The following is a 282,940-nucleotide window of genomic DNA, read 5'->3' as shown; positions in this document are numbered from 1 at the left end:
GGAATTTAAATGACTTGTCTAAGGTCATGAAGTAAAAAAGTGGGGGAGATGGGACCCCAGACTCCAGTATATATGGGGCTTCACCACTGTGCTTTGCTAGCTGGGGGCAGAACACTTACTTTGCTGTAAAAACTCCCATTTTGCAGATGTGAAAACTGAGAACTGGTCAGGTGAAAGGACCGGCTCAAGGAGGACAGATTACTTGAGGAAATCAGGGCTCCTGATCCCAGCCAAGGCTTCTGTCGTGGTCCCACTGCAAGCCCGAGTGGTAGCTGGAGAGAAGCTGAGAGCCTTTCCAGCTCCTGGCACCCACTGCCTCACTGGGGTCCCATGAGGGCCCAGTGGGGGAGAAAACAGTAAAATTACAATTCTGATGACATTTTCGTAAAGACAAAAGCCAGTTACTCCCATAGGGAGCTTCTCCCTTCCTTTTATGATTATTTTTTTTTCTGATTACTAAAGAACATATGATCATTGTAAAAAATTTTACAGCTAGATCAGAAAGGCAAACAAGAAAGAGAGAGAGAGAAGGAAAGAAAGAAAGAAAAGAAAGAAAGGAAGGAAGGAAGAAAAGAAAGGAAGAAAGAGAAAAAGAAAGAAAAGAAAAACCACATTAAAACTCCTTTGTACCGGTGTATTTTCAAGATTTCTTCGTTCCCTCTCGGTTTTCATAAGTATCCAAGCTAGGACTGGGCTTCTGGTCCTGGCTTGCTGTGTGACCTTGGGCAGGTCCCTGCCCTTTTCTGGTCCTCAGGCTTCTCTCCTGTGAAATGAGTGTTTGGATATGGTGACCTCAGAAGAGGCCCCTCGCAGCTCTGACCGTCTGTTTCTGCTTCTGTTTCTGTGACTGGCAGAAGGGGCACAAGCAGGCTGCCCCTCTACAGGGGATGCATGGCTGACAGCTCCCAGCAAGTAACCTCCGGGAGGACAGAATGGACCCAGTAAACAGCCCCAGTAAACAGCCTTCATCATGGCACAGCGTTCCCAGGCCTGCCTGCTTATCAGTCCCATATGGTGCCCCCTGCCAGCCGGACACCATCAGCTGCCCTTCACCAGCCAGCCCTGGGTGACTGCTTTTCCTTCAGTCTCCAGAATGCTCACTCTCTCTGCCCAGGACCTGGATGGCTAGGGATAAGGAAGCTGGGTGGCTCAGCCCTGTGGACCTACCTACCCATCACCGCAGCCCTTTTCAGAAGACAGCCTGCTGTGGTGAAAAACTGGAGAGAGGCAGGGAGGGAGGGGAAGGAAGCAGGGAGCAAAGAAAGGAACGCTGATTGTATTCCAACTCCATTTGGATCCCTTGCTAGGCATCTGGGATTCAGAAATGAATCAGAAAAACTTATTGCCCTTGAAAGACACAAAGTCCAGAGGAGGTGAGAAGAGTAGAAACTGGCAAGTACAATACTTGCAATACTGAAAGCTCAGGCCTGTGGCATCCCATGAGGAGAAGCCTAACTGATGGATGATAGTTCAGAAAGCTTCCTGGAGGGGGCAACTTCATAGGTGGGTTCTCAAGGACAGGACTCATGTTATTTATTCCTTACAGACAGCCCTGTGGAACACGTATTGTTGCTCCTTTTACAGATGAGGCTCAGAAAGGTGAGTTCACAACCACTCAAAGAAGGAAAGTTGAGTTCAGACCCCTGCATTCTACTCTGGCCTAAGGGACTAGGTTTGAGTTCAGTCCTGGCCTCTGACTTGTAGAGACCTGTACTGAGTACTTCTCTCCCGGTCCTTGCACTCTTATCTGTAAAGTGGGTCTGCCACGGGCTGTAGTGTCGTTGGAGCAAAGGACAGAATGGCCAAAAAACTACTTAATTTATAAAGTGAGAGAGGAATGTCAGGCTCCCTATTCTGCTGGGGACAGCACAGCCTCATCTTTCCCCCAACACAGGAACAGAACTCCTGCCTCTGAGCCAGAAGCAATTCCAGAGGTTGAAATTCACCTTGCTGAGGCGAAACCTCCCTCTACCCCCACTCTCAAGAAGAAGACCTAGATATAAGTACTTTCCTTCTGACTCCTTTGGTAAAGCCTGATGAAAAGGCACAGGATCCTAGAGAGAATTCTAAATATTGGACTTGGAACATCTGTGCTTGAGGAATTCTAGAATCCAGACTCCCTTCAAAGTGCCCCCTAGCAAACAGGGCAGGGTTTTGGGTCAAGGTCTTGAAGCACTTGGCCCTGGCAGGTTGGAGGGATCACTAAGGACAGGACATCATCTCATTTTACAGAACCAGAAAGGAGAAAGATTTGCCTGAAAGCACACAGCAAGTTAGTGTCAGAGCTAAGGCTTCTACCCCATACCTCAGAGCATAACACCTAGGCTATACCACCTCTGAGGCTACTTGGGGAGTAGGGTGGACAGGGGGCAGTCCAGTGTGCCCAGGTGGTGCTAAGGACGAGGCTGGGTCTGTTGGGTGAGTAAAGTGACCAGTGGGTCTTGCTAAGGCAAACTTTATACTCCTGCCCTATTCCCAGCAAAGTTCTACCACCACCATCTCTCCTTCCATGCCTTCCACTGCCGTGGGCACCACCCTCCTGTTGAACAAGCCCCTTATTTCCAGTCCTCAGTCTCCTCGTCTGTCAAATGGTCTCCAAGTAACTTTCAGGTGTCTAGAAATCCTAATCCCCTGCCTCAGGCGGCGGAGGCGGCGGCTCTCGGACCCTCAGGCTCCTACCTGGTGGAGAATAGGGGGATTAGGGAGAGGGAGGAAAAGAGGGGGCGCCTAGGGCTTTGGGCTTCCTGCCTTAAGGGCGCTCTTTTGTTTGGAGAGCCTTGAGGAGCTAAGGCAGAGTCCGAGTGGGGCGGGGCGGGGCAGGGCAGAGGGGGCGGGGACGGGGCGGGGCCTGTCCTGTCCTCGCCACGCCCCGTTGGACGTCGGCGTGGGGCTCGCGCGGGGAGGGGAGGAGCGCGGAGCCCGCGCGCCGCCTGGCCCCGGCGGAAAGTTTTCCCTGACGGAGTTTTGGCGGCGGCGGCGGCGGCGTCGGGCGGAGCGGCCATGGACGCGCTCAAGTCTGCTGGTCGGGCGCTGATCCGGAGCCCCAGCCTCGCCAAGCAGAGCTGGGGGGGCGGCGGCCGGCACCGGAGTGAGTGTGTGCGCGTCCGCCGGGCCGGGAGGGGGTCGGGGCGCGCGGACCGGCCTCCTGCGGGCTACGAGGGGAGAGATAGGGCCTGACCTGCGGCCCCGCGCGACCTGGCACGGCCTTGTGGGGTTGGGGGTGGCCCGAAGTCACGTTGTGCTCCCACTCCCGTCCCAGCGCTGTGCGGCTGGGGAGGAGGGGCAGAAGCTTGAGGAAGAGACTGGAGCTCAGGGTCCCCCAGGTGCGGGCTGCAGTCAGAGGGGATTGCAGGTCACAGGAAGAGACCTGCGTGACCCCAGCATCTCCCTGCTTTGGACAGCTAGGGGAAGCAGGAGCTCAGCGTCGGTACCTGGGGGAGGGGGAGTAGGGTAGGGGCTTGGGGAAATGCCCTTTTACGGAACCCCTGCACCCTAGCCCCAGGTCAGCGGCCAGCGGGACCCCACTTGTCCCCTTCCCCAGTCCAACCCACGAGGTCATCTTTTGACTCCCAGGCGCCCAGATACAGACTCAGGCTTGAGCCGGGATTCGCAGGTACCTCCTTGTAGTTGGGGGCGAGGCTCAGCCTGGAGTCTCAATAGGTACCACACACCAGGCCATCTAGACCCTGTTGTCCTCTCCTCTAGATAGGTCCAGGTGGTGAGGCTGGCATCCTGGCTATTTTTTAAACCTGTTTTTTCTCGCATCTTCCCCCTTGGGCTTCTGAAGTCCCTGGGTGCCCAGGCGAATGGCAGACTCTGTTGCCACCTCTCCCCGGGGTGGCTGGTAGCCTGGGAGGGGCCTCATCCGTCTCCCCTACCTCTCCCCGAGTCTCCAGTTACTCTCAGGGAGCTCTTGGCTGGCACCATCCCCTGAGGCCTGAAAAACCCAGCCCAAGTTCCTCCTTCTTCACAAGGAGAAACTGGAGTGGCTTACCTGGGGTCACACAAGCCTTCCTGATAGGTCGGGAACCAAAGCCAGGACTCTTGCACACTTCCACCCCACCCCTAACCAACTCCCTGGACCCTGGCTTCTCCCAGTACCAGGAAACCACTGTCAGTACAGTCACACACTTCCCTCTTTGCCTTCCAAGGCTCCGCCAGGGGAGCCCGAGTTCCTTAGGCCCAGGAGTGCCAGCGTGTCTGGGCCTAGGGAGCCGGCCCTGCCCCTCCTCTTGCCCCACTCTGCTGTTCCAGCTGTAGCTGCCTCCTAAACCAAGACAAGCCTGGCATTGGGAACCACAGCTGGTGCCTGCTGGTGGGGGTGGGGTCAGAGATCATTAGGGCTGGACCAGGCCAGGGATGCACCATCTCCCACACTTATTGACTCCCAGAATAACTCCTTGAAATATTTGTGGGATTTAACCAGGACTTCTGAGAATGATGGCCTGTTCCAGTGGGGAAACCCTACAGTTTTCTCCAGGGATAAAGGAGGGGGTGGGGCTCTGGGCAAGGGAAGGAAACTTAGAAGCCCCACTTAATATTGGGAAGGGGAAGAGGTAGCCACCTTGGGTGGCAGAAAAGAGTTCCTCGTGCCTGCTCTGGTCTTGGACAAGTCACTCTTCCTTTCTGATCCTCAGTTTCCTCATCAGCATAATTGGGATAAAAATTCTAGCCTGGCAGGGGTGTTGAGAAGATTATTGACAGTAATGTTTTCTTCTGGCGCCTAATTGGTGGTTTCCTTCTCCCCTGCTCCTCTCCCCTCAACTGTCATGTGAACCTTTGAGGAGACTCTTAATGTGGTGGGACAAGTTTTGGGGGCTCCGAACCTGTCTATATCTTCAGAGGAAAGGAGAGGAGAGCCCCCCTCCTCCTACACAGACCGCTAGTAAGCCCAGAGTGCCATCCTGGAGTCTTCTGCACCCAGGATGATCTGGGGGAATCACCACCTGTCCCTCATTATTAAGTCAATTTTCTCATCTGTAAATTGCCCATAGCTGTAATACCCACCTCATTTTTTTTGTGGCAGGGAGGTTAAATGAAATCATGTTTTGCTTGCCTGGCTTTGAGAAAGAGTTCAATAAATGGTAACTGCTGCTTTTGTCACTCTACCTTTTACAGTGTTTTTGCTTCCATTATCTCACTTGCTCCTGTGTGGTGACAGAGCAGGGATTCTTAGCAGACTCATTGTACAGATAAAGGAACCTGAGTCTCAGGGAAGTGGAGTCACTGGCCCCAACACAGAGCTTCCAAGAGCTCGCTCCAAATCCCTAGCCCAGGGGTCTAAAGTGTTGCCCCATGGACTCTGGCCTCAGAGTGACTAGGGCAGGGCTGGTAGCCAGTGAGGAAAGCGGTGGCCACAAGCAGAGAGAAGCTGTGGGTGTGTCTGGGGTGGGAGTGCTGCGGCAGCCTGGCCTGGGGTGGTATATCTCAGCCAGACCTTGGACCCGGCCCTCAAACTCTGAGCCCTGTGGTTGAGTTTGGGACCAAACTGAAGCCAGTGGAGTTAGGATTAGACTGGACACCTGCTATTGGCTGTGACTTGCTCCTCACCCTTCAGGGTCCTCAGCTGGGATTGGCATGATCATTGTTTTATTTGTGGGGAAACCGAAGCCCAGAGAAGGGAGGCAGCTTGCCTGAAGTCACAAGCAAAGCCAGCAGTAGACAGGCTTCTTTGCACTGAACCTTGTGGCACCCTGTCTCCCAGTTACTCCTGACTTCCAAGGAGGCCTCTCTTCCTCTTCCACACATGGCTTTCTCCCCATCTCTTCAGGAACCATAAATATTTTGTCTCAGTCCTTGGCCAGGGATTTTCCTTTCTTCCAGCTGCCTGGAAGGGTGGCTCCCCCTGGCCCCTCAGTACCCTTATTTCTAAGTGGAGTCCCTGTGACCCTCAGGCTCCTCAGTGGGTTGTCAGAGAACTCAGTGAGAACTGTTAAGGAAATCTGAGTTGCAGGTTTCAGTAAAACTAGTTCATGGTGGTAGGCAGGGGATGGAGGATCTACTCATACTTACTTAGAATGTTTCCAGTGAAAGATATAAATAAACTCCCAAGACACAGTATTTATTGAGCTCTCATAGAGGTGTTGGGGAGTCTGGTGAATGAGTATGTCTCTCTTCAGATAGCACTTACCATCTGGTGGAGGAGGTAGACAGAATGACCAGGGTGCAGATGAGTGGTGTGCGTGTGGGGTGTGGGTAGTGATGACACTAAGAAAAAAAGATAAAGCAATGAGTAAATAATGGGACGGCTTCCCTAGATAGGGTGGTGGCTTTGGGTTCTTCAAGAAGAAGATGCTGAGACAGGAATCTGAGTGCAAGTCATTTATTTGGGAAGAGGTCCTAGGAAATACCGTTAGGAGAAGTGAGAAGGAGTCTAAAGAGTGGACAAGATTGAAGCCAGTTTCCACTCGGTGACTGGAGCGCCACCCTGTGGGGTGCTCTGGAGGCAGTGTAGACTGTGCTCTTCAGTTACTCCGTTTGAGGGCCACTTCCTGTCGGTGGTGGGTGCAGGGCTGCCAGGAACAGGAGCTCTTACTGCCCTAGTCTGCATAGGCACTGGCTTCTCTGCAGCCTGAGTGTGGTGTGTTAGGTGGCACATGTGGAAATAGTACCCTCCAAGAAGATAAAGGTGGGGCACTGAGAGTGTCAGTGCAGGGACTCAGAGAAGGCCTCTCGGAGCAGGTGACAAGGAACACACATGTGAATTCAAAGAGGGAGGAATCTGGGAACAGCATTCCAGCCAGAGGGAACAGCAAGTGCAAGGGACATTTAACTGGAGGCTGGGACTCTGCTTCTCACAGGTCTGGCGGCTGCGGGAGGGGTATGTGGCTTGAAGAAGTCCAGTTATCCACTTACCAACGAAAGTGAGCCAGACGCTCCTTTCTGGCGGCCCTGCAGGGAAGGATGCCCACTCCTCCTGGGTGGTCCTGAGCCTGGCTCGCTTTGCATGGAAAGGGGCGTAGCGGGCTGCAAGAGGGTAATGAGCACAACTGTGGGATTCAAAGCCCAGCATTGTCAATTTTGAGCCAGGGCCAGACTCCTCTGAGCTTCTTCATCTGTGAAATGGGAATCTTAATATATCCTTGACTCTTCTCATAAAAGACTGCAAATGACTGTGTACACATTAAAGCTCTTTGCACTTGACCCTTTTAATGAGACTTCACTCATACTTGGTATCTACCAGGCACGGTTCTCATACTATTTCATGTATATTTATTTCTTCCTCACAACAGCCCCATGGGGTGGCTACTGTTACTGTCCCCATTTTCAAGTGAGGAAGCTGAGGACCAGGGAGGTAGATTGACTGTGAACCTCACAGCCCATCTCCTGACCTCATCATTTTGACCTTGACAGCATGTTTTTCTCTTACAGTGTAAGTAGGAACTTAGGAAATGGTAGCTGCTGCTGTTACCATTTTTTAATTATTTTCTTTTGATAATCTTACCTTCTGAAATTTGCCCAGCACTTTTCACATGGGGAACCTTTTTTCTGGTGACGATCCTGAGGGACTGAGCCCATCTGTTAGATAAGGAGACTGTGGCCTAGAGAAGCAGCTGCACTCTGGCAGAGCTTGAGTCCCCTTCTGAGATGTCACTCTGTGGCTTATGAGGTCATCTTTCACCCAGGAGGAGGCTGGAGGCCAGGGCACCGGTTGGAGGTTCCTCCCTGGCTCATGGGTTTGGCTACAGCTCTGATGTTCCAGACACCAGCCAGGCTGAGTCTCCCAGGGCAGCAGAAGGAGCATGAGGGCACCCTGCCCAGCTCTGACTCCTGGGCAGGGGGCCCCTAATGAGGAAAGAACTCATGTTTGCAGCCACGAGTTAGACTGGGCATATGGTCCATCCCTCCCTAGCTAACTGACAGCAGGTCATCTGTAAAATCACAAAGTTAAAATAGCATGGTCATTACCCACCACAAGGCCAAAAATAACCAGGACCGGAACAGGGCTGTGGACTTAGGCCTGTATTTGCCTCGGGCCTCTGGGAGCTCTTCCTGAAGCCCTGGGCTCCCCCTGGGAAGGAGCGTGTGGCTATCTGAGGCGGCTGTGTGGTGCACAGGGTGGGCGTGGTAGTGAACCTGATCGAGTGCTACTAGTTGCTGGTTTCTTCCGGGGAGAGCGTGGGGCATGCGAGACCTTACACCTCACTGAAGAGATGATTCATGTCCAGAAGTGCAGGAGCGGAAGCAGGGTTCCCTACAGGGGAAGGAGGATCTCGGAAACCTGGGCCTTGGAGGGCAGCGTGATGGGGGGCAAGGAGAAGTAGAATGAGGCAGAACAGCAACAGTGGGCAGGAGCACACCTTCTCCATACCAGCTCCTAGGGGAAACAGACAGGAACAGAAGTCCTTCAAGAGGAAAGCACACATCAGGCAGCTGCTTGGTAGTGGTAATGTGGCTACAGGAGGAAGAGAGGGAAATCCATGGTCAGGAGAGGCAAGGGAACCCCCTGGCAGGAGAGACCAGGCCCCAGGAGACATAACCATGAGCAGGGCCTGGTGTATTTTATTATCTCATTATCTTATTTTATTATCTCATCAAAGGATCAAAACAGCCCTGTGAGCCGGGGACTTTTGTTTCTCCCATTTTATAGAAGAGACAACTGAGGCTCAGGGAAAGTAATTATCTTGCTCAAGATCACTCAGTGTCAGAACTGGGATGCAAGGATTAAGGCCCTTGTTCTTGACCACTAGGCTCTACTGCCTCAAAGAAGGCTTCCTGGAAGAGGCTGGATGCGAGGTGTTTTGATCAAGCAACGGGAAGGGCATTTCTGGTAGAGGGAGCTACTTGAGCAAGGCGCAGAAGTGGGAAAGTAAATGTTACATCAAGGGAAGAAGCTCTGCGTGATTGGGACCTCTGTTGTGCATGTGGGCATGTGTGCTTGCAGAGATGTCGTGTGAGAGAGGACACTAGGGAACCTGTGACTCCCAACAGTCATTGTGGGAATTATCTGTAGTGGATTGAGAGCTGAGGTCCCTGTGACTTGCTGTGTGACCTTGTACAAGTTCCCTCCTTCAGGAAAGGGGTTTGGGCAGAGGGTCTCTGAGGCTAATGAGTGATAACCAGTCTACCGGGGCCTTCTTCCAGGAGGCCATAGGAGAGGAGAAGGGTCAGGCCAGGGAAGGAGGAGTGCAGAAAAATGCCAAGCATTTCAGAGGTCAAGGAGGACTGGGAAATGTTTTGACAGCAAAGAGGTCATCTGTGACCTTGGCAAGCTTTGGCCCTTTGGAATGGAGGGAGCGGAAGTGGCTTTGGAGAGGGGCCAGGAAAGGGCTGAGCTGGTGGAAATGAGAGAGAGGGGACATGAAATTGGGGGGAGGAAGGATGTTTGCCATGGGGCAGGGATGGATAATGAGATGAACAAGGCCACCTCTGATCGATTGGTATTGCTTGCCTGGAGCCTTGTGTTTAGAAACAGTTCAAAGCCTATAAATCAGACAGAATAGAGCTGGAATTGATTAGCAATGTCTGCCAAGGACACAGGTGACAGGCATGGCAGCATGTAGTTTGCCATGGTTGCTTAGATGGATCTCGAGGTGGTCTGGGCATCTACCTACAGAGGGGATGCCTCAGAAATTAGGACTTGGTGTTGAGGAGTGGGCAGAATACCTGGCTCTAGGAACTTCTCTCTGACCTTTTGCTGAAATGAGGGTAGTTTGCCTCCTGGGAAGACAGTCTTGCCTAATGGTTAGGAACTTGGGCTTTAGAGTCAAGTAGACAACTAACTTGACAAATTACTTGTCCTTTGAGCCTCAGTTTGCTCATCTGTGAAATGGGGAAGAATTCCAGCTTGCAAGGTAGCTGTGAGTGTTCAAGGTGATAGTAAGAGCTGCTGCTTTGTTGTCATTGTTGTATATGTTACTTGATAGCTCTGTTTTGGCCTGATGGTGGTGATAGTCTTGGTTCCTTTGAGAGCAAGGCCCATGTCTGAGTTGCTCTGGGGCTCCCATCACCAAATCCAGGACTGGGACACCTCGGGGACTTTCTGATTCTCTTTGGAGGATCAAATGAAATGGACTTTTGGGACAGTGGGCCAGGGGCCAGAACTGAGGATGGGGCTGGAAGTGTTGCAAGCCTGAAAGGAGCCTTGGGGTTGTCTGGGTCATTCCTTCACTCAGCACATATGGAGTGCCAGCCGTATGCCAGGCTCTGGATGACGGGTTAACAGGTTCCTGCTTACCTGAATCTCAATCTGGGGGGGTCTGGGTACATCTGTGAGTTCTTATGTGACCTCTTCTTCCCCCCACCCCCCTGCAAACAAACATGCATTCTTTTTCAGATGAAGAAACAGCCTCAGAGAGGGACAGTGGCTTGCTTAAGTCAAATGCAGAGAGATGTGGGTGTACAAGGGTCCTTTTGGCTGGTAGAGAAGGAAACAGAGCCACTGGGGCTCTCAGATAGTTGCTAGGAGGGGCAGCGCCAGCCCAGACAGGGCCACCTGGGCCCAGGTTTTCCCTCCCAACAGGTCAGGAACCCGGAACCAGGCTGCACCTTCTAGGAGGAGCCCACAGCCCTGCCAGGGCCTCAGTTGCCCTGGAACCACCAATCCCCAGTCCTAAACTTTCTTTCTATGGCTCTTCCATCAGAGCCGGGGGTGAGGGGCAGGAAGAGGCATGGAGGGACAGAGGGCACAGGATTTCTCCCAGCTCTCCTCCCAGGAAGTGGTCTGGGGAAGCTGGCTCTGGCCATCTCTGTGGTCCCTGGAAGCTGATTCCTGTCTGGATCCTGCTCTATCAAAATTGTGGATGAGGCTGAAGAGCATTTTCCTCATCTGCAAAATGGGTACATTCATAATTCCTCCTAGTGCAGCATCTGAGAGAGGATGACGAGGGACAGGCCAAGGGCCCTAACTGGCAGGGTGTGGGATGTTCATTTGTCCTCTGAGGGGGCTTGGAAGGATCCCTGGAGACCTGCCTTCCATTCTGCCTTCATTGTTTCCCAGCCTCTGAGGAGGAATCCTACGGGTGGTTAAAACCACTGAAGAAGACCACACTTCCCCTCCTGCCCCTCCGCCTGCTCAGGGCCCTCTCCCACATAGGTGGGGCAGCGGCCTCTTTCTGACTCTCCCTCCTGGTCTCTTTCCCACCCAGTAAGCCAGGCTTATCCCCTCATTTCCTATACTTCCTGATCTCAGTCACAGTCAGAGATTCCAGAGGATCCTTTCCTTGTGCCCTGCTGTGTGAGATTCGTGTCCAGAGCTGGGATTTGTGCAGGTCTGCCAGAATCAGGTGGCCTTCATATGATGTCATTTGAGCAATCACCTCCTCCTTTCCCCACTGAGCCTTACCCCACCCCCACTGTCCTTGGGCTGCTGTCTCGCTGCTGGTCCCCTCCTCCCTACCTCTTAGTCTCTGTGGATGTGCAAATGGAGGAAAGCAGAACAGGCTGGGGCCATGGGAGCCACCCCGTTTTGAATTCTGACTCCAGGCCTTTATTCATCATATGTGGCCTTTGCTAATGACTTCACCTTGCTGAGCCTCAGTTTCCTCATCTGGAAAGTGGGAGTAACACAAATGACACAGGATTGCATTGAATTTTCACTCAGAAAGTAGTGTGGTTTTCCCTCAGCAAGTGTTAGCACTGAAATTAAGAGTTTGGGCTTTGAACTTGAAAATATGGCTTCAAATCTTGGCTGTTGTACTTGCTGACTCTGTGGACTTGGTTATGTGATTTCCTTGAGCCTCAGTGTCGTTGTCTGTAAATGGATATGATAAAAGTGTTTACCTCATAGGTTGTCATGAGGATTGATGAGAATATTTTATGTAAAGCTTCTTACCGTGGTGCTGGTATGTACTGGAAAATGTTAGCCCTTTATTAAAAGATAAAAATAATAGAGGCGGGGAACCCTTGCTGGGTCTTCCTAGGGATTGGAGGCTGAGAGCTCTGGCTGTGGTTGGGTCCTGCCCAGCAGGGTCTGAGAGCCCATCCTCCTCTGCCCAGAGCTGCCTGAGAACTGGACAGACACCCGGGAGACGCTGCTCGAGGGCATGCTCTTCAGCCTCAAGTACCTGGGCATGACACTGGTGGAGCAGCCCAAGGGCGAGGAGCTGTCGGCCGCCGCAGTCAAGAGGATCGTGGCCACGGTGAGCCGGTCTGGGTGGGATCATGAGGCGAGAGCTAGCTTCTCCCTGGGGTGGCACCCATCCCCGCATGTTACCCTGACTGAATGTGTCGGAGCTCTCCCTGCCCATGCGTCCCTCTGCATTCAGCTTAGAGACTCTAGAGGGGAGCCATTGGGCTGGCAGGATCAGGGTTGTGTCCTCCTCTCCAGCTGTGGCCATGGCCTCTCCCAGCCTCCCCTCCCCCAGCTCAGGCTGCCTGCCTAGGGTTGGTAACTTAGTGCCAGGGACGGGTAGTGGGGAGACTGCTGTCACCCAATCTGTCACCTGTCCCTGTGGCCTGAGGGACAGATTAGCCCTCCAAGACTGGATTTGCTCCCCAGCACTGAATGAGCATAGGCCCTATGAGCCTTGGCCCCCTTAGGTCAGGCCCTGGCAGGTACAGTGGGTGGAGCGGAGAGTCCCTATCCTGCTGGGTTGTGATAGCACATTCAGCCCAAAGTGTGAGAGTCCCTCCTAGCTATGTGTCCTTGGGCAAGTCTCTTAACCTCCCTGAGTCCATTTCCTCCTGAGGCGAAGCCCTGCCTCCTGTGAGGTTGACTCAAGGTCCAGTGCTTGGCAGACAGAAGGTACTCAGTGAGCAGCACTTGTCCCTGGTTCTTACGGAAGAGGGTGTTGGCTGAATTGTCTTCCCCACCGTGTCTACCAGTCACCTCAGCTGAGGCCTCACGTGGGCCTGAGTCTGGGGCTTAGAGCAGCTAGGTGTAGCCCACGAGGGTGGGTCCCAAGTGAGGCAGGCAGGCTCCTCTGACCCGTGTCTGTCCCAAGGCCAAGGCCAGCGGGAAGAAACTACAGAAGGTGACTCTCAAGGTGTCACCACGGGGGATCATCCTGACTGACAACATCACCAAGCAGCTCATTGAGAACGTGTCCATTTACAGGTATGCTCAGCATTGCCCATACTCATTCTGCCACTCAGGGCAGTGGATGGAGTCCCTTTCTGAATCCAGGCTCTACCACTTCCTGTCTGGGTGACCTTGGGGCCTCAGTCCCCTCATCTGTACTTGTGGGTGGAAACAGATCCTGGCTCACAATGAGTGCTTGGCTAAATGGCAGCTGCTGCTGCCCTTATCACTAGTTGCAGCGGGTCTGGGAACCACCCCCACCCCGCCCCACCCCCACCCCCAATGCATGCTGCTGAGTCAGGCTTGAAGCAGAGAGTTGCACAGTCACTGCCTTTTTTGCTAGGAATGCAGCAGCTCAGCTCTGGACATCTGGCCAGGCGTCCGGGGAGGCCTCAGGCAGAGTCTGAGGCCAAGAGTGTAGATGATCTCTGTAAAGGGTGGGGGCTCTTTGCAGGGAGGCAGAGCCCAGCCCTTGGAGCCTCATGCTATACCCACCTCTCTCTTGGCTGGTCAGTTGTATGATTTCAGAGCTGGAAGAGACAGCGCAGGTCCGTCTTCCAGACAGGGAAGTTGAGGCCTAGAGAGGGAATTGCCCTAGGTCTCATGGTGAGGTTATGGCTGATCTGGGACCAGAATACCGAGGCCAGAGTTCTGTCCAGCAGGCCCCAATCTAGCAGGCATCCCTCCACCCTCTGGCTTTGTCTACAAGCAGAAAGCTAAGCAGGCTAGAGCACAAGACAGTACTAAGTTGGGGATGGGGGCATGATGTTAAGAGTTTCCAGATCTGGTGTCTTCCTCTTACCTTCCTGATTCTACCTGCCTCCTTTAACCAACACTTTGCAAACACCTGCTCTGCTGAGGTCTGGGCCAGGTAAGGAGTCAGATCCAGCCCCTGCCCTCAAGGAGCTTCCAGTCAAGGTGGAATGGAGAGGAGGAAATAGAAGGGAGTATAAGTGTTTCCCAGGAGGGCAGAGAAGGAGGGGCCTGCCTGGGGAAATCTGGGAAAGCCTCTCAGGGGAGGTGGCACCTTGCTGGGGCTTAAAGAAAGCAGGATCTAGCTGACTGATACCAAGAACCCAGGACATTTAGAACAGGAGGCTGGATCCCCTGGGATGGAGAAGAGGCAGGTGGGAACCTGGTGTCCCCTCCCTCTGCCCACATTGGGGTTTTACATGGTACTCATCCCTCTGTTGATGCCTGAGACTGAAGCTGGGGCCACATGAGGTGAGGGAGTCTGCTGAGCTCGGCCACTTCTTTCCTGATTGGGATTCCCAGGATGACTGGAGACAGCATGGAGGGATCAGACAAGGGGGACCAGGTGTTTCAAGAGAAGGGAGCTGCTGTGTCTCCCTCCCAGACCCCCGCCCTACTCTCAGCTCCTCTACCCCGGCCATAGCTCCAGGAGAACTTGTCAGCAGTCTCAGTCACCCTGGGAGAGATGGGCCTGGAACTCATCTGACCTCCGGGTAGGGGTGTGATCAGAGCAGGGACAGGTAGGGTAGGGGAAGAGGTGGTCAGGTGAAGGGCCTTGCAGGGCAGGGCAGGGCAGGGCAGTGTCCTGCTTCTCCTTCCAGCTGGTCAACCCAAACCCTCAAGAGGCAGCATAGTGTTTACAGCCTCTGGAATCTAGGTTGGTGGTCTGAGACAGCCTCAGTTTTCTCACCTGAGGAGTGAGGGGAGTAATAGAACCCATTTCAGAGGACAACTCTGAGAATTCAGTCAGGTGATATCTAGAATGTTGCCTGGTGTGCCTAAATGGCTACTGCTATTTTGAGATGTGGCTCAATAGAGGAGGGAAGTGCCCTTCCTCCATTCCTTGCCCCGACTCCTTCCTGCCTGGCCTGGTCCCCCCGCATAGATGGCCTGGATGCCAGGTCCAGAGTCCTGCCCTTGTGGAATGGGATGGCAGGCTCCCCGGAACTCAGGGGAGATGCTCTAAAGGGCATTTTGGATGTGGTCAGGCCTCTGTGACAGGGTCTGGTGACACTTCCCACTTGTCTTTCAGAATCTCCTACTGCACTGCAGACAAGATGCATGACAAAGTGTTTGCGTACATCGCGCAGAGCCAGCACAATGAGAATCTTGAATGCCATGCCTTCCTCTGCAGCAAGCGGAAGATGGTCAGTATGGAGGGGCTGCGGTTCGGGCAGGCTGTAGGCTCACCTTGGCAGCCCTTGGGGGCCCTGTCGGGGGAGAAGGGAGGCAAGCCCAAAGGTGACATCAATTAAAGAAAATCTGAAATCTCTGACCCCAAGTGGTGCTGAGGGCTGAGGGCACTGAGCAGGGCTGCAGTCAAGTGGGCAGCCTGTCAGGGTGAGCTGGCCAGCCTGGCCTGTGGGCAGTGACAAGCCCATGTTTTCTGTGAGTGAACATCCTGGGCCCCTTCCTCTCTATAATGTGATTTGATGGTGAAAGGCGAAGGCGAGAGCCTTCAGGGGACCTGGTTTGGCCAGAGCAGAGAGGGAAATGGCCATATTTGGTACCTACTCTTTGCCTGTTTCAGGGATCATCTTTAAGGTATCGTCTCACTTAGTCCTCAGAACAGCTCTGCGAGGTGGGAGCTGTTACTATCTTCATTATTTTTGTATTTTTAATGCAGAAACAGCCTCACAGAGGTCAGCTGTCTTGCTGAAGATGATGTAGCCAGTCAGGCAGAGTGAGGTTCTAAACCTATGTTTCTTCCTCTCCCTGCATGACTCGTGAGGAGCCAGGAGCCCCTTGCCCCATCCCCAAGCCACCCTGACCACATCTAGCTGGGATAAGTGGGACCTCGGTGGTCTCTGTGCCTTCTTGAACTTCATGGCAAGCAGCTGGAGTGAGTCAGACTTTGGCATTGAAGCTTTTCTTCCCGAAGTCTGAGCATCTTCCCCTGTGAGGAGATTCCTGACATTTATTGATTTAGAATTGGCCTCTGTTAACCTCTGTGTACACTCAGAGCCCCAGTCCCTGTGCCCTATGGTCCTTATAGCCAAGGAGACAAGACAAGATCCTTTCCCCACCACCCTGCCCTTCACGGATACATCCAGGACATCACAGTCTTCAAATGCCTTCCCGAGGCTTCCTGCTTCCTCTCAGAGCCCCCTTCTCCAACTTCAGAGCCAGAAGTGTAGTGTCTTCCCACCTCCCTTTCTGCTTCTGTCATCACATTGCTATTTCTGACTCACCCTCTTGCCTCCCTCTCATAAGGCCCCTTGTGATTGGGTCCTCTGGGTAATCCAGGATAATCCCCCATCTCAAAATCCTTAACTTAATCACATCTGCAGAGTCCCCCTTTGTCATGCAAGGTAACATTCACAGGTTCCAGGGATTAGAATGTGGATACCTTGGGGCAGGGGCATGATTCAGCCCACCATAGGTCTCTGGAAAGGACCACTATAGGAGACAAACCAGGGGCCTGAGCCTGTGTGACTGTGGATAAGATCCTGTCCTTTTCTGGGCTGCGTGCCCCTCAGCAAAATGAGGTCCCCTCAGTGACCTTCAGGATTGTTCTGAAAGGTTCCAGTTTCTTTTATGCACCTCGTTTCTTTCCTGCAGACTCAGTGTCACCAGACACTCACCCAGGGCCTCGTGATTCCCCAGGTTCCTTTGCTGCAGTGGCTTCTCCCATGACGGCCTTGTTCCCACAGAACAAGCTCATTGTGTCCCCATTGTTTGTCTCTTCCTCCCCACTGACCAGAGCAGGCACTGGGAAGGGGCCACTGGCCCATGGCCATTGCTGCAGAGTGAGGGCTCCTAAGATGCAGAGACTTCTTCTGGGATGGGGAGGTCGGGGGTAAAAGAAAGCAGATTCTGGCCCAGTGGCTAAGGGAGGCCTGGCCTCAGGTCAGAGGACCTCAGACAGGCTTGAACGAAACCAGCCTGCCCCAGATCAAGTGGTCAGATACTGAGGAAAACAGCCAGCCACTGCTTGATGCTGACAGCAGAGCCATCAGGCAGAGGGAAGGGCTTCTGCTGGACACTGAGGCCCAGACTCTTTGCTTTGCTTGGCCTGTTCTCATCTGTGTCAGGGCTGACTGCCTAGATCATGGCTTATCCTTCTCCAGCCTTTCCCCTTCAGGGAGCCCTGGGGAGGCCCCTCAGAGAGATCCCAGCCCAGGGTGGTGTAAATAGACCACCAAGCCAGAGGGTGTCCTTGTGGCTCCCAAGGCCTCAGCCAAGCCCAAGGTGCCAGTGTGTTCTGGTCTGGTCATGTTGGAGATCCCAAGATGTGTCTGAACAGGAGATGGAAGGTGAAGTGGGTGCCTCAGGTAATGTATCCCACTTGCTGGCAGACACCTCCACAGATGTTTGCTGCTGCCTGTCACAGGCTAAGCCCTGTGTCAGGCACTGGGGACTCAAGGGATTAGCCATGAAGATAGGAAGGAAGCAATGGGAGAAAAGAGCCCAGATTCAGTAACTGGAACACAGGGGCTTGTTCTAGGGTGGAGGCTGCTAAGTTGTGCTGGAGGTCAGGAAGGCTTAACAGAGAAGGTGACGTTTTGAACTGGGCTTTGAAGGATCAGTAATAAGTAGGAGTTTGCCAGACTGAGAAACGGGGGACAGAGTGGTGAGAGGGTGGGTGCCCTCGAGCACAGGAATCGGCTTGTGCAAAGACACAGAGGTGCAAAATTAAGTGGTTTGATGGGATTTGAGAATTCAGATGTCACTGGAGGCTGGGTGAGTAGCAAGGTAGAGTCAGCCTCAGGGGAGCCTTGAATTTGGATGTTGATGTCACCTTCCTTTTGGCCAGGGGCCCAGAGTCTCCACATCCCCACCCTTCCTCCATGGGCTGCCAGAATGAGCAAGAGGCCTATGACCCACCCAGGGTGGAGGGGAAAGGGGTCCTCTTCTGGGTTGGCCACCAGTTAAGCTCAACTCAGGCAGCACAACCAGCAGGCCTCCTTTCCCTGGTGGCTTCTTTTGAGCACGGCCAGAATAAGGTTCTCTACAACGAAACATTTCCATCTGCCCACCATGGAGACCTCAGCCAACACTTCAGCCTCTGGGCTCTGAAGTGAAGGTGCCATTGCAAGCATCGATGGGGAGCCCAGGGTTGCAGTGCAGGTGGGCCGATAATAAGCAAAGTGATACCTCCTAATTCTGCCTGGGGTAGGGTGGGGCAGAACTGTTCTCCTCACAGGGTCAGTGGCATTCCTCAGGTAATCCTTTTGTTCAAGGATATATGCTTCTGGACAGTAGGGCAGTGCAGGGCACCTGGCCTGACTTGGTTTGTGTACCTGGCTAGGATCCTGGATCCTGGGCTCCTAGCCCAGGTCTGCAGCCCTAAGGTTTATCTGGCCCCTGTGAGAAGCTAACAGCCTGGTTACCCAGAACAAGACAAGGACATCAAAAACTGGGCAAGGGTCAGATTAATAAGACAGACCCACAGGCCAGAGGCACTCAGAGGAGGGACAGGCACCTGGCCTGTGGAATCAGGGAAGGCTTTTCCAAGGACAGGCCTGAGCAGTCCTTTTGTCTAATGCTGGTGCCCAGATTCCTGCCGTCACCGGGAAGACAGGGCTCACCCTGCTCCCAGTGGCTGCCCGGCCTGGGCTTGCAGCCACTTGCATGTATCCGCATCTTGAGTTATATTTGGTTTAACTTGCAGCTCTGAACTTCAGGGTGAAAGGGCGGGGATGTATGCAAATGAATAAGCAGATTTATGCAAAAGCAGTATCAGGCTTGTGCCCCTAGATTTCCTGGAGGCACAAATAATGGTGTTCCCATCTCCCTGCCACATTGGGTGACCAACCCTTTCTTGGGTGTATAGTGATCTGACTCTGGCTGGTAATTAGCCCATATTTTTAGTTCATGGGCAATTCTCAATGGTAACTGGGTCTATTAAACTTGATTCAGACGTGACAGCTTAAATTGTAAACAGCTGTGAAGAGTTTCATACTTAATTACCATATTTAAGTTTTTCCATAAAGCGCCTGTACTTCCATGAAAAATGTAAATGACGGAGACGTTCAAATGAGATTTTATACATCGTGAAGTTTAATTGGCGTGGATCAGTAAGCTTGTTTAGGGGTTTTAAATTTAAAAAAAAAAGAGTTTTAAAGGTAGTAGCCACAGATTCATTTTTCAATTAAATTGAGTTGTCTGTTGGAGGGGAAGGGAGTGGGGCTGAGGCTGGTTAGGCCTGAACTTGTGCACTTGAAAGAGTCTGGTGCTTTCTTCTCCAGGACAGGCTTTTGGAAGGAAGCGACATGTCACTTCCAGCTACAGCTGCGAGCTCTGGGACTTCCACTCCCAGAAGCTGAGCTGATTAACCTTGAACTGGAATCAGAGAGGAAGGGGCTGAGATGAAGGTGGGCTAAGGGTAGATCCTGGCTGGAGTGTGAGGCCTCAGGAGACCCGCTCCCAGGCACATGCAGCTCATCCAGCGTTGCTGGTACCTCTGGAGGGCTTTGGCTGCTCTAAGAATCAGGAGTGTTCAGACCCACACTTGCCTTTAGGGAGCACCCCGGTCGGGTGACACAGGCTTGTGAGCTGGTAACACTTCCAGGTGCATGCTGCTGCAGAGAGGTTGGCAGCAGAAGAAGGGGTGGATGGGAGTCCCCCAGGAGTTAAGGGCCAAGGTGTGGCCCTTTTTTACAGGTGGGTTGTTGCACTGTATGGTTTTGGTTTTCTGCCCTGGACACTCATTGACATCTTGCTCCTTCCAGGAAATGTAGAAGCCTCTTTCTCTCTCTCTGGTATCCAGTTATAAGCCCTTCTGACCCAGCATAGTACTTACCAGCTTCTAACCTTTGTCCTTCATCTGTGGCTCATTCCAGCAGTGGCGGGGCCCTTTCTAACTCTGGCTTTTCTGTTCTCTAATTCTCAAGGCTGAGTTACTGTGTGAAGTTCTCAGGTAATTAGGGAGGCCTTCTCAAGGAGGTAAGCCTCACAGTTAATGGCATTTAGAGAAGCCCAAAGGGGAAGGGAAAAAGTGGGGGTGAACAGCCATTGCAAAGGTGGGGGTTAGAATACCCATGGGAACCTGGACTGGGCTGCAGGTGGTGAAGATGGGGCCCCAAGTGCCTGGGGAGGGTGTGGTCTCATTACATATGGGCTGCTTTGGTGACCTGGGAGGGGCCTCCTCTCATCAGGCATTCCGGAGCCTGGGATGGAGCCAAGGTGGGCCTAGCCTGGAGTCCTGGGGCCTCCAGTTGAGACTTGCTGTTACCTGCCTAACGCTATACCCCTCCTCCCAACCCCACTTCCTGTTTTTCAGGCCCAAGCTGTCACCCTCACAGTAGCCCAGGCCTTCAAAGTCGCCTTTGAGCTTTGGCAGGTATCCAAGGAAGGTGAGCCTGGTTTGTGGATGGGGTGGGTGGGTGGGTGGGGTATAGAGGGGGCATTGAAGGAGACTGGCAGAGCAGTGGGGGTGGGGAGGATGATAAGGGCCCTGGAGTCAGGGCTGGACTGTCAGCTTCATCACCTGCCTGCTTTATGGTTTTGAACAGGTCCATTCACTTCTAAGTCTCAGTTTTCCCATCTGAAGAAATGGGAACAGTTGTCTCCTTCTGTCAGGGTCCTTGTGAGGATTAAGTGAAATATGCAAAGATTTTTTTCCTCCCTTCTGGAGCCCTAACACTTGCCCCCTGAGATTGGCCACAGCCTACCCCCTGCCCAGTGATGGCTATGGATGGAGTGCTGAGGTCGAAAGCTCCAACACACTGTGCCTTGGTCCCACAGAGAAGGAGAAGAGGGAGAAAGCCAGCCAAGATGGAGGAGACGTCCTAGGTAGGGGCTGCCGAGACAGTGCCCCTTCACTGAAGAGCCGTGAGTCTTGGGTAGGGGGAGGGGCTGGATTCATCTGCATGGCAGGAGGCCTGCCTTTCACCCAGAGGGCCCCCTCCCTCCTGGGCTGGGGTAAACACCTGGTTTTTTATATTTGTTTTGTTGTTAAGTAAATAATACATGTTCATTGTAGACAAACTAGCAAATGTAGGTAAAGGGGAAAAATTACTCGTTTGGTGTGTGTTTTTCCAGATATGTCCCTATGACATATAAACCTGTGTGTACATCTCTTCGTATACACTTTACATCCTGTTGTGTGATCTCTTAGAACACTTAATACTTGTTGTGAATATGAATGCCAGCCTAAACCATGAGTGGGAGAGAGGTTCCCACCCTGTAGACAATTGTCCAGCTACTTTGGGAGGTACCAGGGTGGGGCTCTGGGTGGTCTGTGTGATAGGCCTACAAAGGCTATGCCCACAGAGGGAGTCAGGACCAGGGCAGCCCAGGAGGCTCCATGATGGGGCCAAGAGATGGGGCTGGACACAGGAACCTCCTCTCCCCCTGACATGCCTGACCCCTCATAGTGGTCGCCACTGGGAACCTGCTGGACTTGGAAGAGATGGCCAAGGCCCCACTGTCCACGGTCAGCGCTAACACCACTAACATGGACGAGGCACCGCGGCCTCAAGCCTTAAACAGCAGCAGCGTTGTCTGGGTGAGTGCTCGTGTGGCCTGGGGACCTTCCCAAGGATCCAGCGAGCCTTGGCCTGATCCCTGGATGAGACCTAAGGTGGCTCCAGGGTGCAGGCCCTGGCACCCATGACTTGCAGGCCTCTGGGAAGGCCAGGCCCAGCCCCCAGCTAACAGCAACCGGGCCCAGGGTAGGACATGAACAATGTCCCCTTTGAACCTAGGGCTGCATCCCCAACAGGCTTGGTTCCCAGCACAGCTGTCTCCTCACAATGCTCAGCCTCTTGGCCTGAGCATCCACAGCTCTGCCCACCACAGGACCAGCCAAAGGCCCTCTTGTTCCCGGTGCGGGCAGTTTGCTGCTGACGCCCCTCCCCCTCGGCCATGAATGAGGAGCCTGAGGCTTGGGCAGTCAGCCTGGCCCTTGACTCGCTCTGACTCCGGACAAGTGCCCTGACCTCTCTCTGCCTCAGCTTTTTCATTCTTTCAATGAGGATGATGACCTCTGCCTGCAGAATCTCCCAGAAGAACCTGATTTTTTATTATTAAAAAATTTTTCATTTAGAAATAATTTTAGACATACAAAAATTTTACAAAAACAATATGAAGAGCTACTGTTCCCTTACATTACAGATTCTCCAGTTGTTAACATCTTACATAACTATGTTACAAAGACCAAAATCATTAACATTGATACAATACACACTGTTATATAATCTATAGACCTTGATTCATATTTCTCAACTTGTCCCTCCAGTGTCCTTTTCGGGTCTAGGATCCATTGCAGAATGACATGTTACTTGTCATGTCTCTTTAATTTAAAAAAACCTGGAATGTTAAGGGGCTTGAAAAACTGTCAAATCCCACTGCCTACTGGGGGTCACCCAGTGTCCCCCAGGCGGGCATCGTGAGCCTGTTCTCTCTGGCTGGGAACCACCCTTGCTACCTGCCCGTCCTCTCAGGAGGCTGTGGAAGGAGCCTTGCCCATTGTTTTCCCATCTAGGCTGTGGGATTCCTGCCATCTCCTAGCCCTCATGAGCTTAGAATTTTGGCTTGGCTTTTGAAAGTGGGTGAAAGCGAGAAAACCTTCTCATCCTCTCCCTCTTGGAATTTGAAAGCCATAGAGATCATCTGGTACATGCCCCTCATTTTATGGAAGGAAAAGCTGAATCAAAGAGGAGCAGTGACTTGCCTAAGGTGTCGCTGAGTCATGGCAGAGAACCCCCAGTGTCTAGAAACCCAGGTGCCCTTTCTCCTGTCCCACATCCCAGGCTTGGGTCCCTGCGCTGAGATGCTGGTGGCAGTAGCCAGGCGGGAGGCCTGCCTATGCCTGTTCTCCAGGCGCCCACCAGACTCCGAAGCTTGTGTCCTGAGTCCCTGTAGCTTACTTACCTAGGCCTGGGACAGACCCCTGCTGTGAGCATGGGCTCCCCCACTGAGGGTTCATATCTCCTGCTTTCTTTTCCCCAAGGAGCTGGATGATGGCCTGGATGAAGCATTTTCAAGGTAAAATTAGCTGGGCTCCTTGTGCTGGGGAAGGAGGCTTGGCACTAGGGGGCTGGTCTCCAGGGCCCTTTGCCATGTCTGAGAACATGAACTAACCTTCTCCAGAGCAAAAATCTCAACTTGAATATTTCCAGGGGCGGGAGCTCCTGTCTGGCCAGGTCTGCTAGAAAGTTCTTGCTGTTGATCTATTTTTAGTGGCTGCTATACCACAGTTTGAGCCGAACTGAACACACTGCAGCTCAGGTTGCTTCCTCTTCCTACACCTGATGTCACCTTCAAAAATGGGCTTTTTTGGAGGCTTTGTTCCCTCCAGAGGTTTTGCGTTTATGGAAAGGGGCAGGGAGGAGACAGTGTTTAATTGAGCCCACGGGGCGTTACACAGAGGAGGGATGTGAGGCCCGTCGGGAGATACTTGGTCTAGCCTGAGGGTGGTGGCATTTCCCCATTTTCCCAGGGGGCCATCTCTGTCCGTGGCTACCTTCAGCTTGGGGACCCACCACTGAGAAGGCTATGGCTAAGGAGAGACTCGGGCAGCTCAGGCTTCCAAGCGCTGGGCCCTGATCAGTCAGGCCTCCCTTTCTTCCTTGGGACCCTCGGCCACCCACTACAGCCCTCTCCACCTCATCCTGCCAGAGCTGGTGGAAACCCTTCTGCCCAGCCCTGGGGAGCTGGGGGAGTGGCGTGTGTGGCCCTTCGTGATTCTTTTTACCATCTTTCCTGCTTCCCTGGCTGATTTCAACCCCCTTATTTGAAGGAAATCTTCCATTTGCTTTTTCCAGATTACTCAAGTATCACATGCCCTTAATTAACAACTCCGAAAGTCAGCATTAAAAGCATTAAACAGGAAATAACACCATTCCATAATCCCACAGCCCGGACTTTGGGGCTTAATTCATGCTAATTCTATACATAGACTTTTTTTGCATTGATCAGCTCCTCATATTTGTATTTGGGGATCCTGATTTTCATTAACACCAACATATCAGGAGCATTTCTCCAGGATGGTAGAAACTCTTTGTAAACACCTCATTCATTGACTGTCTTATGTTCTTTTAAGGACATAGGCCATAATTTACTTACCTCTCCCCTATTCTTTGGACATTTAGTTGTGCCTGTTTTTGAATTTACTTTTTGAAGAGCAGTATGTTGAGTGTACTTAAAGCCAGTAGTCTTCCACGGTTGTCCCAGACTTCCTCCCACGCATGCCTCTCGCTGTCCTTGCAGCACTGCTCTTTTTCTCCTCTTTCCTGGGCATTTCCTCATGGAGCCATGGATGGCGTGAATGCCACTACCTGCCCCACAGTTTTCTGAGCCTTTTCACCCTCGAGGCTTGGTTCTCTGGTTAGAGGCTCCACCTCTCCTGACATGTGGGACTTTCTTCTTTGGCCCTGTGTCCAGCTACTTTCCCACCCGTGCCCTCTCACTTCTGACCCTGGCACTGGCCATGCTGGACTGGCACCTCAGCCCCCGGCTCACACAGCTCTGCCTTCCAGGCTGGCCCAGTCTCGGACGAACCCTCAGGTCCTGGACACCGGACTGACACCACAGGACATTCATTACGCCCAGTGCCTCTCGCCTGTCGACTGGGACAAGCCTGATAGCAGTGGCACCGAGCCGGATGACCACTTCAACTTCTGAGGGCCTGGGGCTGGCAGGACACGTGACAGACCAAAGCCACCCACGTCGGGGGCAGGGGCCAGCTATAGGACCCCTAGCCACATTCTTCCATTCGACAGTGCTGTCAGCCTGCAGATCAAAGCGGCAGCCAGTCAAGCAGAAGAAAGGAGAGGTTTTTCTTTTTTTAACCCTGTTCTTTGAGAACTGAAAGATGCCTTGAATATTTATTCAGTGACTCCTGGTTCAGCTCCGAAGCTGGTTTTGCATCAGCACAAGCACAGTGTTATAGCCAGCTTTCTGCCCTCTCTTGAGCGAGCTCTGCTCTGCTGTGGGTGTTGGGATGGTAACCAAAGCATTTCTTGTCCCTTTTCTCTAAGGACCCAGGTTTCCCTGGAGGCGCCCCTGCTCCTTACTGAAAGTAGTGGGATCATTCATTTCTGTCATCTTCTGAACACAGGAGGGCACCGCAGCCTCGGGAGAGGACTGCATCCTCAAGCTTGCCTTCCGTGGGGGCCCCAGCGGGCCCAGGCTTGAGCCCCTGACCCCGGGGGCTCAGAGACGGAAGGGCAACCCCTGACCAAAGACAACACGTGGCTGGCACTTTAAAGCACACACAGCAGGTGTGGCCCCCGGGCTCCTCCATGGTGCTGCATTGCATAGAACTTTCTTTCTGCCCTTCTTCCACGAGAAGGGGCCCAAAGTCCCCCTGGCAAGTCCCCATCAGTGCTTGGAACCAGTGTAACTGGCTGCCCACAGACTCCCAGAGCCTGCCTGTGACAGTGGGGGTCATCTGTGTGACTGCTGTCTGGTAGAGCTCCTCCCTTCTCCTTCCATGCAGACGAGGTTTCCCCAAGTTTCTGTCCTGTCTGAGCCCCACCTCCCCATTATTCCCGAGATAATGCGTGAAACCTAACACCTGGATTTGTTTAAGAAGTTGTTATTGCCATTTTATAGATGAGGAAACTGAGACCACAAGTGTGGAAGGGGTAGAGTCAAGAGTAGAACCCAGATCTGATGCCAAAGCTGCCTTCTCACCCACACCTTTCACCACTCACACTTCCTTTTTTCCTAGCTTTGTTGTCCTCCCAAGAACCAAAAAGCCCCAGCTATTTTCTGACCAAAATGTGTTTCATAACAAACCATCTGGTGCCTTTACACACAGAACTGGCATGAGCCTGTATGCCCTGCTGTCTCGCTGTTGATTTCTGTGAAAATGGAAGTGTTTGAAGTCTGCTAATTCAGAGGGTGAAACAAAACCAAACTTCGTAAGCATCACACTGTTCCTTCCTGATGCTCAGACTCCGGGTCGGGGATGTACCAGCAGCAGCCTGTCTTCAGCGTCTCCTTCCTTCCTCCCCCTTCACTACCCCCAGGGCTCCCAACAAAGCCACCAGCACCTTCTCCATCTTCTGGTGCCTCCCAGGCCTGGCTTTACTGAGTTTATGTCCCTGATAGTGTTGGAGCAGGTCTCATCAGCCCAGGAAGCATACTGTTTCTTAGAATCTACTTATCTAAGCGTCTGAATCAGAACAGAGGCAGAGTGCCTGGGTGAGGGGTGGGGTGGGATTGTCTTTATCAGAATAGGGGAGTAGCTTCCTTTCCCTGGCCCAGCTCCTGCACCCCTGCTCCCGATGCCAGACCTCCTTGGTGTCAGCCCCTATATTTGTCACGAGGCAGCAAGGGTTGAACCTGAAACAGGCTGCCCTTGGCACGAGGGTCCAGGAGCCCTGAGAAAGGCCATGCTGTGTTTGTGTGAGTCACACTGTGGCCTTCATCTGGTCTGTGACTGATAACGGTCAGTGTGCTCCCAGTGCATCTGCTGATAAGTTTTGTTGTGCTTTACTTTGTGTTGTTATTAAGGAAGTTCTAATGAGGAAACAAATAAATAATAAATGTTCTCTTTTTGAAATACAAAGAGCACTTGGATGGAGCGGCCTGGTGGCCATGTAGGAGTGCAGCCTCGGGCAGTGCCTGCCCTGGGGTGGTTGGAGCAGCAGTGACCACAGGCCCGGATGTGAGCGATAGTGGTCTCTGGTCCCCTGGCTGAAGTCAGTGGGCTTCCTTCTTACTCAGCAGATGGAGTGTGTGATGAGGTCATCTCTGGGTAGCTCAGTGAGCTCAGCAATGAAGAGGTCTCTGAAAACTTAGGGCAGGGCCTTCTAACCAGGATCTGTGACCCTCTGAAATGTACTATATGTGTGTGGGCCACATGTACATTTTTCTTAGGGAGGGTGTCTATTGTTTCCATCACATTCTCAAGTGGGTCCATGAAATATTCATTTGATTGACTTCATGCCGAACCAAACCAGGCCTGGGGCTCAGTGCTGGGGACAGCAGTCCTGACACCCTGACCACTCAGGATGTGTGGCTTGGGTGTGGTTGGGGACTGGGTTGGGAGATGGTGGAAAGTACGTCCTAGTGACTTGACTCTGCCCCTTGGAGGCTATGACACTGGATCAGCCACTTCTCTTGAGCCTTAATTTGCTCATCTGGGAAAGGGGCACAACAGTCTCTACCCTTTCTGCCTTGTTGGGTTTTGTGAGACTCAGTGACAATTATATTGTTGGTGGATATGCTTAGATGGCTCAAGGGTAACCTCAGAGGAAAAGGCACTTTGGACCAAATACATTTAAGAAAGTCAAAATAAAATTGATAATAATGGTGGCTACTGTTAACTGAGCTCTTACTCTGTGCCAGGGCCTGTGCTGGGCTCTCAGCTTCATCTCATCACAGTGGGCCCATTGAGCCCAGTTGGTACGAGCTCTCTTTACTGCTATAGGCACCAAGGCTCCAGTCCGTGCTTCTAGTACTTGGCAGAGCCACAGCCCAGACCTAGATCTCTGTGACCCTCGACTCCGCCATGTCCTGGTCCCCCAGGAGCCACGTCTGGGGTTGTGCTGCCCATGGCCTCCTGTCAAGTTGCACAGAAAGGCCGCTCTCTTCAGGCTCCAGTGGGGGTCTCCTCAGACATTTATCTCTTTGTCCCTTTCAAACAGTGATAAAAGTATCCCGAACCAGGGCGGAGCCCTCTGATGTCAGCCGTCGGGCAGACTGGCTGTGAATTCCAAGCGGTTGGTAGATGACTAAGAAATTCTCTCCTTTCTTCTTCTCCCATAATCTGAAAAGACACCCAACAAGTTCATCTTTCGGTTTAAATTTGGCCAATGCCTTTAGTCTCCGGATGTCTCGAATTATGAATCTTGAGCATCCGCCATCTGCTCTTTTATGCATAACGGATGAAGCCGCAGAGAACAAAGTCGCCTTTCAGATTTGATGTGACCTTCAGCTTCCCTGGGTGGATGTTGGGGTCTTCTCTCCCAGGAGGAGAGACTGTCCCAATTAAATCTCTCCAAGCACTTGCTGACAAGCCTGGATAGGGCATCTGGGTGGATCCTGTGCCCTTGGTGCTGATGTAGGGTCTGGTCTTCACCCAGCCTTCCTCCCTCTACCCCTCCCTGTGCACAGATCACCGAGGTGGCCTCTGTTATCAGGGGTGAGCTTTTCTCCAGGGCTTACATGCCAGGCCCTGTTAGTCCTTTACACCTAACATCAGAGATGTTACTCCTAACAACTGTGCCAAGAGGTGGATGTTCCTAGTCCCATTTTCCAGATGGGACAATTGAGGGTCAGAGAGGATAAGTGAATTGACCAGAATCTCACAGCCAGTAAAGAGTGGACCTAGGATTTGAACCCCAGTCTGCCTGTTGGCAGAGCTTGTGTATTTCTACAGCACCATCCACTCTGGAGTGAAGGGCAGACCCAAGCCGCTGGCCATGCCCTGCTCTGGGGAGCCTTTGCTCGGCACAGATGGGAGCGGCAGAGCCTAGGCCAGGCTCGGTACCTAGCACAGGGGCCGTCTTCACAGACTGGTCCAAACAGATCCTTCCCATTTCTAGGTGGTGCATTGGGGCTGCTCCTCTGCACACGTCTAGGTTAGGACTTGGCAGGGCACATCTCATCACATTGGGGCTGTCTTGTCCGCCGCAGGCACTGCCAGGCTGTGGTGGGTAGGAGGCAGGGGTAAGGCCCAGAATGAGGTTTGGTGTCCCACAGAAGAGGAAGGCTTCCAATAGGAGCAGACTCGTGTTGTGATGGTGAATGCCAGCCTCAGAGGGGCCTGGAAGGAGGGGAGCATATCTCTGGGACACTAGCAGCATCTGAATCCATTAGCTAGTTTAAGCTGCTGCACAGTGACTATGCTAATAGACAGTATTAGCCTATTTTAGAGACAGTGACACTGAGGCCCACAGAGCTTATGTGACCTGCCAGCCTCCCACAGCTGGTAAGAGGCAGGCCTGGGATTCAGAGCCCATGTGTTCTCCACTGTCCTAAAGTGGCCCTGTCACTCTGCAGATCACTTGGAGCATTTGAACAACACAGTGTTCTTGCTTACTTAGGAGCTTCTGAGTCCAGCACAGGGTAACCTTAGCCAAGTGCCCAGCACCTGGATGCTGGCTGAGTCAGGCTGGTGGCTTTGCTTCCAGTCAGGACAGATGCAGGCTGGGTCACAAGTCCTTGTTGCCAGGCAACAGTTCTGACTGCACTTGCTGAGCCCCAGAGTGGGGTTGGGCTGCCAGGGCCTGTCTTGACATCTTCACAGTCCAGGGATTGTGGGTTATGGTGCCCTGGGAAGCTCCTGGGTGTGGGCTAGGTTTGTACCACACCAGGGGGACATTGGAAGTCAGCTGGAAGCCAGGGAGGGTTCCTAGAAGAGCGGAATGTTCAAGCTGGGCCTGGAGGAGGGTAGGAGGGTTGGAGACTGCCTTCACTAGTCTGGGAGCTCCGAGAGGTCGGGGCCTGGGTCTAAGTCACCTGTAGCTCCAGTGCTCAGCCTAGCACCTAGCCCAGAGTGGCCATCAGTGACTCAAGTCAGCTCATCAAAAGGGTGGCAACCAGCCTAGCTTCCTGTGAGAACCTTCTGAGCGCAGCGGCAGCCTCGGATCAGCGAGCAAGGCTGGAGCCCCTGCAGCCCAATGATCTGCTTTGCAGGTGATCTGTTCTGGAGGCCAAGCCACCTGGTGGCCGACTTCCCCATGTACACTGGACTTTGGCTCTCTGGGTCTCTATCACACAGTCAGCGGCCTCCCACACCAGCCCAGCCTGGTTTGGTAAAATATGTGTGGTCCACTCCTCTGCCCTGAACAAAGATCTTGATTTTCAATATGTCTTTAAAGTGGAATTCTAGAATGTCAGTGCTGGAAGAGCGCATAACTGTCCTCCATCCCACCCTCTTTGCTTACAATCAGGAACTGAAGCCCACACATGGGCAGGACCTCCCCAGGCCATGTGGGCAGTTGAGAAGCAGAGCTGAGATTGGAGCCTTATTCTTTTACAGGGACCCTATGCCCTGTGCTTCACCCACCCCATAAAGAGGAGAGAGAAGCCCCTTCCCCACGTGTTCTGGAAGAGGCCACATGCTTGAGGTCTGCAGGGCTTGTGGGAAAGTGGAAATGATGATGATAAGAAGAGGTGGGAGAGAGGGCCTTGGTGAATTCCCAAGCACGTGATGAGCATCAACTCATCGCTCGTCTCTTCATTCTTCCCCCTCCTCGAAGGCCCCAAGGTCTCATCTGCTGCTTGAGCTGCTGGCACAGATGCCTGGAAAAGAGAGCTGAGAGTTGTGCTTAAGAGCACGGCCCCTAGAGCCAGACTGGGGTTTGCATCTCAGATTTGCCACTTACTAGCCACGTAAATGACTGAAGAGCAAATGACTTGACAGCCTGGGTCTCAGTTTACTCGTGTATAAAATAGGATAACAGCTCTGTCCACATGGGGATGTTGTGAGGAGTAAATGAGTTAATGAAAGAGTCTGTGCTTGCAAGATGCTGAGAGCACCATCCACTGTGACTGTCACTTTGACTTGATCATTGCTGTGAGGGCTGCTTGGTGGGGGAGGAAGGGAGGACCAGTCTCACCGCGGGGCTGCGGCGCACCCAGGACGGTAAAGGGGGAGGAGACAAGTCATGTCCCACCAGTTTCCACCCTGATGCCACCCAGCTGCATGCTCTGGCCCCTTCCCACCATCAGAGTATGCCCCCAGGAGAAACTCTAGAAACTTCAAAGTCCAGTCGGAATTCAGGCAAGAAAACATTCCACTCTAGCTGCTTGAAGTAGGAAATAAGTCTCTTAATAGAGATTTGGCTTGCAAAGCCATGGGAAAGGCCAGAGGTATGACGAGGCCTCTGCAAGGGTTCAGGGAGTCAGAAAAGTCTGGAGTTGAGGAAGCTGCCACCATAGGCCAGGCAGCCCGCTGCTTCTCCGGTTCTGTGTGATCCAGTCTCACAGGCAGAAGCTGAAAGTGGTTCGCAAGTGTCCAGCCCCCCAGATACGGGAGGGCACATAGAAAGGAAGGGAATTGGTTCTGAGACCACCTGACACTCCTGGGGGAGGCGGGGGAGAGAAATTCGGTCGGTTGGACTGGAGAAAATTTCATTGCCACACAGCTCAGGTCAGGTGCTGTGCTGAGAACTGGCACATCACCTTCAGTCCCCACCACAGCTATGTGAGAGGCGAGACCGAGAGGTGAAGTGACAGAACCCACTGTCTGCATGTCACCTCGAGCCCTGCTCCTGGATGCTCCCGGAGTCATTCATTCAGCACCCACTGAGCACCCACTGTATGCCAGGCTGCGTTCTGGGTGCCTGGAACATGGCAGCAAACCAAATAACAAAGTTCCATCTCCATGGAGTGGCATTCCACTGGGAGAGGGGGATGCTGACCCTCCCCCTGCCCACATATATGGAAATACTCTATGTGGTGCTCAGTACTATGAAGAGAAGGGGATAGAGGGGGCAGTGGGGCAGTGCTGCTTTATACGGGGTTGGGGTCAGGGACGTTTCAGAGGGACCTAAAGGAAGTAGGGAGGCACACATGGCTCCTGTAGGAAAGAGCACTTGAGACAGAGGAGACAGCAAGTGCAACCCCTGGGGCAGGCAGCAGAGTGAATGGTGCAGAGAACAGAAGTGGTGAAGAGAACAATGTCGCTGGGAGATGAGGTCAGGGAGCAGGTCGGGCCGGGGGACCTCGGGCAGGGGCTTTAACTAGCTGAGTGAGATGTGCGTTGGAAGGTTCTGTGCAGAGAGAGACAAGATCACGGAGGCAGCAGACCTCGGGGGCTTTGGCAGTCATCCAGGGGCAGGCCCAAGAGAAAGTGGGCTCAGGGCTAGAACAGGGGTGGGTGGAAGCTTGACAAGGGGACTCATTTCGTCCCCCTCTGTTTTCCAGCGGCCCAGGCTTGTGGAATCTGTGGGTCTGGGTCCGGGGTTGTGCATCCTTGTATGGTGTGAATGGCTGGCATCTCAAAGTCCCTGCCAGTGTGAGGCTGTGGTGCGGCGGGTGTCCCTGGGCATGTGTGTCATTCCTGGGCATGCGGAGCCAGAGTGTGCAGCTCCGTGGTCTGTGCTGTGCCTGCCGCAGGCATGCATATCTGAACATGAGCGTGTGGATCTGGGGGGAGCAGTCATGTGTATTTCTTTGTGCCTGTGTGGGCGGGTATCTGCTTACCTATATCGGTGGCAGTGGGGAATGTCTTTGATTTTGGCCCCCTCGCTGTCTGAGTCCTCTGCTTGCTTGATGTTCTGCAAAGTTCAGCTCTAATTTTTACAGCGAGTCAGAACAGATGGCCCCTGGGGCTTAGTGGGGTTGACATGTCCACCCTGGGGACTTGGGTTGAGGGTCTGTGCCCTGGAGCCTCTGGCAGCTGAAGAAGGGAAGACACCCAGTCTCTGGTTCCCACGTTGCAGTGCCTTAAACTGAGAGACCCCTTCCTCCCCAGGGACCAAGTTGGACCATGGCTCTCACCACCCAGTTAGAAAGTTTGGGCCCTGCAGGCCCTAAGAGTCAGATTCCTAAACCTAGAGGCCTTCAGGAAAAGCCAGGACTTCAGCACTGTGGACAGAGCACAAAGTTAGGAGTCAGAGGGACCTGGATTCAAATTCCAAGGTAACAGGTCATTACCTTGGTCAAATGGTGGCTCAGTTTCCCCTCTGTAGGGTAGGGACCTACCTCATGGTGTCATTATGAATATTAAATGAGCACTTACTATGTGCCAGGCTTTGTGTGAATCACTTCATTAAATCCTCACAATAACCCTCTAAAGGGGATGCTGTCCCCATTTGATGAAAGAAACTGAGGCACAGAGAGGTGAAGTTATTGGTCCAGGGTCACTCAGCTGGGAATGGGAGAGCCTGGGTTTGAACCAAGCAGTCTGACCTCAAAGCAGCAGTGTGAAGCAGCAAATATAAAGCCTAGCTCCCGACTTCTAGTGGGTGTTCCATCAATGGTGGTTGTTACTGATGGTGCCAAATGCTAATCAGGATCAAACTCCTGGCCCCCAAGGATAGCTCTGGACTCTCTTCTCTCCTTTTACATTTAAAGAGGGTATATAGAAAAGCAGCAGATTTGGGAGACTGAAGTTCAGACCCTGGCTCTGCGATGCACTACGTGACCTTGTACTAGTCACTTCCCCTCCCTGAGCTTCCAGTTTTCCTCCTTTGTCCAACGAGGACACTCACTTCTGGCCTGCCTATGAGGATCAGATGGATGCGAAAGAGCTTACAGCCTGTCAAAAGTTGACTTATGTCTCCCCTAAAAGATATGTTAGAGTCATGACCCCTAGTACTTCAAAATGTGACCTTATTTGGAAACAGGGTCTTTACAGAGGTCATCAAGTTAAAACAAGATCATTAAGGTGGTGTCCTTATGAAAAGGGGAAATTCGGACACAGGGACAGACAGGCCCAGAGGGAAGACTGTGTGAAGAACACAGGGAGGAGGCCTTGTGGAGGCTGGAGTGATGCTCCCACAGCCAAGGAACATGCAGGGAATCAGAAGCTGGAAGAGACAAGGCAGAATCTTCCCCTACAGGTGGCAGAGGGAGCACGGTCCTGCTGAGACACTCTGATTTTGGTCTTCTTGCCCCCAGAACTGTGAGACAATAAATCTCTGTTATTCTAAGCCACCCACCTTGTGGTGTAGGTTTCCCCGTTATCCCAAAGTTCCTAGGAAACGTTTCGTAAGCTGAAATGGTGTAAAGCATCCCCAACCGTAGGACACCTCTTGCTAATGGATGCACAAAATAAATCAAGTTAAAGCACAGATGCTCACAGACACAACGCTAAGGCAGCTGGATGCTGAGATGCTGAGTGTCGTTTCCCGGGAAGGAGCTTGGCGGCGCCCCTCTCAGGGCTCGGGGTGCACGCTGCCTCTCTTGGCCCCACCAAAGCTGGCACCAAATTGTCAGGCTGATATGGTGTGTTGAGTGAGGCCTGGCCTCAAATCCTAGCCCTGCCCCTTTCTGGCTATGTAACCGGAGGCAAGTCATTTTATCTCTCTAAGCCTCAGTTTCCTCATCTATAAAACGGGACCACCACCACCTACTCTCCAGAGCTGTTGTGAAATTACATTAAAACAAAAATGAGGCACAGACTAAGTGCTTGAATTAGTCTATCCATCTCCTCTTCCCCATAGCAACCCCCGGGGGCTGAGAGAAGACCGAGGTTGGGGGAACTGAGGGGAGTTAAAGCTTTTAGAATCTTTCCAAAGAAGATTCCTGGCCCATCTTCCTTTCCACTATGGGTTAGACCAGACCCACCAGCCAGCACTGGGGACACAGTGCCCTGAGGACTTTATCTCCTCCACTCACAGGCCCTGCCCTGGCAGCAGCCTACAGTTACAGCAGCCTCTGAGCTTTTACCCATGCCTGACCTCGCTGGACCTTCACACCATCCTTCAGGAAAGGCAGATCTCGGTCCATGGCCCCATTTCACAGACAAAGAAACTGGGGCTCAGAGAAGGGGGTTGTCACACAACCAGCCAGCAGTGGAGTTAGGACTTGAACCTGGCCCTCTGGCTCTGAGACCAGCAAGCCACTATCTGTATCTACCCCTGCAAGTGCCATGTGGCCAGGGATATGATGTGAGCCCCAGTAGTCCTGGAGAAAGGCAGGGCAGGGCAACTGCCCCGGAGAACAGAGGAGGATGGGGAGAGGCCGCAGAGCATAGCTGAATAGCTGGGCCTTGGCTCCTGGCCTCCAGCCCTGCTTCTGGGCAGAGCAGCACTGACCTGGTCAGGAGGGTCCTGGTTTAAGTCCTGGCGCTGTGCTTACTTGCCGTGTGATGGGCTGATGACCACACCTCTCTGAGCCTCAGTCTCTTCAAAGAGTCAATGGGGTGGACCTTGACAAAGGCCACACATAACTGAAGGGCAGAGGCAGACGCCTATGTGGTTAGCAAACCCCAGTTTTAGGTCTGGCATCTTTGCCTGCCCCTCCCGGTGTGGGGGACACCATGTGGTGCCATCAGGTGGAGACTTTGGGGCTGGCCTGAGGCACAGGCTGGAAGAGGGCCAGACAGGGTGGCCCAGGCCAGCGCTTGGGCTCTAAGAACAGATCGACTTCTGTCTAAAGCATGGCTCCCGGGTGGCTCGGTCAGGGGAGGCCTCAGCTGAGCCATGGGTGCCTGGCCAGTAGCTCTGGCCCGTGGTGATGTCCTGTGAGCCTAGCGTCCAGTCCCAGCCCTGCTGAGTCACCCCCAGGCAGGAAAGACCCAATGCTATCTCAGTTCCTCTGCCTGGGGAAGATCAGGAGAGAATGTCTTGAATGCTGCTTTATCGCAGTAAGTTTGTCGATTCAGCTCATTACATTTAATTAGAATTATTTAATTAGAATCTTAATAAAAGAGTAAAGTAGGAAGGAGGCTGAGAAGCGGAGGCAAGGAAATCCGTGCTGAGCTTATGAAGTAGTCCCAGCTGGGCGGGGAGTGGAGCTAGAGGTCTGCACGGGCCAGCACCACTGGCCCAGGGATCTGGCAATGAGGAGAGGGGAGCATGCTGAGGGCCTGGGGCTGGGCTCTCACCCACCCACTCAGTCCACTAGCCCCATGTGCCAGGTCCTGGGCCAACACTGGGCCTGTGGAGATGCGTAGGACCCATTTCCTGCCCTCAAGGGAAACAGACAAAAAGCCAGACAGTTACACACTCAGTGCCCTGGGCTCTGATGGGGAGGCAGAGGTCACTGTGCCAGCCATAGATGGGGTGTCTAACCTGGGCTGGGGTTAGAATGCTTTCTAGAACAGGGATGCCTGCCTGTGGTGACATCTGAATGTTGAGTTGCAGTTAAAAAGAGGAAGGAAAGAGCTTCAAGCAGTTGTCCTGTTGCGGGGGACAGAGTGGAATCGAGGTTCAGACCTGAGGCCACGTGGCTGGTTCCCCATCCCAGCGCCATTACTGTGGGCTCTGGCAAGTTACACCATCCCCCCGAGCCTCGTTTTCCTCATCTGTGAGTTGGGACAACAACAGAAGCCACCTCCTAGGTCTCTTGAGTAGTTGGATGAGCTGATTCATGGACAGCGTTGGAACAGCAGCCGGTACATGGTCAATGTTACATGCATTAGCTCTTAGAATTCATCTTTTTCTTGTCCAAGGGGAGACGTCCAGGGGATGGTCAGTTACACAAGTCTGGGAGGGGTCCTAGCTGTAGTATTTGTTGGTGAAGCCATGGGTGTGGGTGGCCACCTCCATTTCCTCTTTCCTCATTCCCTGAAGGACACGTTTTGTTCTGAGCTCTGCCCTTAACAGAGCCCTTGCTCTTCAGGGCAGCTGACCCCACACCCCAGTTCCAGAGAGGGATCTGGTGAGACTCAGCCCAGTCTGGTCATGGCATTCCCCAGTGCTGGTTCTCAGTGAGGCTGGAGAGCTGGCCTGGTTCCCTCTCCCCACCTTCCCCTCCCACCTCCCCCTGCCCCTCTCCTTTCCCTCCCTGTCTCCTCCTACTCTCCCTCTTCCTGTCCCTCCTTGGCACAAACACACAAGGAAGCAGGTGGCTCCATTGCCACCCCTTGGGGAACCAGAGCTAGGATGAGGCCAGTGGTGTGCTGGTATACCACCTCTCCAATAAAAAAAAAAAAGCCCTGATTTGTAGCCCTTGCTGATTTCCATGTAAATACTTCCTCCATGTCCAATTTCAAACCGCCAACACGACGCCGCTAAACAGACTTAGGATGCACACAGTCACCTCTTGCATGAGCCAGCTCCAGCATACAGAGCTGAAAAAGAAATGCAGGGGCACCTCTGATGGCACTGGGAGTTGCTAGGAGCTGTGCCATGCCAGGAGTCGCCTTGCCTGGACCTCCACTATCATGGAGTTTTCTGTTCCCTGCAGCCAAATGCATCATGCATGCTGCAGGGATGCAGAGCAAAACGAAGACCCAGGACCAGCTTCGAGGAACTGCCAGCATGAATGTAGCGGGCAGAGGAAGAGGAGGCTGTGAACTCAGCTGCCATTGTAGCTTGGCAGAGCAAAGGATCACGCCTTGCTTTGTTTTTCCACAAACTTAATCCTGCTGCAGTAAAAGATAAGAGGATTTTTAGCCCAGTTATAGAAAGTTCCTAGGCTCCAGTTATGCCTTGAGCCAAGAATTTAGGGGTTGAAGCTTGTTACTCTTTTTCTTCTAATTGTCCAGGGTCCTAGAAGCAGCCACCCCCATCTTTGAAATCATGCCATTCACGTGTTCAACGGCAGTGGCGGCTCAGGCCCTCACTGCTTTGCCTTCAATGGCACCTTTTTCCAGATGGCTGCAGGCCATAATTTAATTAATTAATTAATTAATCTAATTAGCTGTTTCACCACTACATACCACAGGCTGCTGAATTCTCATCCCTGGATACTAACTGGATTTTCGCCACCTTCAGCCCCAACTAGAATAGATTACTTCCCCCACTTCCCTGAGTTCTGAAACTCACCCCCTCAGACCAATTTCCAAACCAGTCAAGTGTCTTGGTTGAAAACAATGGAAGTTGACACTCACTAATTTAAGCAGGACAGGAATGTATTGGAAGGACACCAAGGAGCTCACAGAATCGATTGCAGAATTAGGCTCAGGGAGAGGGCAGAGGTGAAGGAGGCTCCTCGGGACACTGGCAAGAGGCCCCTGCAGGAAATGTCTGGTTGTGAAAGTGCTGCCGGGACCGCCTTTGCTGGGCATCACAGCCTGAGCACAGCCTCTAGCCTGCAGGAATGATCCTGACTGTCCTCTGCAGCACCTTGGTGGTCCCTGAATTCAGGGTGGGGTCCTGATTGGAGTCAGGTCCCGTCCCTGCTCCTTCCATCCGGGGGAGTGTCAGTCTCTGCATTGGGAGGACAGAGTGCCTCTCTCTAAGGTCACCTCAGGGGGTAGCGCCCCCAAACAAGAAGGGGGCTTGACTGCTGAGCAGGAAAACAAACCAAAAGCATAAAACAGCCAATGTTCACCTTGGCTGGGCACCGTGCTAACACATTGTGCCCGCATTATCTCAATTTAATCTTCGCAATTCTTTTTTGAGAGGTGTTACTTCTATCAACCTCATGTTACAGCTGGGAAAGCAAGCTGTGGGTTTCCACACCACTCATAGCCCCAGACTTTGGGGGTGCTGTGAGGCTGGATGCCACAGACGCCGGATGGCTCAGAGCCAGGCTTCTCCAGAAGAATTTACCCAGCCTTGGCCTCTTGGCCTCACAGAGGCAGGAAGAGTCTCTCCAGTCTGACCACTTCCTAACTGTAGACACTACTGCTCTTGGCCTGCCTGAAACAGGTCCTGAACCAAGGCGGCACCATCCTGGGGACAGTGGCAGACTCAGCTGAGCCACCGGAAGTAAACAGCATGTCAGGAACATGTGTTTCTTGTCGGGCCTCAGCACACATCGGCAGCCTGTCGTGAACCTGGCTGCGGCCAAGGTGGTGCATGTTGCCACGAAACAGAGATGCTGGGTTCTGAGAACCAGAGAGGTGTGAGCACCCTTGCCCCACAACGGCAGAGAGGAGAGGGTGGGTATCTGAAAGAGAGAAGCCAGCCAAAGCCCAAGCAGTGACACAGCGCCTCTTGCTGGTGGCCCGGGTCCCCCTGCATCAGACTGACTAGGAGTTCCTGAACCTGAGGGAAGTCTCCCTCCTTCACTGAGCCTCCTACAAATGGAGTGATAGCTCTTCCAGAGTATCAGGAGTAGGATCCTGTGTGCAGGGCTGTGTCTCCCACTCGGACTGGGGCTTCTAAGGCTGGGGTGTCTCTTCCCACAGACTAGGGGCACCTGAAGGCAGGGCTGAGTGTTCTAAGAAGTCTGTGTCACCAGCACCATGCAGATTGGAGAAGTGGGACTAGGAGCTGGAGAGAATCTGGCCACACTGAAGGGGCAGTTGAGACCCAGAGAGGGGCAGGGGCCTGCAGAGTTCATCCCCCAGGGAGTAGCTGAACAAGACAGTATCCCAGGACTCTTGCCTCCCAGCCAGGAGGAACTGGGGTGACAGGGTGAGGTGTGGCCTTAGGAATGCAGCTCCCAGAGCCAGGCAAGAGGAGGCAGTCTGCGGGGACCCAGGCTTGGCCCTGGGCTGCCAACCCCGCCCCTTGGAAACGCCTCCTGTTGTTCTGTCTTGGATGTTTGAATCCTTGGGCAGGCTCCTTGGCCAGGCTCCTTGGCAACTCCCTCATCCCACGGAGGCTAACAGATGTGCACAGCTGGAGGAGAGGCTCTGGGTGGAATCCAGCCCTGCCCAGCACCAGGCTGGACCACAGGAGCTGGGAATCTGTGTTCCAGTCCCTGCCTCTACCTCTACCTGGCTATGTGGCCTTGGGTAGGGTCATGGCCTCTTGAGCCTCAGTTTCTTCTCTGTCTAATGGGGGAGGCTCTTCATTCTTTCCTCAGACGCTGACTGAGGACCCATGATGTGTCCAGCTCTGCTCAGCCGTGGGCATGAGCCAGACCCAGAGGTCCCTGCCCTCAAGTAATTTCTGCTTCTTGGGGAGCTGACATCGAGCATCTGTAGCAGTTGATGGAGCTCTCAGAGGACAGGGGTCTTCATAGGAAGCAGTTTCATTTTTCTCTAATCTCTGGCCCCAACTGTGTGATGGCAGATCCCAGGGTTCTGTGGTCACATTGTTATTACAAGACCATCTGTTTGAAATCCCAGTCCCAGAGGCAATTCAAAGCTTTCCCTTCCTTTGTCCCCAGCCACCAGGCTTGTGGGGCTTGGAGTGCAGTGTGAATGTGTGTATGCGTGTGTGTGTGTGTGTGAGAGAGAGAGAGAGAGAGAGACCCTGCATCAAGGGGAGGCTGGTTTTACCATGGTCTCCTGACTCCAGTATCTTGGAGTATTTGGGGGTCCATGATCTTGTTCTGGGATACTTTCCCCCTCCATCTTTTTCAAATTAAAGTTTTTATTTTTAAAAAAATGGTGGTAAAATATACACAACATATAATCTACCATTTTGCCCATGTTTAAGGGTATTGCTCAGTGGCATTAAGGTCATTCTCATTGTTCGCAGCCATTGCCACTCTCCATCTCCAGAACGTTTTTATCATCCCAAACTAAATCCCCTTCCAGTTTTAAATGACAGCTGCAGTGAGATATAATTCACACAGCATACAATTCACCCATTTAAAGTGTACATGTTAATGGTTTTTAGTATATTCACAGGGTTATGCAATCAGTACTACAATCAAATTGAAAACATTTCATTATCCCAAAAGGAAATTCCCTTCCATTAGATACTCCCTACCCCATCCTCCACCACCGGCACCCCCATCTTAGCCAACCACCAATTTGTGTTCTGTCTTTATGGATTTGCCTATTCTGAACATCCATATAAAGGGAATCACGCAATATGTGGCCTTCTGTGTCTGGTATTTGTCGCTTAGCATAGTGGTCTCAATGCCCATCCATGTTGGTGGTCTGTGTCGTCCAGCAGGGGTTGGTGCATCATTCTCTGTCTCCATTTTCAAGGTGTAGTCTCTCTGGTGTAGCAGCTGAGGGACTCGGAGCTCAGCAGGCAACATCCCTTTGTTATCCACCCGCAGCTGGGTTTCTCTCTGTGGATTGATCCTCCTGCCATCTGCCAGTACCCACAGCGTGGCAGGTGTCTGGTGCTGGCTCTCCACTGGGCACGTGTGTGTGCACTCTTTGTGGATCCTGGGGGAGCCCTGGCCTCCACAGTCCCCTGACGTGGGTATTAGGCTGCTCCGCAACCTCTTCCAACCACCCGCTCGCAGCTCCCACCTGCAGCAGTCTGCCCACTGTTCCCGTTGCAGGGCTCCTAATGTGGTGGGGTGCCTTCCTGGATGGGTACCAAAGATGGCTCAACTCGGCTCTTTTCTGTCATGTCTGCTGACTATCAGCCAACAGCTGGCGTGCAGGCTCCCCACAGCCAGTCCACGCCGCTTCTCTCTACTCCCCTGCCCCCCACCCCCGGCCCAGGTGGCTGGGGTGAAAACAAACGCGCTCCACCAGCACATGTTCCCCAGAGGGAGGCTCCAACCTCGCCTACTTCCATAGCAGGGACCTCCCTACTTCTGTAATAATACATGATTTTCTTGATGCCTCTCCCATGGGCCTGGTTGGGTGAGAAGGGAGAGCAAAATCCACAGTGTCCATATGAAACTGAGGCTTTGCTTTCCTGAGGAATGCCTCTCCCCCAGCCCAATGCCCTGGGAGCAGAGGGAGGCACTCGCAGTGGGAGGGCCCGTCCTGCCCCCTTGGCAAGCCCTAGAGGGGCCATATGGCCCCAGCTTGGAGACTTCTCTTCAGAATGTGGGGTGCTCTGTGAATTTTCACCCCAGCTCTGCACCCCAGCTGTCAATTCTGAGGCATATGGAGACATCCCTGTCAATAGCCTATCACACATAAACCCCACCCTCACATGACAGTCCTGACAAGCGCTACAAAGGAAGTGTGGAGAACGTTCTGGTCCCACCTGGGGTGCCCTGAGGAAGTGACTTTCACAAGGTAGGCGAGGCCAAGAGAATAGCCTGTGCCAAGGTCGTGAAGCAGGAGGTGGGGTGGCATGTTGGGGAGACAGAAAGGCAGGTGTACTTGTGGAAGTGAGGCTGAGAGGACGATGACAAGGGACGAGGCTGGGCTGGTGGCAGCAGTGGCGGCAGTGGCACCAGTATTTATAGTGCACTCACCCTTTACAGCACTTCTGCCTAATAACCACAATCAGATATGACTGTTGTCCTCTTTTATAGACGGAGGTTTGGATCTTGTGCAGAGAAGTGAGGTAACTTGTTAAAGATCATACAGTAGGTATGCAGGGAAGCTGGGATTTGAATCTGGGTCCAGAGCTGGACACACAGAACATAGGGCAGGCCTGGCCTCTGGGCCTGTTCGACTCTTCTGTGCTCCACGATCCCAATGGATCCAAGTGGAGTATCTGTCCTTCCCCCTACCCTCCCCTTCTCTTCTCTGGCCTTTCTCCGGGAGACTGCATGGGGTGGGATGTGTGCAGCATGTGGCCAGTCTCGGGGACAAAGGAGTCCAGACTGGCAAGAGAAGTATGGGCTTTGGTGCTAGCAGACCTGGGTTCTGGTCCCCACGATATTCCCCACTGAGCTGTGTGACCTGGGGTCAGTCCCTCCCCTCTCTGATTGTCAGTTTTCTCGTTTGTCAAATACTCACCCTTGTTAGTTTATTTTATTCCCATTTTACAAATGGCCCAGAGAGAGGACGCAAAGCAGTGGCTCCAGGCCCCCAACACCCAGCCCAGGGCTCTTTCCTCTACACTTGGCCATTGTCCTCTCAGGGGCCTGGGCAGGGCTGGTCCTGGGGGACTCACAGCAGTCGATGCAGAGGCACAGATTTCGGAAGACTAGTGACACTGGGGTTCTCATGATAGTCGGGCTGGGGTACTGCAGCCTGAGCCACCCCTGTCCCTACACCCATCTCTGGGCCTGCCTGGGAGCTGACTGCTTTCCCTGGGGCCCCATCCAATCTGTGCAGACTGTTGCCCGCAGACACCAGACTCCAGCAGTGCCACAGCCTTCCGAAGGGTCTCATACCCAGTTCCCTGCATCCCACACACTGTATGTGTGTGTGCATGCACGTGTGTGTGCACTGGGCCAGAGGAGGTGGAGGGAGGGGGTGTTAGGGGATCTGGAGCACAGCTCTGCAGCGGGAGTGGAGTCTGGGCTGTGTCTGTGCTCACTGGGTTGCTGCTTCCCCCTCCCACCGTGGGCACAGCTCAGACTCCAGGCCTGAGGGGCTGGGAAGCCAGAGCCTGGCAGTCCTCCATCCAGTTTCAGACACAGATTCACATCCCCAAGCCCCAGCCCAAGGCTTAACCTTGCCTCTGGTTCCAGGCTAACACCCTAACTTGCCCCCAGCTCCATTCCAAGCCCTGACCACAGTCCCAGACTGAGCCCTGCATCTGGTTCCAGGCTGAGCCCTTCCTATAGATTAAGCTTTAAACCTAGCCCCCCAACCAACTGGACACTGTTCAGAAAGCAGTCACAGTCCAGCTCTAATTTCAGTCCTGACCTCAGTCCTTGGCTGAACTGTGACGGTGGCCACAGGCTGACCTCTGATTTCCAAACAACACACCAACCCTTGACCTGAAACCTAATCCAAGCGGGAGCCCAGGAGCACTTCAAATGGCATAATTGGGGCTGGACATAGAAGGAATGTTAGTGCTTCACTGTGCGGAGCTGTGGGAACTGGGTGTACAGAGGTGTGGGGACGGAGGGGAGTGGAGAATGAAGTGGCATTTCAAAGAGGAGAAGGGCGTGACCAGGGACTGCTGTCCACGTGGGAAGGGGGGTGGAAGGACTCAGAATCCACAGCTGTGCTTCTAACTGAGGCTCCCTCATTCATTGTAACCTTATTTGGGAGGAGTCCGCTGGCCTCCCCGACATTGTTTCTTCATCTTAAAGTAGCTCCGCCTGCTTTCTGCTTGGGCTATGTGGCTCCCTGAGACTGCTGTTTCCAACTTGCCTTCTGGTCTTCTTACATACTGTCCCTTTGCCTGGACCACTGTTCTCTCTTTGCCCGCCTCTGCATCCCCAGAGACAAATGCCCCTTCCTCTAGGAGGTCTTTCTGAGGTGCTGGTGATGGACATAATGTACGTCACCCAGCTCGCCCTGCAGTAGACGACTTGGTGCCCTGGGTCTGGAGTGCTGTCTGCAGGCAGCCTTCCCCCTTCAGCCGTCACCCCCTTTAGGTCCGCCCACAGCCAGTGACTGATCGGTGACCGACGGCGGGGAGGAGAATCAAAGACCTCCTCTCAGCCATCTCCAGTCAACCCCATACAGCTCCCTTCCCGCCCTAATTCAACAGCTGTTGATCTCAGAACATCCCCCACCCCCTACCAATAAACACCTGCCTGCTGACCTTCACCTCAGATTCTGCCTCCAGAGAACCCAGCCTGGGACACCCCCAGGCCAAGACCTCAGTTACTCAAATTACTTCCATGGCACTTGGTCTCTCCTCTGTCCCACTCATGATGATATACGGTCCTTACTGGTTTCCTGTCTCCTTCCACTGGAATTGTCACGCAAGCGGGTCTGGACACAGAATGAGTACCACATGGTGCAGATGGAAATCACTGGGGGGAACTCAGAGGCAGAGAAGTAGTAGCGTGTCCACAGTCCCCCGAACTCTCTTTGTCCCCAGTGTGGGTTCTCAGCATGGCAGATGTATATTCCACATGGCCAGTGTTCTAGCAGAGGGGCCCGCCCCAGCCAGTCAGCTGGACATGCAACCATCACCAAGAGGAAGGATCTACTCCATCCTGTTGGCCAAAGAGGGAAACGGGAATATGTCATTTCTGTAAGTAACAAGAAAGATATCAGGAGATGTCTGAATGTGAATGACACTAGGAAGAAGCTTTGCCAATGCCCAGGGCTGCACCCCAAGGATGCTGAAGAACCTTGAAGAGCATCAGCACATGGAGACACTGATATCTACCAAAGCTGGTGTCAACTGTTCCCTGCACACTTGCCTGGTCCAGCCAGACCAGCTCTCTGCCAAGCTTCCAAAGGTGGAAAGAAAATGAGCCTCCAAGGCCCTCCAAACTGTCTCTCATCAAAAATATATGCTTCGTGAGGGTAGGAGCTAAGCCGGTTTCGTTCCCTGCTCGGTAAATTGGATGTGTGTTATGGATGAATAAATGAATAGATCAAGAGATAAGGGATGGAAAAGCAATTTACAGACCTGAAGCATTAGATGAGGCAGGGGATAACAGGGGAGAAATGCTTCTTCTAAAATTTATTCCTTAGGAAGGGGAAAAAAAGTCTATTAATAGACTCGATTAATAAGCATCAGCCCAGGTAAATGTTAACAGGAAGTATCTCTGCAAACATTGGCAGTCTCTCAGGCAGGGCTCAGGCCAGGCCGGCACGCAGGCCAAGAGGCATCCTTTCTCCTGTTTGCTCAAAGCACAGCCTCAGTCTGGGGGGAGCCTCCTCCCTGAATCCCAGAGTGGAGGCCACAGCCCAGGCCTGCTGCTTCCTGCAAGCTCATCCCACTCCAGCCCCACCCCTCCGCCCCTTATGTGTCCCTTAAACATGCTGAGCCTGTTGGTTTGTCCCTCGGGGTGCTCCTACTGCTCTTCCCCTCACTTCCCTCAGGTTTCTGTGCAGACGTCACCTCCTAAGAGGGGGTTCTCTGACCTCAATCTAAAACAGCAGCCCCTGTCCCCATCACTGCCCTTTTTAAGAATTTTTTTTCCTTTAAGTATGGTCAGTTTACAATGTTGTGTTAGTTTCTGGTGTACAGCATAGTGATTCAGTTATACAAACATACTTCTTTTCGTGTCCTTTTTCATTATAGGCTATTACAAGATATTGAATATCGTTCCCCATCCTTTTTTTTAAAATTCCCTAACTCTCTTTCAATTTATTGAAAGGACCTGTTTCAACTTGAAATTGTGTATAGAATATACCTGGTTTTAAAGACATTTTTATTTATTTGTTTTTGTCCAAATTCCCCCTCTAGAATGAAGACAGAGACTTTTTCTGTCCCGTTTACTGCTCCATCTCCTTGAACAGCGCCTGGCATGTTCGTGAGCACTCCGCCAGCGACTGAATGAATAGTGGAGGGTGAACTGGACAGAGTCCCTGTCCTCAAGTGGCTCCCCTTCTAGTAGGAAGTGCTGGAGGCTCACTGGGCAGTTTCTTTCCCGAGGGCTACGTGATGTGATGAAAGCTGGGGCAGCAAGTTAAGGCATGTAACCCTGCCAGGAGGGCGAGGGAATGCTTCTTGGATGAGGCAACATCTAAACCAAGACCCGAGAGCTGAGTAGGAGTTCTCCAACTGGAAGGGAGGAGGAGAAAGTTCCAGGCAGAGGGATGTAAATGTCCAAAGGCCTGAAGGCAAGAAGACAGCCCGAAAAGGTGATAGAGAGTAAAGAAGGTTTGTGTGTCTGGATCTGGAGCAGATGTTAAGCCAGGACGTGACATGACCAGATCATATTTCTACATACTGGTGTTTTCTAAACATTTACAATCTTCAGGAACTTTGCCATATCCGGCATCTCTTGTCCCAGTGATAAATATAATTCACTTAATATTTTACATGTGACTCACTCAATTTACTTAAATATGTTCATTTAAAAGGGAAACCCCTTGTAAACTATCCTAATTTGTGTCATATACACAAAGTAACAGTAAAACTAAACCTAATGAAAATGAAATAATATTATATTCCATCCCCTGCCTAAGGTTCTGATCCCAAAATCTACCTTCTCTTGTTAAAAATGGAAATCAACATGTCGGCAATGTGTTAAAGATGACATAGCACCAAATGGGACTTTCTCCTTGACTCAATCATCAGAAAGATTCAAAGAGGATTCAAAAGAAATATCTTTCTTACTATGTGATGCAGTGTTACTTCAAGCTGTATCTGGATTTCTTCTAAGATTATTTCATAACAACATAAAATAATCTTACACACAATAAAAACATGTTAAAAAAATAACAATCTTACACACATGACCAGAGGTACAATGTCTACAGAGATACACTGCAGACCTTTCAGATGTCTTTGACGAAACAGAGGTAGGGTGTGGAAGAAGAAATGGGGTAGATGGCCAAGAAAACCAAACAAGCCAGTCAATCAAATTTTATCCCCTCCCTCCCCTTACACTGTAAAACCTACCCACCCATCCAACCACCTGGGCATCCACCTGCCTGCCCTAGGCCTTTCTGCTTATCTTCTTGCCCACCACAAATCCACTTGCTTACCCACTTGCTCACCTGCCCGCTCATCTACCTGAATATCTTCTCACCTGCCAAAGGCATGCACCCAGTCCCTCCACACAACGGCTCTCCTAAACGTTCCCCATCCATTCCCCGGTCACCCTATCTACCTACTATCCATCCATCCATCTACCTACCCATCTATCCACACGTCCCATACAGTATATTCCACACTTAGTGTCTTAACCCCTAGTTCTCCTGTTCCTTCTGAAATAGAAACTGTGGCTATCATCTCTTTAGCTGAGTCCTGATTTGTGTGTTCATTGCCTCCCACAAGCTTCAGTCTTCCCTGAGCTTCTCCTTGGGGTTTCCCTGAACAGAATCTCTGAAAACCGCCTTATCTTTGCTATTTCTGACCTCTTCCCCTCACATGCTCTCCCCATCATGCCTCTTACTTTTCCATAAGCTTGCCAGGCAGAGCTCCAGACTGTCAAAGATGACAGGGACTGCAGAGATCACTGAACTCAAAGCTTTCGGTTTCTAGATAGGAAAGCAGAGTGGGTGAGGTCACAGGATAAGCCAGTCACTGTGTTAGGAGACTTCTTCTTTCCCAAGATAAATCCTCCAGTGCCCAGAGACGACTCATGGATTTCTAAAATGTTGGGGCTCCCTGGAGATCATCAGATTAAGTGAAGTAAGCCAGAAAGAAAAATACCATATGATATCACTTATATGTGGAATCTAAAAAAAAAAAAATGAGACAAATGAACTTACTTACAAAACAGAAACAGACTCACAGACATAGAAAACAAACTTATGGTTACCAGGGTGGGGAAAGGGGGTGAGAAGGGGTAAATTGGGAGTTCAGGATTTGCAGATACTTCTATATATAAAATAGATAAACAACCAGTTTCTACTGTATAGCAGAGGGAACTATATTCAATATCTTGTAGTAATCTGTAATAAAAAAGAGTATGAAAATAAATATATGTATGTACATGTGTGACTGAAATATTATGTTGTACACCAGAAATTGACACATTATAAACTGTTTATACTTCAATTAAAAAAAGATAAAATGTCAGGGCTTAGACATCACCTCCTTGAGTGTTTCTGGTGGGCTTCACAGGGTCAGGTTGTGAGTGGTCTCATCTCTGAGTCCTCATATCCCTATTCAACTAGAGGATGGGACGGTGTGGGATTTTTTTTTTTTTTGAACAAAGGGTTTTGTCACTAAGGGAAAAAAGTCTGAATCGTCTATTCTCATCCAGTGCCCTTATTTCACGGACAAGGAAGTAGGTTCGGAAAGGAGAAGGTTCCTGCCCAAGGTCACACAGCAGGTGAGGGGCAGAGCAATTTGCTAACCCCGGTTGCGGGGTCTTGTCTCTTTCCTTGGCTGAGCATTTGCTGGCTTTATGGTGGCCAGGGAGGAGGGAACGCTATTCTCCTATCCTGGGAATTCCCAGACCTAGCTTAGGGAGGGCAAATGATCTCAATTGCTGCTTTATGGACTCAGGATGTATTACATGGGGAAAAAAAATCAACTGTGGTCCTCTGGATTCCTTGGCTCCCTTCACAGGGACCTGGCTGCCAAGAGGAGGTGAGCAGGGGCCCCAATTATATCCCCAGCCTCTGATTTCTGATGGCCTCCTCTCCTTAGTAGCTGTCTCTTTATTCTGCAAAATTCTGCCTGTTAAAGCAATGGGAACTGAGCAAGCTTTGTCCACTGTGACTGTGGGCTTTGCCACTGAAATTGAAATCCCTCTTGGAAGAGACATGAGATGCTTTCCTCCTATGACACACAGGATGCGCTGCTCTCTGCTCCCTCGTGGAGGGTGGCCATGTCGGCACTCTGGACTCCTCTAGCTCGGCTGTATTTGAAATGCAGCTTATCAATGTTCTCCAGGAGCTGGGGCCAAAGTTCCACAGCACCGACCTTGTCCTGAGACCTTCCACCTGCACCTCCTGTCACTCTCGGTTTTCTGGGCTTGTCAATATTTGCTGAAGTGTCATCCTTGTTTACTTGTGGGGCAGCTGTTTTACCCTGCCCTTGGCCTTTTAACACAGGTGAACTCTTTTTGTGTAACATAGTCATCTGTTAAGAGCGGGCTTGAGTCAGGCTGCCCGAGTCCAAATTCCAGCTGCATTGTTTGGTCAATAGCTCTTGGTCAAATTGCCTCTCTGGGCCTCAGTTTACAGATGACTGTAAAATGGAGATATAAAATAATAGGAAGATCAGAGAAGATACTTGCACTGGTATCTGAAGGAAGAGGGGAAGAAGAGGAGGGGGAAGAGAATCATGGGCAGAAGAGAACAGCATGTACAATGGCCCTGTGGCAAGAGGAAGCAGAGCACCTATTAGGGGACTGAAAGAAGGCCCAGGACTGTGGAGACACCATAGCTTGGCTTGCTCAGAGTCTGTTGTCATATGTACTAGAGGGACTAAGGACTTCCAGTACTAGAAGGACTAAGAAGCTAGACTTCTGAAGTCAAGCACCCAGAGGTGGTTAGGTTCTGTCAATCTGATGTACCACGGACATTAACACTGGAAGGCCAGGGTCATGCTTCTCTGGCTTTCAAGCAAGCAGAGTTATGGGGTATTTTTTTTCTGCAGCTGCTGCTGCAGAGGGCTCAGTGTCTGGCCCCTTGTTGGTGACTGTAGGAGAAGAGCTTGGGACACCCCTTCTGGTGGCTGGGATCAGGACAGGGTATAGTTCCGGAGCCAGCGTTGGTGGTGGCAGCATCTGGGTTCCCGGCGTTTTGGTCATGGCAGAGGCTACAGCGTTACTCTGAGGATCATTCCTGGAAGCTCAGCCTAGAGCCAACCTCTCCTGCCCTCCCAACGGTGTTGTAAGCATCGCTTCCCTGTATTAAATTCCTTTCTGCTCAAATGAACTACAGTGTGTTCTGTGGTCTGCAGTGGAGACAAACCATGGTGGACAAAAGAGGGCCATGCATTCTTCCCATAGAGAAATGGAGCTTTTCCCCTCCCTTCAATCTGGGCTGGCCCTGTGACTTCTTAACCCAAAGAAAGTGGCGGAAGTGATAGTCTATCAATTCCATGCTAAGTCTTGAAGTTAAGAGCTACAAGTTTCTGCTTTTTTATCTTCTGGAACATTCACTCTTGAGACACTCTCTCCCAGAATCCAGCTGGCATGCAATGAGAATCTCAAGCCACATGGAGAGGCCCTATGTGGCCTCCAGTGGACAGCCCTAGTTGAACTCTCAGAGGACAGCCAGTATCGACCACCAGACATGTGAGTGAGCACCTCGGAGCCCCAGCCCAGTCACACCTCTAGATGGCTCCAGCCCCAGAAGAACCACAGAGCTGGCACGGAGCAGGCCTCCCATGGGCACACACAGCCTCTCTCTCACCCAACCTCAGGTCCTCAGATGCAGTAACTGGGTACAGAGCAAGGAAGAAAAGGGACCCACTGTGCTGTATTTGGCCTCTGTAGGTAATCACTCAGCCTTTTGGGGGTTCTGTAGTGTATGCTGAGTTACTTCCAGCTTTCTCCATTGGCAGTTTAGGGTTCAAGGTTTTTGGTTGGCCTAAGTTACAATGCATTGATCGGCTTTTTTGCCTTCCAAATTTTGCTAATGTCATCTCCTCTTCTGTTTTTCTCCTAATTATCCTTGTGGTTTTATGCCTTTTAATAAGGGCCTTTTGCCTTTGTGTTATTGGAGAGTCAGGAGCTGCCCAGTAGGCATTCAATAAATATAAGTTGAATGAATGAATTTAAAGGCTGGAATTGATGAGGTACAAGGAAGAAATGGCCTTATTTTTCTCCTCCTCCTGAAAACTTCTGTCAAGGGCAGTTTCCTTTGCTTAACTCCTGCTGATAATCAGGCAGATCCATGACTTTCTAGTCCCTTCTGGGCAAAATAACAGTTTCATTTTGGTACTTAAAACTCACTTCCGGTAACTAGAAAGTTCACTTTGACCCAGTAAAATGTAACATTTTGATTTCCCATCCAGTTCAAAGCTCAAACAAATCCCTCCAGTGAGTACCTACTATATGCCAAATGCTGTGCTGGGGGCAGGTAGAGCTGCCAGATAAAACACAGGAAACCCCATTAATTTGAATTCCAGATAAATTACCAACTAATCTGATATATGTATATGTAAGTCCCAAACATTGCATGGAGCGTATTTACAGTAAAAATTATTTGTTGCCTATCTGACATTCAAATGTAGCTGGACTTCCTGTGTTTTTATTTGCTAAATCATGGCACCTGAAATGCCTTTGTCCTTGTCCTGTGGGAGTATGAGCCGTCTCTGCCTCTGCCAAAGGCATCTGACTCTAGGTGAGCGGACGGGTCCAGGAATACCTTTTCCCACCTGTTTTCCTTTAGCACATTTGACGTTATCTGTTTCTGGGACAGGCTGACCATCCACCGGTGAGACTTGAGCAGTGCTCCTTTGCCTCTGGGAGGGTTAAAGCCACATCAGATAGCATGCTATTTGACATCTGACTGGGAATAGGACTTTCTGAGAAGGGGATTCAGTGGTTATTTCCTGGACGGGGCTGCAGTGCTGTCAGGAGGGAGGGAGTGGCCTGACAGGGGGTGGGGAGGACCCCAAACTGGGGATCATGGGCCCAGCTGCTGACTGAGCAGGACCTCCCTATACTTCTCTGAGCAAGGGCTGAAGAGGAAGCACCTGGAACAGGGCCTGGAGGAGGCCACTGTCCACCTGGATAGAGAAAGTGGAGGCACAGGGGGCAGGGGGTGGGAGGCGGTGAGCAGGGACAGGCTAACAACTATGGATTTGGAGCCAGGCCCTGTCCTTTTGGGCCTCATGGTTCCTATGTTAATGTGGGTGGTTGGAGCAAATGTTCTGCCCACCAGCCCACCCTGTCCCAGTGCCTCCTCATCACCTCCAACTCTCCAAGGCAGCCTGGCCTTTCTGCTGGAGTCTCCCTCCCAGGAGAGACTGCTTCTGCTGTGTTTCTGTGTCTGCCACCCTCCCCCACCTCAGAGAGGATGTCCACAGAACTAAGAAGGGGCGGGACCTGGTACCACCCACAGCCCTCTGTCTCCAGTGTTCTTCTCACCCTGCACAGCTCCCCTGGGGGTGCTCAGAGAAGCCTATGCCTTCCTCACCTCCACAGAAGTTGGCATCTTATGTGGTAAAACCCCAGTTTACCAGAAGGATGCTTTGGGGCGATCACACCTTCCTCCATCTGAATGTGTCCTCTGCCTGTGCCTTCTGTAGCAGCGGGGTATTGTAAGAGTGATAAATCATTGTCAAATACAATTGACAATTGGAATGACCTTAATGCCCCACAACAGCGGGTTGAGTAAATAAATTATGGTATATCCATTTTTTAAAAAATCCTATCTAGCTATCAGAATGATGATGTAGAATAGTTAATTTCATGGAAAATGCTTGTGATATATAGGGAAATTAAAGATGCACATTTTCTAAGCAGCAGGTGCAGTATAGCAACAATAACACATATATAATATCAAATTAATTTTTTAAAAAGGAATTCACATTTACCAGCAATCCTAGAGCATAGGTCCCAAGCCAACATCCAAAGTCAAAAGAGATCCTGCCCACCCCAAGGTATGAGATCAAGTTCTAACGCCTTAGTCTCACCCTCCTCCCACCTCCACCCCACATTCCTCATGATCTTGAGGCCTAAGGTTCATATTCTGCTGAGGCTGCTCCCCTACCCTCACGTCCACCTGGGGTTTAGTGAAGCTACACTTGGAATGCTGTAGGTACTGAGAACACTTTACATAATCATAGTTGTTGCTTTACTTTTAACCTGGGGCACCTGAAATCTTCCCCCCCACCTCAGGGGCTGGGGGTATAACTCAGTGCTTAGCAAGCAAGAGGTCCTATGTTCAATACTGAGTACCTCCATTAAAAAAAAATCATACTTTTCTCTTTACTTTTAACCTGAGCCATTTGAAGTCCTCCCCCCTGTTTTTCACCTTTGAGGAAGAGTCAAGATGAGTGAATTAGCTAAAGGGAGGGAAGTGGCAGCCCTTTGTAATCCTGGAAAGAAACACCCCCCACTGCAGACTAAATGACATAAAATGGATCTAAATTCTGGCCACAGGCTATTTTATGAGACACTGGATTTCCTTTTCTAAAGATCCTTTGGACTGGGATAAAAATGTATTTATTCAGGCATCTTAGAAGAGTGTGCTTCAAAATGAGGGTCATTACCCATTATAGCCATGCTGTCCAGTCCAGTAGCTGCTAGCCACATGGGGCTTACGGCGCACTGGAAATGTGGCTCGTCTGAATTGAGATGTACTATAAATGTTAGATATACTCTGGATCATGGAGACCTGGTATGTACAAAAGAATGTAGCCTATCTCATTACTGATTTTTAAAACAATAATTGAAATGATAATATTTTGAATCTATTAGATTAAATAAAAAGTATTATTAAAGTTAATTTAGCCTGAAACATTTTTAAAATTAAAACCTTTTTTTTTTAAAGCTCCGTGGTCTCACTGGCTTGACACAACACATATTAATTTCTCCTTTACGCTCCACACCAGTGTAGCCAAAGCAGATGTGCAGAAGGTTCCGCTCATCATAGTCACACGGGGACTCTGGCTGATGGAGCAGCTGCCATCTCGATCACTGTCAGTCACCTTGCTAGAGGGAAAGCCAGCGCTCTGGAGGATCCGGCACTTACAATTCAGTGTTCTGGCCTAGAAGTGACACCTGTAGTTTCAGCTCACAGCTCATTGGCCAGAACTAGTCACATGGCTGTAAATAACCATAAGGGGGCGTGGCGATCCTACCCAGTGCCCCTATGATGGAGATCCAGAAATACTTGGTGGACAGAGAAATGACTAGTTCGGTTTCTACCAGCTTTTAAAATTTCTTTAAAATATATAGAATAGAATAATAGAAAAAGTAGAATGGAGTGAAATAGGAAATATCAGAGGACATCACAAAATTTAAAAATTATGATTGAGGCTCAATAAATATTTGTGAGATGGTGAAAATTCTTTCTGAAAAGGGATCATAGCCACAACAAACATGTCTTTTTTGCTTTATCACTAGCAAAGTGCTTGCTCATTGGTAATCTCATGTGGGGTATTACAGGCCCCCTTTATGGATGAAGGCTGCCTCAGAGAGAGGAGTGATCTGCCCAGGTCATGCAATCAAATGGTGGAGCTGGGACTTGGGACAAGTGAGATTATTGATGGAACTCCCTCGTCAAACCCTAATCCTTCTTCTCTTTCATTTATCAACCCTGATAACTTGCTATTTTTTTTACTTCTTTTAATAACACTAACATTTAACGTATACTGAGTTTAATACTATTATCCTTGCTATTTTATAGCCAAGGAAACTGAGGCTTAAACAAATGAGATGACCACCTAAGGTTTCATAGCCCCTGATAACCTTAGCAGGACTTGGGTTCATGTGCAGGTCTATGAGATTCAAGGCTGTAACTGCAATGCTCTTTTGCCACTCTGGTTTTTTGATCTGGTTCTAGAAATCACTTGAATGGCATAATGGATAAGGTTTGAGGAACTTCTCATGATTGTTTGGTCCACATGGTCCCAATGGCTAATGCCTTGGGGCTCTTATATTCCTAACCCCAGAGGGGCAGATACTTTGAGACCCTGCATAGAATCTGGAGCCTCAACAACTTATGGACATTAGGAAACAGACACACATACATTAAACAAAAGATAAAGACTGCTTGATAGTAGTAAGTGGAACCAGATGACAAAATTATGCTGGGGGTACATCTTAAAGATCCTGTTTCATTTCTAGTTTTACAGGACTTGATGTAAGCTTTTGGAAATGTACTTCTGTGAAATTCAAAGATATTTATCTTACACGCCCTTTAAAAGTGCCAGCATCATAAATAATAATAACTAGTTCCTGCTATATGCCAGGCACTCTGCTAAGAGATTAACATGAATTATTTCATTTAACCCTCACAACATCAGTGAGGTGAATGTAACCCAGGACTGTGGGAGTGAGAAGAACCCAGTGGCCTCAGCTAGGATTCTCAAGCACTGATGAGATCCAGCCTCTGCTCTGCCTCTAACTGCAAATTACTTACATGCACTCTGTTCCTTAGATTTCACATCTACAACGTTGTACCTTTGAGCTGGATGATCTAGAAACTCCTGGAGAGGAGGGACTTACCTGAGCAGTGCTTAGCACAAGAGGACTGCATAAAGAGCACTATTATTATAATCCAGACAGAGACCATATTTTCTGAAATGAAAATCAGTCTGTACAGTCTGACAAATGAGAGTCCTCATAGGGACCATGGAGAGAGTATCTGAAATGGGAGTTTGCCTGGAAACTTTGATTTACAAAGTTTCAGTTTGGTTGCTAGCTTGTTTGCCTCTAAATATGAAGCAGCACTAATTTTTGTCTTTTATAATATTGGTTTGTTTGCATTTATCCAGGACTCATTACTTACCAGACTCTGTGTTAAGATATTTACAAGGATTAGCTCCTTTAGTCCTCAAAACCACCCAATGTGATCATCTCCATTTCATAGATGAGGAAACTCAGGCTTCAAGAGGTGAGCAGTTTTCCCAGGGTCTTGCTAATGGAGGAGATTTGAGTCCGTGCTCAAAACTGGTGCTCTGACTCCAGGGTCCTGGCTCTTACCACCCTGCTTTCCCTGCTCCAGCATACTGAGGATTTAGGATTGGGAGGTAGATCACGAACAAGTCCTGCCCAGCCCTGCTCACTTGGAAAATGGGTGTAACATTTGCTTCAGGCTCTTTATAGCCAGTTATCTCATTTAATCCTCACGTCATCTTTCTGAGGTGTGTATTACTATCGGCCCCATTTGACAGATGGAGAACTTGAGGCTCAGAGAGGTCAGACAAGTTGCCCAAGATCAACCAGCGAATGTGTGGCAAAGCCAGGATTCAAACCCAGGCCTCTCTGACTTCAAAGTTTTGGCTTTAAGTTAGGGTTTCTCATCCTTGGCTTTGCTGACATTAGGGGCTGGACAGTTCTTTGTTGTGGGGCAGGGGCTATCCTGTGCACTGGAAGATGTTTGATAGCATTCTTGACTTCTATCCACTAGATGCCGATAGCACTCCTCCCTCAATTGTGACAACCAGAATTATCTCCAGATATTGTCAAGTGTTCCGTGGGTGAAAAATTGCTCAATCAAGAACTCTTGCTTCTGGCTGGCTGACTGGGCCACTTCAGGACTGGGGACTGAGGTAAGAAGAGTTGAAGGGAAACTTTCATGATCTTCTTATAAGAATCTGAGGTCAGGTGTCCCAGCTCTGTGACTCTGAAATTGGCCACGCTCTGCACAGTAGGGTATAGAATGGACCCTGCAGCCTGCTGGAGAGAGCCCAGGACTGCTGCAGGAACTTTTATCTCTGGACTAACGTGGTGTGCTCTCACCTAGTAGGCCCCCAGTCATCAGTGTCTCTCTTGCCAAGGTAGAATTTGTCTGGAGGCCATTAAGGAAGCTGCCTGATGATTATCTCTTGGCTTAACTTGGTTTTATCTCTAGTCTTTGATTCTAAATCGGACTAATGACCATTCAGCTTCCAACTGCCCAGAATCTTCTGGATGACCAGCCAGGAAGCACCTTACAGCCCAATTCAATTCTCCCATCTCAACAAATGCCCCTGACCCCAGGCAAGTTAGAGACCTGGGAATCATTGCAGACAATTATCAATGTCCAATCTCAAGCCCTCACCAAGTCCTCTCAATTTTGGAGTCTAATTTTATGATTTGGATCTAGTGGTCCTGTCCATCTCCCACTTTCCCTAATCCAAACCACCAGAGACTACTGAGATAGCCTCTGAAAGGCACCCACTTCATTCCTGCCATTCTGTTTTCCACATTGTAGCTAGAGTAGCCTTTTTAAAATGTTAATCTGAATCCACCCACCCACCTACCCTTACACACACATTCCCACTCCTGCTCTAAATCATTCAGTGATGTTTCCTATATTTCCCCATCACTCTCTCTACTCCAGAAGCACCATCTTCCCTCCACCCCAGGGCTATTGCATATGCTGTCCCTTCAACCTGGATGTTCTCACTATCCCTCCCTCTTTGCTTAGGTAACTCCACTCATCTTTAGGGAAAGCCTTTCCTGGCCATTTCTCACTCAACCTGAGTCTGACCCACCATTACATGTTCTTAGGGCATGTTCTTATCTCTCCTTCCTTTTATCTCAGTTTTCAGGCTTATTTGGGGGTTGCAATATTTGTTTAAACTCCTCTTCCCCATAAGACTGTAAGCTCCACAATGGGAACAATGTGTCTATTTTTGTTCATCATTATATCGCTAAAGCCTAGTATATTGCCTGGGACATAACAGGTGCGCTATACATACTTATTGAAGGGCTGAATGAACTCATAGAATCCTCCCAACAAGCCTGTGAAAATTTCACCTGAGGCCAGTGCTCTTCCTTGTTCTGAGTTCCTACAGCACCTGCACTGCTGGCATTATCTGATGGGGAGCAATAGACTCTGAAAGACATAAAGGGCTCTGGAGCCTGACCAACTAGTTCAAATCCCCTCTCTGCCACTTCCCAGCTGTGTGACAGTGAGTAAGTTCCCTAATATCTCTGTGCTTTAGTTTCCTCTCCTGTGAAATGCCAGTAATAAGAGTACCTGTCTCATGCAATGGTTGTAAGGATCAAATTAAGTGAGCTTCTATAAAATACTACTATAAGGGCTTGCCCCATTAATCATAATCACTATTAATATTATTAACACAAAGAGCATAGATTCTGGGATTAGATGAGTCTGGTTTTCTTTCATATTTGCAAATTATTCCCTGTGTGACTTTGGACAAGTCATATCACATCCCTGAGCCTGTGTTTCCCCATCTGTTAAGTTGGTACGGCAAAGCCTGCTTCAGAGAGGGCCATTGTGAGGGTCAGATAGGGTGACAGCAAAGCACTCGTCACAGTGCCCAGTGTGTGGTGGTTTCCTTCATGATGTGCTGAATTGAAATGGTCCCTGCTGCCTCTTAGACAAGAAGCTCCCTTCACATCTGCCTTATTTAGGGCTATTATCCCAAGCTCCTCTGTACCTGGCACATAGTAGGTGTTCAATAAGTAGTTCTTTACTGAATGAATGAATCAGTCATGACAAGGACCATGTTTTGCTCATTCCTGTGTCCAACTCAAGACTAGTGTAATATCTAGCATCTAATTTCAGTGATCCCAGTCCCTGAACTAAGCTGAGAAAGTTCTGAATTAAGTGGAGAAAGATATTTGTTAACTTATCCTAAATCTCTCTAACCTTAGTATTCTTAACTGTAAAATGAGTCTATTAATAACACCTACCTTATCAGAGTGTTCTGAAAAGCAAATGAAGCAATATTTATTCAGCACAGAGAAAATGTTGGTTTATTATTATTCCCTTCCCTGAGCCTCAGTTTCCTCATCTGTGAAATGGGCATCTACACTCATTTATTCATTCATTACTCAAAAAACACAGCACCCATGTGCAAGCCATTGTAGTTAAGACCTAGGGCAGATAGAGAAGTGAACAAGCCATGGTCCCTGCTGTGAGGAACTAAGTCTGCTGTGGGACGGCATATGGATAGAAAAATCCAGTGAGAGAAGAGCCACAGTGTGTGTGAGGTCTATGGAGGGAAGGGGTGTTAGAGTAGGACCCTCCAGAGTTTCAGTGAGCTTGTTAGGGAGATTGTAAAAGGCTATGGTATCACCAATTTGGTTTAATCACCAACATGACATCAGTTTGAAATGCAGCTGTCCCTCTGGGCTCTGCTGTTCGTAGCCTGAGTCTGTGGAATCCTGCTGCAACCTCAATTTCTCCCCTGGCTCACCAGCATGCCAGAGACTGGTCTAGGTATGACTATCAGGATCCAGTTCAGACACATATAGCCTTCTGAGACTCAGCCTTGCCCTCCTCCCTTTCTGCTGAGTCCTACCTTCTCAGGGGATTTAACAGTGATTCCCCCACACTCTCAGTGTGGAACAATGTGGGGTGCCTCCTATGAATGCTAGGTTCCTGCCTGTTTCTCCAAATACAAGCCTACCCCTTCCCAAAGGGGGGACTGGTAGGAAGATGCTTGGGCCATGGAGATAGGAAGAGGCCAGGTCAGGTCTCTGGGTTCCTGCCTCCAAGTGGATCATGTGCTTGTCTCTGATGTTCGCAGCTGGTTCCAGGGAACTGACTCCTGCCAGTCAGACTCATGAGAGACAAACATCTCAATTAGAATTTTACATTTCAGCTGGGAGTATTTGTGGGGTTGGGAGGGACTGTTCATCTCTAGTGACCAAAAATATTTGCACAGAACAATATTTTATTTTCAACTGAAAGAAATTTACAGGCCAAGGGTATTTAAATATCAAGGTGGGGTCTACTGTCAGTGGCCTGGCCAGAGGTAGAAGAATATTTGAATCTCAGTGGCCCATCAGTAACAGACTTCAGGGAAGAAGCAAGATTTACGAGGTGAAAGCCAGCCTGGGCTGCTTCCTCTGTCGGAAAGGCCTCCCTGCAGTATTTTCTGTCTCATCAACACTGCATTTCATTTTAAATTGCAGCTGAAAGCAGATATTTTCCCTCTTGCCTATTACACCTCTTAATTTGTCTCTCCCTCTGCTGTTATTTGTCTCTATAAAGTGTTTTGCATGAAAGACCCACACAGCACAATGTTTCTTTGCCTTGGGTTAGGTTTAACAGGAGAAGACACAGAGAGACTTGAGTCCAAGGAGGAGGGTGTGAGGACCTTGGGGTGAAGACACACTTGTGTCTGGGACTACATGCCTGGCAGTGTGTACATGTGCATGTTTTGGGACTTATCTGTTGTGTGTCTGTGGGCATGTGTGTACATGTCAATATTTGTACTAATACATATATATATGTCTCCATAGATTTGATGTAATCACTTGGCGTCCATCCCTAAACTAAATGTATGCGTACAGGTACGTACCCACATTCAATCTCTGAGTACATCAGTATCTACTGCATAGGAGCACACGTGCACATAAACACATGCAGACATCTGGGTACGCATGTCACATGATGTGTGTGGTCTTCTATGCACATGATCAGGGTTCTTTCTCCTTCCTTGTCCTGGCACTGCTGCGGTTAGCATCTCTCCCTGCCCCATCCAGGGGCCCCGGCCTGTTTGGGGGTTGTGGGAAAAGGAAGGCAGAGCTGTGGTCTGCGGTGGAGGCGCGGGCGGTGTCCAGTGGAAACACTGCCTTAGCCTGGCCCAACCACGGCCACAGCTCCCTGGCTTGGCTCCAGCCAGCCCTTCCTCACAGACTGCCACAACAGCACTACCGCGGCCCCCGCGGAAGCTCTAGGGACAGCTGGGCAGGCCCCCAACTCCCTGCCAATCCTGGGCTGGCACTGAGTGGTGAATGAGGTTACCCAACGACCACCAAAGCCCTCCAGACTGGTTGGGTCTCCTGCGCCCTCCGGGGGACTAACAACCGGAGCCGCGAGGGAGAGGGCAAGAGGGAGTGTCTCGGTCGCTTCCAGTCGAGCGAATGCTGGGCACCAACCAATGGACGACTGCGGCCCAACGGGGATCCCTCCAAGGCAGCCAATGACCTGGCTCTGCTCTCCACCCCCGCCCTCGCCAACCCCGCGCAGCTGGACCATTGGTGCTGGTGGGATGGAGGGGAGTGTGCGCGGCGCTGGCCCTTTGGGGGAGGGGGCGTGGCTTGGAGTCCTGTCTCCTCACCCCACCCGCGCTTAGGCCCCGCGCTCTCTGCTCCAGTCGCGAGACCATTGGCCTGCTGAGGCGCCGCGGCGGAGGTGGACCGCGGGGCGCGCGCAGGGGGCGTGGCCCGAGGGCGGGGCCCGGCGGGAGGCGGGGCCGCGGGCGCTGTCTCAGTGAAAGCCCGAGCTGCGGCGGCGGCGGCGGCGACGGTGGGGGCGTCCGGCCGGTGTGCGCGCTTGTGGGGCGCAGGCTCGGCAACGGCGGCAACGTCTCAGCCTGCGGCGGCAGCGGCCCGTCTGGAGCGGCCGCTGCGAGGACGCCAGCTGCAGCGGGGGAGGCGCAGCAGGGACTGCGTGCTCTGCGAAGCCGGCGGGGACCGGGAACAGGTGATCCCAGCAGAAACCCGGAGCCCTGCTGAGTTGGCGGGGCGGGAGCCCGCACTCCCCGGCGCAGCTGCAGCCGCCCCACCGCGGCTGGTCGCGGACGGTGCCCGGCTCCGGACCGGGTCTCGGGCATCCCTCCTCTGCCAGGGGCCCGGGAAGCCCCCTACCCCCGCAGGTTGAGAAGTACCTGCCCCCGCTCCCCGACACCTGCTCCGTGGCTGAGCAAAGTTGTGGACGTGTGCCGATAGCCGAGCCCTGGCGCTGTCGCGACCTGGCCCGGCCGGCGCGCTCTCGGAGCGACGCTGACACGCCGGCCCTACCGCCGCCTTGCCCCCCGAGCCAGCCCTCTCTGGAAACTGCTTCTGAGGCTGAAACTTTGGGAAGAGGGGCTGAGGGCGGCTCCACGCGGGGACAAGGCCTGTGGGCGTCCCTCCGCGTTGACAGCCTGGGCGCCGCGGACGGCATGTGACGGCCTCGGCGGCGGCCGCAGCGCGGGAAGGCGCGGGCCCCGCGGGCTCCGGCCGCTGCGACGAGGGGCTGCGCGGCCGCCTCAGGGAAGGCTGCGGCGTGCGGCCGACCCTTGCGGGCCCGGGCCCAGAGCTGTGCCGCCTCGCTCGCCCGGGCCCCGCCGAGGCCGCTGCGACCCCGCGTCAGCGCGGGCGGACTCTCTCTAAACTCCCTGAACTTCAGGAGCGGTCCCCCAAGCGTGAAACTCTCAGGGACCCCGACCCTGGGCGGCACCCCTCAACGACCTCCCCTCGCAGAGGCCCCTGCTGACAAGTGCCTGGACTCCGAGGGCCTCAGGGGCCTGGCTGGAGCTGACTGTCCCGGCCCTGTCTTGCCCGGCCACGATGCTCATGAGGAAAGTGCCCGGCTTCGTTCCGGCCTCCCCGTGGGGGCTGCGGCTCCCGCACAAGTTTCTCTTCCTTCTCTTCCTCTCCGGCCTCGTCACCCTGTGCTTCGGGGCCCTGTTCCTGCTGCCCAACTCTTCTCGCCTGAAGCGCCTCTTCCTGGCCCCGCGGACCCAGCAGCCCGGCCTGGAGGTAGTGGCCCAAGTCGCCGGCCACCCGCTGACCCGCGAGCAGGAGTCGCCGCCCAACCCGGCCCCCGCGGCTCCAGCCCCGGGCGAGGACGACCCCAGCAGTCAAGCCAGTCCTCACCGCAGGAAAGGGTGGCCGCGGCGCACCCGCCCCACCGGGTCACGGGAGGAGGCCACGGTGGCCCGGGGCAGCGGCGTCGTGGCCCTCAGACCCCAGGAGGAGAGTATCCGATCTAGCTTTGACTTCAACGCGTTCCGGAGACGCCTTCGCCACCCGGTCCTGGGGACTAGGGGGGATGAGAGTATGGAGCCCCAGAGCCTAGTTCGGACCCAGCGGGAGAAAATCAAGGAGGTAAGGATCCTCCTCCCTCCCTCCAAAAAAAAAAAAAAAAAAAAGATTCTTTGGTGTTTCCATCCATTTACCGCGGTCCCAGTTACTCCAGGGCTCCATAATTGACTCTCTGCGCTGCCAGGCACACTCTCCTCTCTCCTCCCTCCTCCCAACTTCCCACCTTCACTCCTTCCTTCAGTTTTCCACTGCTGGGTTCAGTTTATCATCCACCCCTGATGGGTGGTAGCTGAATGGCTGGACTAACTTCACCCCATCCCAAGACTAGTCTTTCCGTTCAGCCACCAGCCCAGGTGGCCCCTGCTCCCTCCCTTTGTGGAGTAGCTAATAAGATTTTTGTGGAGTTGCTAGTAAGGTTCATTAATGGACATCTTTTCTGTTTGAAGAGACCAAGGGCCACATTCTTTCTCACTGTGTGTCCGAAACTCATGACTTCTCCCAAACCCCTGTAGGATCTGGTAACTGGAAATCCAGTATTTGGAGGGTATTTGGTGTCCTGAAAGTATTTTGTAATCTAGCCAGCAACCTACAAACCAGAGGATGTTGTGCATTCTTGCTAACTATTTCTATTGAGCTTTGGAACAATTGTACATAATTGCATGTGATGCAAGCAGCAGTGATCAATAAGGCAGTGGTAATGTTACAGAAGCTCTGAGGTTATTGGCTTAATGAAGCAGGTCTTGGACTTGTCCCCTGTAGGGGTTGTACCAGATGGGAGTTAGAAGGATCACTTGGAGTCTGAATCTTAGTCTTAGTTTAAGAAGTCAAAAGCAAATGCAGCCTCCCCATGGCTTGAAGACAGTTGCCAAGCCACCGCTTGATAACTAAATGTTCTGCTAGACTATTGTTGGAGCTGCCTGCGTGAGGTTTTTGCCCAGCATTGCAGAGGGGGCTGCAGTGACACCCTGGGCCACGAGGGGGCTGTGGGCAAGCAGTGGGCCAGGGTCTTCTCCTTAGAGATGAAAGGATGCTCCCCTGTCCTCGTGGATCCACAAGGAAAGGACTGCTTCTGTCTGGACTTCTTGGTTTGCTGCAGAGCAGACAGCAGGTCTGCCCTGATTTCCAGGGGGAGCAGACAGTAAGGGTCAGGACCTGCCCTGCCAGGACCTACTCAGAGCCAGTGGAGCTTAGCTGTCCCCCTCTTCTTGTCCAATCTGTCCCCGCTCAACTCCCACCTCTCCCTCACTTATGATTGCTGTTGTTGCTCAGTCTTCTATGCTAAGCCCTGTGGAGACTATCTTAACTAGTAATCACTGGACATTTGGTGATATCAAGATAGGAAATCACAAAGATCAGTCCTTGTTTCATGTGTGCATACTCTGTTTTCAAATTCTTGTTGAAATCCCAAAGGTTAATTGATGTCTGGAACTTGCAGCAGCTAAGGAAGGGGCATCATTTCTCACAGTTGGTTAAGGAGCTGTTGAATACTCACCTGAACCACCCCAGCCCCTTTCCCAAAGCTGCCTCTGAGCATGTTACCCTTTCAGACCTCCTTGGAGGGCAGTAACCTCTCAATGGAGTTACATATAAACTGCATGCATGTGGTTTTTCATGGAGTGTAGAGCTGCCATCAGATTTTCAAAAGGACCCCCCACAAAGGATTAATAATTAACTACGGTCCTTTTCAGAGGAAGTACTTTCTGCATTAGCATCTAGGTATGTGACCCATTTCTGACAGACAGTCTGTGGTTGGGAGCCATGGTAGGAAGGACAGGCAGGCTAGTGGGGAGCCTGGTTCTGCCCCTTTATACAAAGAGAAACTCCCTTGCTGGCAGAGGCTCTGGGCAGTGACTTGCTGCAGTGGCTGTGGGATGGTGGGAGGTGTGGAGACTCTGCTTTGCAGGTGGGGGTAAAATAACACAATGGGTGGAAGTCTGTATTGGTTGCCAGATGTCTGGATCTTTCTATCTGGCATCTTCGTACACCCCTGGTAGTAGCTGGAGGCCTGCTTGTCTACACCCACAGCTGGTGTTCAGCAAGCCTTCTCACTTTTTTAAAGACCTTAAGCTCTGGCAGAATGGAGGGGATTGGACTCTATACACTGTTATATTTTGTAGCCTATTGTCTCTTCAGGCTTCTTGAGTTTGGACCCCCCACCAGTCACCACCCCTGTCCCACATCTCCGCCTTCCAAACAACCTGAAAAAATGTGGGACTGAGTTCTGAGTTTTTGGTTTAGCTGTTAACATGGAGTTAACTTCCCTGGTGTCCCACCTGATGAGGAATGCGTATGACCATTTGTGGAGGATGTCTTGATTTCTTTCTCATTTAAATTTCTCTCTGTGCCATGCCCAGGGATAGACAATTTTAGAAAGGTGCCTGCTTTCATAAAAGAGACTGTTACTTTCCTCTCTGGCTTGTTTATTTCCAGACATGGATTGATTAGACCCCAGGAGCAGAGGGAGAGCTAGCATCAGATAAAAAGGGCTCTGTTCTTTTAAGATGAGTTTTTTAAAGTGAAAGTAAGCATCAAGAGAGATTCAGAGAGGGTGAAAATGAGCTCGAATGAAGACTGGACACTCAGGCTCTAGATCAATGAAGGTTATTTATGAACATTCTAGTTTGAGAGATAGACCTGGGCACAAGGTCTGTGCTGATAAGATGGATTGAAGCTGCATGTTCTGGATGTACATACATCAGGAAACAGTCTGTCACTAGAAGCAACAATTTCTCATCACTTTGCCATTTGGGAACCTTGGACAAGGCAATGTGGTGGGAAGGGGAGGCCCAGAGAACATGGGTTCGAGTCTCAGCTCAGTGATCAACTGTCTGACTTTGGATGAGCCACCTCCTCTCCTTCCTGGACCTTATTTTTCCTGCTGTAAAATGGAATGAGGAAGGGGAGAATGGGCTGGTCACACAAACTTGCTTCCAGACATGTCCCCTAAGTAGACTGCCAGTCTGGTCGAGGACTCTAGTAGCTGGGTTTTTCCCAGCTCTGTTTTCAGCATGTCTTAGTTCCATGAAGTCAGGGACAATGTCGTGTTGTAGTTGATGATGGTGATGGTGTTCAGGACTGCATCCCTAGCACCTACTCAGGAGTGGATGTTCATATAGGTGAATAAGTTAATTATTCCTGTCACCCATATTGAACTTTAGAGATGAGGTTGAACAGTGACACATCCTCATCTTGGGATCATGAAAAGTAAAGGGGTTGATGAGAATGTGAAACGGCTGGCTAGTTGCCTTCCCTCTCAGAGATGATAATATAGGAAATCATTGTTATAATTATTACAGGGAATCTTGGCCATAGATGGGTTTCTATTCAAGTTCAACAGACTTTTCTCACATGTGACAGGAGTTGGGAGTGACTAGCTTATCAGGTTTACATCCCAGTGAAAGATTTCAAACTATTTTGAGTCCTACTAATGATGATTGGTTGCTGATCTGGAGAACCTCAGATGTCCCTTCCATGAAGGGGGCTTTGATTAAAGGAATTAGGCAGTCTAGGGCAGCGAGAACATAACACTGGAGTGGGGCTGTCGCTGGCCCATATGAAGAATGTGGGTTGAATTTCACTCTCATCTCCATCCCCTCTGCCCAGTGCTCTTATGCACTGCTGTATATGACAGTTCCCTTGAGAGTCCAACCTGGGTTCAAGTCCTAGCCATGCCATCATCCCTGACCTCAAGGGACAATTCCTGTTTATCACTGGGCCTCAGTTTTCACTGTAAAATGAAGAGACTGGCATTTAGGAGACTCCTCTCTCCCTTGCTCCCAGCTGTTTACTCTTATGTTTATGGATCTGCCTGAGCACCTAGAATAGGGTCTGATACTTACTTGGAACTCAGCTACTTGAATGAGCAGCTACAGTAAAGATCTATAAGCTAACAGTTAAGGTTGCTGATGGCAGAGGCTGGATCTTCTTCCTGAGGGTACTGGAATTCTGAGTCACAGAGTAGGGGCCACAGCAAGGTTTGGGAGCTTAGCTTTATGACCCAAGAAGCCTTTTAGAAGTTGCAGTGATTTTCCAAGTGCAGGTCTAACTTGAAGGGGATGGGGAGGTGGCAGCCATGAGTAAAGTCTTTCATGCCTGGATAGCAGGCATCTGAAGGATGCCCGAGTCACCCTGGAGTCCTTAAGACTTGGCAGGGAGTGCCTCAGCTCTTGCCTTCCATGTCCGCTGTGTTAAGCCTACAGGATATTGCTGGTTATGATATGTGACCATGTCTGAATAAGTCATCTTAGCAAATGATCTTTGCTCCCCATTAATGGGCTGGTTCGTTTTATCTTATGTGGTTTCTCTGTATATCTGATTTATCACCACTAGTCCCAGGGACAGGTAGGAAAATTAAAAGGCTTTGTGTTCTTTGTAGCATGTGAATCTGAGCCGGTGAGATGCTCAGGATAATTAATATTAGGAACACTCAGATTTAAATAGCTTTCCTTCCAAGAGCTTTGTTTAGGTTTAAAATCCACTGAGGATTTTTTTCCCCCTTGTCCTTCAGTTTCTCTCTTGTCCTGCCCTATGATATATTTAATATAGACAGGAAGACTCTCCTATAATAACCAGACAGGTCCCTGGGGAGACACTTACATCATAAGCCCAGCCACACACCTTATCCTTTTTCCTTAGAACTGAGCACTTCAAGCAGAACAAAGCTTAGAACTTGTCCCCACCAGGTGTATGACTTAACACCCACAGGTTGGATGGATCTCTTCTTTGATTTTTGAGCAGCACCATTATTTTAGGGACTTGGTACAGGCATTCCAGGAGCAATTGCTCCTCAGGCCTCACATCCTTAACTCTGTCTTTTGTGCTAGGTTTAGAAACAAAGAGTACAATGATTTCTAAAAGTCACCTGCTTATTTCACACTGTAGTTAGCGGAAGGGTAAGAATATAGATTCTCCTGCAGTTTTCAGAGTGACTGATTTACATCCAAGCTCAAGAAATGCCTTTTCTCTAGCTTTCCCCAAAGACTGATCCATTACTCCACCAAAAATAAATATTGTGATATATATCAGACATACTTTGCTCAAAGGGACTTACATCTTTTTTCTTATTGAAAAAGATAAATCAGGCTTGCAGATTGGAAAGCCCCATGCAGGGAAGCTGTTTGGTAATCTAGGTGGGCACCCAGCCTGTGGGTACTGTCTCTGGCATGGGGAAGGTGCCTGCCTCTGCATCCTAATTTGAGTCTGCACTAAGGGAGGTGGTGGGAGCTTCAGGAAATTCTTTCCCTGCTTTGCTTTCATTCGCCAAGTCAAGAAAGTCTTCACAAGGGAATGATGAACAGGATTCAGGAGAGCAGTTACTGCAGGTGAATTCCCAGGCATTTATTACATTAACTTTCAAAGAGGGGCCATGCTTGAAGCAGAATTGAGTGTCATGAACCAAGGATTATTATTATTCCAGTTCTTGCAACTGCAGTCCCAAAAGACCAGGCTCATTCAAACACGTTCTGATTCTTAATTTCCCACAACTCCAGGGCCAAGGCCTTAGGCACAAGTGTTTGCATAATTTGGGGAAAACAACAGACTTTTTTAAGCTCTGTATTCTCATGACAGATGATGGTAAGAAACAACTGGAGATTCCTCAAGGATTTCTGAGGATTCAAGGACCTAGGTCCCCCTCCTCTTCCCTCCTTCATCCCCACTCGGCTATGTGTGCTAGTTAATAGCTGAGGCAGTATAACTTTGGTTCTCTTAAATGCTGGGTGTGGTGCAGCCGTGATGGCTGTGTATAAGTCAGACCTGCTTTTTGGTGTCTCCATTCCCAAAGAGAAAAGAAGCCACGGAGACCGCGGCTGCAGGCTGTGGCCTCAGTGTGGTGGCCCAGTTGTAGGTGTTTCTTCCCATGAGAAGGCAGTTTTCTAAGATTTGGGTTGAAAGCACCCCAAACTTGGCAGGCAGGTGGTCCGAACAGCTCTTACTCACAAGGGGGTCTGAGTATGTCTCTTAACTCTGAATTTTCATTAGTTAAATGCTAAGACCAGGGCAGTTGTCCATCTGTTTTGGTGTAGTACCATTAGTGGTAACTTTTACAGAAGAAACTTGCACATACAGATTACTGTCCTCCTTTATAGATAAGCAATAATTATGCTCTTATCTGGCATGCTGTGGGAGTCAGCTGCTGTGCGGGTGAACCTTCTAGGCAAATGGTTTTCACTTAACAGCAACCATTTTCAGTGGCTGAATAACTGGAGATTTTTTTCCCCTTCTCTACCTCTGCCACAACGTGGTGGTCACCATAAAATCCACTGTGCAATACAGCATGTCCCAGAGGGTCTGATGAGTCATCTAGGTAAGACTGCTGGCCTCTCAATGCCTGTCCATTGTGTTCTTATCTTGTTTTTTCACAGCAACCCTGTGATGCAGGTACTGCCTATTTAAGGATCATTTACATACAGAGAAATGCACAGATCTTAAATATAGAGTTTGCTGAATTTTAATCAAAAAAAAAAGACACATAAACTGTACCCCTATGGAGATATGGAACATTTCCATCACCTCAGAAAGTTCCCTCTGCTCCTTCTCAGTCAGTGCCCCATCATCCACCCCCAACCACTGTTTAGATTTGTCACCAGAGATTCGTCTTGCCTGTTCTAGAACTACAAATAAATGACGTAGTACAATATATGCCCTTCTGTAAGATCTCTTTCACTGAGGCTAATGTTTTTGAAATTCATCCATGTCATGTGTATCAGTACTTCCTTTTTATTGTTGAGATGTATTCTGTTATATGAATATCACACAATTTTTTTTATCCATTCACCTGTGGTTGTACTTTTTGGTTGTTTCTATTATGAATAAAGCTGCTATGAACATTTTATATACAAGTTTTTTGGGGGGCATGTTTTCATTTCTTTTGTGTCAGTATCTTGGGGTATAATTGCTGGTTCATAGCAGCAATTACAGAAGCTTGATCATTTTAGTTTTCAGCAATTTGACTGTGCCATGCCTAGATGTGAATATCATTGTTTACCTTGAGATTTGTTGAGCTGCTTTTGTTTGTGGGTTGATTTTTTTTTAATCAAGTTTGAAAAAACTTTGGGCCATATTTCTTCAATATTTTTTCTACCCCAATCCATCTTTTCTTTTAGAACTCTAGTTATATATAAGTTAAATTGCTTGATATTTTCCTAGAGGTCATTGAGTTTCTGTTCATTTTCAGTCTCTCTTTCTCTCTGTGCTTTGGTGTGGATAATTTATATTAACCTATCTTCAAGTTCACTGAACTTTTCTATAGTGCATAATTTGTTGTTGAGACCATCCAGTGAATTTTTTATTTTCAAGTATATTTTTTACTTCTAGAATTTCCATTTAGATCTTTTTCATTGTTTTTTGTTTCTCCAACATTTCCTATCTGTTCACTTACTGTTTTCATGTTTTCCTTGAATCCTATGGATACTTACAGCTTTGCAAAAAGTTTTGTTTGCTGTTTCCAACATCTTTATCATCATTGGCTCTGCCCTGTTGATTTTTATCTCCTGATTAGGGTCACATTTTCCTACATCTTTATGTATCTACTAGTTTTTTAAATTTTATGCCCAAAATTATGAATGCTACCTTTTTGAGATTCTAGATTCATCTGCTTTTAAGCAGTTTTTCTCCCTTCTTTCTGTTAGGCTGTCAGTTGTCACTTGTTTCAGCTGTCAAGATACCTGCCTCTGGCTGCTTTATTCTCTACTTTCGCTATTTTCTAACTTGCAGTTGGCTAGGGAACCATTCAGTCTAGCCTTGCTAGCATTATATGTAAAATACAAATAAGTAGACCTTGAGTAGATCTCTAAAGACTTCTGAATCAAATGTGCAAACATTAATGTACATATTTTAGTGTAGTTTAGATATTTAAAGATTCTTACTCATTTTTGGTAGTTGATATTGGATGCGTGATATATAATTTTGTTAGAAAACTATATCCTCAGTAGCGACAATAGTTCTCAAAGGGTTTCTAATTTCCGATTGAAGTCATCTTAAATTATTTGTACATTTTCTGCTCATCTGCTTTTAGGTGTTAGAGAAAATATTTGTTGGTATTTGTGATGTTCCAGCAGCCTCCATTAGTGTGACTTTCCTCTCAGGATTTTTGAACCTGTCATTTATTTTCTCTGGTCTCTCTACCTTAAGTCTAATGATGATTTTAAAAACTTTTTGTAAGTCCCTACATTAAAAAAAAAAAACAATATAGGCCAAATTGCTGATTACTGGTCAGAAGTAAGCTAAATATACATGGCTGAAGGATTTGCAAGGAATATTCTATGGGATCTAATCTTTTATCTCCCCTTATTCAGGGAAGTTCAATACGAAGTAAATGTATTATCTTATGGCAAAGACTACCTTTAATTTCATTTGTCTCATTTGGGGTGGTTGGGAGTGTTGAATAAAAGTTACAAGTCTCTTATTTAAGATCCTCTCCCCCATTTTCACTCCTAGAATGAGGTTTTCAGGGGTTAAACCTAAACTTTGCCAAGTAAATGCTGATCTCCTGGAAAGACATTTTGGCACCGTTTTTATTTTTCTGTACTTGTGTTCTTGACCTTAATCCTCCTCCTTTCCACCTCTCCTAGAGCCATTCTCCATGCCTGTCACATACCTTACAGCTCTGGAGTAGTCTTGGTTTTTAATTTTAAGAATCAGTGGGAAAAGAAGACTTGAGTTTCTTGCTTTCAAAATTGTACCTTTTAGAAAACAACTTATAAATATAATCAATTTTGCTACTTTAGAGTATAAGGAAACCCTTTATAGAGAAAGAGAAAGGTTCATGCTTCTACAGGAAAACAGCAACTCGGTCTAGAGATTTCTCTAGCAGTTTCAGATACAGGCCTTTTTGGGTCTACAATTATGAAAGGGCAGAGATGTCACGGTGCTGTAGTCTCAGAGGTGGTCTTGTGTAACAGCCTCCCTATAATCACAATAGGAGCTCTGTGTCTGATTATTGATCCTTGAGTAACTAAGAGTGGTACCCGAGTGGTGTCAATCCAGATGGAGCTGAGGGAGACAAACAACATTAGACATTTGCTGTGATTAGGCACCAGATTAGATTAAAGCACGCTAGGTCTCTGTGCTCTGAGTAAAGTGCTCTTAATCTTGGTGTCAGTGGGAGCAGAATTCTAGTTTGTTAGACCTGGAATTTGAAGTTTTCTTACAGGAGTTTCTGACTGTCTGGCCTCTCTACCATCCATTGTCTTTTAAATCTCTAGGGAGAATTTCCAGGGGGTTTGTTTTGGAGGGGAGTGGGAGCTGGCGGGGCTGATGCCCACCCCCTCGTGGACAGATCAGATCAAAGATTCTTTGTGTGTGTGGTATTTTTAATAGAGCCCTTGCATCCCATTAAGAGTTTAGCTGATCCCCACAGCAGCCTTGTGGCATACAGGGCATGAACAGTAATCCCATTTTATAGCTGAGAGAATGAACACCCTGCAAAAGCAGTGCCCAATTCTAGGCCCCACCAGTTTAAATTGTGATGCACTGACTCAGACCTCCTCTCCTGATTCTTTGGTTGAAATTCTTTCTGTTACATTATCTGAAAGCTCAAGGGTGATAATTTAGAGGAAGAGTTTTTGCTTTGGGATGAAATAAAGTAGAAATTGTCATGGTCTTGGTAGACATTCAAGAGAACTGGTCTCATGAATCTTTAAAACAGGGAATCTAACCTTGATTGCAGCCTGGAGTCTCCTGGGGGATTTTAGTAAATACTGATGCCCGAGTTCTTACCCCAGAGGTTCTGATTTAATTGGTCTGGAGTACAGCCTGAGCATTGGGATTTTTAAGCACTTCCCAGATGGTTCTAATGTGCAGCTATGCTTTAGAACTCACCTATGGTAGGTTTGTCTTCACCTAGGCTATATCTTCTTTCTGGCTATATTTCCCTTTTACCTTCTTATTTAAGAGGTGGGGAATTTTCTATATTTATTAAAACCAGGATCAGGTAAGGAAAAAAAAATGACATGGAAAAAAGACTCAATTAAAATGGAGTTTTTCAGTGTTAAGAACATATACTGTTAACATCAAGAGAAGCCATAAATTTATTAAAATTTTATTGGAAACACTGTCTGTTGAGCCTTAGTTATATGCTGAAGGCTATATGAGCTAAAGGTAAAGGTGAATCTCTGGCTTTAAGAAATTTTGCAGTGTAGTATTTTCATGTGTCTAAGTCACTTCCCACTACATATAGACACGTAGAGGGAGGGAAACATTGGTTAGCTGCATAAATATTTGCCTATCCCCACATAAATCTACTTTTGGGAAGCAGACAGAACATAAACATCTGGAATGAAAATATTTGCTTGTCCAGAAGTAAATTTCCCCAAAGGCCATCACCCTCTCTCCTATAGTTGCCTCTGCCCCTTTCCAGTTGGCAGAGCAGCCTTTCACATTGCTGCTTGGGCCTTAAAATCGAGTAACAAATGCTCAGGAAAAAAAATAGATATTGAAGAAAAGAAATTGCTGAACCCATCACAGGTGTTCAGACTCACGGCCGCAGTCTCTGCAATTTCATAGTATCACTGCCTTGCCAGGAGCTGCATGTGACTTAACCTGAGAATTGCTGTCCTGGGTTGATCAGATCAAATCTGTCCAGGCCACCTCTGCATGGAAACTGCAGGAGGTGAGAATATGCTACCGATGAGTGTGAGCATCCTTCCCACGGCTTAGTGACGGTCCCCTCGAGAGCTCTGTTTCCATGTAAGAAAAACCTTTGAATTCTCAACCTGTGCCAAGTTGCAGTCTTTCTTCAATCTGTCCCAACTATTTCTAGCAAATTCTTTGGCTGACGTGGCATATAGAACAAGTCCTATTAATGCCAAACTTATTTCATTCCAGCTTCAAGGGGTGGACATTTAGCGTAGGAGCATTAATGGAGAGCCAGACTTCAGAGAAGAAATTTCCTTCTGTTGTTAAATCTTCTATTAAACTGTGCTTACTCAGAGGCCTCTGGCTGCAGGAAGCAGTGACGAGGATGGAACTTGGCAGATGGCTGTAGCTGTGGCTTCCTGGAGGCCTGTACGGGGAGACGACTGTTTGTATATTGGTTTTCATTTATGTATTGGTCTTATTTTCATCTTCCCGAGGTGCCCAGATGCTATGGTGATAGATTGGTTGGAAACGACTCATTTGTCAGGGTTCCATGGGGGATGTAGGTTTCCTTCTCGTGTGCAGCGGAGCCTAAAATGTTTAATTAGATGCTGAGGCATTTCTGCATGGGTCCTTCTCTGCCGGTCCCCCCAGGTGGATACCATTCCTTAGTTTGGAGAGGGCCAGGTACTTTTCTGGATCCTCATTTTCTCTTGATGCAATCCTCAGTCCTTCCTCCTTTTCGCTGCGGTTTTTTCTCCCTATCATTTTTGTTCTAGAAACCGCCTTCGTGTGACTGCCGGAATCTGCAGAGCTGATTCATTTTGGAAATCTAGCTGTCAGACAGGTCCAAACCAGACTTTAAGAAATAATGTCATTGAACTGATACGCAGTGAGAGGAATATTAACTACCTGCTGCTTATCTGTTTTGTTCTAGTTTAACTTTTCTAGAGAACTTACCTTATTCTTACCACCTGTCAGGCAATGCCCTAGATGCTGAGGATGCAAAGGTGAGACTTCCGCCCGCGGGTACCACATCTAGGCAAGGCACGATAGACTTGTGTGTACACAACTGTAACACCATGGAGGTGCCCACATCAGAGGGTGAACAAGGGACCAGGAGTCCATCAGCTTGATTTGAGTTCAGGGGGTAGGTCGGTGTTTCAGGCAAATGTGGGGGATATCAGGCATAGTGGGCTTGTAGGATAGCAAGAGGCTCCATGTGCTGGAATTGGGCAGGTAATATAGGTATGGATGTGGGAGGTTTGGAATGACCAAGGTTTCTACCTGGGGTAGATGGGTACACCAGGAAGTGGGGACAGAGAGAAATCCTGAAAGGGGGAAATGAATTGAATTCTAGACATAATAAAAATTATATGCTTGTGAAATCTAGGTGGTTGGAACTATGGGTTTCAGGCTGATTTAGGTGATGGCACAGGAGATGTGGATTTAGAAGGATGGTGTGCCAGGGGTTGAAGACTTGAGCATACAACCATTCATGGAAAACCTGGGCTGAAAGGCACAGAGGTCACGGCCTTTAGGAGTATAAGTGTTTTAAAGAAGGAACAGAAATTTGAGGAGAAGGTAGATGCAGGTGGCTGAGGGGCCAAGAGAGCCATGTCCAGCCTCCTTTTTCCTTTTGCTGACTGGTCCTGCCAGATCTGGCTGCCCATTGAGCCCTGTGCACAGCTCTCCAGCTCACGAAGGCTTACAGCCCAGTGTCCTCTCCTGAGGGGCTGCCCTTAGTCCCTCTTTTCCTCAATCACCTCCCAACTTCAGATTACTATCTTCACCAGCCACAGACCCACTGACTTTCCTTAGACTCTGTTTTTCCCCTTGTTTTCTGATGGTATAGGAGGACCTCTGCTAAAAAGAGCCAAGTGCTCTGAGCTGTCTGCTTTTTGTTTTCCAAATGAGAGCCCAAGAGCCAACCTGAGGGCAGTGTGTCTCTTCTCCCAGCCAGATGCTGAGTGAGCTCAGCCTTTTAGCAGAACACAGGGAACGATTCCTCCACCTCCTTTCTGGAAATAGGATGTGTGCATCCTCTGGCCTGACCACTCACTAAAGATTCACAAGCCTGCTCCTTCCTCCGTGAAAGGGGAGGCCACGTGTCAGGGGAGGAGGCACAATTTAATCTTCGTTGCTGTTGTGGGGTGTTGAAGATGCACTTTGTCTTTTTCCTGTGACCGCAGGTGGTGGCCAGATAGATACCACCATGTTCTTCTCAGCTTGTGGCCAGCATCCTCTGCTTCAATGGGAGTGTTCTTTCAAAACCAAGCCTCTGACCACTGAAGGGAGGGTCATTTGGCAAAGTCCCTGCTGAAATTGCCATCTAAGGAATGTTTAAGTGACATGAGAGGTGCAGAAAGCTAACATGAGTTCCGGTTCCTTTGTCCATGCCTGTCCTCATAGGATTTATTTATGTTGGCAGAGGACCTCTTAGCAGCCCCACCAGCTAAGTTGAAGGTGTCCAATTTCCTGACTCTGTGCACATTTGCAGTACTACCCCTTGCTGGGCCTGGAGCTTCTGCCCCAAGCCAGCACCCCACCCACCTCCAGTCCTGGGGCTCCAAGACCCCCAAAGTCTCCCATTAGCTGCTGGGGGGCACCAAGGAACTGCACAGACCACTCTGGGAGGTGGTGACTTTTTTTTTATTGCTGATAAAATATACATTGGATGTATCATTTTAACCATTTTAAAGTGTACAATTAAAAGTGTGTGTGCACTAAGTACATGCACAACATTATGTGATCATCACCACTGTCTCATTCCAGAACTTTTTTGTCTCCCCAAACGGAAGCCACTCCCTACCCCACCTCTAATCTCAGCCCCTGGCAGTCACTGATCTGCTTTTTGTCTCTATGCGTTTTTTCCATTCTGGATATTTTACATAAATGGAATCATACAATATGTGGCCTTTATGATGTTGTAGCACGTGCCAGTTTCATTTCTTATGTCTGAATAATATTCCATTGTACAGATGTACCACATTTTGTTTATCCATTCACCTGTTGATGGACATTTGGAATATTTCTACTTTTTGGCTATTATAAATAAGCTGCTATGAACATTTGTGTACTCATTTTTGGGTGGACATATGTTTTCAGTTTTGGGGGGTACCTATTTAGGAGTGGAGTTGCTGGGTCATATGGTAATTCTATGTTTAACTTATTGAGGAATCACCAAATAGTTTTCCACGGCAGCTACACCATCTTATGTTTTCATCAGCAGTATGAAGGGAGATAGTGACTTTTGGAGCCAAGTATGCCAGCTCCTCTAGCATAAACCAAAGTAGTTATCTGGGGTGAGCCTCTGCAGGGTGGCTGGGACCAGTGGCATCCGGAGTAAGCAGGGAGAGGAGGATGCAGGGCCTGGGGAACTTGGATGGAGTTCACAAGTGCAGCTGGGCAGTACAGAGCCCATCCCTCGGGGTGGTTGAGCCTCTCCAGTTTGGTGGGCATGTGTGATGGGAAGTGTACAGGCCAGTGACTTGGGCATGGGAGAAGGCACACAGTGAGCTTGGGAGGGCTGATCCAGGTGGTGTCTGTGGTTGTGAATTGTTAGACCCTGAGCCTGGGATGGTGGCAGAGTATGGCCTCACCCCAGGGAAGACAAATCCAAGCCCAGCCCACAGATTAGGCTGATAAGGGGTGGGCAGGAGAGGAGTGTGGTGATGGGGGGTTGGGGGCATCTCACTGGGCTTTAGTGTGCAAGTGCCATCTCTTACCTGAAGCAATGCCCTCCTCCTGAGGCAGAGGCATCTGGGTTAAGTTCTGAATCAAGCACGTGGGGTGAATCACAGGTAGTCAAAACTGTTCTTGAAAACCTCTCACTGCCAGGACCCAGGCCCTTGGAAACTCAAAATCCAAAATTTATCTTCTTTTGTTTGCTTTCCCGTGGTGGCTTTTCTGTCCTTAAAGCAGTGGAGGCCAAGGTCTAGTTTGGGAAGGATTAATAGGGAGAATAAAGAGATTGGGGGAGGTGGTAGGTAGGTAGAATTGAATATGTGGGGCCTTCTGGCTGCCGTACCTACTGGCTTAGGACCTAGGGTAGATGTGGTGCCAGTGGGGACAAGAAAGGGAGACATCAGAGCCTCTGGGGCTGTCCAGGTGCTGCAGGGCTATACCCTCACCTATGCTGTACCAGCTCCTGTAGAAATGTGGAGTCAGGCCACCAGAGACCCACAGCAGCCCCAGTGTGCTCAGAGTTGGGGTGGCCCCTTTGCCATTCCCACGGTCTGGGAGCCCAGCTTGCATGTGGGCCAAGCTAGTGCCACCCTGTAAGCAGTGTCATAGTTCAGAAGCATTGCAATTTAATAGTGATGCTTCTACATTCTTGCCTCCTTGAAGCATCTGGTAATCAGGAAGCATATTCCCAGTTTACAGATTGAGGCTTAGAAAAAGAATGGCTTTCGAATTGCCATGATTAGGAAGAGACAGAACTAGGACACACACCTGGGACTTCTGGCTCCAGATTCAGCATTCTTTTTATTTTGTTCTACTTCTTGGGGTAGCTATCTGATATTGGTGCTAATCTTTTCCTACATTCTTCTTTGTTAGAACAGATGATGGTTTTGGGGTCACCAGGTGCTAAGGACCTGGGGAAGGCTCAGGTCATGTCTGATTCTTATGCAGGTGGCTTTCTCATTCCCCAGGCTCTGGTGGAATGTGAGATGGATCTGTTTTGCCTGGATGCCAAGGCCATCCTGGCCCCCAAATATGCCCCACTCTGTCTATACCCCTTTCTAGGCAGCAGCCTCCCAAAGAGACGCCCTTGTCAGAAGTCAGCTGAGATTTTTGGGTGAAGCTTCGATTCTGACGAGGCAGCGTTAGCATCTCCAGCTGCAGCCTCAGCTTTCAGCAAATGGTAAACTCTACTTGAGGGCAGCATTCAATTATGAAAATCTATTTCTCTCGCTACATTCAAAAAGTCTCCTAATGTGCCTTTGTGCACTCACAAATTTAGTGACACATCACTAAATGTGTATGTGGTTGCCATGGAAATGCCTCTCTTCTAACATGGCATTCCAAGAGCAAAGAGAAGGGAAGTTTTCTTTGTAAAGAGAAGCAGAGCAGAACTTGGCTAATTGTCATCACACAAATCCCCAAACTGTCATTCTTCCCTGACTACCTGTCTCCTACTTCCTGTCAACGACATAATGGTGGAAGCCAAATCAGCCTGCTGCATTTCCTTAGGAATTTCACAAGCATTGTTCTTAGCGTTTATGCCAAGCACGTACCAGGAAAGACCCCAAGACTCTTGCTTTGAGTTTTCACCTAGCTCAGAAAGGGTACCTTCCCGGACCATCTAACACTCGCTACTCGTAAGCACTTGAGTCTCAGAAGAACTCTTGGCACCAGTTTCTTTGCAGAACGTGCAGGCTGAGCAAGTCTTCTGAAGATGCTTTGTGTTTTCCACCAGAGACTCTGAGCTTCAGTTTTTGTCGTTGTGACAAAAGCACCATATGAAGACATAAAACGCACGCAAATACTAAGGCACCTTTTGAATGTCAGAAATCCCAAGTGTTTTCCTGGTAGTGGTGTGAATCCACAGAGTGTGGGGAGAGATGGAGAAGGACCTGAGACCGCAGTCTGGCTGATGCCTTCCTGTCTCTCTGGCTCATCCTGGTTCAGTTTTCACCTCTGTCCTTTTGACTTTCCTGACCAAGCCTCTCTATGGGCAAAGAAGTCCTTGTATTTCTGGACTTTACTGATGTCTGAGGGGATCCTTGATTCATACTGCCTTGACCCTTTGATTGCACCTGCTTTCCCAGTCTTGGGGCTGGATAGCTGTTCTTAATGGTTCTGAAGTTCAAACTGATGGATCTTTTTGATATTACACTTTACCAATGGTGAGCTCTGAGATGGGAACCTTAGCCTCTTGCCCTGAATACCTGCCTGAGAACCTGTCACTCCATTCTCAGGTGCTCTGCACTCCTCTATGGGCCTCTTTGCCCTTTGAGGCTCTGCTGTCATTTCACAGGTTAGAGGTGGTTTCGGGGCTTCAGAGGCCATCTGCCTGTACACGTGTTTCTGTTCCTGCTGGGATCCAGTACACATGTGGCTTCTGGGCTGGAGGGTCCCAGAATGCTGAACTCCCTGCCTCCAAGGTTCCTAGGGTTCTGAGAGCCTGCCTGCTGCTCTATTCCAGCTGTCCTGCCTCTGATGGAAGGATCTGGCTCCTGTCCACTGTCACAGGGTGAACCCAGAGATTGGGCATATTCTGGCCTCATTGCTTTTAATGTTGAAAACCCTAGGGTATTCCATCTCACCCATAGCTGTACTGACTCCCAAGAAGACCTTTAGCCACTGGCCATGCCGTTGCCAAAGTGGTGAGACTAAACCAGCTTTTGATTTAAAAAGCAGAGGGTATAAATGCTCTCAGCCCCCATGCACAACAATCTGCATCCCCAATGCAGTCGGGGTCCTGCAGGTCTCCACTTACCCTGGGCATGAGGCAGATCTTTTCTGCCACAAGATAGATTGTCCTTCTTGCTTTTATAAATCAGGTCCTCAGCATTGTTTCTTACCCAACATTTATTTCTCCTGCCCTCAAAGGATGGATAGAAAGGCATCTGGTTCATTGTTGGGCTGTGACCTTGATGAGCACATGTAATTTTGACCAAGAGCTAAAGGATCTAGTGAGAAACTCTGCAGGAGTTTGGAGCCTTTTGTTGCCAAATCAGTGTCCGATGCTTACGTCGCTGAGGTCTCTAAGAGACCCGTCCGACTCTGCAGCAAACCCTGCTCTAGGCTACTTCCATGTAGTTGCTTCTGTTTGGGGGCTGTGTTGAGAAGAGACCAGATCAGACATTGCACTTGACTCGGTGGCCTCTCTGTGGCCTAACCAAATCTCCCTTCTAGCAAGGAACAGGGGCTTCCAACAATAGAACACTCTCTTTGGGACAATATAGAACTTGTCTCTGATGTATCACGTCCTGAATTCTCTTCCTGCCATTTTAGACTCTGGTATCAATCTACCACACTTGGATGTATAAATGGCTGTTAGGAGAGCTGGTTACGCTTTTTTGCTCTTGACTTGTGTAAGTAAATATCAGTTTAGTCCTTATAGGAGAAAAATAAAGGAAGCTTGATTGTCTCCCTAATCCAGAAACCCTGTAATTCTCACCTGGAAAACCTGGCTCTCCTATTTCAAAGCAGTTTTATGGCAAAGGCTAAAAGAAGGCTTTATTGCTTTTAACTGAGCTTATTTTTAAACTTATTTTTTCACTTGTCCATTTAGTAAATAGGAACCCCTCAAAGGGGAGCTGGAGGGGGCTGACTTGGGAGAAAGGGAGTTAATAACCCAGAGAGAGTCGGGGAGGGAAGCTTGGTTCTGGAGAGATTCCCACCTGCTGGACACACAGAATGGGGTCCCCTGACTAATGAGCAAACATCCTAGAAATCAGCGGATGCCAAGAACCAGGGGCCAGCCACTGCTGAGTTCTAGAATGCCAGTTGGAAACCCTCTCCAGTTCTCTCTGCTGTCTCACCCTTGGAGGGGAGGTGCAGACCCACCCTTGCCGAGACTCTTGATGCAACTGGACCCAGCTGGCCAGAAAGACAAACTGCCCATCTTGAGAGGCGAGAGAGTTCTTAGTTTTTCTGGGCTTGGACCCTAAGCTTGCCTGGCTCTTCAGCTGTATGCTAAGCCTCATTCTGGGGCCAGGAGGGTTGCTCCTGACTGCTGGTTACCCTACAGGTAGTTTGGGTGGGACAGTTTCCTGTCCTCACTGCCCTTGTTGGTTGTGATGGGCTCTCTGCAGGTGGAAAGGACAGCCCACACCCAGCCCTGTGGCCAAGACTCCATTTCTTTGAGGAAGATGCTCTCTGCAGGGAGAGATGAACATGTGCGCCTCTGACTTTTCATCACTGAGCAGGTGGAACAGAATTCACATGCTTATCCTTTAACCACAGATGGATCCTTCTGGACTGTTAGAAGGCATTCTAATCCCCACCTTGGCTGGGGCCTGAGGTCAGCTGTCAGAAATAAGGATGGATATTCCCCATGGGGAAAATATGTGCTTTAGGGGGCTATAGGAGGCTTATCTCACGTGTCCTCCCACTCCTGGGTTGTGGGATTTAGAAAAGCGATTAAGTCCTGTTCCATCTGAGGCATCTTAGCAACAGGCCCCTATCAGGGCTATGGTGGGTACTGTAAGGGAGGGAGGCCCTGCTGCTTGCAGCAATTGCTGAGTGCTTTGGGGACCCAGAGGTCCTGTCTTGCTTCCCAGTAATGGCCACCCAAAGCCAAGTGCTTTATCTTCCCGATGTGCTCCTTCATAGCAGCTCCTGACTCCCAGTAGTTTGCCTGGCTGACCCCAAGGCCTCCAGCCACTTCCTGAGAACCCTGGTGGACACTCTACTCCTGGCTCCTCCTGTGTCAGGGCTGGGAGGCCGTGTGATCCCGGCAGAGGCCTCCCGAGCAGAGGTTCAGGCAGCTCCAGGGACTGCTGCCGCCTTCCAGGTGGCTGTTGGGAAACAAAGGGCTTCTCTGAGTGACGCTGGGACTCTTGCAAGTACTCCTTGCTGCCAAAGAAGTCTGCTCAGTGCGGCGGAATCGCGTTCTCCTAGGAAGTGAGACTCTGCTAATGTGTTCTCAAGTTCTGTTCCAGCTGGCATCAGCCGTTCCCTCTCTACAGGCTGGAAGGCCCCCAGCACCCGCTCAGGCACGGGGCTGAGCTGCTGGCAGCACTTGGCACGGGACTGTTTAACAGAGACCAAAGCCTGCTGCTGACCTCAAGTCAGGCCATCTTTTCCTTTGGCTCGATGGGTCTTGTGAGCTGGGACCAGAGCCTCTTAAGGCACTGTCCTGAGGTTGCATTGGCCTGAGCAGAGCTTGGGTGCCCTCCCATCAACTTGCAGGATGAATAGGGGGCCTCAAGCAAAGTACTTAACTGCTGCCTCAGTTTCCTTTTATGCACAGTGGGACCATCCTCAGGGTTGGAGTCTGCATCCAGTGCTTAGCAGAGTACCTGGCACATAGTAGATGTTTAATCAGTATTAGCTTCTATTGTCATGTCTCTGCTGGGACTCCTGAAAATGTCCCAGCACTGCTGGTCGTGGCCCAGCTCTCCAAGGGCTTCTAGGAAACCATCCTTCTGTGTTGTAATGTGACTGCTATGTGCCATTCATTCAGATGCCTTCTAATTAGATGTCCTGTCGCCCTGCCCTGGATGAGGTCCTGGGCCTTCTCAGGTGGGGAGCTCCACAGACACCCTGATTTTCCCGCACTCTCTTGGATCCAGCAGGTGCAATGTCCTGAGCTGAGAGACCTTGTCAGAGTGGGTATTGGTCTTAAGCTGCTTTCCCCAGAACTAGGCTGCTGTGGCTGGGCTCAGCTTCCCTCTAGTCTGGCTTCTGTGGGAAATTTGCTAAGTGGCCCAGCTCTTTTCTAGGGAATAGCAGTGAGGCATATTTGGGAGAACAGTATGGGGGACTGCTCTCTCTCTCTCTGAAACTTGCAATCCATCTATTCCACTGGTTCTCAACTTGGGTAATTTTTCCCCTCATTGCCTCTGAATGTTTGGCAATGTCGAGATATTTTGAGATGTCACAACTGAGGATGCTAGTGGGTAGAGGCCAGGGATGCTGCTAAACATTGACATTGTATAGGAAAGCTTCCCACAACAAAGAATTATCCTGCTCAAAATGTCAGTAGTACCAAGGTTGAGAAACCTTGATCTATTTCTAGCTGGACAGAGAGAAGTTTGGGGAACTCTAAGGATTGTGGAGCAGCGTTGTCCAGATAGATCAGCCCGAGTCCTTCATTCCTTCCCAGGAATTCCAGCCCAGGAACCTAGAAACACTTTTCTCTTACTGATGTGCTCTGCAGCTGTGGACAAATTAACCCCTCTGAGCCTTAGTTTTTTATTCCTGTCCACAGGGATGCTGGGGGTTGCCTTTCCAGATGAGAATCTGTCAAAATCTTCAAGTCTGATGTAGACATTATTGTCTTAGGGGACCCCAGGCTGCTATACTGATTCATGAAGCACCTGCTTCCTTCCAGAGGGCAAGGCTTTGTAAAAGGAAAGCAGTTCTCACTGTTATTTTGGGGGGACTGTTGAGCTGGATCCAGGCTCTGAGTTAAGTGCCATCCCATGGGGTGGGTTGGTGCTCACCCCTGAACCCTCCCAGGTGTCAGACTGTGCCATTGCCAAAGCAGATTTTCTCTCCTCCAGATAATTGTCCTTTCTTTATGCTTAGTGAGCTTCTGCCTTAATCTGTGTGTGGCCGCATTGGGAAGCCTGACTTCACCATGGATGCCGAACGTAATCTGCTCACGTTTAGGCTGTAAATTTTCCGTGGTTCCAAAGTGCTGTGTAGTTCACTGGAACACATGCTGTCCTCTGATAATCGAAATGGCTTAAAACAAAGCAAGGCCTTATTGGTTTGAAATAAACCATCTTGTGAGGTAGGCTATTTTAAAACGAAAGCAAAACTTGGGGCACATCTCTGGTTGAGGTCTGCAACCTATTTCATCCCCAAAGGTCATGGATTAAGGAATTAATTTACTACATGATCTTGGGCAAGTCTTTTAACTTCTCCAGGTCCAAGTTTCATATGTAAAATATGGGCCCAAACTAGATCTCCAAGTCCCCTTCCAACCACAGCTTCTTGCTCAGCTCCTAGATTTCATGGAACTTACGGAGGGAACGTGTGGTTGATGACCGCTCTTCCACGGCTAAAATCGCCCCTGCTGAAAGGTGAGGACCAGTTGAAGAAACGACCCTCTCTCCTCGCCTCGTAATTATGATTCTCAGATGCTCTCAAAATACCAGATGACTGGCTTAGTTACTTGGAACTGGCTGACACGCGTGGTTTAAATCTCTTTTCTTGGCTTCAAGAGAGTGAGCCAAGTTTGAAAAATACAAATGGAAAACTTCCCTGGCTCTTTCCCACTGCCCTTGGGGACAGAAGATGATCGATGTGTCGGGGAGCAGAGTGTAGATGGTTAGAAGGCAGCCTCTTCCTCCCACATCCCTCTTTAGTTCCTAGCTTCTCTCCTCGGCTCTATTGTCGGCATTGGATCGGGGCTACTGACTTCACCGTCTATTGCTTGAAATCTCTTCCTTTTTAAAACCCTCTGGAAAATGCCAATTTTCCCTAGGGGACCTGTGCCAGGGGTTAATAGGACAACATAAAGAACGTAAAGAAATTCACTCTTAACCTTGAAACCTTAATTCTCCTGTTGCAGCTTGACTTAAAAAATTCTTATCCTTGAGCCTGACAGTGTGAAATAGCTCCCCTGGGGGTAGAAGAGCAAGCCCAGGGCCTGGACCGGGGTTCCCCAGGAGGTGCTTCCTCATCTGGGGGCGGGAGGAGGTGTGTGTGTCTCCAATGGACTGTCTGTAAAGATGATGTGGTTGGGATTATCACGTCCTTTTAAAAGACATTATTTCACAATAAGCTACAGGCACATCTGACAGCTTCTCCAGGGCAAGCGATTTGTTGATTTTAGTAGTACTTTGCTGAAGTGTTGGCGGAAAGGTTCCTCAGTTTTATAGGGCCAGCTTCGTATTTGGAATAAGTAAGCCCGTGTGTTAAAATTCCTTCTGAGTCTCTACCTCGTGCAGGTATTTCCAGGTGGGTTTCTCTGCTGTATGTCAGGCGGTGCCTATGTTTGCTTCATTGTAGTGGTTCATTTGAAGGTGCTGTTAGAAGTAGACAATGGAAGAAGACACTCGTTTGGTCATGCCTGTGCTATTTAGGTTCATTGATCAGGGGTAGTCAGAGGAGAGAGAGAAGGATTGATAGACAGACCAGTGTGGATCATAACCAGGCAGAGGAAAGGCCTTGTGTGTGGGATCCAGTCAGAAAATGGATCCCAGGGCCTTCGACCTTCAAAACAAGTGCCTGCATGGCCACCATTGCCCCGTGGACAGTCCTGTGTCCTGACACCCTTTTGTCTAGGAGTGAAGGAACTTTCTGACAGAGAAAGCCGCCCTCAACATGTGCCTGTTTCCAGAGGATGGGGAGAAGGAGGGGCGAGGGTTATGAGGGCGGGGGCTGCTTCAAGTGTAAGAACAAGGCCACGAAGCAAGGCCCTGAGGCTTAAAATGGTGGTACCTTCCTTTTCCAGTCGGAGAGGCTCACCTTCTAGTGAATCATCCATGTACACAGCAATTTATGGTCTTCATTATTCTTTAGTAAGAAATTATTTCCTGCTCATCTGTCACTTGAAGACTAAGGGCCTTCTACTCCCTGTGCTGGGAATATAGTAGCTTGTTGTACATCCGTTCTATTTATGTCCCATGTGGGAGCTTTGGGGGCTGCCCTTTGACAAACACACACAAAAAAGATATTGATACAGGAAGAGCCATAGAAAAAGGAAAAGGCAGGACCGGGGAGCTCGGTGACCTCAGGTTAGACCCTGTTACCCACAGGGACTTGGCCTCAGTAAGTCATTAGTGGCTACCACTATCCTCCCTTCATGTCACCCTTACTAGAATAAAAACACCCATGTAGCATGCACAGTAAGTCACCCCCCCCCCAGGATGTGGTCAGTAGAAATGAACTCTAGGCTGTGGCCTGCCTCTGGATGAAAGGAAGGACATAGATGACCACACACAGAGCCTGGCCCACCACCCAGACACCTGCCCACTTGGAGGGCTCACCCACTTAAGGAGAACTTACAGCCAGGCCCCTGTTGTGTTCCTCACTGTTCTCCATCTCTCCTTCCCTTCCCCACCAGGCCTTGGACGGTCTAAACAAGACCACATCCCCTGCTCCCTAAGAACACCTGGTCTCACTCTGGGTGGCCTAGCAGATGTCAGTCATTCAAAGCCAAAACTCAATAACCACTACCAGGGAGTGGGCCTTTCCCATACATTATTAATCTTCACGATGGTTCTAGCCAACAGAGATGGCTCGCTTTGTGTTACAGTTGAGGAAGCTGAAGCTCAGAGATGTTAAGCAACGTGCCCAGAGTCACACAGCTAGAAGGTGGCAGAGCCAGAGTGGGAGCCTTGGTCATCCCATTCTGCCCTTGAGCACAAGATACACCAACTAGACTCTAAGAGCTGGCACAAGTAGGGCGGGGCTGGAGGCTTCCTGGGAACTAAGGGCAGTGATCCAGGGATTAGAATGTGTCTAGTAAGGAGACAGCCTACTGTTCCTCCAAACCTGCTTCCAGATATTCTTTCCCTTCTCTGAGATTTCTCCCATCTGCTTTGCCCATTATATAGCCTTTCTTCATTCTCTGTTTTGGTCTTTAAAATCGTCCTCACAAGTGGCCTTCTTTCCAGATGAGGAAACTGGGGCTCACGGAGAGGGTCTTGTCCAAGATGGTGTAGCAGACAGTAGAGTTAGCAGGACCTTTGGGTCCTGAGTCATGTTCTCTCCATTTTTTGTACCCCTACCCAACCCCTACCCCAGTCCCCCCAGCTCCACCCCTGCCATGCTGCTGTTTCCTGTATCTCCTAAATCTTACCTTGACTTTGTTTGGGAGGGACCCTGGGCTGGGTCCTGGAGTAACCAAGGCTCACTTCAGCCTATCTCTTGTTTCCACCCCCAGGCCCTCTGAGGCCCAGTCTCAGCCCCACTCGTTTCCCCAGGTCTCCTCAATCTATTGAACAGAATCTGCACACGCTGTGAAGGTGCTGAGAGAGGTGGTCCTCTTCCTGGTGTTACCTCCATTTTTCAGTCCTGGCCAGCAGCAGCATCCACAGTGCTGGCCCTACCTGCCTCTGCTCAGCCTGCCTACCTCATTCCTGAGGCCTTGGCTTGGGGAGAAGCATAGGAAAGATCGCAAGAGCCGTCACAGGCTGAGGGTATTCATTCTCAGCACCTGACTGAGGACCAAGCTGTGCAGTCCCCTGCTTGCCGGGATGTTGCAGGCATCACCACAGCTGCGCCCAGCTGGGACTCGCACATGATACAGGGAGCCTCACAATCTGCAGGGCTTGGGGGTTTGTCTTATTGCTGAGATGGCACCACGGGCAGCCTGCAAGGTCAGGGCCGTTTTGTTCTAGATCACTGTCTCCCGGGCTGTTTTCCCACTCCCTGTGCCCCATGGAGTCTGTACAGCTTACAGAGGCTCTATCTCTGGAGCTCCCCAGCTCTGTCCTCACACCCCCGCCTCCGACCTAGAATTACCTCTCACTTGGCTGATTCACGGAAGCTTCTGATTTGGCCCTCAGGCTATAATTTTCCACAATATGTGCATCATGACCTAAAAAGCACAGTGCTGGCTACGTCTTTCTCCAGCCCTCCCAGAGGCAGCACCAGCCCCTCTAGAGAACACCCTGGCATACCCTTCCTCCAGGGAACTGAGCAGGCCCAGGGTGGAGCTGGGGCATGACTTTTAAAAACCCTAAATCCCAAAATGTAATTCATAACAAATCCTTTTCTTTAATGACGAAAGTTATGTGTTGTACACACATTGATACAGCCGCTTTCTAGCTTTTCTGATTGCATGGTTCTGGGTGAGTCCATTGACCCTGCATCTCCTGTGATCCCAAAGCAGGGCTTGGTCTGCCTGTGGGATGTGCCGAGTGACGTACATGCTCGAGCTGGGTCGTGAGAGCTGTTGTTAAATTTTCAGAAATTTTGCGAGCTGCTTATTAAAACAGCTGTCATTTTTAAATCAATTATATAAATTTACAATTAAATAAGTCATACTAAAAGCAAAGGTAGCTGATACTCAAATCTCATTACTTCCTAATTCACTGACTACACTTTATTATTTATCTGTGCTCCTGAGGTTACATACATCTATTGTATCCATATGTAATCGTGTACTACTGTACATCTCTACCCAGCGAGGTACTGGTAGCTTGAAATAGACTGGTGGGAATATTTACACCACAGAAGTTGGCCAACACTATAAATCAGGATTTTATTTATTGTTTTGATGATTATCTGGACTTAGGAAAGTGGTGGAAAAAATGTTACTGGTGCAGAGTAAACTTAAAATGTTATCATTGCAAAAAGCACAAAAAAATGAAAATAAGGTTCTTCCAGTTTTCAAAAACTACCATCCAATTCAGCAAAGAATCCTCTCACATCATTGGCAAACAAATGAAATTCTCATGTGTTTTTGTTATGTCATCTATGTCTTCTTGAAGTAAATGAAAATATCGACCAGGGCTCATGTGGGAACCACACATCTGTCAGCACATTGGAGGGTACAGCTTTGGGCAGGTCCCATGTCGTCTACCAGCTCCATGACTTTGACTGGCATGCCCGAGTCCCCTTTCATTTACTGATTCATTTATTTAACAAATACATATTGAGTGTGTACTATGTGCCAGGCACCAGAGACACAGAAGTGAACAGAGACAATACACAGAATAAACATGTCAATTCCATTTTTAAAGCCTGCCTTCCTTCAAGGCACAAGTTCTCCCTGTGTGTCTTCATCTCCCCGACCGAGGGTGAGCTCTGCCTCCATCGTGATCTCATCTTTCAACTCTAACTCTGCGCCGATGAGGACACAAGCCTCAGTTCGAGGACAGAGTCTGAGCAGAGTCATGTGTGAATGGCTTGGAACCTGAGAGAAGGCCCGCGATGGAATATAGAAGCAGCTTTGTGGGACAAAGCCAGTAAGAGGAAAGCAAAATCAGTTTCTTCAGAGTTTGTGAAAATGGGATGCATCCTCCCAATCTAAAGAATTGTTAGCTGTTCTCTGTGCTGTGGGGCTGAAAGAGATCTAAAACGAGACCTCTGCACCTGAAAGGGCTTAAAAATATTTAATATAAGAAATATCACAGGATAGCCTGCTGATTCACTCATCTGTTTGTTCAGCAAATACAAGCGTCTACCCAGCCAGGTGCTTGCAAGCTCTGTGAACTGCCATGCCAGATGATCTGTGGTCTCTCCCGTTGAGGGATTTTCAGACTAGTAGGGCAGTTTATAATCCAGATTGCTGGTCAGTGAGGGCAGGGGGTCAGAATGCCCTGGAAGCCTTCCCCCTCTCTCTGGAATCAGGCCCCCTCGGGCAGCCGTTCTCCTCTTTCCCTATCCTCCCCCTACTTAGCATCGGTCTCAGTGTGTAGTAGTTGTACGTCTGAGTGTGTGTTTGATGGATGTCTGCCCGTCTTAGAAGAACGTCATCTCCAGGAGGGCAGACAGGGACCCATGTCTGTCTTGTTCACAGGGCCCAGCATCAGCAAGCAATCAGGAAAAACTTGCTGAATATGTGAATGAAGGATGAAAGAAGCTTGGAGGAGGGAGATTGATGTCGGTGGGAGGCCCAGAGGGCATCTGGAGGGAGCGGCTTGAGCCTGAAGAATGGAGCCTTCATTCTTTCACTTCTAGCAGGTGAAGCCAAACTCTAGCATTTGTCAAGGTCCCGTCCAAGCCTCACCTCCATTTCATAGCTTTTCTTAAACCTTCTCTCTGGAGAGAGATCTGTGACAGAACACAGCAATTTGCATTATAGCTCTTAGGCAATTCTTAACCTTTCTTAAGTCACAGACCTCTATGCTAATCTGATAAAAATTATAAACCTTCCTCCCCAGAATAATGCTCATGGTATGCATATGTGCACACACACAAACATGCAATTTTCTGTTCAGTTTCAAGGGTTTCACAGGCTTCCACTCCATCCATAAACCCCAAATCAAGAACCCTGCTTTAAAAAATGTGATTCCCCAAAATAGGCACAAACTGTACCTCTGTAGTCCCAATATCTAGCACGGTTCTCGGCATTATAGGCAGTACTTAATATGGAATATTGGGCGGATGAATAGAAGAATTGAATGGGTAGATGGGTACATTTAAAAGTGTCCTGATTTGCCATGACCTGTGGAGAGTTGAGCTCAAAATTCCACTGACGTCATCAGGGGAGAGGGTCAGCTTGAGTAGAGAATAGGAATGTGGTTCTGCCCACACCTGAGAGTCCCACCAACTACATAAGACCATTTTCCAAATAAAAACTTAGAACATAGTATCTAACACATTGCCTGATAATGCAGTGGAATATTTGAAATTGGACTTACCTCAGAAAATCAGGGATTGTGTGATTTTAAAGGAACATAACTTAGTCCTGAGGCTGATTGGGTTGTTCTGGAGTTTCTTTAAACTCGCAGAAGGGGATGATCAAGGTCTAGGCTCCCCACAGAGATTAGGTTAGTCTTCCAAGTTTGGGTAGAGGGGCCCAGCAGGGCAGCCCATCTGTCCTTCACATTCTTCTCCATGGTCACCTGTGTAGCTAATTCCTAGTGTGACACCACGAAATTCTGTCCATCATCTGCTCATTACCACCCCCACCACACCACCAAAAACAAGGGTGGTGTATGTGAATTCCTACCTTTTAAGATGTTCAACTCTGGAATCTTAAATTTTTTTTTTTTTGCTTCTATTTAAGTCCTTCTTTTTCACATTAGGGCATTTGACAATGTTGGTTTTTAGACACCAGAGTAGTTCAAAACCATGGGGGAAAAACCCTACAGTACTAGCTTTTGCTTGGAAAACAGTTGTCAAGGAAATAGATTTTGCAAACATTTCCTCCCAGGAGAGCTCTCCCTTTCCATGTATCCCCACACTGAACATTATTCTCCTGGGCAATGGCGGTAGGCAAAGGTACAACTGGCAGGTAATTTGTCTGGCCAACATCTAATAATGAATTAAAGCCCTTGCTGGCACGTTCTCAGGTCAGCAGTTGACAGTGGACGAAGTTCAAGTTCAGTTTATAGTGCATCTGAAATGTTCTTGGGCTTACAGGAATGACGGAAGATTTCTTGGCCCTGGCTATAGACCAGGGAATAGGATTCTGTAAATTCTATTAGCAGACAATGGAAGCTCCTGATAGATGGGGCTGAAATTGCAAAACGTTGTTCGATTAAAAGAAAAGGTGAAGGCTCATGGGGCAGAGGCTGTGACTCAAAGCACTCACACGAGGAGATACTTATCTCATGATGAGAGTGCTGGCAGCCCAGGCACCAGCCAGTGGTACTTGGAGAATCCATCACTGTTAGACATGCCAATGTATACATGAACTGCTCAGTTGTGAGCAGACCTCACAAGCGAGGCTGGTGGATTTAATTATCACTTGTGAGAACTTAGTCAAGAAAGTGCTGGCCCCATTAGAGTTATGGCCAGCAACCCTGGCAGGTGGTTAATTACAGACTTCTCCAGTCCGTGGACGTGCAGGTCTATGTGTAGACAGGAGTAAAGCTGCCGACAGAGGCAGAGAGATGATGTTTCCCCCTTATTCCCATTTGTGTTGGGATCTATTGTGCTTGCAGCAATCTTTAATCATAAAAGCTATTACTATGGGATGATTATCAATGTTATTCATTTTTGTCATGTTGCCTGGTAATGTCCCTTTGTGCCCAAGACATACATGTTTCTGTGGTTACAGGCTAAAGAAGTGAAACCTTCCTCACTCTTAGCCATTTTATCATCACAATAGTCTAAAAAGCTATTTTGAGAGATAGTCGAGTCCAGCCTGTGGGGTGAAAAATGGACCCAGTGTGACGAGAGCCTGAGTCTTTGAAAAGACTTCATTTTAACCAGAGTAGTTCACAATGCAACGTTATCCAGTAGCAAGACAGAAAAACGCTCCTAAATGGTTAACTGCATTCTCCTTTCCTCTTTTGGGTAACGTTCTGTCCCATTACAGACCAATCTCTACTGCAGGACCCACTTTGCACGTCCGTACAGACTGCACAAGAACCCAGAAGTGAATTTTTAGGTTTTTGATGATTTCCAACCTAAGAAGTGATCACTGATGGAGAAAATGGTGCATTAGATCATGCAGGTAGAGTCTGTTTGTACCTCTGTGAACTCAGGTTATCTCCATCACCCTGCTGGTTTTGAAAATGCCCCATTAGCGGGAGAAATAGTGGCAGAGTTATCACTTAAAGTACTCAAAATCATTCTCTTTAAAGGTCACACTGGCGGAATTTTCAGATAACACTTGGCATTGCAATTTTTTTTTTTCAAGTGGGAAAGCAGCTGCTCTGGGCATGGGGAGAGGTCATCTATTGGGTTTCAGATCTCTAGTTAAGGCTATAACCCCACCAAAGTGGTTATCGCTTAAAGATAATTACATTCCACATTGTTCGTGCTAAACTCTTGAGATGGACTGATTGACATATTTAAATCTCATCTGCCAGGCATTTGCTAATTATCATAGCCTAGTTGGAAAAAAAAAAACCTAATCAAATCGCTGTTTAGAGATGCTTTGCATTTTAAAATTGTGCTGGATTTATCCTAGGAAGAGAGGAAATGTACCTCTGATTTTCCACTAGTTTTTTCCCTGACCTCAAGAGGGTTTAAACTTTTAATGGTTTAAATACCCATAGCTAATCACTCAGGAAATTTGGTGCATTTGCAGTTTCTTTTTTGCATCCTTTCCATCCCTGACCCCCTTTTCATCACCCTCGAATGAAGCTTTCCCACTTAGTGACTTCACATCTATAAGGGGGGCCATTGAATTCCAGCTAATGAGGCTCATCCCTTTTATTCATTTTAGATCGTACCAGCCGGGCCTGGAGTCAGATCTGAGAGTGAATGGTTATCACATCTTTCTCCGGTCCATAAATGGAAAAAAGACAGAAAAATAAAGACAAAAAGAGCAGCTTCTTGGGTCAGCAGTTTGAATAGAAGCCATCCTCCTTAGGAAAGGCACCCAAGACTGGGTGTTATTTTAATAACAGCAGCTAGAGTAAACCCTCACCTTGGTCCCCCTGCCTGCCAGCTGAACTCAGATCTTTTTATGCAATGTTTTTTTAGCCACCATGCTCAAAATTGGGAAAACATGACGGTTTTCTCCTTTATTCAGAATATACGGCTGTTGGTGACAGAAATCTCACCAAGCCCTTTCTTTTGTAGGGAACGTCTGAAAGGGCTTGTCTTTGAGATTTATGAAAGAGCCCCCTGGGAGCCACCGTCACCCAGAGTTGTATCTCAAAAGCAAATACAGGGAAGAGGAATTTTATGAAGGTTTTATCGAATCACCCGTCACTGGCTGTCAGTCCATTTGTCTCGCTTCTGTGAAAGGGTCTGTTTTGCCAGCTCCGCAGGAGCTGCCACCTTCCTGCAGCAGGTTTACAGGCCCCAGCAGGAAGCCCAGATCTGTAGGCAGCCGAGAAAGAGAAAATACTGCTTTTATTAGAAGCCAGAGCAGCAGAGCTGGGGCAGGTGCCTCAGGTTACTTGGGAGTAGGGTGTGTGGATTTGAGGGAGGTGGGAGGAGAAGGCTCAAAGTCAAGCCAGCTGAAGGCCTGCATGAGCTTTGATTCTGATCATTCCAACAATTCAAAAACCTGTGAAACTTGAAGATCTGAGTTTTCTCTCTTTCCTAGTCTGTCCCATTAGTTCATCAAGATTAGAGACGGTTGGTTTTCATAGTTAATTATTCTTTGATATTCTGTTCCAGGGTTTTGAAATCAAATTTCTTGATGTTTTACTCTCTCCTGGGTGATCAGGTTATCTTTTATAGTCCTTTCAAGAACACAGCACTTGAGCTCAGCACTGTCAAGGAAGATGTCCTAAAGGTCCCATGAAATTTAGTCTTGTAGGAGTGAGAAAACACCACCCAACCCCTTATTATGAATCCAGAAGTGCCACCGCACATCAGCCATCATCGCAGACCTAGAAAAATGAAAAGAAATGAGCTGTCTGATTAATGCAAATCCAAGGAATGCTTATGGGGTGGCAGCTCCTTGGCTTTGTAGGATGAATGAGCTCCAGGACCTGAGTCATTTTATATGGTGTTTGTAAGGCTGAGCAGGTCTGTTTACTGCTTTGAAATTCTCTCTCCTGGTGTGAACGGGTAACCTTATCAGTAGGTTTTGCAAGCCTTTCTTGCCAAAAAAGAGAAAATATGTACTTTGGAACCTCAGCTGATGGGGGCCTAGGAGGAATAAAGAGAAAAGTCAAATGCATTTCTTGGGCTACACGTGGGAAACAGAAGGAGATTTTTTTTTTCTTCACATACTAATTAAGATCTCAGTTCAATTATCATCTTGGAGGCCTTCCTTGGCCACCTCTGCCCACTCAGCCATCCTCTTCCCCCTTACCTTCCTTGGTTTTTCTTCATAGTGCTTATCACTATTCAAAATTACCCTGCATATTTGTTTCCTTATCATCCATCTCCCCACACTAGGGTACAGGAGCAGTGAGGGCAGGAACCTTGCCTTCTTGTCTACTACTGCATGTACCAGGACACGGGGTACCTAGTAGATACTCAATTCATATTATTTAAATGGTTGTCAGGTGACAGGAGGTTGAGAAAAGAACAAAGAGAGGCAAAGGTTGGAATCAGACCTAGGTTTGAACCCAAACCCTCTACTTACTGGCTGTGTGTCCTTGGAATAATTACTGAACCTTTCTGAGCCTCAGTTTTCTCAGCTATAAAATGGGCGTAACACCTGCTTCCTGGAGCAGCAGTGGAGGATTAAATGAGGTAAAGTGTAAGATAACATCTGGCACAGAGGCTGGTACATGGAGGTGCTCAAGAAATACTGGCTCATTCTCTAAGCCTTGTGCCAAGAGCATAGACTGCCTGGGTTCAAATCCTGGCTCTGTCCCTTACCTGATGTGACACTTGGGCATGTGCCTCAGCTTCTTCATATGAGAATGAGAGTAGTGATACACTAATCTTATAAAATTATTGTGAAAATTAAAGAGTTAATATATATGTAAAGCACTGATGACCCATGGAAAACACTGGATAAGCATAATAAAACAGTATTGTTATTTTTAAACAAATTAGATAATCGAGGCACAGAAAGGTTAAGTATCTTGTCTAAGGACACACAACTGGGGAGAGCTGGGATCCAAAGCCAGGCTCTTAACTACTAAGCCTTACTTCCTCCTCGAGAGGGCTTCCCAGAGCTGAGGTGCATGCTATATGTTCTGTAAATGTATGCATTTTCCTGTAAAATGGGGGTGATGATGACACCCTGCCCCACTCACAGGTGACCACAGGCTCTAGTCAGGAAGGAAAAGCACTTTGAAAATGATAGAGCTACCTGCACATAGGTGGGTGGTTTTTACTCTAAATTCCTTCAAAATGGCCTTGTTGAACCATTTTCCCTTGAACTTTCACTCAGATGCACTGAGATCTTCCCTACTGTTATTCGTCTTTGTCCTCAACTCCCCGTCTCCCTGCCCCCACTCCGATGTCCTGTCTATGATAGAATAGACGAGTAGGGAAGACCCTTTACTTTGCAATCAGGGAACCAATCTCAGTGCAGTGCAGAGCTCAGATTTACTTGTGACCTACTCCATCAGCAGACTGCACCAAGATAAAAAAGGTGTCCAATGGAAAAGTATCTCACCCATTCTTGCTATCCTTTATGGCCTCATAGTTGGAGCTGTTCCCTTGTTGAGTCTTTGTATATCCTTGTTGAGGCAAAGTAACCAGGCAGTAGGTATTTCTGTCCCACACAGCCTCCTTTCCCATGGTCCTCACAACAGGAGCAGCCCAGGGGAGCCCCCGCTGTGTTGTCATCATCCTTAGATATTTATTCAGCATACATTTATGGAGAACCTCTATGTGCTGGGCTCTCTTCTAGGTGCTGGAGAGCACTAGTGAGCAAATGGAGCCTGCGTTCTGGTGGGCAGGGGAAAGAGATATTAATCAACCAATCACACAATGAATGTAAAGTTCTGATTTTAATAGTCTTCTATAATAGGAGGATTCAACATGATCCTGACCGGGTGGTCAGGCTTCACTGGGACATGGCAACTAAGCTGCGATCTGAAAGATGCATGGAGTTTATCAAGCTAAAAGTGGAGGGAGGAGTGACCCAAGGAGCGAGACTATCATGTGCAAAGGCCCTGTGGCAGGAGGAGGCACAGTTCTTTGAGGAACTGAGGAAGAAAGCTCATATGGCTGGGCAGAGACGGGTAGGATAATCTGAAGCTGGAGGCATAAGTATGTGGAACTCTACAGGGCTTGATGGGCCTTATTGAGTTTGATCTTTATACCTGATGGAAGTGTTTGTGTGTGTTGAGGGTAGGGCAGAGATATGAATAAATTTGCACTTTGGATAATCCCCCTGGCTACGTATGGAGAACAGTGTATGAGGCCAGAGAGGACTCCTCTAGGCCAGTCAGGAGGCTACTGCAAGAGTCCCATGGAGAGATGTGAGGGGTGTGGGTTAGAGTGGTGGTGCAGAGAGAAGTGGATGGAGAGATACTTAGTAGGTAAATTAACAGGGTAGCAATCATCCTGTGGCTGCTTTTTATTGGGCACACATTATGAACCAGCTGCTGTGCTAAGTACCCTACGTGTGTTATCTTACTCTCAGGGTTTTTATAAGGATTAAATACTCATATCCGTTTACAGATGAGGAAACTGAGAGTCAGAGAGGTTAAATCACTCACTCAAGGCCACACAGCCAGCAGGTGGCAGAGCCCTAGAGCAGCATCTCAAACTTAACTGTATATTTGGATTTTCTGGGGATTTTGTTAAAATACTGGCTACAATTTGGCAGGTCTGGGGTGGGGCCCAGGATGCTACATTCTTAACATGCTCCCTGCATGCATATGCCAATGGCTGGTCCCTGGACCACACTTTGAATAGCAAGGGTCTGTCTGCCTCCAGGACCCGCAGCTACAGTGCCTTAGAAGAGCTACAGATGGGGTGAGATTTCTGAGACTGCTCAAACCTGGGTCCCATGGGCAGGGTGTGGGATTGCTGTCTGGACCTCAGATAGGTAGGAAGTCATATCACATTTTCACTTCCTACATTTGCCCTTCAATAGCTCAAGCAAACTCAGAAGTGAGAGGGTTGGAGGCAGCATGTCTCCATCTACTCCCAACCCACCCCTCCAACCCCTCAACGCAACCAAACCCCATCCTGCATCCAGCTTTTGAACTATAGACCAGGGATTATATGTTCACAGATGTCTCATCAGCAATTGCCAATCAGATCATTTTGTGGGGCACCAAAAGATGGGGTGGATTGAGAAATCTAACATGGATGGTTTCTAGGTACTGAGCTGTCAGCTGTTTATCTGGGCTGTGCTGAACGTGAAGGGAAAAGAAATCAACCCAACGTTCTAATCTCTTAATCTGTGTGGTTATTAGATCCAGGTATCATTAGAGACCAAGCCCTTTCCCGTTTAGCCCCTGCAGATGGGACAGGTGTCGCCACTGGGAGATGCCAATAAGGCTGCAAGTCACAGTGTGAGCGCTTGTCTTTAATGACTGGGAAAATCCATTTCCCTTCTTGGCAGCTTTGAGATGTTGCAAATGTGGTTCTGGGTCATTGCCAGACCTGATCCTGTCTGTGTGCATATTTTATTTAAAAAGGCAGGGAGAATGTCTCCCTGTTTCAGTGATCGCTCCTTCCTCCCCAGTTGCCCAAGAACTTTCCAAGGCAAACTTTCTATTCAGTTTCCCACTCTTGAGACAGTCTGCTGGCATTCCCATTTCCTTCTCTCCCCAAATGTCTCCTTTCTCTCTTGGTTCCATCGCTCTGGGGCTCCTCAGCCTGGGGTGGGCATCTGTGCCTGGGTGATGCAGTGGATTTTAGTTGCTTTTCTGCAGGAGAGGATTCTAGCTCTAGGAGAGCTCTGAGACAGGTAGAAGGAACATCTTAAACAAAATAATAATGTCTGCCTCAAAGTGGTAAATATTTTTCATTTCAAGATTTCATGTCACTGTAATTTGTTCAGGTGGACAAGAACAGCTTTTGTTTGCGAAAGAACTGAAGAGGTGTCTTAGGATTTATCTCCAATTGCTCTGCCTGTCTCTCTATAACTGGAGCTTTGTTTCCTGCCTCTGCAGAACTCGGCAAAGGGAAGGCTTTGTGGTCTATTGTTAGGTGTTCTTTAAATCTATAAATCATAGACTGCTGGAAGGGAGGAGCTTCCAAAGATCATCTAGAACTCCTTCTGTCTCTAGCATGGACATGCATGCATACACATGCACACACACACACACACACAAACACATACAAATAATCATGGCTTGGTGTGTATTTCTAGAACCCAGTGAGGGCAGAGGTATAATTTCTTTGGGTGTTTATTTCTCATATCTCTTGATTCTTAACAGCCACATTCTTGAGTCTGTCCCAAATTTCTCTTGCCATATCTCAGGCTGCCCCTACCCCCATCTGCGGCTTCACTGTCCTGGCCCATGTTTTTGGAAGCACGACCATCCCTGTGCTAACTTTTGCATCCAGACGATGGCAAGTCATTTCCCCTGTCTGGTCTCACACAGTTCTTGTAAAAAGTGGCTTTGGAAATAGATAATGTCTCTGGTGCTAAATCGTGTTTGACTCTGGGATTCTGGCTCTCTGCTTCTATTTATGTTGTTTCTCTTGCTGGTTGGCCTCCTCTCTGACTCCCAGCTGTGAAGGCCTCCTCTATCAAAACCTGCTCCTTCCTTCCAACCCACGGCCAACCACCCACAAGCTCCCTTTTGACTTACGCGTAGCACCGTATCATTTGGTCCTTATGTTTTTCATTTTAACAATCTCCAATTTTCTCCTTACAAACTTTCTAGATATTCATTACAGAAAATCCAGAAAATATAGGTCAATAATAAGAAAAAAATAACCACTAAGCTTCTCACTATCCAACATAACCATTGTCAGCATTTTTGTGTTTTCCCTTCCAGTCTTTTTTTTCCTTTTAAAATACTCATACATAGTCCAATATTTTCATAGTATACAATTTGGTATCATGCTTTTCCAATTAATATTATATAATGAGCATTTTTGTATCTCATATAGTGATATTTAGTTTGTATTACTAAACATTTGGATACACAATTTTTAATATCTGTTTCGTACTTTACATCTCATACTTCAGCATGATTATTTCTAAAGGGGAACAACATCTATGAGAGAAAGTGTGCAAAGAGTTGTACAAATGTGAGCAGTGATCGTTCATGATGTTAGTTTTATCTTCTCAAGTGAACTACTTTATGTGTTGTCATAAATTGTTATATACTTTACTAGTCACCAAGTTTTGCACAGTGGTGGGCAAAACAAAGTGTCTGTGGGTTTGGACAGATGTACAATGACACGTATCCACCATCACAGCATCATACAGAGTAGTCTGTCTTAGTGATCCTAAAAATGCTCCTTGCTGAACCTCATTCATTGCTTCTTCCCCTCCAACCTCTGACAGCCAATGATCTTTTAGTCTCTGTGGTTTTGCCTTTCCCAGAACACCGTACACTTGGAATCAGACAGTTGCAGAACCTTCCCAGATTGGCTTCTTTCACTTCGTAACATGAATTCAATCTTTTAAAGGAAACATACCTATTAATAACATCTACTTTATTACTAGAAATTTCTTAGAGGCACTGGCCTCAGGAACTTACTTGAAATATAGAAAAAGAGTGTGCACAAAGATGTTCATTATGGCATTATTTACAGCAGCCCCCAAGTAGAAATCACTGACATGTTCAGTTATACGGGAGGCAGATTAAGTGAATGATGCTGAACCTACTTGCCAGGCTATGATATAGCTATCTAAAATGATGTTTACAAAGCCTTTGTAATAAAATGGAAAATGTTTATATCATCATCACTGGGAGAAGCAAAGATAAATGAAAAAAATGGAAAGAGAGACACCAAAGTGGGAATGGTGGTTATTATATATGAATGATGGGTGACTGTTTTCTTTCTCTCTGCTTTTCTGCAGTGAGATTCTATACCTTGGATACATTAAAAGAAAGAAAGAAAGATGGGTAAATCGATCCATCCATCCATCGATCGAACAACCTTACTTTTTAAAACTATTGGAAAGGATGTGGGCAGAAGAGGGAAGTAGGGGTACAGAACTGAGCTCAAGTGAAAGGAGTGACCCAGAGATGTGAGAAAAGGGCTTAGGCTGAAGTCTGGATTGAGCTGGGACTGCTGGAAAATGTTTAGAACCACAAAAGGTACCTTTTAGTTTATTTCTGGAGCAGGAAGAACAGAGTAAGGATGGGCACTTCATTTGAACATGGTAATATAAATATAAAAAGAGAAACCCAAATTGCTAGTTCCTCATTTGCTCCATCCTCTGACCAGAGTGGGTGGGACAGGCTTGGTGAGGGGATGAAAGCCCAGGAGGGCCTTTGAGGCACTGAGGGGTAAGAGGAGCCACACGGGGACTGGCAACAAGCACATTCTGTCTAATTTATAAAAGTGGAGGAAAGCAGAATTCTTTCATGTATAAATCTGGGTGAAAAGACATCAACCTCCAGCAAAGTTCCTTAAGACTTTTCTTTTCTAAAGAATTTCAGGCTTGTAGAGAAGTTGCAAAAAATACTACAAAGATTCGAATTTACTCTTCACCCAGATTCCTCAAATGTTAGCATTTTACCCTGTTTACTTTGTGCATTCTCTCTCTTTCTCTCTCTCTCCGCCCCCAACCCCACACATTGGTTTCTGAACCATTTGAGAGTAAAGTTGTAAGCATAATGCCCCTTACTCCTAAACATTTCATTGTGTATTTCCAAAAGGTTGGTTCTACTTTTCTGCATAACCACAGTAAAACCAGAAAATTAAGGTTGATACAGTACTATATGATCCCTATACCTTACTCACATCTTGTCAGTTATGTTGACAATTCTCTTTTATAGTAGTAGTAATAATAATGAGTAATTGTTGTTGTTATTTCTGCTCCAGGAGCACGTCCAGATCCTGTATTGCATTTAGTTCGTGTCTCTGTAGTCTCCTTCATTCTGTAACAGTTCCTCAGTCTTTCCTTTTCTTTCACGACCTTGATGTTTTTGAAGAGTAAAGTAGCTTGTTCTTCAATTTGGGTTTGTCTGATCTTTCCTCATGATTTGGTTCAGATTTGCATTTTTGGCAGGAATACTACTGAAATGATGGTGTGTCCTTCTCAGTGTGTTATTTCAAAAGGCATAGGGTATCCATTTGTCCCCATTAATAGTTTTAAAAAATATAAATTAATAATAGCTTCATTGAGTTATAATTCACATATGATAAAATTCACCTTTTTAAAGTAAAAAATCTAGTGGTCTTTTGTATAGTCCCAGAGTTGTACAGTTATCATCACAATCAATTTTAGAACATTTTCATCACCCTCAAAAGGCCCCATACCCATTAGCATTCTCCATGTCCTTTTCCCCAGCCCCTGGTGATCACTAATCTACTTTCTGCCAGCATGAATTTGCCTATTCTGGACATTTCATACAAATAGCATCACATGCTGTGTAGCCTCTTGTATCTGGCTTCTTTCCTAAGCACAGTGTTTTCAAAGTTCATCCAGGTTGTAGTGTGTATCAGCACTGCATTCTTTTTTATAGCTGAGTAATACTCCATTGTACATATTTACCGCTTTTTGTTGATTCCTTCATTAGTCAATGGACATTTGGGTTGTTTCCACCTTTTGGCTATTGCAAATAGTGCTGCTTTGCACATTCATGTACAACTTTTTGTGTAGACATATGTTTTTAACTTTCTTGGGTATGTGCTGGGGTCCCCAGTGCCACCACTAGGTTCAGTGATTCACCGGGAGGGCTCACAGGGCTCAGCACATAGTCCTGCTCCTAGCTGTGATTTACCACAGTGACAGGACACAAAATAAAATCACCAAAGGGGGAAAGTGCATACAGAGAAGCCCAGAGGAAACCAGGTGCAGCTTCTAAGAGTCCTCTCCCAGTGGAGTCACACAGGACACACTAAATTCCTCCAGCACTGAGTTGTGGTGACACATGTGAGACATTGTCCACCAGGGAAGCTCATCAGAGACTCAGTGCCCAAGGTTTTATTGGGGACTGGTCATGTGAGTACCCTCTGGTTAACATGAACCAAAATTCCAGACTGCCAGAAGGAAAGCAGGTGTTCAGCATATGCCACGTTGTTTGTACAGTCTCGGTACAGTTAACCACCCTTACCAACCAAAGAATGGTGAGAACACTCACTAAATCCAAGTTTCCAGATGCAAGCCAGGGGCCAAACTTGCAAGAAGAGCCCTTCTAAGCATAGAAGTCTTTCCTTCTATGTTAACTCTTTTCAGCACAGGTGTACACCTATGAGTGGAATTGCTGGGTCACATGGCAACTCCATATTTAACTTTTTATGCCAAACTGTTTTCCAAAGCAAATGCACCATCTTTATTTCCATCAGCAATTGATGACGCTTCCAATTTCTCCACATCTTGGCCAACACTTGTTATTGTCCATCTTTTTTATTACAGCCATCCTAGTGGGACTGGATGGTTTCTAAGTTAATAATTTGCAAGCATTTAGAACCAAAAATGATGATCCATAGGAGCCAAAATTGGTTCTCTAAGAACAAATCATGCCAGTCTAACCCCTGATTTTTCTTTAAAAAAGAAAAGAAAAGAAAAAAGAAAAAAGCAGTCTATTTCCTCTGTACTAGCTTTATTGGGGCAGAGTGTTCTTGTATTTCAATCCTATCCTTTACAATATCTTTATATTACAAAAATGGAGACTCGGGGCTTGGACTGATTGGCAGATTCCTCACTTGCTAACAGATGACACTCAGAGCAGTGCTGGATCCAGCAGAGGGGTTCCTGCTGCTATATCTCCAGCTCTGTTCCCAGCCCAGCTATTTAATGTTTCTGTCCAAAACTTGGGAGGGAGACACAGATGGTGGTCCCATCAAAGCAGGCAGAATACCCAAAACAGGCAGACACACACACATTGAATGATAAGATCTGGTTCCAGAAAGATCCTGACAGCATGAAATGGTATCCACGTCCAAGGAGAAGGAATTATTAGGGACAGATGGCAAGTCCACACCCACAGAATCTGGTTCAGATGTAACTGAACTGCTTTGGTTCCACTTTGCATTTTGGTTTCTTCTTGTTACCAAAAGTACAGCCAACCATAATAAATGGATGAAAACCATGATGATGTGCACCTGCAGTTTCGAGGGACTCAGAGCTCTGCCACTGGGGGAACATTGAAGGCTCTGGGCTGTTCAGCCAGTCAACAGGCAGCCGAAGGTGACTTGAGAGTGGGCTCCCCTGCGTGAAGATCTCTGGTGGAAGCACACGAGCTGTCTTCCCCACAGCCCATAGGGAAAAGCAGATTTGGGTTGAGTAAGGCAGAACTTTGTGGAACACCACAATTGAATGGGCTGTCATCACTGAGGGTATTCAAAGAGAGGTTACTTAGTCTTTTATTAAGGAAGTTGCGTGGGGCAGGAGGTGACCTGGGTGACCTCTGAGGTCTTAGAACTGCCTAAGCATGAAGCCAGGGACTCTGTGTCTCTAAAGCCAAATCCAGGGGTTGTCCAAGACACGTAGAGTGAGATTAGCCTTTCTGTTTGTCGGCCTCTTTTTGTGTCCCTCATAGTCCTACCTGTCCATCAGGACACTTGGTGCCCATGAAATTTCCCTTGAGACACTCGCTTACCTTTGTCTGAGCACCTATGTTGCTCAGAAGCCCCCCTCCCCCCACCCATTGCCTATTTTACCTGTGACATATGTGGCTCCCATGAGTCTCCCAGGGTTGTGCTAAGCTCCAGAGCCAATTTTCTTATTTGTTCTTACATTCATTCAGCAGATATTTAATGAGCACCTATTATTTGCCAGTCCGTGGATGAGTTGCAGGGCATGCAGCAGTGAATGGGGGTGGGGGCACTAACCACATAGATGCGTAATAAAAGCATAACTGCAGGCTGATGTGGGACTTGACATCAGGAATGCAAGATCGGAGTAGGGGCCTGACTTAGGCTTAGCTGGGGAGGAGGCCTCCCTGCAAAAATGCCTTTTCAGCTGGGATCTGAAGGCAGATAAGCAGTTGGCAGGGAAGTGGAGGGTGTGGGCCGAAGGAGCACTCCCACCATGGCTGTAGCCCAAACTGCGGCTGAGCACTGGACAGGACACCCAGTACATTAGGGTTAGGAAGAGAGGTAAGGACTGCCTGGCTGGGGCCTTTCCGCATCACCCCTGTTCATCCAGCACGTGGGCTTGTGACCAAGGTGGAGACATAAGAACTAGCATTTGAGGGCCTGTGTATCTTTGTGCTCGTGTGTGTGTGTTTTGAGAGTAGCTCTGGTTGCCTTCTGAATCCTTTCCCAAGTGACACAGGGATTATTTGTGCCTGCATTTCCCTCCATTGATGTGATGACGGTGAGAACGGGCTGTGTTCCAAATACCCCCACGCCCCTGCCGTGACAGTTCCTTTGAGAACATGTAGATACCTATGATTCTCTTAATTACTCCTGTACACCCACTTCTCTCCCTGTTCTGTCTCTCTCAAGCAGGAGGGACTAGAGGGTAGGGTGCAGTCCTCCCCCTCCAGACCTCTGCTTCTGCTTTCCTGCTGCCATTTGTGTTTTAACAGCCTCCTGCTGCTCTCCTTCCCAGCCACCTCCCTCACATTGACTTAATCAAGGGGGCCCCCAGATAAGAGAGACCCAGGGAAGAGGCCAGTCTCCCTTAAGTGCTCACACCCGGCAATTAGTTTCTGTTATTGCCAATTCAAGATAAGTAGAAAATAACAGAGGAGTGGAACCAGGACTCGAAGCCTGTGCCAAGTGCTTGGCATGCATTACCATGACATTGGCACGTGTGTCTCATGGGAAGCCACACATCAAGCCAAGCGTGGAGGAGGGGTCTGCTAGCCTGGGAGTTGAAAGGGCTGTATTCCATCCCTGCTGGCTGTGCCACTCTGACCACTGTCCATCTCTGAGCCTCAGTTTCATCATCTGTGAAATGGAGAGATGGTACTAGATTATTCTGCCATTTCATGGAAAGCCCAGGCCATAGACCTGTCAGGTCTGCCCTCCTGGTCTGTGCACTTGGGCTGCAGTGGTGAACATGGCAGTAGTTACTGTCCAGATGTGACTGGAAGAGACGGCTTCTCGGCCTTGGCACCAGGAGTGGCAGGGCATGGAGAACGCAGATGGCAGTGTCCAGAAAGATGGAGCTGAGGCAGGAAGGTGGGCTGGGAGATGGAAGGAGAAAAGCAAAGGGATTCCAGACAGTGTCTGGAAGTGAGATGACAGAAAGAAACACTTCTGATAGATGAGTGTTTCTCAGATGTGGCCCATGGACCACGTGGGAACCCGTTAGAAAGGCAAATTCTCAGGCCCCACCCCACACCTGCTGAATCAGAAACTCAAAGGGCCCAACGGTGTTTTAAAAAGCTCTCCAGATGATTCTGATGCGTGCCAAAGTCTGAGAACTAATAAGATGGATGAAAGGAGGAGTGAACAGATGAGGCTCAGAGAACTAGACTTTAAAGGCCGAGGAGGGAAGAAGACTAGCGTTTGTCAATCACTGCTGTGTCAGGTCGGAAACGGCATTTCCAGCTACTTTCTCTCAGTTAAACTTTTCAGGGCTGTGGCAAAGCAATCCTTGTTATTCCCATCTCAAAGAGGAAGCAGCTCATAGATATTTAGTCACTTGCTAAAGCCAAAGAGACAGTGGTGGAGATAGGATTAGAACCCAGGCCTCTCTGGCACCGAAGCCTGAGTTCTTTCCACTACCGCAGGCTGCCTCCCACTTCCCTGTCCCTCAGCTGAGCCTCCACTGCCTGGGCTGGCTCCTGCCTCTGCGCCAGGGTCACCCCACAGCCTTGCTCTGCTGTCCTCCTTTTGCACCCTGCCATCAAAGGCAAAAGAGAAACCCTGGCAGGGCGAGGAAACAGGACTAAGGACGGATTATTACCCGCATTCCTCCAGCCTTCAGTGCTCAGTGCAGCAGGGGACCAAGGTGCTTGCATGATGCTCCTAAGGGGCTGACATAGTTGCCTTAATGTAATAAGAACTCATGCATGCACTCATGACAGAGCCCCCAAATACTCTTTGCTAAGCCCTATGCTGGGAGCTTTGGGGAAACTGAGGCAAGGAAAGTGTAGTTTCTGGCTTCAAGGAGCTTATGGTCCAGAGCCAGGGTAACAAAAACTGACAGTGACCAGCTGGGGTGCTAGGAGGCCTGGGACAGCCAGGGTAGGTCAAGCCAAGTGTTGGAGGAGTTCACAGAGACTCATGCAGTGACTTTGTGGGACAGACCTAAGGCTTTGGAGCCAGAGGGCATGTGTTCAATTCCCAGCATTCTCACTGACTCACTGGGTAACCCTGAGCAAGTTACCTTATGTCTTGACTTGTCTCCTTATCTATAAAATTGAGTTAACAATCCCTAGCTCAGGGGGATTATTCTATCAGATTCTAACAGGCCTCACTCAGTGAAGTCCGTTTCCTTCCCTTCAGAGGGTCCCTGGAGGTCCAGTCACTGGAAGGCTTCCTGAAAGAGGTGGCTTTTCACTTTGGCACTGACGAGTGGCTGGAATATATTTAGTGCTTTTTGTGTCTTCTCTAAGGAATCTATGGGTAGGCACTGGATGTGTGGGCTTGTCTGAGGAGAATGGCCTTCCAGGCAGCTGTAATTATGAGTGAAATTATGGTGAGAGGAAGCCATCTTTCTTAATGTGGAAGATTGTTTTCTAAACGTGGTCTCAAGTCCTGTCGCAAAGAGCGTTGCTGGGAGTCACCGTGCTCAGGTTTGCTGTTTCCCATTCTCTCGCAGATGATGCAGTTTGCCTGGCAGAGCTACAAGCGTTACGCGATGGGGAAGAACGAGCTCCGGCCCCTCACAAAAGACGGCTACGAGGGCAGCATGTTCGGTGAGTGGATGTCGGGGAGACCCCTGCCCTGGGGGCCGAGCAGGGGATTTTAGTTTTGGCTTTTCACCTCCTGAGCTGTCTCCCTATTTCTCCAGACCTGGGGATCCCAAGCTTGAGTTCCTGTGGGGCTGTGTAGGCTTCTGAGCCTTCTAGATTTGGAGGGAACCCACACACTTCCCCCTTACTTTATACACTTGTCTGTATGCACCTTTTGTTCATTTTCAGAGCAAAAAATCTTGGAAATGTGAGGGGGGATGGTAAGTGATGGACACTCGTTTCCACAGAAGTTTACAGTTTTGAAGGACACAGAGGATTGGGCTTAAATCCGCTCTTCCAAGTGCCTGTAAAGTGATCTTAGCTGTTTCCCTAGAGAAACCAAATACATTTTTAACGAGGTGGGCACACACAGTGCATTTAGGGTCTTGGGAGGGTATCTCCCGCTGACTGGCTTGTGGACAGACATTCGCACATTAGGGAGCAACACGGTGCTGCTGCGTTTTGGCAGCTCAAGTTTTATCTGCAGCCTCGCTTGCTGACATCTCTGCCCTTTGCAGCTGTGAGATCCTCCTAAGTCAGAGCCTCCAAAGCCCCTCTCAGCTGGAGAGGCTGCAAAGTACCTTATAGTGGGCACAGCTTCAGATTTCAAATGTAACTCCTGAACAAATGGCTAGCTCCCCTCTCTGCAGGCCTTCCCTATGAAAAGATGCTGGAGGCACCTGGCTTCCTTCTTCTCTGAGAGGCAGGGGGTTCTGGAGATGGAAATACATCACCTATATTCCCCACCGCTTAGAGACACAGACTCCTGACAGTAAGAACCCAAGAACTAAGTCAGATGAAAATTCCTTGCAAAATTTCGAAAGCAGGTTTACAAGGGAAGGTCCCCTACACATATGGCCCTGTAAGAATATTTGTGTTATGGGAAAAGGGACACAGGACCTACCTTCCTCCCTCTAACCAGGCAGCATCATAACCTTTCTGGCTGTTCAGACAGTTCACTCTTCTTGAGTGGGGGGTTGTGATTTGAGGTAGCTGCTGCTGCTGCTTTTTCTTTTCCTGGCTATCATAGGCACGTAGAGGAAAAGAGAAAGTATCAAAAAGTGTAAAGCAGACAAAAAATAACTCGTTTCAGCACGTAGATGCAGCCTCTGTTGACATCTTGGCTCATTTCCTTTTAATCTTCTGTATGCTTTCCCCTCCCTCCTTTATATACAATATTATATTGTTTCTTTTTTAAATTAATTAATGTTATAAGTGTTTCCCTAACTCATGTAAATTTTTTCATGAAGAATATTTTTAATGGTTGCAATTATTGCATAGATATGTCATAATTCATTTAGCCATGCCACTAAAGTTGGACAATGGTCATTTGTAAATTTTTGCTATTAAAAATAATGCAGCAGTTATCATCTTTGTTCATAAAGTGTTGTCTTAGGATAGGTTCCGAGAGAGGGAACAGAAGGCAGGAAGATAGATATTCCTTTAGCTTCAAATATGAAATGGGTGGATGCCAATTTCGGAGGCTCGCTGCCTTACCTGCCTAGAACATAGACCTTCTCCAACACCCACATCAGCCCTGGGGAGAGATGGCTGGTGTGGCTCTCATCAGAGTTGTTGGAGCTTTGGCTACTAGTGTCAATGAGGGACATAATCAAGGAGGCTCCTCTCCTTCTCTCTATACAGTTTGCAAATATTCAGGGAATTGGTGGAGGTTGGGGGGAGGCTGTTGATTTCTGAAACTGCCCAGCATAGGCATAGCTGTTGCTTGGACCATCCGAGGGCCATTCATGGGGCGCACTAATGGGAGGAACTGGGCTGCACCAAGTCCCATTTTGTGAAATTCCTCAGGGGCTCTGATTTAAATCTCAACCTTTTGGCCTTATTCCCATCACTGAGCCTGACAGAGAGTGGGCAGCTTGGAATGATGGTAAGAAACCTGGACCTTGAGCCATAAGACCTGGGCCCGAGTCCTCATTCTGCCCTGAACTACATGTGTGGCCAAGTTCAAGTTGCTTGATCTCTCTGGGCCCCTGTTGCTTCTTTTTTCACACTCAGGCTGCTATGAGAGCATGCAGAACAAGTATATATGCATGATTTAGGATTTCCATTGTAATAAATGTGGTTGGCAGTTGCCCAGGTGAGCCCATGGAGGATTCTGAGGTGTCTTCGGTTGTCTGTCTCCCAAAAGCAGCCTTGGCAAGGCCCTGGATGCCTCATCACCCGTGCCTACAGCAGTCCTGGCAGTGAGGCCTTCCTTCTGCAGCCAGCAAATGAGCCACAGTGGGCGGCTGGCTCCTGGGAAAAGAGAGTGTGTAGGGACTCAGGCACTGGGCAGGGAAAAGCTGCTCTTGATTTTCTCACTCTTTCACTCAACGGATGCTTGTCTAGTGCGATGCTCAGTGCTGACTGCTGGGGATACAGGGATAAATGGCACAGCGAAACCACCAGCTCTACCGAAACATACACTGTCAACCCTTCCTCGGGGCCTCTCTGGGGTCTGTCTAGGTGCTGTCAGGGAGAGGGACAAGTGGAAGGGGTCATAATCAGTGATGTGAACAGTGCTTCACTAGCTTGTGGTTCTGGTCCCCTGGAGCCCAACAAGTTGAAATTCAGACTTCACTGCTTCCTGATTGAGTGACCTTGGGCAAGGCATTTCTCTCTGAGCCTGAGTTTTCTATAAAGTGGAACTAATGAAAACATCAGTCCCCCAGCCCAGGGCCTGTCGGACACACAGAACCTTCTCATAGATGGTGGCTATGCTTATTGTTGCCGCAAACGGGTCTGATGATACGGAGGCTTATGGGAACATCCCCAGAGGAGGGTTTAGGGACATTCTAGGAGACTGGAGGAGGTTCTAGTTTGGGGTGGAACCATGAGGGGCTTGGAATCCAGACTGTTCTTGAAGATAGGAGGTGAACTGGCCTGAATTGAGCTGCTTGTCACACCATCCTTTTGCTGCACTCACGTGGGCTGTTGGGCGGCATCACTCCTGGGCTCTGGCAACTGCTGTCATCAATGACCTCACTGTAAGCTGGGCCCTGCAGGGCATGGTCAGGTGGCAGCTGTCCCCACCCTGTCCCACATGGCTGAGTCAATGTACGAGGGACCCTGAGCTGCTTCCTGCATCCTGGTGCATATCAGTTTGACATGGGCTCTTGCAGCCTCCTCCCTGGGCCTGAGGGGCCAAGAGGGCTGTGTATGGGGAAGAGAAACGAGTTCATGCTGGTTCCGGGCTTTGCAGGATATACGGGAGCTGCAGCAAAGACGTTGGATGCAAAGCCTGGTCTCCCTGTTTAGCATTTCACCAAATTGAATTTCCCCTCCCAGCCACTTGTGTGCCCCTCCCTGAATCTGTCCTCACTTTGAAAGTAAGACCTCTAGGTGAGGCACCTCTCAAGCCAGTTTTGGTGTCCTGAGATATTTGGTGTTAAAGTGGCTTCCTGTTTACCACAGTCTGACTCAGCAGGTCCTGTCCAGAAATGCCCCCAAGACCCTAGCAGCTGTGAGCAGAGAGGACACAGCCTGTTCACTGGCACAAGGCTGGCCCTCAATGGCGATGCTCTTATCATATTCAGTCACAGAGGCAAGTCTGCCACTTGTAGAAGACATTTGAGGAGGGGAGGGCAGAGGAACCAGCCATAGAATGGCAGCCAGCAATACCGTAAAGCACAGTGGTTCAGTACACAGAGGCCCAGCTTCCTTCCCTGTACAAGGTGCTGCTGCTAGGACCTGGGAGATACTGAATAAGCCAGCTGAAGAGCATGGACTCTGAGGCCAGATGGCTTGGATTTGCATGCTCCTCTGCCACTTCCTAGCTGTGTGACCTTAGGCAAGTTTCTTACCCTTTCTGGGCCTCAGTTTCCCAGCTATGAAGTGGGGACAACCATGGTCCCTACTCACAGGACTGTTCTGAGAACAAAATGAGGTAATCCATGAGAAGTGCTTATATTCATGCCCAGCACACAGGAAGCATTCTTCAAGTTCAGCTGCTTTGAGGATGACGTCAGGCCCTTAGGACAGTGTGTGCTTCTCCCATTTTGACTGGGGTGTGACCAAGTCTCCTGGACCCAGGGACCCACATGAGGGCTCCAGGGTTCACTCAGCCCTGATCCCTCCTGCCCTGCTCTCCTCAGTCCTCAAGCACCTGTGGCAGACATCATGGGTGGGCAGCCCACTGCTAGGCAGTGTACCTCTCACCCTTTCATTTAAGCAGCTTACAATTCCATTGTAAGCAAGGAAGAGTCAGGGGAAGGTTAGGGTTCAAGACTGTGGAATAAATTGGCCCCCTGCCAGCAGGAGGGTTTCCAGGAGAGCAGTGAGACAGATCTCGCATTGAGTGCCAGCTGCTGGCCTTGAAGCACTTAATGAGCATTAATCCTTCCAAGAAGTCAGAGCAATGGTAAGAACTTCATTCTCCCTTGGCAGTGGGGGAGATCGGTAGGTAACGGGCACAAAGTCTTGGGAGAATGCCACCAGAGAGGCCCTTTGATGGCAAGTCTAACTCCCTCATCTTAGAGTTGGGGAAACCAAGATCAGAGAGGGGAAGGGACTCGCCCGAGGTGACACTCTTGTTAATTGTAGGTCTAGGACTTGAACTCTGATATCCTGAGTCCCAGCCCAGGGCTCTTTGCACCACCCACTCTGAGATTAGCCAAACTGTGCAAGGCCAGATTGTCAAAGCACAGGCCTACAGACAGATCACCACCAGGAACTAGACATTCTCAGAACTGTAGCAAGAGCGAATTGCCTTTCAGGAGGTGTATGCTTCGAGAGCCAAGAGCCCACCTGCTTCCTGTGCATGCATCCCACTGGGCACTGTTGCTGCCAGACACTGTAGCTACATTCTGTGTGTCCTCCTCACAGCCCAGTGAAGGTGTAAATTATCCACTTATCCCCATTTTGTGGGTAAGGAAACTGAGACTTTGAGTTCCAGGACTTGCTTAGTCACACAGTTATCAAGCAGAGACTTGATCGCAGGTCTGTTGGACTCTAAAACCCAATCTATAAACCAGCATGCTGCCCTGTGCCCCAGTGACCACACTGATGGCTGCAGAGAAGGGAATGGGGACAGAGGGACAGTCTCAGGGTTGGCGGTGTTGCATCTTCTATTCCACGGCCCTCAAAGCCTAGAAATACATGTACCACAGACCAGGGTCTACAGCCACCCATCGATAGGCAGAATTATTTATTAGACATCAGCTGAGTATTCAGGGCCTGATGAAAAGATTCAGATTTCCCACTTTTCTCCCACCATAAGAAGATATTTATCCCTGCCCCATAATCTGCAAATATTTAATTACAAAACATGCCATTGACTGTTAGCGTGACGAGCTGAGTGGAGCATGGATGTGAGAACCAAACCAGTCTGAGTTTGAATCCCAGCTCTGTCACTTACTAGTCATGTGAACTTGGGTGAGTTTCTTAACCTCTCTGTACCTCAGATTCTCCATCTGTACAATGACGATAATACCTACTTCACCCAACAGTTGTGAGGACTAGATAAAGCTGATGTGTGTAAAACACCCAGCAGAGTACCTGCCCATGTGCTTAAACATACTTGACCATATGCATTCATTAACTGTAAACTGCTGCCATTATTACTACATTGTTATAAAAATAGTTGTGAGAATAATTATATTCCAAGGGGAAAACCAGTGCCTGGCACATAGTAGGCTCTCAGTAAATATTGTTGAATGAATGAATTGCCCCCTGTGGTCTGCCTGCCCCCTCTTCCCTTACACCCTTTATCCTGGTCCTGCTCTGCTCAGTTCCTCTCATTCTCTGCAGTTGCCTTGATCTCCTCCGTCACAAAGTGCATTAGGAATCAACAAACTGACCCTGATAGAGCAGCAGTACAGCTTAGTCAGTGGATCTGATCTCGGGCATTTTCTTGGTGGAGGATGGAGGTGCTTGCATGGCCAGAAGCTGGCCCAGGGTGACCGTAAGAGCCCCAAGTTGGATTCTGCCTCTGCCTGGTGAATCCCTGATAGAACTGCCCAACCAGATCCCCATTTCAAGGGATTGATTTACGGCCTTGGGTGAGTTAAGAGGAAAAATGAACACAGCATGATTTTCAGATCACAGGCTGGGAAAGTTCGGCCTTGGCAGAGAGAAAAATCATCTTTGCCTTGTAAACAGGGCAAATATGATGTTGAAGAGGGAATAAATCTAGGCCCCAAGATGTCACTTTTACAATTTCGTTTTGGCGTGTGACTTAGCAGTGCCTTCCACAAAATGTTCAGAGTCTCCTACACACACCTCCTACACACACACACACACACACACACACACACACACACACACACACACGTCTTACATGAGAGCTACTCTGCAGTGTGGCTGCCTGGGGAAACCACCTGCTTCCCAGTTTTCCACGATCTCCACACTGTTTCCATGATCTCTGAATTTGTTTCTGGGTGGCAGCAGTTTTGACTTTGGAAATGTGCTCAGGTTCAAATCCCTGGCATTTACCATCTAAATTAAATTGGGCAAGTCACAGAGTTCTCTGAACCTTAGTTTACTCACATGAAAGCGGGGAGGGCAGGGTTAGGCAGCCCCAGTACAGTGCCTGGCACCTAGTAAGTTCTGGTAAGTTTTTTCTTCCCCGAGTGTAGATACACCCTTCCTAGTCCCTTTCCTGTCTCCTCTTTTATTGGATAACAGAGCACTTGGACTTACCTGGCTGAAAATACCATATCTGCTTTTATAGGTTTTGTTTTCTGGAGGTTTTTTTTTTTTTTTCCTGGAAAACAAAAACAAAAGCAAAACACCCAGTATCCATAGTTCTTGGGAAATCGATGTTAGGCTGTTTGCTCCCTGATTCTGGCAGGCCATGGTGCACATTCCAGGCTTTGAGTTTGTTTTGAGAAAGAGCTGTCATCAGCCTGAGAAGTGGTGATGTTGCAATTCCTTGAGCAGAATGGGTCAGGCTTAAGGGCAGCAAGCAAACCTTCCCGGCAGTCACATGTTTCGGGAGCCCGGGGTTGCTCCATCCGGAGGCCAGAGGCTGTCAAAGCACAGAGGAAATGGATTAGAAGCACCAGTCACTGGTGAATGGCCTTTAGCACAAGGAGGGAAATAGTATGAAAATATTAACGCCACATGTGTGAAGGACAGGCAGGACTGGCAGTTGCTGGTCAGATGCTGCAGCCCCGTGGTGACCTCCCCATGGCCTTGAGTGACACATCCACCATGATCCTTCTGACGACCAGTACGTCCCTCAGGTCACACTGGGTGATTATCACAGCAGAGCGCTCGCCTCTAAATGAGCCTGCTGGATTTTCACGCTCTCACGCTGCTGACCATTCAGGGCATGCTGCTCTGCACCCTCCTCCCACAAAGATTTTTTTTCCCAAGTAGTTCCTATTTAAGATGCATCTTGGCTGTTTTCTTTTTCTTTTTGTTTAAAAAGCTTCCCACCAACACAGAACATTATTTATTTCTCTAGAAAATAATAACAGCAGGTTGTTGTAAAAAGAAAACTCGAGGTTTGGAGCCTTGGGTCCCCATCCCAGCCCTGGCGCCAGAAGCCACGTGAGCCGGCCACCTCCTCTGGGCCTCTTCTGGGCTTCAGTACAAAGAGGTTTGCACCCTGGGCCCTCGCTGTCCTCTTTGTGATTCTTGGTTAGTTACTGGGCTGATTTCTTTTTTTCACCTCTGAGAGGCTATTGGACTATACCAGTTCTCTCAAAATCTGAAATTTTAGTAGCAAGTCTTGCTCCTGTTGGGGAAGAGTGATTCAGGATGTCTATTCCCAGAGCAAGTTGCTGGGGATGCATAGGATGATTCATATTGAAACTGACATTCCCTCCTGGGGGTGACGTGTTCCTACCCAGTTCCTAAAGGCCTTTCCTTCCTTGGAAACAAGGCAGAGCCCACAGCAGACATCCAGCCTTCTTTTCTTCATGCCACATTGATGGCAAGCACTTGCCAAATTTCCCAAAAAACTCAGTGACAAATAGGTATGTGAATTCGCAGAATCTGAGACTGTCCGTGCCAGCTGGGTTCTTTGATACCATCTGGTCCATTGTCTAAGGATGGGGAAAGAGGCACGAGAGGAACAGGGACTTGGGGAGGTCTGATAGCCAGGGCTTGAACCCTGCTCCTTTAACTTGAGCCTCTATCTTTTTTTCCTTTTTAATTTCTTTTTAAAAGTTAAGATGTAACTTATAACTTACATACAATACAATGCACAAATTTGAAGTGCCCAGTCCAGTGAATTTTACGTGTGGATACACCCCTGTAACCACACCACAGATCAAGATAGCATTTCTGTTATCCCCAGAGGTTCCCTCCGACCCTTCCTGGTCAGTAGTCCCTAAGGGCCACGACTATTCTGACTTCTGTCACCTCAGAGTCTCTTTGTCTGCTTTAAATTTTCATATCATACTGTATGTATTTTTAGGGTTTACTTTTTTCACTAATAATTATATCATGAAGGGTTCATTCTTTTTCAAGTTTACCCATTCTACTGTTGCTGGACGTTTTTGCTTCCCATATTTGGTAATTATGAGTAAATCTGCTACAAATGCTTTTTATTTGTTTAAAATTTAGTAACTTTGATTATATTTGCAATCATCACCACAATCAATTTTAAAACATTTTCATCATCCCCCAAAGAAACCCTATACTCATCAGCTGTCACTCCTCATTTCTCCCCAACGCTCCCTCCCCTACCAGCCCTAGGCCTCCACTGATCTACTTTGCATCCCTTTATAGATTTGTCTGTTCTGAACATTTCATATAAAAGGAATCATACAATACTGACCTTTTGTGACTGACTTCTTTCACTGAGCATAATGTTTCAAGGTTCATCCACAATGTAGCAGGTGTCAGTAATTCATTCCTTTGTATTGCCAAATAATATTCCATTGCAAGGGCATACCATATTTTATTTATCCATTCAACCATCGATGGACATTTGGATTGTGTCTTTTTTAGCTATTATGAATGATGCTGCTATGAACATTCATGTAGAAATTTTTGTGTGAATGTAGGTTTTCATTTCTCTTGGGGGTATGCCTAGGAGTGGAACTGCTGGATTGTATGGTAGCTCTATGTACAACCTTTTGAGGAACTACAAGACTGTTTTCCACAGTGGCTGCACCATTTACATTCCCATGAAGAGTGTTTGAGGTTAATGAACACCTTGGTACATGCTTTTGGTGGAAACAAGCAGTCATCTGTGTTGAGATCTACCCATGATTTGAATTGCTGGGTTCTTCTGTATGTTGAGCTTTAGTTAAATGCTACCAGTTTTCCAAAATGGATAAACCAGTAGTACCACCAGCTGTGTATGAGAGTTCTAGTTCCATTATCCTCATGAATGCTTACTGTTGCCAGCATGCTTAATATTAGCCTCCTGCTGAATGCTGCCTCCTTCCTAATCAAGCCCCCACCCTCACCCCCTGTTCAAAGCCTCAGCTTCCCGGGCCTGTGCTCCCAAAGGCAGAGCTGCCCTGCACTGCCTGCTCAGCCCTAGTCTGGAGAGTGTCCCTGCCTTAACTTATGGGTGAATCAGGGCTCTCAGGCCAGCTGTCTTGAGTGCTCCCTGGAGCAGAAGGAACAGTCAGCAGAGCCCCTCTTCACTACCCACTCCCCAGTGCCATGGGATGGGCTACTTCCCATGCCCACCTGGCTGTGATGCATGGACTGAGATGGCATGAACTAACGTTTCTGTATTTCAGTTACTGGGCCAGAAAAGGGAGAAAATAGAGAAAATGTTGATCTGGGAGTCAGAAGATGTGAGTTGTCCAAATCCTGGCTCCACCACTAACTCGCTGGGTAGGTGTTATGTTTCCTTTCTGAACCTCAGTTTTCCCTCCTGTGAAATGGGAATGATGACAACCTGCTCACAGATTGTCACTGGGATCACATGAGACCATTTCCTTATCTGCTACTGATTATTCATTGCCTATGGTGTGCCACTACACCCTGTTCAAGACATAGGGGAAGCAACAGGGAACAAGATGGACACCCACGAGGACCTCCCAGGCTAGTCGGGAGACAAATGCATGAACTTGTAGCTTCAGTTAAGGCAGTATGAGTGCCATGGGATACAAGCTCACACCAAGGGCTCTTTAACTCATCTTCAGAGGGATGGGCTTCAGAAAGATTTCCTGGGGAAGACAGTTGCTACCAAGTCCTGAAGCATGAATGAAGAAGCACAAGAGAGGGTTCAGGGGCACAGAAACACACTTGCAAAGGCCTACAGGGAGACTGAGCAAGACCATGGCCTCTTGGGGTCTAAAATGTGTTCAGTGTGGCTGAAGAGGGTGAAGGCATGATAAGAGACCATCTGTGACCAACTGGCCCTTTAATAGGGTCCCATAAATGCTCCCTAGTATTTTCTCCCCACCCCAAGCCCCAGGAGCATGGAAACCTGGCTTCTAATGGCTTCTCAGCCACCAGTCTGCTCTGTGACCCAAACAAGTCCTGTCCCCTCTCTGGGCTCATTTCTCCACTATACAGTGGGGGCGTCTGGCTTATGGTCTGTCATGTTACTTCTAGGCCCTAAAATAGTAGGTGATGGGGCCCCTTCTGGGTGTGTTTCACCCTGGCTGATGAAATCCTGGTGCAGCCCAGCAGGCAGCGGGCTCAGCGCCAGAAGCAGAGGTGCTGCACTGTCAGGGTGGCCACTTCTCTGGAAGGTAGAAGCCAGGACTTCACTTCCCCCACCAGGGCCTCCGAGGCCAGCAGATCAGTCCCCTGCTCCAGAGACGGCTGCTCTCCCGAGCATAAACAGTCGGCATGAGAACCATGCGGGGATCAATAGGAATTGTTGAAAAATTCTGAAGAGAGCCTGGAGGAAGACAAAGAGACCCGGAAATGTGTTGTCAGCACAATTTGGGGCTAATACTCAAGTTTGGTTTTCTTTTCATCAAGTCTGAAAGGCAGTTGGAAATCCACTGCTCTTGTTTTGTTTTCTTTTTTAATGACTGGATAAAGCACAATTGCATTTTCTCCCCCAATAACTTTGAATTCTGGGAATAAACCATGTGGCGATAATTGCTGTTGTCTAATCCCACCAATGGCCAAGCAAATGATTAGGACAGGGAGGAAGGGAGCCGCCGTGCCAGGGGCCTTCTGCCTGCTTCTTACTTCCAGCAGGCAGGGCTCGGCTCCCCAAATAACCCTGTTCCCAAAATAGCAGTCACCCAGAAATGCATCTGGATGTTGTTTTGCAATAAGTAACTGATAGCACGTGGGGACACGGAGAGTTTTCATTCAATTCTGCAACTTTGCGTTGAGTACCTACTATGTGCCAGGCTCTGAGCTGGGTATGAAGCAGGGAAGAGGGTGCCAAAAGATTAAGACATGATGAGCTCACTGGAGAGGAGACAAGTGACATCTGCCCGTGCGGCCAGACAGAACATGTGCCTAAGCAGCACAGCCACGAGAGAGAATGTCAGGATGTAGGGAGAGCAGTTGAGCACGTTCCTGAGATGGTTTTGAAAGTTTTCGTCAAGTTCCCCACATTTCATCCCCACATTCACAAGGATGGTGGCACTTGAGACGAGTCATATGGGAGGGGGCAGATCCTACCCCAGAGTTGCTTAACGGGTAGGTTTTGACAAACATCCATGAAGTCTCTGTTACAGGTGGGGGAACAGCACAGGCCAAGCTTAGGAGGTCCTGCTGGGAAGAATGTTGGTGCTCAGACAGATTGGGGTGGGTGGGTGGCGGGGAGGATGGGGCTGCAGATTTGAAGGGAAAAGAACTAGCCTGAGCACCCAGCACCAGCCAGGCATTCCCTGCACAGGCCTGACCTTCTCTGCTACACACAGTGCCTAGGGCTCACGAAAGTATTTTAATTTTAATTTCTTCTAAAATCAGGAAAAAAATATGAATATAACAAATTAAAATAATGAACCCAACTTCTTTATACCAATGCAGTTGTGAAAGATTGTTTTTAGCTGTTTTTATGGAGGTAGGGCCCTTGAAAGTCATCGTGCAGCCCTGTTCCTGCATCCTTGTCTTCCTCGCCTGCAACTGCTCAGACTTGATGGCAAGGATTCCCTTCCTTCTCACCTTTGTCATGAAAGCTGGCAGTAAACCTACTGACAACTCGAGGATTTTTGTCTCTGTTAGTGCTGGTAGGGCCTTGCTGCAGGTGCCCACCTGCCAGCACAGGCACCTTCTCGTGAGTTTTATTTCCTCCTTTCGGTGTCTCTTTGAGGTACCGTCTGGGTGACAGGGAAACTGAGACTGAGAGGAGTAAGGAGCCCACGCCTGCAAAGAGGCTGAGCAGCAATTCCAAACCAGGCTTGTCTGCCTCCAAAGCCCCAACATCCTGTTTCCTCTGTCTCAGGGACTGAGAAGCCCCCATAGGCCAGGACTCCTGTGTAACCTGCCTGGTGCTGTACCAGCATGGCATCAGGCCCAGACAGTGCTTTGGGATGTCCAGAGGTAACAGTGAATGGCAAAGAAGGGTCTGTGTGTGTTTACTGATTAAAAAGAGGTTGTGACATTCTCTTGACACGGCTCAGCCTTGGTCAGTTATGTCCCTCTTCCCTGTATTAGGCTATAGATGTGAAGCCAAAGTATTACTTATCTTCCCCAAACCAAGGAGGACAAAATCCCAAACAGCCCAGGCTATTGCATGACACTCACCGCCATCTGAGAGCATGTCACAGGGGCTGCCCTGGGGGAAGCCACCTTGCCCAAATCCAATAGTGGGGTCCTTCTTTCTACTGGGGATGTGGCTCAGGTTGGGAGCATAGGCTTTGGCACCAGGCTGCCTGGTCACCATTTTCACCATTTTCTGGCTATGTGACCTTGGGTGATTGAATTAACCTCTCTGTGCCATGGTTTTCTCATCTGGTACTCTGACCTGGCCCCTTACCCCTTCGACATAACTCCATTTCCTTCTCTGATCATAGGAACCAGACAGGAAAGGAGGAAACCTTGGCCCTTTTCTCTCTCCCAAGGCTGAGGGGCAAGATAGCCTCTCTCTCCATCCATCCCCTTCATCTTCCTTCCTGCCTCCAGTCCCCGATATTCCCTTTGTGAGGTAAATCGGACTTGTGTTTTTCTCTTTGAAGCATATACTCTACAAGATAACCTGCTTCCTGAGGGCTGGCACAGCTTCTGAATTATCCTGCCATCCAGTGCTGGCCCCGGCAGCAGTCCAGATCTGGAAATGGGCAGGTGAATTAACCAATTGCTTCTGTCCTGAGATCCAATCCCAGGGCAGGGGGGCTGTGCAGCACCCAGCGTGGGGAGCAGAGGCAAGCAGGCTGCTGGGACAAGCTTGTGAAAGAAGCTCAGTAGTTTTTACAAATTACCCATTTAACCACTTCAATTTGGCATATGACTTGAGGTGCTGGGTGAGCATCTTATCGACTGCAACACAGCTGACAAAGTTATGACATGAGAAATGTTTAGACTTTGCAGTTTCCCCCGACCTCCAGCTGATAATGTGAAAATGTCTCCTCCTTCCGGAGAGCTGATTTGTGCCCCACGTTTTCCCATCTCAGCAGGAAGGGTCTCTTTGCAAGCTAAAGTAGAAATTCGTTGTCATTCTGATACTCTGATTTCGTGTTCCCAACAAGGAAGGCACATTCGTGTCTGACTTGTTGCTGACTTTCAAGGTTGGTGTCCTGCGGGATGGAATGATAGAGAAGGATGTATAAAGGTGGCTGGAGATACTCTCATTTTTAAATTACTCTCCTCAGACACTAAACCTTGAAACGTGGGATTTTCTCTCTGAAGGCTGCCATTCTTCATGCCTCTTCTCAGTTGGGGAGTGATGAAGTTTGAACAAATCCCTTTATCTGTGTTGAAATTTTCTGAGTGTGAAAATCCTTTTCTACCCTTAAGACTACTCCACCTCTTTCTTCATTAAAAAAAAAAAAAATCAATGTAGTATATGCCCATTGTAGAGAAATTAGAAATTCCAAATAAGAACCAGAAAGAAAAGCTCCTAAACTCCCACCACCCAGAGGTGACCTGTGGTGTGTGTATCTCTCCAGGTATGTCCCCATGAAAATGAATAGATATAAATATGTATTTTTACATAAATGGAATCGTATCATAAATACTGTCTTATGATCAGCTCTTTCATTTAACAGAATTTTGTGATCAACTTTTCAAGCTGTTAAACACTAAACAACTGTATTGTCATATTTAATGGCTTCATGGTAGTCTGTTATATGAACAGATTATATGTGTGTATGTGTATACATGTATACACACACATATATAAAATGTGTATACTCACACAGATTATATGTATATGCAAATAACATTTTATATTTTATTCTTTCCTATTACTGGACATTTAGGTTATTTCTGATTTTTTGCCATTCTAAGATGAATTTTCTAATTCAATTCACTAATCTTTGCATACTTGTCTTAATGTTTTCTTAGGATAAGTTTTAGAATAGGGCTAGCTAACATGTTCAAGCATTTACCACATGCTGCTCTACTGAGTGCTTAAAATACATTATTTATTGAATCCTACAAATGATTCTATACAGAAATATCTGAATTTTACAGATGAAGACACTAAGACCCAGAGAGGTTATGTGCCTTGACCAGTGTTGCACAGCTGGCAAACTGCAGAGCCAGGATTAGAATTAAAGCTCTTTGACCCTAGAAACTTTGGTAGAAAAGGCTAAGTCTATAAAGCCTTCCACTGAGTGGCTTAAGGGTGCCTGTGCCCTACTTCGTCTCCTGCAGCTCTTTGCTCTGTGACTGCCCTGCCTGACGCCTGGCCTCTTGGAGTCCCATCACACCCACAACCGCATAACAAGAACAGGAAAGGAAGACTTGGTGGTGTTTGTGCTGTGCCACTATGACCTAGATGTGGTTCCCAGTCCCTTCTCAGGAACTAACCAGAGCGAGGAACATGGGGTGGCTGGAGACCCACTTTAGGGGAGCTGGGAGGTCTCTTCACAACTCAGCAGGGTCGGCTGGCCTCCAGGCCTGGGCTGAGGCACGGCTGGGCTGAGCGAGCGCTGTGCTCAGAGAATCTATGCTCTTCCTAGAGCAGGTTCCTTACAGGAACTGGGCTCTGGCTGGGAGAATCCTTGCTGGTTACTCAGAGAGTCAGGTGTGCACACTGGCTGTGGAGATTTGCTTGGTGAGAATGCTGCTGGACTGGGCAAATCCAAGGCTGGAGCCTAGAAAGTAAGGCATGTTTTGCAGGGACTCACCAGTGAGCACTAGGAGGACAGGCTTGTGGCCCTGGGGTGAGACCTGGGCTCTATTCTCATAACCACCACTGGGCCTGACTCACTGTCAGAGGCTCTGCCCTTTGGGAATAACCAGATGCCTCAGACCTTGAAGCACTGTTGTGGAGCTGAAGCTTGCAGTGGAGCTGGTCCTAGTACATAAACAGAATAAAGCAAAGCATCTCTAAGGAGCAGAGACTCAAGTATTCTTACCTTGGCCACCTTGCAGGGAACGTGTGTCTTAGGCGAGCAGAAGAGACTAATGGGGAGGGCTTGCCCTCTGCTTGGCCTAGTTGTCTCTTCCTGATTTATCCATAGATTGAGCTTGATGATCTGACTCATATTCATTCAACTAATCACGTGAGTTATTTCTGCAATTTAGGTCTTCGAATAAGTACATTTGGTTGCTGAATATGTGATCAGCCACAGATTCCTCATTCTTTAAAATCCAGAGAATGGAAGTGCCAACCTAGAAAGCCATCACATACAGCAGAGATTTCCAAAGCACTAAAATCAGGCTGTTCAAAAGCTCTGGCCTCTGGACCTCCCATCATGCGGCTACTTGGCCTATCAGTGCTCCATGCAGAGCCCAGGTAGGGGGTCTTTTTATCCATGAAACCTGGGAGGATGACAATCAATAGATAATCTGCTCACATCCTTTTTACTTAACCAGCGATTTGGTTTGCCTCTGCAGTAACTTGATCTGGGGGAGAAAATGCATTTGAGGGCTTCAAAAGGGTGTAGGCCAGCTGGGAAAAGCTACTGCAGGCTTTGAGGTTGGGAGGGTCGGTGTCTGTTATCCCTGCCAGAACTTTGCTATAACCTTGAATTACTTCACCACTTCATCCTTATCGTTGTCATCACAATCATCACCACCAGCCAGGCCCCTGGTACAAGGAAGCAGTCCCCAGACAAGACTTATCATTCATTCGCTCGTTTGTTTATCCAACAAACCATTGTTGAACTCCTACAGAGTTTCAAGTATTAGATTAGACACTGGAGATTTCAGAGAGAAACCAGCCCCAGGCCCTGGCCTGATATTGTGCATATCTCATTGGGGAGACAGCTGCAAATGGTTAAGATGCAGATGTCAGGAAACCAGTGCTGGGAGCAAAAAGGAAGAGGCCTCCAGCCCCTGCCTCGGTGCAAACGCCCAGCTTCCGCTTCCTAGCTGCGGGTGACTGGGATAGGCCACGTCAGAGGTCTCGAACTGACTATTGAGGAGAAGCTGTTTTTGTTCCTTTCTCTGTGAAGCATTCAGATGTTGCAGACTGGGGTGGGTCAGAGCTTGGTTGATGGAAAAAGTGTCCCAGGAGTTGGTGACAGCTATGCTGCAGGTCTCAGTTAGATTCTTCCTGTTTCCCAGGGCCAGTAACACTAATTTGCAGCCCCAGAGTACAGAGAAGGTGAAGGTCTCCAGCTGAAATAAATATTTTGAGGCAGAAACCAAAGAGCATGGCCTGAGATAACAAGACACACTGAAGCCATAATTCCAGAACAGACTTTCATCCTTCCAGACTGACAATCTCATTTTATTTGACCTCAAAACTTATGTTTTTCTGAAATAAACCTACTAGAATAGCATAAGTGACTCATTTCTTTCAAGGTGATTCCTTTCAAAGGCTGGCTCACATTCTCTGACACCGTCCAGCCTCAAGCAGCTCTAGCCTCCCACCTAAGAGCTGCTTTTAGGAGTCAGTGATGACACACAAAACACCTAACTTAGTGCCAGGAACGCTATAGTACTAACTCCTCTCTCCCCATCTCTCTGCTCCCCACCCCACCCTGTTTACAAGTTATACAGTAGAAAGAGCACTGGATTGAGTCAGACAGGAAGCCTGTGTGATCCTAGGCCAGAAATTCACCTCTCAGACCTCAGTTTCCTTATCTGTAAAATGCGGAGACCATTTCCTAACTCTGGCCAGCCTCAACCCAGGGTCAGGGTTAGAAGGATTAAACAAGAAAAATCACATGACAGTATTTTTTTTAATATTTTTTTTATTGGCGGGGAGGTCATTAGGTCTATTTATTTGTAATCAGTTTTTTTTTTTTTTTAATGAGGGACCAGGAATTGAACGCAGGACCTCGTGCTTGCTAAGCATGCACTCTACTATTTGAGCTATACCCTCCCCCCACATAACAGTGTTTTTTAAATATAAAATGTTGGACAACTACATATATGATCTTAGAACCTGAGGTGGTGGGGAGTAGTTCAATCCCCAGACAGTACCAGACAGCCACTGTCTTAGAAAGCATGTGAAAAATTCTCTTACTCATTCAGCATCACCTGGGCCTTGGGCACTGGCATTTTCTGAGCCCAGGAACATAGGAACCCACAGATCTGCCCAGATGAAACATTGCCAATGTTCACTGCCGTGCAGAAGTCCAGGACCTACTGGTCTGAGTAACCCCAGGGCACTAAGCAAGGGAGAACTGGTGGAGGAGGAAGATCATATTGCCCCACAAAATAGCACCTGTCTTGGTCAGCTGCAATAAAAATGTTCTTTAAGTGGATGGTTTAAAGAACAAACATTTATTTCTCACAGTTCTGGAGGCTGGAAAGTCCAAGATCAAGGTGGCAGCAGATTTTTTGTCTACTTGAGGGTTGGCTTCCTGGTTCATATATGACCATCTTCTCACTGTGTCTTCACATGGCAAAGGGGGCAAGAAAGCTCTCTGGGGTCCCTTTCACAAGGGTACCAATCCCATTCGTGATGGCTTCACCCTCATGACCTAATCACCTCCCAAAAGCATCACTCCTAATACCATCACATTGGGAGTTGGAATTACAACATACAAAATTTGGTGAGACACAAACATTCAGTCCATTGCAGCACCCTTGAACAGGAAAAATCCTTAGGCTTCCACATTCCAAGGAGGGTACAGATTGAGAAATGAAAGGTAGGTATGGATGGCAGTCCCTGCTGCTTTGGTTATTTCTAAGATGAGGAGGCTTGAATTGTAAGTGACATTTCCTGCTCTCAAAGAGAAAGGACACTCAGAGACCTGATGCAGCCTCGTAGAGGAGGTAACCAAAGACCAAGCAGGCTGGTTGAGTTTAGAAAAGTCCAATAGGACCACCTACTTATATTGCAGTTATAGCAGTAGCAGCTCCAGGGTCGCCATGTTGGCATATAGTAGGTGCTCGATGAAGTGTGTAGAAGCAACGAAGTGAGTCCTGTGGAAAGGAACAGCACTGGATCAAACTAGATAAGCTTTTCCTGGATTTGGGATAAATTGACTAGGTATCCGGTCAATATTGGTGCTGAGCTCAGCTCCAAATGGAGAGAACTAAAGGGCATGCTTTTATTCAGTCACTCACTCTGCATTTATTGAGCACCACTGTGTGCCAGATCCCGAGCTAATCCCAGAGGAGGTAGACTAGCCCCTGCTCTTAAGGCACCCTTAGTTCTTTAGGATAACAGACACATAAAGTATTATAATGCAGCACACAGGTGTTTTGGGGTCATGGAAAAGACACCCATGGGGCTTGTTTTAACACAGCACCAGAGACCTCCCTACAGTTTGGGCTTCATTCAGCCCAGTGCTAAGGCACATCCATGGGCCTCCTTTTAGACCACATATGGATCTGGAAGCCTTAGAGTCTGACAGTTCCATTTAAACTCCATGGCTCCAGAGTTAGACAGCCCCATCCAAACCCCTCTGGCACTGGGCAGCCGAGAAATGGAAAATAGAACAAGGTGTCCAGAACCAGCATGTGAATTTGATTAGTCTCCTCCTGTGCTGTAGGACTGTCTCTGTCAGCTATTTGCAGCCACAAACCAAAGCTATGGGTTATCCATGAACCTGCAAGCAACTGGGGTTTTGGAGGGAGTTATATAAACCTTCGCATTTCCTGCAGCCCCTCCTCAAATAGATACCCAGCTGGCATTTTTCCTTAAATATCACTCATTTTAAAAGGAGGGGAAATGTCGGTGGCACTGAAATAGATCACACTTTAAAATGCAGAATAGCAGAGAGACTACTCAAATTATTCTGTTAATAGAGTTCTTCAGAGTGAGGAAGTGACGAGGGAACATAATCGCTTCTTTTGTCATTTGAGCAAAATCTAAGGACTTCAGTCCATTTGTCTGCACATGTGTCTCTTCGGTACAAACTGCAGCAAGCAATCTATTCCCAGGGTAAGTGGTCTTTAATTAAAATCAGTCATGGTAGATGTGGGGAGGTGAAGGTTGTTTGAAGCCCAAACTAATATAAATTCTCCTCCCCTTCAAAAATTAAAAAAAGAATATATTTTTAAATTACATTTTTTTCCTTGATTTGATAATTAGGGGAAAGCTTTGTTTATAAGTGAGACTATTCTGGCTCTTATTCACAAATAAAAATTTTGGTAGTGAGGCCTCTGAAAAGTAATAGAAGAATTTCCATAGCAATCCCTGGTGAACACATCCTCAGGCATTGATTTTTGAAGCTGGAGTGCATTATGCGTCTTGCATAAGCTTTTGAAAGCTTAGATAAATGAGGTGGTTCAGAAAGCAGATAAAAAAATGGAAGGAAATTATACTGATCCAAAAGAAGATAAATGTCCACTAATTCCCAGATTAGCATTTTAGACTCCTGTGTTTTTCTAGGAGAATTTTTGCAGTACTGATAATGTGAGATTGGTTTACAATGTCTCATACCAGGTAGAATCAACAAGGCCTTGTTTGAGTTCTCAGAGGTAGCCTCACTTGAAAGGAAGTGAAGTTAATGGAACAACCTGGTAATGTCCTGGTCCCTGTATTAGATGGCAGCACTGCTCCCAAAATGACATATTTTAAGGGTGACATTGACCCTTAAGGTCCATTGTGTTAGTGTGCACTCTGTAGGTTGCACAAAGACCCATTTGGTTTAAGCCCCAAAGGAATTTACTAGATCACTTATTGAAATCACTAGGATTAGACTTCAGGCACAGCTGGATCCAGGCATCAAATGAAGTCACCAAGCTGAAGTGCATTATGTGTGAAGTGCATTCCTCCTTCTCCGTCTCTTTGCTCTACTTTCAGTTAACTTCATTCTCAGATTGGCTGTTCCTTGATTATAGCAATTTTGTTACAGCTACATTATCTTCCATCCACTCAATTTGTGTGTAGTATAAAAGAGCTAGTGCTACTTTCTTGATTATTCCGCTGAAGTCCTAAGATTAGCTCTGATAAGCTTTAATTGGGCCTGTGGTTCCGTCTGTCCCTAACATATCCTTATGTCCAGAGGGATGAAAGGTACGGATGGGCTTAGGTCTAGATCCCTCATTCCCATTGCTGAGGGTCTAGACAGTCCCACCCTAAGAAGGACATAGACTAGGAGTGAGGGAGGAGAGGAAGTACCCAGAAAGCAATTTGGGGACCTGTTAGCTGAAAGGATGGGCAGATGTGAAACCTCAGATCTCTGCTACATCAGCCTTTCATTCTTTCCTTCAGCAAATCCTCTGGAGCCTTCTGGAGTGAGGGATGAGGGTTACGGGGGTGAACAGGAGGGCTCAGGCCCTGCCCTCAGAGAACAAACACATAGTCTGCCTTGTGTGTGTTAGTCTTTGGAGGTGCCATAACAAAACACCATAGGCTGGGTGGCTTAAACAACAGGAATTTATTTTTCACAGTTCTGGAGGCTGGGAAGTCCTAGATCAAGGTGCTGGCAAGGTGGGTTTCATTCTGAGTCCTCTTCTCTTGGTTTGTAGACAGCTTCCATCTTGCCATATGCTCACATCTCATATTACTTCTTTGTGTATTTGTGGGGGCAGGGGGGCAGGCAGAGGAGGGGAGGAGAATACACAAGCTATCTTCTTACAAGGATACTAATCCCATCAGAGGCCCCACCCTCACAAACTCATCTATCCCTAATTACTTCCTAAAGGCCTCATCTCCAAATAACCATTACCCTAGGGGTTAGGTTTTTGACATATGAGTTTCGGGGACACACAAGCATTCAGTCCCTAACATCATGATGGGGCTTGAGCCATGCTGTGGTTTTCCAGCCAACTTGATGTTTTTCCTGAGCCCCTGCTGAATGCCAAGCCCTGGAAACAGAAAAATGAGGAACAGCTGGGCTCTGCCCTCAAGCAGTACAGTCAAACCATGATGGTGGTGTTCAGGAGTCTATGGCACTGGAGACATGTTCACTTCACCTCTCTTTGCCTTTCCTCATTTTATTCCTTGGGATTGGATTCTAATGGAACTAACAGAAAACTCAAAATAGCAGTAGCTTAAACAAAAGAGAAGTTTATTTGTCTGTCATTTACAAATCCAGGTGGTCAGTCTAGGAATATGATAACTCCACTTTTTTAGGGACTCAGACTCCACCATTCATCCTCAGTAGTGGCTTCTACCTTGTGGTCCAAGATGGCTGCTCTGGCTCCAGTCGTCATGTCCACATTTCAGCCAGCAGGAAGGAAAAAAAGGGGGAAGAGAAGGAACACCCCTTCCCTTTAAACATACTCTTTGGAAGATGCACACTCCACTTCTACTTACATCCCCTTGGCTGGAATTTGTGCACATGCCTACACCTAGTTGCAAGGGAGGCTGGGAGATGTAGTCTTTATTCTCATGGCCATGTGCTCGGATAAAATTGTAGCTTCTGTTTCTACAGACATCAAGGGAGAATGGATATTAGAGAGCAACTAGCAGTCTTGGTCATACTTACTTGACATACTGCTTGACAGGTCCCTGCCCTTTCTTGGATATGTCTCTCAAAGTCATTTTACAAACCAAGCTTACACACTGCCTCCTCCATGGAATCTACTTGGTTTTAACCCCAATTGAATCAATTGCTCTGTCTTCTATTTTTTTTCCACTTTCAAATCAACTATACTGATGTATAATTTCATACAATAAAATACACCCATTTTTAAGTATACAGTGCAATTCATTTTTGACAGATGCTTTTAACCACCACCAAAATCAACGTATAGAACATTTTTACCTCTGAAAGTTTCCTCATGCCCCTTTGCAGTTTGTCCTTTCTCAGCTTCTGGCCCAGGCAATCACTGATCTGCTTCCTGTCACCCTAGATTAGTTTGAACCTTCTAGAGTCTCTTATAAATAGAATCATACAGTATTTACTCTTGTGTCGGGTTCTTTCACTTAACATGATGTTTTTAAAGTTCATCCACATTGTTGTATGTATCAGTAGTTTGCTCCTTTTAATTCCATTGTATGACTATTCCACAGTTATTTGTTCCATTCACCAGCTGATGGATATTTGGGTTGTTTCCAGTTTGGAGCTGTTACAAATAATGTTGCTTTGCATATCATATACAAGTTTTTGTGTGGATGTATGTTTTCATCTCTCTTGTGTATATACCCAGGAGTGGCATTGTTAGGACACATGTGAAGTATATGGTTAAATATGTAAGAAACTGCCTTTGAACTGTCTTGTTCAAAGTGGATGGGCCATTTTCCATCCCCCCCCAGCTGTGTCTGAGAGTTCCAGTTGCTTCACATACTCACCAACACTTGGTATAATCCATCTTTTAAAAAAGAATGTTAGCTACTCTAGTGGATATGTATTGATATCTCATTGTAGCTTTACTGACACACACACACACACACACACACCTCTCTCTGGTTCTACTCTGGGAAGTTTCCTCCGGTTTATCATCCAACTCTTCTGTAGAATTTTTCATTTCTTCTGTCAGACTGTGTATTAATTTCCAAGAGTTCTGTTTCATTTTGTGAATCTTTCTTTTTGAGCATCCCATTCTTATCTCACGGATGCCACATTTTCTTTCATCTCTCTGAGAATATTATTCTTTTGTAACTCCTTCTTCCTCCAGAGCCTGTGTCCCCTAAATATACTTTTCCTGTTTGTGTGTATGTATGTCTATCTCACTTGTGAGTTTCCCCCCAAATGTTTGGGGATCCTTGGCTGTATGTTTGTTAAATGGCAGGGGGGCAAAGCAGAAAAGATGACTGTGGCTCTGGTGTGGTGAGTGGACTCTGTTAGCTGATGCCTCACTGTAGGGTGGTGCGACAGGGAACTCTCAATATAGGATTTTGCTTTCTAGGGCTGGTCAGATTCTGCACAGAAGATGTTTCCATTCTCCTATCTGAGAGTGGACTCCTGGCTTCCTCCTTGCTGAGAGCCAGGTGAGCAGAAGGGCAGGGGGCAAAGCAGGACAGTCTAAAAATGTCCCCATAATCCCCATGCTCTCTGGATGGTTCCCCGCCTCTGCTGGGTCTCCCATAGTCCAGAGGCCCTCTGTCTTAACCTCTCCCAAGATTCAACCCTAGTTTTCTGCTTGGATGACAGGGAGACATTTTCTTGGCTGGGTAGATATAGGAGATCTTGGGGGTCTTACTGCCTAAATTTAAGCTAACTTTCAATGAATCCTTCCAGAGATGCCTGGTGTTGCACCGGTTCCAGACCCTATGCGGTTCTCTGGTGTAGACCCAAATGCACGTGTTTTTAGCATCATGGCTTAAGATTCTGTTTTCCTGGCTTTGCTAAGTCAGTGCTACACGTCTCTCTTCTTAACAGAGGCCAAGACTTTGTTGCTGTTGCCTTCTCTGTTTGTTTTGTCCTTGTGAATTGATGCCTTTAAAAAAAAATCTCATACTGTTGTTTAGTGGAGTTTCTGGGAGGTTAGAAATAAAGGCTAATACATTCACCTAACACGCTGTCCTTAACCATAATCTCTTGCTCTTCCAATTGCTTGGTTCCCCAAGCCTTAACATTGTCATCTATAAAATAAGGCAAATTATCCCTGTTCTGACAACTGCTCAGGAGCCTTTTTGAGAATCAGATGAGTTTTTGTGTAAATGTTTACAGTTCAAATACCAGGGTTATGAGTGATACCTGATGGTAGAGGATACCTTCTAGAGGCCAGGACTGGAGAATAGGTCAACCCAGGCTGAGGGAAACCTTATTAGCTATCTATCACCGCAATGATGTTGCATAACACACATACAAACCTCACTGGCATGTAACACTTAAGTTTTTATTTAGCCTGGGAGTCTAGGGTTTAGCAGCTCCAGGCTGGGTCAGCTAAGTGACTCTGCTGATCTTGAATGGGGGATGCTGACTACGGGCTGACCTAGAAGACCCTTGCTGCGACAGCTGGTCAACTCGGCTCTGCTCCACATGTCTCTCACTGTTAGCAGTCTAGTCCCAGGATGTTCTCATGGTGATGGCAAAGGGGCAAGAAGGCAAGTGGAAACATGTGTTTCTTCAAGCCTCTGCTTAATTAGATTTGCTATCATAGCCTAAGTTAGCAACGTAGCTATGCCTAGAGTAAGAGGACAGGGCAGGAAACCCTCCTCAGTGGGGCAGAAGGCATGGACACAGGGAGGGGTGAGGAGCTAGGGCCGTCAATGCAACCTCAGTGCCATGCGTGTCCAGGTATGGCTCTGAAACAGAGCACCCCGCATTGAGCTTTCTTCTACTAAACCCAGAATACTTTGCCTAAACCAGAAAGCTAGGGTCCTGCCATCCTGATTTGTATTCAGTTGAAAGAGACATTTCTTCACTTACTACTTAGAAGAAATGCTCTCCACCTCTAAAACGATCAGAAATGATCTCTCTGATAGAGAAATGCACTCCCCAGGCTTGGGCTGTGCTGTAGATCACAGGCAACCGATTTAATCTGCTTAATTATATGATTCAATCAGAAGTTAGCTTAATTATTTTCTTGCTTCTCACCTCTTTTGAATCCATTCTGGAAACTGATTATGTCTTTAACACCAGCCCAGAGATAAGCATTTCAATTGGGAAATGTAATTAGCCAAGGAAAATGAATGTGGGCTCTGCCTTTTGTCAGAGCACCATTAAAACCCAACTCTGGTCAATACCAGTGTGCTGTGAAGACAAAGGGCACAATTTGCTTCTCTCGTGACTGGAGAGGAAGGCCCGGCAGGAAGTAAGGAATTTGGCATCTTGGGATCTTAGAGAAAGAGGCTCATTCATTCATTCATCCATGAGGCATTTCCAAGACAGTTCTAGGCTGATGCCAGAGATGCAAAGGTAAATTGGCCATGTCCCTTGACCCTGAAGAGTCCTCCTCCTAAAGGAAAAGACTCATGTGCGACTGTGAGACACAAAGTGCTGGAAATACAAAGGAATGAGCCGCAGACTCTGGACCTTCACAGAGCAGGTGACATCCAGCTGGGCCTTGAAGGATGAACCGGAGCTCCTTGGGCAGAGAAGAGCAGAATCACATTCTAGGTGGAGAGCACAGCACGTGCAAGAGTGTGGTGGTGTGAGAGCATCGGAGCCGTTGTAGAGGCAGGTTAGAGTGAGGCTGCCCAGGGCCTCCTAGGCCATCCTTCCGCCTCCCAGAGCACAGGTATGCAGTGTGTCCTTGGACCATCCCACCTTACCTTCCAGTACCCCTCTCTCCCTCCTGATCCTCCTTCTCCACCCCACTTTGCCTCTTAGAAAGAGTTCTAGGAGGATTCTCCTAAAGTGTTTAACAGAAGTTTAAGATCTATGACTTTTGAGGGAGACTGAACAACCTGAAAGCTGGAGGCTGGATTCATGGCCATTAGGAACAACAGACGTGTCCTCTGGAGCTGAAGAAGAGGTGGGTGGGGAAGGGAGGACATTCTGGGCAGAAGGTACAGCCTAGGCAAAGGTTTGGTGGGACAATGTGCTGAATTGAGTGTGGCTATAGCATGAAAGGAAGGGTGGCTAATGAGCTGCCCAGGTGGGCAGGGGCTACATCGCAAAGGGCCTTTTGAAGAGTAATTGGAGACCAGCTCCTAGGCCTTGGCGTCTATGATGGGGGGACTGCAGACATGGGGGCATCGCTACCACTGCTTGGGCTGTAGCTGCTGCTTCAGCCCCTCTCTCTCAAGCCTTCACTATTTCAAAAACTGTACATACTCAGAGCAGTGGTCACTGATTTGCTTGGATCTCTGCCTGAGACTGAAGGCTGTCTGGAATGCAGTGGGATCGAGTGGTTACCTGACCAGGTGGCTCCTGCACCTGGGAGAGGGAGAGAGGACCCCCTGCTGCCAGGGCCAAGGAAAGAGGAGCCACCACAGCTTTGCCCACCTGGCTCCTATTCACCTTAACCCTCAGCCATCCTTACAAAGAAGAATCCAGCTAAGTGAGACCATGAACTAACAGAAGTTGCAGGCCCCACCTCACTCTGATATCCACACCCAGCTGTCTACCAGGTCCCACCCCATCTGATCCATGCACACTCAAGTTTTTAATGAAGTGATGACCAAAATGTGTGCAATTTTATATGCTGCTCTTTTGCTTGATAGGATCTGGTAACCTCTTTCCCTGCTCAGGTGGCAACTTTCTTGCCAGTGAGGCAACTGGTGTAGGGAGAGCAATCACCAACACTGTAGACATTAAGGCTATGGTTATTGCTTACTTGCTGTGTGACCTTGGACAAGTTGCTTAACCTCTCTGAGCCTCCATTATGTTACCTGGAAATGTAGATAATATAGCCTCTGCTGAAGAGTTGACAAAATGCTTGGTTTAATGCTTGGTATGTAGGGCCTTCTAAACAATTATTATGGGATGTTTATAGGATGCAGCTCATATTACTGCCTAGTGCACTAGCTGAGTGACCTTGATAAACAATCATTTAATCTCCAGGAGCCTCAGTGGAATGAGTGTATTGGCACTCCTTGGGGTGAGGGTAAGGATCAAACAGGTTCATTACTGTGTGAAAAGACCATGGAAATCATTGCTTTTTCTCTTCCTTGTTGTTGTGTCTTCTCTCTCTCCACAGAGCCTTGTTCAGGGTGCTGATGGTTTTTATTCTGTCAGGTGATTTGAGAGCTCATTACACACCCCTAAAGCTGGCAAGTGGGCAGTGGGCAGCAGTGAGAGAGTGGGAAGTGGAGAAAGCCAGTGTCTACACCAGCCTGCCTGAGAACGAGGCTGCAGGGCCATGTGTACAGGATGAGGAGGCCCTGCTCCTGACTCCAGGCTCCAGAGGCAGGGGGCTGGGACATCCTCCATCCCTACTTCAAGCTATGGGAGAGGAAACCCCTCAGTGAAAGGGGTCCTCTTAAAGTTGTCATTGGCCAGATCCAGCTCAGGACATCACATACTGCTCAGGCCTTCCTCCTATCTTCCTTTAGGGTCTCAGCATCATTCCTGGGCTGGGAGTGCAGGATTGCTTAGGAGTTGGGTGCAGGGTGAGCCTTGGCCACCAGTGCGATTCCTCATCCTGAGTCACTGCTCCATGCTGACTGGCTGGCAGAACGCTCAACCGCACAAGGCTTTCAAATCTCCAAAAACAGCAAGTGTGTCTGAGCACAGAGCCTGGCTGGAGGCCCCCAGAGCAGGAGGGTGTGGGCTGTGCAGAGACATGACAAGTTTTTGATAACAGTGTCTACCTGAAATGTCTCAAAAACCAGACGTGCATCTTCCTGGCATGGCATGCAATTTCCTGTTAATGAATTGTGAGAGGTTGGAACAAGTTATCAGGGAGGCTGGGCCAACTCCTTCCCAGGAGGAGCCACCAGGAGACTGAAGCCAGGCCCCAGCCCCTACCCCTAGGGGCGTCAGCTGTGTGGGGAACATTTCTGCCAAAGGGAAGAACTAAAGCCTGGAGTGAGGGTCTCCATCCTGGGTCAGGATCTGCTGGTATATCTTGACCCCTTGCCTGGAGCTTCTCCAAGCCCTTGGCCGCACTCCCCCTGCCTCAGCAGGGACTTTACAAGGTCTTCTCTCCTTCAGGCTCTCGGAAAGGCTGAAGCCATAACGCCAGCAATGAATGGCATCTCTGTAGCACTTCCCTGCTTACAAAGCATCACTCATATTTGTCGTCTTACTAGCCCTTCACAACAATCTGCATTAGAGAAACTGAGACTCAGAAAGGCAAAATAACATGCCCAAGGTCATTCTGTGTAATGGGTGTATTTATTTAAGGCAATCCTAGCTGCTGTAACAGATAAACCCAGAGATCTCAGTGGATTGAGAATAGACATTTGTTTCTTGCTCACGTAAAGTCAAATTGATGGAAGTGGGAGGAAGCTCTGCTGGTCATGGTCACTCAGGGACCCAGGGTGATGGAGGCTCCATCCTCTTCAGATTGTGACTCCCAAGGTTGCCTCAGCCTTGGAGGATCCCATGGAGGGGTTTCATGAGCCAGGCCTCAATGTGGTGTACGTAACATGCCCACATTCCCCTGGCTAGAACTTGGTCAACAGGCCCCACCTAAATGCAAGGGGGTGAGAAATGCAGTTCCCACAACTGACTGGGCAGTAGTTTCCCCACAGTGGCTCTACCCTAAGAAAGGGGAGCATGACCTTTGCTGGGCATAGTAGAGAGTGTTTTCCTTAAACAAAGACTGGGGACCCTGGATCAGAGTTTGATGGGAGGTAGTCACTTAGGAGTCAAGTGGCCAACATGGACTGAGACCCAGAAGAAGACACAGGATGTTCCTGACCCTTTGAAGAGCCTGGATCACACAAACTGTCCTAGTCTTCTCCACCACCACTCCACTGCCCCTTAGTTAACTTCTAATCCACACAGATGCTCACAGGCCTGGCCCGGCTAACATACCTCCATGGCTCCCCATGGCCCTCTCAGTAAAGTCCAGGCTCCTCAGCCTGGCATTCACTGACCTTCACAGGAGAACCCCCAACTTAGCTTGCAGTGTGCCTCCTCTGTTCCCCTCCCCACATACCCTGTGCTCCTTCCTGACCAACCTCTCACCTCCAGGACTTTGCACGTGCCATATTCTGCCTGGAATGTCCTTCCTCCAACTCTCCACCCTGTAGACTCCTCCTTGTCCTTCCTGATCCAAATCAGAGGTCATCTGTGAGGCTTCCTTCAGCAGAGTTAGCTGCTTAGCAAGCATTGACTGAGAGCTCAGTGTATACCAGGCACTATGTGAAAGGCTTTAAGGAATGAACTCATTCATAACCTCCCAAGCCTATGAGCATCCCATTTTATAGATGAGGAACCCAAGTCTCTGAGAGATTCAGAAACTTGTGTGAGGTCACACAGTTAGTGGGGGGCAAAGACAAATTCCAAACCCAGGTCTGTATGCTCACAGCTGAGACTTAACCCCTGGGTAAACTTCACCTTTTATTAGCACCTGTCACATTTCATCATAATTATTCGCTTACTTAATAGTTTGCTCTGAATTTTCTGTCTTTCTGAAAAAGCCACTGCAGGCTCCCCGAGGGCAGAAGTCATGGCTGATCCATCCTGGAACTTCCCTCAACATTGTCCTCGCTGTGCCACCACTCCAAGGCCTGGGTGGTGACTTTCTCTCAAGTAAACCCCTTGCACCCTCCAAGAACCAGAACCAGAAATTCCTCAGATTATCATCTGTCATAATCCTCTCCCTGCTTGCCTGTCAGTTTTTGAAAGTTAACCTGAAACCATTTGAAAATGATCTGAGAGGCATAGCCCAGCCTTCTCCATGCATGATTAAGTACAATGGCTTTTTAATGATTTGAGCTGTGCCTTCCATGGATTGACAAAAATGGATTACCATATATTTCTGAAAACTGTGCCACTGAAATCAGATTTTTTTTTTTCATATTCTCCAGCATCCTTGCAAACCTTTGCTGAGAATGACAGATACTCGGCTTTAATTGTTTAGTGAGGGTGGCGCCTCCCGAGTTCCGAGAACTGCTCTCGCCGGGAAAGCCTTGAAAGGCTCCTGGGGTTCGATCTTTAGGAAATTGAACTGTGTGTTTTCTCTGAAGCAGAGAGAGCTGTCTTCTGGGCCGTGGCACGTTTGCTGCATTTGTGAATTGCTTTGGCCCTCAGATCTAAAACAGAGGCAGTTCTCACCCAGGAAGCATGCTCAGGGCTATCACGCCAAGGATGAGGAATGGGTGGACATGGGCAACTGGGGTGAGGGGCCTCTCCCTGTTCAACCCATGCGCAGAATCTTTCCCTCCTGATCCCTCTTTCTGCCAGACTCTGTGCCTCATCCAAGCTGCCTGCACCTTCAAAGGCGATGTTATTAGTCCCTTTTGACAGATGCAGACTCATGGCTCAGAGAGGTTAAGTAATTTGGTTGTAGCCACACAGCTAGCGTGCAGAGCCAAAGCTCAGACATGTTGGCTAGAAGCCTATGCTTTTTCCACTGTCATTGTTGCCTCTAAAAAAGAAAAAAAATCAAATGAAAAGCAACCCAGAGGCACTTCCTGCAGGCCATCTACATTTAAAGGGAAAAAAACCCTCCCTGTACACACTAGTGCAGTTTCTCTAGTGATGTGCATTGTCTGACACTATCCCCATTTCACAGATAAGGATGTTGAGGCTTACATGGTAACCAGAGGTAACCAAAGGTCACCCAGCTAGGAATAACAAGGTAGGATTTGATTCTACATCTATCTGACTTCAAAAATAAATTCCTCAGTCCATCCTTTGTAGGAAATAAAAATCTGCCCAGAGACCCTCCATCTCAGTTAGACGGTCAACACAGGTAGGTCTGCCAATGGGAATCCTGCATTATTTTCTGTGTAAAATGCATGCAAGTGTCCTTTCAGTTAAGGAGAGGGCTGTGGGGATGCTGGAAGGGGCCTTTGGATTAAAGAAAAGAAAGGTCCCTGGTCTATAGAGGAGAGTGAGCTGGCCCCCTCCTCTTCCCTGGATACTGAGAGTGAATCAGGTGGGGAGATAGGGAGAGGGCCAGCTGGTTTGGCCTCTCCTCATGCTTGCTCTGGCTCCTTCCTCCTTCTCGCAGCTCTGTCTCCAGGTTAATTCTGTATATATTTACTCAGACTTTACTCAGCAGCCAACATCATAGATGGTTCCAAGATGAATGTGGCAGAGTATCTGCCTTCCAGAGCTCCTGCCGTCAGAGAGACAGACCAACAGGGACCTCCTGTGAGTCATTCTGGCCAGGTGATCATCAGTGAGACCCAGAATGGTGCAGGGAGGAAGCATCACTCCCTCGAGGGGATCCAGGAAGGTTTCGTGGAGGCTGAGCATCATGGGCGGGGCTCCCGCAAGAAAAGGCACCAGCTCCTCTCACACTGGCAATACCTGCTACAGAGGGGCACTGCTCCAGCCCCCAGGTGGGAGGTGCTGCCAGGCCCTAAGGAAATGGCTGGGGGTCTTGTGGTTGTGGGCACCTCCCTGAAACCCTCTTGGATCCTTTGAACCTGGCCAAGTTCCCAGAAATTGCATAGGAACAAAATGGCACAGCAGTGAAATGCAGAGCCTCTGAAGAAGCCAACCTGAGTCGAATCCTGGTTCACCCATCCATCAACCTTGGGAGATTTATATTACCTCTCAGCCTTATTTTCCTCATCTGGAAAACAGCAACACAAGTTGCACCCTCTGCATAGGGCTGTTGGGAGGTTTTTTAAAGACATGCCTCCATCTGCCTCCGCACAGACTCAATTGAGACTGGCCGTGCAGCAGCTGCTGCGTCCACTGTGTGATCTCTAACCCTCAGGATGGTTCTGCAGGGCGGAGGCATGGCTGTCGGCATTGTACAGATGAGGAAACTGAGGCAGCTAGTGTGTGTGGCTCCAGGGCTCAGCCCTTTCTGCTGACCCATTCCCTGAAACTCAGCCATCCGTGAAGGAAGGACCCTCTGCTGGAGTGCAGCTCTGTACCAGGCTCTCCCAGCACTGTCTCTGCCATCTCTTTCTGTTTCTTGGGGTGAATAGGGCCTCTTTGATTTCTTTTCTTTTCCCCTTTCTAATAATCATCTTTCATCTTGTTACCAGAGCCACACATCTGCTCCTCTTGGCTCTGGTCCACAGGCTGTGTTTGCCATGATCAATGCATAGCTCTGTGTGGCCACCGTGCATGCCCAAGATGACATTGTGACCCTGCATCCATGGGCCTGGGCAGCCCTGGCGCCTGCAGAGAGCAGCTGGAGGCTCCTCCAACAGGGCTGAAGTGAGGAGACTGGCTGATATTGCCCTGTGCTCCAGGTTAATTCTTGCCCCTAGACTGGTAAACAGTTACCTCCCTGCAAGGTGAAGCGTCTCCAGCTGCCTTCAAAGGATCTTAAAGCTCAGGTCCAGGTGCTCCCTGCTTCCCTCCTACCCATCCTAAGTGACTAGTGGGCACTCACCAACCAGGATGGATAGCTCCCTGAGTTACTCTACATGGGGTGCCGACTAGGTCCGCCTCCAGACCACTCTTCACACAGCAGCTAGAGTATCACTTTATGTATTTTTTTATTTTATTTATTTTTTGTGGGGGGAGGTAATTAGGTCTATTTATGTGTTTATTTTTAGAGGAGGTACTGGGGATTGAACCCAGGACCTTGTGCATGCTAAGCATGTGCTCTAGTGCTTAAACTAACTCCTCACCCCACTAGAGTGTCACTTTAACACGCCAGGCAGATTGGGTCCCTAAGCCATTTACACGAGCCTCCCTGAGCCCCCAAGGCCCTATGTGATCTGGCCACCCACCTCACCACCCACTATGTTCCCTCCCTTTCTCACCACCCCACACTTCCCCTCTGCTCCACAAACATGCCTCAGCACAAATGCTGCCCCCTCCTGACCACGCTTCTGCTCTTGTTCCCTTTGTCACACACATTCCCTTGTAACTAGACATCATCTGTGCGATACCTGGTTGGTGTCTTTCTCTCCCACCAGATCTTCAGCTCATTGAGGATGGGGACCAGGACTGTCCGTTCCCCACTGTGCAGAACCAGGCACATCCTGAGCACTCAAAAAAATGTTTTTGGGTGAAGGAATAAATCTTGAGCAAGTAACTTAATGCCTTGAAGTTTCCATCTTCATCTGTAACGAGGGACGACGATAGAGTCGTCATGAGGTTCAAAAAAGATAAGTGTAAACATATAAGACAGCGCCCGGCACAAAGCAAGTGCTCAGTCAGCACTATCTACAATTGTTCTTGCTAACCTCTGTGGTTGGCATTTAGGAGAATTCCACGTTCCACCAGTGAACCTTGGTGGAGTATCTGCTCTGGGCCAGGATCTCAGACCATCATGCAGTTGGTCTTTGTACCCTCACTCCTCACACTGCATAGAAACAGCCTCTGGAGAGGGCTACTGGCTCTCAGGAGGCTTCCTCGTCTAGGTAGGAGGCAGTGGGTGGACAGCATCATTCAGTAGATCCTGACAGTGCCTTGATTCTGCAGGGACTAAGCCCACTTCAATTAACCAGGCTTAGATTCAGCCCTGAAGACACTTACTGCCTGGGAGGGGCTTGAGAAAAAGACACAGATGACACAGATTACTATAATGAAAGTTGAAAAACAATTCTTTTTTTTTTCTTTTAATTGAAGTATAGTCAATTTACAATGTGTTAATTTCTGGTCTACAGCATAGTAATTCATTTATATATGTATAAATATGAATATTAAATATAAAAATATATTTCTTTTCATATTCTTTTTTATTATAGACCAATACAAGGTATTGAATATAGTTCCCTGTGCTATACAGTTGGGCCTTGTTGTTTATCTATTTTATATATAGTAGTTAGTATCTACAAACCCCAAACTCCCAATTTATCCCTCCCCATCTCTCTTCTCCCCTGGTAACGATAAGTTTGTTTTCTGTATCTGTCTCTATTTTGTAAATAAGTTCATTTGTGTCTCTTTTTTCTTTTTTAGATTCCACATATAAGTGATAGCATATGCTATTTGTCTTTCTCTGTCTGACTTACTTGACTTAGAATGATGATCTCTATGTCTTCCCATGTTGCTGCAAATGGCATTATGTTATTCTTTTTTATAGCTAAGCAGTATTCCATTGTATGTATATATACCACAACTGGAAAAGCATTTCTTTTAATAAAAGTTCAGAGGAGGAAGACCTCAGGTCCAGGTGGGCAATCAGGGATGTCTTCATGGAGGAAGCAGCATTTTCTCCAGGACTTAAAGTAGACATTAAGTTTGGACATTTGTGAGATATTTTGGGTTAGAGCAGAGCCTTCTAAGTAGAGGGAACAGCTTAAGTAAAGGCCTGGAAGATAAGAAAAAATGGACCTCATAGACTCCATGGTCTAGCTAGAGAATGGAGACCATGATTAGACTATTAAGAAATAGCACTGGAAGGGCATTAATCAGTCAGCTATTTCCAAAACAATGCTATGTAACAAGTCACTCCACAGTGAGTGGCAGACAACAGTGAGCATTTATTTCTTGTTCATGTGGCTGCAGATAGGCTGGGATTTGGTTTATCTAGGCTGTGCCCAGCTGGTCCAGGTCTGCCCCACCGTCTCTCATCCTCCATGCACCACTGGCTGTATGAGATTTGTTCTTCTCATGGTGAAAGGTGGGCAAGCAGGAGGGAAAACCCAACCATGCAAGCTTATTTCAAACCTTTTTTCAAGTCACATCCACTAATCTCATTGGTCAGTGTTGTGGCCAAGCCTAAAGTTAGAGCCAAGTTTAATTCCCTACCCACCATGAGGCCAAAGCAAGTTACATAGACAGACCAAGGTTGATGGGAAAGGGATGTTTACCCCTCCCATGAAGGTGGAGGGACAGTGCTGAGCAATCCTCTAATTTGCAGGTAGAAGCCAGAGTATGGAGGGACTCTGGGTCCGCCCTCAGGAGCTGCCCAGAGCAGCAGTGGGGCTTAGTTCTCTTGAGGTGAGCAGCCAGGGCTCCAAATTTTACTCTTCTTCCTGTTGAGGCAAGAAGTGTGTTAAAAATGCCAGAGTGCCTGCCCAGCTCGGTCCTGCCTTCCTGAGAGCTTAACCTCCTGCCTGCCTGGCACAAAGGCCAGGCCGTGGAGATGCAAGGCATCCTAGTTTTGCCTTCCTTTGCTGGAATTGAGCCTTATGACAACAGCCCCGTGCATTGAGTACCTCCTGTGTGCTGGGTGTATCAAATTCTCTTGTACTGTGTGCCTGCTGAGTACCCTTTGTATACATTCATCTGAACTGGCCATACCCTTCTAAAAAGGAGACCCCATTGTCCCATTTTTCTGAGGCCCAGAGAGGTCAGTTCAGTTGCCCAAGATCACATAGCTGGGAAGGGACGAAGCTGAGATAAAACAAAGCCTATAAGGTCACATGGTCTGGAAGGTGGTGTCTGGTTACAGCTCTGCCCTGAGCCACTGAGCTACTGTGACTTTGGAGCATCCTGGGCTCAAATTTCTGCACCTGCCTTTTCTTCTCTCAGAGATGTTCTGAGATAAAAGCAGTTCAGAGCTCGCTCCATAGCACTGACAGAGGGAATTTTTTGAATACCAGTTTCCAGGTCAGACAACACCCCCAGCTCTTATTTAAAAACAAACAAACATTAACATTTTTAAGTGTACCTGTTTTCCAATGAGGAACGCTGTACAGTAGACTGCTTCAGTGAACTGCGTCTGGCTGTTCGTTGCAGTGAACCTCATCCAGCAGTCGGCCATGGCAAACACTCTCCAGCCAAGCATGGCATCTGGGAAGGGTGGAGGAAACTGTTAGTTCCACCAGGGCCCTGATGTCTACCACGGGCCATCATGCCCCTCTGACAGTGTTTTCCTTGGGTAGCTGGCTGCTGCTCTGAGTGGTGTGTTTTCTCCAAGGCCAAGAGGGCTTGTAAAATGTTTGGAGATTCCTCAGAAAGCACTGTGGGCATTTCCACCAGCTATTTATTCATTCAACAGCCATTTATTCTTGCCTTCTCAGTGCCTGGCCGAGAGATGGATGCTGGGGCTCCCGAGAAGAGTCAGGTCCAGCCGCTGCCCTCTGGGACTCACAGGCAAAGATATATGAGATAGTGTGAATAGCACTGTGATGGAGGCACCTGCAGCAGAGCAGAGCAGGCTTGCAAAGGAGGGAGTGGTCAGGGCTGCTTGATGGCTCTGAAATATCTTGAGAGAAGACACCATGCTCTTGTGTCAGCAGACACCCCAGGGTGTTTGGCAAGCTGATAATGACCTGCTCTGGGTAGAGCATCACAGGCAAAGAGAGCAGGAGAGAAGTGAGGCTGAAGAGGTTGCCCAGGCCTGGACCACAGGCATGCTGCATGCTGTGCCCAGGACTTGAACTTGAAGAACAGGGGACATTGAGAGCTTATTTAAAGGGCAGTGACATGGTCAGATCTGATCATCTTTTATTTATCAACCTCCAGTAAGAGCATTTTGTTCAGTTCCAGGAATAGTTCCTAAAAAATATTGTTAGTCCTTCAGAGGCTCCAAGAAACCTTTGTCTGGAAACAGCCTCTGAACACAACTTTATGTGACCCAGGAAATAACTATCATGGGAAGATTCAAGGAAAATATTCCTACTGGAGAAAACAAACAAACAAACAAACAAAACCCAGGCCTGATAGAAATGGAAAGGTCCTAATCCCTAAAAAGATTTCATGCAGCCAGAAGACCTCACCAGGCAAGATGATGTGGTTTTAAACAATGTACTTTGGAGTGGTGGGTGTATCACTTTAATTAATCTTCATAGAAATCGATGTGGCAGAACATCCCAGCTGCTAGTGCTGCATAACAAATTACTCCAAAACCGAATGGCTTAAAACAATTATTTTATTATGCTCACATATCCAGTGGGCTAGGAATTTAGAATGGGCACAGTGGGGACAGCCTATCTATCTCCTAGCACAGTGTATGGGCGCTCAGCTAAGAAGGCTGAAGACTAAGGGTGACTTAACAGCTGGACCCATCATTTACATGTCTGGAATTGATGCTGACTATTGGCTGGAACCTCAGATGGGCTGTCAGTCAGAAAACATATGTATGTATTCTCCATGTGTTCTCTCCATTACCTTGGGCTTCCCCACAGTATGGTAGCTGGCCCAAAGAGCCAGCATTCCAAGAGACAAGAAGTGAAAACAAAGGGTGAGGGCATAGCTCAAGTGGTAGAGTGCATACTTGGCATGCACAAGGTCCTGGGTTCAATCCCCAGCACCTCCTCTAAAAATAATAATTACCTCCCCCTTCCAAAAAAAAAAAAGTAGAAACTGACAGTTTCTTAAGTCTAGACTTGGAAACTAGCACATCATCCTTTCTGCTTTATTCTGTTGTTCCAGGTAGTCAGAAATTTTCACCCTGGTTCAATGAGAGGACCTGTGGAAAGAGGTCCTCTTGTGGGATGGGAAATCCTGTGGCACTCATCTTTGGGAACTGTAATTTGCCACACAGCCACATTGGTTCTTTGGGAACAGAGAAGACATTTGTGTTGTTTCTTAACAGATTAGAAAAAGTTTCTGTGGATTATATCATCAGATTAAATGCAACCATTAGTACATGGCTCTGAGGATACTGCAGTAATAGACCACACCTTGGGTGATTATTCTCCTCCTAAATATTCTTCCCGGAGTTGATGTTGCCCAGCCCGATCCATTTCTCTTTGCTAATATAATGTCATAGAAAAACCTCATCATCATTAATATGGCAGAGTCAGGAAAGGGAATACAAACCACAGTCCAGCAGGGCAGGGTGGTTCCTGGCCTGGCAGCCCCCAGGGGAAGTGGTTATGAGAGCCCGGGGTCTGTTCACCCTGTAGAGACCAACAGATAGCTCTGTGCAGGGCAGTGGTGTGGACACACTCAGCCTACCCTGGCCAGTCTGGCCACAGCCTGGTGAGAGGGTGTCTCTGTCTATTAGCACCATCCCCTGGAGCAGACAGTTAAGCTGCCTTGGACGTGGTCACTGCAGAGGCCTGTGTGGTAGATTTAGTCTGTTCAACTAAAACACTGACCTTTATTGCTTCTGGGTGCCAGACTGGAGCCAGGCCCTGAAAAATGTCAATGAGCCACAGCTCCCTCGAAGCCCTCTCCATCCAGGAAGATGGGGCCCTTTACTCCCAAATACTTATCAAGCACCTGTGATGGGCAGGAAGGTGTTCGAGGCAGTGGAGGATAGAGGATAGCGGTATACAGAACAGTGCTCACCCTCCAGGAGGTTATGCTCCATCAGGGGAGGACAATAAACAGAAGCAGATCCATGTGTGATGTTGTGAGGGATAAAGGTGCTGAGGAAATAAAGAGGGAAAGGGATGAGTGATGGGGTTGCTCTTACAGCAGAGCAAGCACAAGTGCCAAGGCCAAGGCTCTAAGGCTTGAAGGGCTCCAGGAGCATGGAGCAGCAGGAATGGAGGGAGAGCATCTGGGCAAGGGGAAAGGAAGCCAAGGCCAGATCACAGCCTCTGAGTAAGAGAGGAGCCCTGGAGGGTTTTGAGCAGAGGAGTGGCATGATATGACTTCCATTTCTGAAGGTGGTAACCTGGAGGAGGTGATGAGTGGGCGGAGGCTGGAACTGTTGTGCAGATAGAGCTAGCAGGATTTGCTTCGGGACCAGATGTGGGGGTGAGAGATGGCAGAGTCAAGGGCTTGGGGCCACAGCTCCTGGGAGGTGGAGGTTGGCATTAACCAAGGAGAGAAGACTGTGGGAGAACACGTTTGGAGGAAAGAACAGGATTTGCTTTCAGACATGTTAAAGGTGAGATGCCTGTGGACCTCCAAGTGGAAATATGAGTAGGGGGTTGTTGGATAATGAGTCTGGGCTTTGAGGTCAAGGTTCTGGCTGGAAATTTTAATCTGGGAATCGTTGGCATGTGGATGGTAGGTGCGCTGGGAGACCAGATTGAATCATGAAGGGAAGGAAGGAGGACAGAGAAGAGTAGAGGCACAAGGACAGAGTCTTCCAAGGCCTGGGGATGAGGAAACCAGTTAAGGAGACTTTGAAGAAACAACCACAGAGTGGGAAGGAGAAGCAAGAGCAAGAGTGACGTCCTAAAGGCCAAGACCCAGCACAGAGCAAGCGTGATGCCAGGGAGTCAGTGCAGGCTCCAGAGACGGGCCAGCCTGGTCTCCTGCCCTCCTGCCTGCCCACCCTCACTTGGCTGCTGTCTCTTGAGCATGGAGATGACTGTGCTGCAGACTGAGCCCCTGCTGTTACAGAGGGCAGGGACAGTAAATTGACAGCACTATTAAGATGAGGTGCACAGGGTAGAAGCACAGAGGGCAGGCCCTGAGGGGCTGGGGAAGATTTCTCAGGGGAGGGTGAGACTTCATGCAGACTGTGGGGTGAGGATCACAATGGCTTCCTGGGCAAGAAGACACTGGGGCGGGCTCTAGACCCCATAGGAGAAGAGATGGGGAAGGCGAATCCTAGCAGAGTTTGAAGAAGAATCACAGAAGTCAGGGCATATGCTGAGGCTGCAGGGAATGGTGAGTGGCCCATTGGGTTTGGGCGCTCTGGCCTTTGTGGCTGCCTAGAGACAAGGCAGGGAAGGGGTGTGAGAGAGGAGATGGGAACCTTGGATCTCAAGGAGCTCACAGTCTAGTTAGGGGGCAAAACAGCCCCCCAGTACAGGGCAGGAATGGAGGTCACCTAAGTGGAAAGCCCAAGAAAGTGCCCTGGGAGCTCTCTGAGCAGGAGGAGGTTGGCTGGGTGCAATTAGGGAAGGCTGCCAGTGGGAGGTGACCTTGAAGAAGTTGTAGGCTTTGTGTATGCCCACATGCACAGAGAAGCTTTCTTGGCCGAGGAAACCACATGTGCAAAGGTTGGGAAGCTGGAGTAGCAGCCCATGTCCAGGAAGCAGAGCTTGATGGGTGATGAGGTTAGCCAGATCCTTTGGAATCAGACCCAAAAGACTTTACTGCCCCCACTTATTGCATGAGTACTGCAAAACCACTGCAGATTCCTGAGCTGAGGAGGGACACAGTGGATCTGGTTTTAGGAAGACTGGTTAAGTGACAATGTACAGAGTGATTTGCAGGGAAAGGGAGGGGTCCTGGTAGTAGGTAGAACGTTATGGACACAAACACTCAGGTCAGGGGTGAGAAGGCCTCAGCAGCAGCAGACACAGGTGAGACCCATGTAACTCTTGTCCTTTAAGTTGGGCCAAGGTTTTTTGCAAGCTGTGTCTCGTGCCCACGCTGCCCTGCAGGGTGGTGAGAGGCCATTAATGCAGGAACATCACAAGGCCTCAGTGACCCCAGAAGACTTCGTAGAGGGGCTGCCCAGGGCCAGTCAGGGACAAGGAGGGCCACACTTCTGTTTACTGGGGAAGCTCACATATACCCAGCATCATACCAGCTCCTTTCCATCTGCTCCATGTAACCCTCCCAACAGCCTTATGAGGTAAGTCCTCCACATTTTGCAGATGAGAGAAATGAGGCTTAGGGAGGTACAGTGTCTGCCTTAGCACACAACTAGTACATAATGGAGCTAGGATTTGAACCTGCATCTCCCCGGCCAGGCCAGTGTTTCAAGGTGAGCTAAGGGCCCCAGAAATAAGAACAATAAACTGATTTGTCCAGCACTTACTCTGTGCCAGGCATGTACAGATATCTTTATCAGATATATTTAGACCGGGCATTATGATACCTTTATCCTAGCTCAAGAACCTTCAGTAGCTCCTCAGTACCCCATTTTACAGATGAGAACTTTGACACTTACAGCAGTTGTGTTGCTGGCCCAAGCTTGGATTTGAACCCAGAGCTGTGTTCTTTTAACACACCTCACTGCCTCCTGCCCTGGCAGGAAGGGGAACAGGGCAGGAGTCCTTTCTGAACAGCTAGGATTCAGAGCAAGATCTGGGAGAGTGGGCCACTGGGGAATCTGCCCCAGGTCCAGGTCCAGGGAAGCTTCCAAGCTGGTTGCCTGACTATTTGTGCCCCACCAGCTCTTTACATATAAATCATCGTGGGCCTGTTTACTGAATGGGCAGGTGTCTTGTCCCCTGGGGAGCCACCCAGGCCGGCTGCAGGTGCAGACAGAGCTGAATTTGGGATAGGGCCTTCTCTCCTGCCCGGCCTGGCCGCTGGGCAACCTCTGGCCTGAAATGAGAAGTGTTCCAATAAGTGCCTTGCTGGCCTGCAGCCCAGCTGTGCGGTAGGTGCAGGCGGGGGTGAGAGAGCAACAGAGAGGAGGACTCAGGAACCCGAGAGCAGGGGCAGAACCTTGCCAACAAATCTCTTAGTGAGCTGCCTTCTCAGCTGGCTGCCTCGGGAGTGTATGGGAAGGACAGCTGGTCACGAGAAGCCCTGGCTGCCCTCCAAGCAGCCCAGGCCCTGGGGCCTCTGGGCTCAGGGTCGGCCCAGGAGAAGGAGGGCCCATGGGGTGAAAACACCAGTCAGCCCAGGGCAGGATTCAGAAATCAGGTACTCTGGGCCATCTCTCCCTTGGCCTTGAAGGACACATAGTTGGGCTTCCCTTCTCTTCACTGGTCAGAGCGGTCTCCCGCCCCCGTCGGGGAGGGGGCTTAGCAGGCCGACTGGAAAATGTTTCACAGGGGACTGAGAGGCCCCTCTCCTTGTGGAAAACACATCACACCAGGCCCGGGCTGGGGCTCCACTCTTCCCTTGGTCTAATCTTGGGTAGGACCTCTCTGAGAGGGAAATCTCTCAAATTTAGGGGTGAGGCAGTGGGATCTCAAAAACCCCTCCAGGCCCTTAAGAAGTCAGGTTTGAGGCCCTGTGGTTAACAGGAAGGGGCCCAGTCTTCAGATCCAGGAGTGTGGACACTGGGCCAGCGCCTTTTGGCCTGGGCATGTCTCAATACCTCTCTCTCCATCTGTGGCCCATCAGTGTCCCTGGGCCTGAGCACCTCAGGAGGTTAAAGAGTTCCCAGGAGCCGTGTTCAGCCTTGGACACCTACAGGGGAAGCAGCCAGGATAAACCAGGAAAAGATCAACTTTGTTTGTCTTTGAGTGTATTTTCCTACCAATCCTTAAGTGTAGGAGGGGTTGACATTCTGGAAATTCACTTCAACCCAAATGTCCAAGCCATCTCGCGACATGTGACTCTAGATTGGGAAGCCAATGTCCCCTTGCCTTCCCCTCCTTCCACTCTTCCTTACAAACCCTCCCTTCTGGAAATGGTTCTTTAACCCTTTGTCAGACCTTGCTGAGCCTGGAGAAGTGGTTAAGTCTTTGAGTTTCACAAGGATTCTCTGCCTGCAAAGTCAACATAAGTGGGCAGTTAGAGAAGCACTTATTAAGGAGATTAGACGCTGGCTCTGAATGCAGGAGTGCCTGCAAAGCCGTGCTTCAGACTCAAGTGGGGCTCAGCATTTGTCAGCCAGCTCTAGCTTTCCACTAGGGGAGGGCAGAGCCTACAAGTTTCAATGCTTTGAGCCTCTGCAAGAAGCACACGAAGGAAGCGTTATTCCTCTTAAACTACCCTCTGACCCCTAAAGGAAATTGCTGCTGCCGGCAATGACTATAGTTGTAAGGAGTTATGAGAGACATTCATACCTCTTCCAGGAAGCCCTCCAGATAGCACGAGGCACATCTCTTTCTTCCCTCTTTCCTCCTTCACAGTCCTCTATATGCCAGGCTCTGGTTGTCCCATGTAGGCAGGTCTTCTTCGTTACTCGCCCATTCAGCTTGTGGTGTGAAAAACTGCACAATTTGCTCAGCCTTTATTCTCAAGACGAGAGTCTAAGGCCCAGTGGCAGGGGCCAGGCCTTGTTGCTTGTGCTTTTTGTGCTCGGTGGCTTAGAGCAAGAGTGACCACAGAATCTTTGGTATGTACATTTATTTGGTTTCTCTGCCCAAAATGTCTTTCCTTTTTTTTTTAAACAGAAATACATCTCTGGTTATAAAAATAATCCATGAGCGAAAGAAATCAAAGGATACCTATAATCCCAGCACTCAGAGATAACCACTGAATCATGCCTCGCCAGACCTAGTTCTGTTCAGGCTCATTCACAATGGTGTACAGGCGAGAAATTATGCTGTGGGGCTTTGGGTTTGTTTTTTTTTTTTTTCTTTGCAATCTACTTTTTTTTTTTTAAGCTTAACAGATCCCATGGATAACTCCCCAGTTAGCACAGATCTTCCTCACCCATGTGGATGTCTGCATAGTGCATAGTGTCCTATTTTATATTTGAGCCACAATTTGTGTAACTAATCCCCTATTGTTGGACTTGGAGGGTTTTTTCCCCAACTTCTACTCATTATATACAACACTGCAATAAATACCTTCCTGGAATAAATATTTATGACATCTTTTCTCCTCTCTTAGAATAAAATAAGGAATGGAATTGAAGAGTCAGAGGACTGGTACATTTGTTAAGATTTGTAGACCAAATGCCAGTTCACTCACCTGCCCCCCTCCCCAGCACCACAGAAAAGTGGTGAGTGCCTGGCTCGTACTGGTGGTTGACTTGTAGGTAGATATAAGAGCAGATCAAGATCTGGGAAGCAGCTCAGCCCTTGAACTTGGTCTCCCCAATCTGGCACCCATTCTTTGCTGCCCTGAGGAGGAAGCATCCCATGGCAGGATGCTGGGTCCTAGATGTGCCTTCAAAGGCTGGTAGACCTGGAGTCTCCATGGATCATGCCTGGGCCAACCTTAGCCTCAGAGCCTGCCCAGGCATCTAGAGAGGACCTGGGGAATGGTGGCTTGTATGGTTGGGGTGGAAAGGATAAGAATGACCCTGGGTCACACCTTCAATCCTCTGTGCCTGCAGGAGGTCTCAGCGGGGCAACCATCATCGACTCCCTCGACACCCTCCACCTCATGGAGCTGAAGGAGGAGTTCCAGGAGGCCAAGGCTTGGGTAGAAGAGAGCTTCCACCTGAACGTGGTGAGTCAGAAGCCCTGGGTATTAGGACCAGAAAGGGCCCAAGAGGTCATTGACCAACTCCTCCATTGTCTCTAAGACCCAGCTACACAGCAGAGCATTCTCGGAACCAGGGCTCCATGCACTCCATGCTGAGACCAGCTTTAAGGTGGGGGATGTCCCCCCTACCCTGGCCAGCCCATGAATATTTGCCAGCCTGATCTCCCTGGGATGAAAGACAGCCACAGGCGTTCCCTCCTTTCCTTGGGGTGCCAGGCACATTTTGCACACCCAGGAAGCTACTTCTGGGACTGAATCTGTCAGACAAAACAGCAGCATCAGAGAAAGTGATTCTGTGAAGGAGGAAGTGGTTATCTGCTTGGAGCTGCTCTAACCTGGACCTCCCGTTCACCACCATACTGCCATCATGAGATAGGTGAGAGGGGCCGGGGGCCCTCTGGTTTGTGGCCCATGGCCAGGTCTGGGACCCTCTTGGTTTCCAGGCTTGCAGGCATCCCTGATCAGGGACACTAATGTGTATGGATGGTACAAAAGCCTTAAATACCAGATGCCACTCCCACTGATTTCCCAGCCCAGGCTGAAGTAATAGACCCATCCTGGAGGTCTCAGCTAACCATGGAGAGAGGCTGTTTAGATGGTTTGGGGAAGCAAGACGTGGAGACAGATGGGAGCTGGGAGGGGTCACATTAAAATGCACTATAGGGCTCCACCAGTGACAGATCCTGCTGTGACCTGGGACAGCTCCTGCAGCTCATGGCAGAGTTGAGGCCTCTGCCCCTGGAGAGGCCCATGTCAGCACAGAGCAGGGCAGACAGAGAGAGTGGGGAAAGTCTGGAAGAGCAGTGCTCCAGGAGAGCCTCTGGGGAAGTCATTTCACCTTCCTGAACTTGAGTTTCTCCAACCAAAGCACGGAACAGTGGTAGTGCCTAATTCACAGGCTTGTGAGGCTTGACTACTACAGTGGGTTGTAAAAAGCATTTTATAACACAATAAAGTCCGATACAGATGTAAAGTGGTGCTATCATCATTGTGATGATTTTGAGGCTTGTTATGATTTCTGCTAGTCTGTACAGGGTGAGGAAGTTCAGAATCCTCCTGTTTCCTCCTGTATACAATGGGAGAAAGGCAGAGGCAGGAGAAAAAAGGAGTGTCTTCATAGCCCGCCTTGTCCCCTATACAGATGGTAGGTAGAGAGAGGGTCCTAGGCAACTGCCTGAAGGGCCAGGTGGTGGCAGGGCTGGAGAGCTTAGGGACGTTCAGGCCGGGGAGAGGGGGCAAATTAGGAAGAAAGCAAGATGGGGGGGTCTCCATCTCTCTGAGCCTTAACTTTCTCATCTGAAAAATGGGAGTGACGACTTCGCCAAGTACTGTGCAGCATAAGAGAGAATAGCTTTGCAAGTGCTCTGTTAATGGAAGATCTCTCTGAGATAAAAGGATGATCATTGTTGATATTAATAATAAAAGACCATGATGTGGGAAGTGTGCCAAGGGGAGCCCTCATGGGCAGAGGAGTAATAACAGGTACCTTTATGAAGCCATGCCCAGATGGGCAGGTCCTGGGCAGGCATCTCACCTGCCCAATCAGCATCTCATATCTACCCTGCTCCAGATGAAGAAATTCTGGCAGGGAAAAGCTAAATATCTTGCCCGAAGTCCAAAAACCAACTGAGTGGCTCAGGTGGGAAGTTTACCCAGATCTGGTCCTTGACATGATGCACTAATACCCCTGATTTGCAGTCCAGACTTCAGAAAGAAAACAATAATAATTAAGGCAAGTGTGACTGTATTCTACGGGCTACAGAGCTGAGGTTGAGAAACTGCTGGTTTCCTACCAGTAACTGCCTGGCACCCCTCCCTCCCAGCCTTGGCCCTGCCCTTTCTGCCTCAGAACCTCTTCTGAGAAGCTTCCACTTTCCTGTCACCCCAAAGAAAGGTGCCACCATCCTCTTACTAGGCCGAAGGGCTCCCTTGAGGAGGGGAGGTGACCAGACAGGAGGAGAATTTGCCTCTCCTCATGCTAAGCTTCAGCAAGCAGCTCCCCACATGAGTTCTTGAGCTCCTTGGAGAGCAGCCAGGCATAACTTTGCTCCGATGGCCTCTGGCAGGGGCTGGGGAAGAAAGCCAAACCCAGTGTTTATTTGGAACTCTGTAAATGTGCAGTAGCTGCCTGCCAGGCAGGTGCTGATCCCTCTCTCCTTTTGCTCTGAAAACTACTACCAAGGGTAGCCTGGCCCCACTGGGCAAGAGCTTGGAGCCTGGTCCAGGTGTGGCCAGGTCAGCGGGGCAGGGGCAGTGGCAGGTGTGACCTGTCTCAAGGGCCTGGATGCCTCAGGGAGCCCTATAGTCATCTCACCAATGTTCCCCCTGCCCTCCCTGTCTTTCTGCCCCACAGAGCGGAGAAGCATCCTTGTTCGAAGTGAACATCCGGTACATCGGAGGACTCCTCTCAGCCTTCTACCTGACGGGAGAGGAGGTGAGTTTGCCTTTTGAGGCCCCTGGAACATCCAGGCTGGAAAGGGCTTGGGAGAACATCCAACCCCACCCTTTCATTTTATCTATAAAGAAACAGGGATTCAAGAGGATTTGAATCCCACTGCCATGGTACCACCTGCAGATTCTTCCCCCTCTTGTGTCCGATATTTTAATTCTGCTGCCCAGGGGAGCCCACTTGGCTCCCACAGTTGGTAGTAATTCTCTAAGGTCTACCCACCATCTGCACAGCTTCCCATTCTGCACAGCACCCATGATACCTGGGCTCTGTCCCGGCTTGTGTTGCTGCTGGACTGGTTTTCAGAGATGTTGGTTCTCAGGACTGATAAAGCCATGACCGTTGTTTCACTATCTCCACCCCAGGGCCCCTTGGCCTTGGCCTGCTCCACAGCCATCCCATGCCCTCCACTCTGGGCCAGCCACCAGCAAACACCAGCGCCAGGTCTCAAGGGGGCGACAGGGGAGGTGGGCAGCCACTGCTGGCCACTCAGTCCAGGCGAGCCACGTTGGCTTCCAGAAGGAGGGCTGTGAAGTGTGGCAAGAAGGCAGAGCCCTGGACACCAAGTCAAAAAACCTGTGTCTTGTCCCCATACCGCACCTGCCTGTGGCCTTGAGCAGATCCCTTTGCCCACAGCTGGGCCTCAGGTCTCCCCCCAAGGGGTGGTCCTAATCCCCCCGGGGTAAAAGGGCTCTTGTGAAATGGAGCAGGAGGGAAAGGGTTTGGCCCCAGAGCTGGAGGGCTCCAAAGCCCATGTTTTCTGCACTGCAAGAGAATCTTGAGAACCACAGAAACAAGAGACTCTCCATCCCCTTGTGAGCACAGCCTGAGGGTCTGGGGGGAGTCTCCATTACCAGAGGGGCTGCACTGCTCAGCATGATGGCTGCTCTCTCCTCCCAGAGACAAATAGTTATCGTGCCCAGTGCTGATGAGGGAGCTGTGCAGGTGAGGCAAGCAAGTGTCAGAGAAGACCCTCTTCACCTCCCCCGGCCCCTTCTCAGGAGAGAGCCACTCTGCTTCCCTTCAACAGAAAGCAGCCCAGGCCGAAGCCAAGAGTATGGAGGCAACAGGCATGGACTTTATCTCCGGTGCACAGGGCCCGTCTCCATCTAGCCTACTCTCCTCAGCAGAGATTACTGCTTGTACCAATTTGTCCCTGAATAATTGTCATTGGGACCCTGTGAGCCACCCAAGGCGTGAATTTCATTTGAAAACCCCATCACAGGAAGATGACATGGAGCAAAAGAAGGCACTTGCCAGCCTCCTGTCCAGGTGATGGGACATGGGAGTGGAGGTGGGGCAGTGCAGCTCAGAGCTGGCAGGTGTGGGTGTGGGGGCCAGCAATCCTGGAAGAAGCTGGGGACTCCTCAGACCTGACACTTCCTGTCCCTTCCTGTCCCTTCCTCCCTCCTCTGAGGGTGCCTGTGATTCTGAGGACTTGTTTTAAGGCCTCAGCTCCCTAGAAGGGACCATCACCCTGGCTTCTCAGGTGGGGTGTGGTAGGAGCACCTTGTCCAGAGGGCCCAAGGGGAGGCTTACGTGGCTCAGAATCCCCAACCAGCCCTGTCCTCCAGTCACACCTCCCTGACCCCTCTGCCCCAGCACCACCACATGACTAGAGACCCCCGGCCACACCGACAACTGCAGAAACGAGACTTTGAAAAGTGACCAGTGAGGCTTACACAGTCTCTGAGGGCTGTGTTGGTCCACTCCTGATCCTGTGGCCTTTCCACTGTGAGCCTGGCTTCTCGCCCTTGTTCAGCCTGGCCCAGCGTCACTGCTTGTCACCAGGACTCAGCCACACCAGACAGAGGCCTCCTCCTCTCTGTCCTCCATCTCACACGTGGTGGGTGCCTGTGGAGTGGGTCTTTCCCACAAGTGTTTGTGGAATGGATGGTGAAGGAGAGCCTCCACCCCTTACTAGGCTGAGGCCTTTCTTTGCTTCAGAGGGAAACTGCAGGAGGTGAATCCCCTGCTGGCGAGGGCAGCCCTACAGAGACTCAGCTCCCATGAGAATAAGTACCACCACAGCCGCACTGGGTGGCATTTGCACATTTACAGTTACAGTTTACAAAGCACATTTATTTATGTACATCCTCTCATTTGATTTCTGGGAGGCCCCTTTGAAGCAGCCAAGGCACATGTCACTATTCCTTTGTGCAGATGAGGCTCAGAGACAACACATGGCTCACCCAAGTTTGCCCAGCGGCTAAGTGGGGAGATCTGAACCTGGGCTCTGACCCCTAGTCCAGTGCCCTCCCCGTGCCACAGAACGTAATGTTTGCTGTTGTCTCTTGCTGTTGTTTGTTGTCTCTCACCTCTGTTTTGGAACCACTAGGCCATTGCCTATTGTTTGCCATGGCTGTCTGAGGCTACATCTCTCTGTGTTGGTGAGGCTGCTTGGTGTCCTGGAAGAGGGCCACTTAATAGTTCCACGACCCTGGGCAAATTGCTTCTCTGAGATTCAGTTTTGTCTTCCTCCAGTAGGGTCAACACCTTCCCCACAAAGCTGCTGCAAGGATTGAAGGTCATGTGGATAAGACGCTGGGCACACATACCCACTTCCAAATGATGAGGAGGACAGGTGTGCCACTCCTGTCCACATACTCACTCAGCATCCTCCCTGGGATGGTTGAGACCCTGCCGTGCCAGCCAGCAGCAGGGCCTTCCAAAGGAGGAAACCTGGTTTGCTGACAGAGAGGAGCACTTCAGAAGGGTTAGCTTTGAGTCCTCGGGCAGAGGGCAGCCTGAAGCCCCAGACTTGGTTTCACGTTTCCATGGGTTCCTTTGCTCCTTTGCTCCTTTGCTCCTTTGTGCCTCTGTGCTCAGCCTGCCCGGGGGTCAAATAAAGATATAAGGAACCTCAAATGAGAGCCTCTTGTTGCTAAGCCAGCAGCTTCTGGGCTGATTCAAAGCTTTAGAATCTGAATTCTAGACAAACCCCACCAGGACTCTGCTGTGGCTGCCCCAGGCCCACTTCTGGGACCCACTGTCTAGCACTGGACATCATCCCAGGTGTGATTTCTCCCTTCCTTCTCCCTCCCTCCATCCTTCCTAAATAAGAATCACACCACCCCACAGAGGCCTCTAACCCACATCCCACATAGTGTCCACGAACTCATCCCCCACTGCAGTCCCTGACAGCTGCCTCCGTGTCTTTAAATTGCACATGTTGGAAGAGAGACCTCAGGGTGACTTTGTTTGCAACGACATGCAGGGAGTCAGCACACTCGGTCCCCCTTGAGCCCCAGAAGTGAAAGGAAACGCTTGTTGCCCCACCAGGAGTGGTTGCATGGGGACTTACATCTCATCTTTTGAAAAACAAATAGTTATTGTGGGTTTGTTTTATTATAAAAATAGCACAGAAAATAGAGATAAGCCAAAAGAAGAAAATCCTCCAAGAACCTAGTCCTCCAAGGAGACCATTTTAAATATTTCAGTGTATTCCCAGCTTTTTTTCACACATCCATGTGTATATAATTTTTGCGAAAGTAGAATTACACTATTTTGAAATATTTTCTCTTAATAGATTATAAACACTTTCTTTGATATGAAATCATCTTCTCCAACATCACTTCAGTGGCTGCATGGTATTCCATTACATAGATAAGCCGTAATTTCACCATTTCCCTGTTGCTTGATAATATAATCATATTTCCAGTTTTTCTACTATTCTAAACAATGCTAGAATAATTAGCCATAAAGTTAAGTCTTTACAACATCCTTGATGATTTATTTTCTTAGAATAAATTCCCAGTAGGGAACCCACTGAGACAGAAGGTCACAAGTGCTTTTGGATTAATCAGAAGAACAGTTTGAAGGGTCAGAGCCTCTGGCAAGGGCCCTGACTCCTGGTACCTCCTTGTGGTTCCCTGACCATCATATCAGCGGTTTAGCCATTCACCTTCACCACTCTTTCCCGTATTTGAAATAAGAACAGTGGGCAGAATCAGAATGTCAAAGGGGAAAGGCCCTTCCCCTGGGTTTACAAGTGGGGAAACAGGTTTGCTGAGTAGCACATGGAAGCCAAGTTGGGAAGCAAGGCCTGGAGCTCCCCGTCCAGTGCTCTTTATGCGTGTCCAAGGATCTTTCCCATGTGCTCAGCCTGGAGTGCAGGCAGGCACTGACTACAGGTGACCCACTGCCCTGACTGCTCCAGCTTCCCAGCGGTCACCCTGATCCCAGCATGATCTCTAAGCCTTCCTCATAGCCCTGACACTGTCCCAAGTACTTTACAACTGGTAACTAATTTTCATTCCTCCAACAACCCTCTGAGGGAGGCAATATTCTCCTTGATTTCTAAACAAGGGAGGAAACTGATCCAGGAATTCATGGAGTCAGGTTCACGTCCAGGCTTGTCTGACCCCAGAGCCTAATGCACCTCCCACTCTGGGCCCAGTAGCCTTGGCAGGTTTATCCATCAGGATTCACAATGCCTTTGACCCTTCCTTTACAGGTGTTCCGAATAAAGGCCATCCAGCTGGGGGAGAAACTCCTGCCAGCCTTCAACACCCCCACAGGGATCCCAAAAGGCGTGGTGAACTTCAAAAGGTAGGATGCCTTCTGATACCGCACTTGTGGCCTTGGCTGCATCTTGTGGAAACATGCACAGAGAGGGGACAATGCCACCGTGGTCATGGGAATCATGGGGAGTCAGTGGCACAGAGAAAACTGGCCTTAGCCAAGGACTCAACCTGAGCTGGTGTTTGTCACACAAGTGCCAGCTTCTTGGGTGTAGGTCGCACGAGGCCTGATCTTCCTGGCCTAGACAGGGGCCGCTGTGCCTCTGCGATCATACACTAACACTGCCCTGACTCACAGCCCTGCAGCTGTGCCCCTGCCACCCTCCCTCCCAGCTAGAGTCCCAGGCCAGTAGGCACACCACACTCTCCCACCATGAGCAGGAACCCAAAGCTGCCGGGAGTTCAGTGCCCTGGGCAGAGGGACCCCCTGGGTCCTGCACCCTCAGTCTCCGTCAGCGCTGGGTCTCAGGAGCCCAGTATCAGAACCCAGAGGGGCTTCTGGGAACATCAAGCCACAGGGGCTCAAACTCTGAGGAGGAAAGACCCTGGCCAAGGTCACATAAGTCAGTAATGAACTATCCAGGACATGAACCCAGTATTTCCAACTCCATTTTCAATAACATTTATTATAATTCCCCCATAATAATAATAAATTCTCACTGCAAAAAAAAAACATGGATTATACCAAAACTGTTGGATAAGACCAAAAAAAAAAATCACACGTGGTTCCACTAATCAAGAAACCACTGGTATATTTGTTTCCACTGGCTGTTTTAAAACATTGATCTTTATTGGTCACTTCCATTATTTACCCTCCTGAACGGTTGCTTAATTTGTTGTGTGAACTAGTGTCTTTCTGGGTGTGCACTAAGTCAAAGAGCTGGCTTAGAAGGTAGAAGGGACCCAGCTAGAGCAGGGTGGGCCAGGGCTGCAGCTCAGTCCAGCTCCAAAGCCTTCAGGGCACTTACCTGCCCCGGACTGCCCCTGTTGCTTACCTCTAGTGAGGGTGGGAGTGTATTTATATCCACTCATTTTCCAGATGTAGTGACTGAGACCCGGGGGGGTGAAGGGACAAGGCCAAAGTGAAGGAAACAGTGGTCAGCCAGCTTTAAGAGGCACTGAGGAGCATGACTCTTGCTCCTGGAGACCCCAGTGTGCCCCACTGTCTTGCTTGCCCTTGCTCTGTTTCTCCCTGGATTGCTGTCTCTCACAGTCCCCTAGGCCTTCCAAGCCCAGCCTCTCCATCAGCCAGAAGCGTCTTGGCCTCTCCTGGCCTCCAGGCACTTTATTTGCTTCCTGTGGCCCTTGTCACCCTCATCTTCACATTCCCCCACCGGCCAGGGAGCTTCCTGAGGGTAGGATCCATATCTAGTTCTTTGTTCATTCCTTCATCAAACATTCATGTGAGACACTGCATGCAGGAGGAAAGACTGATAGTGATGACAGCTGATCCTGCCATGTATCGAGCAGGGACTCAGTGCCTGGCATGATGCTCAGGGTTTCGCTGTCTGACTCACCAAAGTACTCCTCACAGCAGTGCTTTGAGGGTAGGTTTTTATATTATCCCCACTGCTCACTGTCTTCTATCTCACAGGCATTGGGGCCAAGTTTTAACCCATTTTGTTAAAGAATCAAAAGCTCTGCTCCTAATGCCGGCCGGGCCTCCCCTCAGACAGAAACCCTGCCACTCGTGATGCATGGAGCAGACCCAGGAAGTGAAGACACCCGGGGAGTTCTGGGGCCGTCCTTGAGGCCCTCCTACAACCTGGGCCTGGAGGAAGGCTGTAATATTTCCATCACACTGAACTCCCCTTCGGTCTCCTGAAGTGATTTCTTACCTCAGGGATCGAGGTCCGACAGTTACTTCCCCAGGGAAGGGAAGGAGGACCTGGAGGGGAGGTGGGGGCCCTGGGCTTTGGGTAGAGTTCCCGCAGGCCCCTGTCTGTCCTGGGGAGGGCCCCCCTCTAGGGCCTTGAGAAGAAAGGAGGACCCGGCCTGCTCAGCATCTTTACCTCCCACTTCTGTGGTCGGAAAGCGTTCCTGGGGTGTGACGTCACTTAAACCTCACAGTAGGCTAGGGAGGGGCCCTCAGGGCCCATCAAATCCCCAACTCAGTGCCAAAGTTGACTCTTCAGAGCTGGACACTTGGATCTCTGCTCAGATTGCTTTCCCACAAACATTGATCTTGGAGAAACACGGCCAGATGTCTTGAAGCCAAGACCCAAACACCTTGTCTTTATAGCTGTGCAGGGTCCAGCTTCTTGGGCCTCACCACCCCCCCCCACAGTGTCCGGGATAAGACCTTAGCTCAGACACACCTCACTGCTCCATGCATGGCACTCCCTGCCCCCAAGGAAGCCCCACAAACCACGACCCTGGCTGTCAGCTTTACCTGTGTCCCTCAGAGCCCAGACCTGATGCCACACAGATCCTGACATTTCTGATTAAGAAAGTACATTTATTTTTAGGCTGTTTGCATGCTGCCGGTGCTGTATACATATGTATGTATATGCTTATTTCCTGGCAACACCTCCCTCTCATTTTCTGGGTGAGAGTCTGTTGCTAAAAGTGCCTCCCTGTTCCACCAGGGAAAACGTCAGGGGTGTACACAGCCTGCATGGCGCTGAGAGTGCTCTTTGGAGAGGGCCTGCTGTGGGAGCTGAGCCCACACTGCTGCCTCTGCTCAGAGCAGGGCTGGCTGTGGGCAGCTCTGACCTGGCCCCAGCAGGAGGGGCAGTAACTAGGCCCCGTCCCCAGACTGCCAGGTGAGGAGGGCCCTGAGAGAAGGTGGTCCCCGGGTGAGTGTGACTGCTCCTGCTCCCTGGTGGCAGGCCTGGAGGCAGAGGCAGCCATGATCTGTGACCTACAGGGACCACTAGACTCTGGGAGAGGGGCAGTGGCCAGTCCAAGGGCCTCTGCGGCTGAATCAATCTAACTCATTCTCTGACACCCACAGCCTCACACACACGTAGACACTCTACTGCCACCCACCCAAATTGTAAAGGCTCAGAAACAGAGGGTTCCTTTGTCACACACACTCTCGCATCTCTATGGTTATGCACAGATTCACACACAAATATGCATGTACATGCACATGCTCCTGTCACACACAGACACACACATTGTAATAATTGCTTGCATTTATTGAATGTTTACTGTATCCCAGGCATGAAGACACAGATTCTCTTTTCACCTCACAACAACCACATGGGCCCCATTTTAACAGTGAAGAAACTGAGACTCAGAGAGATGAGGTAACTTACCCAAGGTCACATAGCAACAAAGCAGAGTTAGAATTAGAATCCAAATCTGTCTGGCTCCAGAGTTAATGATTACACCATACACGTGTGTGCATGCATACATAGGTGTGCACATACTCAGAAGCTTCCACCAGGCTGGGGAGGGGCACTGCGGAGCAGCCCCTCCCCCAGGGGAGAGAACACGGGCTGCAGGCCCACTTGCAGACTTCAAAGGCAGGTTGGGGAGCAGGGGGCAGAGCTTCCCATTGCTTCACAGGGCTGATCAGAAGACCTGGTCTCTGGATGCTGACTAGAACAGATACATTTGGGGCACAAGTACCTAGAATTTGTATTTGGATACAATTCTTCCAGCTCTATCACTTACTGTGTGACCTTGGAAAAGTGTCTTCCCCTCTCTGAGTCTGAGTATCCTAACCTATGGAATAAGAATCATGGTATCTACCTATGAAGTTGGATGTGAAGGTAAAAATAAGACACCACAGCTGTCTGGCACATACCAGGAACTTAACTCTAACAAACAATGTGTCATTAAGGTGTTCGTAATTACATAATGGTAACAATGACAGTAATTACACACATAATCTATACCTCAAATTGACTCTATGAGGGGTGTGTACTGTTATTTAACTAATGAGGTCTAGAGAAAGTCACCAACCTGCCTAAGTCCCCTAGCTGGGAACTGGAGGAGTCAGTGTTTGAAGCCCGGCAGGAGAGAAGGAAGGCGGCCGGCCCACTGTCCACCTCTGCCCAGGCAGCCCCACTACAGGAGGCCCACTTGGGAGGGTAAGCTTTGGGAGAGAGGAAAGAGGAAGGAGAGGCTCGTGAAGAGGGAAATGAGAACAAAAGATGGTTGGGTCGCTGGTGGCTTTTTTTAACTTTGAGTTCCTCTGTGAGGGCAGGAAGCATCAATTATTCAGGAAATCCTCTGTGGGTACCTGTGGCTCTCACAGAGATCACAAAATGGAGAAGAAGTCTCTTGGCCTGGGGGGAGGGGAAGAGGGACAGAGAGGGGTCAGCTCCCCCTTCATTATAGGGGGATATGGGGCTGTCTCAGGGAGACCCCTGAGGGAAGTGACCTCTGAGGCCGAGGCTGGCAGATCTCAGTTTGTATCCTGCCTCCACCACCTACCAGCTCTGACCTCTGCAACTCACTTCCCTCTCTGAGCCTCAGTTTCCTCAGGGATTAATGATGCTTTCCCTTGTGGGCTTTAAATGAAGTCGTGATGCAAACAGCTTGCCCCAGTGCCTGCATCTGGAAAGGCTCAATAAACAGAAGGTGTTTTATTTACTATACAAGAGTCAGGTTTCCCCTCTTTGTGTAACCTGTCCCTCCCCACCTGCCCCCAAGTCAGGAAAACACCTAAGGAAGTGGGTATGTTTATCCAAGTCACCTGCTCCAAAAGAGCCAAAAACTCGATTCTATTATTTCTGGAAGCTGGGAGACTGGTGAGTTTCCTGAGTTCCCTGGAAACCACGTCAGAGAGAAGGGCAGCCTCCTGGGAGCCCCAGCCCACCCCAGATAAAGCAGTGCCCCTCAGCTGGCACACTGTGACCTGCCAGACCCATGCCTGCCTTCCTCAGTCCTGTCCCTAAAAGACAGAGGGATGACATGGGCCAGAGCTTCCACAGCAAGGAAGCTGAGGGGCTTCCAGAGGCCCAGGCTGAGCCAGCCCCCAAGCCTGCCACACACTGGCTGCACCTTGGAGCCCCTACAGATAGGGGGCACTCACTCCACCCCACTGTGCCCTCACCCCCAGACCCCCACAACCCTGCAGAGGGAGGTTGACCCTCGTGTCCCCGATTATCCTAAACATCCCATAGGTAAGAGCATCATGATGCATGAGCAGAAGCTAAGGTCAGGGAGAGGAAGCAGCTTGTCCAAGGCCACTCCCCATCCGCACCTTCCTCTTCTCTTCCAATCCCCACAAAGTCCTAGGCACAGAGATGGAGATGAATTATCATACCCAGTTTGATGAATGCAGAAACTAAGGTACACAAGGAGGAAATGGTTTGACCAAGGCCTCACTGCTCACAATCTTAACTCTGCGCCTCCTGATTGCAGGTCTAAGGGAGAGTTTAAGTGACAGCTCCTAGAAAGGCAGCGTCCTTGCCTCTTATTGTATAATGAAAGAAGATGCCGCCGCATGGTGGTTGGGACAAGCTCCGGCATTAGACCAGCCTTGGGTCTGTTCCACCTACTGTGTGATCACCGTCCTGTGCCTTGGTTTCCTCATCTATGAGAGGGGCAGATGGGAGGACTACCCGAGGCCCTGCCTCTTCACTCTGCTGCCTTAAAAGCACTCAGTACCAGGAAGCGGTTAGTTGACAGGCTTCTCCAGCAAGGTCACAGGGTCATTTTGGCAACCATCTAAGGTGTTCATGAGACCTGTGTGGTTAGAGTGTGCAGAAATCTTTGCTCTGAGAGCCCCTGCTGCTTTCATTCGTAACCTCGGGCTCCCCCAGGGTCCAGCAACCCCAGTTGTGTGCTCTTAGCAGAACCACCCCCTCTTCAGGTGTGGGTTCCACGAAGTTCCAGGTGGGGGCCATTGTGTGTCCATAGGCAGCACTGACTGTAGGAGGAGGGAAAGGGCCAAGTGGGGTCCCTGCTCCTCATCTGCCCCCTTCAGACCCCAGACATGCACTGTTTACCCTCCACACACAGCAGCAATGATTGTGAGCCGTTGGGTTGCCTTCAGCCAGTAGACGGAAATGAAGTGTTCCTTGGGGTCTTTGTGGTCCCCAACGGCATTATCAATCTCAGCTGTAAATTTAGCATCACGTGTGTATCAGGTCTTGGCCACCAAGGCAGCTCTGCTAATGTCCCTCCGGAGCCCACATGTCTTACAGAAGCTGCTTGACAATAAAAGCACAGAATATTCCATGTCAGACTGGCCTGGGTTCAAATGACCTTCAGCAAGTTACATCCTCTCACCGACCTCAGTGTCCTCATCAGCTGAATGGGGGTATGAATAGTACTGACAGCCAGGGAGGATTAACTGGGATTGTATGGCAAAGCTCCTAGTCCAGTGCCTGGCACATAGTAGGTGCTCCTCCACGAAGCAGAGGCGCCAGTCCTGCCGGCAGAAGGGTGACCGTGGCTGCTTCTGTCTTTTCAGTGGCTCCAACAGGAGCTGGGGCTGGGCCATGGCAGGGAGCAGCAGCATCCTGGCAGAGTTTGGATCCCTGCACTTAGAGTTCTTACACCTCACCGAGCTCTCTGGCAACCAGGTCTTCGCAGAAAAGGCAAGTCTTCTTCCCTGCCCTCTCCCTTCCCCACAGAGAGCAGAGGGTGAGCCACCCAGCCTGTGGCAGGGAGATGGACTATGGGCCGGCTGGAGGGAGAGTGGGTGGGGAGCCCCCAGGCCTCTAGACGCCACCAGTGTAGCAAGTGATTGTTCCTGATGCCAGGCGGCAGGGATCGTGAGTGCAGGGAGTAACCAGGATTCCTCAAAGGGCAGGGAAGAGACAAAGCTGCCAGCAAGAAGGTTTTCCCTGGTATGTGTGAGCTCGGTGGCAGCCACACGTATGTGAAATCTGGAGAACGTGCAACAACTGAAAACTAGGCATCAGCTTGTGTTGGCAGGAATTGGCCACACAGCGCAGAAGTCCCCTTTCCAGAGACATTTAACTTTTTCGTGTGAGATCTGCCTGCTTTTTCCTCCCAGATGCCTGTCTAGCTCGTGCTGTCAGCAGGCTGGCAAAGCAATTTCACTCCACAGTAAAGGCACACGTCTGTTCCTTCTTATTGTTACTGGGCTGGCTATGGCCACAAGGGGTGCAGAGAGCTGGCATCCAGGCCTTCGTCCATCCTGACAGCTGGCCATTCCTGCCCGCCTGTGATACCCTCCAGGAGCAGCTCCTCAGTGTCACAGCCCTTGGCAGTCCCACTATCTGGAAGTGTCTCCATAGGTCTAACCCTAAACGCAAAAAAGGGAAATGTACACACACCACCCTCAGATACCACTTGTCCCTTCCTGAGTCCTGCCCTCCAAGAAGAAGGAGGCCCCCACTCCCCAGCCCTTCTCTTTCCCCCAAATGTTAGTCTCTTAGAATGCCAAGGGAGCTGGGAGATCAGAGTCACACCTCTGCCCAGTGGCTTCCAGTTTTGTGTCAGCCAACCAGCCTGAAAGCATCACCTAGCGCGCAGGTGAAGATTTCTGAATGTCGCCCAGGCCCAGGAATCTGCATTTTAAATAAGCATCCATGTGCTTTTTAGGACCACTGCTTATTCAGTGTGGGAATCCACCCAAATGTTCTTAAGGTCACTTCTCTGCGCTGGGGCTCACTACTACCCTTGAACAGCCCCTCATGTTGTCATACCTCCCTTCAGAAGCTTTTCCTTATATTGAGAGGACTCTGCCTCCCTGGGATGCCCCAGCTCAACAGCTCATGCAATAAATTCAATCCCACTTCTGATGGGTCTTATTTTCTGATCCTTTTTCCTGCCTCCAGGCCCTCCCTCCCCACAGCCTCCCTATTTCCACTGCTCTTGAGCCAGGCTCCTCTAGGAATGTCATGGCTGTGATGTTGGAGTGACACAAGGGCTCGGTCTAGTCCCTACTAGTCTGGAGATACCACTGCCTGGGCACCTACTATGTGTAGGGTACCAAATAGTAGCTCTCATTCTCCCATCAACCCTACGAGGTGTGTGTCTTCTGTTATCCCCATTTTACAGAAGAGGAAACTAAGACTCAGAGAGGTTCAATCACTTGTCCTGGGTCATCCAGCTGGTAAGTGATAAAGTAGAGACTGAAACCCAAGATTTTCCAGCTCTGAAGCCCACATACTTTCAAGACCAGATCAGTGTAACAGGCTTCAGGCTTTATCTCAAGAGTCCATCCACCTGTCTGTCTCTCTCTACATTTACATTCTCCAGCTACTTTCATCCCTCGTCATGCCTCCCACAGAGGCGATTATTGGCAGTCAACAAATTGGCCCAAATTCTAGAAGCGCTCGTACCCTCTGGGGGAGCTAATTTAGCCTGCTTCACTGCTCACCACCAGAACAGTTGAGAATAACTCAGGTACAAGCACACTCCTGTCCCTGATAATGGACTCCGTTAACATAAATGGATATGAGATCTGATGTGGCAAAGCAAAGTGCCGTCCCCTGGAAAGAAAGGTCTGACAGCTGAAAGCCTGCTTTCCCTGCTCCTCGCCTTGTAGGTAAATCTGCGAGCGTGATACAGTTCAGTCCCCGAGGGCCCTTCTGTCCTGCAGAGTCTGTACTGGGAGAATTCCGTGTACTGCCAGACAGCACACGCCGATGGATAATGCCTTCCTCCATCCCGCCTCTCTCCCTTCCTACCCCCAGAGGTTGCAAATCCAGCCTCTTGCTCCAGATGGGGTGACCTCTGCTACGCATTGCTGCATGGTCCCTGCCCTGATGCGTGTCAGACCTAGGGGCTGCTCTGAGTGATCAGATGCACCTGACTCAAGTCCTGGTTCTGCCACTTAAAACCTTGTGACCATGGGCAAGTGACTGAACCCCTCTGAGATTTGGTGTCTTGTCTGTTAAACTGAGATAATAGTACTGTATAGGTAGTTATGAGAGTTGGAGATCATATATGGCTCAGAGGAACTGAGACATGTTAACAGCTGTTGTTATTGTTATTAAAACCCTGAGATACCTGTTAGGGAAACAGGAATGTTGAGGAGCCCAGGCTTCTCTGGAAAGTTTCCTACGGTGTCAGATAAAATAACGTATTACCAGGCTGAACCATATGAAATTGCCAGAGTTTAACCATTTCTGACCTATTAAAAAGGCAGTTTTGTCTAGCACTTACAAATGAGTTACTATCACTTATACCAACCCAATTCTAAAAAGACTCGTCCTCAGAAGGGACACACAATGAGGAAGGGGTGAGGGGTGGGGACCGGCAGGGCCCCAGGCAGAGCAGTCAGTGCAGAGGTGGGGGTCATGCCCCACCTGGTACTTGAGCAACAGGGCAGGGCCAGCTCACACCTCCGGGTGGAACCAGCTGTTGGTTACTCCACTCTCCCTTCCTGCCTCTCTGGACCCAAACCAGCTGCCTCCATCCTCAGTGAGCTGGGAGTTGGCAGGCTTCCCAGGGAAAGTGAAGATGTGCCTGGTGTCCATCTCTCGGCAGGTCAGGAATATCCGAAAGGTCCTTAGGAAGATTGACAAGCCCTTCGGCCTCTACCCCAACTTCCTCAGCCCAGTGAGTGGGAACTGGATGCAACGTGAGTACCAGGCCGCTGCTGCCCCCTCCTTCAGCAGACTCCTGCCAAGCTTCCCAGCCCCACTGTGCGAGGCACCCTGGGCAGAGTGAGGAGCGATGCATTTATCAGAGCCACCTACCAGTGAGGCATTTGCTCGAGGCTCCTGGATACCACCTGCCTGCCAGACATCGGGGGGAGTATTCACTGCTCTCATTGCCCTTGTGACAGATATGATGGTTGCCATATAGGAAGGCCCTTCCCTGTGCATCCCCTGCATGCTGGCTGTCTCCAGCCTTCCATCAAGGCTACAGCCTTCCACTTCTTACCATGCCCACTGCAGCCTCCTTCATCATCCCCCAAACTTGCAGGAGTGTTCCAGATAGATGTTTACTACAAAAGGGGCTCCGAGAAAAGCCATGCATCTTCTCCCAGCCCCTTTGATCTGGTTCCCCACCTCCAACTTTAACTTTTTAAAAAATATTTAATCAGATCCTAACTATACAGCAATTATAAAAATCATGAACTCATCACTGGTATCTTCCACCTGTAAGAATCAATCCCAGGATTTCCTGCTGTTCTATGTTCAGAGGCTTTTTTTCAACCAGACAATTGTGGGTCACCTGTGGATTCTCATTCACAGCCCCCAGTTCCACCCACTGAAACAGAAAGGGGCTAGGGGCCCCCAGGATAGCACCCTTGATAAGAAGCAAATCTCTGCCTTGGCCTCCTGACCAAGGCCCTGGTCGTGTGGTCACAGCACAAATTGGTGGTGGCGGGTTCTAAGGGGCCTGCCTCTCGGAACTTCCCAACACTTGCACAGAGCCCCACCTCCACTGCCTCTACCCAAACAAGGGCCAGTCTCCCTTTCCCTGCCTCCAACCCCATTTATGGCATCAGCAAGGGCTCAGGAGAAAATAGACATTAGTCTAATCATTGCACAGCTGGGGGAATTCACTTTATCTCTTTGAGCCTTAGTTTCCTCTCCTGCAAAATGGGAGAAGAGCAGATTCTTAATGTTCTTAATGTACCTTAGAGAGATGTGGGAATGATGATCAGAAGCTTGCAGGAAGCAGATTTCACTTGTCTTCCAAAGATGACGTGGGGCTGTCCCAAAAGGTAATGAGCGCCCATCACTAAAAGTATGCCCATGGGGCCTGGAGGGCCAGCTGGCCAGCCTGCAAATATACTGTGAGGAAGCTACAGAGGCCCGTCCTTCTAACCCAGAGCTTCCATGATCCACAGGTCCAGGAAGCCCAGAAAATTAGACCCAGGAATTTTCCTTGGTAATGACCTCACTCTTAAGGAGCCTCCTGTAAAAACTGCTTATAGAAATGCAAAGTATTTTCAACCAAAACAGAGTGCCAAATTCCAAAGTGCTGGGAGAAGATGAAGGTTTGAATTACAGATTATGGCCACAGGAAGAGACAGTTCAATAACTGTTACTGCCTTTAATTGCAAGGCCAGACTGGGTAAAGAGATAAACTACGCAGCTGCCGGCGTTAGCTGCTCCAGGACAATGCAGCAAAACCCATAAAAAGAAAGAAAGGGGCGTGGCTTCCCAGCCTGAACAGCTACCTTGGCAAATTACAGGGGAGGCCCCCCAACCCGCTGACAAGCATAATTTTCTTTTCAGGCTGCACCAGGGGTCACAGAGTCAGTCACATATGGAAAATTGATTCATATTAATAAAATATAAATCTGAGGCCTGCTGAATTGCAGAGGGAAGGTTATAAAGAGCCCTGCTCATCTGGGCATCTGCCTTCCTCCTCCTCTGACTTTGGCACCTGGGGTCATCTCAGGTTTTCTGTGGTTTTCATTTTTTTTTACAGTGATTGTGTATTTTTTCAATAGATGATAACATTCCCAACTTGTATAAGCTAAGTTGTGTTCTTTTCTCCCCTTGAGTCCTCTGTGTAGCCCATTTGCAACCACAGAAATTGCAACTTAAGAGAGTCAAGGGACAACCAGGGCTGCATCCCAGCCCCAGGCCTCTGCTCTTGCCTGCTCCCCACTCCTGCCTGAAGCTGCGCTTTATGGTAACAGGAGGCCAGAACAGCCCGCCACTAGGATTTCACAGCCAGGATTAGTCCACCAGCCTCCTGCTGGCACCACACACAGATGAGACCAACCCCAGCAGAGCTGCTGAGAGCTCACAGAGCCACTAGCCCCTCATCTTGGCCCCTGGAGTGGCCCGTCCTCCTTGTCCACTGCCTGAATCCCACATCCTTGGTGAGAGAGAAGCGGCAAATGCATATTCTCCCCTGGAGCAGAAGCGTGAGCTGCCCATCAGCTCCAGCCTGGCGGCCTCCCCCAGCTTCATGCTGCTTTTCTGCCGGCAGCTTCCCAGGCTTGTAGGGTGGCTGCCTCCTGCTGCTGAGTGTGATGGGAGTGTGATGGGAGTTGTTGACTTGGACAGGAAGAGCAGAACACACCTCTGCTCTAGGGCTCAGCACACCAACTGTGTGCCTGTCACATTTACGGATCAGGAGACTGAGGCCCAGGGAGTACTGGTTGGCCCTGAGCCAGTGGCAGATCCATGTCTCTGATTCCCACTCCTGCTCTTCTCCCCGTGTGCCCCATGTTGCCAGGAAAGACACTACACACACAATGGCTAGACGGCAGTGGGACCTCCAGCCAAGGCCCTGGGAGACTATACACATATCCCCAAGAGGCTGTCACGTCTCAGTTGCCTGTGGAACTCCTGCGTCCTGCCTACCCTCTCCTGCACACACCTGCCAGGTGAAGCCCTCAATCTTGTCACTCACACAGTCTGCAGTCATATGATGAAGTCCAGGTTTTTTGGCTTGGCATTCAAGGCCCTTCCCTGCCTGCCTTCTGCTCATTCAGGGCTCGCTGGGCACCTGCTGTGTGCCTCACATGTGTTGGGCATGAATGTGAGTCATACGTGGTCCCTCCCCACAGCCCTTGTGGGGGACAGACTCACTAACAGGTGCTGAGAACACAGTGCTGGGAGCAGCCAAGGGCAAGGCTCACGCCCAGCAATGTGGGCCAGCTGCTGCTGGAAACTTCAGTGTTGTGGGACATGGAGAAAAGCCTTCCTGAGCTGAAGGTGAAGCAGCAAGGAGGCATTAGCCACGCAAGGTGGGGAGGGGTATCCCTGGCAGAGGATCATCACAGGTGAGCTCAAGCATGGAAGGCAGCAGGGAGGGAGATGCTAGCAGTATCTGGGGTGGAGGAAAAACAGTGAGAGGAGGCAGGCCCGGGAGGTGAGTGTGGTGACCATGCCCCCGGCTGTGTGCCCAGCCAGGGCCCCTTCTGTGGAGGTTGACCCGCTCTGACCTCCAGCTTCCCCACACCCTCCTCTGCACAGACCTCCTGCCCCAGCCGTGGACACACCATCCACATCCCGAGCCTGGCACAGGTCCGCCCCATTTCTGTGCTTGCCTCAGCTGTGTCCTCCCCCTAGGAACGGGGTTGCCAGGGCAGAGGATGGGGGAGAGGATGCTGTGCTGGTTCCATCTTCTCTTGTCACTTAACGAAGTCCAGCCATACTCACCCCCTCCCACGTCTCCCCAAGCTTTATCTGATCTGTTCCCATTTTTATAAGTGCTTGTTCCGTTGCTGAACCCCTGCTGGGCCAGGATTTGTTTATGGAGGGGCTGGCTGGGGCCCTGAAGGGCTGGTTTACTGAGGGGGCCTCCGGTCACCCCCTTTCCTGGTTCCCATCTGTCTTTACCCTCCGACTTTTGGTCCTTTCTTCACACTTATCCTTTCTTTCTGTCTGTTTTCATTCTCTGATTGACTGTGTAAAGATGCAGAAAGTGAGAGCATTACCAGCTTGGTGGCTTTGGCTGAGCGGTTTAGGCTCAACTTTCACTTTTCTCATCTGGGAAATAGGGTTCATAGTGCTTGCCTTACAGGATTCTTGGGAATATTGTTGGAAATAATCCAGTAAAGCTCCCGGCCTCAGCAAATGGTAACTGTTGCTGTATTCTCAATTTCTTTCTCTCTTCCCCCACCCCACTTTCCCTCTCCTCTCTCTTTCTACCCACTCTTTCTCCAGAGGAGCTGAAATTCCTCTTCCCATTCCCCCAACTCTGCCTTAATCCACCCCCTTCCCTTCCTCTCTCTGTTTCTCTGCTTAACAGAGAACTGCAGTTTGCTTTTTGTTGTATCTATTAAACGCCTTTATGTTTCACTGCTGTTAATTGTTAGAGTCAGTGAGTGAAGTGTTTCCTTGTCTTCTGCAATTAAGTGCTCCTCTGTCAGCCCTCTTTCCTCGGACAGCCCTGGGTGGGGACACCTGTTCACTCCTGGAGGTCCTGCCCCACCAGGTCAGAGGGAGGCGTCTTCAACCTGGTTTTCCCTCCCTCCTCTCCCCCTGCTCCTTTGAACTCCCTTTGTCCCAATTTGCTAAATTTAAACTCGGCTTTTTCAGAAGGGCTCTGTGCTCTGACCAACTAAATTAAGCCTCTCAGTGCTCCTTTCCATGGCCTTTTATGAACCTGCCCAGCATTAATTACCATGTTTGTCACCGGGTAATAAAAATCTCTGAACTTCCTGCTACCGGATTATCTTTTTAAAGAAATGCAACTCACTTACAGTTGATAACCAGAGGCCCTGCCGTCCTCAGCCTACCAAAGCCATGTGATTTATCGCAGCTGGATAAGCCTCTGCACTTTTGTGCAGGACAAGCATGCTCAAATCAGCCCTGGTTTCCCCAGTCGGAGGCTGTGCCTCCCTCATCCCCTGTTCTGCTGAGGGCTTACAGGCTGAGGATTAAATGCTCGCTCCCCACCAAAGCTGGCGGGCAAGTAGCACAGGGTTAGTCCCACCGCTGGCCTCAGCAAGTGGCGATCATGTTCCTGTCCTCTCTCCCCTCATAGACCACGTCTCGGTTGGAGGACTCGGGGACAGTTTTTATGAATATTTGATCAAATCCTGGCTGATGTCGGCCAAGACAGATACGGAGGCTAAAGATATGTACTACGAAGCTTTGGAGGTAAGATGGCACCTGATTCTTCATGGGTGGTTGGTCATTGGCTCCTGGTCTCTCCTGAGAGACCCCCACCCCCCACCCTCACTCCGGGTTAGCTGGCCAGAGGAACAGCCAGACAGTCCCCTCCCCAGCCTGGCACTTTGTACGCCCTATCTTGTGACTCTTCTCAAACACCTTGAAATTAGGGCCCTGTGAGCGGCCTCATTTTACACATGCAAAACCAAGCTCTAGGAGGTGAAGTCATTTGTCTGAGGTCTCACAGGAAGCAGCAGGCAGTCTGATTCAGAAACCACAGCGTCTGTGCTTCAGGTGATGTGTCAGAGCCCAGAGCACAGCCAGACAGTAGGTTAGGAGCCCCCAAGTGAGGCTGCCAAAGTAAGACCTTCAGTTATCTTCCTGCTGAACCAGAAGTGACATAATTAGCACATCCAAGCTGGGAGGGGCCTCCAGTTCTGTGCCTTCTCATTATGTGGATGGAAACCAAGGCCCAGAGAGGGGAAGCCACACAGGGCAGAACTGGAGGAGCTGGAGCTAGAGCCAGGTCTCCTAAGCCAGCCCCCAAGCTCTCCCCGCTGTCCCTCAGCACCCCTGGTCTGTCCATGGAGTGTGGGATGAACAAGGATGCTAGGCTCAGATGAGTCCCTCCAAGGAGGCAGGGGCTGTAGAACATATGGGGAGTTGGTTAGCCTGGGCTGTTGGGAAGGGGCCTATGGAATCCCATCAGCCCATTAATAGATACCTTTGAGCCCAACTGAACAAAAGGCACTGGGCAGGCTCCAGGCCTTAGTTTCCTCAAAAAGTACATTGATCAAGTTGGATGCTGCCACCTTGGTCTAAGCCACTACCTTATGTCCCCTAAACTGGACTCCTTGCTTCCCCTCACCCTCCCTCTAAGTCAGTTCTTTCACAGCAGCCAGAGGAGCTGGAAATGCATGTCCCTCCCTTTGTGGCTCCCTTAGCACTGGGAATAAACCAGGCTCCTCACCTCTGCCCACCATCCTTAATCTGGGCCTGCCAGTCACCTGAACTCTCTCCCCTTTACTTTCTGAGCTCTGGTCCCTGCCTTCCCCAGACACATCAGACTCATTCCCACCTCAGGGCTTTTGTACTCGCTCTACCTGGAATATTAATTCAAATGGCTGCGTCCTGCTCATTGGTCAACTCAAATGCCATTGAAATTAGCCTTTCCTGGCTTCTCTCTTTCACATACCTTAGGATTATTATTATTAGTCGTCTTCACCCTTATCAGCATCTAAAATGATCATGTGTGCATATTTGTTTCTTGTTTATTGTCTATCTTCTTGAGCTGTCTAGAGCAAGGATCTTGTCTAGTCATTCACCCTGAATGCTCCACTCCCAAAACAATGCCTGGTACCTGCCTAGTACCTAGGAGTCATACAATCACTATTTTGTGAACAAATGGATGGATGGATGGATGGATGGATGGAAGGAAGGAGGGAGGGCGAGAAGGCATGAAGGCAAGAAGGATATAGATGGGTGGGTGGGCAGATAGATGATTGGATGGATGAGTGAGTGGATGGTTGGATAAATGGATGAGTGAATGGATGGAAGGATGGATGGATAGGTGGACATGGGTGGATCGGTGGTTAGATATGGGTGTGGGCAGTTGATTGGATGGATGAATGATATACAACTACAGTCTGATCACATGAATCTGGCCAGGAATGGTAGTCTTTAAAAGAAGCACATTGGAACAGGCCTCCCAGGCCGTACATCCTTTAAACTGTGGGCTTGCTGATAAACTTTCCCTGCCCAGCTCCCTGGCACCAAGACCTCAGTCATGAAGCAGCTTCTGGGACCCCAGTCCCAGCTCAGTCCGGCTCAGCCCCATTCACTCTGAGCTTCTGCGGCTGAGCTTCAACTGCAGCCGGCACTTCCTGTCAGGGATTAGCATTCAGGTTCAGCCGGTGGCAGGGTGTGCTGCCTGGAGAGGCCCTTTCTGCCCTTTCTGCCTTCCTTGCAGAGTAAACATAAAGTTAACGAGCAGCCCGGTTCCTAGCCCTCAGGGCACACTGTAGTTGAGGCTTCAAGGGAAGAAATGGCCATGAATTATTTAAGGAAACGGGGAGCTTTATAGAAGCACTTGATTGAACAGGAGAGAACTCAGCTTTGCTCCTGCATTTGATCTCCCCAGTGAAGAGCCTGCAGTGTCTCTGACCCTGGATAAAGGCTGGGCCTCTGGCGAGTCTGGGGCTTTGAAGAATGTTCTGGTGGTTGTCAACCTTGTTGCCATGTTAAAAATCACCTGGGGAGCTATAAAATCCCAATGCCCAGGCTGCACCCCAACAAGGTTACTTCAGAACCTCTGGGCTGGGGCCCAAGCAACAGCCTTGAGAGCTGCCCCAGGGGCTCCTGTGTGCTGGGTAGAGCAATGCCCAGCTAGGATGGGCGTGGGGGGTTCAGACAGGCTGGCCGGGCACACCCTTGGGGGTCATGGGAGAGGGGGCAACGAGAAGAACAGGGAGCTCTTGTCCCCGCAGGCCCCTCTGGGCAGGTATGCTGGGTGGCTGGTCTTATTTACCCGCTTCTTGCAGATAATGAAACCGAGACTCAGAAACACCCAAGATCACATAGCAACAAGCGTCAGAGCCAGGGCGCAAACACGAGTCTCACTGACTCCGCATGCAGGGCTCCTGCCTCCGCTTACCAGCTGCCAGATCACAGAGGGTCTTGCTTGGCCTGAGGGCCCTCTCAGGCGTGTGCAGGTGGAGTGCCCTCCAGGAGGCAGTGGAAGGAACAGTCAGTGCCAGGTGCTGAGCCAGTCTTTGAATAGCCCGCCTCATGACCATCCCAGGAGTTATTATTCCCATTTTACAGATGAAGAAGCGGAGTTTTCAGAAAAGTGAAATAACTTGCTCAAAGGCACCCAACTCTCAGACCGCAGAACTGAGATTCAAACTCAGCTCTTTGCTATGCCTCTTGCTATGACTTTAGCCTTTTTACCAGTCAGTTGCCAGCCTGTTCTGTCCTGTGTTTCGCTTAGGGTTTTAGAAAGCCTTGGTTTTTTGTTTTGTTTTTAACCTTTGCATTTGCTTGTCTCATTTGTAACCTCAAAGAGAGACTGTCCTATCATTTCCTCTTTACTACAATTATTTAGCTTGAGGTTAACCCCAAATAGAAAGAACTGGTGGGAGACAGTCTTGAAGGTGCAGACTTCTAGCTGCAGTAGGGAGGCCTCCTGGGATCTCCCCGATGTCTGTGTTCTCTCTTAAGTGTTGACAACGAGTAACTGAACCAGGTTTCCGCACCCGGGGTTAGCCCCGCCACCCGTTCCCACACCAGCATGCTTAGCAACGCAGAGCAGCTGCAGTGGACTCAACTCTGCCCGGGAACTAGGGCCCAGCCCAGAGGTGGCAGCTCTCTTGGCCTCCCCAGTGCTTCTCCCCATGGGGAGCAGGTGCTTTGACGCGTTAACATCATCAGAGCTTCCCCATCTGCCACTCAGCGAGGGTCCTGCAGCCAGCCCACCAGCCTGGGCCTTACAGAGGGAAAAGGGAAAAACATATCAAGGAGCAAATGTTTGAGCATCTCCCACATGCCAGGCATTGGCTGGAGCTTGGTGGTGGTGGCTTCTACCATCACCCAGCACTCAGTCCTGGGAGAGAGACAGATGTTCCACAGAAACACATAGAAATGGGTACACACACATCGGAAGAGCACCATGTAGAAAGATAACAGGGTAGTAGAGTAACGGGGCCACAGTGGGATAGATTGGGGTGTCCTTGCCAAGGAAGTGGCATTCTGGAGGGACCTGAAGGCAGAGGTGGAGGTAGAGTTGGGACAGAAGCTTGCAGGAGAAGCAGTGGTTGCGGCAAAGCCCTGAGACAGGTGGAAAATGGTCTTCGTGGCGGTCATGGGGCAGAGAACTTCTGTGGCCTCGCTCTGCGAAGTAGGACCCCTCCCTAAGCTTCTTTCTGTCTAGCCCCTCAATTTGTTTCATCCAAAGAACTGATCACAAATCATGATTCTTCTATTTGATTTTTTTGGAAAGTCTCTGCACTTACAGGTGAGCTCCCTGAGGCTGGGTCCAGGCTGGTCTTCAGGGCTGTGTCCCCGGCCTTGAACACAGCGCTCCGAAAATTTCATTGAGGGAGAAGTGTGGGGGGTGGGTGGCACATGAATGAAAAGAGGCCAATGTGGTTGGGGCAGGGGCAGAAGGAGAGAGGGCCAGGGCAGACTGGAGAGGAATTATAATAGCCAGCATTTATTAAAGATTCCCTGTGCTGAGAAATACGCTAAGCTCTGCAGACACATCCAGTTTAACCCTCACAATCCTATGAAGCAGTTCATGCTCTTATCCCCATTTTATACATGAGGAAATTGAGGCACAGAGAGAACATAGAACCTGCCCAACGTCACACAGCTTGGAACTGGTAGAAATGGGGTTTGAACCAGAGGAGTGGGCACCTGGGCGTCATGTTTGAGGCATTAGGCTAAACCTCAAGATACAGATCAAGGAGTGCTGGACTTTTGTCTGAGAGCCCTGGGAAACTGTGGGAGTTGTTAAACAGGCAGGAGACACAGTCTGGTCTGCTGTTTACAGAGTGCAGAGACCACGCACCCCCCACCCCCGGAGAACAGCCTGGAGGGACAAGAGTAGAGTCAGAGGCCCAGTCCGGAGCCCCAGAGGCTCTGCCCTAGATGAGGACCCACAGGCTCATCGAGTCCAGCCTTGTGACTGTGTGGGTGGCTCCCAGAGACTAACGGCAGGAAGTTGGAGGCACAATGGCCTGACACCTACACCCCCCAACATCCCAGGAGCCTTTTCCAACAGCATCACCTTTTGTGGGAGCAGCAGAGGGTTCTCAAAGCCCCTTGCCACCGAAAGAAGCAGCTGTCGGGTAGTGAAAGGACTGTGCTTGGGCATCTGGGGGTCCTTGTCCTGAGCCTGGTGTGTTGGGCGGCCTGGAGCAAGCCGCTTGACCCCTTTGTCCACACGGGCCACTACAGCCCATGTACCTGACTTGTGGGCCTTGAATGAGGAAGCATGTGATAAGGAAGGGCCTGTAAGAGCAGCTCTTATTTTCTGCGGGTCCTTTTGGAGAAGCTGATCAAATATATGGACCCTCTTCCCATGAAAATACCCTCAAAGTGTCTCTTACAATTTTGAGGGTACTCTGGACCGCCTCAGGCTCATCCATCCACAGGCCAACTGGGCTTCAGGTTCAGATTCCCTATCAGAGAATATAATGGAGAATGATAATGATTTTTTAAAGATGTTTTCCTAAAAATATTTTGAATGTAGAAGATTTAAAAGTCTGTGTAAGAGACTTGCCCTGGGGAGCTGTCTGTGTCTAAGCCCCCAGCAGGCACCAGGCCTCAGCTGGGTGAGTGGCAGAACCTCCCGCCAGCCCCATCAGGAACAGCCCCCAGCCGAGGTCAGCAGGCCTCCTTTGCCTGGGATGGAGGGCTCGACAGAGCTGCACTCGCTGCTGTCTCCAGAATGTTCATTTTCCATCCTCTCCCTTCCCTTCTCTGTACCCTCCCACACCCTTCCTCCTTGCCCAATTCCCACCTTGCTCCCAGGCAATAGAGACCCACTTGCTGAATGTCTCTCCCGGGGGGCTGACCTACATTGCTGAGTGGCGTGGGGGGATTCTGGACCACAAGATGGGGCACCTGGCCTGTTTCTCCGGGGGCATGATCGCCCTCGGCGCTGAGGATGCCAAGGAAGAAAAGAGGGCCCACTACCGAGAGCTCGCGGCCCAGATCACCAAGACGTGCCACGAATCGTACGCCCGCTCAGGTAACCCTGCAAGGGGAAGGGGCAGCAGGAAAGACTGAGGCTAGACACTGGAAAGAACTGGAAAGACCTGCAGAGTGGCAGTGAGTGAAGGTCACTGGCCTTAGGGAAGCCTCACCTGGGACTTGACACAGAATTTGAATGAGGAGTGTGTTATCCCCACACTGAGATTGTCACAATTAAAGGGAACACAGTTATGATTTAGAACTTTGGGTGTGCCAGGTGTCATTCACACCTGACGCACGTCATCACTGAACCTTGAAACACAGATGAGGAAACTGAGGCTCAGAGATGACAGGACCAAGGTCCTATGTGAGAGGCACAGAGCAGAGGGCCCTCCAGGTCCTGAGGCAGAAACGTTGACCTCCTGAGCCTAACAAATTCCTTCTCCCTGAGCTCCTACCGCCAAATGTATCTCTGCCTTTCCTCCCTGGAACCCTCCCATTTAGGGGATCTCACCACCATCTGGCACCACCCTGTCATCATCCTTTGATCTAAGACCCCCAAAGAGCTTGAGAGCTCCTGGGTTATCCCCACCTGCACTCACAGCAGAACTGTCAAATGCAGGACTCAGAAGCCACGTTAAAGAACATGAGCCCAACCCTGCATGTTACATGTGGGGAAACTGAGTCAACCCAGAGCAGGGTAGTGACTCAGCCAAAGCCACACTGCACCTTAGTAGCTAAGCTGGAGCTAGAACCCAGGTCTTCTGATGCCCAGCCCCACCTTGTGTGCTGCCTCTCTAAACAGTGCCCCTCAGAAAAAGCCCTAGCCCCCGTGACCCCATAAGGGGCCCACTGCTCTGAGTTGTAATCTGAGCCTTGGTTGGAGGAGAGGACCCAAGTTTTGCAGTAAAAATTCCTGGCTCCAGTGCCACTCTGCCACTCACCAGGTGGTGGCCTCCGTTTTCTCATCTGTTCAATGGGGACCGTAACATGAGTCTCCCAGGTGAGGCAGAGGGTCCCACAGGAAGTTCCTGGCCAGCCACCTTCAGCCCACAGCGTGGGAGGTGTTTCTTCACGGTCCAGCGAAAGCGTGACCGTGAGCGCTGGTGGAATCCAGAGCTCCTGGAGCTTTGCGCAGGAAGCCAGCCATTTGCAATGGGTCCTTACAACTGGTCTTCAATTCCCTTCAAGGAGCTGTCTCTGCCAGCACCATAAACAAACAGGAAATCTCAGGAATAATAAAAAGCTTTCTATTTGTTGAGGACAATCAACCCAGACCATAAAAGACAGTCCACTTAATAGAGCGTGTTGTTCCAGCCAGCCCGGCTCGCCCACGGATGGCTGCAGCAGGCGCTCTTGCCCTCACCCCATTAGCAGCCTGGCAAAACGACTGCTCCCTGATGGCCAGGAGCAGCTGCACCCTTTGAGAGGATCAGAGGGGCTAAGGTCTGCCTAATTCCACTTCAGGAAGCCCTCCATGAGAGAACAGGATGTCCTGCAAAGCTCCAATCTGAATCTTGAGGAAAAGCAGCCCAGGATCTCTAGGGGTCCTGAATCCTGATGGGAGGTGGGGGGCACGAATGAGGACCAGGGCTGGGCCCTCAGCTGACCTGTAGGATGTGGAGGCATTAGAGAGAGAACGATCGGACCCACATACCCTAAATTTGGGGGCTAGTGAGTCAGACCCAGGAGAGAAACAGAGGACAGCCTGGGGGAAGGGCATCAGACAGATCCCAGGTCACATCCCAGCTCAGCCACAACTTGCTGTGTTACCTTGGACAAATTACATAGCCTCTCTGACTCTCAGTTTCCACATGTGTGAGAGGGAGATAACATCTGCTTTACCAAAATAACATTTTTAGAGTTTTGAAATAGTGTATGTAAAACACCCAGCACAGCCCTTGAAACCATAAATGGTGGCTGCGGTGGCGGTGATCGTGGTGATCATTCCAAAAAACAGGAACAGCAGCAAATTGTCCAAAAACAAACAGTGACAACAACAAAGCCCGGACCTCATCAAGGCCTTTTTTATTCAGCCTCCCTCTGCCCGAATATGTCCCTTCTGGGCAAATCTTCCCTCATCTCCACCTCAGCAGTCTCCCAAACTGTCAGCTCTGGAAGGCTGGTTCTGGGAAGTGTCAGAAGCAGTTCCCAGAGAAAGGGGATCAGTTGAGAACTTGCAAGTTAGCAAATTAAAGGGTCTGATAAGTCCTGCAGGCAGGAGACCTTCGCTTTATATAACCCACTGCTCCCCAAGTGTGTTTAAACCTGCAACCCTTTCCTGGCTGAGCTCTGGTTAACATCTTGCAGAGCTAACGTCTCAGAATACACAGTTGGGAGAACCCCACCCAAACCTTTGTCTCCCTGGACTGCTGGGAAGTTCATTTGGATTCTTGGGTTCTAAACTATGAAAGTTTTGAGGCCTCAGGGTCTTGCTTTGGCCAGCCTGGGCCAAGAGGGGAGCTGTGCAACTGCCAGGCTCGGCCTCATTGGGCAAACCACGCAGGCCCACCCCGTGCCAGTCCATCATCAACCAGCACCCCAGCCAGGGCTCCCAGACAACATCCATCTCTCCTGGGACAGCAGATCCTGAGGAGCAGGAGGTGGGAGTTCTGACCCAGGCTCCGGATTGGTCTTTCCACAGATACCAAACTGGGGCCTGAGGCCTTCTGGTTCAACTCCGGCAGAGAGGCTGTGGCCACACAGATGAGTGAGAGCTACTACATCCTGCGGCCGGAGGTGGTGGAGAGCTACATGTACCTGTGGCGGCAGACCCACAACCCCATCTACAGGGAGTGGGGCTGGGAAGTGGTCATGGTGAGTGGCAGGGGGAGGTGCGTAAACCGGTGGCAGAATTCACAGTCGGTCAAGCCAGGCTGGCATCTGGCTAAGATTCAGAGTGCAGAGGGTCAAAGTTTGGTTGTAGAGCCAAGAGTCCCCAGCTGTGCAGAAGCAGGCCAGGAACTCGTGAAGAGTGTTCTGAGTGCCCAGTAGCCTTTGGTGCCTGCGCCAGTGTCAGCAAACTTAGAGGGGCAAACTCAGGGTGACAGCCAGAGGCAGCCCAGCACACACGTGGTCATTGCTTTTTGGAGCCTGGACAGATGACTTTAGATTTTTCCTCTCAAACAGGAAAGGGCTGCTGGCTCACCTCCCTCTTCCCAAAGCCAGACCAGCCCTGGGCAGCCCCATCCATCTCTGCGCTCTGCCCCCACCCCCATCCACTCTCCCCTTTGGTGTAGATGTCAAAGCCAGGTGTGGGGACTTAAGAAGGTTCCTTGATGGGTGCTGAGCCTTCTCTGTTGTTCTCCCCTGGCCCACTGCTCTCGGAGGAACAGACTGTCCTGGGGAGAGCCCCACACCCAGAGCACCATACTCAGCTGGGCACAGGGCCTGCTCAGGTTCACTGACATGTTCATTGGCCAGGGTCCCCCTGCTTTCCTGAAGACCCTGTTTCTTGATTGAAGGCCGAGCATTTTGTGCTCCTGGGCCCCACCTACAGACCCTCTGTGCGTAAAAATTGCATTTCTATACAAAAGGCAGACACAGCCTCTAGCCCAGGGACTACATCTCTACAGGGAATCCCTGGGACATGCCAAGTCCAGTCCCCAAATCCCAGCCCACAAACATCACCAGTGTCTTCCCTGACCTCTGTGGGTGAGTCTGCCAGGTCAGTCTAGTTTCGCGAGAGGCAGAGAAGCTTCCTCTAAGTTCACACCAGATGAAGAGCTCAGGGCAGGCAGGGACTGAGTTCTCGGTGTGGATCCAGGGAGCATAGCTCCTCCAGATCTGGGCAGGGCAGATGAACCCTTAAAGAGTAATTCAGCCTGCTGCTTTCACAAGTGCCGGATCCCCAGCCAAGGGTGGGGGGGCCTGCCTGCCCAAGAGCTGGGCAGGCACAGGTCTTGGGGGGCCTCTCTCCTGACACCAAAGCTGCCTTCCTTTTCTTCAGGCCTTAGAGAAATACTGTCGGACAGAAGCCGGGTTCTCCGGGATCCAAGATGTATACAGTAAGGTTCCCAACCACGACAACAAGCAGCAGACTTTCTTTCTAGCGGAGACACTAAAGTGAGTTGGGGCTTGGCCGGTGTCCTTCCAAGAGGGCAACTCAGGCTCTTCTTGGGTGGAGGGGGCGATCAGCAGTCCCCCCTTCACCAGCAGTTAGAGTCTGCTGACCCAGGAGGGGCCCCAGAGGGATGGGGGCTTAGGATCCAGAGGGTTATACCATCAGGGGTAGGCCTTGGGCCAGGCCAGTCTCTCCACTCAGAGAGTGAGACCAGGTTGGACCCCAGGCCCCTAAGCATTTGCTGTGTGATAAGCTAACTTCTTTAACCTGTCTCTTCAGGTAACTTAAATTCTCTGAAACTCTGTCCTCATCTGCAAAATGGGTAGAATAATAACCATGATGGTGTCAATACTAGTCACTGCTGCTGCCTGTCCTTCAGCAGTTCTGCCGCTGCACGGTGCCCTCACTTCCTTGTGATGGAAGTTGGCCTCCTCATTTCCTCGCTGTTCCCCCAAGCAATCCCCTTGTGCTTAAGTCCTTGAGAATGGATTGGAATGGTCTGTTCTTTCCATTAAAAAACCCAATGGCTGGGAAAGCTGGAGGTCTGGAGTCGCAACTCCCTGTTCGTTTTAGAGCCCGAAAGTCCACTTGAGTGTCGAGGCTCCTGGAACGTGAGCAGGCAGCCCAAATACCGGTGCAGTACTCAGGCTCCCCCTGCAAATAAAAGAGAGCCCAGGCCATAAGGGGTCCTAACAGGTGGGGAAAGTACCAGAATGAAGCTGGTTGGGCGGGAGGTACAGAGTAGAGGCTGGGGGCAGGGCCAGGATTAAGCTGGGTCTTTCTGCCCAAAGCTCAGTGCTCCCCTCGGTGCCCACAACTCCTTCCCAGAGACCTCTTGCAGGCAGATTTGGGATCTCTGACCTCCCTGCACCCTTGAGAACGGGCCTGTCCCAGGGGCCCCCAAAATTCATTCCCAGCAAGTACCCTCTTCCCTGGAGTGCTGACAGGCTGTGTCTTGCTCCCCACCCTCTACCGCGGTACAGGTACCTCTATCTTCTGTTCTCTGAAGATGACATGCTCTCCCTGGAAGACTGGGTGTTCAACACAGAGGCCCACCCACTCCCTGTGAACCACTCAGACAGCTCTGGCAGGGATGGGGGCTGACCTGACTCCCTGCTGCTCCCTGAGACGCCTTTTCGGGATTTGGGGCTGTTCTCAAAGGGACTGGGAATGTGGTCCCCTGCCTGGCCATCCCAGCAGATGTATTGGACAAGCAACTTCTTTTCCTCTGTGAGGAGACAGGACTTGGAGATGCAGCAAGGCCACGCCAGGCCCAAACATTCCTTTCCACAGAGAATTTCTGTGAAGCCCACTCACTTGCCATTCCAGGGCCACAGCACCAGAGGTTTGTATTGCAACCTTGTGTATTTGATCCACTTCCTTTCGTTTTGAGGGGTTTTTTTTGGTTTTTGCTTGATTTGCCTTTTCTCTATGGTTATGTTTTATCACAGATTAAAAATATAGTTTTCAAAATCATGCGCTTTCAAAAACAGTATCATCCCAATAAACTAAACCTTAATGTGTTTGCACACGCACACAAAATTTTGACCCCATTTTCTATATTTGAAATTCCTTTTGTCCAACATTTGTGTCATTTACCTTATAATTTGAGGAGGGGGTCCCCTTTGATTTGGGCCGAAGTATTAACAAATCACTAGTGCTGTTTTCATTACTATAATGGAAAAATCTGTAAACTTACAATAAAAGAGTTTATTGAATAAGGAATACGATTTGGTTCATTGCACATCAGTGACTCCTGGGGAAATCATCGCAATATTATCATCAGAATAATCAACCAGCTGTTGACTTAAGGTATAATTTGGTAAAGATGCCAGCTTCTATCACTTTCCCTTAAATTGGTCCTAATATATTCAGGAAGGATAAAGCCAATCCTTAAATAGAGTTGGATATTTATACTTACATCAAGGCTTGGAAGAAGCCCAGAGAAGGGCAGCAACTTGCCTGAGGTCACACAGCCAGTTAAGGCAGAGGTGAACCGAGCCCCAGTTGTTTGTGCACCACCCCAGTCCTGTGTTCATCTATTCCATCATTCAGCAGATACATCGTGAGTGCCTGCAGGGGCACAGACACGAGGCTAGATGCCAGGGACACAGCTGTGAGCAGGACAGTCATAGGCCTCGCCCTCAGGGAGCATACAGTCAAGCAGGGAGAGACAGACCTTGAAGTAAAATGACTGCAAGTTACATGAAATGCTCCACAGGGGACAAGCGGGGCAGAGGTACTAATGCCTGGACCTACCTTAGGGGGTCAAGGAGAGCCTCTCTGAGCAGATGACCTTTAAGCTGAGACCTGGAAGGTAAGAAGGAACAGCAGGAAGAGTATCCCCCAAACCCACTCCCCGGCCCCCGACCATCACCCCAGGAGGAGGCCATTCTGCAAAGCAAGGAGTTCAGGCCCTAACAGTGAAGGGAGAGCTTCCTCTCCATCACTCTCACCCCTCTGCAGCATGTACACGCGGCTGACTTCACAGGGCAATTCCGAGTTCCTCCTCAGACTCAGCCGCTTCATTTTTGCGTGTTAGTAAACTTAAGGAGCCCCGGGGATGCTGGGACCCTGGGCCAGGTGACGTGGCTTTAAGCCTCCACTGTGGGAACCTGGGCGAGTCACTTGTCTCTCTGGGCCACTCCTTTCCATCAAGTAGAGGGCAGGCCCTCCACCTCACAACGAGAAGCCGCCGGTGCCCTGGGGTGTGAGAAGTGCTGCGGCCTTGTTCTGGAGACTCTGCACGCTTCCAGCCTCTTCTTAAGCAGCAGTCAGAGCTACAGGTGAGCTGTCCACGTAGCAGGAGCCCTGGTGTTTGGTCAGTAAGTTGCTACCTGAACCCAGCAAATCACTTCAATCTTAACAGGCACCAAGAAGGTGGCTCCAGTGACCTGCTTGGGCCCATTTAAAAAAAAAAAAAAGGCAAAACAAACAAATTCATTACACAAACATTATAGAGAGATGAGGAGTATCTTTATGATAAGCAGAAAGAAAAATCATTCACCTTCCTACCCTCCAGAATGGATACTGTTACGTTTTCTTCTAGATCTTTTTCTATGAATGTTCAGAATATATTTTTGCAAACATGATATTATACCTGGCAACCTGTTTTCTTATAATCTGTTCTCCACTAAACTATGTATTGTGAACATCTCTCCTTGTCAACATACATTAATCTCACTGCTGTACCTGGCTGTGTCATATTCCATCATGTGCTGTACCATGCTTTCTGGATCTAAGCCCCTCCTGCTGGGCATTTGGGTTTGTCCATTTGGGTTCTTAGTTACAAATAATAGATGACAACTCTGCCTAACTTAAGCAAAAAAAAAAAAGGATATATTAAAATGCCTTGGAGTGGAATGCCACAGAATCTCAGGAGAGTGAACAGTCAGACCTCTGGAAGGACTAGGAAGATGGCTTGGTCAGGGATCCAGGCTACAAAACCCAGTGGGTAGCCTCCCATGTACCACCACCAGGACAGGTGAATCCAGATGTTTGCTCCAGATCCTACTGTCTCCATCCAAGGACATGAGCTTCCAAATGACTTGGTCTGAGTCATGTGTACCCAGCCAAGAGTGGGGCGAGGCATCTTGACTGACAGACCCACCAAGACACCATGCAATGGGCAACAGGCTGTTTCCTGGAGGAATAAAGGGATTTGCTACCAAAGTAACAGACCTGCCGGCTGGCTCGGCAGAAACAGCACGACTGTTCTCATGCGTGGCTTTAATTTTTTCGGCATCATAAAGAGAGTTATGAAAGCAAGCTGGACCCTCCCCCTTTTCCCTGGTACCATTCCTTGGAGTCAACTCCTGGAACTGACTCTCCAGGCAAAGCCACTTTGCATTTCCCCAAGGCCCCAGGCTCCCCCCTGGGCCCATGTCGCTGTTCCCCTCTCCTCCCCACAGCATTCTTGTCTTCTGCATTATCGCTGGGAGCAAGTTGTAAAAATGATTATTTTAAAATTCATCCTCCAGGAGGGCGCTTGCAGGTGGAGAAATACCATCCTTTTGGCAACTTAACTCCATTCGGGGATAAAAATAAGTTAAGACCCAAGGTAGGCTGAGAGGAGAGGGGAATTAAGGGATGAGTCATCCTCATTAAAGGAGGAGCTGCAGAATCCAAGCTCTGGAACCATTCCCTCCTTCCCCAGCCGGGGGCCAGCGAGCGTGCTGCCAGTCTCATTTTAAGCCTCCTCTTTGCCCTCACTGTGCGGATAGAACCACATTTTTCACTTGTTTCTTCATGGATGGGCTCGATGCTGGTTCCTTCTCAGAAAGCTTCATTAGCACCCAGCTCTAGGGACTGGGGCCTGCAGGGCATCATGTCCCTGGGAAAGGGAGACACAGTCCTTTGCCAGATGCCACCTTTTAAAGACTGTGTTTGTTCAGACTGGCTTCATACACTGCATTGTGTCTTCAGCAATTTGCAAAGTTCAAAAGCCAAATGCATGGGAAAGAAAGGCAAAAAATAGAAAATCTGATTTAAAGGCAGCATCCCTGAGATTCAGGATGTGATGCTGTGTTCTGCTCTGTTTGCTTTGTGGAGGTGACCCCATCGTGGTTGGAGAAGGTGCTGGAGATGGGGAATGGGCCAGCTCCCCCCAGCTCCTCCCTGGGGGGCTCTCCTTGGGGATATACTGATTGATCATGTGACGCAGAGAAGCTCAGCCCTCTGTGACTCATGCTTAATCACACACTACTCGGGGGACGGGGCGCTGATGCTATTTTTTGGTATCCAAAAATATCTAATCGGTTTCCTATATTTGGGACAATATTTTGATCCATCTCAGCCTGCCTCTTAAGTCAGGGCTTCTCAAACTTGAATGTGCACCTGAATCACCTGGGGATCTTGTTAAAATGCAGGTTCATACTCAGTGGGTCTGACACAGAGCCCGAGAGTCTGCATTTCTAACAAGCTCCCTGGAGATGCTGATACTGCTGGTCCTTGGACCACACTTTGAGTAGCATGGCCTCAGCTAATGGTCACTCTTTTGGTTTCTGCCCTTTATTTGCACCCCTGGAGTTGTGGCCTCTCCAGAGTAATGTAGAGGGGTTTGGGTGTGGGGACGACATCTATAGGTACCTTGGCTACAGAGGGACCTACCTCAAAACAGGTGTCTATCACCTGGGCCAGTGGCGCCCCCTCCCCAGGACAGTCAGGATAAGACAGGAGCAGCCTCGTTGGTGGCTTAGAAGAATGTTGTCCAGTAGAACTTTCTGTGATGACGGAAATCTTCTAATCCCTGCTGGCCAACAGGATGGCCACATGTGAATATTGAGCACTTAAAATGTGGTAAGTGCAACTGAAGAACTAAATTTTTAATTTTATTTCATTTTCATTAAATTTAAATAGCCATGTGTGGCTGCTGGCCACTGTTCGAACACTGTAGTCTTAGAACTTAGAAAGCCAGTCCTCCACATGCTGACTCCCCACTGGACCCTCCACCACCTGCATCATCACAGAAAGAATCTTAGCACAAAATATATTGTTTGGAGACCTGAGGATTTGCTTGAACGTACATGGTTATTTTTATGCACATTCTAACCTCTGTTTTCTGCAAAATCCCCTCGTTCTTGTTTTGTTTTGTTTTGTTTTATTTCTCACTAACTTTATCTGCAGATGGGCGTGCATTTGGCCAGGCTGAAGATAAGAAAGACAGGATGGCAGGACACAGAGGAGAAGCACAAGCTGAACCCAAGTGGACCCCACCCTGCCCTTTCCCCGGGCTGTGTGACATTGGGCCAGCCCCTCATCTCTCTGAGCTTCTGCTTCGCCATATATGGAACAGGAGGGTGGTTTCAAGGGTTAATTGAGCTGAGCCCCCAGTGAAGGACCTCAACACACAGAGTGATGATCATTATTGCTAGTCTGTGAATGTTCTTCGTAATCTATAAAACTTGCGTAAATGTGAGGCAAAACACGGCTGTCAAAAATTCTTTTTTTAAAACAAAATGCTATGAAACTTGGAGGAAACTGCATCAACCAGGCCCAAGAGACAGACGAAACTCTCAAAGCAATAAATCTGAACATTTTCTGCTTTTCGCATAGAACAAGCAGATTGCCGTTAGCCTTGAATCTGCGAAACTGGAAAATTGGGATGAAGATTTGTTGGCCATCCAAGGGCTTCCAGGGGCTGGCATGGTTTGGAAGGATGCTCAGGGCTAGAGGTCTGAAGGAAGATGCTGAGAGCTTGTCCAGGAAGCTGGCAAAGAGGCATCTCTGCTTTGAGGTCCTAGTCATCTCTCCTCTTCATGGAGACCCTGAATCCTTCCTAGGATGCAAGGGAGGTGAGGCCGGCAGCTATTTACAGAAAAGGAAACTGATTTGATTAGTCCACCCCTGGTCCCGTGGAGAGAGTGGGGAGCCAGGCCAGACCTGTTTATCACTCTCCATGCGGGATGCCCCTCATGTTGGGGCTGAGATCAGAGCTTGCTGAGTAGACAAAAAGGTTTTACACATACACACACATGCACTCACATGCACACACTTGCACACGCACACACACACACGCGCACACACACATACACACACCTCTTGACTTCCCTCTCCTAAGCCTTTGGATTTATTGGCCAACCTTGCAGTCATCAGGGGTGTGGCTGTCTCCCTGAGGGTAGCGGGGTGGGACCATACCCAGGCCATCCCCAGTCCCTATTCCTTCGGGAGTTCCATGAGAACTGAGAGACAGGGAGGAGCTCTGCATTAAGCCACAGGATGATTCAGAACTGGACAATCATTAGATCAGTGGCTCCCAGAGTACAGAACCAGGCCTGCAGCAACAGCAGCCTCTGGGAGCTTGTGGGAAACACAAATTCTCAGGCCCCACCCCTGACCGACTGAATCGGCAGCTCTAGGGGGCACCCAGCAGTCTGCGTTTTTAACAAGCCCTCAAGTGACTCTGATGCAGGCAGAGGTGGGAGAAGCGATGCTGGCTGATCCCCAAGGCCACCAAACACCCAAGAGCAAAACCTATGCCTGGACCGTCTCCATCTCATATCAGTCCTGCGTCAACTCCGTGCGGCTCATCACATAATCCCAATAAGAAGAAAACTGCCCCCTTCTTTGAACAATAGGAACACCCTCCAATCTCAAAAAAAATTAGTAAAATAAAATTCACAGTGAAATCTCCTTCATCATAAAAGCTGAAAGCCAAAGACATTGAAATCCAAACTCTTTCTTCTCCAGTTTTTATTCCACTCAGTCTTGACCAAAATAAAAATTCTGCTCTCAATATTTTTCCTTAGATGTCAGGGCCTCTCATATGTTGGGGTTCCTCTAGCCCCAGTGCCTCCTGGGCCATCTCCTCCATTACTGGGGGTGGCCCTGTCACCTCCTCCAATGCTGAATTAACCTGACCCCGATTTTCTGGAGCATCTTGATTTTCTGGAGTCAGACTCCATAGGACATGAGAATCCCAGCACCAGGAGAGGTTAGATACCAGCAAACTTCCTTCCCTCTGGCCATTATCCCAGCAAAATGATGCTCCAGAGCCCTGCTAATCCTGACCCATGATGCCTGCATCATGCAGGGCCCAGAGCAGCGCCAGAGAGTCACGGGTGGCCTCAGCCCTCCCAGGGCCCGGGTGGTGAGCATCCAGGGGCCACTTCCTCTAACCTGGGGGAAAACCCCCATAGATGCTCAGGCTTCTTACGAGGAGGAAGGTATTAAGGATACTTCCATCTTCTGGCACAATTTAGAGAATTTCAACTGTGGCAGTCCTAGGTCTTAGGACCTGCATGGGGCCCTCTCCAGGCACCAATTCTGCATATTTTTAATGTTTAGGTCCCTTTGCTTCTCTTCCTGGCACCCAGTGCTAATTGGAGTGTGGGCTCTGTCTGGGGCCACAGCTTCCATTCCTCTCTGAGCAGGGAACCCCACATTTGTAATGGGTCCATTCCCTACCAGGCTGTCTGAGATTTTCTCTCTGCATTTCTCCATACAGTAAGTTCTTGAGGTTGGGTAATGGGGCTCACTGGTGCTGCCCCAGACACTATTCCGGAATTCTCCAGGCTTTGTAATTTGACAAGTAACCATTAACCATGTCTGCCAGGCAATGAGCAAGGTACTAAAACTGCAGCTGTGAACAAGGCAGGCAAGGCTGCTATTCCCATGGGTTTCCAGGCTGGTGACAGAAACGCAGGCACATCCGTAAGGTGAGTACAGGCGGAGACCACAGACAGGGGACATGTAAGAGAAACTGGGGAAGGACATGAGATGGGGAGGTCGGGGACAGCCCCATTGAGGGAGGGGGAGGGCACTGGCACTTGTGACAGAGCATCCCAGGCAGAGGGAAAAGCCAGTGCAAAGGCTCAGGGGTAGGAGGCACTGGTCCGTTTAAGGAACGTGAAGGCAGTAAGCCGGGGGAGGGGGGCGCTGTCGTCTGGGCTGGAGGAGGTCAGATAGACCAGCCCCACCTTGCAGGAACTTTGGAACCATGGCAGAGTTTGATTTTAATCTGAGAGCAGCAAGACGCTAGGAAGGGTTTAAAGCAGGGGCATGAGATGACCTACTTCATGTTTTTGAAAGTTTCCTCTTACTTCTGAGTGGAGAGGCCTAGGAATTCTCTTTTTCCCCCTACATCTGTCTCAGTGGAAAACCATTCTCAGGCTCCTAAGCATAAGTTTCTGGAACCGGTGCTCACAGAAGCACAGAGAGAACCCAGGTCCCTCTGCCATGTGTTCCCACAGCACGGCCTCTCCTTGGCCTCTGGACTCGTCCAGTCTCTGGCCTGGGAGATGTCGAGGCCCCAGAGCTGTCCTCGGACCTTTGTTCCTGCAGCTTCCACTTCCCTCTGTTTCCCCCATGCCTTTCAAGCAAGCCTGGCTGTGTTTTTTAAGAACTGAAGCCACTTCCTAAGGGAGCTCTTCACCTTCCCCAGCACATGGGGAACCAAGGCTGTTTGTGGGGTTAAGGGCCCTGCTCTCTTTTCTCTTTGGAACCTTCTGGATTTGTGGCAGGTAAGAAATCAGTGAGTTCTGGGTCTAAGAAATAATACTGCGTCCACCTTCACCCCGGTCCCGCCGGGAACCCCAGCCAGGAGCCCACTTTCCATAAGTGTCACCCAGGCTGGGATTCCACCCATGTGCCTGCCGCACCCCCTGGGCTCTGTCAGCCTCCCAGCACTTCCTGGGGGTCCCAACACCACACATTTTCAAGGCTGTTCCCTCTGGCATGTGCTCCTCCTACCATCACCACGTGGCCTCCACAATGCCCAGCCCCCCACCCCCTCCCCCAGAGCTGCCCTGATCCGACTCCCTGGAGAAAACATCCGACCTGCCCTCTGAAATCCTACCTCTGTCTCTGTTAAACCTTTCTGGGATCCCTCCTGTTGAGGAACAATTCCAATATCTCCAACCCCCTGCTCCCATCTTGCCGGCCTGTCAGCTGCTTCTTCCCTTTCATCTTTGTCTCTGCTCAGCCTTCCCTTAAGGAAATCTCTCCCTTCCTCCACCTCAACCACCATGCCTTCCCTCACTTTACTTTCATTTTTCCATGTTTTTAATTAATCCTGTCTCTTGAGTTTTTAATGAAACTTAAAAAAAATTTTTTTAATTGAAGTTTAATGTAGAAAAAAAAATTTTTTTAATTGAAGTTTAATGTAGATCCAGTAACATGTGTAAAGGACAATGCACAGCTCAAGAAAAGTTGACCCGTGTACAGCCCTTATGACCACCTCCCCCATCAAGACAGAACATTCCCAGCATCCAGAAGACTCCCTCCTGCTGCTTCCTGTCAACACCTGCCACCCCAGAGTGAACCCTATGCTGACCTCTGCCACCCCTTATTTCAGCACAAAATTTTTAAATTCCCTTCTTAATCTTTAAATGATAAAAACTCCACTGGATTTTCCTCTGTCTCAATTTATAAGAGACAACTTATAACAACTTATCTCCTATATAACAAGGGCCCTTATGTAGTTTTGTCTGGCCATCATAAAGCCCTTTTCTACCCTTTGTGGTTAAAACCTCTGAAGTGCACAACTAAGATCAGAGCTTATGAAATAAAGCATCCTGGAGGCACCTGAGACATGTCCCTCCCTTGTAGGGCAGCCAGCTCATCCCAGCTCACCCCGGGCTTTGCAGCTTTTCATACCAATTGCTCACATCCTTGGAACCCCTCAGTCCCGTGCAAACCGGGAGGTTGATCATCCCAACCCCTGTTCTCTCCTTCAGACAGACACAAGGAGCAGAATGTGGGGCTGTGAATCCCACACCATCTTCCTGTGCTAGATATTGACTGTTTAAAGGCCCCCAGGTGTCCGATTCATTTTTTGTAGCTTGTATGGAATTTGGCTGTCTTTGCACTTGAAATTCTCAGCCTCCAGTCCAGAATGAGAAACAAGATTGCAGGAAGGTGATTTTATAAAGAGGAAAAATTCTTCTGGATTTGGCATTCAATGCTTAGCACTCCAAAAATCAGGGAAAATTCAGCTAGTGCTCACTTCAGCCCAGTGATTCTCAACACTCACTGTGCATCAGAATTGCTGGTGAAAATGCTTCCCACTTCCTCAGACCAACAGGGCTGCGGCTGGGGCTTTGGTCTCTGTTCAAAGGCCCCAGGCGACATTGGTGGCAGCCAGGCTAGATAACCCAGGGCCCCTTAGCCCGTGATGCTAAGAATTAAGCAGTCCTTGTGGGCAGAGTCCCAGGGGCCTTCCTGACACCAGGAAACAAATCTCTCTCCCTGCCTGGACAGCACGAGAGTCTAGCCAAAGGCTGTTGTGACCCCTACAATTAATCTATTTTCTGGCTAATCACAGCTCCAGCACAGTGCCTGTGAGTCTGGCCAAAGCCACTCAGCACTCCAAGGCATGGCCACATCTGTGGCCATACAGGCCAAAGGCCTCTTCTCTCCCCTTTGAGAGCTCACTGAATCTGGTGGCTTTAGATGTCATCTGGTGGCTTTAGATGTCATCTAAGTCTGAGGCTAGTGACTCCCAAGTCTATAGTTCATGCATTGCCTTCCCACAGCTCGCAGCTCCAGATTCCTGCACATGCCGCACCCCCTGACAGCTTCACGCTTTGCTCCACGTGGGCGGGTGGCTGGGGCTCAACTCCCCATGGCAGACCTGACCAGGGACCCCCAGCCCAGGCCTCCCAGGCTTCCCCGCCACAGGAACAGCACCGCCATCTACCCTAATTTGGTCTTACTCCCTGAAGAGTGGCAGAGCTCCTTGTGGGAGAAAGGCCCTTTCCTGATGAGTCTACCCCCGAGAGACAGGAAGCAGAAGAAAAGAGGATGCTTCCAGAAGGCAGGCAGGTGTGGGGTGGGTGCGTGTCAGTGAGAAAGAACCACAGCCAGGTCTGAGGCCGTGACCCTGCTACCAAGGCAGCAGCACCGGGAGGAGCACTGGGAGTGTTTACACCAACATCCCGAGTGTGGAAATGGGAAACCAGAACTCCTCTGCCTCCAGGTGGAAGCAAGGACTCAGCGGGCAGGGGCCCTTTCCTCAGCAGTTTGAAGGACGCCTCAGCAGCTGAATGTCCTTCCCTTCTGATGACTGCATTGTCTTGAAGATGAAGGCCAAGTTTTTCACAAGCTGGTCTGGGCCCAGCCCGTCTATCCTGATTCTTCCCCGTTTATACCCCCACCTCCAATCTTTCTGCTCAGACCCACTGCACTATGTCCTCACAAAGCCATAGACAGGCCGTGCAGTTTCATGCCTCCGGGCCTTTGCCTCTGTTCTTCCTGCCCCTGGAATACTTTTCCCAGTGCTCAGGCCGGGCTGGGCTTGTGCTCTGTGAAGACTCTCTGATTCCTCCTGACAGCCAGGGGCCTATACTGTCTGAGTGCTCACCTTCGGGGAGTCAGCGCATCTCTTGTCCGGGGAGTCAGAGATTCTTGACTCGTCTAGAAGACTAGCGACTCCATTTCTTCTCTGATGGACCCCCAGTGCCCAGAACAGAGCACAGAAGACCCTCGGTGAATATTTGCTGAATGGGCGAATGAATAATCTCCCTGCTAACAGGTGAGCTCCTCAAGGGTGTGGCCAGCATGCCACTTAGCTTGGTGCAGTTTCCACTTGCTGCTACTACCAATTACCACCCGTGCGCCCGCCGGGGCCAGAGACCAGCTGCCAAAGTGCTCCTGCAGGGCTGCCTCTGGCCACAACTGCCCAGCTGGCCCAATCTCTCAAGGCTCTGCCCTGCTTTGCTCCCATCCTTGGTTTGGAGACAAGCCCTTCTGGGAAGGGTGCCCACTGGCGGGACACCTAGCCTTGCTCCGTTGCTAAGGCCAGAGCTGACTTCTCCCCAGAGCTGGGTCCCAAGATTGATCCTTTTCGCTGACCTGAGTCAAATCCTGTAAACCCATCCCTCCCCTGGAACCCTCCTGAGCTTTGAGAGACACACTCCTCACAATCCCAGCTGATTCTCTCCAGCCCTCCACCACAGAGATCAGTGGGGAGTCCGTGTCTTTAACAAAAAGGAAGAGTAATAAATAAAAGTAATCTGGCAAAGAAAACTTTCCTCATTTATTTTCCAGGGATCTTAGCTCATCAGTCTTCCCCCCTAACCTGCTTTGTGCTCTGTTAACTTTGCTTCCTGGCAGAACAGAATTTGGTTTTCCAATAGCATCTGTCGTATACAGGGTGTCCCCAAACATTAGCGGTAATGAGTTGGAAGTGGCACAATTGCAAGCCTTCGGAAGCCAACACCAGATGTCAGACCCTCAATGGGTCCCTCTGAGGATGTGGGCCCAGAACGCTAGACAAGGGCTGGGTAAGGGGTCCACGACTCTTGGTGCCTGGGAGTCATTCGTCCAAAAGACATGGGAGTGCCTGCCATGTGCCAGATCATGCGTGGGCACTGAGAAGTCAGGGCCCTGCCCGCATGGTGCTGTCATGGATGGTTACACATGACGGACAGAAGTGATGGTAGAGGCCAGGCCCCACCCCAAGTCAGTCAGCTGGACCATCCCCTGGGAGGCAGCATGGTGAGAGATTTGGACTCAGACCAGGGTGTCAGGGCTCAAGCTCTTTAATTTAGAAATGAGGCAAACAATCCTCACTTCACTGAGTGACCTGAGAACAAAATGAGACCCTAGCACCAAGTCCAGCACATAGTGGGTGCTCCGTCCCTGTTAAATCCCTCTGATATCCCAGATCTGACAGGTGCAAATGCCCAGAGGTTGGCAGTGATCTCCAAGGGCAGCACAGCTGCTCCTCTGGGCTCCGGGTTCTTGTCTGGAGGCTTTGGCAGCTGCTGCCCTCTCGTGGGAACATGTAGGCAGAGCCATCCGCCGGCTGCCCCTGGCCTTCATATAACGGAAGAGAGGCCCAGCGGGACCAAACTTTCTGGGGACTTGACAGACATGAAAGTACTTCCCCAAATCCACCTGCTTCTATTCCCAAGGCCCTCCTCCAAGCACTCGAAGTGTTGTTCCCCACGAAAACCACTCTTGTGGCCAGGCCAGGTCCAGGAGGGGAGGGGGACAGGGGCGTAACTCAGAGCCCAAACTTGCCTTGTGCCGGGGGCTGCCTACCGCCAGCCTGGATATTTCCTCCTCACCACAACCCACAGAAGGGCCTCTTTTGATTCCTCCCTATAGTTGAGGAAATTTTGGCCCCTTAGGTGAGTATCAGAGCTGCACCACCTGTGTGTGGCCTTGAAAAGGTGGTTCCCATCCCTAACGAATTTGGAGAGGTGGCCTTCCAGCCGGGCCCTGAAGGGAAAAGGGAAGGTTGGCCTTGGTGGCTTTTCTTTTTCTATTTGACTGCAGATGTGCAATAGAAAGCAAGTAGGATAAGGGTGGAGCAGGGGTGCCCGTGGTCGGTTGCAGGAGGACGCGCAGTGCCCTCCTGCCGCCTCCCTCACATCTGCCAACACAGGTGGACACTGGCCTGGCAGCCCCTGCGCCCCCACCCGGGTAAGCTTCAAATGTGTGGGTCCTCCCCACCCCGTCCGGCTCCTTCCATCTCCCAGTCCTCGGCCTGGAATCGCTCCCCGGCTCCGCCAGGCAAGATGGGACGCGGAAGCCTGGTTTCGTTTTGGGAGAACGAAGTGAGAGGAGACACCGAATGGCAGGAAAGGGCCTGTGGAGGCCGGGGGCCCCGCGTCTCTATTGACTCGTGCACCCACGGACGCCGCTGCCCGCGGGACCCCGCGCCCCCGACCGCCCCGCCCCGGCCCGCGGGGACCTCCGGGCCCGCCCCCGGCCCCGCCCGCGCCCGCGCCCGCGCCGCCGCCAGTCCGCGTCCGTGGCCACCCGGAGCCGCCGCGAGCCGCCGCCATGGGCCCGGCCCGGCCGGGAGAGCGCGGGCCGCCCAGTCCCGGCCCCGCCGCGCCGCCCGCACCCCCGCCGCGCCGCGCCCGCACCCTGGCCCTGTTCGGAGCGCTGCTCGCCGCCGCCGCGGCCGCCGCCGCAGCCCGGGCCTTCGCCCGACACGCCGAGGCCCAGGCGGCCGCGCGACAGGTCGGGGCCGGCGGGGAGGGAGCGGCGACGGGGAGTCTCGGGTGGGCCCCGGACGGCGGCAGCGGGGCTCGCGGAAGGGCCGAGAACGGGGTTGGCGCGCGGGGATGGAAGGGCGGCCGGACCTGAGGGGGACAGGGCCGGAGGGCCGGGAGGGCAGCCTGGAGGGGATAGGAAAACGGGGATCCAGAGATCGGGCAGACTTGGGAGGACCGATGGGAGAGACGCAAGGACTAGCCCAGTGTGCAGCAGGAGCTGGGACAGGCTGCAGGGGGACAGTGCAGATGGCTGACTAGGACAGTGGACTGCAGACAAAGCATAGAGCGAAGCTAGGACCCGAGCATCTGGATGGGGCCCGGGAGCGCTGGGACAGTGGGGAGGGGAGACAAAAGAGGACAGTGGGTGAACCAAGAAGGTGACTCCAAGATAAGTCCAGATAGAAAGGGGCCACTTAGAGAGTGGATTGTATATGAATGTACAGAGTGAAGCAGGGACCAGGAGGGTTGGGACCAGGGACCTGGGGCTCCGGGGTGTGCAGTGGTGGCATTTGGACAGATGGACTGGGAAGTACTGAGAGCTCTCAGGAAGATAGCGGTAAGAGCTTCTCCCTCCACCTGTTTGGGATACCAGCTGGGTATCCAGCTGCTCAGCCCAGCCCCCTCCTCCCAAGCAGGATTCAGCACTGAAAGCCCTGGGGACGGAAGGCCTCTTTCTCTTTTCCTCCTTGGACACTGACCGGGATATGTACATCAGCCCGGAGGAGTTCAAGCCCATCGCTGAGAAGCTGACAGGTACCAGCAGAGGCTGGGGATTGGGAAGGTGGGAGCCCAGGCACCGCCCTCAGTGTCTTGCTCTGTGTCTGCTGTGTCTGCTCTGAGCAGGAGTGCTGCCTGGAGTAGGGGGAGGATGGTGGGTCCTGGCAGACCTGGGCCCCTCTCAGCTCTGACACTTTCTAACTGGGGGTTTGGGCAAGCTGTCTCAACATGGGCACACATAGACACTCACACACACCCCCTAGCCTGTTCTTTTCTCATGTGAATAGTACTAGTTAACATTCCCTGACCACCTCCTCAGTACCAAACATCAGTGAAGCACCTCCTGTGAGTTAGCTCTTTCAACTTCGCAGTGCCCTCCCTATGAGATGGATGTTGGCCTGATCCTCACGTTTATAGTTTGGGAGACTGGGTTCCCCAGGGAGGCTTACCAGCTTGCCCAGTCTGGAACGGTGCAGAGCCAGGATTTGTCCTGCACCAGGTCCTTTGAGGATTAGAGAAAATAGGTGAAAAGTGAACCACATGCAGTAGCTATTCAACAGACAGGCGCTATTACTGCTACCACTAAATATTAAACTCTGCCCAGGAGCTGTCAGATTCTTTTCCCACCTTGTTTTCCATTTTTGCCTGGTTACTATCAGTGATTTTTTTGTTGTAAAGATGAGGGGCTGAAGCTTTCTAATGGGTTATAAAATGCCTCTCTCACCACTCCATCACCACCCTGACCTCTGTGTCCATCTCTTGTGATGTTTCTTGAACTTGTGATCTTGGGCATCTACTTGTTACCCTAATTGCCTGCTGTAAATAGGTCAATAGATGGGAATGACAAGACAGAGATGCCAACTGCTCTCAGGTGAGTAAGCACCAAAGGACTATGATGGGCTTTCTGTGTCTCATGATGGGTCGGGTAGGTCAGACTACTTGGTGACCTGTGGTCGCTGTCAGAGGAGGAGGGTCAGATGAAAAATGCTAATGTACTGGAGCAGATGCAGATGTGTCAGTGCCTCCCGGTGGGGGGGGGGGCAGCCAGTTCTGTCATGAAAGCAGCTGGGGAGGTATAGAGGTCAGCCCAGTTTGGGTTTGCATTGACTTCTTATTTTGCACACACTTCTCCCTGAGCATCCACACAGCCACCTCCTTGTCCTTTTTTATGATCAGAGAACAAGAGTTCCCTCCTAATGACTTGTTGGCCAAGCTTGCTGGGCTTGGGGGCACTTTTTATTTTTTCATATAAATCTTTTTCTCCATCAGGGGAAAAGAATCTCTCCTTCCATTCCCTCCTAGGCCACTGGGAATGCAAAACTGGACCAAGTTGTTGGGAGAACAAAAAAACAAAGCAAAACCAAAAGACACCAAATCTAAGCAGGAAATAGAGGCAAACAGTCCTTTCTAGATGGGGCAGTTACGTGTGTTTAATTTTCTGCTTTGCACCTTTAGAGTTTTATAAATGAGCAAATGTTACTTATGTCAGGAAATAAAACTTTTTATTTAAAAAAGAGCCATAAAATGCTGGACATTATGATTAATAATTATCTGTGATAACAGTTAAATAATTGGGTAAGAAGGCAGACCAATAACCCTGCACGCTCCTTTTATTCCCTTCCTCTGAGGTTTCCAGATTGCCGTTTTGAAATTTTCTGCATTGACTTACAAATGCAGAAGTAACAATGATTCTTTAGAACAGAGGTTTGCATCAGGAGCCACTGGGGGGCACTAATTGAAAGCACATTTTCCTGATTCTAGCCCCACCCCCATCCCAAGACTGACTCAGTAGGTCTGAGGGAGGTTCTGGGCATCTGTGGTTTACAAAGGCATCCTGGGCGATTCTGATGAGTCCTGGTTAAGAACTGCTTTTAATGCACCTATTCTGTCTGTCAGTCAGTCCATCTTGGTGTCGTGGGTTCCCACCTGTTATTAGCCAGCTTTTCTGAAATAGGCTTCATTCCTCCATTAAGCCATCATGGTGACTCCCTCCACTCTGGAGTCACTACAGCCTTGGCAGATCTCTGGGCAGGAAGAGATCTGGCAAATAGAGTTGAGCCACTGCCAGTTCAGCCCCTCCCTGTACAAATGGGGAAACGGGCCACCCAGGAAATCACAGCAAAGCAGGTCTCCTCACTTCCGGACCAGGGCTCTTTCTGGGACACCAAAATCTCCTGATTCTGTTTCTTGCTGTTGCTCATTATTCCGCGTCCCTTGACCAAGTGCCTCTCCGAGCAGCCTGTTTCTTCCTGAGACCCCAGGACAGGGTCTCCAGTAGCGTGGTCTCCATCTCTCATGTAGGAAAACCGGAGAGGCTGAGTGATTTGCCCCAAATCGTCCAGGAAATGGAATTGCCCTTACATCGCAGCTGGGCTGATGATGCCTATCCCAATGCGTTCTCCTCTCCAAGCCCCAGAAAGTAGCTTCTCTCTTTGGTGCGGGGGATCCCGAGTCCTGGGAGAGGCAGCTCCCTGCCCAGATGCCACCTTTGGTAGGCAAAGCACCAAATTCGTCTCGGACGCAGTTTGGAGGACGAAGGGAGGGGAAGCAGTGAGAGTGGCCTTTCTGCAGCCTGGCCTGGTAGGAAGAGGCAGAATTAGGTTTGAGCCTCAGCTCTGTGGATCCCCAACCCTGAAATACAGTAATATAGCTCAAGTTTATTATGGGTTTACTCTATACCAGGCCTGATGCTAACACTATGTGGATTATCTCACTTAATCCTGAGAACAAGACACTGGGCCAGCCACCACCAGCTGGTGAGGGGTGGGGCTAGGATTTGAACCCAGGTCATCTGGTTCCTGAGCCTTTGAGGAAACTTTTGAGATCTTAATGCCCCCCAAGGAGGGCTGTGGTTGCTTATGGGTTTAGAGTAAAACAGGCCTGGATTTGGATCCTGATCCCCCGACTACCTAGCTGCGTGACCTTGGGGAAGTGACTTCACCTCTCTGAGCCTCCAAGTTCTCATTTGTAAAATGGAATTGATAACACTGCTTCACAGGACTGCTGTGTAACTGAACCGTGATATACATTGGAGAAAATGTCTATGTGTGATCCACCATGTCGTTATGCATTATATATCCACAATGTATATCAGACATACATGATTTGTTTCTATGTGTTCGATAAACAATGTGATCTACGATGTTACCTTGGTGATTGGTACCTGTTACAAAGCCCCCACCCCCCACCCCTCCCCAGCCTGGCTGCCCTAATCACTGGCCGTGTGTTCATCCTGAGAGAAGTGACGCCCTGCTGTCTAAGGCAGGGCCCCTCTCCAGTGACCTGTGTCTCATAGGGTCAACTCCTACAGCCAGCTATGAGGAGGAGGAGCTGCCCCCTGACCCCAGCGAGGAGACACTCACCATAGAAGCCCGATTCCAGCCTCTGCTACCAGAGTCCATGACCAAGAGCAAAGACGGGTTCCTAGGGGTAAGTTGGGGTAGGGGCAGCAGGGGGCCCCCACGGGTGGGCCCAGAGCCAGGGGATCATCTGTGTGTGCTCACCTCTTGAGAATGGGTCTGTGCTCTGCTCATCTTTCCTCCTTTCTCTCTTTCCTTCCTTTACAAGTTTCCCTCTGTGCACCCGGTGTACCCAGGGGTCCTGAAGTAGGTGTGATGCTGTCCCTACTGTCCAGGCGCACAGTCTGGTAGGGGAGGTAGAGGGATAAGCGTGAGCCTCTGACCCAGCTGGGGGCCCTGGATGGCTTCCTGTGGGGAATGACGTCTGACAGTGACTGCAGAGGGAAGAGTGCTCAGCCAGGTGTCAGCAGGGGTAGGAAGGATCCAGCTGCAGGAAACAGCAAGACACTCTGTTGATGCAGCTTCCTTGTTTATACTCATTACTTTCTGTAAGTTAGTTCCCCCACCACCACCGGGGCTTGTAACTCACCCATGTGCACCTCTAGGGCCCTAGCGCTATGCCTGGCGCCCAACAGGAGCTCTGTTGAGCTCCAGTGAACTGGATCTGAGGTTCAGCTTCCGGCAGGGGCTGCGGGGTGAGGATGACCCTGACAAGTGCCATCCTAACCAGCCCCATCCCAACCTGAGACCCAGTGGACAAAGTCTCAGGCCCTCACAGGACCTAGGCTCCCCAGGCCCTGCCTGCCTTCCCCACGCTCTCCCCTGCCCTCTCCTCAGCTTTCCACTACTGTGGCTATCTGAGCTTCCTTCCAGCTGTGCATCTTCTCACACACGGTCCCCTCAGCCAGGAACAACTTTTCTCCTTACCTAGCCCACACCTGCTCAGCCTCCACATCTCAGCTGAACTGTCACTTCAGGGTGAACAAAGACCTGAAGGCAGGAAGTGCCAGGGGGGCCAACCGAGGGCAGAGAGAGGATGGCTGGACCTAGGGCCCGGGGGCACATGCAGGGGCATCCTGGTCAGTGGGACCAGAAGAGAAGTTGTCAGACGGCAAAGGGCCTCAACTGCCTAACTTTGGCCTTCGTTCTGCAGCAGCAAAATACTATAGCAGATTTTGAGATAGGAGGATTCCCTCATCAGATCAAAGCTCTCCAGGCTGGCAGCTGGGGAGAAATGGGAGGCAAGAAGACTAGTTCCCAGGAGGGAAGGGGAGGCAGATGGGGGAGGCCGTGGTGATGGAGGGGAAGGACAGCCTGGAGGATGCCAGGAAATGAAGAAAGGCAGGGCATGGCTATTAATGGAAAGTGTTCGGTGGGGTAGGGGTGAGGACAGTTGGGGTGACTCAGGCTTCTGGCTGGTGGCCATGTGCATGATCGGCCCATTGCCTGATGGGGGCTGGAGGAGGGGAGTGGGTCTGATAAGGGAGGGTATGAAGTCAGTTTGGGCTGTTGAAGTTGAGGTCCTTGGGGGATGAAGAGCCCAGTAAGATCTGTGTGAATGGTTTGGCTTTGCTGGGCTGGTGGTTGAGGCTGTCTGAGCAGATGAGCCCCTCCTCAGGAGCAGTGAGAACAGGATGGGGCAAGTGGAGGGGGCACACCTGCACTCACAGGGGAGAATGGTATGGAGCAGGCCTGTAGCTCGGCCCCCCTTTGCAGTCTGCTCCCCTTAGGGCTCCCTAGCCTATGAGCAGGACCCAGTGAGCGGGCAGCCTCTGCCTGGCTCTGTGCAGCCAGCCCTGCTTGGAGAACCCTCAAAACCCCTCTCCTGCACCCTCTCCTCCGAGCTTGGCCTCCCACTGACCACAGGTCCCACTGACCAGGGAGGTGGGGGAGGGGACCTGCTACTGTCAAAGGTGGGGCAGCTCCCTGGTAGCTGAGACCCCTGAGGGGGACCAGGCACTCACTGTCATGGTGGCCGCTGATGGTGGCCCCGAAGCATGGGGAGGAGCTACTGAAGGTGGAGCTTTTACCAGGGGACCTGCACGTGCCAGGGTCCTGCCTCTGCTCCAGGCAGATGTGCAGACAGGCCTCATTCTCTCCTGCCCATCAGCTCATCAGACAGCAGCGCGGGGTATAACTGAGGAGGAAACAGCTCAGGGAAGGCCTTTCAGCCCCAGGTGCCCAGCCAGCGTGGCGCAGGCTAACTTGAAGCAGGGTACTCTGCAGGGTGTCCTTCCTTCCCCTTCTCTGTGGTCTCATCTTGCTCTTAACCCTAGAGATTTCACCCAAAGGTGGCTACCACCTCCCTCCACAGACTTAGCTCCAAAGCCAGACTCTGACTGTCAGTGGGACATTAGCCGCAGGAAGGAGACTTGGAGGGGGGATTAGGGAGCAGAAAGCAAGGCGGGTGGAGGGGGTGAGGAAGCCCAGGGCAGGGCGCTGGCCACCAGGGTGGGTCTGCTGGCTTATGTAAAAGAAGGAGGCAAGACCATGTGAGGCCTGGGACCTGGGCTTGGAGAGCAAGGGAGAAGGCAGTCAGAACCCCCTGCAAAGAGCCCCCATTCCTGTCCTGGGCAGCGCCTCCAGCTCCCTTGGCTTCCCTGCCCTCCAGCAAGCTGTTCTGGCCTGGGCTGGGCCTGAGGGGCCACAGAGGGGCCGCTTCTTGGCTGGGGGCTGAGGATGTCCCTCTGCTCCCTGGGCTTGTGGGCTGGCTCGGGGCTCAAGGGAGACGTCCATGTGTGCATGGCAGGTGCTCAGTGCCCCAGAGCGTTGGCCTTCCCCTGCCCTAGGTCTCCCGCCTGGCCCTGTCCGGCCTCCGCAACTGGACGACCGCAGCCTCACCAAGTGCAGTGTTTGCCGCCCGCCACTTCCGGCCCTTCCTTCCCCCGCGGGGCCACGTGGAGCTGGGTGAACCCTGGTGGATCATCCCCAGTGAGCTGAGCGTCTTCACTGGCTATCTGTCCAACAACCGCTTCTACCCACCACCGCCCAAGGGCAAGGAGGTGAGGGCAGCCCCAGCCCTGGCACAGCCCCTCCCCATCTGCGCCTGGACCTCAGGGCCAGGCCTGCCCCACCCACTCTCCTGCCTCCCTCTGGCCCCACCTGACCTGGGCCCCTGGGGCAGCAGGTCCAGAGCTGAACGTCCCCCTGGGAAACAGGGCTCAGCAAACCAGCCCGCACCCCACTGTGCTCCCCCAGGTCATCATCCACCGGCTCCTGAGCATGTTCCACCCTCGGCCCTTCGTGAAGACCCGCTTTGCCCCTCAGGGGGCTGTCGCCTGCCTGACTGCCGTCAGCGACTTCTACTACACTGTGATTTTCCGGTAAGTTGTCCTCGCAACCCTGTCCTTGCCTCCCACCCAGGCCTGGGGCTCCAGGGCAGCACAGAAGATCCAGCACCGGGAGGGCAGGGCCAGACTCAAAGGCCCCAGCTCCACACTTACCACCCTTTGGTCCTGGGCAAGCAGCTTTGCCTGTCTGAGCCTCAGTTTCCTCTTTGTGTATCAAGGTGGTGACTTCCTCCTTAGGAGGAAGAGAAAAGGCATCAAACATACTTAGCATGGGCTTGGTGGCCATGACTGTCATCCACACAGAAGGGGATGCATGAGAGCTGTGACACCAGGTCACACACACCCTGGAGAGGCTGTGAGAGCCCAGAGGAGAGTCAGGCAAGGCTTCTGGGGAAGGCAGCATATGAGCTTGGAGGGCCTCCCTTCTGCCTGCCCCGCACACTCCTTCCTCCCCTGCCCAGCCCTCTGCCCCACACAGAGTCTGGCCAGGGCTTCCTAGGCTTGGGGACAGAAGTGGGAGGGCAGGTGGGCTCTGCTCAGCAAGGGGCCTGCTCCCAGCCAAGCCTGTTGCTCCAGGATCCACGCAGAGTTCCAGCTCAGCGAGCCGCCCGATTTCCCCTTCTGGTTCTCACCCGGCCAGTTCACCGGCCACATCATCCTCTCCAAAGATGCCACCCATGTCCGTGACTTCCGGCTCTTCGTGCCCAACCACAGGTGAGAGCCTTGGCCAGGCCCAGCCCCATCATCCTGCTATTGTTTGCCCCCCACCAACTCCAGGAACTCAGATGCAGGGGCCCAGAGCCCCCTCAGTCTCTCCCCAGAGCCACTTCTCTTGGGAGGGGCTTGAAGCTGACCCAGGAGGAAGCAGCTTGAGGTGGGCTGAAGGGGGTCATTCTGTCATCCAACAAGCATGCCCCAGTTTCTGGCTGGGCCAGGCCATCCAACTCTGTGCCTGGCACCCAATGCAGCAGCCAGCAGACCCTCTCTGAAGCTGCAACCTCCCCACCCTCATCCTGCCGACAGACCTCCCACACACCCAGAGCTACAGCCTGCCCATGCCACCCCACAGGAAGGCCAGCAGGTGGGCAGGGACCTGGCTAGTTGGGGTCCAGGAAGGCTTCCCAGAGGAAGCGACCTGGGGGCTGAGGAGAGTTTAGCCAGGCAGAGGAAACAGCACATACAAAGGCCTGAGGGCAGGCTGGCTTCGCCTGCCTTTGCTACCTAAAACCCTGGGGGACAGGGGGAGGGGGCTTCTGGGAGGGCTCCATGCCAGTCACCTGCCTGCCAACCCCCCTGCTCAGGGTCAGCCTTTTGTCAGGGGAGCAGGGGACCCAGAGGCCCTGGCTTCCATCTTTCCAGATTCCTTCCCGATAGCAAGTCATCACTTAGTGGGCCTGAGTGACTCTGTACAGGGACAGGACCTGGGCTGGGAGCCGAGGGGCCCATTGCTAAGTCTCAGCCATGGCCCCAGTGGGCAACGTGACTGTGGGCAAGGCTCTGGCCCCCTCTAGGCCTCAGTTTCCTCATCTGCTAGATGGCACACTGGCTCCTGGGCAGGAGTGAAGAGGTCACTGGGATAGCCTGGGAAGAGTAAGTTGCTCCCAGGAGCAGGAGCGGTTTCCTCTCAGTCCCCAGAGGGAGGGAGCACCCCAGTTCCCAGGGAAAATGAGGAGGAAGGACGAGCTCTCTTCCTCCCTCAGCAAGCAAGCCTCGGTGCCACAGGGGCTCAGCCCAGGGCACATCTGCTCCCAGTTGGATGTGGGGGTCCTGGACTGGATGAAACAGAAGGCGATGGGCAACTGCTTCTGGGCCTGGGTTTCAAGACCAGGCTACCAGACCACTGACCATCTCTGAGGGCACCCAACTCACCCCACCTGCTTCACCTGCCCAAGGTGGTTGGTTGTTGGTCCTGGGGCGCCCTCGTGTGGCAGATATGCAGGTTGCACATGATCAGGCCAGACCCCCTGGAGAGGGAGCAGAAGCCAATGCAGGGAGGACAGTGCCAGCTTTTCGCTCCTGCCCTACTCTGTGTCCTCTGGGAGACACTGATGATCCCTGCCTCAGAGTCATGGGTCGTGGGCAGTGCGTGAGACATGGATGAGGAAGCCCTTGGTGAACTGTAAAGGGCTGGGCCAGTTGAGGGTGGTGTGATTGCAGTGCCTGCACAAGAAACAGCCTGGGGAGAGAAAAGGGCCAGTGGTTCTGTGACCTTGGGTTCACCTTGCCAAGCCTCAGTGTCCTCATCTGTAAAATGGGGTCAGTTGCATGCTTTCAGTGAGATAAAGTCTAATGTATGGTTAGTGGGCCTTGATGATGGTGGTGTTCCGCCCTGGCCACCCTCTCATCTGCCCCAGGTCTCTGAATGTGGACATGGAGTGGCTGTACGGGGCCAGTGAGAGCAGCAACATGGAGGTGGACATCGGCTACATACCCCAGGTGAGTGCATAGGTGGTCCCTATCCAGGTAGGAAGGTGGGGCTGAGCTGCAGGACCCTGCCTCAGGGCCTCTCAGACTGGCTGCAGGGAGGTCCCAGCTGGCTAGGAGCCTCAGGGTGTCCAGGGTGAAGGACAGAGCTCCTGGAAGGCTGAAGCCACTGTCCCCAAAGCAGGATTCTGAAAAGTCATCTGTTTCTGTACACAGATCCCAACATCTGCCATAGGCTTTCAGACAGCTTCATGTGGTAGAACCCTGGCTGCACACTGGCTCTGTTCCAGGCTCACTGCACTGCCTTGACCAGGCCCTGCCTTTCCCTGGGCCTGTCTCTGACCTCTGCCATGAGTGGGGCATCTTTGAGGGTCTCTCAGGGCCCCTGGAGGACTCTTGCCCATCACTGAGACATCCCTCACTGATGTCATCCCTCACTGACCTCTGGCCCAGATGGAGCTGGAGGCCACGGGCCCCTCAGTGCCCTCAGTGATCCTGGACGAGGATGGCAACATGATTGACAGCCGCCTGCCCTCGGGGGAGCCCCTCCAGTTTGTGTTTGAGGAGATCAAGTGGCAACAGGAGCTGAGCTGGGAGGAGGCCGCCCGGCGCCTGGAGGTGGCCATGTACCCCTTCAAGAAGGTGAGGCCGGCAGGGGTGAGGGCCAGGGTCGGGCTCCCTGGGGCTGGGGCCAGAACCGTGGGAGCAGCAGGTGGACACGGGGCTCAGCAGGCTGCACAGGGCTGGCTGCTGAGGCTGCCCCACTGCGGGGCCCAGCCTGCTGGGGGGTGCTTTCCCTCTGCCATTCAGATTATGGGTGAGGCATCCCCGGGCTCATCAGCGCCCCTTCACGCAGACACACACACATAAACATACATGCACATGTACGCACGCATACATACATATACCACACACACACACATACACATATATATATAAACACACACCTTCGTACACATTACATACTCAGGCCCTGAATGGGACCCTGGCCGCACACAATGGCTTCTCTCTGTCTCAACTTGGTTTCAGGTCACCTACTTGCCATTCACCGAGGCCTTTGACCAAGCCAAGGCCAAGAACAAGCTGGTGCACTCAATCCTGCTGTGGGGGGCCCTGGACGACCAGTCCTGCTGAGGTAAGGGACAGCCTGCCAGTCTGAGGGGAGAATGGGGGGAGATTTCATACCTTGTGGGTGCAAAAGGCTCTGAGATCTACGGGATGCTTCTCTCGGAGCATGAGGGACTCCAGGATGGCATGGGACAGGGCTTTGGGGTGAGGACTCGGGGGGTTTCTGTGCTGAGCTCAGAGGAAGCTGCTGGACACAGTAGAAAGAGCCCACTCAGCCATTTTCAGCTTGGAGACCTTGGCCAAGTGACTTTCCCTTCCTGAGCCTCAGTTTTCTCAGCAGTAAGAGAGTAACAAACTTACCTCCCAGAGTTGTGAAAATGGATGTGAAAGTGCCCGTGCTCTGTCAAGTGTCAGAGAAAATACTGCTAGAGGCTGGGCTGCATTAGCTTATTCAGAAAATTCAACAAAGACCTGCTGGGTGCAAAGTTCTTTGGGTGCCTGATAGTGGCTACAGAGATGAGCAAACAATGCGCCTGCCATCAGCAAATATCCTGGGCACGTCCTGTGCCAAGCATAGGCCCGGTGTTGGGCATCTTGCCTTGAGGAAGTCAGAAGCGGTCCTTGTCCTCAGGGAACACGCAGGGTGTGCAGAAGGCAGACTTTGAATGAATAAGTGAAGTGTGATGAGTTTACACAAGGCAAGGTCCAGAGTGGAACAAGAGTGTGTAACTGAGGAGTCAGGGAATGCTTCTTAGAGAAAGTGACATTTAAGTTAAGACTTTAAAGGATGAGTAAGAGTTTGCCACATGACAGGAGGAAGTGTTTTAGATAGAAGAATAGTCAGAGCAAAGGCCCTGGGACACAAAGTTTAGTGGATTTAAGAAGCTGTTACTGTATGCAAGCCCCTGGGCCAGGCAGACCCCCCCCACCCCAAGTCGCAGCCCAGGATGCCAGTATGTTATTGGTGTTAATTATAGCTACCGTTTATTCAGTACCTCCTCTGTGCCAGACTCTTTGAACCTGTCATTTCACTTGGGTGCCCAGACCATCATTCTACAGTCCATGAGGTTTATTGCTGATAGAAAACCCAGGAAGACATGTGAACTGCCTCACCCGCCCAGTCTTGTCTCTCCCTGAACAGGTTCAGGGCGAACTCTCCGGGAGACCGTCCTGGAAAGTTCGCCCATCCTTGCCCTCCTCAATGAGAGCTTCATCAGCACCTGGTCCCTAGTGAAGGAGCTGGAGGACCTGCAGGTGAGTAGCAGGTGGGTGGGAGGAGCCCCATGGGAGCCCCTGGGACACTGCTGAGGGATGAAGCATCAGGAGTGTGCCCAACTGTCCCCGTAGAATAACCAGGAGAACCCTTCCCACAAGAAGCTGGCTGGCCTGCACCTGGAGAAGTACAGCTTCCCCGTGGAGATGATGATCTGCCTCCCCAATGGCACTGTGGTAGGTCCTCCACCACCTGTGCCCAGCCCTGGGCCAGGCACTGGAGGGCAGAGGAAGCCGCAAGCAAGGCGCGTGGGCTTGCGGACCTCCTCAGGCTTCGGGGCTGGCTCTGCCGCTTCCTGGCTGGTCTCTCTGCCCGCCTGACCCTCAGTTATCCCCTGATGTCCACTCTGCCTGCCTCGTGCAGGGGTCAGGACACTCCCTCAGAAAGGGGGACCTCGGCGGCACTTTGGGGACCTGGCAGCAGTGGGCAGAGTCTAGCAGCAGAGTGGACAGGAACGCAGCCTGGAAGGGAAGGCTAACCTCACACCATTTTGGCCAACCCTGGGGTGGGAGGGAAGGAGGGAGGGGGCAGGCCTCGTGACAGGCAGAGGGGACCAGGGGACGCCCCAGGCCAGCCAAGCTTCAAGACTCTACCTCTCCCTCAGGGTCCCTTACAGGGCACTCACGTCCTCTCGTGAGTCTCACAGAAGCTTTGAGAGATAGAGGGTCACAAATGCCGATTTTACAAATGAGGAAACTGAGGCTCAAAAAGGTTGGCAATTAAGAGTGTAGCTGCTTTTGAAAACAAGCGCCCGTCTGTGAGCCTCAGCATCCCTGCTCTTCTGATCAGGACTGCCCCTTACCCTTTAGGTCCTGAGGGATGGCCGGTCTGGGACTGAGGGATATAGGAACAGGGAGAGCCGTGCAGGAGCTGTGCTGGCCTGGAACTGGGGTCCAGTGAGGGCTTGGTGGTGAGGAAGAGGGTGCCAGCCAGAAGGCTTCTGTCCCAAGCTCAGGGGATGAAAAGCCTGGGGAGCCAGCCAGCTCGCACCGTCCACGGGCGCCCACTGTGGTGGATCTGGCCCGGGCAGGGCCCCAGGGGCTTGGAGCTGGCAGGCAGGACTCTGCCTGGGCTTGCGGGTGCTGCGTGCATTCCCACTTGCTTGTTGATTTGTTTGTGCCCATTTGCTCGTTACCAGGCACCTGCCCTTTAGGTGCTTACTAGCTGGAGTGGGAGGCTGATGGGGACGCAGGCCTGGGTGTCTGGGCATTTTGACAGATGTGAACGTGGAGTTCAGGGATCCCAGGAACAGAGGAGAGAGGGTCATGGGACAGGGAGGCGGGGGAGGGAAAGCTGATATCGAAAGGCGGTAGGTTTTCACCTGGTGGCAAGGGTAGGGCCCTGGAGTCAGAGGGCCCTGTGAAGAGGAGGAGAGGGACTGGGTTCTGGCAGGTGCTCACAGCTGCCCTCCCTGTCTGCTGTCTGCCTCAGGGAGGGCAATCGAGGCCGCAGGGGACACTGAGCCCGGGTGGCCCCCCTCGCTCCTCACCTAGCCCTTCTCCCAGGTCCACCACATCAATGCCAACTACTTCTTGGACATCACCTCCATGAAGCCTGAGGATATTGAGAACAATGTCTTCAGCTTCTCATCAACTTTTGAAGACCCATCCACGGCCACCTACATGCAGTTCCTGAAGGAGGGCCTTCGGCGTGGCCTGCCCCTCCTCCAGCCCTAGTGTGCCTGCCGGGCGGGGAGACGCCAGGCTGGATGGGGAGCTGGACAGGCCCCTCCACCCGAAGCCAGAGTGGTCCTTGCACATTTCACACGTCAGGCCCTCCCACTCCCCAACTCAGACTGCCTGGGGGTCCGAAGTCAACTAAGGGTGGCCATCTTAGCTTTGTCTCAGTGATGGGGGTGGGGTACAAGGGGGTCCCTGGCTGACCAGGTGGAAGAACCTTTAGCTCTGGGCTGCTTCCATCAGCCTTTTACTACCTACTTGGCTCTGGAAGTGGCTTGGAACCCTCAGAACAAGGCCTGGGGTCATCTCCCTGGACCTCACACACTCAGACACATATAGTCCAGACCCTTGAGGGGTGAACAGTGGGGAGGAGTGGGTGCTAGAAAGACTGGGCCGCCCTCCCTCCTTTCTTTCACCCCCTCCCAAAAGCCCTGGCCTGGGGGTGGGGGGAGGCTACCAGGGAAGCACTTCTGTTTGTCTGCAGCCTTCTTCCTGGCCATAGCCCTGGCTGCCCTCCTGTGCCTAGTGTCCCCAGTAGGTTCCATCTCAGCTGGAGACAGATTTCTGGAAGTTCTGGGCAGAACCCTCCTTCAGAAGGGGAAATCATACTGTAGCCCGCTGCTCCCCAGACCACTCAATCCGACCTAATGATGGGACCCCAGATCCTCCTTCAGGACTTACTAGGGGCCAGCTCTTGGGGAGGTTTATTGTGAAGTAGGCTGCTGCCCTTGACATGGAGTCGCTGAGGCCCAGGGCCAGGGCGCCCCTACCACCTACCCCAGGTCACAGCAGGATTGCTGGAGCCAGTGTTCCCATGATACCTGCCCCTCAGACCTCAGCTCCACAGAAGTGTAGCCCAGCCAAGGAACACAGCCTTCCTCAGAGCTGTCGCTGTTCCAGCTGTCAGGCAGCCCAGACCAGCTTGTCCACCGTTGGGTAGCCTCTTGACTCTCCTTGGCCCCTCTTAGGGCTTTGGTCCACATCCCAAGCCACTGACCATGGCCAGTCTCTTTTTTATACCTGTAGAAAGAATGTTTTTATGTGAACTTTCTCACAGTTCATATGTATTTTTGATAGCCCCGGCACTGAGGAGAAAGAAGGGAGTGGTGGTGCCCCCCAGCAGCCGCCCCATGACAGCCGGACCTGAAAGCCTAGGCGGGTCCAGCTTGATGTCTTTGCAGTTGCTCCTGTGGGAAGAAACATCCCTCTCTTCTTCTCCTCGTCCAGCTTTTTAAAAATAGTCCCAAGAGGGTCAGGATACCCCAACTCTATCCTTGTCCTCCAGCCAGGCCTACGAGGGGCCCTTGGGCTGTCATCAACCTGGAAGTGACCCGGCCCTCACTTATGCCCTCCCCCGCCCCACTGGGGGCTCCTCTGAAACCTGGAAGAGGAAGGCAGGCAAACGTTTCCTCAGATGCACTCCCAGGCCTCCCACCTGCTGAGTTTCCCTGCCTGCCAGGGGAGTTGCCACACCAGTCTTCCTTGCGGACTGTCTTGTTCTCAGTGTTGTATCAAGTATCATAATAATAGCCATTTACCAAGAGCTTTCCCTGTCTGAGGCACTTCGGTAAGATTACATGTATTTTCTCATTTAAACCTCACGATGAACGTGAGGCAGATATTAATCGTTCCCATTTTGCAGATGAAGAAACTGGGTCTTAGGAAAGTGAAGTGACTCGCCCAGGGTCACTCAGTGAGTTAGTGTCTTGATGTCAGAATGTTTTGTCTTGCACTGTGCCCCTACCTCTGTCCCATGCCTGTTTTCACTGAGTTGAAAAAGAAAGCCTTTCAAACCAAAAAGTCTCATCCCCTCTGTCCTCCAGAGCAAATGAGGTATGAGCCAGCTCAGCTATGTTCCTTGTGTCCCTTTTGGGAAGCAGTGCTTCCATACCGCTCACAGAGGGGAGGACACTAGACCTGTCTCAGTACTTCCAGGCATAGGTGGCCAGAGTCCATGCCATGAGCCACCCAGTGTCAACAGAGGCTCAGCCCTCCCACCCAGTAGGCTCTTCCCCTTATGCTGGTCTGGGAGGGCTGGTGCCACGTTAAGCGAACCTTGTCCTGTGGAAGGCGCCCATTGCTTGGGCTCATTGCATCCTCATCTGATGCCTCTGCCTGACACCCGTCCCCCACACTGTGCCTCAAGGCTCATGGTGGGGAAAGGCCCCCCAGCTGCCCTCTTGTACCCCTCTGCCACTTCCCTTCCCTAACCCCAACATGTCCTATAATAAAATTGGAAAGATTAGGGTGGTCCAAATGAGCCAGATATTGTTCAGTTCTGTCCTTGGTCTCACTCCTCTGCTAGGATTGGCCTAGCAGATGGGCAAGGGAACAAGGCTGGAATGCCTTTGGGGACTACTTTATCTGTCAACAGAAGGCTTGAGTGATGTGCTTAAAATAAGTTTGTGATAGTCATAGTCGTAGAACTTACTATTTTTAGAATCTGGTGCTTTGTGTTGAGAAAGATTCTGAAATTAAACCCATCACCTTAGAAGCAAAGCCTAGGACAGTCATTAGGTAATTTTTGTGATGGTGTGAACTTAAGGAAAACCCTGTAAAAGAAAGATTGAAGCAGAATGGGGAAAGGAAAAACTTTGAGCAGAGGAGTCTCAAAGCCAAGCCTTGGCCAGATCATAGGAGCAGGGTTTTGGAGCAGAAACCACACCGCCAAGTTGAACTGGCCTCTTCTAACCTGTATCACTCATTGGCTTGGGGGTAGAGTAACTTCCAAGGTTAGGGCCTCCATTCTCCCTCCAGCAAGGGCAATTTTCTGGAGAATGGAGCAGCTGTGAGCAGTCTGCTGGGAGATGGATTCACTGGTTGGATAAAAGGGACCTTCACGGAGAACCAAGATAGCATCTACCACACCAAGGAAAGACAACTAGATGGATCTGCAAGATCTGCCATTGCCCAGGATGGGACAGCAATGATTAAAGTGATAATTTGCCATCCTGTAAGGACAGCTGGACCTGGAAGTCAAATTTCATCAATTGAAATATGGGCAGGACGGACACAGTCTCTGACCAGCACCAGAAACATAATTTGCAGGATCCAGTGCAAAATGAAAATGCAGAATTCTTGTGAAAAAAAGGTTTTGTTGTTAATTTCAAGAGGGCCACAGCAGGGCATTAAAGCAAGCACAAGAGTGGTCCTCCCCCCATGAAGTCTGTCTGTCCCTGGCAGCTAGGACTTGCAAACTTTGAGAGGAAAGAACTGCAGCCTGGAATCCAGGCAGAGCTACACGCTGAGGTCAGAGGAGGGCATGTCATCCAGGCCCTGATGCCATGGAGACCAGGACCTTGAGGGTTTCAGCACAAAGAGAGAGTGGGTGAGTGAGCCTGGGAGGAATATGGGTCTCTTTACCAATGCCTCTGGTGTCTTACTGATCAATCTACCCATCTGATCAACCAACTCACTGAATGTATCCTGCGTGTGTGTGTGTATGTGTGTGTGTGTGTGTGTGTGTGTAAGCCACAAAGCGCTGGAGGGCAGAAGTCCTCTTGCTGCAGAGGACTGTAGAGGGTCTTGGCTGGAAAGTATGAACTGTGAAGCCACAAGCGGCGAGATAAAGCAAGGCAAGCACTAAGTCTGGGTACCTTGTTACGCCACAGTGAGAATTCTGAAGTTTGCGGTAAGGGTGGGGACAGCAGACACTGATCAATTTGGGGGCCAAGCAGCAACATAGACTCCATCTAGAGGAAGGATCGGGACTAAGCATGGACAGCGGCAAGGGGGCCGAGACCAGTGCAGGATGCCACTGGGAAGGCATCAGGGTTCTCCAAGCTCAGCCAATTTTCCCCGAGTTTCGTCGGGGGCGTGGCCTCGGGTGGGCGTGTCAACACGTGCCGCCGCCCCGCCCCCGCAGAAGGCTCGCTCGCTCCGCCCCCAACGGGGCCGACCTTCCGAGGGCGCGCGGGACCGCGACTCGGTGCGCAGATGCAAAGGATCGCTTCCGGGGGCGGGTCAGCGGAAGTGAGGGCTGTTGAGGCTGGGCCGCCCGCTAAGGTAGGAGGGGTCTTGAGGTGAGTGAGTCCGGAGTCAGAGTCTGAGGTGAGTCTAGGTCTGAGTGCGGTCCGGGAGCGGGAGCACGGTCTTCCGGCCCGGCTGTCGACGCGACTTTGTGCGGTGCCCGCGGCTCCTGTGCCCGCGCCAGTTCTCGCAGGAGCCAGTGTTGTCCGCCTTACTTGGCGGGGAGGGGGAAACTGAGTCCCCAGGGGGCACCAGCTGCACCGGAGCCTTCTCGTTTCGGCCCCCTCCTCGCTCCCTCCGGGGCCCGGCCCCGGCCTGTAGGTCCAAGGGCCGCTTGAGCCGGCGGCGAGAACTTGGCCGACCTTGGCCCTGTCGGGTCGGGCTGTTGCGGGGGAGGGGAGGCGTGTCCCGGGCGAGGTCCCCGCGGCTGCTCCCCCGGCGCAGCGGACTGTCGGCGCTGCAGAGTTCCGCTGAGCGTGGCGGCCTCGGCGGGGACCAGGGGTGATGCGACCAGGCCCCGTTCGGGAGGCGCTGCGTCTCCTGCGGGCGACCGTGTGTAAACACAGCAACAACAGCCTCGGAAGGGGCTGTCGGGGCGCAGGGGTGGTCGGAACCAGAGGATGCGGCCTGCGAGCAGCGGGGGCTGGAGGAGGAAGAGTCTTCTAGCCAGACCCTTGGGGGTGCGGTGGAGGGTTGAAGGTTAATTCGATGTTCTTGTTCGTCCGTTTCTTAATTGAACAAATGCTCAAGTGCCCACCGTGTTCTGAGCGGGCTGTACTCTGCCTGGTAAGTCCCCGCCCTTCTGACAAACTGCGGATCACACCGTTACCTGTTTGCTGCTGAGAGGACTCCGAACAAAGAACGAAACTGAGAGTGGCGCGGGGTGACTGTCAGGCAACGGGAGGTGATGCTTGAGCTGAGCTCGAAGAATACTTAAGGATGAGCTTGATGATGGGGGTGCTGGTGTTTCAGGCAGAGGGAATAGTGTGGGCAAAGCCATCAAGGGCCATTGTGGCTGGAGGGCAATGGGAAAGCAGGTGTGGCTCTGAAGTGTGCAGGGACCAAATGGACAAGCCTTGTAGGCTGCGGTGAGTTGGGTAGACAGGGCAGAGAAAGATGAGGTTGGACCTGACTGGGGAGGGCCTGCAGGTCATGGTGAGAAACTAATGCTGTTCTCTTGGCTCCAGCAAGCATAGTGGGTTTTAAGCATGGCCGGGATATGATTAGCAATGTGTTCTAGAAATATGCCTCTGGCTGTTACGTGAGAGTTAGGCCCAACTGAATTTGGACGTAAGTTTGGAGAAGAAGTGGCTACAGTGACTAAAGTAAGAAACACACGGAAGCACTGTTATGTGAAACTTGGAGCAGGCACTGACATTCCGCACAGAGCCTGGCACACGGGACTTTGATTAAAAGTCTAGGGCTTCTCTGAGAATATGGAGACCGTGCAGTAGGCAGCAAGATCTGGACCAGACTTAGATATGCTTTCTACTGGTATGACTGCCGAGTGAACTTAGGCCAGTCCCTTCCTCCCTGCAGCTTCTTTTCCCCACGTATCATGAAGTGAGTGGTACCTCCTCTCCTAGAGGTGGGGGACCCTTCTCTTCTAGAGGTGGAAGAGAGGTTTCCAAAAAGAGCTGCTTTGGTCAGTCCAGCCCATCCACTCTTCAGAGTCTGCCCTTGGCTCCTCAGTGACTTCTCACCCTGGGACATTCCCAGCCCTCATGACTTGACCCCTAGTCTACCTTTGTGGCCTTATCATACTCTGCTTTTTACATATCTGTCACCTTCCTGTCCTAGACCTGTGCTGTTGTTGCTGCTTTCCTCCTCTTCTTACCCCCTCTGAACTCACCTTGGGACCAGGGGACTGACCTCACCTGGCCACCTGCCCAGTGCCTTTCTTAAGCAGTGATATTCAGTCTCTGCTAGAATTATGTATTCAGGTCCTATCTCTCTTCTAGGCTGTGAGTTCTTTTATTAGAGCATGGCTGTGTCTTACTCCTTCCACAGTCCCTGCAGTGCCCAGCACAGGGCTTGGCACATAGTATTGTTAGTGTTTGATGAATAAGGGACTGAATGAGCTCATTGACTTCTGCTCACCATGCAAGGGCAACTTTGAGGAATCCAGTCAGAGTGCCTCCGCCCATCTGTGTCTTGTTTTAACAGTTCATTAAGCACTTAAAAATCCCGTTTTGCTGATTGACCATTAAGTTAACCTAGAGTGGCTGCTCTTCCTGTCATCTTTTTACAGATGGAGAAACCAGTATTCAGAAAGTTTAAGTGACTTGCTTAAAACTACTAACCCAGTAGACGGCTGAACCAGGATAAAAACTTTTGGCTCTTTTCCCTGTTCCCACTATGAGATTGGCTACCACTGTCTGGCTATTCTTTCTCCCCTTGTTGAGGCCCAGCAGCACTAGACTGGGTGGCACATGCTGGGCTTTTACATCTCAGCTTTAGAAATAAATGTTGGGCTTGGATGGTATCTACACTGGCTTTCCTGTGAGCTTTTTAACCACCTAAGTGTTCTATTTACATCTTTAGACATTTTGGCTCAGGAAGGCTTCCAGGGTTGGCCAAGCTCACAAAGCAAATCTGGAATAGAACTTTTAAGGTTCTGGGTTTGGAGAGGCCGTTGTCTTGGGTGAGCATAGCCTCTTGGGCTGGTTTTCTCCCTGTGAAACATCAGAGAAGTCTTGGTGTTTGGCATAGCTCTGCAGGACCTGGTTTTGTGGGGTTTGTGTGGTGGCCACTGAGTCTGCTGTGGGGGTTGTTTCACAGGAAGAGACGTCTGGTGTTCCTTCAGATGGCCTGATATGAAGGAGTCACGCCTCCCACCTCCCCAAGCCCGCAGAGCTGCTCTGTGGCTGCCTTGTCCTTCAAGTGCGGGAGCCAGCTGAAATGTCGGGAATGGAAGCCAATGTGGTAAGGGGCATTCCCAGGGCAGGGGTGTGGTGGGGAAGGTTAAGCACTGGACCTGCTGAAGTTCTGTAGGAAGTTCTGAGATTCTCAAGTTAATTCTTCCCTCACTGAGACCTAGAATTGAAGGGTCTTCCCATCCCCTCCCCGGAGGCAGAACCAACTATGACCTCAGGGCATTAAAGGAGTCAATGCGTTTATATCCTTCTGTGCAGAGGAAAGGGAGGGCAGCCTGGATGATCCCTACACCCAGCTAATCCCTCACCCGTTCACTGGACCCTCCCAGCACTAACTGTGCCTCGGTGGCAGCAGGTGTCCCCTTAGGTGGCTGTACAAGGTGAAGGTTGGCTCCTGCTAAAGGGAAGACGGGGAGAAGATGGGGGCAGTAGTTGGACTTTCTCTGAGGTTGTGGCTGTCCCCCTCTCTCTGCTCTAGACCATCCCAATCTGGCAAAACAAGCCGCATGGGGCTGCTCGAAGTGTAGTGAGAAGAATTGGGACCAACCTGCCCCTGAAACCATGTCCCCGGGCGTCCTTTGAGGTAAGTGTGCTGGAAGGGCAGGGAGAGTAGAGGCTCTGTGTGTGTGGGAGAATGGTGCTGCTTCTGTGCCCCAGACTCCTTGGCGTTCCCAGAGCAGGTTGTTCTCCTAGTCTCTTCATTTTTTCAAGACATATTTATTAACTGCCTTTAATGGATCCTGGTCACTGTGGCTTCCTGATCACACACAAACCTGTGCCCCAACAGCCAGGCTTCCAATTTGCTCATAAATTAATTGTCTTGCACCTTTGGTGCCTCTGCTTAGTGACTCAGATTTCATCGCCTGCAGCAACCCAGCTTACTAGAGTAGGCCAAAGACCCATGCTGAACTAGATCTCCAAACTAGCCGTGTCTGTGCTCTGAGGTGTGTGCTGATAACCCTGGCAGGGCCCCACACAGGATACTGAGTGCTGAATGTGATTTTGAGTTGAACTCTGCTTTTCTTCACCAGCCCTAAGACTTGCCTGCTTAGCTACCTATTTTCACTGTTTCCCTGAGACCATTACTCCCATCCTCTTCTTTCTGGCCAAATCTAGCCATTCTTTTACTGGGCTACTTCAATCTTACCTCTCTGCCTAGGAGGGCCTTTAGCACCCCTTCTGTAGCACAGATTCTTACCTGATCCAGGTGTCCGAGACTCTCTTCTGCAGTGGAAAGCTAAGTGGCATTTAATAGTCCTAGCTGCCTCCCTCTAAGAACTAATGGTTAAGCATCAGCTCCAGGCTAGGTGCTTAAGGTGTGTGCGTTTGGGGAGCTGGGACACAAAAGAAATACTTCAGCTTTCTGCCTACACAAAGGAGACAGAAATACATGCCTGAAAAGATGTGGGCCCGGGGGAGACAGAAATGAAAGAGCTGAGTTTGTGTATCAGATGCAGAGCTGCACAGTCTGTGTAGGAGCTAGGTCTGGAGCCTGACGTCAGGGGTGGTGGTAGAGTCATGGGTCTGGAGGGGTACTGTCCCATGACCCAGACTGCCTGTTGTTTCCCAGGGCAGAATGTGGCCTCAAGCATCAGGAACAAAGGGAAGGACAGCTAGGGAGCATGAGGGACTCAGTCAGGGTTGCCCCCACACTTGGCTATAACCTCTCCAGTCCTTTGGCTTAATGCTGCTAGGCAGAGACAATCAAGGGCCTAGGCTCCAAGAGTAGGAGTAGATGTGAGTAGTAGTAGTAGTACTAGTGAACATTTATTGAGCCCATGCTATATACCATGCTGAGTACTCTGTATATGTTAACTCATTTCATTGCCAAGAGCAGAGCACTCTGGCTAATCCCTAAATGGCTCATCTGAGCATTAGCTCCTGGGTCAGTGGAAGTCCTTCTCTGTGTAACCTTGGATTATCACTTCACTCCTGTGAGACCCAGCTTCCCTATCGAAAAGCCAGAGCTATCAACTCCTGATCTACCTACCAGTCTGTAGCAGAAACATCTGAATTTAACTCGTGTAGGGGGGTTTTTGAGAAATTATCCCTAGATTTGTTGTAAGTTGATTACCTTAAATATTTTTTCAAGGAAATCTTGCTGATTTATTATTTTTTAATTTACCCATATAAAAATACTAAATTATGAAAAGTGAAAAAGGAGAAAGGAAAACAAATTTCCTATAATCACATAGTCATGACACAAGAACTGTTAATGTTTTGGTGTAGTTCTTTTCCATATTTTTCTAAATGTATGTTTTTTACTTTGTTGTAATCAATCAGTATATAATTGAACCTTTCTAATTTTTCATTTAATATAGTGTCACTCAGTCTCTCTGTTCCCTAGTTGTTCATTTGGGTGGAGGAGAAATTTTGAAAAGTCATATTATGATTCCTTTTGTATAATTAATCATGTCTTTTTATTTAAATCAATAGTCAGATTATCAGGTGTGCTTCTAACAGTGTTGCTATAACAGTGTAGATCCCAGTAGCTACAAAAGGTGTTGTAAAGAGTGTGCCAGGAGAAATTTCCTGTTGCTGTAACAGATGTCAGTGTCCTCGTACCTATATTCTTACAACCAGAAGGCAAGACACTCTTAGACAGTGGCCATCTCTGTTAAAAAGTGACTCTGGCCAGTCCCACTAAAGACCCCTCTGCTCTAGCCAGGGGTCAGCAAAGGGCTAGACCTAAATATTTTAGGCTGTGGGCCATGTCAGTCTCTTACAACTACTTACTTTGGTAGTTGTAGCTTAAAAGCCACCATAGATAACGCTTAAATGGGTGTCACCATTTCTCCAGTAAAGCTTTATATATAAAAACAGGTCCCATCCCTGCTCTAGACCACCACATTTTGCTTGGAGGATACAGAAGGCTCATGACTGGTCTCTTTGCTTTCCCATCTGTGCTCTACACAGTAGCCAGAGCAATCTTTTAAAACCACAGATCTGATCCTTACATAAAACCTTCCAATGGTTCATTATTGGTCTTAGAATCAAAGCTCCTAATTCACTTTCCAATCTCTCCCAGCTCCCCACTCCCCTAATCCTATGTTCCAGCCATGCTAAATTATTTGTAATTTCAGACTCTTGCTTCTGGCCTCGTATTCAAGCTGTTTCCAACTGGGACCTCCTCTAGGAAGCCTTCCTGACACCCAGGCTGGGTTAGGTGTCCCTCATATGTATTTTGCCCCATCTCCAGTTGTCTCATCATGGTTTCAGTAAATGTTTGTTGATGAATTTTGCTTCCCTACAGACCCTGCCCAACGTCTCTGACCTGTGTCTGAAGGATGTGCCCCCAGTCCCAACTCTGGCTGACATCGCCTGGATTGCTGCAGATGAAGAAGAGACTTATGCCCGGGTCAGGTAGCTGAGGCAATAGCCTGCCAGCTGGGGAGTGGGAATTCTTCCCAGATGAGGTGGTAGGTAGGCAGCAGGAAGAACGCTTGTTGAGAGGCAGAGGCAATAGGAATGAGAGCTGTGGTCTCAGAGTAGGAGCAGAACCTGGTTGTGTTTGTCTTGTAGGAGTGGGTGAAGGAATTTTAGAAAGGATGCAGTGACCCTCTGTCTCTGATATGCCTGTCTTTCCCTGGTCCAGGAGCGATACACGCCCCCTGCGGCACACCTGGAAGCCCAGCCCTCTGATTGTCATGCAGCGAAATGCCTCAGTGCCCAACCTGCGTGGGTCCGAGGAGAGGCTCCTGGCCCTGAAGAAGCCAGCCCTGCCAGCCCTGAGCCGCACCACAGAGCTGCAGGATGAGCTGAGCCACCTTCGCAGCCAGATTGCTAAGATAGTGGCAGGCGATGCAGGTAGGAGCGCCTAATGCCAGGGCCAAGCAATAGCAGACTGTACCTTTTTGCCTGGCTTTTGGGCAGGATAGGGATAAGGATGGTCCCTGGTTCAGGGGGACCCGGGCCCAGGGTTCTGGCTGAGGTTGCCCTGAGGCCTGGCTAACCAGTATAATCCTTGGATGGTTTCTGTCAGCCATTTTGGGCTGACTGGTTGAGTTAGAACAAAATCTTCACTTAACCTGGGGCCCCAGATTCCCTCCCTTGGCTACAAAAAACTCCCTCTTTCGAGTGTCTTTAAGACATATCTTCCATGAGTGCTCAGTGGCTTTCCTTTTCAATATGAGAAATAAGAATTCCCTGCCACTAACAGACATAACCCTTTTTAAGCAACCTTCTTCCCTTTCCCTGTCCTCTCTCCCAGAGACCACCTCTCCATCCCTCCACCTTTCTGTCTGCAGTTAAGGCAGAACCACTGGAAATGGATGGGAGTCTGCCTTGTCTAGAGGCATGAAATACCAGCAGGTGGATCCTCTCCCAGGATGCTCAAGAGTTTAACCTCATATTCCTCCCATTCCCTTTTTTTTTTCTTCCCTGCTCTTCATTGACGAAATCGTAGCTCCCAAACCTTGTCAGTTGGTAGAACATAAGTCATAGTATTCTCTTTGAAATCTTCTTGTATTTAATTCTCTTATATGGCAGTCTCATTGAAGAATTGGACTTAAATTTATATTTGTCGACTACTTTTTTTTGTCTTCTAAGACACAAGCTGAAGTAGTTTAGGAAAAATTAGAGTGTTCCCTAGAAACTTAAAAATGGAGGAAATTCTCTCCATTAAAATTTGGAAACTAGGAGGACTGTCACCACTCTGGGTTTTTTTGTTTGTTTGTTTGTTTGTTTTGCTGCAGAACAATTCTTCCAGTCACAGATAGCTGGAGTCAAAGGAGCATAGTCAGAAGCACTGCCCTAGTTAGAGAAAAGGACAAAGTCAGGCCTTGGTTCTGCACTGTTGCTTCAGTATAGACAGTGCTGTCACTCCACAGCCCACAGCAGAATGGGAGCTTTTAGGAGGGAAGGCCTTTATGAGGTGGCTTTTTCTGCTCTCCTGGAGCACTGTAAGAGCCCAGTGCATTTACATCTTCTTGACATCCTGAGAGGGGAAAGTAGTGGAGGAACCCAGGATGTTATGGTATCAGCCCAGGAAGTGTTTGGTAAGCGGTGCTTTTAGGGAGAAGATATTACTGCTGTATTGTAGCCCCAGTGTCCATCCATGCCTATTGTTTTCTCTTTCAGCTTCGGCTTCATTAACGCCAGATTTCTTATCTCCAGGAAGTTCAAATGTCTCTTCTCCCTTACCTTGTTTTGGATCCTCATTCCACTCTACAACTTCCTTTGTCATTAGTGACATCACCGAGGAGACCGAGGTAGAGGTCCCTGAGCTTCCATCAGTCCCCCTGCTTTGTTCTGCCAGCCCTGAATGTTGCAAACCAGAACACAAAGCTACCTGCAGCTCATCTGAAGAGGATGACTGCGTGTCTCTGTCCAAGGCCAGCAGCTTTGCAGATATGATGGGTATCCTAAAGGACTTTCACCGGATGAAGCAGAGCCAAGACCTGTAAGCATTATAAAGAGCTATGATGGTCTGTTTACTGTTTTAAATTGCCTGTGGCCAATTATCTAATACTCACATAGTAAGTCCTCAGTGGCAGCCATGTGTTATTTTGTTCACAGGGCTTGCTTGCCTGCTTGCTAATGCCTGGGGCTCCAGTTTGAGGAAAGAGCAACACTTTACATTTGGCTGGCGTGAGCTAACCCAACCAAATGTCATTAGCCTAATAGGGATTTTACAAGAAGGCTCATCTAATCCAAGTTCTGTCCCCCAGAGGGGCTTCACCCCTTCAGTTTTCATAATGCTAGTGACAAGTGTCACCATGCCCCACCCTTCAAAGTACAGTTGCATAATTATCTTTAAAAAGTAGACTTATTTGGTAGAAGGAGCATTTCCTTTAATCACAGTGATCCATTATTCAAACCAACTCTGCAAATTCAGATTTACAAAGCTTTTGAGACTCCTAGATAGTTCCTAAACCTGGCTTCCTATCAGAATTGCTCAAATATACCTTAAACATACCAAAGTAGAACCCCCAAGGAGTAGAGCTCTAGTTGTTTTTGATGGGCCTGTGAAGGAATTTGGGAAATAACCATCGTGAGAAACTCATCTAGTCAAGAAGCCCTAGAGCTCCAGCCTGAGGGATTCAGCACCTTGCAGTGTTTCTCCACTGCACGGGACATACTGGAAGAGCTTATTCAAAAGAAGGCTCGTGGGCAATGAACTATTTCACATCCGGACCTCAAAGTCCAGAGGCCGGGTGTGCAGCTGTGTTAGTTAATGCAATTCAAAAACTGTTTTGGGGGCTAGGGAAGTGAGGGCTGTCTCCTGAGTTGATGAAGTTCCTCTTGAGGGGAACAGTTACCTCACACAAGGATCCCTTTGTGTTTCTGGCCCCATTTCCTTCTGAAAACTGGACAAGGGTCCTTGTAGTCAATCCTGTAGGAAAGTTACTTTTATGTTCCTTCTGTGGCCCTAGCCAGGCTGGTCATATTGACCTGCAGTTCTTTGGTCTCCTGCATTCCTAAATTCAGCTGCTGCTGCTTCTGGACCACCCTGAGCCTTCTTCATCTGGTCAGTGTTTAATAGATTGACTCTCAAACCGTCTTATACCTGCCTCTTGTACCATATTAGATCTCTGACCCCTGTGCCAAGCCCCTCCTCTCATTCTTGTCATGGGATCTTTTCTCCTTTGTTGATAGAAGGAACTGGGTTGATGACTAACAGTGGGAAAGTAGCCTCATCATCAAGGTTCAGAAATGTGACAGACTGAGGGCAGTTCCTCTTGTCTTTAAGGTTTAATAATCAATCCTGGCCCTTGTATAATGACCAGTAAAATGTCTTCATGAGGACATATGTAAGTTCACTAGAATTTCAGGCAACCAGGTATCTAGGAACCTCTTTTATGATGTTAACAGGTAGTGTGGACCTACCCTAATCTGGAACTGGTTTTGTTCCCATGGGTCCCTTATCATGTGAACATTTTACTATAAATTCTGGATCACTTATAAAAAACACCTTTCAACTCCCCTGATGGGGAGACAAGGTGGTAGTATATCCTCAGCACACCTTTCCCCCAGAATTAATAAAGGTCAGAAAAACTAAGAGTCATCAGTCACTTCCCCTACTGACCTGGGGAAATGCTGCTAAGAAAAGATAAGGCCAGAAGGTAGAAGCAGAAGCTTAGCCACAGGCCAGTGCTAACAGCATGGTGGTCCTTTACTTTGTCAACATTTTACAGCCCTTTCAGGAAATAGTAAAGCCATGTCTAGTTAAGGGATGAGATCTGTAACCAGCTAGCTTGGTTTTGAACTCTGGATTCATCACTTACTGGCTGAGTGACTAATGATTTCAGGCAAATTCATAACCTTTCTGTGCTTCAGCTTCCTCTTCTGTAAAAGAGGATTGTAATAGCACCTACCTCATAAGAGTGTTGTGAGGATTAAATTACAACATTGCCTAGGACAGAGTAAGTACTCAATAAATAGAAGCTGTTATTGTGTCTCTAGGAACCGGAGTTTATTGAAGGAGGAAGACCCTGCTGTCCTTATCTCTGAGGTCCTGAGGAGGAAGTTTGCTCTGAAGGAAGAAGATATCAGTAGAAAAGGAAACTGATAGCACTCAGCTCTGCAAACTCAGTCTCATGCTCCTGGAATTCTTTCAATAGCTGCCTTCCTCACTGCAGATGTTTCTGCCTCTCAATTACGAATCTTCTGCAACAGTCTTGCCGAAAGCCAGAGCTTAGACTAAGAGAAGAGCTGCACTATGTTTTCTATACTTAAAACCTTAGCAGAAGCTAAGGCCTGTTTTGAGCTGAGACACATTACAGGTAACTGTAGGTTGGAATGTCCCAGGTTAAAAGGTGAGATAGAAGTTTCTGGTTTTTCCTTGCCCCTGTGTGAAAATAGGTCCTAAATGAAAGACTTCACAGCATTAGACCACATAATTGGTCTCACCGAGCACTTTGTGTCCAGCTGTCACTCTCAGCCGCTTCCTTGCAGCAGAGCAGGGCTGAGGGGGCTATAAATATTTATGTACATGTTCACAGGGCAGGGAAAATCTTACGCTGCTCCGTCATGAACTGATGCCAGTGCCCAGCAATCACTTTCCCCCTTCCCTGTCCAACACTTACATGTAGAGGTCAGGCCGCTGGACCAGCTTATACTTGGGCTGCTGCCAGGAGGCCTGGGCTGTTTTTTTCTTACATATATTTTGTAATACTGTACAACCAAATCTACCCTCCAAGGCCCTGGGGCCTCATTGGTTCCACTGATTTAAAGCTTTCTCTTTCATGGACTTTAGTTTAAGCCCAGTAGAAAAGAGAAATGGGGAGGGGGAAGAGTACCACCCTTCTTCCAGGCCCTTGACTGCTCCTTTGTGTTGGGCCAAGGTTTGTACCTACCACACCATGCATGACTCAGATGCCCTCAGGTCCCTTTCTCTACAGTATGTATCCTGTGTGTTCGAGCTGAAGCACTACCTGACATTAAAGGAAGGATTTAGACAGATACTGCATTTGCTGAGTTGTGATCACCCAGTATCCCCCACAGGTATAGAATTCCTATTAATTTTAAGGTATATGAACTTTTGTAAACAAGCTCCTGGCTACCCCTTTCCTTATATATATATTCCTACCTTTATAAGAGAAAACGTCCCTAGGGAGCTTCTTGTCACTTTCAGTAGAGATTTCGTCCTAAGCTCTTAAAGTAGTTCCATCTTATAACTTACAAGCTTGCCCCCTAGAGGCTTATTTTTAAGCCTCTTTGTTACCACACCTGCAACATGGGAAACTGCTATCTGGTGGATGATGTCTTGTGTAGAACACAAGTCAAATTAATTAGACTGTGTTCAGATCAGACCCATGGCAATGATAGAGCATATACTATTAAAAAGTTGCTTTTTTTCAAAAATAAAATTGGTAATGTTTTAATTACCATCAGAGCCAGCTTTGTACACAGTCATTTATTTGGCTTCACAGTTTTACAAAGGGGTTCTCTCCCACCTTGTAGCAGAGGAGTGATAGCCACATTTAGATTGTTACATAGTTCAGCCTTTTTAGGGAGATTTTTAAACATAGAGTATATAACTTTAAAATGCTGTAAAGTTATCACAAAAATAAAACAACAAAACTACCATCATTCTACCTCTCTCTATCCTCCCTGCCCCTTGCACACTTGGGTCTGGGAGATCTGCCTTGTCACTCAGTGTCAGGAATAATGGTCAACGTTTAGGTTGAGTGGGTAAGATTACAACAACCAGAGATTCAAAGAACACACATCCATAAGAAGCAATGTGCCCAGTCAGGCATCTGAAAGGACAAAGAAGTGGCTCTGTGCAGGCTGAGTAGCAGGCTCTTTAGTGGAGGGATGAGTGCCTGCCCTTCCCTCTCAATGCTCACCATAGATTCATGCAGGGAATTTACCAGCCACTTCTTCAGGGGAACGGCACAACGCCAACCACAGTATCTCAAGTGGCACCACCTGCTGTATTTACACAAAGAAAATGCTTAATAACAACAACTTCATCCCATGCCTGCCTCCCACCCAAGATTATTGTCCTGAATGATCTTTCTAAAACATCATCTTACATTCCCCTATTCAAACATACCTCACTGAAGATACTTTCTTACATGTCATTTCAAGGTACTTTTAGAACCAAACCCTCACAAAGACATTTAGACTTGGTGCCTGATAACTTGATTACCTTCAGAGTCCTGGGTAAAGAACAAATCAGGCTGCGGATTTAACTGAGTGGGCCTATCCTGGCACTGAGCCCAAGGGCTGTTGGGAAACTGCCCTAAGCCCTGATTCTGGTCATTGGTTACATCTCGGAAAGGAGCTCTAGAGTTGTGGGCAATGACCCGCTGGCCTTGAGAATCCTCAGTGAAAAGCTGACTCCAGGAGTCCTTGTCATTCTTTTCGCTGTCCCAGGAAAACACAGGAATAGGACAAGGGTTTTGTTTCACTGACGTATTTGCTCCACTCCAAGAATCCTTGTATGTATGAAGGGCAGGGGCCTGCCTGTTTCCTTTGGCTGACACCTCTTCCAAGTTAGTCTTGTCCAAGAGCTGATAGCCCTTGCTTTCAGGTGTTTTACTGTGTCTCTGCACACTCTGATAATTCTTTTTCTTAGATCCATGAAGCCATTCCCTTTTCCAGGAAGAATCCTTCTCTCCCTTCTTTCGGTCCAGCAAGCAAGAATTCTCCAGCTCTTGGGTGAAGGAATAGGCTGGTGAGGCTTTTCTCTCTCCAGCACAGACTAAGGTATCAGTCTGGAACAAAGACAACACAGACAAGCATGGGGTTCCTATTTCATGGTGGCAAGAAGCCTGGAGAGACTGAGGAGAAAGTCTAGCTTCCTGGATGTCTGCAGGGGTTGAAGTGGCTAAAGGGGGTGCCACACAGTCATCCCCCAAGCCCTCGATCAGATGGTGTAGCTGGGTTGCATCTTCCTTAGATTCCTTGTAGGTCTGACTTTCTATATGAGATGAAACACCCCTCTGGTCACCACCATTTGTCTTTCCTAGTAAAATAGACATGAACAAACATTATTCTATAGGAAAACACCTGAGCAGGATTTTGGTAGCTTTATCTGAAATCAGTATCAGCCATCATAACTACCTAGTGCAGGGGTCTTAGGACTCTCCACAGACCTTTGAAGCTGATCTTCCTGCTTTCAACCTCTATTCTCTCCTGAACGATCTTTCTAAAACACAGCTTCCACTCCCCTACTCAAATACATGGATGCTTCCTGTGACCTCCCTAACAGTCAAAAAGGGTATACAATCAGACCATAGCCCACTTTTCCAGCTTGAGTTTTCATGTTTTGTGAGGTTGGTTTAACATAGGGTACGTAAGTTTTGCTTTTTTTCTTTAATTTAATGTAATTTCTGCTAAATAATGAACCTGGCCAAATATTACTCCTAGATATTATCCTTTGAGAAACCTGTTTAATATACACCATTTTTATAAAGTCTCAGAAGATTACATTAACCCACCAACTAAGAAACCTTCTGATGACATTGTGAAATATGTGGGTCTCCCACTGCCAGACATTTCATGGGAAAGGGAGTAAAGATACAGAACCATAAGTCAATCAGTAGAAAAGGACAATACAAAAGTGTCCAGCCTGTGCATTTTATCAGGTGTGGAATGGTCCTGTCTGCGTTAAGGATAAATGACATGGAATTCCTGCTCCCCACCCCAAAATTATACCAAAATTTAATTACACACAAAGCTGAATGACTGATTTCTTCTTTCCTTCTCCAAGAATTGTACTGCAGAAACTTTTATAAGAGTTCTCAACTTTGCCTAAGATTTTAATACAGAGTACACAGAAAATACCAGAATTTCTTTGCTCCCTGGTTGCTTCCAAATGGGTCACCATACCTGGCTGCAAGGTGAAGAAGGAAGCAATGCTGGTTTGCCGAGTGCCTGCAGGTGGATGACTTCTTTGAGTAAAAGAAATCTTGGCCTTTCTCTCTTCAGGAAAGAGTGTTAGCATTTTGGTGCTTGACTTGATTAAATGTTTCTGAGAAGAGGGAGAAAAATAATAGAACCTATTAACATCAAAACAGCTGCCAGATGACACAACATTGTAAAATGACTATAACTCAATAAAAAAAAAAGTTAAAAAAAAAAAAAAAACAGCTGCCAGATCTGAGAGATTCAATAAACACCAGTGACTGCTGGAACCACACTGGACCTTTTGGACTCCACTCATATCCTGTTCTCTAGGTAGTTTTTGCTCTACATCATCTCCCACCACCTTCTGCCATACTGATGGTGTTTGTTTTTCCTCAAGAATCATGCATTCCAACTATAGCCTACTCCTGCTTCCCCATGGAAATCAGTCAGGCTGACTAAATAAATAGGATTTGTTGAAGGGATTCCAGGGATGATGTTCTCGCCTTTATAGTTAATGATTCTACATCAGCAGCAGTTGATACATTCTCAGTAGTTTTCAAATAGTCACATAGTGGTTAATAGCATGGCTCCCTAGTCACACAGCCTCTGTTCAAATCAATACCAATTCTGCCACTGCCAATTATTAGCTGCGTAACCCTCTGCAAGATGTTTAATCTCTCTGTCTCACTCTCATGTGTGAAATGAGGACAATCATTGTACCTAGCCCACAGGGCAGTTATGAGGATTTGGTGAGTTAATTCACGTAAAAGGCTCACACAGTTCTGGCACACAGATAATACTCAATAATGGTTGGCTATTATTAAGAGGAAGAGCAATGAAACAGCTCCGGCCGTACTAAACTTTCATCTGAGGCCCCTTTATACTTTAGAAATTGAATTAGTAGATGGGCCAGAGAGGTTTGGGATATGTCAACTTTTATGCCTCATCCTTATTTAAGTGTGATTTGGTTTTGTTCCCATTTGCTTGTTATGAAATGCCTGAGAAGTAAGGAGAATAGGATTATATCAATTTGGCTGTGAAAGCCACAGAAGAAAAACGGATTTGCCAATATCTATGCACCAAGTTGGAAGTAGGCATGAAACTTGAACCTAAATTATTAATTTTAGCCCAAAGTTGACTTCATTTAATTTTTACATATGGAAACTAAACCACTTTAAGTGGTTAAAAGACAAAAGAAATCCTGGACACAAAATTCATGCTTTGACTTGTAGTACTGATATGGAGCATTCCCTTCCACCATACAAAACTAGAAAACTGGGTAAGAATTACATGAAACAACTGATTTTAGACAAAGGATAATAGGCAGTGCAGGATCACAGAGAGTAGGATAACAAATGAGGTGAACCCTGGGATCACCTTAGCTTTCTGCTTGCAAACACTTGTCAGACTGCAATGCATAGAGAGAGTACCCAGGCAGAACACTGCAGTCTTGATGAACTGAGCAGACGGAGGTTGGAATTCGGAGAAGAAAAGGTGGCCTGGGATTTGCAGCACGGAGAAATACATCCAGAAATCTACATAGAGATCCCTTCAGTTCATTACTGAATATTAACCTAGACATGTGTTAGACAAAACCCCATGAGGCCAAAGAAATGCCAGGAACTGCAAGACGAACAATTCCCAGAACTCACACAGGGCTTCCCACTAACCAGAGCAGAAAGACCTTTTCAACACCAGTGGCATTCAGCAGAATTCACAGAAGGATCACCCCTTAGCAGTAGAGCTAAACTAGCCCCAGAGCAAAACTTACTCCAAATCTGTCCTAACAAAACTTAAAAGCAAGCTAATGAACACTACCTGCCAAAACAAATTTCAATATTCTTTGAAGACAAAAAAAAAAAAAAAAAAAAAAAACCAGCATGAGAGCAATGTAGCACTCATGGCCTAGCATGCAACAGACAATTGCTAGATACGTGAAGCAGCAAGGACACAATCCATAATGGGGGGTGGGGGGATGGAGTGGGGGATCAGTTATGGGGGAAACAGGCTCAGAAATGTCAGAGATGACAGAATTAGCAGACAAACTTTGAAACAGTTACTACAAATATTTTCAAGGATTTAAAGGAAAATGGGAAAATAATGAGAGAAACAGAAGATATGAAAATTTCACTAGATGGGCTTAAGAACAGATTAGAGACTATGGAAAAAAATAACTGTAGACCTGAAGACACAGCAATACAAACTATCCAAAATGAAGCAGAGAGAAACAAACTGAAAAGAATAAAGTCTTAATGGTCTGTGGGATATCAAGCATATATACAATGAGAATTTCAAAAAAACAATGTGAAAGGGCAGAGAATATACTTAAATAGCCAAAATCTTTCCAAATTTGATGAAAACTACAACAACTGAGTGTCTTTTTCAAAGATGGCAAATACAAAATCTCCCATTTCACAGGCTCTTATAATCTGACCTTGCTATTCTTCCCATCAAGTGGTGAGAGCCATATTCCCTCACCATTAACTAGTGAAGAACTTTGCGACTGCCTGACTGATAAAGTATGACAGAAGTAACATTACATGATTTCTAAAACTGGGTCATAAAAATGCCATGTACTTCTGCCTTGCTTTCTTGAGATGCTCACTCTTGGAACCTGGCCACCATGCTACAAGGAAGCCCAAGCAGGCAAATGGCTCTCTAAATTATAAGGGAAACACATCCAAGATATGTGAAATAACATGAGTTAGTATGCCAACAAGTATTTGAGCACCTATATGCTACGTACTCGGGAAATAGTGATGAACAAAAGTGTTTCTGCCCTGGTAAAGCTTACAGCTTAAAGGGGAAAACAGACAAACTAGTAAAGAGTTATTTAAAATGCTGCAAGTATGCTAAATCTTATAAAGATGACGTAGAGAAAACTGCAGCTTATCAGAAAACAGTAAGACCTCAATTAGCAAAACATCTGGGAATAAGCTTTTCACCAAATTGGCTATACTTATTAGCAGGATTAGAAAGAATCCTTCCTTAGGTCAGAGCAATGTCAGGAGTAATACCGTCCCAGTTACAGACTTCTCAGAAAACCCATGGCTTCAAGGATTTACATTTCTCTCAACTAAGACCCCAAGTGAGAACAGGTCATCTGGAACTGAAGAGGGCCCAGGTACAAAGTCCTTCAGCTGATTACCCTACCTCAAAACAAAGACAGCCCCTGTATGTACATTACATAGCATAAGAAAGCATACTAAAAGGCACAGGGTTCCTACAGGACCTCCCCTTAGTAAGCCACAGCCTAGGTATTGACAGTCTTACCCTATAAGAATGCCAAGAAGAACATAACTTCAAGAAACACATTCCCTCCAAAACCAAAGAATGTCTAGTTTTTGGTATAGCACATTCATGGTCCAATCAAGCTTCTTTCAGAGAGGTAGAAGGAAAAATTGACTTCCTGTATCTATGGAGCTCCTGCTATTCTTGCTATTACAAGGACCCCCTATGACATGTTCTCTTAGAGAGTGATACTTTTCTTTTTTAGGGGGGGGTGACGTGCTGTAAGTCACACCAAGAGTAACCCACTCTTAATACTCACAACTCTGGTATCAAAGCAAATCTGAGATCATATACATTACTTCACTATTAGAAAATGTTTCCATGCTTCCACAGCATTTAAATTCTATTTAGCCCTCATTCTACCTTTATCTCTCTGATAATTAATCTGCAAGTTTGTCTCAAAGTTCTACTTTTAAAGCAATTTAATCTCCTCCCCCTTTTTAATTCATATTGTCTTCAAGCCTAGTACATAATTTGATCCAACTTCCTTTTTTCATAATGGTTACTCTGATCTTCAATTTGTGTATGACGTATCAATTTCCATATAAAGTAACAGCTTTGAAATACGTGAATTTGCGGGTTTTTTTGTTTGTTTTTTGGTTTTTTTGCGGTGGGAGAGGGTAGAATTAGGTGTGTGTTTGTTTGTTTGTTTGAAGAAGCAGTACTGGGGATTGAACCCAGGACCTTGTGCTTGCTAAGCATGCACTCTGCAGCTGTACCCCCCCCTCCCCGTATTTAGTTCTTTTTGCCATGCGACCTCTTCCTTTGCTTCCCAGGGCCCATACTCATCTTTTCCCACTTCTAGAGTCTCTGACAGCATCATCTTCAAGTCCCCCCTTCCTCTTTAGTCTTTCATAGCACTAATTTGATGAAGTTTTGGATGAAAACCTTTTCCCATCAATCACTATCATGCTTCATTCAAGTCAGGATGAAAGGATAATGCTACCTAATATAAGTCACCCCAAGGAGGATTGTTTAAGGAGTCTAACCAAGAAATTCTCATCATCTCCCAAAAATATAAATCAGCTCTGTTGAATTACTAACAAAGCGTTCAGAACTTGCTTCAAACTCTACAAACCCACAAAACAAATAACATACTATCCTAGTTCAGGATTTCATAAGTGCTTGGCCCCCATTTACTACCTGTTTCAATAGTCCCATATTCAACATCTAGATTAACCTTAAAGCACAACTGTGATCATACCATCTTGTTCTGGCAAGAACCTATAGCATAAAATGTAGACTCTCAGACTGCACACGTTGATATTATTCCCGTTTCCTTTTTCTCTATTACCAAAAACCCCTTATGCACACTGTAACATAATACTCAGCTAGATGCCAGTCCCCGTTATGGCCTCCACCTTCCTCACTTCTGTTTTTCACATAAAAAGGCCTGTTTCACAACCAATTCTGAAATGTTACACATTATTCAACTTAGCGCCAAGCATTCCTGATTCCCACAGCCAGATGTGACCTCTTCCTCTTCTGAACTTGACATTTATCACATGGTATTTCTTGAGTTATACTACAAAATCCTGAGGTCAACATTTGAATCACAAACTTTGCTTTCTATCCTCCACAAAAACAGCTTAATACACACAGTAGGTACTCAGCTCAATAAATATTTTAGGAAGAAAGTGGATATACAGGAAGGATACATTCAAGTTTTCTATTTTATATATACCTACTCATTACATTTTCAACATCACCAAAGCTTTCAGAAAAAACTTAAGGCTTTTCTAATACTGTGGCCAAGGCTAAGATGAGCTCCTGTCACTGTAAGTTGATGTCACACATGTCAACGAAAAAACAATGCATAAAGCTGCAAATAAGAAGAGTTGCGGAGGGGTGGTCTTAAGAATTTGGTAGACACCGATTCTGGTAAAATTGGAATAGTGTTTCAGAGAAGAGAAAGAGTCAGGGGCTTATAAAGACAAAAAGCCATGAGGTTGTTCAAAGTTGCCTGGCAAGAGCTGTGTTTGACTCTGATGTGAGTCATGAAATATTTGTCCTTAAGGAATCACAAGTTATTTTAGGGTAGGGTTCCAGTGACTGTAAGAGAAAGGAACAAATCTGACTCCATCTTAGATCTGTTCCTTTGACTTTAACCCTGTGCTCTGCTTCCTGTGCTGAGTCATGCTGGTCCTGTACCTTTTGTTAAAGAATGATGCCTATAGCCTGAAATATACAGGATAGCCCATGCTCAAGACTCTGACCTTTAAAAGTATAACACTTTCCCATTCATATAATGAAAAAAAGTTGCAGAATAGAAAATAACATTTGTCTTGTTGGAGGTTTGCAGGAACACCACGACCTGACCTGACCCTATGTAGACAGCTGCAAGAACAAAGGACTCCAACACCAGGAAATTTGCAATAACCAACCACACACTCTCCCCTTTTTAGAATGAAAGGAGCTTGAATTCTAACTTGTGGGAAGATGGCTCTCCAGGACATTAGTCTGCCATCTTCTCAGTCGGCCAGCTTTCCGAATAAAGTCGTTATTCCTTGCCCCAACACTTCATCTCCCAATTTACTGGCCTGTCGTGCATCAAGCAGAACGAGTTTGGACTAAGTAACATAAGTAGATAGGCTGTCACCAGTTATTTTAGAGTAAGGGTCTGCTAAGTATCTTGAATTTCTGGCAGATGTTCTGGATGTCTTCTTTAGGACAACAGGTGGTCAAAAGGTCAGATTCCATCCAGGCTGATGTGTGCATTAAGTCACATTTCCTTAATGGCCTCCAGCTCCATTTTAGAAAGCTCTCTCAGCAGTACTGACTCCATTTTAACTTTCCTTTCATATACATAAGGTCTAGAACACAGATAGGAGGGTATACCCACTGAAAACTGAAGATTTTCCTCCTAAAGTAATCTAGTAATAGAAAACTATTTCAAGAATCTTCTCTAGAACCACCTGGCACTGGTTTTTCATCTAAACTTAATGAAAATTCAGCAAGGATAAATGAACAGCAATTTCTTCTAAGTATCACAACTCCTAAACTAGAGACCTGATTTGACTATATCCACTAACAATACTCTTACAAAGGTGCTTCTCACTAATGAGATTTGTCTCACTTAAAGGATGTCATGCATGTCAGAATTAATTGCAGTACAATATTTTAGTACATTTATCATCAGTTTTGCCCTAATAAAGACTATTTATTGAAGATCTGTTTAAACATCCTGCTTGAACTATTTCCAATACAAGAATGGCCACATGCAACCCTCCCAATAGCAGAGATCCATCCCATTAAAGAAGGAGCACCGTGCTCATTTAAATGGTAATGTAGGTGCCTTAACTGAAATGCAATGGAGGGGGAGTCCCCGCTCTGGGACAAACCCCTGAATCCACCTAGTAGATGTCAACTTTGGGAATAAAAGCATTAGATGTGTGTATTTTATACATACACACACACACACACACTCTGAAGGGGAGCAGGATTTGTCACCCCAAAATAGGCCTGCTTCTTTGACATAAGGATTATTTTAGGCTGATTATTTTTAAGAAACAGCAGACACAGGAAAAGCTCTAAAAACTGCATATTTACCCTTTTATAAGAGACATTTATATTCATAAGGGAAATCTCCATTTGTAAGGAAGTCTTCCTGTCTGTACCAGGAAGAGAAGGATGACTCGGTATCTAGAAACTCTCATCAGTGGAGAAGACAACAACTTATATCGGCGTAACAATTTTACCCTTGTTTACTGTGTTTTTTCCTGGTAACCTCCCATAACTGACTCCCCACCCCCAACATCTTCTTTTGTCTTTAGCTGAAGATGGTATCTAAGGTGACAGTTTTGGCCATATCTGAGAGTTACTGTTTTCCTGGGTCTCTCTCATGTATACAGGAAGTATACATGCTATTAAACTTCTGTTTGATTTTTCTCCTTTTAGTCTGTCTTATATCAACTTAATTATTAGACAAGCCAAAGACCCTAGAAAGGAACAAGGGAAATTTTTTCTGCCCCTATAATATACATACACAAAATCAGCCTATACTGTATCTCTTCTCCCAATTTCCAAGCACTATTTCAAGTTATATTTTTAATTTTTTTTCTCTATAACCAGCCTCTATTTACTCAGGTACAAATTTCTGGCTCCTAGATGTAAACAGAAATGAAAGGAAGATGCACCTTTAAAGAGTGAGAGACACTGAGGGCTGCAGATAACTGGATCAAACTCACAGCTTTAAAAACATATTTAAGCAACACCTCCCTCCCCCCATGCAAGCCCACATGTAGGTCCTTTATGAGCATAAATATACTTCAGATATATACTTATAAAACCAAGGGCAGTCATCAGTTAGATCCCATGAACTATAACTTGCTTAATAAATAATATCCTATTACCTGAAATAACATACTATAACCTGCCTTCACTGACCAAGTTTGCTTTAATTGTACTTACAAACTGAATACCCTCCAAGCCCCACATAGCTTAGACAGTGTATCACAAGATTCCTTTAACCACGCCCTATAGATAACACCTCTGACTTATGGGTCATTATAGTGATGGTTGCTTAAATTGTTTTTCTAGAACATGCAGCTAGTCTTGCCCAGTTCAAACCAGTTGTGACCACCAAACATTCAACTGGGCTGCGAGCGTCAGATAGATGACATTTTATTGTAAAAGGGCCAAAAACTCCACTCTCAGATCATGCTAACACTGCCATTTTCTGAACATGCGTCCCATGATAAAAGCATGTAACTCAGATATGCCTGCACAGAACACCAATTACTTTACCTTTTTCTTGCTGCCAATCATCCTTCCCCACACCTGAGACCACCCTGCCTCTTTATCTCATAAATATCCCAGGCCCCTTACTTTCAGGGAGGCAGATGTGAGATTTGTTCTCCCCTCTTTTCACTTGGTTACCTTGTGAATAAACCCCTTCTCTGCAGCAAACCTCAGCATCTTAGCATTTGGCCTACTGTGCATCGGGCAGACAAACCAGGTTTAGTAACACTTACAGAGACCAATGATCCACCAAATATAAATAACTTCAATTTCTACCATCCTGGATTAGGCCCTTGTTATTTTTTGCCTAAACTTCTGCATTATCCTCCAAATTCCTCCAGCCTACCTTTCAGTGTACCACTTGCTTTCATATAACCACTGTTGGGTTTATCTTCCTAGAGACACCTCCCATTATGTCAGATGCCTTCCATGAATTTCCAACAACATGGCAAGAGTTTACTCTCCTAATCTCACCTTCTCAATTCCCCTACATATACCCTACTCTTTAGCCAAACTAAATTACTCCCTGTGTGTGAAGGAAAAGTCGGGCTGGTCTAACAAGATAACTCACAAGTCTAGGAATGTGAAGGAGAGGCTGGGCTGGTCTAACAAGACAACTCACAAATCTAAGTATCAGAATACTGATCTGAGTTCTACTGGACTAACTTGTAAATCTAAGTTAATTAGTGTTGGTTTGCTGTTCATGTTTTTTTGCTAGCCAGCTGGATTTTCAAAGATATATATCTGGCTTTGGAATGTTGGTTTGCTGCCTCCCTGCCTCCACTTTTGTGATAATGATGCTGCTAAAGCTGTTCCATGCCTATTGGCCGAATACCCCAAGCTTGTACTTTACCCTATAAAACCTCATGTGTACATCTTGGAGGTGCTCAGAGCTTCGGAGCAGAAGCCCCTCTGAGCCCGCCGGCGTAATACATCTGAGTACTCCAACCCTCCGAGTGGTGCTTGTTTCTTGGCTGGCCTGTCGTTTCCGTAACAATACATATAATACATATTAAATACTTAATACAGTATGTGACACCCGGTGGAGCTCAACAAGTATTAGGTCAGCTCCCCTTCTCGTCTCGTCTATTTTTTTCCCCTAAAGTTACCTGTTCTGTAGATGGCCGGCAACCTGGCAAGTTGGAAAGAGCGGACCCTCAGGGCGAGAACTTTCCGAGTTTACATACGCACCCACTCTTCCGTATTTCAGCCTCTGCTGCCGTCTGGCAGGGACTCTGAGCTGCTGAGGAGTCTGCTCCATTACACTCCTCTGAGCAAATTTTCTCTCTACCCTCTCCCCTCACCTCCAAACATTGCTGCCCAGTCTCTCCATATCCCTCCACAGCCTGCCTGCCTGCCTTCCGCCCCCATTTTTTCTTCTCACTTCCCAAACCCCATTTTTCAACTTTCTTCAGACTCCAATCTTTCTCTCTACTGAACTCCCAAAGCTGTTCCGTTCTCGGTCCCGGACTTTACCTCCACCACCTCCAATTACCCCCAAACTCCTCCCTTCTCACGCCGCCGGGTCCCTAGCCCCTCCCCCCGCCCTCTCTCGCTCCAACGCCCCACCTGCGCTTTCCGCCTCTTCAGCGCCGCCGCGTCCAGCCACACGCCGCAGGCCTCCTCCTCCGGGCCTCTGCGCTTCATGGCCGCTGAGGAGAACAAGCCAACGGGAAACTCTGCTACCACTCGGGCCGCCTCAAGGAGCCGCCATAACAGACTCCTCAGGAGTTCAGATCTCGCGCCAACGCTGGGGGCGGAGCTACGCTGCGGCCGCCGGGGAGCAGGCACCGCCCCCAACGTCAGCTCCGCCCAGGCCCAAGCTCCGCCCCTCCCCTAAATCCTACGCGACTCCTTAACCACCACCTCAACAGATCTTTTGATGCGTGGAGCGCCTTTACCGTTAGCAGGACCACGTTCTTTCTGGTCTTATCATTCCAGAATTGTATTCCGGAACTATGCTGTTTGGATGCTTTCGCGACATTGCACAAGGAATGTGCATTTTCATTTTGCTGAGTTAGTTGCACTTTCTTACTCATAACTACCCTAGCTTCAGGGTTTTCTTCTCTTCGCTGAATCCTCACAAACATCGCAAAAAGAAGGGGAGAAGCCGAGACTCTGGTCCGCCAACTCTAAAGCTGGGGTCCTTAACACTGCCCTAAATGGTTACAGTACACTCGAGTTTATGAATTACTTTTGTAATTCAAAACAAAAAGCTAAGCATAACTATGAAACCACATGGGAGAAGATTTAGAAACGCGTTAAGTAGAATGAAAACTAAAAAGCTGGAGTCAAGAACTAGATTTCAAAAAAAAAAAAACTAGATTTCAGTCCTGCTTTCAGTGTTTACTGTATGGCCTTGGATTTTAAAGAGGATTATGTAAGATACGTGAAATCTTTGTAAATTCTGAAAGTCCTTCAGAAATGCAAAAATGCTGGCAACCCACCCGTCCTTCTTCCATCCCTAACCACAATCTCCATAGATGTCATACATAAATAACAGAATATTTTAGCAGTGGAGTGACATTTCTTACTCATTCGGAGTTTTTTTTTTTTCCTTCTTATCTGTACTTTCTAATTTTCCTTCACTATTTATATTGCTGTATGCTTGTATGCTATGGAAAAGGTAATGCTACAAACGTTAACGTATAATAGTATTATAAAAGTTAACATATAAGATTCTCCTTGATTGAAAGACAAAAAATGTGAGCTTTGTCAAATTATGTATTTTAAACGTATTCTTTTAACTTCTAAAACTTATTTAGTAATAAAACTGACTTCACCTTTCCTAACAAAAAGAAAAAGTTCACATATATAGTGAATAAGGCCCCAACCCCACCCCCAGGCAAAGAGAAAACAGAAACTGCTCCTTCCTCCCTGTGCCCACCCCCAGCTTCCCCCTGAAAACCTCCTCCAACACCAGGGGCAGGCCCAGGGAGGGCACCAGGGCTCCTTCTCAAGGACAGGAGACGTAAAACAAAGAGGCAGCTGTTATCACAGTTACTTTATTACATCCAGGATATATCAGAGTCCACATCACCCCTAACTCCAGCCCCAGTAAAATCCTCCTTCCATACCTCTTAGCCTTTGGACAGGTTTTTCCCTCTGCCTGGAATGCCCCTCCTCTTCTCCATCTGCAAACTCCTATTCACCCTTGGCAACCCAAGACCCTAAGGGTCCCAGGTAGTGCTAATTATTCCCTCAGTGCTTCCTGAGTTCATTCCGATATTAAAGCCTTTACCATCCTGCATTGATCCACAGGGCCCAGTCAATGGTCTGCCTCTGAGCAGAGGCGCAAGACACACTGAATGGATACACACTGAATGTGAACAAGGGAATGAGGAAAGACACTGGGAACAGAATGTGTGGGACATAGAAGCCAGAGCTAGGAGAGTTGGGGCTCACAGTCTGGGACAGTGACTGAAGAAGTATGGGGCACTGGGTGGGATCCATTTCTACCTGGCACAATCTTCTACCTTGGTGGGGGCTCTCTGGGGCTCCAAAACTCCAGGCTGGGGTTCAAGGAACAGTAAGGTTCTGCACACATTTGGGGCCTGTCCTTTCCCTATGCACCAGTGACATCTGGGTAGAGGGGGGTTGCTGATGCTTCCCCTGTCTCTCAGCTCAGATCTGACTCTGACCTAAATCCCAGCTTCACCCCCTCCCAAATAATCTGGAAGCCCCAAACCAAGGTCTTGGCCCCAGCCAATTTCCCATTCTCAACCCTAGTAAGAGGCAATGAGGGGAGGCAAACCAGAGTAGCCCACATCTTTCTCTTTCTCTCTCTCAGGGCAGGGAGTTGGAGCAGGCCTAGAAGTGCACCCCAGCAGCTCCAGCCAATACTCAAATCCAAGGACTGGCCAGTGCCACCTTCGGCAGTTGAGGCATGCACAGAGAGTCACCACAGGCTAGACACAAACAACTTTACCAGGCTTCGTTCCCATCTGGAGCCAAGCCCGGACCCTGGCCCCCACTCTACCTCTCTCCCTACCAGCTGCCACCCGTATTCACTGAGTCTTCTGATCCAGATCGAGTTTGCGCCGTACCAGCTGGCTCAGGAGGAATGCGGTGAGGACGCTGCTGCCTACAGTGAGCAAGAAGAGGCCAGAGAAGTTGTGGGGCCAGCGGGTGTGCAGAGGCTCATAGATGGGCCGCCGGGCCTCGTAGTCCAGTGCCACAGCCTCCAGCTGAGCCAGTGTGCACAGAACCAAGAAGACATGGAAGAGCTGATGGCCCTGCCCAAAGACGTGGCAGCTGCCTGGGAACCAGCGCTCAGGCATGAAGGCCGAGAAGAAAGCAGCAGCTAGCAGAAAAAAGACCACCTGGCATTTGTGGTAGAGAAGAGCTGGGTCATCCGTGGCAGGGTTGGGGGACACGAGGATGCGGTGCGCCACAGGGCTGATGTCCAACGCGTAGGCCAGTGCCGAGGGCATCTCCTGGCAAGTGCGGCCCAACAGGCCGGGCTTCTGGATGTACTTGTTATAGCAGGAGCCAGTGCAGGAAAGCCAGGCAAGAAAGGCAGCCATGGGCAAGAAAATGGCCTGCACTTGGGCGTGCCAGGCGGGCTCAATGGCATAGTAAAAGTGTGCCAGGGCGCTGCCAAACTGGTACACAGCCACACCCACATAGTCCAGGAAGAAGAAGCTATAATGCCAGAACTCGGACTTGGCCTGCAGGAGGTGAGCCAAGGCACTGAGGGAGAGGTAGGTGAAGGAGGCGAGGACAATGATAAACAGAGGCAGGGCGTGCGGGTCTCCCCAGAAGTCCACGGTCCCCACAAAGATGGCCAGCCGCAGCAACAGCAACAGGGCCGCCAGCAGGTGGGTCCAGACGTTCACCACCTCATTGTGCTGCTGGAAAAGCGTGCGGAAATAGAAGCACCAGGTCCGATGCAGCGGCCGGTAGCCCACATAGATGTATGGCTTCCAGAAGAGGGGCGGTACTTCGGCTCGGTCCACCGTGAACACAGGCTCTGGCTGCACAGATGGCTGAGGCTTCTGGTAGTCCTGCCACAAACTGGTTAGGAGGTGGCTGAGCTTCTGGGCCACCATTGTGGCCATGGCTGTGACCCAGGCAGGGAGCTGGGAAAGGCCAGAGAAAAATCAGGGGGCTGGTGTCCTCAACTTCTTGCCCCAAAAGCAGCAACTAGGGGCTGCACTGCCCAGTTCTTCCTCCCTCTTCCCTACCCCTTCTCCCTACACTGACTTTAAGAGGAGAGGAGTCATTCTAAGGGAGCACTCAGCTCTAACTCATGATTGTTTTGCTCCCTGATGTGTCTCAAGTGCCTAGAATGGTGCCTGGCACATGGTAGGTGCTCAATAAATGTGTGAGGCATGCATTATGTAATGAGGCTCACTACCTCAGCCAACTCCATTCCAGTCCATGCTCCACACAGCAGCCCCCATTGTTTTCTCCTGTGTTCATGCTGCCATCAGTGTTCACCTGGTGGCAACAATGACCTTGCTAAGACACCTGCTGCCTCTACCTTTAGCTCCTTCAGAGTGGCCAGAGTCTCCCACTGACCCTCCATTCCCTACGTGATCTGGTCCCTACTACCTTTTCAAGCCAGATTCCTCAACCATAATGCACTTCACATCCAGCCACAGCCTCAACAAATCCCTGGGTCTGCTGTTTCACAAGCTGATAGCTTTGCACAAGCTGTTCCCTCTACCTGAGACATTTATGTCACCTTGCCTATCTGGCAAACTTCTATACATCTCTCAAAACCCTTTTCATCTGTGATACTTGTCCTGGTTTCCCTGGTCCACCAAACCTCTGGTGATGACCCTCTACTTGAATGCCTACCATCCTTTGACCATTATAACACTTCTCATGGGCATTAAATTGTTAATGCAAGCTCCTCCAGGGTCAGCACTTTCTCTTATTATTTTGTGAAACCCTGGTGGTTTGCAGGTAGCTGGTGCTCAATGTTGGCTGAATTAAAAAACAACGTAACAACATTCTGATAATACTTCATACCCTTCAAGGCCTAACTCAAAAAGCCACTTTTCCCCTGAAAGTCCCTAGTAACAACTGATCCTATAAGAACAGCCCTTTCCCTTAGCCACACCCCCACTAAAAAGTTCCCCGCTCCAGCCCTTCCATACTTGCTAATTGCAAATAAATTCAATCTAATGCCTCACTCTGGCATTCAAGACCCATGACCTGCTCCCACCCTCATTTCCCACCTAAACCAAATGTCACACCCTGTGTCAACTTCCTTTCCCTCTGCTGAAATCCTTTAATACCAGTATAAGCTGCCATCTCCAGGGGACCTTCTTATTGCCCCCTTCACTTTCCTCTCTGGGAAATCTATAATGGGTTATACAATTTAGCATGTAAATATACTCATTCACTCATTTAGCATATACTTCTGATCCCTTGCTCTCCCTCAGATCCTGTGCTGGGTCCGGGGGAGAACAGAGTGGAAAAGAATTTCATCCCTGCCCTCAGAAACTTCATGATATGAGAGAGGTTATAGAGAGGAAAATAAAGCATAGTTAATGCTTATACAGCACATGTTATTTGCCAGACACTGTCTTAAGCACTTCTGTGTGTGTTTGACTCATTTAAGCATCATAATACCCTGTGAAATAGGTATTATCATTAAGCCCATTTTTCAGATAAGGAAACTGAGGCACAGAGAAGTTAAATACACTGCCTAGGAAGCAACAGAGGTTTGTTCTAAACTCAATTTACAATCTTAACCACTGCCTTAAACTGTCCTTTGCAAGACAAGGTGGCAAGTACTATTAATCATTTCATAATTATATACTGTTCTGCCTGGTACAATTTGCCTAATTCAGGCTTATCATTATTCACTGTATCATTCATTAGGTCAAATACCTATTGAAAAACTAGCTGCTGCCAGACAACTCTCCTTCCTCAAATTCTCCCCAGCAAGCTTATTGGACTCAGCAACCAGATGTACTCGTCCATCATTCATCAGATATTTATTGCACCAGTCACTCTAAGAGGCAAGGAGATTGGAGCTGGATAAACCAGTCAAGTTCTCTGCCACCAGCAGGACTATGATAACCCTCAACGCCACCCAATAATTTGCACACAGGCCAGGTAAATGCATAGTGATTCCTATGGAAAGGCAACATCAAGACAAGCCCCCAGCCCTCACTCCTCCTCACCCCCAGCCAGATTTGCATCCCTAAGCTCCTTCTGCATGACAGTTCTGGAGTCATCTCTAGCCTCTGGCCTTTCCTAGTCTAGGAGGGAGGGAGGAGTTAAGTAAATCATTACACCACCGCATGAGGGGTGCTACGACAGGCAGTACAAGACTCTTTTACTTTCTATTCCCAAAGAGCCTGGCAGGTTTAGGAAGCAGGCCTTGCTGATAAGCTAATTAGTGGGGCCATTTCCATCCAGAGCACAAGAACCCCCCTGGCCCACTTGCTGGTTGGGAAGCCAGCACCGGATTTCTTCTCCTCCCCAAAAGATGAGGCTTCAGCCTCAACAAGGCCTCCGCCCTTGTCTACAGCTTTGTCTTCCCAACTCAGAACCTCAGAGGGCCGGAAAAGACCTCTGAAAACATCTCATGCAGGTCTGTTGTTTTACACTGAGGAAGCAAGAGCCCAGAGACTGGAAGGCCTTCCCCAAAGTTGCCCAGTGCAGCCAGATTTCCATTCCACCACGTGGGCAAAGACCAGGGACTGATGACATGTGATGGTGCCCTAGTTGCTGACCCCTGTGATCCGTTCAGTCTAATACTACATATTCTACTCTTAGAACTTCGCAAGTCCTAACAGCATGTTAAAGGCTCTGAGAAGTACTGTACCAAAGAAACCTGCTTCACTTTGTTAAACCTACATTTGCCGAGCTTACGTGACCAAGGATTTCTTTCCCAGTAATAATTATATTTTAAGGCTAGCTGAAATGCAATAAGTGTTTACTATATGCTCACTCTTCATAGCCTTGCTGCAATTAATTCTCATAACTAGCCTGTGAGGTAGGTATTATTATGCCCGTTTTGTTGTTGAGGATAGTGAAACTCAGAGAGATTAGGAGCTCCTTACCCAAAGCAATACGTACAGAGGGAGAGGGGCTGGTGGGGGAGGGAGTGAGAGATGGAGGCAGGATTTGGCCCCAGCTCTCTGACTGCAGAGCAAAGATACTCTCAGCCACTCCTGCTGCCCCGCCTCCTGTCATACGTATCTTCATCCCACAGAACTACTTTGGAAAACACTGATCTACAGCAGGCAACCAGGTCCTTTCCCATAAATTATTTCCTTAGGCTTCTGACAAGTGACTTGCATCCAGGGACCTCAGTCTCCCCCAGTTACAGCTACCCACACATGCTGCCCCAGTGAAGCTCACAGCTCCTCCTCAGGTGGTCCATAGCTCACTCCCAGCCCTTCACCTCCCCCAGACACAGTGGGCCCTAAGCGCAGAACCCAGAGACCACATACTGGGATGGCAGCAGTCAAGCCACCCTATTTCCTTTTGACCTCAGCCAGCGACCCTGTTCAGTTTGAATAGGTCTATTTTCAGAATTAGTTCCCATCTCCTGACTCCATGGAAAGGGGCCCTGGATCCAGGGGAAAGGAGCAAGGGCAGGGGTCTAGCATGAGCTGGAAGGATGAGGGTAGGTATCCAGAGGGCACCCTCGGTGCATCCTCTGAGTAGTCTGCCACGAGGCTGCCAGAACCTGCCAGAACCAGGCATCCCACCCCAGTCCAGTATACTTCCATGGCCCCCCTCCAAGCCTCCTTAATTGCATGGGTTACCTAAGGGTGTCTCTTAAACCTGGGGGCTGATGACCTGCTGTAGAAGAGGGCAAATTCACCAGATGCCAAGCACTGAGTGGCACTTCCAGAGGTGAGGGTCACTAGGGGCGGGGCTTCCAGGGACTGTGGGTGTCTTGTGTGATGTCACCAGAGGGTGGGGCTAAAGACAACCTCCACCCTCTCCCCTCTCCTCTATCACCATTCCCACATGGGTCAAATCCAGGTTAAACTCTGCCCCTCTAGCCAGGCCTCAGCTGCAGAAGGAAGTTCATAGTTAACCTCTGCATGAAACATCTCGGGAGACCGAGGGCTGGCTGAAAAGCCGTGACTTACCCAAGATCACACAGCAAGGTGGGCAAAGCTGGGCTAAGATCAGGTGTCCAGAGCCTGGTTGATGAATGTCAGGCAAACCTGACTGACTTCTGTCCCCTATTCAGGGGGAATCAGAATGGAAGGAAGTTAAGAATCAAGGAGAAAATAAACACTATAAAGGCTCATGAAGGAAATGACTTCAGATTCAGACAAACCAGGTCTGACTCCTGATTCCATAACATACTACCTGTGTGACCTAAGACAAGTGACTTACCTTCTCTGATCCTTGCCTCCCTCGTGAGAATTGTAATATTACCTACCTCATACATTGCTGCAAAGATTAAATTTATTAGAAAAGTTTCAGCACAGTTTGGTGACTCAATAAATAATTGCTATCATTAGTATAGATTATTAACAGTGGTAATAATTAATTATTACTATTAACAGCAGTAGTATTTGAAGTGTCTCCAGTCTGAGCATTAGTATTTAAAATATCTCCATCTTTTGGAGAGGCTGTGGAGAAAAGGGAACTCTCCTACACTGCTGGTGAGAATGCAGTTTGGTGCGGCCACTGTGGAAAACAGTATGGAGATTCCTCAAAAGACTAGGAACAGACTTACCATATGACCCAGGAATCCCAGTCCTGGGCATATATCCAGAAGAAACCCTACTTCAAAGAGACACCTGCACCCCAATGTTCATAGCAGCACTATTTACAATAGCCAAGACAAGGAAACAGCCTAAATGTCCATCAACAGGTGACTGGATAAAAAAGAAGTGGTATATTTATACAATGGAATACTATTCGGCCATAAAAACTGACAACATAATGCCATTTGCAGCAACATGGATGTTCCTGGAGAATGTCATTCTAAGTGAAGTAAGCCAGAAAGAGAAAGAAAAATACCATATGAGATCTCTCATATGTGGAGCCTAAAAAAAAAAGAACATAAATACAAAACAGAAAGACTCATAGACATAGAATACGAACTTGTGGTTGCCAAGGGGGCGGGGGGTGGGAAGGGACAGAATAGGATTTCAAAATTTGTAGATACTGAGAGGCATATGTAGAATAGATAAACAAGATTATACTGTATAGCACAGGGAAATATATACAAGATCTTATGGTAGCTCACAGCGAAAAACAAAAGTGGCAATGAATATATATGTTCATGTATAACCGAAAAATTGTGCTTTACACTGGAATCTGACACAACATTGCAAAATGACTATAACTCAATAAAAAAAAGTTTAAAAAAAAAAGAAGCCTGTAACTCTTCAGCACCTGGTTTTACAACAATAACAATAATAATGATGCCCCTCTGCATTTGCATAATAAAAAATAAATTTAAAAAATACATCTCCAGCTTGAAAAATTTGCTTGGGGTTCTTTAATAAACTCAGTCCTCTTCTAGCCCTCAGTAGCTGATTCCATGGGGTTTGGGGGTCTTAGAAAGTATTCTTTGTCTCTTTAAACATTTACCTTTCTCTGAGGGTTTATTTAGGGACCAGAGAATGTGGCTGGAATTTGGACTTCTGGGGATACTGACCTTACTTAATTAAAGTGTTCTTGGCAAACATCATTCAGAGTAACCTCTCTGGATTCACAGAGCTCTGAAGATTTGCACTTGCCCTTTGACCCAAGAGAGGTGGATGGGAAGTGAAATCCCCAGGGAAAAGGGCCTCCACCCCAGCAGCCCCAAGAGCCGGATCTCTGAGCGGGAGGGTAAAGGGGGTAGATTGTACTAGCAGGTAATCCAAAAGGCATGTGGCCTGGTTGGGGCACATCTGGAAGACTTGGGAGGTTCTGGGTTGGCTGAACTTCAGAACTGAGATCTCCAGGGCCCACGTGGGAGTTCCTCTGTCAGTCTGAGCAGTGCCTTCCTTGTCTCCCCTCTCACCTCCCCAGCCCTCCCAATTCACATCCCCTTTTCTAAACTCAGGGTCAATTTCCTCACCTCCTTCCTCAGCCAAAGCTTGTCACCCCCTAGTTCCTCCTGGTCTCCACCTGATACACACTGTCAGAGAGGCCCCTGATATCTCTGAGGGCAAAACAGCAGACCAGGTTGTGGGGATGGGGTAGTAAGTGGGCTTTGGAGCGAGAAAGCCCTGGGTTATACTCATCCCACAGATTTTATTCATGGCCTACTATATGCCAGGCCCAAGTCTACAAGGCTGGGGCACACAGTGACTGAGGCAGACAGGCTCCCTGCCCTGCCAGGTCACACCCACACAAATGAAATGCCTGTGGGCCCAGGAAAATCCAGCCCAGAGAAAAGCCACTCATGTGGTAACCATGGAGAACTAGAGACAGTTGCCCAGGGAGGCCAACTACCACTCACTTCGGGCAGATATTTCAGGAGAAGCCAGGTCCGCATTCTTGTGTGAGAATGGGATTTCAGGTCTGTGTCTGGAACTTGCCAGCTGTGTGACTTTACTAAAGTCCCTTCACTTCTCTGAGCCTGTTTCTTCATTTATAATCAGAGGATGATAATAGCTACCTCTTGGGCTCTTGCAAAAGCAAAACAAAGTCACGGATACTAGGTGTTGGCTCTGGCACCACATCGGCTCCACTATTTTTGTTGGATTCTAGTCCTGGCTCAGCCACCCAGACCCTGCATGACACCTGGACAAGTCCCTTCTGCTCTTGGTTCTGTTTCTCCAAATGTTGAAAGAGAGTGAATTCACCAGTGACTTCAATGGGCCCTTTAGGCCCTGAGACATTCCAACAGTATTTGTTTTAGGTTTACTACATGTCAGGAGCTGAAGCTTTAGCAGTGAACTAAGCAGTTTAAACACTGCCCTTATAGAACTAAGAGCCCAGCTAAATAACAGCTGCGGGTAACACCTAAGGGTATTAATACCCTGCCCTCTTAGAGCTTAATAGCCTAACTAAATAGCACCTAACTTTTCTAAATACTGTTGATTATAATTCCACTTCTTCTTTTGCCTCCTTCCTGCCATGCAAAATATTCATTGTTGCTTCTCTGGGCCCTGATGGTTCAGCAAAACAACTTTATCTTGCCGTCGAAGGCAGAGTTTAACCTCATTAGATAAAAATAATAAGGCCAGACCAGTGTTAACAAGGGGGCTGTCAGAGGCAAACCCTCTTGAGAGGTTCTGAGAAGAACGACACAATATAGCAGAGCCTGAGATAGTATTCATAAGACTGGCACTAGCATTAATAATTTACAGTGGCTTGCTGTTTACAAAGAAGTTTCACACTCACTTCACCTCTCCCTTGAAGCAACTCACTGAACCTATGGCTAAGCTGGTGTCACGGCAGCAGAGGCAGGGTGGCAGAGCACATCTGTCTAACTCCAAAACCAGTGCCCTTGCCCTTTATCCACTGTGGTCAGTTCCCAAGCCCCCAGTGGGTGGCCACAGATTATACAAGCAAAGTTTTCATCCCTGGCTGGCCTCCTGATATCTCAGCAACTGGGTTACCTCCCTCAATGCAAACCAGTTCCCCAGTTCAGCCCAATGTGGTTAAACAAAAAGTCCCTCCATGCCTTCCAAAACTGAACAGAAACCGTTTTTGTTTTTTTGTAACTGCTCTGGGCCTCTATTTGCACTGAAAAGTGTGATCAGAATGAAATAAATAACTCTTAAAGGAATTCCTGTGCATCTCAGGCTCACAACTGTGAGGACAAGGAAGAACCTGGTGGATGCAAACAGACCCAGAGAGGCTGGGTGAGCTAGCTACAGGTGCCTAGCACAGGGGGACAGAAAAGGGACCTGGGTTTCATCACTGACCTGCAAGGGCTCCTCTTGGCAGGGGAACTAAGGCTGGGGAAAGGCAGCCTCTCACCAAGGGACCCCGAAGTGACACAAGCCCCATGATGGGAGGCTGGGGCCCTCTCCAATGTGACATCCACCGAGAAGCAGCTAGGCTCTGAGAATAAATCAAACTCTTAAACTCCCCAGCCCTGGCCTGACTTGACCTGACCTTTCACTCCCAACAGGCCTTGGGGACAGTGGGAGCCCCCAGGGAAACTTCTGGAAGTCCTCAATGCCTAGTCTTGAGCCAAGTGCTTCCCTCGCTGGGTGGGGGAACCCCCATTCTCTCCTGACACCAAGAAAGTCTTCCCCATCCCAAAGGGCCTCAGCTCCTTTGGAGGAAGAGCCCCTCTCCGCCCCCAACAGTGCTCTTACCATTGTTTCCCGTTTCCCAACTGGGAGCCCCCCACATCACCCAGTTCCATGTATTCACACCCCTTTTCTCCCCAGAATCTCCCTCAGTGGAAGTGATGGAGTGAGTGGAATCTCCCTCAGTCCTCCTTCAGTGGAAGGGGCGTGCTCGGTGCCTATCGTCCTCCAGGACACCATGGCCTTCCCAGGGCACATCGCCCTTCCGCCCACTCCTTCAATGAAGTGCTCCTGTTCCAGCTCTGATGGCCCCTCTGCTCCTGCCTGGGATGCTCCCCTTCTAGCTCTGCTTCTCCTTCCTGCACCCGCCGCTCCGCAGTGGCGCACCCCCACCACCAGCAGATTCCCCCTGGCATCCTCCCACTCTCCACAGGAGCCGCTTCCTCTCCAGCTACGCAGTCCTGCGTGTCCTCCCTCCCTCCTCACGTACCGTTCCCCCCGCCCCGCCACACACAGACACATCCCTGAGCTTCCGCGGCGCACAGCTCCCCGCGCTCCTACGGGAGCGCCCCCTCTGCCCGCCGCCGCCCGCCCTGCCCCGCCCACTCTCCCCCAGCCGGGTACCTGCGGAGCTGCGAGAGGCCGTCGACGTCTGGGCAGCGAGCCGGCAGTTAACGGGGCAGCCGGGCGGAGGCCCCGCCCGGAGCCGGGGAAAGGCGGAGCGGCGGCGGGCGGGAGTGGGCTCGCTCGGGACTCGGTGCTCAGGGCCGGGCTGCCGCCCGCCCCGACGAGGGCAATCTCACTCGCCCACAGCTCCCGCCCGGCTGGGCGCCAGCAGCCCCTCCCGCACCGCGTCCACGTGTGGCACGCGGAGGCGACAGGCTCACCCACATCGGCGACGACAGTCTTGGGAGTTCCTGTGGTCCTTGTACAGATGGAGACTCGGAGGCCCGGGGGGCAGAAGTGGCTGCCCAGCAGAGGCTCCAGCTGAGCGGTTCCGATTTCCGGTCGACTTGAACCGCAAGCTCCCGAGTCTGGACCCGCCTGACCTGAGGGGAAGAGAGCAAGTTGTAGCAGGAGCATCCAAGTTTCCCAGCTAGAGCCCGCAGCCCAGGCTTGAAGCCACTTAAACCCACATACCTCACCTCACTAGGGTACTTTTGGTAGAGATACGCCCGACCTTCCCCATCCTCGTCTCTGCGCCCCTGTCTTATTCAGGGTCCCACCTAAAGCCCTCTCCTTGGGCAGCTTCCCCTGATCCGCCCAGCCAAGGCAGTTTGTTTGCACTTCTATTAAAACACCCACTTACTACTCAGTGTAACATCTCCCCCCATGAGAGGGAGCACCTGAAGGATGAGGAATCCGATCACATAGAAGGCCCTCAGTAAATAATGGACCAACAATGGCGGGGGTTGTCCGCTCCTCAAATGCGTGAAGATCTGGACCGGGCAGAGAGGGGAGACACCCCGACCTCATCTTGCTTGCACCCAGCCTGATGGATGGAATGCCGAGAGGAGCCAGTTTAGCAAGGACGCTGCTCTGCCCTTAGGGAACTTTGAGAGACAGTTGTGGGTTGCAGAAATGATGACAGGACCCAAGTCCTGGTGCTACCCCCAACTCATCCTGTGACCTTGGGCAAGTCTCCTTGTTCTCGCTGGGCCTCAGTTTTATTACCAGTAAAATGGAGATAATAATATCAACCTGACAGTGTTGTTAACAGAATTAAATAAAACAATGGATATTAAGATTCTTTGTCAACTGCAGTGTACTAGAGGAATGTATATTTCTTCATTATAACAAAACATGTATGATCATGAGGTAATAGAATGTTCAATTTACTTCAACAATTTCAATCACACAAGAATTACTTAAATGTCCATTACCCCTGTGGATAGAAAAAGTGGCAAAGAAAATCCAATCATTTAGAACAGGTAGGATATAGGAAATGAAAACAAATAAGGACATTATGGAGATTATATTCTATCACAGTGAATAAAAACTTGGAAGGTGACTTGGACTCAGCTTCCATTTTTGAAACACTTGCCCTGTCCTGGGCTTGTTTTTGAAGCTATAATTTATTAAGCTCTTGCCATGCTCAGAGCGGTGCACTACACAGTTGCCATGACTACCTTCTTTGGTCTGAACAACCCTATTAACCCATTTTACAAATTGGGAAACTGAGGCTCAGAAAGGGGACACAAGACTGTTATATTATCTCATTTGGCCTCATTGCTTCCTGCATGGTGAGTGTGATGACCCCCATTTTAGAGATAGAAAAACTGAGGCCCAGAGGGGAGAAATAATTTATTTCAGGTCACATAGCTCCCAATGTATTCAGACTCTGGGAAATGGACCTGAAGTTGTTCCTGGAGGAGAAAAGCCACTTAACTGTGAAACTTGGCTGTGGATATTTGAGAGCTGAATGATAAAAGTAATAAAAGTAAGGAGAGTGGTCAGTTATGAAGCACTTGCCATGTGCAAAGCCCATTAGATGCACTGTAGGCCCAGGATGTGGTTCTGTCATTATCTCAGTTTGTGGATGAGGAAACAGGCTCGGAAGGATGCTACTTGCCCAAGGCCATCCAGTTGGCTAGTGGCAGGCCTGGATCCAAGTCCAGCTCTTATCTGCTGCACAGTGCTGGTATCAAAGAGTGAAGCTGTAGGGCTGGGACAGCTACCCTGTTCTGCTCCAACTCCTTTCCCAGCCCAGGCAGGGTGGGAGCAGGGCAGCCAAGGGCATCCCTTCCCTTCCCTCCCCCAAATCAGGCCAGCTGGGTGAGGCCCAGAGATTCCACTGCTCCAGGATCCCAAAGCCCTGTAATCTTTTGAGTCCAGACCTTGGAAGGGGGACCAATCTGGTAAACTGTGCATCGTCCAGCTGCCCTCTGAGGGCCAGGCTCAGCCCTTGGGGGAACAAGGTCTCCTGGGAGACTGGATTCCTGGGCAGGCCTAAGGAGCCAAAAGCCTCAGAAGTCAAGCTCTGAACTGGGAGACCATCAGGACAGGCTTCAGTGGACTCAGAGTAGGAGAAAGGACAAGTCAGGTAGCCTGAGCTGTCTGGAACACATTCTAGTCTTTTCCCCAAAATAGGTTCAGCCATTCATTGGAGGCAGCAAAGTAGTAAAGCACATGAGTGCATTCTGCCTGGGTTCACATCTTAGCTCTACTACTTAACCAGCTGTGTTACCCTGGGCAAGTTATGTAACCTCTCTGGACATCTACCTCCTCCACTCTAAAACAAGTTAATACTACTTACCATATGGTGTTGTCATGAGGAGTGAATGAAACAATACATGTGATGAGCTCACAGTGCCTGGCATAGAATGACTGCTTGGTAAATGCCAGCAATCACTCTATTTCAATTCTTTACCACCTCCCTTTGCCAATAATTGAGAAAAATAAGGGCTTGCTGTAAGCCCCCAGATTTCCAGGTGGCTTGTTACACAGCATCATTGAAGCAATCCTTGACTCATACACGTAGCAACCAGGATTCAAACACACAATCTCAACCATGCCTGGTGCATTGAGAGTGCAATGCAGGAGGGACCAATTTCCTCCAGAGACTCACTGCCTAAAGACCACTTGGGGTGAGTCTTACAGGACAAGGAGGAAGTTACCAAGCCATGAGGAGGGGAAAGAACTTCTCGGGCAGAGGGAACAGCATGTGCAAAGGGGCAGAGGTGTGAGTGGTGGGGTAAATTTAGGGAATGAACCATCACGTCCTGGTGCTGGAGCATAGGGGAACTGGTGGTAGCAGATGACATTAGAAAGGTAGGGAAGGGTGAAAATGTAGAGGGCCTCACCAAGGTGGGAGGGCTATCTCCTGAAGGTGATGCATAGCCTGGAGTTAGAGATTAGAGAGAAGGTTTTCTCTGGAGAGAGTGGAGTGGAGTGGAGTGGAGTGGGGTGGCTTTCCTCTCACTTCAAGCCTAGTGAGGGGGCATCAGGAGATCCATCAGAGAGATGGTGAGCATCCCCTGGGACTCCATAGTCTGGTATCTGACTCTTGCTTGAGAATCACAAAGGAATTAGTAGCAGCAGAGTAGAGGGCAGTGGTGGAAGGATCTGTACTCTCACGTAAGCAGGCTGTGGGTCTGTGCTGCCCCCAGGCCAGAAATGGTCCATAGGAGAGAGTCAGCCTGAGGCAGCCTTGGATCCAGCCCAGAGAGGTCTCTGGACCCCTCAAGCAGCAACCTGGTAGACAAACCCTCATTTGTACTCTACCTCCTTCCTTGTCTCACTCTGCCCACTCCCCCTCCTTTGCTTCCTGGAATCACCTCCCAGATAAACTATTTGCACCTAACTTTCTGTCTCAGGCTCTGATCTGGGGGGAAACCAGAAAAGTGCCCCCATCTACAAGGAGAAAGAGTCAACTTTAAATCCCTGCCAAGCCTGGAAATCATGAACACTAGCTCGAGATAGTGCCGTTAAGTCAGACCTTCCTGATCCTATAACATGCCCCCCTCATTCCTCCCATGGCAGTCCTAGGGGTGAGGGGGTCAGAAATACAGTGGGCAGTAGTGGAGGGGGAAGGGTTCAGGTTCAAAGGACAGAAATAGAGATGCCAACCATGGCTTCACTGTGGCTCTCTTCCTACTCCGAACTCAAGCTGCCAGCACATTCCCATCTCTTGACCTTTGCACTTGATACTCCTTCTGCCTGGAACTCACTTTGCCCAGACAGGACCAGCTACATAATTTCTAGCACCTTGTATAAAATGAAAATGCAGGGCTTTATTTAAAAATTAAAAATTTCAAGATAACAACAGCAGAATGTTAAACCAAGTGTGGGACCCCCTCTGAGTGCACGGTGACACCGAACCCAGTGTGACAGCATGGGCCCCACGGTCATGAAGCTGGGCCTGGCTCCAAACAGCTGAACTTCTGGCTGCCCCTTCCTGCAGAGCTCTGTTTAAATGTCACCATATCAGAGAGGCTTCCCCTGACCATCTGTATAAACTGGCACCTAACCTCCACCCACACCCCCATCCTACCAGTACCTGTGATAACTCTTCCCAGCCTCCTTCTCCTTCCAGGTCCTCAGCACCCCTGCCATATCGATGACCCCAGAGGCCATCATTCCTGTCTGGTCACTGCTATTTTCCCAGGACTAGAACAGTTCTGGACACATAGTATGTGCTCAACAGAGATGGACAGAATGGAGGCAGGGAGGGAAAGGGGGAGGGAGGGGAAAGAAAAGAAGATATCTTCACCCACGGAGAAAGCCTAGCTGGGGGAGAGGGAATCTTGGAAAGGTCTGAGGTTGTGACTCTTAGACTCTCTCAAATTACTAAAACTCTTTCATGACTTACTGTGATTAGAAACTTTTTTTTTTAATCAGAGAGTGTCCAGTGAGGTCATGGAATCTGCTCTCAGTTTCAACCAAGGGACAAGAAGACCCAACCTACAAAAAGTGTCTAAATAGGCAGTGGAGGTGAAAAACAAAGCTGTCTTATTTGGTACATCATTGGCCTGTGTGCAAGGATCTCTGTACGATGAAGTCCTAGAAGCAAAATTATCAGGTCAAAGGGGATTTTGATAAATATTGCTAAGTGCTCTTATTCACATTGGGCTAATTTACATTCCCAAGAACTGGGTGTGGTATCAAACCATCGATCTTTGCCAATCTGCCATGTGAAAAATGAAATCTTGGTTTTCTTTTACTTCACATTTCTCCTATTACAAGTGAGGCTGACTATCCTTCAAAACACACTGTGATATTGTGATTTATTAGAAGAAATATATGTTTGGTCTTTGAACCCGTTTCTGGCACAGAGCTCTTGAAATCCTTGTAATTTCCTAAGTGATAAGATTTGTTTTTGACCTTGTTCCTGACAGAGGGTCCCTTAAATTCTTGTAAATTCCTAAGTGATAAGAACACTAGGACATCTTTTTTTCTTTTGAAGCAACTCTGGGTGGGCTCCTGGATGGCTCCTGGATGGGGGCTTATAACCAGAAAGACTGAGCCGTGATTACTTTATTACATTTTCAGGGAGGTGGGTAATTAGGCTTATTTATTTATCTTTTGATGAAGGTACTTGGGATTGAACCCAGGACCTCAGGCATGCTAAGCATGCACTCTACCACTAAGCTATACCCTCCCCTTAATTTGGAATCTAAAAAAACCAACAACAACCCCCTAAATGAGCTCATAGATACAGAGAACAGATTGATGGTTGCCAGAAGCCAGGGAATGGATGAAATGGGTGGAGGGAGTCAAAAGGTACAAACCCCCAGGTATAAAATAAATAAGTCAAGGGGATGTAATGCATAGCATGGTAACTATAGTTAATAATAATGTATTGCCTATTTGAAAGTTGCTAAGAGAATAAATCTTAAAAAGTTCTTATCACAAGAAAAAAAATGTTGTAACTATGTGTGGTGACAGATGTTAACTAGACTTGTTGTGGTGATCATTTCAAAATATATACAGATGTCAAATCATTATGCTGTATGCCTGAAATTAATATAATGTTAGATGTCAATTATACCCCAATAAAAAATAAATAAAATAAAATAACATTGCACATAATCACATCAAAAAGAAGTAAATATTGAGGAATAAAAAGAGTGCAAGACTTGTAAATAAAATCTACAAAATTTGCTGAAAGAAAATTTAAAATGTAAAATATATGAAGAGACAAGTCTGTTCTTGGATTGGGAGACTCAATATTGTTAAAATAGCTGTTCTCCCAAATTGATCTATACATTCAATTCAATCCCTATCAAACTTTCAGCAGACATCTTTTTGCAGAAATTGGCAAGCTGATCTTGATCCAAAATATGAACGCTGATCCAAAAATATGAAAATGCATTGAAAACAAAATAAGTAAAACAATTCTGAAAAAAAAAGAACAAAGTGAAGGGTTTATACTTCATGATTTCAAAATATACTATCAACCATGTAACCAAAACACTGTGGTACTGGCATAAGAATAGATATATAGGTTAATGGAATCGAATTTAGAGCCCAGAAATAAACCCTTAACATTTACGATAAATTGACTGGAAAAAAAAGATAAGTCAGATTGGGAGAAAAATATTCCCAAATATCACAAATCTGCAAGAGAATTTGTATCCAGGATAGTTAAAGAACTCTTTCAACCCAATAAAAAGATAATTCAGTTTTTAAATGGGCAAAGTATTTGAATAGACATTTCACCAAAGAGGATTTATGGATGGCCAATGAGCATATGAGAAGATGTTCAGGATCATTAGCCACTGTAGGAATACAAGCCCAAACCACTGTGAGTTACCACTTCACACCCACTAGAATGGCTATAATTCAAAAGAAAAGAAGTAAGTGTCAAAGATGTGAAGAAATTGGAATGCTGCTCACACACTGCTGATGGGAATATAAAAATGGTGCAGCCACTTTGGAAAACAATATGGCAGGTCCTCAAAGAGTTAAATATAGAGTTACCATATGACCTAGCAATTCTACTTCTAGGAATCTACCCAGGAGAACTAAAAACATATGTCCACACAAAGACTTATATACAAATGTTCCAAGAAGCATTATTTATAAAAGCCCCCAAAGTAGAAACATCTATTAATAAAGAAAAGATAAATAAAATGTAGTATATCCAAACAATGGAATATAGTTTGGCCATAAAAGAGAATTAAGTACTGTTACATGGTACAACACAGATGAACCTCAGAAACACTGTGCTCAGTGAAAGAAGCCAGATGCAAAAAGCACAAAATACATGATTCGATTTATGTGAAATGTCCAGAAAAGGAAAATCTATAAGACAGAAAATAGATTCATGGTTGTCAGGGCTGGAGGTGGGGACAGGCATGTGTGATCTCTTTGGGATGATTGAATATTCTAAAGTTAGACTGTGGTGATGGTTGTACAACTCTGTAAACTCACTAAAAGTTATTGCATTATACACTTAAAAGAAGTAAATTTTATGGTCCGTAAGTTATATCTCAATGAAACTGCTAAAAAATTTTGCAATTAACATCTAAACAATAAATTAAAACTTTTAAATTTCTTCACTATCAGAGAAGATCGTTTTTCAGCTTGCTGCTTGAATTTCTGAGGCCCATCCGAGTTTGTTTTGGACTTTGGGCTCAGGATACATTTAATTTTCCTCCAAAGAGACCTCAAGTCTTTTTTACAGACTGGCAAAGTCTGGCAGGGCCCTTTGAAAACTGAGGTGTTTCACAGCTAGAGAAATAAAGGACCTTGACAAGGCAGCACAGACATTTTGAGACAGGAAGGAAGGGGGCAGGACACAGCCATTCAAGGAATGAACAGCAATTAGCACCAAGATGGCAGAAAATTCAACTCCCAGTAGACTTTGAAGCCCAAAATGGTGGGGGATTTGATTTCCAGTAGAACTTGAGCTTCATTATATGCTCAATGTAATACATTAACATACTAAATGGCCCTCCCGTGGGCTCTGTGACAGTTCTGAGGCTGACTTTAAAAGGTAAAAAAGCCAGCAGTGGCCCAATTCCTGAGAATCCCTGCCCCTTCTCCAAAGGAGTTGGAATAATCCTCCCGCTTGTTAGCATTTGAATCTACTGAGTCCCTAAAAACTAACATGGTGACTCACAGCCTCTTGTTCCCTCACCTTTGGAGACAGACTGCACTCTGTCTATGGAGTGTGTATCTACTTTTATTTTATTTTATTTATTTATTTGTGGGGGTGGAGGGGAGGTAATTAGATTTATTTTTAAGTGATGGTACTGGGGCTTGAACCCAGGACCTTGTGCATGCTAAGCATGCGCTCTACCACTAAGCTGTCCCCTGTCCCCCTAGTTTTACTTTAAACTAAGTACCCAACCCCACATGACCTTTTTCTCACCTTCTGAGATGGCCTGCACTGTCTCTGTCTATGGAGTGTACATCTCTTTGAATGAATCTACTTTTCCTTAACCGTGTCTCGCTCTTTAATCCTTTTCTGCACAAAGCCAAGGACCCTCACTTGGCGGAGCGAGTCCCAGGGACTCATTTGAGACCTGGGACATTACCATCCTCTCGCACCCCATTTTCCTGTATCAATTTGACAGCTGTCCCATTGATGCCCAGTACAGCCTGGCTGCATAATACAAACACCAGGGGAACCAGTAACTGGCCAAGTGGGAACCCGGCCTGGCACAGGTGACCCCTTGGTTCTTTTCTTGCCAGAGCCCCTTTAACTTCTCTGAGGACCCTTGCTCCTGCTTGAGATGCTCCTGCAGACTTTCCTCTCTAGTGTACAAGCACAGTCTCCTCTTTTGGGTCTCAAAAAGTTCAGTCCTGTTTTCCATTAGAATTCTCATGTTCTATTCAGTCTGAAGCTTCTCCTCTCTGATGGCTCAGAGGAAAGAGAGAGAAGTAGGAAAGGTATTGTTTGTCCGGCGTGGTTGTAATTGGGCTTTGGGGCCTCTGGGCACAGAAGGTACCCAAATGTCCATTCATGAGACTCTTTTGTGGGTTCCCAAGAGAAAGCCCCACCAGGGACTTCACACCGCATCCTAGGCCAGGTGATGGTACTCTCCAGCTGATCCCTTATGACCCCCACCCCTGTGCTTCTGCACCCGCCATGCACCCCTTCACTGCAGGTGCCCTACCCTGGGAGGCAGCCCTCTCAGGCAGGGTTCTTGTCGGAAGGCTCACAGCCACCTTCCTTCCCAAGGCTACACTTCCCACGCATAGAAATAGCTGCTATTTCCTAAGATCTGGGCAAGAGCAGCCTATTCCCAGAGAAACTGGTTGGTGAGTTGCTTGCCCTCTACATCTGTTAAGTAATATCTATGAAGTTTACAGCAAACTACAAAGTAGGCATTTCATCCCTCACTCCACCCCCTGTCACAGCAGAGTAAACTAAGACCTTGATGCTGAGGATCCTCCTGGCCAGATTGAGGTCACTGCCATCATTAACAGCAAATATTTGGCAATGACCTGTTGGTGGTGAGGCAGGTCAGACTGTTATGGAAACGACAGGCCAGTCAAGAAACAAGCACCACTTGGAGGGTTGGAGTACTCAGATGTATTACGCCGGCGGGCTCAGAGGGGCTTCTGCTCCAAAGCTCTGAGCACCTTCAAGATGTGCACATGAGGTTTTATAGGGTAAAGTACAAGCTTGGGGTATTCAGCCAATAGGCATGGAACAGCTTTAGCAGCAGCATCATCACAAAAGTGGAGGCAGGGAGGCAGCAAACCAACATTCCAAAGCCAGATATGTATCTTTGAAAACCCAGCTGGCTAGCAAAAATACATGAACAGCAAACCAACACTAACTGACCTAGATTTACAAGTTAGTCCAGCAGAACTCAGATCAGTATTCCAATACTTAGATTTGTGAGTTATCTTGTTAGCCCAGCCCAGCCTCTCCTTCACATTCCTAGACTTGTGAGTTATCTTGTTAGACCAGCCCAGCTTTTCCTTCACAAGACCACATAATCTAGTCAGACTGGAAGCCCAGAGTTGGACAAAGGGCAGAAGCAGGAGAGAGATTTGCTCAGCATGGTCTGGTCTGAAGCCCAGGCCCATGTGTCTAGAAAGTTGATCTGGAGGGAAAAAAAATCACCAGATAATCTCCCAAGGGGGTCAAGGGACAGGAGGTGGAAATGACATTAATCAAGTCCAAAACAGTGGTTTCCAAACTTTGCAATGGAAACACTCAGGGATCTTTTAAAAATATGGCTGCCTGGACCCCGCCCCCAGACATTCCTATCTGATTGATACGGGGAGTGACCAGGCATCAGGATATTTAAATGTGTAGCAGAGTTGGTGGCAGGGACAGCGTGTGGGGAAGAGGGGCAGGGAGCACTGGAGGTCTCATAGAAGGAAGTGGCAATGACACAGCCTTAAGGCCTGAGGTTGCACGATGGGGAGCTCAGGGCCCAGGGCACTGGGCTGGCCCAAAGTGGCCCCTGGGAAGGGAAATTAGCTGGAGGACTATGGGAGAGAAGGGCAGGAAAGAGGGAAGGCATAAAGAGATGAGAAGCAAAAACCCAGGCAGTGCAGTGAGTGTTGAGTCCATTGTCTGTCACTAATTTTCTGTGTGACCTGAGACAAATTGCTTCCCCTCTCTGGGCCTCAGTTTCTCCATCTTGGAAAGGAGGGGATTGAACTTGATGATGGCCAAAGATCCCTCTGGCTCCAGGGTTGGAGGACACCCCGGGCCCTGCAGACTGGGCCTTCTAGTGCGAGATAAGCCCACATGGAGTTCCTGATCTGCAGATCTGTAAACCATGCTGCGCTCCAGCCTGGGCGGGGGCCAGGAGCAGAGGTCCAGGAGCACCCCTGGCCCCTCCCCAGGCTCCCCAGCCACTCCCCAGATTCCCCAGCCACTCCCCAGACTCCCCAGCCACTCTGTCAAGTTGCCAGAAATGGTTCATGGAAATTTCCTCTCAGCCCCTCTAGCTCAGCTCAGGGAAAGTGGCAGTCCTTCCTGCTTCAAGTAGAAATTTCCACTCTCCCTCTGACAGCTGGTGGGAGACACGGAGCCGCAGAGCTGGAGACAGAGTTTGTGGCAATGGCGGGGAGCAGGGAACACTCCTGGTTACAGGCCACACAGGCTCTGTCAGTGGTCCAAGCATTTTCCTTCAACAAGTATTTATGGAGTACCTCGCCTGCTGTGTGCTGGGCTCTACTCCAGGTGCCAGGGACTCAGGACAGGACAGACACCTGTCTCCTAATGAGGGGAAGAGAACATACATGGATACTCTGAATACAATGAGGTACAGTAAGGAGGAGGGTGTTACACTGGGGGCAGGGAAGTGGCTGTTTTAGGGAGGGTGACCAGGGAATGCCTTGCTGTGGGTAAGGAGAAATTTGTGTAATTATCAGGGGAACAGCAAGTGTATTAGTTGCCCCTCATCTGTGGTGTCCTATTCCTCGGTTTCAGGTACCCACGTCAACTGCAGTGGGAAAATATTAAATGGAAATTTACATAAGTAAACAATTCATAAGTTTTAAATTGTGTGCCATTCTGAGTCACATGATGAAATCTCCTTCAGGCCCACTCCGTCCTGCCCAGGCCAAGAATCATCCCTTTATCCAGAGCATCCCATCTGTTACTCACTCAGTAGCCACCTGCGTTCTCAGAAGGATTGTCGAGGGGTCTCGGTGCTGTGTTCAAGCAACCATTATTTTACTTAATAGTGGCCCCAAAGCGTAAGAGTAGTGATGCTGTTTCTTTGGATGTGCCCAAGAGAAGTGTAAAGTGCTTCCTTTAAGTGAAAGGGTGAAAGTTGTGGACTTAATAAAGAAAGAAGAAAAATCCTATGCTGAGGTTGACCGAAACTTCTATCCATGAAATTGTGAAGACAGTAAAGAAATTCATCCTAGTTTTGCCATTGCACCTCAAACTACAAAAGCTACAGCCACTGTGCGTGATAAGTGCTTAGTTAAGATGGAAAAGGCATTCAATCTGTACAATAAGATATTTTAGACAGACAGAGACAGAGAGACCACGTTCACAAAACTTTTATTACAGTATATTTTATAATTGTTTTATTTTATTTTATTTTATTTTATTTTATTTAGTTCTTGTTGTTAATCTCTTACTGTGCCTAATTTATAAATTAAACTTTATGATAGGTATGCTTGTAGAGGAAAAAACATCATATATATAGACAGGGTTTGGTAGTAGCCACAGTTTCAGGCATCCACTGGAGATCTTGGAACACACCCCCTACAGGTAAGGGGGCACTGCCATACAAAAGCCCTGAAGCAGGGCCTTGGTTGGCTTGGTGAGGGTGGCAGGGGAAGAGTAGAAGGTGAATGAGATCAGATAGTTTCTTGGGCATCTGGATCTCTCATTGCCATGGGCAACCGCCTGGCCTTCAGAAGCTCACAGCTCTTCTCAGGGAAGGAGAGGGACACAGCAGGGCCGTCTCCTGCTCCAGGTCCAGGGTGACGTAGCACAGCATCCCCCCAGGTCAAGCACCAGTTCCCTTCCAGATGTGGGAGTGAAGCCGGAACCTCTTTTTGCCAGAATCTCCATGAGGTAGATAGTCTTCTCTCAAGCCCAGATGCTGGTGCGGGGCAGGGCTAGCCCTCACTAACAGGCACTGTGAGGGGGCAGCACTCTGGAGTCCACAACCATCCCGGAGGTGTGAACAGAGGCTCATAGAGAGGGCGCCGCCTGGGCAGCAGCACACGTGGCAGATGTCGGAGGTCTCACACCTGACCTGGCACATCCTCTCTCTTGGTTTTGGATTTTGGGGGAGGTTTGGTGAAGAGAACGGGGTATTCCTCAGCCTCGGGCCAACATGAAGCCGTGGGAGGGGCTGTGATGCTGGATCTTCCTCCACGTTGGCTCAGGTCAGGGGGCCCTTCAGGGTCAGGATGCTGCTCTTGCTCTGAGTTCACCGCTCGCCTGTCTGTCCTGTCCCATGTTCACCATGACACTCTGGGGGCATCGTTCCCACTAAAACCAACTTTGTATGTGCAGAGCCGTCAGGGATGAGGAGTGCAGATGAGCATGGCAGTTACTTGGTCCAGGCTGATGCAGCTGAGGTGGCAAAGGCATCAGGCAGAAGCACTGGGGTGGAGAACACAGAGCTACCTTAGAGGATGCACTGTAGAGGGGCCAGGGTGGCAGTGGAGGACTAGTTTAGAGGCCCCCTAAGTATCTCAGCGAGTGACGGAGCTGGCCCAGGCAGGAGAGTCGTGGAGGAGGAGGTGAGAGAAATGGTTGTCTTGCATCCAGTGTCTGCCTGGCTTGTCCTTCCACTGTCAGACCATTTAACCACCCACCTCCTTCCCCACATGGAACCCCAGTTACCATTCCTTCTTCCCTGCATTCATTCCATCAACAGGTAGTTACGGGGTGCTCAGACAAATCTGACCTGGACCCACGCTACTCACCACCAATCAGTGGCTCCCCAGTGCCTACCAAGTCAAGCCCAAACTCCTTGTCCTGGCTGGCAAGACCTTGCATCGTCTTGCAGCCTCATGTCCCCCTACTCCCCCTCCATCCGTAGTCCAGTCACCCCCACGTGTTGCCACCTTTCCTCTCAGCCGTCTACGTGCTGCTCCTTTGTCTGACACCCACCACCGCTTTTTTCACCTGCTCAACTCCTGCTTCTCCTTTGGGACTCAGCTCAGATGTGAACTCCTCCAGGAAGCCCTCCTTGACTGGTCCCCACTACCCAAGTCTGACTTGTTGGCCCTTTCCTGTGCTTCTATTGATTTCTCTGATACCAACACTCATCACACTGTGACCCCTGTTAGTTGCCTGTCCCTCCCCTGGACTGAATGTGTTAACCTGTGGCTCAGCCTGCATTCCTAGCACTCAGTGCAAAGAAACCTTCTTGAAAAATGAGTGAAGGGTGCCAAGTCTTTGTAAGGTGCCTGGGGTAGACAGATGAGCAAGAGACACAGTCCCTGTCCAAAGCAAGGAGAAAGGGGAAATCAGGAAATGGTTTGTCAAACAACGACTAAAAGGGGTGTGGGAAAAGGGGGCCAGGAGGTTGCCCAGGGGGACAGTGAGTGCAGTGGAGTTTCTGGAGTCAGAAAGCCCTGGGTTCAAATCCTAGCACAGCCACCTATTAGCTGTGTGACTGGGGGTGATTTCTCAACCTTCCTGCAAAATGGGGATGATAACAAAACACCTCCCTCATAGAGAATGCAGCTCAGTGTTTGGCTTATAGAGAAACATGTTAATCATTTTGATTTGTGAACATAATGGGTGGGTGAGGAAGGTGGTGAGAGCAGACATGCCACACTCCACCCCCGTCACCTGTCTGTACTTCAAATCTGACCAAACCTTTGGATCAAATGAGAACGCCTAGCCCAGAACACAGGTCTGGCTTCCAGATTATACCAGAGAGTAAACTCTTCAAGGGCAGGCATTTTTGCCTGTTTTATTCACTGCTGAATTCTCAGCACCTAGAATAGTGCCTGGTATGTAATAGGTCCTCAATAAACATTTCTTGAATGAATGACTGAATTCCAGTGTCTCCCCTCAAATCTCAAACTCAACAGGGCTCCATTAGCTATAACAGCATTCAGCAGCACACAATGAAAAAACACAAAATACTGGCTTAAACAAGTAAAAGGATTAATTTGCCTCCCATAACTAGAACCTGGGGGTAGGCAGTCCAAGACTGGGACATCAGCTCATTGGTATTACCCAGGACCCGGGTTCCATCTGTCTCCCTGACCAGTCATCTTATCATGTAGCTTTTAGCCTCATGGTCACAAGGTAGGGGCTGTACCCATAGTATCGTGTCTCCATTCCAGGCAGGAAAGAGGATGAGAAAAGGGCAAAAGGAAGAGGAGGGACCAGAGAAGTTGATACTTGAAGAAAAACCTGTCAGGCTTCTGTTACAAGGAAGGGGAGAATGGGTACCGACTGGGAGGGGAGCCAGCAAAGTCTGCCATGATGGCCAAATGGAACCATTGCTTCTCTCACCTCACCAACTCCTACATCTGTTCCCTTCTCCAGGCTTCTCCAGCAAATGACATCTCCACTTAGCTGCCCAAGTGAAAAACCCAGGGGCCCACATCCTCACCCCATGGCCCACATCCAGCCCTGTTGGCTCCACTGTGACAGAGATCCCGAATCCTTGTCTCTCCACCCCATTGACCCCACCTTAGTCCAAACCACCCTCATCTCTTCTTCCTGCTCCCTTTATATCCATTCTCCTCACAGTGGCTGTCACAGTGGCTGACAGATCATTTACAAACTTAATTACATCACATCACTCCTAGAGCCTTCACATCACACACAGAATATAATGCAACCCCTTGTTCAGGCCCTGCCAGCCTGCATGTCCCGGCCCTGACCACCTTCCTCCCTCCAGACCCCCTTGCTCAGCTTATCCAGCCATGTGGGCCTTGTATGTGCCCCTTCCTCACACCTGCTGGCTCCTGCCTTTGGGCCTTTGCACTAGCTGTTTCCTCTGCCAGGAACACATTACCTCCTGCCTGTCTATCTGTGGAGACCCCTCATTCCCTGCCATGGACACTGTCTGTTACATCACCCCTTTCATTTTCTCCATGCACTCCTCATAATCTTTCTTTTTTTAAATTGAAGTATAATCAGTTTACAATGTTGTGTTAGTTTCTGGCATATAGCATAATGTTTCAGTCATACATATACATGCAAATATTCCTTTTCATGTTTTTTTTCATTATAGATTACTACAAGATATTGAATATAGTTCCCTGTGCTATATAGAAGAAACTTGTTGTTTATATATTCATATACAGTAGTGTGTATCTGCAAATCTCGAACTCCCAGTTTATCCCTTCCCCCTCACCCCATAATCTTTCTGTTGTCTTTCTCCTCCACCAGAATGTAAGCTCATGAGGGCAGGGACCTTGAATGCCTTGTGCATAGTCATATCCGCAGAGCTTAAAACTCTGCCCGGCATGTAGGAGGATTCAGTATTTGTTCAGTAGTAAATGAATGAATAGGGAGGCTTGTTTTGGGTGTTCCCTTAGGGGACCTTCCAGCTCTTGGACATCTAAAGAGAAAAGGGAGGAAGGAGATTAGGGATAGGGGACATAATGCCTCAGATACAAGTCAGAAACTGGAGCCAGTAAATGATCATTTTTCCACCAGCATCCAAACACTCCTCCCTGACTGTCCAAGCAATCCTTCCAGGCACAGTGTCTCCAGGGTGGGAGTGAGAGCCCATTTGGGGAAAACAGGAGGGAGAAGGTGAGCTCAGGCCTGCACCATATTAAACCTGCTCTATTCAGGCCAGAGCATGACCTGGCCAACTGGGGAATGATGTTGAGAGCGCCCCCTGCTGACTCCACTGCTGACTAGCTATGGGTCAGTAATTGCAACCTCTCTGAACCTCAGTGTTCTCACCTGGAAATGGAATAAGAATAATATTAAGTCACAAGAATGTTCAATAAGATGGAATATGTAGAATGCTTATATGATGCATGGCAAATAGTAAGTACTCGAAACACCTTAGGCATAAAAGAAAGAAAAGAGAAACAGGAAAGAGAAAGTGAGAACAGAGGCAACAACAGAGAGGCAGGTGGCTGGTAGCCCAGGGGCAACCCAGTCTAACCTGTTAGGAGTTCGACTCTCCAAGAAAAGATGCAGAAATTTAAAGCATCCAAACTTCAGCACCCACTCCCCCAAGTGGACTTGAGTTCTTCTGGTTCTACTCCCTCATTTCTCAAATGCTCTGAGTCCCAGAAAAGACATAAATTTCTCTAAGATGCCCAGATTGTTGGCAGAAGAGCCAAGCACAGAGCAATGGCCCACAGGGAAGGAAGCCTCGCAGATGGCCAGTGCGGGAGACTATGAGTTTCCTGCTCGCCTTAGTCCAGAGGGAGAGGGTCGGCCTTCCTCTGTCCCCTCAACCACAGAGAGGGAAAATGGCGGACTGAGAAGAAGAACACTGGGCAAGGAGGGGCAGGGGACTGACTTGTCCTGCCATTCCCCTAATGCCAGGCCCTGTGCTAGGCACTCCATTAAACCCAGCCTGTGAGGGATTGTCCCATTTCGCAGGTGAAGATACAAATGCCTGAGGCCCTTGAAGAGCTAACAGAGCTAGAACTTAAACTGCATTCTGTGTGATTCCAAAAAGCTCTGCCCTGCTTCTGCCTGGGAATTGAAACAGAACTGGATTTGGGACCAATTCTAACTGGCTGTAACTCTGGGCAATTCTTTTTCTGTGGCCTCAAGCTTTTCGTGTAAACAAGGAGGGTAGACACTGATAACTAAGGGCCCTTCCAGCTGGAGCTGATGTTCTTGGAATTCTAAACAAACACCCCCCTACAGCTGAGTCAGGAGGAAAACCTGCCAGAAATCCCACAATCTTTCAACAGGCCTTCTTGCTCAGGGCAGCTCTGCCCAGGAAGGGCCCTTTGTCCTGCCCAGCCCCAGGCAGCACAAGGCCTCCTCCCCTCCCTTCAAGGATGGTGCCCATCTCTCCAGCCTCTAGCCCAGGGAGCCTGGGTCTCAGCCCACACCATTCTCTGGGGCAAATCTCAACAGTTTGGGGAAATGAAACTAAACAATGAATCAAGCTCTTCAGTCAGGTGCCTATTTGCCCGCAGACCTTGGGGACCTTCCAGGTCAAGGTTTAGGCCAGTGCTTCTCAAACTGAAAAAATTGTTTCTTAATCTGCTAAGAACTTAGACTTTTGTAAAATTAAATAAATATACTAGATAGTGGTAATGGTTACACAATATTGTGACTGTACTTAATGCCACTGAATTGTGCACTTAAAAGTGGTTAATATGGTACACTTTATGTTATGTATATTTTACAATAAATTTTTTTTGATAAAATGAGATGGAAAAAAAGATGCAAAATACTAGCCTCAGTCTTAATGGTATTCAACAGACCTTGTAAGATTGTTATGAAAGTTTCCTAAATGCTTAGTTTCAATTTCTGCCCTGATTTCATTGCAGAGCGGTAACATTTTGTGGACTGGCAGCTGTCCGAGGACCGCTCTTTGACAGTACTGATTCAGGCTGCTGAGTAGTGGACTCTGGCTTTGCAGAGCCCCTCAAGAGACCTTCCATAAGGAATAAGGTTTCTGCACCCCTGCTCCCCAAGCAGACACTTCTGGATACCAAGTCAGTTGACCTCAAGCTGCTCCCTGTCAGGCACATTGATCTGATTTATGCCTGGACCCCTCCTTCCACCCTAATCTGTCTCCCAGTGCTTTCTTGATGTGCATTACTAATAAAGTGTCCCTGTTTTTGGCCCCTGATAAGCAGAGAAAGTTGTGAGGTAAGGGACAGAGTGGGGTGAACTGAGAAGTACAGGGTAGAGTTGTGCCTTCTGTGTTTTTAACTCCGGTACCAAACTTAGTCCACACATCACCTCCTACAGGAAGCCATCCTGGGTCTGCAACAGAACTGAGGGGCCCCTATCTGTGCCCCCACATCATAGCACAGGTCCTCCTGTATTCTCATTGAATGGTTGACATGGAAAATTCCAAAGTGGTGCCTATTCCTCTGGGGTGGAGGGGCCTTGATTTGAGGGTATGGCTGGATTTCAGGCCTTGGCTGGATGCTCCTGTGGAGGGTATAGTCTGCACAACTCTGAGCAGCAGCCTCGATGGTGGGAGCTCCGGGTCCCTCTCCCCTACACCGTGGGGGACTGGAGAGCGGGGCCTGTGGTTGGGATGTTGCATCTGAGTATAGTCATCTCTGCTTGGCTGACCAACAGAAAACACTGTGGGTTTTGAAAAATCTGGACACCTGGGCTCCAATTTTAGAAATTCTATCTCTAAAGGTCTGTTGAGGGTCCTGAGTCTCTATTTTGAAAAAGTGCCATGTGACTCTGATGCCCAGCTGATATCTGGCCCATAAGAGGTGCCTGTGAGTGTTTGGTGACTGTGATCATAGAGGTACAGCATGTCTGTGGAAGGAGACACTGTGGCCTCCAGGGAGGGGAGCTGAGGGATGTCAGAAGGAGAGAGTCACTTTCATATATCCTTTTGTACTGATTGGACTTTTGATCTAAGAAAAAGTGTTTGACTGACTGTTGATGTGGCTGTCATCTATGTCAGGGACTGCAAACTCCAGGCCTGTATTTATACCTGAGGCCTGTGTTCCTTAAGGACAGAGGAAAGAAGAGCTGTAGAGCGCATGACCCACCTCAAGGGGGCAGCAGCTGCCCAGAGCCTGCTGATTACTTCTGGGTGGGGCTGTGAGCCCAGGGTTTGCCAGAGCTTTGGTTTTTCAAGATAAGCCTGAAATCATATTTTCAAGTAGAATTGTCAACTGATTCAAAAATTTAAAGCACCGCATGGAGTGATGACAACATGCCTGAGGACCGACCCTGGCTGTAGGCCACCAGTTGGTGCCTTCGGATCTAGGAGGATACCGTGAAGGACTGGGCACTTCCAAAGCCAGTCTGCAAAGCCAGAGCAGAGCCAGCCTTTGCTTCTAGAAAATCAGGTTGACTCCCCATGGAGTCCACACAGGACAAGAACAAAGCAGGTGCCCAGAGGAGTTACCACCTACTCATAATAATTTAATTCAGCACATATTAACCCCTCACCATATACCAGGCTCAGTGCTGGAGATCCAGTGGTGAATGTGACAAGCACTGTCCCTGCTCTGGAGGACCCTTCCTTCTAACTAGGGAGACACACTTGAAACAAATGATTGCATAGTAATGAATTCATTTGTGAAACATGAGGAGCTGCAGTATAGTGTGAGGGTTTCATTCCAGACTCCGCCCCTGCCCAGTTTTATCACTTTGGGCAAATACCCTAATCTGTCTCAGCTACCTCATTTCTTGCTTGTGAAATGGGCATCATGATGTCATAGGATTGTTCTGGGGATCCATTGAGATCACTCAAGTAATCATTAGCTGCTGGCATGATGTACAGGATGCTGAGAGGTCATGTAAGAGGCTTAGCAGAGAACCCTACCAAGGACCCCCCCATCCCAGGGATACTGGAGCTTCTTGCCAGAGAGGGGAGTGGGAGGCCACAGGTTGGATGCCTGGGCCCAAGGGCCACAGCTCTCACAGAGGCTCAGTCCCCCTTTGCATCCATTATTCTGCTGTGGCAGCCACAGGCATCTGGCTAATCTCCTGCTTCTGTTTCTTCTTCCCTTAGATCCATTCCACAGCCCACTTGTCTCTAGTAGGATTTGGTGCCCAAGGACTGAGAAGGTACTGCTCTGGACCACACTGGAAGAAGGCTAGGCCTTTCTCACTAAGGGCCAGAGCCCCTCTACTGAGGCTGCTGCATTTCAAAGCTCATCAAACTCTCCAAGTTTTACGAATCTGGGTGCCTGTATAAAACAAGTCAGAAAACTTTCCTTGTGCTGCTTAAGTGTGGAATACCAGCTTCCACTGGCAGAGGCCTCAGTCATAGGGATGCTGTGTACCTGCTATTTGACCTGCGCAAAGAGGGAGGCAGATGGCAAGATACTTAAGTGCCAGCAATGTTTCCAGGGCCATGAAGTTCAGCTCAGTGGAGAAATCCTCAGTACCCAAGACATGGTCCCTGATTTCAGGGGTCTGCAGTCTAACCAGATAAAGAAGACCCAAAACTACAGTCTTGAATTTGGAAGGAAATTTCCAGGACACCTAATCCATCCTCCCATTCAAAGGGGTAAGCTCCTGTATAAGGAGCCTGGCCTTACCTTCTTATTGTTCCCCACAAATCACTTTTAACAGTGATTCAGACCACCAAACTAACAGTAAGGTGGCCAAACCATTCTCTGACAGGACTGAGTTACATGAGGTCCTAAAACCTCACTGGGATTCCGAGGTCTCCACTGGGAGAAAAACACACACAGTAAAATGCAAGATCTTTACAAAGGGCTGGTGGGTGAAGAATGAAACCTCTCTTCCCCAGAATAACAGGAGATGGTCACTAATTGCCTTTTAGAGGGTGGCGGCGTTGGCTGAATCTGGGGCAGAGAATTGTTCAGGACAACAGAGGGGACACCGAGTTGCCAGAGCAGACAGCTCCCCACACAGCGCCTTGAGTCAGGACTGCCAGAGTTAGACCCTTACCAGCTTTGGACCTTGGGCAAGTTCCTTTACCTTCCTAAACCTGCTTGCTTCTCTGTACTGTGCAGACAGTAACAGAACCTACCTCGCAGGGCTGGAGCTGAGGAGACAACACAGCAGTGCCTGAAAGTACTGCTCCACCAGCAGTAGCTTACGACCAGCACCACCATGTCCCACTCGGCAGTGGAGTGGTTGGTTTCTCCTGCCGTCGTCCACGGTCAGCGGTAAGTTTCCCAGTGCCTCAGTGTGGTGTCTGCAGAGCCCAGCGGCCCCCTCTAGCTCAGACACCCAGCACTTCATTCCCAGGCTGCTCTGACAGCCTCTCACTCTGGTCTCCATCGCCTTCTTTCCAATTCATCCCACCCACCTCCATTTTCTCTCCCTCAAAATGGCTTTGTTCACTCAACACTACCATTTCTGTGTCTAAAGCCTTCATAGGGTCTCCACTGCTTAGGATAAAGGGAAGGGAGAAGGGATCTTGATGAGCAGCTGCCACTAGCCAGTAACCACGGCAGGTTCTCCACGCACGATGCAATTACATGCTTACCGTGTTGGTAAGGCGTGCTCGGGCCCATAACTGACTTCTCCAAGGACTGGCTCAAGTCTTTCCTCCTCTATAAAGCTTCCCAGACCACTGAAGCCTGTGGTTATGCCCTCCACCAAACCAGCAAAGCACACTTGGCCAGTACAAGCACATGGTTGAGACTGTATTCTCAGCAAAGTGTTCCACACCCTCCTGCCCACTTCATGCATAAGCACAAGATCCCCATTTCATCTTTTCATCGCTAGCACATTGCTCAACATGGGGCACAGTCTAGCTGTTGTTAAATGTGGATTTAAGGGGTTTCCTCTTACCCCTCAAGTCTCTCTTTTCTGCTGAGGCCAATCAATCACCATGTCCAAGTACAAGAGCCTCAGGAAGGAGGAACACATCTCATTTTCCACTCAAGCCAGAGAATGGAGTGTGCACCATGGTGACAGCCCCCAGACTGCAGTCAAGGCACTCTGGCCTTACAAGACTAACCTACGACAGAAGTGCTGCCCAGAGTAGCTGGCCTGGCTCCTACCTAAGACAGGATTGAGTGCCCAGGCCCTGGAAAGCACACAGACACTCCCTGGATGCTCCTGGGCACCCACCACTCCTCCTTCCCTCCAAAATTATATGCAAAGGAGTGGGAGGGTATAGCTCAGTGGTAGAGCACATGCTTAGAATGCACAGGGTCCTGGGTTCAATACCCAGTACCTCCATTAAAAATAAAAACAAAACAAAAGTTGTATGTAAAGAATCAGAGTGGAAATTATTTAACCTAGCTCAACCTCATTTTATCCTGGAGAAAACTGAGGTTCAGCACTAGTACTCCTCCAAAGGCCAGAGGTGAAGTAGAAAGCCAGGGCTTCTGACTTTGTGGCTAAGTGGCATCCCCTTTGGTTCCCTGTGACAATGGCTGTCACAAGGTAGATCAGGACCACTTTTGGGTATGAAGTCAGGGCCACCATGGGGTTGGCGGTAACTAACTGGAGGATTCCTCCTCATGCCCATCTTGACCTTCTTCTTGCTTTATGCTGAGCTCTGTTCCCTTCCCTACATGTCCCATTAAAACAAAAACTTACTGCCACTCAAGGACATCTAGTATCATTACTCCAAGTTTCTATCTTCAGGCGATATCTATATCCCAGCTGCTCAGAACTGGTGTTTCAAAGATTCCCATAGGCACCATCTCACCCATGCAAACCTATGATCCTGCCACGAGCCACAGACCAAGCATGGACAATGCTGAAATCCTGCACACAATCCTCACCTGGGCGTTTGTTTAGATACTACCATCACTACACTGATCTACACTTGATCTTGTTCGTTTGCCCTAATGGCCACAACTCTAAATTCAGCCTTTTCAGAACCCCTACAATCGATCATCTTGAACAGTCAATTCAACGCACACAAAAGCTGCCCAGTATACACTTAGCTTACTCACTAGCCTCTGGTTGAAAATAGTTGTCATTATTTATACATAGTGCTAAGTGCATATTAAATACAGTTCTAAGTGTGTGCTCTCTACACACACACACTCATTTAATCCTAACATAGGAGGAAGGTTGAGATAAACTATTGTTTTGCTCATAAGTTTGGTAAATCCCAAATCAAGAGCTGCATTAGCAGTCATCCTACAAACTCCTTCACTGCAGGCGAGTGGCTTCCAAGAGCCTTTCCACAAATGTCTGAGAAGCAAATAATCATATGTAATTAAGGCTATTTCCCAAATAGCCTAGGAAAGCTGCCAAAGGCTTTCCCGGAATTGAGACGCAATCCTGTGACAACTGTGAATCCTGTAGCCTCTGGATATAAGAAGAATCAACTGCTAACCTAACCACCTGAGTCATGCCGCTCTGGAAAACGAGGTTCCCTTTATCAGTTCACAGGAGTTGTGATAGTGGCACAGAAAGCTTTACTAATCTTCTGATGCTTAAGTCACAGCTCCTGTGACAGGAATGCACCCCCACCCCCAGCTGTAACATAAAGCAAATAAATCATCAAATAGCTCTAACTAGGATCTTAAGATTTCTCTAAACTGTTCTTTAGAAACACTATTTGCCCCTTTAATCTGACTTTTTAACAGGGACACAGAAACAAAAAATGCTTGTTTGCAAATAAACATCTGAAAAACTATCGTAACAGCTGATCTGGGCCCAGGCATCACAACAAAGTGACGATTGTGGAAGAAGACAATGCAAACAACTCTGGAGCAAGAAACTCCAGGGCAGAGAACTCACAGTGATGTGTGTGCTGGGTATTTCCACCAACCTAAAGGCCCCATCTGGAACAAATATAAACCAGGAGGGCCTCTATCACTTGACAATTTATAACCTGAATAGAAAGAAGTCACTGCCACCAACAGCACTGTGCAGTTTTATTAACCATTCAAGTACAGTAGCATCTGGTAAGATCGGGACAGTATTGGGATTGAAAAGTGAACAGATATTCAGCATCTAACAGTTTGAAAGAAGCCACTACATACTCTTTTCACAAACATGTTTTCACAGAGCCAATACAGTACTAGCCATTAACCCAGTACACTGAGTGTACTGAAGTGGGAAAGATGCAACAAGAAAAATAGCTACATTAGAAAGACTTCAACACTTTAGAAAAAGAGTAAAACACTTTTAGTTTCTCCCCTTTAGCCCCTAAAACAACATCTTACGTCTGGGTCTACCTATACAGTCCTACATCAGCATCTAGAGTATTTGTCAGGAGGGCGAAAATAAAATGACACTGGCCAGTACAGTCTTTGGATATTTAGGAAGGGGATGGGGAGAAAAGTCAGTTCCAAGAACAAATTAGTCAGCTTCAGTCTCATCAGCAGGATCTTTGGATTCTTTGTTCTTCCGCACTTCCTCAATGTGCTTGTCCTGTAAAGAAATAACACATATCAGAAGGAAAAAAGCCTGCCACGTCATGCCCCCAAGCTCAACTCAGCATCAGTTCAAACATCACAGAATGTAATAGTGCACTATTATTACATATATAATTATATACCATGGGAATCACATAATTAGAGTTCTAAGACATCATCTTCGAACTTCCTGGATCACTCATGGAACCTAATGACTGAGCCTCCTTCTGCCCTTCCAATGAATGTGCAATTGTGCTGAATATTCCATCTTATTTTAAAAGAAGATGCCTCTGATTTAAAAGATATTCCATCTTATTTTAAAAGAAGAGGCCCCAAAATTGATGACAAAGACACCAAAGCACATGTGATCGAGGCCAAGAGTTCATTCAAGCCACCTCATTGGTACATCAAACTTCAAGCTCTTAACCCCCTCAGAGCCAGGAAGAGACCAACCTTCTCTCGCAAACGCTCCAGCTTGGCAGCCATCTGCGCCTCACGGTTCTCTTTGTTGGCTTCCATCTTGTGGGTCAGCTTCTCTTCCGCCATTTTACTGAAGTTGTTGTTTTCCTCGATTGCTTTCTGAAGCACTTCCTTCTCATGCTCTCGCTTCTCAGCAAGCTGCTTCAAGACCTCAGCTTCATGGGACTGGAAGAAAGTTTAACAGGCTAGGTTCTCTGAAGTGTTATTTGGTATTAGTTAAAATCACAAAAGAAATTAATTGAGAGGATTGAAGACAGAAAATTCGATCTCTTTAAATAATACCGAAGTCAGGACATGAATTATTAACATCAAAATATTGTGAAAATCATATTCTTTTTCTAGTGTTTGTATTTACTTTGGAAAACTGCCCATGTTTGTTCAGATATTCTTCCCAATTAGTCCTTAAGAAAATCCTTGTAAGATTTACTGCTTAATGGTATCAAGATGACTTGAATGATATGCACTAAGGAATGAACTTTATTGTAAAGAATTTTCCTTTTTTAACTTCAAAGGAAACAAAGAAAATCAGCAACATAAAAAAATATAACCATATTGATAAAAAGAAAATACATGGAAATGATAAAAAAAAATTTAAGACTAAGCCTCCAGATTACTATTTAAGCCAGGGGATTTGTTTCAAGGAAAAGCTTATTGGCTTTCCTCTGTGGAAGCTTGCATTAACTTCCAGACCACCGGAACTGTTACCACGGTGTGCCTCCTTCAACAGACTCAGAATAGCCTGTTACCAAACAGATTTCAATGTGTCTGGAAGCATCAACTTGTAGGAAAACTTCAGAGCATCTGCCACTGATTCTGTTAATTCTCTTCTGCAAAATCCCAGTGATCCCAAGAGTTTCACTATATTTATCCAGTTACTATGTGAAGCACAGACTAATGACTACAGGGCCAGGGCTGATTCCTAAAAAACATCTATGTCCAGCTTTTGGCTAAATATCTTCCATGAACTCAAACCACATCACCTCCATCAAATTCCATCAACTCAGACTAAATAGAAGAGTAAGTAGGAGATGAGACTCCATTGCAAACAGTCACTTTTCTTGGGGAAGTAATTCACAGTGTTGACAATAGGTCAGCGCACATACATGAAACATGTGGCACTGAAAGGGGCATGGCACGAGCTACCACAGCTTAAAAGGGGTCCCAAATGTGTACACATGTGGTTCAATGTGCCAGATTTCAAAGCACTGTGTTGGTCACAGGCAGGTTACTACTTCACCTTTTTGTGTCTTCATTTCCCTAATTTTAAAAGTAAACCTACTCAACCCAATTAGGGCTGTTGAAAGGGGGACTAAATGAGAATTTAAGTTCTTAACGAATAGAATAACACTGAATAGAGAGAAATACACCAAAACGTTAACAACATTTATTTCTGCAAAGTAGGATGATGAATATTTTAAATTTCCTTATAAAACTTCTGTGGTTCTCAATTTTTCTATAATTAGTATATTAATATTTGTTGACTTTTCTGATTCATTCTTTCCAAAGATGGCTACTTTATAATAGAACTGCTTAGACAGGGGAAGAGCCACCACAATACCAGTATGCCAGCCAAGTAACACAATCACATTACTAACATTTTAAAATGTTTTTATTGTACAGCTCTCAAAAAACAAAACCAAAAAAAACCCCACACAGACACAAACTGAAACCAAATAAAACAAAAAACCCTCAAACTTAAAGAGACAAAAGAAAAATCATCCACCAACAAATCTGTTTTTCAATGAGAAAGAATGAGAAGCATGAACTTTGGTTTTAGGCAGACCTGGGCTTAAATTCTGGCTCCAATACTCACTAGTTATATGACTTGGGAAAATGACTTGACATTCCCCAAACCATTTTCTAATCTAGTGTCTCAGACAACACCTACCCTTCTAGGGTCACTGTAGAAAAGGAGAACAATACAAGTAAAGGAGATGGTACATAAGAGATCAATAAATGATGGCTGGTATTTTCTTCCCACCATTGGCATATGTAATTTTCACACAGTTATAGTCACCATCTAGCTACAATTCTGTTTTCCTCTTGTTACAGAAATAGAACAGATTTGCCACATTACATAAATAAATATCCTATTCTCTGTGGATTGATGTTTACCTTGCGTCTTTCTTCTGCAGCTTCTAGTTTCTTCTGAATTTCCTCCAGGGAAAGGTCCTTCTTCTTTGGAGGGGAAAGGGGAAATTCTGGGACGGATTCTTTTGATCGAGGGCTAAGAATCAGCTCAAAAGCCTGGCCTGAGGCACGCTTCTCCAGTTCCTTCACCTGGATATCTGGATTTCATCATATTTATAATACATTCAGAAAAATGGAGTTTTCTATTGTAATAAACTGTTCTATCGTTTTCTAAAAATCAAATCAATTTAATGAATAGAACTAGGGCTGCTGAAGCAGCTGTGTTTATAGGCAAGAAATTATTATCTAAATACTTTCTCCCAGAAAAACAAAGCTCAACATTTTTGGATTAATAAACACTATTCTGAGACATCAGTACTTGACAATCATGTTCATGAACAAAAGAAAGACTTGTGCAAAACTCCACATTTTGCTTTAAGACCAAGCCAAATCATCTAATAATGAAACAATTCATTATGAGCTCTCAGTACATTCAAGTGATAATAATTTTTTCCTTAATTATTTTCTGATTTACAAAATAAATTTTTTTTTGTAAAAACAAAACACAAGTGCCAGGTTAAAGACTTAAGACTTTAGCCATCTCCTATTCTAAAATTAGAAGCCCATCACAATTTCAGCTTTTTCAAATAGATTACCTACCAGAAGAAGCCATGGTGAACAGAAGACAAGAGACTGGCAGTGTATTCTACACAATCCACTGGCAAGGAAAACCCTGAAAATGATTTTCAAAAGCATGCAATCAATTTCTTTGCATTTCTGTATGTCATTGATCCAAAGGGACCTCAAATCACATATGTATAAATCAATGTCAGAAAAATCACTACCGCGGAATTAAATAAGGCATCATCCACCAGAAAATTATAAAAATCTATAAAATACTCAAACACTGGGAAATGTGAATTGAATAGAATGTTGGTTGCAAAAGACCGCGTTAACTAAGCTTCCCGTTAAAAAAAATACTTTAGATTTTAAAAATCAGACGGGGTTTAAATCACAAGATTAATTTTTCCCCCTGAAATAAACTCTAATAAATTTTCCCCCTGGTGAGAAGATATTCCAGATTCAACTCAACAGTGAGATCGGAGCCATCTTAACACTGCCTACAACTCATTGTGCAAACGAAACATCCACCCCTGCTTTGTCTGTCTGCCATGGTGGAAAACAAAACGCCCAAGCTTATATTAACCAATAATGTCGAACATCCTATTGTTCCTGAGGTTTAACCTCCTTGTCCAACACCGCGTAATATTAATTAGTTTCATGAATCTCTAGGTTTCAGGTTATAGTATTTGCTGCCTTGTGTTAATTTTTTTCATAAAAATTCCACCTCTCTTAATTTTTTAAACGTCATTATTCTTGTAGACCCCCCGCTAGTACCAACAACGTAGGCACACAGGTTCTCAAAAGCTAGAAATTAAACTCCGAAGCAGTGAAACGTTCTAACACCGGCGGAGCATTAGACTCAGCACTGGACCCAGAATAGGCGTGGCCCTGGTCCAGGCGAGGAAAAGCGGCAGGCCGCCCCCGGCCAATCAGAGCACGCCCTACACTCCGGCCCCTGGCCCCGCCCCCTTCCTCCCCGCGCCTTTTCGAATCTCCCCCAACTCACAACACCCCGGAGCCCGCGCGCGTGGGAAGGGGAGGGATAGGCGGGGCTAACGGTCCTATCCGGGTAACTCCGCCCTTCCCGGGCTTGCCCGCGCGGACGCCCCCCCAACTCCCGCCAAAAACACCCTGAGGCGGCCCCCACCCCTACCGCAGCTCAGCAGGTGGGGCAGTCCTGGGAAAGAGGCCACGGGGAAGCCCCACCGTCGGCTCGCCATCTCTTTCCTTCGCTCCCAACCAACCTGCCGACACCCAAGCAGTCCACGCCCCACGCCGCGAGGACTGGAGAGCTCTCGTGGGGGTATCAGCCTCTCGGGCGCAACCACACAGTCGCTGGACGAGGACGCGGCCCTGGCCACCAGCAGTCTGGCCCAAAGGCTGCTGCCCCAATGGGGGCGCCGCCCCGCCCCTTCAGACAATGGGGACCCCAGAGGAGCCCCGCCTGCAGGAGGAGAATGGGGGCAAACAAGGGCCTACGCCCCCTATTGTCTCCTCGACAGCACCCCGGGGCGAACGCCCGGGGCTCGCGCAGCTGACCGCGCCCCTTCCCACACAACGGCCGCGCCCCCAGGGAGCGGGAACAAAGCCGAGGCTCCGCCCGAGCCACACACAAAGCGGAAAGACCCCCGCCCGCCAGCCCCTCTGTGGCCCGAGGCCCCGCCCGCCGCCCTCCAACCGGGGGCCGCTGCCAATGCCCCTCCGGCCGGCCGCGTCCCTCTCGCAGCCCCAACCTGCCACCTCCTCGTCCTAGAGCCCCTCACCCACCTGCTCGGTCCGAGCCGCCTGGCCACACTCTGAGCACCAACAGACCCGGGAGCGCACAAAAGCGCCAAACAGCGGCACGTGACCTCCCCGCAGGGCTCGGCATTGGCTGAGAGCGGCGGCACGTGCCGGCCCCTCCCCACACACAGCCCGAATGGGCCCCGCCCCTGGGGACCCCGGAGCAGCTCGGGAAGTGTAGTTCAGGCTGGCGGGACAAGAGGACAATGCGAGGGGTGAGGGACCCTTGGGTGTGTCCCCAGGTGTGAGCCGGGGGCCGGGGCGGTCGTCTGGTAGCGGAAGACGGCGATGCGGTGACCCCTGCCTGACTCTGAACCACTTCTCCCATCCTTAGAGAAAAGGGCGGGGAGGGGTCCCTTCCTACCTCTCAGACGGTGACCGTCTGGACTCCGCCTTAGTTGAGCCGCTTGCCCTGCATCGCCCCGAGGGCAGCACTCGAACGGCGCAGTGCCGCCACTCAAGACGCCCAAGCCTTGGGACAGGACATACCACTCTATACCCCTGCCAGACCCCCTGTACCCGTCTCCCTACCTCGACACCAGCCTGACACCTGTACTGTGACATCATCATAATCCCTAACCCACTCAGCCCTAACAGAGCACGGGCGTGGCCCTTAACTCACTGTGTGCGTTCTCGCTACTATATTAGGGTCCCTGAGATGGTGACCAGGGACCTGTTGGGGGAAAGCAAGAGGCTCTGGAATTTGATCTTTTAATAACAAAGTCACTTGGCTTAAAAGCAGACTCCATCTGTTCTGCCAAGTCTTTTGCCGGATGATAGGCAAGGAAGAGCAATAGCAGTTCTAGGCTATACAGACTGCAGTTAAGTGTTGCTTTTGTTCTTGAAGCACGTGCTCCCGGATTAGTGCTGGGTCCTTTTAAAGAATCAAAACAAAAGAAGCCATAGAGTCAAGGTTCCCCCTGCCCTGGATAGATCAGAAGCACAAAGGAAATTGGTCCAACTCTAGCTATCTTAGAATGACTGGCTTCCTTCTTACCAGGAAAAGGCCAGAGGAAAAATAAATGAAACTGGTTCTGAAGCTTCTCCCATCCCTCCCACCCCACCTCCACCAAGACCGTGTCCTGGGTGGTGGTCATTACACCAAGGCACCTGCTTTGAGATCCTGACCAGGCAGAAGGACATCTTCATTTTATTGATCAATGGGCTCCACCTCCCCAAACCAAGAAACAAACATGACCCACTTTTGGAACAAGAGTCCTAATTTAAAGACTCCCCATGTCCAGCTAGTTTGTAAGGATATGCTGGAGTTAAATACAATTTGTAGGTGCCTGAGACAAGGAAAACTGGATCATACAGGCAGCAGACATACCACACAAAGCAAACAATTAGCAATGCAGTGTTGCCTGGAATATGCTTGTTGCGGCATTTTCTCCAACAATTGCCCTTGTGTGGGGTTGGCCTCTCCTCTGCCCTCAGTCTAAGTGGTTTTCCCTTAGCATGTGAGCAGGACCAGGAAAATTCAGATTCTGAGCCCTGAGAGGCTTCTCCTTCTCAGACCAAACTTAGCCACCAAACAGCCAGGTGTTCCCATCTGTCAGTTTTCTGAGCGAAATCTCAGAAATCGTTAGGAAGTCTGGAGAGGGATGTGGATAAGACCTCGAGGAAAAGTGACAGATTGGCAGGCAACACACACAAGCAGGAAACCCAAGGCCAAGAGGTCTGTTATCCCCTGAACCAGCCTTTATCTTGAAGTCTTTGTACTTGATCTGGAGGTTTGCAGAGGAAGGTCCCACCCATTTGAAGCAAATTTTTTTTTAAATACAAGTAATTGTCACGCAAAAATCTCACATTTCTGACGATTAATGTTGTGACAGGGAAAAAAATAAATCTTTCAAAACACTGATTATTTTAAAGCACTTATACCGCTTCCCCCACCTTTTCTTTCTCCCTAGAGCAGATGTCTATTTCCATGGAAACCACAGCTAGGAACGAAGATGTTAGAACTTATGTAGATTTTTAATCTTTTTTAATGATGTTACTTGGCTTCTGGGTTTGTTGTTAGATGCCTGGTCCTGCCAGTCAAGGATTTCCTGAGATCCTCACTGCTGCTTGAGGATTGAGGGGGCTGGGGTAAGGTTTCCATTAGAATGATCCTGTGAATAAAAAAGTGTTCGATGGCATGATCCCTATTCTTTAGAGTGGGGCTGCTTTTCTAAGAGCCAGACCACAGCTATTTATCGTCAACTCTTAGGAGCCTTGGGATAGGAAGGGCTTTCAACTGTTAGGAGAGAAAACATCTTTGCCATTTCACTTTGGAGAGGTGCGGAATCTTCCCTCTTGGAAGCTTCCTAAAACTAACTTCAAAATCCACTCCCTCCTGAGGTGGCAGCAAGGAGTTAATGATCACATCTTGGAATTGTCTATCTTTGCCCATGAGAATTATTTTTGCCTCCGCTCAGATGGTTTGGTCGAATTGCTGTGGCGCTGGCTGTGACCATGGATTAACACAAAGTGCAGTCGAGATATGGCAGTCATCCAGCTTCTTTGATCTGTGTAGACAGCTAAAGGAGAGCACCTCAGGCTTCAAAGACCAGAAGGGATGTCTACACTGATCAAACTAGTCGGGCTGTTGTCAGATCTCCTCTGTTCTTATAGAGCACCCGCAGCCTTTGTTCATTGTTGGTTCTGAGGCTGCAGGGTTGTCTCCCACATAGACGCCGCTGAGTTCCACTGCTGCTTACAGAGCCTGTCCTTGGCAAAAGGGTGTTGTGGGAGAGGATTTCTCCTTGTCCCCAGCCTCGTTATTCCCTTTGTCCCCTAGTCCTTAAACATTGTGCTCTGACACTCCCTTCCCTGTTCAAAACCTGTCTGTGAATCTCCTATTCTACTTGCCTGTCTTCCTCACTAGGTAACTAAGTCCCCGAGGGCAGGGGTTGTGTCTTTATCTCTGTATCCTTAGTGCCCGCCCAGTACCAGGTCTGGCCCAGGATGGTGGGGTCTGGGTATTTGCAGTTGACTTCAGGCAAGAACAGCCTCTCTCATCCTCAGCTTCTTCTTCTGTAATGCTGGACGCCTGCACCATAGCAAGGTGGTGAGGATTAAATGAAGTCATGTAACGAGGGAGGGTATAGCTCAAGTGGTAAAAGCACATTCTTGGCATACACAGGTCCCGAATTCAATCCCTAGTACCTCCTCTAAAAATAAGTAAATAAACCTAACTACCTCCCCCCACAAAAAAATAAAATATGTTTCTAAAAAATGAGACAATGTATACTAAATTCCCTTTTGGTGGGAATCATAGTCACTGGGTTAACTCTTTCCATGGGGTATTTTTATAAATTCAATTAATTTAACATTTTGAATAGATAACACACATAGTTTAGAAATAAAGTATAAAAAGTCCTCCTTCCTTCTCTATCCCCATCTGCCAAATTCTCTATTTATCCCTCCCCCACCATAACCATTGTTACCGGTTTCCTGTGTATCCTAGAGTTTCTCCATGCATATATAAGTAAATCTGTAGATGTGTGTTCTTATTCCCTAACTTCAAAATAAAATGGTAGTCTACTGTAACTGTTCTGCACTTAGCATTTTTTTTTTCACTTAACAATATATATCAGGGATCTTTTCCCTGTTCATACATCAAGCATTTCCTAGATCTGGGATCCAAGTATGAATGTTCCATAATCTAGTTAACCAGTGCCCTGTCCATGGCTCTTAGGTTATTCCCAAAAATGATTTGCTATTCCAAACAATGCTATAACAAATAAGCTTGTGTTTATTATTATTATTATTATTATTATTATTATTAGCACTTTCCATGTGAATGACTACCTCTGTAAGATATATTTTTAGCGTGGTACTGCTAGGTCAACAGGCAGCTGCATTTGTAATTTGGATAGTGCTAAACTGCTTTTCATAGGAGTGGTACCACTTCAACACACACCATATGGTGTTTTAATTCATTGCCTCGATTCATTCAAAAATGGTTTGAAAGGCTTTGTCCTTAGAAATTTCAGGCATCAGGGAAAAGGTGGGGGAGCCAAGAAAGACATGTCTGTTAGTTCTGTCTATATTAATAACGCCTATAAATACTTGACAAGCAGCAGCTGATCTCAGAACAACTCTGGTGCCTGCACTGTATCATGGACTGTCAGTCTTGTAAAAGAATCTGCAGGTGTTGCCATGAGATTGGAAGCTTTTTGAAGGCAGGGTCTTTTTCATAGCTGTATCCCACTCCCCTCTCCATGATGCCTGTCACACTGGCTGGCATATATCTTATTTAATTAATTCTGAGGTGTTTGCCCTCCGCATTTTTGTATCTTTGAAATCAGTATGCTCATAGTCAATAAATAGCATGTCATAATTACTGACAGCATATTTGCTTGGCGGCACATAAAATAATGATGCCTTAAAAATCAATGGTATTTGTGAGGCAACAAAATATGGTGAAGTGCACACATATTAATGTGTGAGTGGAATGGGGCCAAGACATCACTGCCCCCGCCATCTTCTCACTCTGTGTTCTAACCTTCATCCCTCTTATCTAAGTCCATGCTTTCCTCTAATGATTCCTTTTTTGGGGAATGACTCCCTATTTGCCTCTTGAGTGCCTATCGCTTTCCTGAACTCTAAAACAACATTTCCAACTGTCTAAAGGACATCTCTTTATGGATGCCCCATAAGGCCTTCAAATTCTATATGAACCACATTGAACTAACATATGACACCAACCACATCTGGCTTCCCCATTCTACCAGAGGCTTTGCTAGACTCTTGCCCTCCATGTCTAAAACTTCCATCAGACTCAACTCTCCTCTTTTTCTTACCCAAGTTTCCACTTACAGAAACTTAGCATTTTCTAGCAGAATGGAACCTTTAAAATGATAGTAGTTATAAGAACAAAGCCGGAGGACTCACACTTCCTGATTTCAAAACTTGCTACAAAATTACAGGAATCAAAACAGTGTGGTACTGGTATAAAGACAGATAAATAGATCAATGAAATAGAATAGAGAGCCCAGAAATAAACCCTTGCATGCAGGGTCAAACGATTTTTGACAGACGTGCTAAGACCTATTCAATGGGGGGAAGGACAGTCTTTTCAACAAATAGTGCTGGGAAAACTGGA

At 49.0% G+C, this 282,940-nt stretch overlaps 7 protein-coding genes, 2 long non-coding RNA genes and 1 other non-coding gene across 24 annotated transcripts; 6 read left to right on the top strand and 4 right to left on the bottom strand.

Moving 5' to 3' along the window:
• The first annotated feature begins 2,889 nt into the window (after positions 1-2,889).
• Positions 2,890-27,148, top strand: LDLRAP1 (low density lipoprotein receptor adaptor protein 1). 3 transcript variants are annotated; one of them, XM_072975088.1, is made up of 9 exons: positions 2,890-3,088; positions 11,938-12,080; positions 12,885-12,997; positions 14,967-15,081; positions 20,160-20,232; positions 20,624-20,671; positions 21,256-21,386; positions 22,833-22,867; positions 24,361-27,148. In XM_072975088.1, exons 1-9 carry the CDS (start codon positions 3,001-3,003, stop codon positions 24,503-24,505), a joined length of 891 nt encoding a protein of 296 aa, XP_072831189.1. In that variant the 5' UTR covers positions 2,890-3,000; the 3' UTR covers positions 24,506-27,148. The 3 variants fall into 3 exon arrangements, with proteins under 3 accessions (XP_072831189.1, XP_015095419.2, XP_015095414.2); XM_015239933.3 differs by having other exon boundaries at positions 20,624-20,710; positions 22,836-22,867; XM_015239928.3 differs by having other exon boundaries at positions 20,624-20,710.
• Positions 27,149-60,204: 33,056 nt separating this feature from the next.
• Positions 60,205-182,243, top strand: MAN1C1 (mannosidase alpha class 1C member 1). The gene is made up of 12 exons (XM_072975087.1): positions 60,205-61,834; positions 105,720-105,816; positions 149,221-149,336; positions 151,726-151,806; positions 156,278-156,372; positions 162,721-162,847; positions 165,714-165,807; positions 170,634-170,749; positions 176,294-176,513; positions 179,100-179,272; positions 180,405-180,520; positions 181,502-182,243. The coding sequence occupies exons 1-12, from the start codon at positions 61,295-61,297 to the stop codon at positions 181,620-181,622; spliced, it is 1,896 nt and encodes a 631-aa protein (XP_072831188.1). The 5' UTR covers positions 60,205-61,294; the 3' UTR covers positions 181,623-182,243.
• Positions 182,244-194,694: 12,451 nt separating this feature from the next.
• On the top strand, positions 194,695-210,978 carry SELENON (selenoprotein N). Its single transcript, XM_072975075.1, has 12 exons — positions 194,695-194,933; positions 195,604-195,721; positions 198,981-199,114; positions 201,774-201,986; positions 202,183-202,307; positions 202,851-202,988; positions 204,629-204,710; positions 205,152-205,340; positions 205,728-205,833; positions 206,908-207,020; positions 207,114-207,215; positions 208,545-210,978. Exons 1-12 carry the CDS (start codon positions 194,751-194,753, stop codon positions 208,713-208,715), a joined length of 1,674 nt encoding a protein of 557 aa, XP_072831176.1. The 5' UTR covers positions 194,695-194,750; the 3' UTR covers positions 208,716-210,978.
• On the bottom strand, positions 197,278-206,204 carry LOC140700756 (uncharacterized). The gene is made up of 4 exons (XR_012079389.1): positions 206,127-206,204; positions 202,428-202,506; positions 199,189-199,328; positions 197,278-198,262 (listed from the first exon to the last, which is right to left on the bottom strand). It is a non-coding gene; the product is annotated as an uncharacterized lncRNA (long non-coding RNA).
• Positions 210,979-212,596: 1,618 nt separating the features above from the next.
• On the top strand, positions 212,597-224,591 carry MTFR1L (mitochondrial fission regulator 1 like). Of its 4 annotated transcripts, none has more exons than XM_072975084.1 (7): positions 212,597-212,740; positions 215,469-215,612; positions 216,042-216,146; positions 218,817-218,926; positions 219,159-219,370; positions 220,643-220,964; positions 222,968-224,591. In XM_072975084.1, the coding sequence occupies exons 2-7, from the start codon at positions 215,589-215,591 to the stop codon at positions 223,071-223,073; spliced, it is 879 nt and encodes a 292-aa protein (XP_072831185.1). In that variant the 5' UTR covers positions 212,597-212,740; positions 215,469-215,588; the 3' UTR covers positions 223,074-224,591. The 4 variants fall into 4 exon arrangements, with proteins under 4 accessions (XP_072831185.1, XP_072831186.1, XP_015095436.1 ...); XM_072975085.1 differs by having other exon boundaries at positions 212,599-212,723; XM_015239950.3 differs by having other exon boundaries at positions 212,610-212,768.
• A 333-nt stretch (positions 224,592-224,924) lies between these two features.
• Positions 224,925-236,634, bottom strand: AUNIP (aurora kinase A and ninein interacting protein). Of its 4 annotated transcripts, none has more exons than XM_006196797.4 (3): positions 236,465-236,634; positions 226,847-226,988; positions 224,925-225,980 (listed from the first exon to the last, which is right to left on the bottom strand). In XM_006196797.4, the coding sequence occupies exons 1-3, from the start codon at positions 236,540-236,542 to the stop codon at positions 225,133-225,135; spliced, it is 1,068 nt and encodes a 355-aa protein (XP_006196859.1). In that variant the 5' UTR covers positions 236,543-236,634; the 3' UTR covers positions 224,925-225,132. The 4 variants fall into 4 exon arrangements, with proteins under 4 accessions (XP_006196859.1, XP_072831177.1, XP_072831178.1 ...); XM_072975076.1 differs by lacking the exon at positions 236,465-236,634 and adding an exon at positions 236,005-236,386; XM_072975077.1 differs by lacking the exon at positions 236,465-236,634 and adding an exon at positions 236,087-236,386.
• A 1,248-nt stretch (positions 236,635-237,882) lies between these two features.
• PAQR7 (progestin and adipoQ receptor family member 7) lies at positions 237,883-249,015 on the bottom strand. Of its 4 annotated transcripts, none has more exons than XM_072975081.1 (3): positions 248,659-249,015; positions 243,967-244,062; positions 237,883-239,976 (listed from the first exon to the last, which is right to left on the bottom strand). In XM_072975081.1, the coding sequence occupies exon 3, from the start codon at positions 239,953-239,955 to the stop codon at positions 238,903-238,905; it is 1,053 nt and encodes a 350-aa protein (XP_072831182.1). In that variant the 5' UTR covers positions 239,956-239,976; positions 243,967-244,062; positions 248,659-249,015; the 3' UTR covers positions 237,883-238,902. The 4 variants fall into 4 exon arrangements, with proteins under 4 accessions (XP_072831182.1, XP_072831183.1, XP_031539701.1 ...); XM_072975082.1 differs by lacking the exons at positions 243,967-244,062; positions 248,659-249,015 and adding exons at positions 241,742-241,865; positions 243,634-243,703; XM_031683841.2 differs by lacking the exon at positions 243,967-244,062.
• LOC140700758 (uncharacterized) lies at positions 243,852-244,343 on the top strand. Its single transcript, XR_012079390.1, has 2 exons — positions 243,852-243,984; positions 244,071-244,343. It is a non-coding gene; the product is annotated as an uncharacterized lncRNA (long non-coding RNA).
• Positions 249,016-270,618: 21,603 nt separating the features above from the next.
• TRNAS-AGA (transfer RNA serine (anticodon AGA)) lies at positions 270,619-270,691 on the top strand. Its single transcript has one exon. It is a non-coding gene; the product is annotated as a tRNA-Ser (tRNA).
• Positions 270,692-272,332: 1,641 nt separating this feature from the next.
• On the bottom strand, positions 272,333-278,349 carry STMN1 (stathmin 1). Of its 4 annotated transcripts, none has more exons than XM_072975073.1 (5): positions 278,213-278,349; positions 276,103-276,175; positions 275,428-275,600; positions 273,286-273,477; positions 272,333-272,848 (listed from the first exon to the last, which is right to left on the bottom strand). In XM_072975073.1, exons 2-5 carry the CDS (start codon positions 276,113-276,115, stop codon positions 272,777-272,779), a joined length of 450 nt encoding a protein of 149 aa, XP_072831174.1. In that variant the 5' UTR covers positions 276,116-276,175; positions 278,213-278,349; the 3' UTR covers positions 272,333-272,776. The 4 variants fall into 4 exon arrangements, with proteins under 4 accessions (XP_072831174.1, XP_006196861.1, XP_072831175.1 ...); XM_006196799.4 differs by lacking the exon at positions 278,213-278,349 and adding an exon at positions 277,834-277,951; XM_072975074.1 differs by lacking the exon at positions 278,213-278,349 and adding an exon at positions 277,311-277,513.
• Positions 278,350-282,940: the final 4,591 nt, after the last annotated feature.

The sequence above is a fragment of the Vicugna pacos genome, chromosome 13 (genome assembly GCF_048564905.1).
Source record: "Vicugna pacos chromosome 13, VicPac4, whole genome shotgun sequence".
Taxonomy (NCBI): Eukaryota; Metazoa; Chordata; class Mammalia; order Artiodactyla; family Camelidae; genus Vicugna; species Vicugna pacos.
The sequence above is the reverse complement of the archived record's forward strand: the minus strand, read 5'-3'. Positions and strand labels throughout refer to the sequence as shown.

Excerpts from the sequence above, each read along its gene's own strand:
- MAN1C1 (XM_072975087.1), top strand. The coding sequence starts at position 61,295 with ATGCTCATGAGGAAAGTGCCCGGCTTCGTTCCGGCCTCCCCGTGGGGG. Across the intron at positions 156,373-162,720 it reads GGCGTGGTGAACTTCAAAAG|TGGCTCCAACAGGAGCTGGG; the intron begins GTAGGATGCCTT and ends CTGTCTTTTCAG. Across the intron at positions 165,808-170,633 it reads GAGTGGGAACTGGATGCAAC|ACCACGTCTCGGTTGGAGGA; the intron begins GTGAGTACCAGG and ends CTCCCCTCATAG.
- MTFR1L (XM_072975084.1), top strand. The coding sequence starts at position 215,589 with ATGTCGGGAATGGAAGCCAATGTG. Across the intron at positions 215,613-216,041 it reads CGGGAATGGAAGCCAATGTG|ACCATCCCAATCTGGCAAAA; the intron begins GTAAGGGGCATT and ends TCTCTGCTCTAG. Across the intron at positions 219,371-220,642 it reads GATAGTGGCAGGCGATGCAG|CTTCGGCTTCATTAACGCCA; the intron begins GTAGGAGCGCCT and ends TTTCTCTTTCAG.
- STMN1 (XM_072975073.1), bottom strand. Across the intron at positions 273,478-275,427 it reads CTGCAGAAGAAAGACGCAAG|TCCCATGAAGCTGAGGTCTT; the intron begins GTAAACATCAAT and ends ACTTTCTTCCAG. Across the intron at positions 272,849-273,285 it reads TGGAGCGTTTGCGAGAGAAG|GACAAGCACATTGAGGAAGT; the intron begins GTTGGTCTCTTC and ends ATTTCTTTACAG.
- AUNIP (XM_006196797.4), bottom strand. The coding sequence starts at position 236,542 with ATGAAGCGCAGAGGCCCGGAGGAGGAGGCCTGCGGCGTGTGGCTGGAC. Across the intron at positions 226,989-236,464 it reads TGAAGAGGCGGAAAGCGCAG|AAACATTTAATCAAGTCAAG; the intron begins GTGGGGCGTTGG and ends CCCTCTTCTCAG. Across the intron at positions 225,981-226,846 it reads CTTCTTCACCTTGCAGCCAG|GAAAGACAAATGGTGGTGAC; the intron begins GTATGGTGACCC and ends CTATTTTACTAG.
- LDLRAP1 (XM_015239928.3), top strand. The coding sequence starts at position 3,001 with ATGGACGCGCTCAAGTCTGCTGGTCGGGCGCTGATCCGGAGCCCCAGC. Across the intron at positions 20,233-20,623 it reads TTGGCAGGTATCCAAGGAAG|AGAAGGAGAAGAGGGAGAAA; the intron begins GTGAGCCTGGTT and ends TTGGTCCCACAG. Across the intron at positions 22,868-24,360 it reads CTGGATGAAGCATTTTCAAG|GCTGGCCCAGTCTCGGACGA; the intron begins GTAAAATTAGCT and ends TCTGCCTTCCAG.
- PAQR7 (XM_072975081.1), bottom strand. The coding sequence starts at position 239,955 with ATGGCCACAATGGTGGCCCAGAAGCTCAGCCACCTCCTAACCAGTTTG.